The sequence below is a fragment of the Meleagris gallopavo genome, chromosome 4, assembly GCF_905368555.1.
Source record: "Meleagris gallopavo chromosome 4, MGAL_WU_HG_1.1, whole genome shotgun sequence".
Lineage (NCBI taxonomy): Eukaryota > Metazoa > Chordata > Aves > Galliformes > Phasianidae > Meleagris > Meleagris gallopavo.
This window is the reverse complement of record NC_139407.1, coordinates 45545098-45784613: the sequence shown is the minus strand read 5'-3', so window position 1 is coordinate 45784613 and position 239516 is coordinate 45545098. Positions and strand designations below refer to the sequence as shown.

The 239516-nt window shown below is 39.4% G+C and overlaps 3 protein-coding genes and 1 long non-coding RNA gene across 11 annotated transcripts; 2 read left to right on the top strand and 2 right to left on the bottom strand.

Annotated features, from left to right (window-relative positions):
* Positions 1-3213: 3213 nt before the first annotated feature.
* Positions 3214-8425, bottom strand: LOC146544490 (uncharacterized). Its single transcript, XR_014883152.1, has 2 exons — positions 8274-8425; positions 3214-3766 (listed from the first exon to the last, which is right to left on the bottom strand). It is a non-coding gene; the product is annotated as an uncharacterized LOC146544490 (long non-coding RNA).
* Positions 8426-15225: 6800 nt separating this feature from the next.
* Positions 15226-19060, top strand: RASL11B (RAS like family 11 member B). The gene is made up of 4 exons (XM_003205814.5): positions 15226-15412; positions 15493-15549; positions 16496-16572; positions 17444-19060. Exons 1-4 carry the CDS (start codon positions 15289-15291, stop codon positions 17912-17914), a joined length of 729 nt encoding a protein of 242 aa, XP_003205862.1. The 5' UTR covers positions 15226-15288; the 3' UTR covers positions 17915-19060.
* Positions 19061-20596: 1536 nt separating this feature from the next.
* SCFD2 (sec1 family domain containing 2) lies at positions 20597-195811 on the bottom strand. Of its 2 annotated transcripts, none has more exons than XM_085223150.1 (9): positions 194987-195811; positions 193111-193279; positions 167435-167559; positions 153475-153650; positions 122555-122804; positions 35038-35183; positions 30781-30915; positions 25573-25692; positions 20597-22228 (listed from the first exon to the last, which is right to left on the bottom strand). In XM_085223150.1, the coding sequence occupies exons 1-9, from the start codon at positions 195726-195728 to the stop codon at positions 22136-22138; spliced, it is 1956 nt and encodes a 651-aa protein (XP_085079276.1). In that variant the 5' UTR covers positions 195729-195811; the 3' UTR covers positions 20597-22135. The 2 variants fall into 2 exon arrangements, with proteins under 2 accessions (XP_085079276.1, XP_085079275.1); XM_085223149.1 differs by having other exon boundaries at positions 167435-167562; positions 194987-195810.
* A 2972-nt stretch (positions 195812-198783) lies between these two features.
* Positions 198784-239188, top strand: FIP1L1 (factor interacting with PAPOLA and CPSF1). 7 transcript variants are annotated; one of them, XM_085223152.1, is made up of 16 exons: positions 198801-199170; positions 199870-199909; positions 202073-202130; positions 205239-205342; positions 207500-207561; positions 208294-208401; positions 208954-209084; positions 211726-211835; positions 219784-219877; positions 220928-221081; positions 224424-224450; positions 225025-225079; positions 226642-226697; positions 234378-234597; positions 237946-238083; positions 238802-239188. In XM_085223152.1, exons 1-16 carry the CDS (start codon positions 199089-199091, stop codon positions 238947-238949), a joined length of 1587 nt encoding a protein of 528 aa, XP_085079278.1. In that variant the 5' UTR covers positions 198801-199088; the 3' UTR covers positions 238950-239188. The 7 variants fall into 7 exon arrangements, with proteins under 7 accessions (XP_085079283.1, XP_085079281.1, XP_085079280.1 ...); XM_085223151.1 differs by having other exon boundaries at positions 198802-199170; positions 208291-208401; XM_085223153.1 differs by having other exon boundaries at positions 198804-199170; positions 208291-208401; positions 234399-234597.
* Positions 239189-239516: the final 328 nt, after the last annotated feature.

The following is a 239516-nucleotide window of genomic DNA, read 5'->3' as shown; positions in this document are numbered from 1 at the left end:
TTCAGATGTGCACCTTCTCTCTTGGATAAACTAATGCACACAGAGCTTTGGGCTGGCAAACTTCTAGTGTCCAGGTTAGCTTGCTATGGATTTTTTCTTCTGCATTGGGAATACTGCAGGCTCAACATGCCATTGCAGTAGTGAACAGCTGGGATAAGCAAAATAAGGTATGCCCCTTCTCATTTGTGTTCCCTATTTGCACAGTGAGCTAGCAATGCCAGTCAATGTGAATATGATCTTATAAGCAGATCAGAGTATTTTTCCTGGTCAGATAATAGTCAACTAAAAGTGGAAAGAAGTCAGTGTTTTCCTCAATATTTTTTTACTTTTCTTTGGATAGGATGTATGTCAGAATTGGAACCAGGGTGTGTAGGTTGAATTTTGACAGAAACATTTTACTTTTCAGTGCAGAACAAAAAAAACAAAATCATTTTTTTCATCTAGCTCTAATTGGTAGTTTAAGATTTTTTTATGTTTTTTTTTTTTTTATGGCAATTAGCATGCAGATGACTCTGGTGCTGCTGTAGAAAGTGGCAAGGAGTGTAACTATGCCATGTTGCAGTGAGGTATGCTGATGATTATATAAACTTGTGTTAGCTCTTGGATGATTCACCCTGGAGGCATTCAAGGCCAGTCTGGATGGGGCTCTGAACAAAATGGCCTAGAGGGAAATGTCCCTGCCTACAGTATGGGGGTTGGAAATAGATGGTCTTATAGGTCCCTTCCAACACAAACCATTCTATGATTCTGTGATTGGAGATAGGTGTTAGTCTCTTGTCTGGCAAAAAGCACAGATGCAACAAGCTGCCACTTTTGGCTTTACCACTGTGCCATGTTGTGCCTTCCCCTCTTTTCCAGAGCTCACATCGGTGCCCTTTAATCCAAATCAGTGGCATCTGCAGCCTTTCCCTTACATTAGGCTTCTCTACTGCTTTGCCCTATTCATACAGGACATGCCACAATGCAAGTGAGAGAGTTAATGCAACAGTTTAAAAATAAGTTAGGCAGCAGGCGAGGAGTGCCATTAGTTGGGCATTGTTACCATCTGTACCTACATGTGTGTTCTGTCTGTAAGACAGAAAACATGCCTACACAACACAGCGTGGACTGACAGACTGGAGCATAACCCAAATATAAACCAGCCTGGGGCTCTGTGCAGATGTTACAGACAAATGCTGGTGTGGAAAACCCTTTCTACCCTCTCTGTTCTTCCTGCTTTTGTTATCTGTAATAGAAAGATAAAAGCCTGTTGAGGTTCGCCATTCTATTTCATGTCCTTTATTTTGCTGCATAGACATTTCCAAAGGCATTAAAGTCTTTTAGACTTTCAGCAGCTTGTAAAAGAGAGCCGTTTTCTAAGCCTGCCTGTCTAATGCAGGTAATCTACCACATTCTTTCAAAGCAGTAAAGAAAATAGCAATGGGCCTGAAATTGCCTGTAATTTTCCTCCTTATATTTTGAAACTGGAGCACTGCAGTGTTAGTTTACCTCTCTCTTTCAGGTGGGAGCAGTTTCTGAGGATTTGGGATTACATTTCTGTAAAAAGCCCCTCTTTAAATGCTTTAAAATTTCATTATGACATTAAAGTTGGTAGAACAGCTACCAAACACTTTAACAGCAAGTTACAAGCATTTCTCATCTTTACCAGTTTCAGTATCTGCTGTGCTGCATGTTTGTTCCTCTCCCCATTCCAAGTCAGTGGGGTAGTTGGACCGGGCAGCCTGACCTCATTCCCTGTTCTTACTGCTTGTTAATTTTGAAACCTGTTAACTGTCAGACAGGAATTTGTCTCATAAGTTCCTCCAGCTCCCAGTTCTCCATTGCATTCAGGCTGTCTTGCGGTGATTAACTAACATAAACACAGTAGGAATTATTACCAATAATGGGCCTAACCTGAAAGGATGGTGCTCTCAAAGGCTTGTGTGGCTACTTCATACCTCATAAGTTCAACCTCAATAAGCTTCCAGAGTTAACACGTTAATTCCTGTAATATAAAGTTGTTTTGAGACATTGATGGGATTTTTAGCTTACTTCATTGCTTTTAATTAAGCAATGTTTCTGAATATACTTTCAACATGCAACTCAGCAATTGCTCAGTGATAAAATCTTCATTTGTTTTCACTATTCTCCACCTCTTTGCCCCTGTATTCATATGACACTAATCTCTATATCTTAGAAGAGAAAATGTTCATTCTAAGTGATCAGCTACCTTATTGTTGTCTGTCCTTGTAAACTGATGTAGAAAGCTAACTGTTTACTTTTGGTTTTACTGGAGAGTAATATTTCTTTCTACTGAACACAGCTTTTAAAAACATTTTTGTTTCTATTTAAGATCTGGTAGAAATCTTACTCTTTATGTTGAGTATACACCATTGTTTGTAAAGACATGCAAACTCTTTTTTATTCTGCTTAACTGAGTGACCTTTAAGACACAATTTAGGCACAAAGAAAGCCTTAGCGATTGAGTGTCCTTGTTCCTATGGGATTCTAGAAACAACACTAGATACCCAGAAAAATGGATTTGAGAGAAAAATCTGATGGGAAAACTTGATAATGAAGGACAAAGCATCAGTCTACAGCATTACACTGTTCTAGCAGGCAGGCCAGCATCAGCAACTAGCCTGAGGTGAAGGACACACACAGACATGTTGCCCTGTCTCCATATCCTAGCTGCTGGCTCCATGCTTATCAATTAAGAAGTAATTGAACTTGACCTCACTCCCCTCTCAGAGCTCTGGATCACTGTCAGACTCGATCCCCTGCTGTTCTCCAAAGCAGAGTCAGCAGGGGGTGGAAAATGAATGCCTTGAAATGCATGCACTTGGCCATGACCTTAACAAATTCACCCCAAGCTGGTTATTTCTTGTCTGCTGAGCTAGCAGTTTTAGAAGACTGCAGGGCTTGTCTGTGACTGTAAGTCAGAGAATAGGACTGATTTGTGAAACTATCCATTTTTTTTTGTCCACCCCCCCTTTCACTCAGCACAAGAGGGCTCAAGGCCTAACAGGGAGGTCTGAAAACTTGCCACAGTGCATATGACTCATTGTACTGCAAAGGTGGACTCAGGCTTGCCTCTAGTAAGTGCTACAATGAGAAATAGGAGGTTACTTTCATCGACAGGAAAACAGTCTGTACCTTTCTAACCATTACTGAGTCATTGGCTTGTCTCTGCTAAGATGGGATATGGCATTCCAGCAACAATCAGCAGGTCTGTTTCCTTGGGGAATGTTTTATTTTTCAAGAAGATGCCTGTTTGTGTTAATTATTTTCACAGAAGTAATGGTAGCATGTATCACTTAAACTTGTCTTACAGCTGAGTTAGCAAATGCCAATAGTTGTCAAGTATAGTTAGACTGAAGATCTTATTTCATAAAATAGCAAGTGCAGATTGTTACTAATTCTCTTCCTGAATATTTAGTGCAAAGGATTGGATAAAAATACGTAAGTTCTTCTGGAAGGAGACAATCCAAAGACTCCTTCTCTTAGCTCAGTCCCGACATTTGTGAACAATGTACAGAGGTGCCTTTGTGCTTCTTCTGTCTTTTTCTGGCCCTTTGAAGTTTGTTTCTTTTCTGCTCTTTGACTCTACTTTGAGAGAAGAGGTGGAGAATGCTGAGTCTCCATGGAAGAATGCAGTCCAGTAGCTGGAGGAGATTCCTAGAGGGGTCAAGACATAGCTTTGAATCAACAATGAAGGTAGCTCTGCTGCTTTCTGCGTAAGCACTTCAGTATCTAGGCAGTCCTGGGCAGCAATGCTGCCACTGTCCTTCAAAGAGAAAAAAGAATGAGATGAATACCTGCATCCAAAGTATTGACCTAGGTTTCTGAGTGTCACTGTCTCTAAATGTCTAGGTAAAGCTAGATCTAACAGACATAACATCAGTATTAATCCATACATATAATCATATGATACTACATCTTTTTGGACATGGCAGTGTACAAAAGCATCATCCTTCCCACAGATTCTGGCCAGTAGCAAAGTTTCTGTGAAGCTCTGTGGGCCACAGAAAGCCCTGTGGAGGTCCTTCTGATGCAGCTATGGCCATACCCAGGAAAGGGGCAACACAGACGCAATGGTGACATAGAGCCTCCAGGACTTTTACCTCATCCATGGCTCAGCAGAGTTTATGGCTTGCTCTTCCATCCTTCCAAGGTGATAGAATTTCCTGCTAGGGAATTATGAGACTTAATTCCCTGCAGATTGCTTCAAACTTTGTCCTTTGCCAGCAAAATCTACACTTGCCTTCATACCAAACGCACCTGCAAAGATTTTGCAAGCCATAGTTTTATTAGCAATGCAACACACCTTTGTAGTGTTTTTCATCCACCCACATTAGAGCTCTTGATGATGCTGGGAAACATTACTGCCCTCATTGCAGAGATGGGAAAATTATGAAGGAGTCAATGCAGCTTGTACTACATAGTTCAGAACTGGAAGTAATACAGAATTAAAAACCATGTGAATGTATTTTGGAAATACACACTCCGTGGCTACAATTAGTACACACCTCAGTGTCTGTCAGCCAATCTGGGGGATGGGAAAGGAGAGGAAAGGGAAAATTAAAAAGGAAGTTTCTTGAACTGTGCATAAATCAATATATTGCTTTTTCTATATATACTTTTAAAAAATATTTTTTATTGTCAGTACTGTGTTGGTACATATTTCCTACGGGTAGGGTTGACTGAATGCTGAGGCATGTAGAAAGTGTATAGAAAAACGTTAGCAGCAGGCCTAAGCAACCGCCCAGAGCAGTGGAGCTGCCCCAAGAGTTCATTCGGTTCTTGTATTAGATGTCTTGTTCGGATTTTCTTGGCACTTCCCTACCAACTCTATACAGGATCTCTCAGAAAACAGTGTGTATCATGAAGACATAGCCCACTAGTACTTAATGACAGAGCACATACTATTTCCACTCATCTCCCTGAAAGCTTTGTATATCTTTACCTGCAGTTTATCCTCTCTGCTTGTCTGAGGTATGTGTGAGCTCACAGAAACTTGCCTTAGTTGTGACTCTGCCAGCTAGGTCTGCTCTTTGTTTCCAAAGGGCTGCAAGGCAGGACAGGGCATCTGAATTTGGCAGGCAAATAAAAGCTGTTCACAGACTACAAGAAAAACAACTGCTACACAGTTGAGAAGCTCTTGCAGAATCACACAGTGACTCAGAACTTGTCCCTTAAAGCTTGTCATGCTTCATAGCAACTCTGCTCCTGAGAGCACAGTTTTGCACTGCAGTCTTACAGGAGATATATTTTCACATTGTAATAATGGCTTCATTTTCTAGACATGAAGTACATGTCCTCCAATAATATGTGATGAAATGTAGATTGTATGAATTCTGTATCCAGTCTTGTCACCCATGCTGGCAGCCTCTCCTTGGAAGTTTCTAGAGCCACATGCACCTGGTAATGCTTACATTTTCTTTTACATATGCCAGCAAAGCCTGAAGACACAAGTTTCACCTACAAACCACTATCTTGCACATTGATAGATTCAACCTGGGAAAAATATTTTGTGGGAAAATATGTGAAAAGATGTTGAAGGAAAAAATAAAAAAACCTTGCGACAATGAACAGACCAACTTGGCCTGATAGCCCCGGCTTCCTGACCTCAGAAAAGGTCATTCACCTCATGTACCACTGCTGAGACAAAGAGATGGTGAGTAGCCAGACCTGGGCTGGCTCTACTCTCCTTCCAGTGTCCCTGGGCAGTCATCTAGCATCTGCCTGGGTGCTCTGTCAGTACCGGCAGAGTGCAGGCCTTGCACTTCTTGCCTTGGAACCCACTGCTGTCAGTGTGGCACCCAAACAAGCTACCTTTTGCACCTTGTATTGAGCGGGACACTTACCCCCTGAAAGCCCTATCTGAGACCTCTAAGCTCAAGAAAAATTTGGATGAATTGAGAAGAAGTTAAGGGTTTGTTATCTCTTCTGTTCTCCATGTTCCAGATCCAGCTGTGCAAGTGCATCTCTGCTTGTGACAAAAGCAAAGCTGTTTTCTGATGCAGGTGAATTGTGCCAGTCTTTCTGCTGCTTCGAATGCACAGTGAACGTGTCAGCAGAGCTCATCTGTCAGTGCATGGATATTGCTGCACGTCATTGCCACAGACATTGGTGATTGACAAAGCTCAGAGGATAAAGTGACTGAAGAAATTGCCCACAAAGCACAGTGTTATCACTCAGTTTAAGAAACTTATACACTACGAACTGCAAAACATAAGCTGAATGTATTCTTTCCAGACTCCTCACTTTCCAGACAGTTTCATTCAGCCTCCCTGTAGTGCCTTCCTGCCTCCCTATGCTAAGTCCCACTTGGGCACTTAAATCTTTCATTCTCTACTTATTACATTCTTTTCTCATATTTGCAATTTTTCCCTAAAATTATTGGGCATTTTTTTCAAGTGCAAATAGAACTACAAGTCTGAAAGACACATAATTTGCCTTCGGATTTTAAAACAATAAAAAATTATAAAGTATCTTTGCCTTTTGTTTTATTTCTTTGCTAGCTAAAGGACAATCTGTCCTAATTTTAGGAAAAACTGTGAGTTCAGTTGTTATAGACAAACTACTGCACAGCTTCCAGAGGATCTTGAAAAAATAAGACATTACTCTCTGTAAATGCAATTGCTTATTGAGATTCTGAACAAAGGATTCTACTTCAGCAGTCAAATGATTTGCTATTCAAAGAAAGTGAGGCCTTCACTAATAAATGTAAATTTTGTTTTAGAAACTACTGCATGAGTAGAATCAGAAAATTATGATCTATTTTAGACTCAGCCAGTTATTCTTTTTCCCCCCAGAATATTTTTAATGAACACTGATTTTTTTTTCAGGGGTTTTTATCTCACAGTTAATTAGAACATCATCATCTGTCCCAAATCAGTAATAATGTAGTTCTGCTTGCTGAGCAGACAGCAGAATGAATTGCAACTTCAGTTCTTTCATGGCTGATTCATGCACCAGAAGAGAACGAATCTTTTATGTACCACTGCCTTCTGGAATTTTGAAAGAATACACATTTTGAAACAGCTGAAATGGCAGTTACTGCTCAGATACAAATGAAAAACATTCCAGTTACGTGTTGCTGTTTTATTCATGACTGCATGTAATATTAATGCAAAATACTTCTCTTTTAGAAATCTTATCTGTTTGCGATGTTTCAGCTATTTTAGAGGGTAAGGAGTGACAGAATGAGTGATTCTAAGCAGTGAGTCAGCTGTTGTCTACATCTGTAGATAAACAGTATGGCCAGGGTTACACTCATTTAGCTGGATCTTCTAATCATTGCTGTATAAAGGCTGTTCCCCTTGATGTTCAAGGTAATTCAGTTGAGATACTGCCAGTAACTACCAGGGAGAGTTACTGCTGTTTGTAGTCAGACCTTCAGGTACAGCAATTCTGTTCTTAGAATGCAGTAAAAGCCCAATATGTATTAAAACGCAACACTGCCAAGTTTTCCAGAAGTTGATTGTAGTTGGAATTGCTCTTAGACCTGACTTACTTTACTTTTTATAGAAGAGCAGACTCTTCTATATGCTGTTGGTAAGTTTTTTTCCTATGCTAAGAACAATGATGCTGATTCTTAGCAATCTTTTCAGCAATTTGAAATGCTCAGAGTTACAAATCGGTCTTGATTAGTATTCTTTTTCAGATAAGTAAGATCTTTTGGTCTCTTCTACAAATGCTATTGTAAAGAAGCACACATTTTTCCAGACTTTCTAGATACGGAGTTGTGTTTTGTTTTGTTTTTCTTCCCAAGTTCAGACTAAACATGGCAATGCATTTTGTAGTGAACAATCCTATTTGTGTACCATGCACAAAATTCATGTAGACTTTGTTACCAATGCCAACAGAAGAGGGACCAAACCTTTAGCAAAACAAGTACTTCGTAACAGTAGCACCAGCGGTACAGTAGCATTAAGTGGAGCATTAGATACTTCAATGGATAAAACATGTTATTTTGCATTCAAATTCTCTTCTAACTTAAATTTGAAGAGTGGTGTGTTTCAAGCCGATATTTAATGGAAACTGTATCTGTAGTGTACAGTACATATGACTACTCTAACTTTACCAGTTAATGAAAAGAGACAGTGAAGGCATAAGGTGGCATAAAACCCACTAGCAGCAAAGTCACACTGAAGCTCCAAACACAAGAAAGCATCCCTGTTCTTAGGTCTAAACAGGAGCAGTACTGAAATGAAGACGAACCACTGGCTGTCTTGGTTGCTTTGGTTATATGGCAGAGATTTTAATATTTTGTAACAAAAAGGACTCACCACAAAGACACAGTGTATCTGTTCACAGGGTTTTCCAGCATAGCCCATCCCATGTGCTCACATTTACAGCTCCTACCTTACCTCTTCCTCATTCTTGTGCTCTATTGTTTTTTTCAAATATCATATCAGAAGCCAAGGAACAAGTGGTTCTCTGTTAGTTTTTTCCTTTCTCATTTGGTGATTTCTGTAATTTGTTCACATTAAAGGAAACCACTGACCAATGGGTTTATATATTGAGGCTTTAAAACATTTTTTTGGAGAAATTACTAAGACTATGGTAAACATAAGTTGTAGTTTGCCACAGAAACTTGTTTCCAGGATATTTCAGGCAAATGAGAGCTTTTCTCTTCAAAGTCCTTGAGTAGCCGGGGGAGTAAAGAAAAGCTTGGAGACAAAGTGAGCTGATGCAGCATAAGAAACAAATGACATTAGCTTTCCTTCTATCTGTCTGGAATCTATGCCTTTCTTCCCATCAGTCAGATGGTGTTAATCCTTAAAGTGGCATACACTGCAGTGTCCGTGTCCCCTTTGAGTTTGTGGGCAGTGCAATTGCCCAGGAGCCTGCTGCCCAGAGAGGCCCTGACAGGACGAGGAGGAGGAGGAAGGCTGGGGGTACGTGGCCCCATTTCCTTCCTTGCCTCGGGATCCATTCCAGCCATACCAAGACATGCAGGTAGTGCAGGGCAAATAACTCCAGGCTTCGAGCAAGAAAGCAAATATAAAAATGACCATGAAAATTGCACAACCAGTTAAAACTGGTTCCAGCCAGGAACTGAAGTCCTACCTTGAAATACTTACTTAAATCCCATTTGAACGGCATAGATTTACATTCCAGATGAAGCATTAATGGCTTTCACACAATATCCTCAGCAGAGATGCCCCAGCATACCGACCTCTGTGTTTTTGGTAGCTGGAATTTGTAAGTCCTCAAGGAGCTGCATTCTTTTGAGTGTTACTTCTATTTTTGGACTGAGTGCTTTCTTTATTTAGAAAAAAAAACCTGTGCTCTTGTCAAACTGTGGAGACTATATGAGTCATCTATACAATAACACTAAATTACCCCTTTCTGCTACAATGCAGTTCATCATAATCACAAAGGGATTTGTAGAAAAACAACAGAGCTGACAAAGTCTGCTCTTAAGCTTCCTGTGTTTAATCCTGGTGCATGTCACCATCCTAGCAGTGTATTGTTGAGAAATGGGTTGTTATCAGAATGCTGGGTGCTGCAATAGCTCCAAAGTCTCATTTTTTTGCTAATAAAAATGAATGTCTTTTCCTTGACAATTTTTGGCTGCCTATCTGCAGTCACCTGCCTGCACAAGAACTGTGTGAATGCTAATGACAGTTCTGAAGCTTTGATGAATAAAAACTATTTAAGGCTGTTAAGGCTGCCTCATAGGCAGCAGCTCTTGCTCATTCAAATACTTCAAACACAGCCCCCACGAAGCATCACCCGTGGGTTCTGACTTCAGGCAAAACAGAACATAGAGCTTTAGAAAACAGAGTGTTTGGGTGTCACTGGATGAGGTAGCGTACATGATCTACGCAGCCTAATCTACTTACAGCTTGAGTTTTTCTCACATGACTTTGCCATACACCATGACAAGCCTAAGAAGGAGTTTGTAATTGCTGTTCTAAGGGAATACTTCATATGTTGCACTACAGACTGATCAAGCGAGGATTTAAGACATGCTGAACAACATTCAGATCTTCAGGTGTAGTTAGGTGCTCTTTTCCCACGAGCAGATAAAAGACAGGCTGCCAGTATGACAGGAAACACTGTAATGTTGTAACATTATGCAATTAAGGCTGTAACAAAATGCATATGCATGTGGGAGGACGGGTTAAGGTTGCCCAGGCAATCTTATTTCTGGCATTTCCTATATTTTCTGTCTTTGACTTTGTAACCTACACATTCACTCATCTCAGCTCTGTTGAGATTGTAGGCATGACTTGAATATATGTCCTTCTTGCTTAAGTGATTGCATTAGAAAGGTGAATCTTTTGGCACCTTTCCACTGCAGTGGACAACACCAGTCATGGCAGGGGAGTGTTTGTACCAGCCTGGCTGACACCTGCATGGGGCCATTTGCTGGCAACCTGAAGGCCATAGCAGAGGTTTGGAGAAGTGGCAACCAAAACACTGCTTCCCCACCTGTGTCTCCAGGGATGCAACTGCTTCAGAATGAGCCCACTACGCCAAAGAACCTGCAGAGGCTGAACTTGCAGATGGTGTGAGTGAAAAGCTCTGTTTTGCTTAGCAGGATCTGTAATGGCCCTAGTGAGTGTCCTCCTGAGGCTGGCCTGGCACAGCAGGACTTTGCAGTGACCTTTCCTAACACTGCCCAGATGTGCTGCCCCTTGACAGACTGATCCCAGTGTTACACAAGATGGGATGCAGAGAGGCTGGCAAAGGTGCTTACTGCAGCACTGTTTCGGATAGCTTAATACGGAACACAAGGCATTCCTAAAATGGAAAACAAAACTTCTGCTAGGTGTTCTCATATGTATTTTTGAATGAAGACTTAGAACTTTAATTGATTCAAGGGATTCTGCCATCGGGGCTTTTTCTCTGCCTTTTCAGACCAAAATGGCATTCCATGCACAACAGCTGCTTGCACCATGGGGGCACAAAGCAACACACGCAAAAAAAAAAACCAAAAAAAAAAAAAACACCACAGTAGCAGCAGATGGGCAGCTCTGAACGGAAAAGAAAACCCTCAGCTGTTCCATTTTTGATGAGAATTTGGGAGCGTTACATAAGGAGGAAATGAGGAGAAATAAAATTGCAAGCTCAAGAGAAGATAAAATCTGATTAAAACGCTGACTAATATAATTGTAGAGCGTTAGTCAGGCTTTCTTGTGGAAAGGGAAAAATGTCTGCTGTTGTGCTGCTATAGAAACAGTATGGAGTATGCGGGTAGGTAAGGGCATGGAGTGTGTCCCTCCCTTCCCACTTCTCTGTGCTGGAATGAAGATCCTATCTCACTGCAGGCCCTCCTGGCCAGACGTTCGCTTCCAGTGCACAAAGGAATTCTGTTCCTGTTTATGCAGTTTCTCTTAATATTTCTTCTTCCTCCTTCCTTTGTTCTTGTGGAAGGTGATGTGACAGTGCTGTGCCAGGGCAGGAGGTGAGCCCTGTTCTCCCTTCACTTTCCACAGGGATTGGTGACTTTGCTCTGTATTTCGTGAGCCTGGAACATAGGTACTGTGCCCAAAACAAGGAGTTTTCTCGTATTTACTCCTATAAAACCAGAGGACTTGTAGTGCTTTGAAAAGTAAGTACTTCTCTGGAACAAGCAGCCATCATCTGTGTTTCTGAATACTTTGTCCAGGCCACTTGTTTCTTCAAAGATACATGCTAGAATTTAACAACCGCTGCATGAGATAATGACATTTAATTCCTCTGGCTGCTGATAGAAGTGTCCTTCTGAAACATGTAAGCCACATGTAAGCATACTCACTGAGCAATGGCACAAAATAAGAACTAGAAATGCATGCCTACATTGTGGGATGTCATTCACAGCAGCTCTGACCTGTAGCTATCCGGGGTGATATCTCATCTCTGACAGCAGATCTTCCTTCACGTAACTGAGAGGAAGACACAAGAAAATAAATTGCATTAAAGAACAAGAATTAAATTGTATTAATTAATTTAATTTAACAAGAACGGAATTACATTAAAAAGACTGATGGATGAGGAAGTGCGTCCATGTTGTTCTAGAGCTCTTTCTGGTTCCTAGTGCTTAAGACACTGGTTCAAATGTTGAGGAAAGTAATTTGCCGCTGCTGACGAATTTTATGCTAGCATGAAATGCTGTAAAACTGCATTTTCTTATAACCTATAAACGTACTTCTTCATGTGTTGTTAGTTTTATTTCCATCCCAGTGCCTTCCTGTAACAATTGATCCACCGGCTTGAGTACATATTTTATAAGAATACATTTTGTAACTCAGCTTTTCCCCGAGTTTCACCTTTCAGTCTCACTGACTTGTTCGGCTTTTTGTGTTCTGAGATACAGAGAGAGGAGCCCATTCTCTGGTTATTTTAGCACTTTCAGTTTGTCACTAATCATCTCTTTTACAAAATGGAGAATACCTCTGACATCCTGACAGTTCATCCAGGCATCATATTATTTTCATTTCTCTTTCCAGTTTCCCTCCTACCTCTGTGCACTGTGCACTGGAGACACCACAGCTGCACATATTGCTATACTCTAGGCCTGTACACTTATCTCTGTAACAGAGTTAGTTGTATTCTCTGCAGGCCTCTGGAAGGCACTTCACGATCATCCAATCTCATTGCCACCGCAGACAGTCCCATTTTAGAATACTTGATACAAACTCCAGCTCCATTTAAAAGTTAAGTTTGATTTTGCTCTTACCACTCTGTTAGAGAGCCAGTCCAGTGTTTTCCTGCTCTGACCACAAAAACAAGTGTACACCCACTTGTTCTGACGCTGACATTGGCCTCTACTATTGGCTTCCCGGGCATCTCTTTCCCCAAGCCCTCTTTCTTTATCTTGCAAAACTGGATGCACCATGTGTTCTTATCTTTGGCTGAAATAGGCTGCCTGGGCCTTAATCATTGCAGTGATTTTCACTCCTACTTGTTCTGCTTTAGATTTACTCTTTCTTGAGCCCGGGTGAGAGAATCTGACCTCACATTTCAGATATTTTCTGAAATAACGAATCTGAAATAGCTGGATTTACATTTGCCTGTTCACACAGCTCCTACTCACCTTGTGATTAACTAGTCTTTCTTTTCCAAGTGCTGATCTCATAGTTGACGGAAGAAATCTTTGTGATTTATCTCTATAAGCCATTAATATTATCAAACTTTATTATATTTTCAGTAATCTAGTTCTAAGAGGCACCCAATTTCTCCAGCACATTATTCCCATCCTTGTTTGAAGTGGTCTTGTCCCCCGGCTCTGCCAACGGTGGAATTCATTAGCGCATTCACGTTCTTGATGACATCGTTATAATGAAAATACGGAGGAAGAGAGGAGCCCTGATGAGTCCCACGGAATAACTTTCCTCCAGTCTGCCTCATGCACACAGCTCTTTGTCATTGCCTCCTCGTCCTCCGTTCTTCTGTTTGAACAACCAGTTCCTGCTGGACAGTGTCAGGTATTATTAACCCCGAATTTATTAGATCTGCCACTTCTCAGAGAGGTAGACAAATTTGTATCAAGGAAAGAGATCATTCAGAAGTAACATTTCATTTTATCCCATTTATTCCCATACCTTTAATTATTCTTTCCTTCAAAATTTGTCCAAGTTACTGTAAAACATTTCATTTCCTTTTTTTAATGCATATGTTCCATATGATGTGAGAGCTATAGGAAGAGTTCTTGCTTCTCCCACTCTCATCTTCACATGCTTGGTCTGTTGGCGCTCTGAAAACGGACTGATTTCCCCACTGCAATAATTGCCCACGGCTTACTTCACATTACTCATCCTCCTTTTGCTCACAGCTCTCACACAATCTTTTTTATTAAAAATGGAGGCAAAACGCTCATTGGATTTGGAAATGCTGCCAGACTCCCCTTTTTATCTGTATGACCTTCTTCCTGCATAGCAAACCCATTTCTTCTTCCCCGGTCTTCCACACTTTCCCATCTCAAAGACAAGACTTTCTCAGGTGAGGGATCTTCCCCATGATTAGCCCCAGGGTCTCTATTTCCCGTGACCTTAGCTACTAAAATATCAGAGGATCTTCTGTGAAGCCCTTTCCTTTTGCATGAGATACAATGTCTGTACCACTTCTGCTGCTCTGACATAAAGACAACTGGTGTTTCTTTTGTATTCCAGTCTTTGAACCTTCAGCCCTGTTGATTTTTTCAAATTCCATACCCTTTTCGCATTTGGCTTAGAGTGCCTTTTGATAGCATAATTTTACCCACCCACTCATTCTAAACCGCATCTACTTGAAATCTATCAAGTGATTTTTTCTTTTCCTATGACCTCGGTGGCCTTTACAAATAGAACCCATCATCACCTCTTCTTGTTCTGGTGCTGGCAGGGAGAGCGGTCCTTGTGCTGCATCCAGCTCTGCATCCAGCCTTGCTTGCTATTCATAGCACCTGCGCTCACATTTATAGCTGAAAGAGCAGCAGCTACCGAGGGAGCAGCAATCTGCTCCATTATATTCAAGGAATCTTTTTCCACATGAGAACGTAACTTTGCAGCTCTGCACAAGCTCTGTTCAAATGCTTGTTTGCTGCAACTGTGACTGCCTTTGGCCAGGGCCAGCAGCGCACCCCAGTTGTACCCCAACTCCCTTCTCTTTCCCTGCTGAGATTTTGATCCAAACTTCGCTTTGATTTCTTCTTCTTCTGAAAATTAGTGCAGCTATGTGGCGAGGTCCGATTTCCCTGGATGTGGATGGTGGCTCTACCACAGCCCCTTTCCTTCCCCCCTACAGGTGCTGCTCCCCCCATGGGCAGCTCTAACACTGCATCCTGCCACTGAGACCAGGCTTCTGGTGCTCAGAGCCCTCCTGCTTCCACGCCTATCCACCTCTCATCTGCATTTTCCCTTCCTCGCCAATATTTTCTTATCTTTCTTAAGTCACTGTCATATCCATCTTCACGTTTTATTGATTTTTCTGCCCCGTTTCTGTGTCTCTCTGTCAATGAGAAGCGTGTTGGTGGCAGGACGGAGCTCCTCAGCAGCCCTTGATGTTGGATGCTGGGGCTGTCCGACACCCAATTAGGGTCACAAAAACCCGCTTCTGGCCTTCAACATTCAACACGAGGCTGACCTCGGCCCTCATTTTTAAGCGCTTCCAGCAGCGAGCGCACAAACCCTCCCCCCCTGCAGCCACTTCGGCCCCCATCTCGGCCCCCACCTCGGCACGGGGAGGGGATGGGGGCGTGGCCTGGAGATGCCAGCCTCTCTGATTGGTTGTCGGAAGTGGGGCGGGGCTCGAAGCTGGCGGGGGCCGGGAAAAACGCGGCGGGAAGGGCAGCGGTGTTAGTGGGAGTGTTGGGCTGCGCGGGGCTGCGCGATGCGCCTGACGCAGAGCATGTGCACCATCGCCGAGTGCGCGCCCGGCGGTGAGGGCTGCCCCGCGGCTCGGCCTCGCCTGGTTAAGATCGCCGTGGTGGGAGGCAGCGGAGTGGGCAAGACAGGTGAGGCGGATGGGAGGGAGAAAATCGGGGTCGGGACGGCGGCGGCGGAGCTCGGCTAACGCTATCCTGCCTGTCCGCAGCGCTCGTGGTGCGGTTCCTGACGAGGCGCTTCATCGGCGACTACGAGCGGAACGCAGGTGGGCACAGCGGGCGGACGGGGCGGCCCCGGGGGCGGGGGCGGATCAGGCGGATCGGAGCCCGTTGTCGGGGTCCCTCCGCCGGCGATGAGCGCTGGGTGAGCCCCGCAAGCAGCTGTGCTAGTGCTTCGTTCTGCCTTGCCCTGCCAAGTATGCTTTATCTGGTGAAAATGTCCCTCTCTGAAGCAGTGTGTTTTTTTCTTTTTTTTTTTTTTAAATCTAAAGCAATGCAGTGTAACGTAACCCAATGCAAACCCAATGTTTGCTACCCTCCCAAGCTCGGTGCTTGCAGCCAAGCGATCGGGGCGGCCCCGGCTTAGGGGGTAGATGGGGCGATGCTCAGCGCCGAGCGCGGGGCGGCGGGAGGTGTGAGCGGCTGAGCTGCCGGAGTGCGGCGATCTGCTGCGGGAACGGCCCGGGAAACAAGCAGCCACCGAAGCCTCCCAGCCTCTGGGATCGGCCAGCGGAGCGGAGCCCGCAGAAGAATGGCTTCTGAGGGACAGAAATGCTGACCAGGGTACTGCCTTTGTGTACCAAGGACTGGCTGCTGTGCGCAGCGAAGTTACAGCAGTCCTTCAGAAGTGGCAGAGCTGCGAGCTGTGTTGTGCTAAATCCTAGAATCCTATAATCCTAGAACGGCCTGGGTTGAAAAGGACTACAATGATCATCTAGTTTCAACCGCCCTGCTATGTGCAGGGACGCCAACCACCAGACCAGGCTGCCCAGAACAAGTGCCAGGCTTCAGGGCAAGTCAGGACCAGGTTAAATCCCAGGCTTGTTAAATCCCAGTACTGCCATAAGTAGTCATAAATCCCAGGCTTCCAGTAACATTATCACAAATCAAATAAAGAATCTTAACACTCAACCTGAATGACTAATGGGGTAGCAAAAGCAGTGCAGTCTGTCTGAGAAGTATGTGTGTGTGAACCTGTTGCTGTTCTGCCAGGTAACCTCTACAGCCGGCACATCCAGATTGACGGGGAGGTGCTGGCCATCCAAGTGCAGGACACCCCGGGTGTGCAGGTGAGTCAGACGCATCCACGCAGATTATCGAAGCAGCCCGGAGTTGGTGTGCGTGTCTGTCTGCTGCAGCATCTTGTTCCGCTCTTCCTAGTGACATTCTGCTGCCTGTTTCAGTGCAGAGCTCCAGGTGGGGGAGCTGGCAACCTGTGCCTTAGCCACAGCTGCCAAGCCAGATGGGTTGGGTGCCTGAAGTTTGCTGGTAGTAAAAAGAAACGGCTCACTGTTTTGAGTGAATCGTTTGTATGCTGGAGGCCCATTGCTTTGGAATGGCTGAATTACTGAAGTGCCTTGTTCTCATATATTAGGAACATTAGGTGGAAAAAAACCAACTCGCTTTGCGCAAATATGGTACATATGTGGAAGAAAATGTCATGGCTACTGCCCAACAAAACTCATACATTTATATAATAAAAAGTGAAGTCTACTGTATTGGAGCTGTGTTCATTAAGATATTACAGTTTGAAGTTCTGAATGTATAGACCTGAGCGGTGCTGGAATTTTGCCTTTTTGAACTGGGCAACACTCCAGGTCTAAATGTTTCCAGCTCATATCTTTGCTTCCCCAGACTTGCTGTCTAGCCAGTTAATTTCCCATTCTGTGGAACTACAAAGTCTTTCTCTGCATGCAGAACGACTCAGGTCAATTTTCTGTTTGAGTATAGCAAACTCCAGTGTTAAATTCCATTTTTTTTTTTTTTTGCAGCTGAATCAACATATGTATTTATTTGACACGCTCAGATTAAGTTTTGTACTTACAATGTGAAATGCAGATACGTACGTCTGAAGCTGTAAAATGCTATTTAGATTTAAAGGAGCCTTTTAAAAGTCTTTTACGACCTCAACCGTCTAATTTGAGACCATTCATTCTACAGATTCATGAACACAGCCTGGATTGTAATGAGCAGCTGAACAGATGCATTCGCTGGGCAGACGCCCTGGTGATTGTCTTTTCCATCACAGACTATAAGAGCTACGAACTACTCAGTCACCTGTACCACCACGTTCGGCAGATGCATCCAGGAAATGCTGTCCCTGTTGTCATCATAGCAAACAAAGCTGATCTCTTGCATATTAAAGAGGTGGAGCCTCAGCACGGACTTCAGCTGGCCAACATGCTGGGCTGTGCTTTCTATGAAGTGTCTGTCAGTGAAAACTACAACGATGTCTTCAATGCCTTCCATGTCCTCTGCAAAGAAGTCAGTAAACAACAGACCACCAACAGCACCCCCGAGAGACGGAGAACTTCTCTCATTCCACGGCCCAAATCACCCAACATGCAGGATCTGAAGAGGAGGTTTAAGCAAGCTCTGTCTGCCAAAGTGAGGACTGTCACGTCTGTCTGACAGCAGGGCCAAGAAGAGGCGTTGTTCTTCTCAACGTTTCTCCCAAGTTTGAAACCCGGGGTGTCTAACACTGGCACGTCTGCTGCCTGATATTGTGACAGGATGGTTCAGGCAGCGTTCTGCATGGCTGTAGAAACGAGAAGTTGCTTGAACAATGAACAGTGGCAGATGGGAAAAGAATAAAAACAGACAAAAAAAAAACCCCACAGAAATAGTCTTGAAATGGCTCTAGGATGTAACTTGTAGGACAAGTATTTTCATTTGGAAATGGACCTTTCCAATAAATGCCTTTTTCTCTGATGGGACAGATCTGGCTTAATGTTTGTGTAGAGACAACCTTCTAGCTGTGACTCTCAACTTGTACTTGTGCAGGGAAACACCCCAAACTGTAGTTCACTGTTCAGAAGTAACCACTCCAGTTTTACAACACTTTCACTTGGATGAAGGACAGCATGATATATCTGTTCAATTTATTGCCCAGTAGAGCTGTTTATTTCACTTGTATTTCAAAACAAACAAGAACACATACAACTGTTCTGTAAAAGTAAGTGTGAAGTCAGTGGGCATGACTAGGTATCATGGCTGTACACAGTGGTCCTTTACTTTTTTATTGGCTATGTTATTGCTGACAACTTGACCAGATTCTTTGTATGCAAAACTATTGTGCATAGGGTGTAAACATATGTAATTACAAATATCTGGTGGGTCTTTTTTACTGTCTGAAAAAAACACTGTTGAGACTGAATGATCTAACACAGAGCTTTCTAAGAATAAGCCTGGAGTTGGAGTGATAGTCCATTACAGCTACCAGTGTGAGACACTTTTCTCTTCTTTCTTTCTTTCCCTGGTGTATAATAGGCAGAGAAAGAACCAGTGATTGAACTTGATGTGAAGCATGGCTGCCCCAGGGCAATGAAGCTGGCTGTTTGTTCAGAGCTGAGCCGGTCCCTGTTCATCCTTAAACACATGTGGCTGACTTAAGCATTTCTTCTTATTTTATTTTTTTTCTCTACATTGAGCCAATGGAGTTCACAGGCTAAAGGCCTTACACACATGCACTTTAAAAAGCCAGTTGTGCTTTTGTTTGAACTGTAAGTTATTTATTTTATGTACAGTTACTTTCAGCATTAAATTTTGAATTGTGTATTTTCTCGTGTGTTCTTCCTGTGTGTGAGAAACAATTGGTAATAGCCAGCAAAGCCTGGAGACAAAGTAATTGTTTTCTCAGGGTGTTTAACATACACTGCAGAAACTGTAAGAAAGTCTTTGCTGCCTATGCTGTTGATTTATTAGCATAATCTGCAGGGGGAAAGCTCTCATAACGTCTTTCCAACTTTTACGAAACTATTTCAGAAGGCCTACTGAAAATTAAAATTGGATTCTTCATACTCCCTTGTCAGAAAACTCCAGCGAGGAGAGAATGAGGTAAGGTGGGTCAGTGTTTGGCAGAACAATGTTTTAAGGGGCTTTTGGTCTCTTTAAAAAAAATATGCACAACAGCTTTATATGGACTGGTGTGACAATGAAGAATTGAATCAAATTACTACAAGCCTTGAACTTGATTTGTTTGCATTATAGGGATTTTAGGCTGGGCACTCCTGAGGGGGATGTTCATGCTAGACGTAGAGTGGCTGCCATGCGTGTTCTCCCCTGATTAGCACACAGCTCTAATGGTGGAAATACTGGTCATGCTGATGGTAATCTTTGATGTGAGCTACCACTCTCACCTGACCAAGTAACTCAGGACTAGAATTCAAACACAACGGCCCCGCAAGTCTGAGCTTACACTCAAATGCTGTTTCACTGATTTCTGTGCCATCTCCATGTGCCAACGGTGGCCTTTCATTTTCCCTACCCACAGCTGGTGAGCACAGTTCTGTGTCACATGCAGAGGGCTTTGGCACTCCTTGCTGTGGTCCAGCACCCTGCACTCTCCCAAGCAGTCCCGTGTGGCTCCTGCTCATGTACAGCTGGCAGGAGACCACTCATTGCCCAGGTCTTTTCTCCAGCATATGCTACTTGTAGCTATGACAGCTATTTTCTACAAATAGGAGATAATTATTACACCAGGGCCACTGGAAAGACCCCACTCCAGTCTTGGTCTAGGAGAGGAGTGGGCTTTTTGTGACTGTCTGCATTCATCTCTTCAGCCACTGAGTACCAGATGGTGGCTGGATCCCAGCATCAGGGCCACAGCTGTAGCCACACTGGCTGAAAAGATCCCACCAAGGGGAGCCTGGAAAATCAATCACTGGCTCAGCCAGAGGAGCTGCTTCATTCACAGGAGGCGCAGAAGAACCAGTGTCTGCTTAAATCCTGCACCCCTCTCATTACCCTGCAGAACACATCCTCAGATGGCCAGGTCAGAGACCTGACTCATGAAAGAAAGTGGAAGAGAGAAGGTCACAACTGTGGGCCTCCATCACCTCAGGAACACAGCAGCAGCTCAGAGATATGAATGCCTGAGCCTGCTTGGGGCTGCAGAGGTCAGCAGTGGTTGCAGGAGGTAAAAGAGCCTTTCTGCCACCAACAGAGCATGGAAACCCGTTGAGGACATCTCCAAGAGAGAAAGTTTTGGTTCTTAGGGGTAATCAAAAACTGCAAAAAAGAGGGGTGGCAGGAATATGCAGTCCTGGTATGCATAGCCTGTGTCCTAAGAGGGAAAGAGATGAGGACTGAGCATTGCAAAAGCACTGCTTTATTGATTACATAATTCACAAAACATCTATATTCTAAGATTAAATGATATAGAAAGAAGAGGAAATGCAGAGAAAGGCTATTTGCTCTCAAGCTGTTCTGCTCAAAATATTTCTTGAGCTTTTAACATTGCAATCTCATAATATTTCTCATTTTTTACAGCACAAAGTTCCATTCTAAAGTCATTCTTATAAATTGTTCTTTCATAGAGGCAACATTGTCCATGCTTTATAGTTGGTCCTTTGTTTCCTTCTAGCCACTCAAAAGTGAATTTAAACAAAATGCAGCCTTTTCTGGAGACCATTATAAACATTTAAGAGAACTTAAGCAGGCTACTAAACAAAGGTTAAAGAGCTACTTCCTATTTAAGCTATTCCTTTGACATCAGAAAGAATGCTATGTTCAAGCAAACTTCATATACAATTTGACATTCTCATTCTTAGTGGGAGCTGTAGTCTTAGCCTTTCTCAGATGAACCAAGAGGATGCAGCTTCAGAGCTCCACCATTTTATGTTGCAATTTGGAACATTTTGTGCTACGCACAATCACAGTCTCTACTGGCTAATGCTGTTTTATCTAAGATTATATCAATTTGTTATAAAGAAAAATTACAGAACTGAATGTGATAGCAGCTCTTTCATTATCATAAATGAAACATAAAAGCTGCTTTCTTATCATGCTGTTCAGAAATCTAGCTCAAAAAAAACCTGTCACAGTGGCCTCTTGAAAATGGGAACATGCTTTTTTTCCCCCTCTTTTTTAAATGCATGTGAGGGAAGGATTCTTCCAAGGTTACCATCACCCCATCACAGCCCATATGTCCGCCTTGTATTAAACTGCAGAGAAGTGTGCCATCAGAAACAGCCTTTTCTCTTGGGATTGTGGGTGGAGAAACTAGAGCAGGAAATGGAAACCTGCGAGAGGAACAACCACGTAACTCAGCCCTCCATCCTGCTGCTCTATTGTGGCTGGGAGAGCATCACTGCACTGGGAGCTGCTCTGCCAGCTGAACTGGGGCTGTGCTCCACGGTCCCTCTCTGAGTGTAATGAGCAGAGGCTGTTAATACTGTATAAGGCACACATCTTTTGCAAGATGACATGGCAGAGAGATGGATATTGCTACCCTTTACCTCCCTCAGCAGCATTTCCCAGCAGAATCAACTCCAGAAAAACACTGGCATTACTTGCAGGGAAAAGTGCTGCTCAGGGAGTGCACATTCAGCCTGCCTTGTTCTCAGTTGCTTCTATTCTAGGGAGTCATTACAGGCAATCATCCTCGTGGGTGCTGAGTGGAGGGGGTGATTCAGCACCACGCTGTGTGACCCTTAAGGAGAAGGTGGTACAGGACAAATGGACCAGCTTTAGGAGCCCCCTGTGAGCTGCACAGTTCTCTTGCAGTGAAGTACCCAGCTGTACAGTAGGGGACATGCTGCTTTTCAAAGGGCTGTTGGGAACAGTGACAAACCAGGGACTTGATGCTTCCAGCCAAGGCAGCCATCAATCTTCTCCACGGATCCTCCCACGTCAGATATCAGGATCAGGTTGGGGATGATCAGCTGCAAACAACTGCTCAATAGCACCCTGTGGTGTCAGGAGTGCTGAGGAGAGCACAATTACCTGTAAGAAGGGAGGAAAGAAGCAAGAAGTCAAAATTAAGGGGATCAAGACTGACTGCAGCATTAATGAGCTGTGATATGGACTGTTCCCTTATCCAGCACAAGACACGCTGTGTGTTTCTGGTGTTTACTGACAGGGCCGTGCGACCTGCCCAGCAAAACCGTCTGCTCACTAATAACTGCAGTTAAATCATTTAAGGAACATAATGACTAGTAGCATTGTATTCTTAATGAACGTGTGCTTTGATTCACTTCTACCCACGTGTACCCAGTGATTTGTTGTGACTGCCATTGTGTTTGCTGTGAGGCACCAAAGGAGCAGCCAGCAGCTTCCTTTCCTATAGCACAGGGTTTTGCCAGCAGGCAGTTTTGAATGACTGCCATTCACCCTTGTTCAAGGCGGGACAAGAGTTACAGAAGTGCTGCTGGTCTGCTGTGACTACTGGGGGAACTGCAGCCCATGCTCAGGAGTGTCCCTGTGGGCAAGACAAGTGCTCTTCTGCACGTCAAGACCATGCTCAACCTCAGACGCTGTTGGGATGCTGTTGCTTTTGTTTGGTCAGGTTTTTAACCCAAGCTGGGTCTAATGAATGAAACTCACTACAGCAATACACCCACTGGTAGATGCACACCCTATCCATTTCTCTTGAGTAAAAAACATTATGCAGGTGTCTATTGGAAAGGCTTCTCTGCAGGACAAAGCTATCGAGCAAGGAGGGAGCACATCCTCTCCTGCAGCCAACTCACACGAAGTCATAGGGAACGTGCAGTCTATACAGCCTAATATTGCAGGGGATTTGGAAGAAAGAATTAGAAGATAAGAAAAGTACTACATTTAAACTTTTTTTTTTTTTTTCTTTTGTTCTTTCTTTCATATTCTCACTTCAAGTAATGAAAGGAATCTGGAGTTCCATTACTACAGATCCCACCTGTACTGATGATAGCCCCTCCCTCACTTCTCCCCTTCCCTTATCCTCCCACACAACCTGCAGCAAACTGATGCTGACTATCTCTTCTCCTTCCTATGGCTGAAAAATTGTAGTTTGTGGATGGCAATAGTTGATGCTGTCTTACTTATTTTATGAATGAACCAGTGCACTGCACAGTATGTGCACATTTTGTTTAATGCAATTTAATTCTGAAAAACAAAAGTGGACATATTACTTCAGTTTTTTTGTGTCTACAAGCCTAACATCAACAATAGCCATGTTCAGTTAAAAGCAATTTCCTCTTGGGTCCCAACTGCTCAGAGAAGGAATTTCTCTGTCTCCTCTGGGTAGGTCTGAGCAGGACAGTGTGCTTCCTTTGCAGACCTTCCCCTCATCTGGAACAGCATGCCTGTCCTTGACGCTTTACATGAAGAGATATACCTGTCCTGCTGCCAGTTGAAGCACAGGACCCAGGAACTCACAGCCTGACCTTCTGCACTCCAATGTGCCTTTCCCATACACAGGGGAAGGAAAGATGCAGCAAGCATCTGATGGTGCATCTGCAGGGATTGATCTGTCTGTGTGCCTCAGCCACAAGCACACATGCTGTGCACGTGGGGAAGGAGGAGGGCAAGACATCACACTCTCTCCCCTTTTTCACTCTTGATTAAAGGGGAAAGAAATTTATTTCTTCCTTTCAAAGTAGGATACTTCTCACTAGGTTAGGAAGGGTATTTGGCATCATTCACAAACAAACGACGCACAAAAAATGCTATTTTCTTTTGTGCCTCTCCATGAGAAGTAGATTTGTCATTCATATTCCTATGCAGAGCAGTTCTCTGGATGGAAACATCTCCTACTGCGCATTTAGATGTAATTTGCTTCAACTCCAAAGAACTGCTGAAGTAATCAGAGCATTGTGCCAGTTTTTCTGTTACTTCACTCATTTCTTTATTTTTGCACCCACATGTCTCTCCATTTCTCCAAAAGCCAATAATTAGTATAAATGTCAGTGCTTTGTTTGAATGGAACAGACTTGTGAGGCCAGTGCTTCCCCTTGCCGTGACGTCTGAGGCTGATTGCCTGAAACCCACAAAAAAAAAAAAAGTCTGTTAAGTGCTGGCTCGAGTTAGACAAATGCCTGGCTTTTTAAAAAGAGAATAATCCCAAACAGGTGGCACATATTCACAGCTACAGTGCAGAAATCCAGGTAAATCCAATGAACTCATATAATTTTCTATATGAGACTCACACAACTGCTTCTTTACTTCTTTTTTTTTCCTCCTCCTGACTCTCCCTTGCAGTCCTTTCACCCCTAACATAGCACATTTTCACAAAGGGCACAGTGCAGTCAAAGCTTAAAATTCTTCAGGAATCTGCCTAAGAGGGTGACCTGCCACTGGGGTTAAGCCAAAGCAAAGCAACACCAGATCCCATGTCACCACTGTCAAGCCTCAATTCTCTCTAGAAAGCTACTCAAAAGTCTTGCTACATAGTTCTCCACCGGCTCACTTATTAACCCTGTGCTTATCTTTCAGGTTATATTAATACATTTAAGGCGTGGATTAACTTGTCCATCAATGTGTCACAATCCAATCTGTGTTCAAGAGGGGAAAGAATTTTATTCACTCTTTTGAGGAGATTAGCAATTGACTAACTGGGGTGAAATGTGTTATCAGATGAAAAAAACATCTCTAAAATAGAACCCAGTCTTAGAAAATACTGTTGCAAGGACAACTGAAACACAGAAAGCATGCAATGAACCCAGTGGCTGATCAGTCTTCGGTTGGCTCTGTTTTGCTAATGATTTCTCACTAATCAAAAAAACCTTCCACAGGAATTGAATAAAAGACGTTTACAAGCCACCTGGAAACTAGACTAGTGTTTAGTGGTCTAGTATTAAATGTGGAGATTGGGCCCCGCCTGTGATGGGGGGGTTGGAGATTCATGATCCTTGAGGTCCCTTCCAACCCAGGCAATTCTGTGATTCTGTGTTTATGATGCATTTGCTAATACAACATTTCTTGAATCTCTTTGCAGTTAGTCTGTATACTGCTACTTACTACTCAGTACTCAGCAGGCAACGAATTGCTCTTGTACACATTTCTCCAAAATTAAAATTAAAATTATTTTTAAGAATCTGTGAATTTTTCGAGACATGAAAAGAGCTCCTTTAGAACAATGCCAGTCTGTCTGGAATGCCTCCAACCTGACACCAGTGGTGACTCTAATATACAAAAAAACCAGATCCATGGTTTCTGAACACTTGTTGCCTACAGGCTTCACACAAATTCCAGTGCTGTTCCTGTCAGTGTGGCTGTGCCTTGGTCTAAGTCTGGTACTGGTGCTATACCAACACTGTCTGATGAATTTTTTCATTCTTTGTTCAGATGGGAACATTTTGAGTTGACTCTACCTGAGTACTAGGTTTGCGTGTTGCTACCAGATCCTTCACCATTTTGACCTCAGACACTGTTACACCACCAACCATAAAGATGATCAGAAGAGGATGGTCACCAGGATGAGGGCGATTCACCTGTAAAATGAAAGAAACAATTATTTTAGTTGCTCAGTCCACCTCAGCAGTGATTGGTTCTTAGACTGCCAGAGGAAGACTAATGAAGTTCAGAAATAGCCCTAGAATCCTGGTTTTTGGAGCAGCTGAATCAAATAACTGGATAAAAATCATGAACCATTCCCAGGAATATGGAGTCTTCATGGTTTCTCAAGAGGTCTGAGGGCTTCTCCCTCCATTCATTCTTCATTTCTTTCCTTTCTTTCCTAGTGTGGGAGGACAGTACTTGGGTAGGTGCACAGTTTGAATACCTATATGCTTTAAGGAATGGGGAGTAAATTACTATCCGGTAGAAGCAAGGAGTCCAGTTCAAGCATGCAAGAATCCCTGCCTTACATCAGTAAATGAAAGAATCATAAATAATGTATTTTTGCTAATCCAGTGAATAAGCCTTTATAATTCATCCAGTGAAAATAAATCAGGTTCATTATATATAAAATCAGTTGCTTTCACTTCAAAGGTTTCATTACTTTTATGATTGGGTCGTTTAACTCATTTACAGAAACTCTATTCAAACAAAATACTAGTTTCATTTTTTTTTCCTGATTAACTTTAAAATGGTACAAACATCGAATTTCAGCTAATATGTTATAAAATCATGTTTTAATTTTAAACATGAAGGTGGTGCTATACATCAGCTTCCACTTAACCACTTCCAAAAGTTTGATTACTTTGCTGTTTCCGACCATTCTTTCTTGCTTGAAAAAGCACACTGCCCTGATAATGCCTTGCTCCCAACTTCGACGAGCATTTGGAAGTGATGTCAATGGCACCCAGAAATAGTTCTTTTTACAGCATCACACGCCTTTCAGTGTGGAACACTCAAAATGTTTGGCTCTGAAAAGTGACAGTGAGAACAGCTGAATTTGCTCTTTTTTAGATTTTCCGCCCTCTCCCCTTCTGAATGCGTAGGTTTTCAGCAGCCTTCATTTGCCAGAATGGAAGTGGTAATAATCCCATTCTTGAGTGGAATGCTCTTCCCTTACTTTCACCACCATGATAGCGATCTTTGACTCTGTGGCTCCAGCTCCTCAGGGAACAGCTCTTTGTACTGATCTGTATTGTGGCTGCCTCATACGTAGTCTTTGTGCAGCCCTGTCCTGCTTTTTGACTGGAAACTTTCAGAAGAGACTTCCTCCTCTAAAACACACATGAGGGATGGCATGCTCCCTCTCCAGTCTGGCTGACCTTTGATGATGCCATGCTCCCTCTTAAATGTTGCTCCTCTTGAACTCCTCAGAAGTTGGAAACCAGTCTAGAAACACTTATATCAATGTATCAGTGAGCTGACTGTGTACTGAGTGCAGACCTCCTAATTGCACTCACTTTGTCAGCTACCTTCATTCAGTTGATGGCACAGGTAGCATGTATACTACAGTTCAGCAGGTTGACTTGCATTTCTTGTTCTATACTGAGAAACTGTCAATTTACACTAACAGACTAATTAAACCAATATCCCAGATCTTACAAAGACTCTCTGCACATAATGTAATGTCTGCCTTAAACAAGCAAACAAAACAGTCCAAACCTACTGCAGATACCAGGAAGAGGTTAAGTAAGACCAAAGTATCTAGTTATAAAGCAAGTCAGACAGAACTATTGCTTGCTAAGATCTTAAGAGTATTTCATGCCATAGTTGCTGTAAGTGGTGACTGTAATGCTGAAGAAATAACTGCTCCCCAAAATGATGAGGATAGAAGTTGACTAAACAAAATGCTTTGCTATGACACTTTGAAATAATACATGAAATACTGTTATTCCTTTTCATGGCTCTTTACTCTTCTTAATACTGCTGCCAGAGCAAACTGCTTCACTCCACTTCACGAAACTCCTGAGTGACCCAAGACTTACATAGAAAGCTCGAAATTTAGGAGCTTGCTATTGAACAAAGCCTCTCTTACTATCTTCTCTGGTGACAACTTGTTATAAGCAAGCACACATAACACTAGACACACTGAAAGGACACCCAGTATATTAATCAGAAAACACAAGCAGTACTAGAAGAAAATGTCTCGACAAATCATTCAGTCAAAATAAACCCAGATCCAAACACGTGTTGTCTACATGAATCTTACTATTTTTCAGAAGACCGAAGTTCAAGCCACAAATTCCAGAAATGCATATTAAAAATACGAGTAGGTATGCAAACTCAAAATTAAATTAAAATTGCAATGAAAAGGGTTTTGGAATCTGTAATTTTGTTATTATATGCACAAGTGTTTTGAAGGAGGACGATACTTTGGGTACAAAATAGTTGGCTGTGCTAAGAATGTAAATTTCTGCCAAGATTTTTTATTTGATAATACAACCACCCAAGGCTCTCTCTTTTTGAAGGAACTGGCTTCATGTAGCAAAACACAACTCATTTTTGTGTTACAGAAGAGCTGGAATGGACTGAAACAAAAGCAACACATGCATTCTGGAGTCCTTCTAAAGCTATTTTGTTTCAGGACATTTCTGAGGCATCTGAATTTCATTTACTGTAAAATACGAATTTTGCTAAAGTTCCCAAGTGAAATTTACTTTCAGTTCAAAATATCATGCAGTAAAAATAATTGGTACCATTATCTTGGGCAATTAGAAACACTAAATAAGAAAAAAGCAAAACCCCAAAAGCCTCCAGCTGTGACAGAGGTGCATAAAGAGATGATATATTTGAAATTTGGTCAATTGCTGATGTCCTGCTTCCGCAGACTCCATAATTGCCATGGAAAATGGCCTGTAAAACCTTTACAGGCTGCTGGGCACGCAGGTCAGAGGGGAAGGGCTGCTGCTCTAAGGGCTGCCTGCCTGAATTACTGATACACCTGAGAAGAGAGTGCTGCCTGTCAGGAAAACCCCCATTACGCTGAAGCAAAAGGGACCAAAGGAAGAAGGAAGAATGCCTTCCATGTTTATTTGAGTTGGCATTTATATTCAAGCATTAAGAAAGAAATATAAATTAGAGGAAGTTCATCAAATAATTACAGTGCTGATGCTGCAGTAAGTGTAGAGATGATCTTGTGTCAGAAATACAGGCTGGATTCATTCATGCAGTAAACAAGGACTTGCCAACAAGCCAAACTAGCAACTAAATGAAGAAGCACAGACAGACGTTTGTGAGATAAGTGATGGTGTCCATAAAATATTCATCCTACATGAGGTTCACTTGGCCATCTGTTATATACTCCTTACAGCAGTTTTTTTGTTTGTTTGTTTGTCTGTTTGTTTTTCTTACTTGCAGAGACGCAGGCTCTTGAGGTACACTCCATAAAGAGAAGCCAACCTCCTCCTGCAGAAAACTTGTTTTAGGATTACAATCCCCTCAATCCCCTGTTAAATTTTCAGGAATACATGTTGCATTTTTCAGGAGCTCTGTTCTTGCTTGCAAGAAGCTCTCTGCAAACAAACTTTTATCCTCTTCCTCTTTGACATCATGCAGTTAACAGAAATAGAGATGCTGGCTGTCACACAGATCAATCCTTTCCTACTCCTTCCCTGTACTCCCCCATCTGTTTGGATTTTGGTTAATACTATCATTTTGCAAGTTCTGATCTTTTCACCTAAGTTGGTACAGCAACCAATAGTCCAATGGGATCTCTGTGATTCACTTAAGTGTCCCAAACACAAGAATTAATAATATAGAAAGAAGAGACCTAAAGCTAGCTAAACCAGTCACAGTTTCCATATAAACATTTAGACTTTATACTCTATATGCGTCTTGCTTGTCTTTTCTTCTTGTTGCTTTATTATTTTTTTTTTTTTAAAAAAAGACAAGCTATGCTCCTGCCTCAAAAAATAAAAATAACTAAATACAATTGTGAGAGTTAATGATAAATAAATCCAATCATTCAAAAAATCACCGGTGTGCACAAACTTTTTTGCCTTGTTTGATGCAGGAACATCTGTTTCTTCTATTTTTGGAGTGGCAGCAGCATGATTTTTTTCAGTATCAATACATGAATAGAAACAACACTGGGCCACTCTTTCTATAGCTGTCCTCTCATAACTCAGGGCTTTATCATAAGCTCTGAAGAGCTAAGAATTTCCACTTCGTAACCTAGCTAAGTACATTCTGAAAATCCATTTTAGCAGTAGGCACAAGTTCCTGAAAATAGGCATTGTATTTAGACATATCTGATTTTGTCTTCAAGACAGCCTGCTCTGTAATAACAGAAAAATTACTTTGTTATCTTGATAATGGGTTCTAGAATAGAATCAACACACAAATCAAAGTTATTTTTTGTCACCTGTTTTTAGATGCATGAAAGGCCTAGCAAGTATTCACAAAGAATAGGAAAAAAATGTTTTTCTTTTCAATTATCAGAATACAACAGAGGTTGGAAGCAATCTTTGTATCTCATCTAGTCCATTTCCCTGCCCAAAGCAGTGCAGACTTCAAAATTACACCGTGTTGTTCAGGGCTTTGTACAGCCAAGCTTTGAAAATCACGGAGATGGAGAATCTATCCAGTCCCTCTGGACTTTCTGACTGATTAGCCTGCCTTCCTCCCCACTGTATGTTGAACCTTGTCAAATTATAGAAAGAGCATTGAACATGGGCCTCCTCTGCTGATCTTCTTGCCCTGTAAGACCTCTTTGTTCTTAGTCTATCTGAAGGCTGTTCATTATCCACAAAACTCCTTGATGAACTGCCTTGTGGAATGCCTTTTGGAAATCTGGGGAATTTATATGAACTGGCACTTGCTTACTAATTTGCTTGCTAACGTCTCTGAAGAGCTCCAAAAGCTATGTGAGGTTGGACATCCCTTTATTAAAGCTTTATTGAAGCCACTCTGATTCCTCCCAGACATATCATCCTTATTTGTGTGCCCAGTATCACCCTTACTTAGATGTCCAGTCTGCTCCATTCTCCAGGTGGTAATACCCACTTGTTCCACACCTGCAATATGGTACCTCAATCTATTTCCAGCCCCTCTGCAAGGATTTAACTCTCCCGACTGTCCCTTATGCTTCCCTCTACAGAATTAAATATACAAAATCATCTATTGTCATACAATGTTATAAATGTAGGGAAATTTTACAGATCAACTTAGGAAAGCTTGTTTACCTTCATGAACATGCTGAATCCAGTTTTAAGTAGATCAGTGAGGCCTGATGACATATGCTCAATATCAACAGAATCAGGTCGATCAGCACTGCAGATCTCTTCCACCACCTGTTTTAGCAGTGATTTGTAAGAAGCCTGCACAAAAAGAACAACACTCTGTGAGTAAAGCTGTTTAGGCTTGGTGCAACTGCTCTTCTAAATCTTCTATTTCCATTAAAGGAAACAAAAAATATTTATTCTAGAAAGAAAGCAGCACAGAGGCATTTAAATATTTAAAAATGCTTCTGTGGCAGCAGTATTTTTTTGTGACCTTAACAACAGATGGTGTGCACCAGCACAGTATTGAATGGAAAAGTTAGGAAGAAAGCCCCATATTTATTCTACTCTATGTGTACTATATGAGTAAAGTGAGGCTTCTAGTTTCTCAGGAGTGTGCTTTGGGATAGTACAGAGGAAAAGAGCAACAGTCATAATTCTCTGCTGTACATAATGTACCCACAAGGTCTCATTTTCTTTGAAATAACTTTACAACATTTAAACAGGGAGGAGGTGTTGCTTGCTGACCCCTCCTGCCTTCCTACAAGTGTCATGTCATCATTGAAGTCTGAATATCAGCAGGGCTGATACCTATGGAAAGCCTTGAGAAAGATGGGCCCCAAGTCCTGCCAATATCATACATGTCAGTGCTTCAGATATGCTAAGGACCAGGAAGAGCAGGACCTACAAAGGTGCAGATGATCTGCATCCTGGAATACTCTTAGTAAGACCAGCATTTTAGCCCTAAAAAATGGTAAAGCGCTGTATGGGAACTGCTGAGTCACGGCCTGAACCTCTGATTGATCACCTGAGGCGAGCAATGAGTCAGTCCAGGGAGCACAGGTGAAGGCAATTCACCTGTGCTGCTGGACGGGTTGGAGCTTGGCTCCACCTCTCTTAGATCCATTTAAGAGCTGACTACCAGTAGGGAAGGATCTCTTTTGGGGATCCACTCCACTGGAGTTTTCTACATGAGCCTAGGATACAGGTGAGTGTACCTATCATTTCTGTTTCCTGCTTTGGTATAACAATAACAGCTATGTAGCTAAGCTCTCTGCTATACCATAACATTTGTATATTCATTAATTGTACAAGTGCCTTAGACAAAGCACCAACTAAGTAAGAAAAGAAGGTATATTTATAGAGGAAAAAATAGGGTGATTACATCAGAACTGGATGAGGAAAGATGCGTAGGGAGAGAATTTATTAAGTCATTAAAGTAAAGCAAAATGGTATTCACTATGAATGGGAGATGCCACCCCAAATATTGATGTCATCCACAGACATATCCTCAGTGTATTGAAAAACTGGAGGTGAGATAGCCTTGTTATGTGGAGCAGTGTGTTTAAACATAGTTTTTTTTCTGAGTCATCCAGACACTGACCCAGTGAGTTAACAAGATCAGTGCTCTGTTCCCATCTTGAAACACACCAAGCATTTACCATGCTATGTTCTTCAGGGACCACCTTGAAAATATTTCTATGATAAGAATTTTAGGGACTGGGGGAAAGGTCCTTTCTAATGAAAATTCAGCCTTATTTGGTTGCTTTAAGTTTTGTTTTGCTTCTTTTAACCTTGCCAAAACTGCAAGGGAACCACAATACTTTCAGGAAGTGCAACAGTCTTTGAAAATTAGCAACTTTCCAATTGTTGTATGTTTTCCTTTGAGACTAGCGCAGGGATGCCTTATCCCTGGATTTCTTAAGAGAATTAAGTGTAAGGCTATTCCTTTTGTAGAGAGGATGCTTTTGTAAAGAGACATCATGCAAGATAAACATAAAATAGCTGGAAAATAAAAAGCTAGCTGCTTGGTTACGTAACTTGAAACTATAATTTTCTAAAGTAATTGAAAAGATGTTTTTCATGATCTAACAGTCTACAGTGAGAATAAAAGTACACTTTTTGAATACAGTCTTGGCAATGCAGATTTATACAATTTATCTATTTATTTTCACATGTGCATATTTTTTAATTGAGCCAGTAAAGCAAATTGCAGCAGATGTTAACTGCAGTATCTTTCAGTAGAAAATGAGATCTGTGTCAAATCTAGCAATGCAATAAACAACTGTTTGAAAATATATGTGAGCATGATGTCCTCTTATAAAGATTTGTTTAATATCCTCACAAATGAGAAACAGACATTGGGAATGAAATATTTGGAGTAAACATCAAACCATAGTTAAACAGAGACTTATTGTACAAAATTAAAGGATAAATATTATCAGACTTCAGACATAACTATGTACTGGAAAGGCAAGGCATTAAAAATGTTCCATGATTTTACATGTCTGAAGTTTCAGGGACAAAACTCAGACCCCTTCAAAGTGATCTGATTTGGCTATACAGATACCAAAGGCAGATTTCACTATTAAAGCTTTGATAACTTCAAAAACTTTCAAAACCTTTGATTAGTTTACATTTACCTATCAAAAATTTAGCACATTTTAATTTTATTTTTATACAATAGCTTCATAATTTTCTAACTCTTATAATGAAACTATTGGAAATCTTAATTCCTGGTGTCTAGTAGGGCACAAAATGTGTTACAGTATTACTTTAAATCTCTGTGGCTATCAGACACATCTTAGACATGATTATAAGGAGAAGAAAAGAAGAAAGGTGAGGGGAAGGAAAGAAAGAAAAGAGGAAGACAGAAAAGGAGGAAAAGAAGAAGGAAGAAAGTGAGGGAAGAAGGAGGGAAAAAAAAAAGGAAGAATAAGGAAAGAAGGAGTGGAATATATACAAGATCAAGATAAAAGTAGTTACATATCAGTCAAAATACATAGTCTTGTCTTTCATGGTCACAATATTAACTGGTTTGATGGAAACATTAATCCATTGTTTTATGCAAGACTACAAATTTCAAAAGTCTTTTGAAGAGGCTATCCAATTCCACGTATGCACAGAAACAATTTTTTTTTTATTATTATTAAGACACGAAGGCTTCCTTGCTCTTAACATGTGTAGCAGAAAAACACCTATAGGCTACAGCCTACAGATATTGTCAGGTGAGCTAAATTGCTGTGTACAAACTATGTGTTTCCATTTGCTGGACAAAAATATGATCCTTTTGTAAAGAGATGTATGGCAGAAAAATGCACTGCCTGCTTATTTCAGCTACTCTAAATCTCCCAAACTGCCCTCAGCAGAAGGTTGTTTCTATTCAAAATGATTAAACCCACTCTACAGCCAGACCAGGGACTGCAAACTGTTAATACATCCCTTGCTGTGTTCCAGCACTTAGCCCTAAGCAAACAACCTGGGTTACATCCAAAGAACACAGTGATGCTAATTGCACTTTAGGTAACTTTCAGAGGTCATTTTCTTATCATCTGACTGCCCCTACACTGACCTGTTTTAACCACTTAACAATTTTCCCCATTTCAGACACCAGACTGGTCATAAGTACTGGTAGACTTCAGTAACAAATCCACCTTAGTTTTCCAGCAACATGTTGCAACACTCCCCACTCTTGCTGTTGCAAAACATTGCTTAATTTGGACCATGTCCCTTTGCTGATCTACAGTATACTTATGAGTCTGGAGCAATTTTTTTTTTCTGGCTTAAGGCTGGAATCAAGTTTTACAGTCTCTAAATCGCTGTATGTGTTTTCCACTGTAAACTCAATTTTTAACTGGAAAAAATATATATATTAATATATATCCCACATCCATTGAAGTGTTTAATATTAAAGTGATTAATATTAATATTAAACACTTCAATGGATGTGGGAGAAGAGAAAAACACTGCAAAATAGTCCTGATGACCTGCAGTTCATGCATTCACTTTTCATAAACAAAAGCTGCTTTTCTTACCTATTCACAAATGGGATTGCCTCTTAGTTACAGAAATGGGAGATAAAATACACAAATGTAGCTGCTGTCTGGACACAGGCATCCTGCTTGGATAAGACATACGAAGTAGTCCAGTTCCATATTGACCTCCTACCCTTCACAGACACTTAAATTATCTCTCAGAGCTGCAGAGGAAATCCCCAATTTCTTCATCAGATAATTCTTTATTGACATAGACATGGATACACATGAGTTTGAATGAAGGACTTGATGATTAGGTCAACTATAAGATCTCATAAATCTATTCCACATGGACAGAACCCACATATGATTAGCAAAGCAGCAAAATCAGTTCTGCTCATGAAGCTGGAATTTTGACAGCCTGCTACGGATGTAACAGACATGTAGAAAAGGAAGATTCACTTGCCTGATTGGTGTTGCTGCCTGGATTATGTATAGAATTAAACTGCTTCATATTCATTCGAGCTCTCGCAATATCCCTGAGCAACTTAAAGATATTGTCCATTGCATCTGTGGCTTTCTGGGATGTTAGGTCCAGTGCTGAGTTACAGCCTAAAGAAATAAAGAAGCATAAGTGATAAACTTTCATGCACTTTGATAATAAGCAGTAGGAAAAGGGTAACTGGGAGGAAAATGCAAACAAATGACAGAGAAGAGAGCCTCTGTGCACTAAAGATACACAAAAAAGGCAGTACTATCAAAAATTCATAGGGAAGTCCCAGTGGTAAGCTAATCTGGATCACTGTCCTTCATATATTTGCATTTTGTATTGTATCTTTTATACTATACATTTGTACTATATAAACATACACATATGCACTTACAGATAGGTCTAAGACCACTCCTGAAAGATGTTTATCAGACACTGAACTTTCCTTTGTCTGAACTTTATTTCGTGTAAGACTGTGACTTGGGTCACCTGGTGGTGCAGCAGAACAAAGCCAGGTGGCTGTATGTCTGCAGGGCCACCACATCAGGGTGCTGTGGGTCAATGTCACTGTATCCCCTAAAGCAACTGAGTGAACGTGGAAGGAGCCTTGGTGACTCTCATGCTGTAATTCTATGGGCAGACACTTGTGTATTTTTTGATAGGGCTTTTTTTTTTTTTTAATGAGTGAAAATAGCTTACAGAAATATTTCTGTTTGTTGTGTATATGCAAGATCTGCATGCTCTGATACTCTGACTAACATCTAGATTTCATTTGGCAGAGGAGCCTAGGTGTTGTCTGTGAAGTATTGAACACACAACCCCACTCAGCAGCTCATCAATCCAGTCTGTAAGTACTGTCACATCAGTGATGCTCTCATAGTCAGAGAGGTTGCTGCTGTGAGAGATCCTATGCCAGGTTATATGTAGGAGAATGGTGTCCAACAGCTGCAAAATGTGAAGCTGAGCACCCCCCATGCCAACAAGGCTTACAAATAGAGTCTGAGGCCACCAATAGTGCTTTATATTTATCACCAGCTCAGGCCAAAAATATTCATAGATGATCTTGCACTGTCAGTGTGCTTTTAACCTACCCATGGGGAAACACACAAATGAGCAGACAGGGAAGTTACTGTTGGTTGGAGATATTTAATTGCTCATGTTTCCAAAGCAATTTGCAGATGAAAAATAAAATGAAAAGTTGTCTCTCATTATTGTATAAATCGATTTTTCTTCTCTCTGAGACAAGTTTCTCTCTTTTAGCTTCACCAGAGACAGGCAGCTTCTAGCTACCTTCATTTATACTTTCATTGTGCTCTCTGCAGCTGCCATCAGTGCTGGCCAGCCCTGCTCTGGCATGTTTGCTTTGCAAGTGAACACAAGGCCCCATGCCGAACAAGTTCAGGCAGGGTAAAAATTACACCAAGTATGCTTTTCTTTGGACACTCTTCTCATTTCTAATTAATTGTTTATCTTCTTGGGCCATGTACAAGCCTTTTGCTCTGGTTCTATGGTTATTTTTCTCATTAAGAGAATTATTTGTTTCCTTCTCCTATTGGCATCACCTCTCTGTCTCTTTATTTTAAGAAGAGTGTTTCTACTGAGATGTTTCCACCCATCTTGTCACTCCTCGTTCCTGGAACCAAGGGGTGTTTTCCAGGGGACACGGCCTAGCTGCGTGCCTAGAGCTGCTGAGATGTGCCTAACTGCATCTGGACTGTTATGGGCCCAACCTGCTTCTCAGCAACTCCTCAGCAGCCTGCTTACACCTTGCTGAGGGGAACAGCTCTGTTCTTGTTTCCCTGCAGGTGGCTGCAAATCAGCCCCGGTTCCCATTGCTCCAGCGTTCACATAAGGGAAGCAGAGCACAGTCCCTTTCCTCTCCCTGCTCAGTGCTACTGAGAAACTCGCTCCTATTCCAACAGTGAGGAGGTGGAATACATTAGCTGCTGCACTGCTCTGTGCTAGTTACAACAACCCTTCCTGTTACTGTGCTCCGTTTTTGTTTGTTTGTTTTTTTCCTCACAGAAAGTTAGCACTGGGAGAGCATGAATGAATTTCTTTGAATCCCAAGCTCTATTATATATGAGAAAAGCCTTTAAAATGAAATATCTGGACGTGGCTTTCTGGTCAGAGTTAAAGAAGACCGGTTGTGGAAAAAAGAAATCACCATTAACCACTGTGGGATTAAAGCATTTAAAGCATCTCAGTGATATCTCAAGAAGAAAACAAGCTAATGTTGTGCTAAGTGGGGCCATAAATTGAACTAAACCAGTGTCTTTACAGATTTCTGAAGTCAAGAGGAACATCATTTTTAAGAAGAGGAAACTGTAAATCTATGGTCTGTAGTTATACAGTGGCATGTGATTATTCCTTGCTCAAATGGAGAAGAATTTCTGAACTGTGTATCACAAACCTTTCACTGAGCTTTGTCTGTTTTGACACGTGGCCCAGGTGCTATAAACAAACCTTTTTTTTCTCTAAAGCAGTATATTTTGACACATTGTGAAGGTCTTGAATCCTTTGAGACACCACAAGAAGTCTACGCTGCTTTCAAAATGCAAAATTTAGGAAACTTGAAAATTTATTTCTTTACTCTGTTTTATACCATAAGGCTGTCACTGCTATTAACTTAGACTCTCTCTAAAGCCCACTTACAAAAATAAACTGGTATAGACTCGGCAAACCATGGAGCAGAGCTGGCAGAATAGCTAAGTCATTTTAGCAGCACATACTGAAGCATGGGCTAAAACAGAGAATTGACACATTGAAGAAGCTAAAATCCAGCATCAGTTTTACATTATGCAAGCTATTTTCTAGATGTGTACTTAATTTGCTTTCAGCAAAAGGCAAAGAAAGAGCAGAGATACGGGGCATCCTGAGGATCAGCATTCAAAATATAGCAGTATGATACGAAACTAATGAGAATCTTCCATTTTCAGACTTCAGGTGCTAGTATAACAATAGGGATCTTTATTTTTCTAGGAGATAAATCCAAAGCCATACATACATATACCCACAGCCATAAGTTTAATAATATATTTTCAATGTATTCATACACTGTTATGAAAAAGTAGGTAGAAATATATGTGCTTACACAGACTATGGTTGCATTTTGCAAGGTAAAAAAAAAAGTGTTAACAACTCAAAGTAGAACAACATTTGTGTGACTCTTCATTCACTCTACTTCCTCATGGATTCTGCCATGCACCTGGGTGTTTATTTTCAAATCTGATTTGTACAAAATTGTGCTCCGTGCTGGGTCTCAATGGGAAGGTGGTAACCAAGTATCGCACTGTAGGACAAGGAAAGATACTCTAGAATATGATTGCTCTTATTTTCCAACAGCAACAATGGCAGAACATGAGAAATGAGAATTTCACTTTGGGGGATTAAGGAAGAGAGGTGTGTTCAGCTGCCCTCCAGAAGAGAGCAGTCCATCCAGAAGAGGGCACACAGAGCTGACAGCTTTGCTGCTGTGCTTGGCACATCTCTGCCCTTGGGATGAGAAGGGTCCTCCCTCTGTTCCCTCCATCTTCAGTGAGAACAAACACAGTGAATTAAAATTGCAAGAAATTTGTCACTTAGGAAAAAAACAGAGGAATGAGCTCCTGCTCATGCATGGTTAGAGGCTGTGAGCATTATGAGGTACTTTGTCAAATCTTAAGTTCTGAAGTTGCACTTGCAAAAACCTGGCCACTTACCGCTGTGATCAAATACCGATTTAAGATCTACCTTCAGAGAGGTTGTGGTTTTTTTTTTTTTTCTTTTTCTAATTTTGGCCTCAGTATCTGTCACTCAGACATTTCTGTTTTATGCTAATATTTTATTGCCTCCTCTTTGCCAAAATTCAATAGCACAACATGTAATGCCAACTTTAATGAGATACTGGAAACTCAGTACTGGAGGCTCTCATGTTACATGAAATTAAACCTGTCAGTTCTGAGAACATTTACATGGAAAACCTACAGTACTTACTAGAATAAATTACATACATTAACTGCAGGAGAAATTTAAGCTAGGCTCAGATGTGCTTTTTGAAGGAAATTAATGCAACAAATTCATCGGGGAACTATTTAGTTGCTCCCTCAACTGGTCCACATCTTAATTAAAAAACCACACATGTTAATAAAGTTCCAGTAAATGCTCTGTAAGCCTAGTAATGTCTCCCAATAATGTTTGTACAAAAGCTCCAGGTTATACAAAATGACGTAAAACATGAAAATACCACCCTGTAGCCTAACAACCAAATGACTTCAGTCTTTTGCAAAGATACCCTTCTTTTGTCTTCTTAATAATTTTAAAGTTTATTTATTTATGTTGACTACAAGGAATCACACTTCTAAAACAACAACAAAGTGAAATAAATTTTTCAGTAGTTTTGTTTATTTTTCCATCTTTAGCTTGGACAATAGCACTGCATGCCATTGATGGTTTTTTGCATTTCAGATTTGGTTGTGCGTTCCTCATATTGCCAAGGTAGGAATGGTTGGAAAACATTTCCTTCTGAAAACTACTACGCTACTTAGATTTTAAAAAAATGCATGAAATCATTGTAATTTGGAGTCCTAAGAATGATAGTTATGGAAGAATGTCCAAGAGATGCTTCCTCTCCCAATTTAAGTTCTGAGCCAAAGTGTAATTCAATGTGCTTAAACTGGTGAAGGCAGCTTTACAATAACATAACTGCACAGAAATGTAAGATGAGAATTACAATGAGGAACTGTAATCTATTTATCAACTACTGTAGAAAAACAATATTTTTTATCAGGAAGACAAAAGTAATTACACTTTAATGCTACATATAATTATCTGTTCAAAGAGGCTCCTTCACTCAGAATGCTATAGAACAGATGAAATGCCATCTGAAAACTGACAGGGATAATAGGCACTTAGGCTGTATACAACAGTACGTAATAATTGTAATTTTATTTTTCTCCTTTATTCAAACTAACAGAACTATGGTATATTCCTTAAGTAACCTTTCTTTAACCATGTTCAGAATAATATCCTCGTTTCTTCTTAAAAAAAAGCTATTGATTATAGCTTAAAATTAAAATTAAACTTTAAAAAGACTGTTATCTAAAGCACTGAAGAGTTGGGTTTCCAGGAGAAACAGCATGAAAAAACTGAAAGCTAAATAACAACTCTGTGTTAATCTATGCTGTTGTGACTGCTTTGATACTAAGAGCAGGTAAAAATATACTCTAACAAGTTTCAAGGTAGTAGAGAAATGAGGCAGTCAGATAAACAAAAACATAACAGAACTCCAGTTCTCGCAGTATTTGAAACTCAAGCATGAAAATCTTTCAGACGACATGCCATTCTTGATATCTTTTATGTGCATGCAGCTAATGCCACCCTACCTGACTGGAAGAGAAATGAAAGAAAGAGTAAACGCCTTGTTCAATGCAATTTTGACAGAACAAAACATGTCTAACAATAAACTCTAAAGTGATGAAGTTAATTAACGACATTAGAATTTATAGCTTAATTGTAACTTTAGCAGAAAAATTTACTGTTTGATCTGCACTCTGCTCACTACTGAAATCCTGATCTCAGAAAGCATTCAGGTGTTCTTAACCACGTGTCTCCTTCAAACCCAGTCTTCATCCTTACTTCAGCATCCCAGCTCCAACAGAAAGAAAAATCTTCCTACTCACTGTCACTAAAGGCAAGTATATATATTTGAGTATAACCCAAAGAAAACCCTTTAAGCACACAATACTGAAAGCATCACCATCTTTCTGCAGCACAGCCACTCTCACACTATTTCTCACAACTCCTAGGGCCTTTTTCTTCATTTTTTTTTCATCCAGAAGTGTTATAATTTTGTTAAAAAAGACAGATGCCAATCCTGGTAAGGCACACATATTTCAGCACACTGATAGCATATGCTCTGTATTACCAGATCAGCTGTGTTTCATGTTGAGCATTCAGTAGGTGCTCTGGAGACAAAAACCTGTCTCCGGCGAGTCCGTAGAACAAATGGCCTCATGCAATGTTCTTGGTTCTCAGATCTTCCACTGCAGGACACACAGAGAAAAACTGCTACCACTTTTACCATTTGCAAAGCACAATATCTCACACATGGACTTGGAAGGCCTCAATTTGTGAAGCTGTGAATCGTGAGCACATTGCTTCTGGTATAAAAGCAAGTTGAATGGCATGTTCCCTCAGCAGAATTTGATATCAGAAACCTTTGTGTCTAAAAAGGCAGATAGCAGTTCAGCCTACAGCTTGCGTGATTGTGTTGTTTGGAATGAGCAGTATGGCTCTGAGAAGAGTAGGAAAAGCATACTTTGCAGAGGCGTTTGCTCTTAATGAATCTCACAGAAATATCTGTGAAAAATCAGTATTACATTCAGAGTCAGAAATAAAACTGGAGAGTTTTCTGCAAATTTCTCTCCAGCTTTTGTTGAAATGGTTGTTTATATTTTTCACCGCCCATTGTAAAATTATTTCAATTGAAATCACCACTGAAGTACTATCTCAAAAGCTAACTCTCCTTTTTCTTCTGGGAATGTCTCACATCACACCAAGAAAAACATCCTATAAAAAGTACGTTTATGGAAGATATTTTCCCTTATGAAAGCAGATAGCACTGACTCATCTACATGATTTTGAAGTCTTCTTGTGCTCATCTGCTCTATAATGAATGGAAACTGCACACTGTACTTTACAGAGATCAAAAGAAGACAGTCCTGTCTGAATATCTAACAATCTGTGGATAAACAATGAAAGACAAACAAGGAAAAAGCACGAGCAGAAAGAACAATAAAGCAATGAAAAACTCAAGCTATACAGATAGAACTGCATAAATTGTCCCAATTTATGTTAATTTTTAATTGGAAATTATTGTAACATGGGAGGCAAGACACTGATTGCATAAAGGATATGCTGCATGAAAAGCAAAATAAAAGAAGCAAGGTTGTGGAAAGGAGCTGAAAGAGGGCAGAAGAAACCCTATTACAGGAAGATGGACAACTAAGGCACTGTTGGTCTCCAAAATCTGAATAACTGTATCATGTGCCAAAGTTGCCCCTTCCTCTGGATTGCTCACAGTGCAGCCAGCCACTGCTAGCAGAAAAACCAAAAAATTACATAAATGATGCTCATGTCATGCTTTTTCTTCCATTAAATAAAAAGCACACTGTTGTGCAGATTGCAGTTATCAGTTAATGATGAAAATGATTAGCAGTACATGCTGCAAGCACATGTGCAGAGGAAGGAAATATCCCGGAGTATTATACAGAATAAACTCATATTCATTACACAAATAATAATTCATAAAATGTGCAATAGATAAAAAAGATGCTGACAGAAGCCTCAATGTAGCACAAAATGTAAACACACATTGAAGATAAAAGGTGTGATGGGATGAAGTTAGGCGAGTGCCTAAGTGCCTTGTTGAACTAGGGTTCAGCCATCCTGTTTAGATTCAGAAATATTTTACTTAACAAACAAACAGATTGTGGAGTTGATCTGTAAATGTTCCGTTGTCTGTTGCAGCACTTAAGAATCAACATTTTCTGTCCTTAAAACAAAAAGGAAATTTGGCACGCACTGGGAAAAACACAGATTATAACACAGGTTTGAAGAAACAACCAACTGATAGAAAATGTGTGGGATTTGTAGTCATTTGCACTTAGTATAAATTGATCATGTTTAAAACAAAAAGGAATAATGAAAAACACTCATAATATTTTCATCAAATTTCAACACCTACTTATTTACTGTGGCCAAAAGAATAAAATGTACCACGATTTATGCTTCAAATATGCAGCAGAAGCCTAGGGACCTTTTTTCATTAAACTTTGCCTGCCTAAGAATGAGAGAAGACATGCAAATTCAGTATTAACCAGATGATGATGATTATTTTTTAGGAAGCAAAGAGGTTAGTAAATGCAAAAAACCAACTGAGTCTGAAGGACTGACAACACCAATTTAGAAATGGGATTTATCTGTAACAGCACAATTCTGTGGCTGCTGTGGGGCCATGCAAGTGCAGCTCAGAGGCACCTGGGCTCAAGTATAACATGCCATGGGAAATGACTGCCATTTGCAGGTTGTCTGTATGATGGTAAACCTATAATGATGATAGACATACTCATAATAATGGGTTCTCAGAAGGATCAGCAGACATAGAGACACTTTCACTAGTAATTGCACCACTAGAGAGGAGGAACTGAAAGTAGAAAATTTGGAAATAAAGTAAACTTTTCTGAAAGCCGTAGATGACAGTTTTGCCCCACTGCTTCCCTCTTCTTCCACAAGCAGATGTGACCTTTTCTTATGGAGAATCCTCTCTTTGATGGATGCTCTGAACACAAAGTTGAAACATAGGGAGGGCAAGGGATCTTCAGCTTTGACTGTCAGGTGTTTAAATACTATCAGCTGCCTACTAATCTGCCGTATTTAGTAAAGAGAGGCATCTTAAGTACACTTTGCAATAGCAAATCAGATGTTCAGAGCTCAGTACAGCAATTTCTTTTTCTAACACAGCATATTCCTGAGTTCCTTGCTACATCTACCCATCATTTCAGAGAGGAAATAATATTTATTAATTTTGGTCCTGAAGTCCTCACACCAGCTTGTAACTGATAATCTCAGTGAATAATTGCTGCATAAAGAATTGTGTGAGGATGTAATTTTATGAATATAAACACTGTGAAAAGTTCTGTTCAAATTCAGTATTGGACCTTTCTCATTTCTGTTGAGAGCCTTTTTTGGTTACGTTGTTTCATTTACCACTAAGTATAATTAATCAAGATTGCATTCACAATCATAGAATCATACAATCATTGAATCATAGAATTGTTTGAGTTGGAAGGGACCCTTTAAAGGCCATCTGGTCCAACACCTCTGCAACGAACAGGGACATCCACAGCTCAATCAGGTGCTCAGAGCTCTGTCCAGGCTGATTTTGAGTGTCCCCAAGGATGGGGCATCTACCAGCTCTCTGGGCAACCTGTTCCTGTGCCTCACCACCCTTATTGCAGAGAACTTCTTCCTTATGTCCCATCTAAATCTCCCCTCTTTTAGTTTGAAAGCACTGCCCCTTGCCCTATCACAACAGACCCTGCTAAAAAGAGTCTGTCCTTTCTTACAGTCCGCCTTTAGACACTGAAAGGCCACTATCAGGTCTCTGTGGACCCTTATCTTCTCCAGGCTGAACAGCCCCAACTCTCACAGCCTGACCTCACAGGGGAAGTGTTCCATCTCTGATCATTTTTGTGGCTCTCCTCTGAACATACTCCAACAGGTCTATGTCTTTCTTGTATTAAGGACTCCACACCTGGACACAGTACCCCAGGTAGGTCTCACCAGCACAAAGCAGGGGAGCAGGATCACCTCCCTTGACCTGATGGCCCTGGTCTTTTGATGCAGCCCAGGATGTGGTTGGCTTTCTGGATTGTGAGGGCTCACTGCTGGCTCACATCTAGCTTGCCATCTGCCAGTACTTCCAAGTCATTTTTGACAAGGCTGTGCTCAATTCTTACATCCCCCAGCTTGTATTGCTAGCAGGGGTTGCCATGATTCAGGTGCAAGATCTTGCAGTTGACTTTGTTGAACCTCATGAGGCTCTCCTGGGCCCACTGCATAAGTCTATTCCTTGTGTGGGTTTTTCTTGTATAAGAACAGTCAGAGAAGGCAGGAAGCCTCACACATGCATGCAGACCTCAAAACCATGCTGTACTGTACACTGCTTCCTGTACATGAGCACCTTGAGGCTCTGGCATGTCTCAGGAGGAAAAGGCACATACTTGACGCCAACAAATACTTAGAGAGCAGCTATAGGGCCCATGGGAGTAGATTGGCCATAAAAGCAACTAATATCTCAGTTTCAGGCCACAGTTACCTCCCCCACTCCCAGTGAGGCCAGCCAACAAGTTGCAGGGTACCTGGAGGACAAGGGATGGCAGAGGAGATACTGACTGACACAATCAATCTTCTTGTCCCCCCTGGGCAAAGTGGCTCATTTTATAAAATTCAGTTATTAGGAGCAATCTGTCTCTTCTTTTTTTTTCTTACCTGATTTGTATAATGGAAGTGAGGAAGTTACTGGATGCCTGCACCTGCTTTGGTGGAAACAGCAGTGAAACCTCACTTTATCAAGATTCAGCCTGTACCATAAGAAAACCACACATCGGTGACCAGAACTGGTCTTTTTGTTCCTTGGTATTAACAGAAAACTGTCAATTTTTATAAAAACTGTCGCTATCCATGAACTGATTGGAAATACCTTCAAGCACAGCCTGCACTTTGTCAGCTGCTTGGTGAGTATAGGCACTCCTGTACTGGAAATGCTGGGTGCTCCATTGCAAAAATACGTCTCTAAGCAACTGACTTTCCTTTTAAAATCACAGATCTCAGCACTTCCAGGCTGAGGAGTAAAGTGCATGGCAACACGTGTAACTAGAGATAATTAATAGGCCAAGGACAGTTCCCCCAGAAGCTTTTTGGTTGATATAGATCTCCTTCCCTGAATTCCAAGCATTGTTACTCATAACATGAACAAAATGATTCACTACAGGATGACTGCTAGGCCTAGACCTTGCTTTCCCGTGTGGTCTGCAGGGAAACAAGCTGCTAAGCAAGAGCTCGCTGCTCACACAGCCTTTCTACACATCCATGCTGCTTTTTGAGGAGCTGGCAGTATGGAGCCATGGCTTCTGCTAGGCAATCTCACCTACAGTGTACAGGCACCAGGCAGGTAACACAGCAACCTCTACACATCGATAAACTGCACCTCAGGGGTGAACTGCTGGGGAGTAAGGAGATGTTTCTTTCCAAGCAATGAGAAAGATCAAAGATAAAGGATAAAGCTTCTCCATATGCTTTATTACTACTCTCTCAGATAAGTAAAATATTGTTTATAATTGACTCTGTGCAGTGTCACCATTACAGTCTCAGCCAATGTCAAGGTGATTTTGTCTGCTATATTATTCAGAAATTTTTACCAGCCTCAGATGTAAAATTTCAGCTGCTTTAATTATCTGGGATGTAATAAGGTCCTTTTTCCCTCAAACAGGGACCTACTTTTATACTAAAGGATTAGAAACATCATATTAAGTTATTCGATATGGCATCTGGAAAATGTTTACTTGCAAAAATATTCTCTCTGTTCATGGGAGTTGAACAGTCTCAACAACTGAATAAAAACTGAGGGAAATTAGTTAAAGCAACAGTTCCCTTGCACTAAATGGGAAATCACATTTGAGCTCCTACTATGATCCCCTGGTGGTGCATCATTCTGTCACAGTTTATTGTAACACCCTGCACTCCTAGGACCTTAATTAGACCTTTTGCTGCTGTTGCAAAACTACACTTGCTTTATTTCAAAAATAAATGTCCATTTAAAAATCACTCTGAGGTGCAATTCATCTCTAATAGCATTAGCTATATGAAAAGGTGGAACACAGTCCACACTCATCATGTCATCGCAAGGACTCTTCTGGAAAGGTGTACCAGTCTGCCCAGGGAAGTGGTAGAGTCCCCACACCTGATAGTATTTAAGAGATGTGGACTTGGCAATAAGAGATATAGCTGAGGGATGGGACTTGGAAGGTCAAGCTGATGGTTGGACTTGATGGTCTTGAAGGTTTTTTCCAATCTAGATAATTCTATGATTCTGATATAAATCTGAGATAAGAGAAAGGATTAAACTAAAGATTGGAAGAAGTATGACAAGGATAACAAGGCCTGTGCTGTTCTTCTAAAACTCAGCAACGAATAACTGCTACTGTCAGCTCCCAGTACACTCAAAATCAAAAATCCTTACTCTGCAGATATAAATAAGCTGTCTAATTTCTGCTTATGCCAGCACTACAGAAAAGTATAGAGAGATGAACTAGATTATACCTTATCTTGGGAATCATAAATGGAATCCAATTCATATTTGATACATAGAACTTTTCTACATTTATCTTTGTTCCTTTCTTTAATTTACATAGCCTTTTTCATGCCTTGTTCAGAGTGCTGCACTAAAGTAAAAATTCAGGACCTTATCTCCACCAAGAAGTCTTCTAAAGAAAAGGAGCCAAATGAAAGCAGTATGAAGTGATCTCTAATGAAAATCTTAACTGAGAAGAAAACTAAGAGAATCCAAAGCTCTGATGTATTAGCCAAAATGGACACAGGTTGGCTTTCAGATCTTAGAGTGTTTTTGCAGAGCTAGCAGCTATAAAAATGTATTTGCAGTTGTAAGTTGAGCAAATTTAATGAGTCACAGTGGCTATAAACATGTAACCCCCACAGAGTGGTTTTGTGAGTCACTTCTCTGCATATACCTACTAGCATTCAATTGAAGACTGAATAACTGAGTAACTGCAGAACACAGTACATAAACGTAGATGAGCTAAAAATGACACAGATAGCTACAATCTAGTGACTTGCCTTTCAAATAGACATAAAGTTTATACAGATTCTGAAGAAAAGAATAATTGTGTGCTAAAAATGAATGAAAAGGGTAGGCAAAAACATATCATAACCAGGCTTGCTATACATCTCTCTGGCTGAGATAAGGGACTCTTCAGCTGACAGAAAACTCATCAGAGAATGAGTTTGGGGCAAAGAGATGGGACTTAGCAAAGGAACTGCAAGGAACAGTCAAGAACAAGTCCTAGTGATGTTCCCTGAGTCTTAGAATGGCCTTACTGGTTTTGTTTATGACTTTAGCAAGGAAGATGGAGTCTGATGCTGAAATTGCTGAAGACAAAATTAAGAGGGATTTTCAAAGATAGAGGGAACTTGAAATTTTATTTAAGACTTAAATTTGGAAGGAAAAGAAACAAGGCACACCACAACAACACAGCAATACAAAATGAGACAAAATTTACCAAAGTCATAAACCTAGTGGGTAATAAGAAGAAATCTTTCCATCAGTTGAGACTCTACAATGGTAAGAAACAGAAAGAGAAGAATCTGGATGGCATGAGGGCTACCAACATCACATGAGGAATGTAAAACTCATCAGAAAAGACACTTCCTGTAGATATACTGACATGTTATTTTGTCATAAAAAGTGTAAAACTGGTCACTTTTTCTTGTGACATAAATTCAGTCAAGAGCATGTGTAAAGAAGATCTGTGAGCATGACTACAGAAATTAGAAACTTTACATATCTGAAGCAAAATTGCACTTTTCAGCTTGGCAAGAGGAAGAATGAAGATATATAAAGTAGCAAGTAGAATAAACTGTCCAGCCATCAAAGGAACAAAGTTCTGAAAGAGCCTTTGTGTAAGAGTCACTGGAAATAAGAGCTGTTTCAAGATGGATTTTGATAATGACATACATGAAATTATAATAATGTTGTCTAGAAAGGAGAAGGAGGCCAGGTTTGGAGATAAGGGAAGCACTTCCCTATTGCTGGCTTTCCATGTAGACCCTTGACCATTTCAAAATACTTTTACATTTCTGAGATTTAATATTACATCTAGGAAAAAGATTTGCCCAAACTCCCTATAAAAGTTTTCATAAATGCTAATGTTAAGATTTTGACTATTAAAAGTGTAAAAATGTCTGGCAATCTTTTAAAAGCCTGGTTCAGTCTGGCTGCAGGCTGTCAGTGAGCAATTTCACCACACACATTCTTCTTTCCTGACAAATGGCTCAGTGAATAGCTATGGGACAGGCTGTCTGAGACGTTAACAACCTGCTTATGACAAAGAGCTCAAAGCTGGGAATCGGACTCTAATAGAAATGAAAATATTTTTCCCCATAGAAAGTAATTACAATTCTCTTTCCTCCTCTCAAGGCATAAATGTAGGGTAAATCAGTTAACTGTTGGAAAAGACTGGTAGGAGCAGTAAAGCCATCAGAGACCACAGATGTGCAGCTCTTTCACTTTCCTACTAAGCCAAACTGCTTTGGCATTGAAGAAGTGTAGAAAGGTCATCATAGAGGCAAAGTAATGAAAAAGTCAATGCTGAAAGAAAAGCAGAAGCCTTGAAACTAGCCATATGTGTAGCTTATAAAAGACAGGATGTTTCCTGGTATACATTGGCTAGTTGATGGGATTCTGTAGGGGGATTCTGCAACTTGCTTTCACAGGGAAGGACATTTACCACATCCTCCTGGGGAGCATGGAAAAGCAAACACACCACCTTGCTGCCTAGAAAGCTTAGCTGAGTGGAAGGAAAGAGAAGACAGAGGATATGCTCATGAAAAGGCATATTCCAAACATCTCCTGCTGCTTGAACTCCCAAGAACAGTGACATGGGGTATAGCAAGGCCTGGTCCTACAGCCAGGGATAAGTGTCTGCTTCTTCCTCTGACAGCTTGCTCCAGTCTGGAAAAGCTACAAACCTCTAAAATGTCATTACTCACATGTGCTCAGTTAAGCCTTGATGGATTTTCACAATTAAGATGTCTAAGGACGCTCTTGCCAAACACACTCCAGCCTTTCACAGGGAGTAGTGCTAACAGAGCAGTCCATCCATCATTGCTAAAGGGAAGCCACAATCTGTTACTTCCCGCTCCTAACTATGTTCAGACAGCAAAAAAATGTGCTATTTTGACAGAACATCACCAGTCTGTCCCATTTCCTAGGCTATACCCAGTCCAGAACTGCTTATCCACTGAGTTGGTGCCATGGGGTTAGATTCAGAGCTGCAGCAAGGGGTGGGCTACTAATAGCATGCAGGCAGTGATGGGGAGAGTCTGTCAAAATACTAAGTCTATATTGAAAATGAGAAGCAGAAGGCTCTTCTCCTTTTTCTTTTTAGTAAGCTGTTGAACTACAGAGGAATGCAACAAAAACTGTACTTATCAATAAATTTACGACATTGATGCCTATTTGGTTTGTTGAACCAATTCCTTGCCAGGCTAGCTCCACAAAATTCAGCATCCTGTTTTTATAGAAGACTCAGTAAAAAGACATTCATACTTGAAATGCCTAAACGGCTCCAATCAAGCTCTTCACATTTACTAAGAATGCAAACAAAATGACATGACCTCAGTAGAAATAGTTCATTCCATACTTTTCAAAGGACAACAAACATATGGAACGAATTACAGAAAGGGAGTCTATAAAGAAGACTAGCTCATCAGAGAAATGGTTTGAATAAAAATAAAATTGCACATGAAAGGGAGAAAAGATAGGTAAGCAGAGAAAAATGGGGAAACATGAGGAAGAATATCCTTTTCTTAAAAGTTACTTGCTGAAGTTTTAAGAGCAGATATTGCAAGAATGTATCATCAAGATGGCAGGAAGTAGAGTCTGTGGATCTTGTTGTAAGGAGGTTCCATACTTCAGAGAGCCTTAAAATACTGGAATGGGCAAAAAAAATAAAAATAAAAAATAATAAAAAAAAATCACAAGATGTATTTAAAAATCAAACCACTGCAGACCCACAAAAACATAGCAGTTACTCAGAATATAGGGCATAATATAGCTGACATTTACTAGGAGAACTGGAGCCAGTGTACCCGTACCTACACCGGCAGTAAGTGCTGGGTCAAAGATCAGGATAGGACTGGGCATCTGTTGCTCCTTGGAGCAACCTGCCCAACACAAGAAGCTCCCCAGTACTAGTGGCTGCTTTGCAGCCCTCAGCATTGAGAACACAGGATTGATCAGGGCCGAAGATATGTTGTGAGCCAAATGCAGCACAAGCAGGTCAAGACGCCCAACTCTGCATCACTCCATGCATGTGTAAGCTCCTTGGATGTTAGAGGAGATTTAGCGACTTCTAGCTCAATGTCCAGATCAAGGAAGTACACATAGGACAGATGCACTGAACACTATGAAACAAAACTCTGGAAGCAGTTGTGGCACATGGCAAATTCATATTCTCACCAGAGAATATTAATTGGGGTTTGCTGGCAATCTCTCCACTGGCTTTTAAGTTGAAGCATCTTTATGAGAAAAAAAATCCATCCAAATTTACTGGAAAACTAGTATTCAAAAGTGACATCATCTTAGTTATGTTACAAGGAGATTAGCAGCAGATCTGAGCAGAAGTTTTAAGTACCTCCAGAAATATTAAAGTCAAAGCTTAAAAGCAAGTTAATTAGATTCAAAGTATTGCACAAATCTCCAGCAAATGTGGGCTTAAAAATGGTTCAGAAAGACTCATTTGACAAATAGAAAGGTAGGAGACAAGGGGCTTCTGGAGAGTCAGTGTGACTCAGGCTCTTATTGGTCTTAATGTGTGTCTGCTCACAGAGGAGCAACTCAAGTGATGTTGAGATGGTGATCCCTCCTCTTTGCTTTTATGGATACCTGCAAAAAAGACCACCAAACTCAGTTTGATCAGGATCAAAATCAAAGTCTGAACTAGTACACAAAATAGCCCAGATCTCCCAGGGATGCTGGGAAGCTTGCACTTCTGCTGACTAAGGTTGCCCTGCTTCATGCTAAAATCAACAACTGCTATATACAAGGTGTAGCCTTGTTAGAATAGGATTTTCAAAACTGAAACCTCTTAGAATTACTGAAAATATTTTAAGAACATGGTGGATCGCACTCTACATTTATTCAAAATTCATTTTGTTCCTTGCTTTGCCAGGAACAACACTGCAGCAATGCTGAGCAATGCTGAAAAGCCTACCAGAAATGTGTTGATGCTAATCAGAGACACTGGAAGTACATTAAAAACCTAGCACATTCTCAACAACCAATCAAAAATATTATGTTAGATTTTAGTAAGACAGGTGTCGAGATGAATTGAATCTTTCCATCCCTAACTACTTGGGTTTCTTGGCAGATGGCAAGAATGACCTGCTTGCAAAGCTGTCATATGGGTGGAGAGTCTGAATACACAGAGAATCCCAAATTTGATCACTCAGCACTGGTCTGTGAGTAGCTGACTAAGCCTCTTTACACCTACAGCATGGCTTATTTAGACGTGTGGACATTTATTTAAGCAATGGACATACACTTGATGTCAGAACAGAGCAATAGTTATACTGAAAAAAGAAGCGGGTCAAATTCTTCTGGAGTGTACACCACCCTTCTAGATCTTTCAGGAGCAATAATGCAAGTGATAATACATAGAAGCCAATGTTTTAATGAACTTTGGGGGTTTCTTCTAGTTTGAAAGGCAAGATTTTCTTCTTTACTTAAAGACCATGCCATTATAAAATGATAGGCAGATGATTTTTGCTTTGTTTAGTCCATTAACACATAACCAAGAGAGAAGAAAGACAGGCCAATGAATTGCAGAGGTATAAATTTTCTACACCATGTTAAGTAAAATCACTGTACTAATATGATTTCAGTTCTAAGTTATACATATAAGATATTCTAAAGCACTCTGAAACAGACCCTGATGTCTAAAGTACCACCTAACTCCCATGCTCAACAGAGAGGCTCACACTTTCTTCATTGTTTGAATCACTTCCCAAAAGTGATAGCCTTTCTATCTCCAACTCCAGATTGCATCTTAACTATCCAGTAACTGCAACAACTGCCCAGCTATTAAATGACATAGGAAAACACTGCACACATTTTTATCATCTTTTTGAGGAACTTAGCAGCTACAAGTGATAAAGAGGTACTTATGCAGTGCAATCAGGCAGCTCTTTAAAAAGTACAAGCAAAGGCCATTTGGTCACCCTCTTAGGACAGGCAGCCCATGCCTTCCGCAAGTCCCCTTCTCTCTTTTCTTTAAAGAAATTCCTTCAGTAATTCAATACTGCAATATCTTTCCAGTCAAAGGAGTTAAGTCAATTGCTCTGACAGACATCTAGGAGGTTCTCCACCCAAAGGACTAAAGGCATGAATTTTAGCACAAGTCGGTGTGAAAAAGCTACTTCAAAGGAACAGCAATACAACCCACAATTCTATAAACCACTTGAAATGATCCCTCTACACATTCATTGGACTGAAAAGGGGCATGCCATTGTATACAACCATTTCTGGCCTTAAGGCTGCTTTCTGGCCTCTGAAGTTCAATGCATGGCCTTAGGGAAAACAAGAATGTTTCCAGAGGAGAGGTAGGTTTTTTAAATGTAGCTGTCTATCCAGTCATCCTCCTGCAGATAATAAAAGGAGTTCCATAGACTTCTATTTGCTACTTACAAAGAGGTTTGCAAATGGCAGGCTAACTCAAAAAAAAAAAAAAAAAAAAAAAAAAAAAAGTGTGAAAAGTGTGTTTAGTATAGCAGAGAATTTTGTGCTAGAAGAGGTACCTTATAGAAAGCTGATGAGAATGCCTTGCAAAACACAATGAATGCATTATCTGTTAGTTGGTAAAGTGTCAGTATATATTTATTTTTTGCTTTTAAGAATTTACTTAATTTGGAAAATGTGTTGCATCACTGCAAAAGAGCTCTTTTTCCTCACTCAGATTGCAGTCCATCTATCAATAAGTCATTGCAGGCTGAAAAGAAGTCACGATTATACAAGCAGATTTCTTTACACCTATAAATCTGAGAACAACATTTAAATCTGAATGTTGATTCCCAACACTTGAGCCTGAATGGTTTAGAAATCAAATAAACATAGCTTTTGGCATGTACTTACATACAAACATAGAAACACAATATTTCTAATTTCTAATACATCTGAATCTACCATCTCTATCATTTTAGAAATAGAACTTGATGTAAAACCAACTCTATTCTAAAAAAAACATCATGCTATTCAAGCTCCAAGACTAAGAACATCTCTCAGACCTTAAGCTTCACAACTGAGATAGAACATAGGCTTGGTATTATTGCTGCTTCAGTTACCTGTGCACAACTACACTTAAAGCCAATTACTCTGTGCATTTTGATAAAAAATGCCTGTAGAGTTCTAATTCTGATTCACATTCAAAAGCAACTTTATGTTGGAGACGTTTAAGTTCCATCACATGTACCAATGTTAGAGTTTAGTTTGGATTAAAAGTTTTGGAGGGAATCCTTCCCCTGCTCATGCTGTGCCTCGTTTTGCACTACAGAGAAAGCCTGGAGTGCACAAAATGACTTCCTTCCAACAAAATGATACCAAAGCTGTCCCCCAACAACTAACTCAGATGACAAGGCCAGAATAGAACTCCAGAGAACAGAACTTCAGCCTCAGCTATGTATTTGGAGAATAAACAGAAGGGAAACAGAACATTATTTCCCTCAAGTAGAGAATCCGTGATATACACACAAATGTATGTGATTCAAAAAAATTAAAGTGACATTAGTAGGCAGCAAAGACATGCAAAATTGCAATAAAACCTTCTGCTGTTTGAAAAGCTCTAAAAATAACAAATGACTATGCTGCTAAGTACCATAAAAGATAATGGGGTGGAAGTAAATATTTCAGAACTGTTAGGACAAGAAAGGAAAGAGATACTAAGAGGCTCTGAAAGGAAAAAGAAAGAATGAAATTTTATAAAAGACTCTGAATAAGTCTAAACCATGCTTTTTCCTTAAGCATGCTTAAAACAAAGCAGATTTTTACTCAAGTATGTCATTATGTCATTAATGACTGTCAAGGTCAGTCAATAAACATGCTATTTTTTTCTTTTTAACTGAGCTCCTCTTTGATTCTTTTCCTGCTGTTTCTTTCCACGCACACACTGCATGGGGAAGTTTCAGTCAGCAACATGAGAGCAAAAGACCTTAATCAGTTGACCATACTTATAGTTGCAAAACAAACACAGCTGCCAGTGTCTGCATGCTCAGCACAGTCATTCTCTATATCTGTGACTCTGAAGGTTCAAAACTGGAGTACAACTGAATCCCCAAGTACAACTGAATAGAGACATGAAAAGCTAAGCTGAGCCCCCATGCTCACTTTACATCAGTGCTTGCAACACAGATGTTAGAGGAGTTTAAGGAGCAGAAGTTCCACATTTGTACTGGCAACTGCTTGGACAGCATCTACTGACACAGTGCTCCATAAAAGATCTGTGTTACCATAAAAAACGATCTAGTCGTCTTCTACAGGCTCTTGAAACAAGGTCAGTAAGGAACTAATTGAATCTTTCTGGGCTGTACTCGATAATGCAAATGACACAAGGACCTCTAGGAAGACTGCATCACTCAAGTTGATCTCAGAAGACAAACAAAAGGCTGTAGTATGGATGCTTTGGCTCAGTTGGCTAACTTTTCTTACTCTAATCCAGACTGCCTAATTTCCATTCCCACTGGTGAACTGACCTTGTGCTTGTTTAAGCAGTGTTTCTATTGATTTTGTGGAGAAAAAGGAAGGACTTTCTCCTGTTCTGAGAATCACCTTCTTCCTCTGCCAGCAAGCATCCAAATCAACCTGCAAGAACTAGTTTTGTTGGGTGGCAGAGAAAGGCAAATTCAGCAAGGAACTCTTCCAGGAGCAGGTAGAGATAATTAGGATGGCAGAGTGAACAGAAACACAGGGCATCCATTCATCTGCTCACTGATTACCAAGCCATTTCAACACCATTGTTCTAGGAAAGGACTGCATTAAAGGGCTCAGTTGCTGTCCAGTGTCAGAGGGCAAGGCAGGCTCTCCTCATTTCATGTTGTATGCTTTGACTGCCTCCGAATTAAACTATGCCTTGGTGCATTCCCTCTGATCAGCCACACCATAAATTCCAACACAAACAGCTAGAAGCAGGGATGCAAACCTACAGGAGACTGAACATACTGCAGCTCAGGAAAGATACCTAAATACATGGGTTTGACATTCCAGACTGCCCTCAGGCAAAACAAGTTGCTACCTCACTTTTCACAGTACCAACAGTAAATGTCTCTCTCTTTATTACAATAAATAAAACCAAAATGTTAATATCAATAATAGAATTATTGAGCTTTAGCCACTAAACAATTTTGAATTTCATTTGCAGTGTGTCTATGAAACATTTATTTGGAAAAAACAAATGGTGTTCTAAGAGCTTCACCCTGCCATCAATGAAAATGAAATATATTTCCTAAGTGCCTCTATTCCTGCCGAAATGTCAACTCCAATCAAGTGAAAGAAAATAAGGTTATGAGGAGTAGTCAGCATGAACTCACTGAGGGGAAATCATGCTTGACCAATCTGATAGTCTTCTGTGATGTCATGACTGGCTGGGTAGGTGAGGGAAAGCAGTGGAAGTTGTGTACCTTGAGTTCAGCAAGGTTTGTGACACTGTGTCCCATAACACCTTCATAAGTAAGCTTAGGAAGTCTGGGACAGAGGAAGGGACAGTGAGATGGACTGAGAACTGGCTGACTGGCAGAGCTCCGAGAGTTGTGATCAGCGGTGCAGTCTACTTGGAGGCCTGTAGCTACTGATATATCCCTAGGGTTGATGCTGGGTCCAGTCTTGTTTAACATCTTCATTAGTGACTTAGATGAAGGGATAGAGTGCATCCTCAGCAAGTTTGCTGATAATACAAAGCTGGGAGGAGCGGCTGACACACCAGAAGGCTCTGCTTCCATTCAGTGAGACCTGCACAGGCTGGAGAGTTGGGCAGAAAGGAAGCTGGTAAGGCTCAACAAGCACAAGCGTAGTCCTATATGTGAGGAGGAATAACCACATGCAGGTTAGGGGTTGACTGGCTGGAAAGGAGTTCTGCAGAGAAAGACCTAGGTGTCTTGCTGAGTTGACTACGAGTGAGCAGTGTGCTCTTGTGGGCAAGAAGGCCAATGGTATTCTGGGATGCATTAAAAAGAAAGTGGCCTGCAGGTTGAAGGAGGTCATCCTTCTCCTCTATTCTGCCCCAGTGGGGTCACATCTGGAGTACTGTGTTCAGTTCCAGGCTCCCCAGTTCAAGGCAGATGGGGAACTTCTGGAAAAAGACCATTGGAGGGCTACAAAGATGAATAGGAACCTGAAGGACAGGCTGAGAGATTTGGGGCTGTTCAGTCTGGAGGAGACTGAGAGGGGATCTTATCAATGCTTATAAATATCTAAAGTGAAGGAGAAAAGTGGATGGGGCCAGGCTCTTCTTGGTGGTGCCCAGTGACAGGAGAAAAGGCAATGGGCACAAAGGGGAACATGAAAAGTTCCATCTGTACATAAGAAAGAACTTTTTTTTACTATGCAGGTGACAGAGCACAGGAACAAGCTGCTCAGAGAGGTTGTGGATCCCCTTCTCTGGAGACGTTCAAAAACTACCTAGACACTTTTGTATGCAACCTACTGTAGAGAACCTGCCTTAGCAAGGGGTTGAACTGGATGATCTCCAAAGGTCCATTCCAACCTCTATGATTCTGCGATTCTATGAAATGTTCTGCCTCATAGCTGGGAGCTCAGACACTCCACTGCTGCCCTCTCCTGCCCAGTGTTCAGCCTGCTGCTGCTAGGAAGAAAATTAGCAGTTGGACAAGCAAGTAAATGTCAGCCTGATATTTCTTCCTATAAACTTAGAAAACATTAAATTTTAATGTTAGTTGTCAAAATAAACCTAGATTTGATTTTACATTGAGGAGGACAGAACCTTAATATACACACAGTAGCTAATACAGCACTGATAATCCCAAGGACTAAACAGAAAATGCTTGACTGAAAAACCAAGCTTATCACATTCTCTACTTTCTTGCCAGCCTCTTCTGTCTTCCCTGTTGTGCCACTCAAGTGCTAACTGAGGCACTGAATGAGGCCTGCATGGGCACCAACACTCCTTGCACCTCAAGGCAGCCTGCCAAATCTGCTCTGTTAACAGCCGGGCTCCTCTCCTGAGAAATTTGCACAGTAATACATTTTCCTGGGCTTGCCTTGCAATTGGCAACTGTCATTAAAAATCTGCCTGGTATTCTGGTGAGCAGACCTAAACCTGCCCAAAGATGGTTCATCGTTGCACTTTCAGATTAACTGAGGGCCCTTGAATCTCAGATCCCTCTTAGTAGATTCTTCGGGTTAATGGTGATGAGAAGTCAGGAATTTCTTCTCAGATGCAGAATTTATATTTATTGTTAGCAAAAAGGTGTTGTTTTTTTTTAATATAGGAAAGCTAATCTGAAAAAGTAATTTCATTCTGGAGAAAGATGGGCACTGATGCTGTTAATCTAGGATGGAAATGGCCATTGTGCCTCACAATCTCGTTGCTTCTTTCATAATGAGCACAGTGACCTCTGCTGTCTTGGGAAAGACATTCTGCCCAGAAAAACAGAAGAATAAGCTCCCCAGCCTTTCCCTGCCTCGTCCATTCCCCTCCTTACTTCGTGAAAAAAATGCTGCATATATTCTTCCTATTGCATTTTATGTTAAAATAGAGTAATTATGCTGTATGCCCATCTGTCTCTACTGCAGAATATCTCTCAGCAGCTCTGGCTGGGGTGTATACTTCAAGCATGTTCCTGGAAGGTGGCTGCACTGGCCCCAGGACTGCCTTCAAAGATGTTGACCTGAAGGGTCCCTATATAAAGCAATGATTCACTTTTACACTCATATAAGATGGAAAGTTTTGTTGTTTTTTTTTTTTTTTTTTTTTTTTTTTAGTCAGCTGCAGTCATGTCAACAGCTCCTTGCAGCAGAGGAAGAACTGGTATCCATTTGGCTCCATCCTGGGAGCCATAAACAGCTTGTTGACAGGGGTCACCACCCCAAGAGAGTGCACAATTGATGAGTTCTCCCTTGCATGCCTTCTGCAGGCAGTGTAACTTGAATTCAGGGAGAGGATTTAAGACAGAGATGTGTTGCACTAACCAGAAACAATCAGAGAAGATTGTATTGTGTCTGACAAGGCAAGATGCCAAATAAATGGGAAATGAAAATAAGCAGGAATTTTGAACTAAGCTTTGCTGCTTTTGCTACGTTTTGTTATGTCTGCTTTTTGATGCATCAGCTATTATTCACCAGGCTGCACTGTGCCAGATCAGAACTCACAGCTTCAAACTGAATACAAGTACCACTAATAATACAAGAATAGCTCCCATAATTTTACTGCATTTGAACTCCAAAGTGCTGAGAGCAAGGAGGACCTAGGGCTGCCAGGCATGGGGAGGAGACGTGGGTGTGAGAGCCTGCTGGCAGGTGAGGAGCAGCTGGTATAATGAAGTGGAAGAACTCAGCAGATTTCAGACACAAATCTACAGAAAAAAAAACCAGACTCAGTAGCTCTGCTGCTCACTAAATAAAATGTATTTTTTCCACTTGATTGTTTTCTTGCTAAAGCTCTTTCTGAATTTCTTTTGCAGTTATTTCCACTTTATGGAATTCTTTTGCTTCCTGTTGTTTTCCTATCAGTGTACATGTGCAAACTTCTCAATAAAGAAACAAAATGAACCATAATGTAGAAGACATTCCAAAGAGGTTGAAAGTCTAATATGGTCTATAACATAAATGCTCTATATCAGTATTTTACTGATGAGTCAAATATTCTAAATTCACTATTCTTCCTGACTGTTTACAACTAGCTAGTGTTTATTACTATGACAAGACTAAATATATATTACACCTTCAACTGTCACTTTGAATGACTGTCATTTCTTTGTTAAATTCCAGCTCTCTAACCTCCACTCTCTTGTTTATCCTGAAGGAGCAGAAACTTCAGGGTTTATCCTGAGCTTGAACTGATGCAGTAGGTAATTTTTGCCTTGGTGCAGACTATTTAGGTCTCACCACCTGCTGGTCTAAAGCATCTCATTAGGCAGAAACAATTGTCAGCAAGCTGAATAAATAAATGTTTATAAAGTCTAAATCCTTTGGTCTTATGTGTTCAGTACCAGTTAGAACATACTGTGACACAAAATTTCTGCTTGCCTCGTGTATGTGTATATAGAGAGATAGATAGATAGATACCAAACATGTTTAATATTTTAACTCCTGAGCTTGTTTTCTTACTATTCTAATATTTGCTTATACAGAGAAACCTAACTATGACTGAACAGAGGCTTCACCTAATGTTATAAAAACATAAGGTATTTCTGAATATTAATAAATGTATATATTAATGGCTTGAGATTTTAATGGTTGCACCATTGATAATAGCAAAGAAAGAACACTGGAATTATATGAACTTACCCCATGTTTAGTTTAATAACAACCAACACTGAACCAGAATTTGTTTTAATGCTTCCCCAATTACAGACTGCTTACTAAAAACACCACAATAAGAACCCAACCCACAAGGCAGAAAGAAGTAGGAAAGACATACCTTAATCCTAATGACACTCTGTGTACCGGAGCCACTCGAGCCCTGCTTCCTATGTCAGGTCCTCGTGCAAGTCAGAATTATGTGCTTTTAATGATGCTAGAGTGCAGATGTTAAAAAGTTTTACCATGTGACGAACCTTCACTTGCTTTCTTTACGTCACTGACAGCTCTAGCTAAAGATTGCTGTTTACACAGAATTGTGCCAAAGTCCTTCAGTTTCCCATTATTCTATTGAAAGAATATTCACTACTCAATTTCTCCACAAAAAGTGAATGCTCCTGGAATGGCAGAGCTGCTTCTGGGAACAAAGACAACAGAGATTCCTTGCTGTTTCAAATACTCTTCAGCATCTCTTGCTTATCTGTGCTTTAACACCTAGAAGCAAGTAGGATACACAAATGTGGGTATGAGGTTAGGTATGCAAAAATCTTACTGCATCTGGTCACAAGCCACTTTGATACTGATGAGTTGTTAATTGCTTTTAAAACAATTTGTGGCTCGTAAATAAAGGCATCATGAGCATCCAGAAGCAGTTTTGAGCTCCCCCAGCTCCCCGAAGCTTGAATCACCACATTTAGCTCTCACCTGAGGTTATTACTACTTTTTGTAGAGTTGGGGTAAACCAGCAGGTTGTAATTAAGATATCACAATAAACTAATGGCAGCCACCTGTGAACACCCCAGCACTGTGCTCAAAGTCTCTTCAGCCCTCCCATAGGGCTCAGCTGTTCCTTGGGTTGAATGCATACCAAAGTGTGTTTCAAATAGAGATAACAGCCAGACTTTCCCTGAACAAGAAGGATTCATCCCATAGCAGACTTCTGCCATGTATGCTGCTGGAAAGAAAGAAGCACTGGCAGACAAGTGATCTCTGATAAAACAAAGAGCCATGAAGATCCAGCCGTGAATTTGAATGGCTCACTGTCTGCATATCTAGCAAAGAACCAAAGAAAGCATTTTAAATACATGCAAGTGCATCGCAATTTCTGCTTGTATCAACCAGCAGTCCAGTGGAAAGGCTTATCCTACCAAGCTGTATTGCATCCACACAGAAAGCAGGAGAAGCACTGCACTGCTACCACCTGCTTGTTGCAGTGGCATTGCTAGGTACTGTGTCACAATGCACTTTGGCCACACTCTGCTCTGTCCCTTCCAAAAGGCAACCGGGGAAGAAAGAAGACTGACTAATTGAGCCCAGCTCAGCACATATTCTCATGAATTATTACACTTCTGACCCCAACAGCAATGCAAACTCTCAGATGTTCCAAGAACAAATTAGGCTGTCTGCAGTTGGGACTTCTCCCCAGAAAAAAAAAAAGTCTTTCTTTAGACATTAGAAACAAGCAGCTTCGCCAGGGCTGGAGAACACAGAGATAAAGATTACCCCTCCAGAAAGTCTCATTTGGAAAATTCAAGGCCTTATCAGAATGAAGATAATACTTTTTTTTTTTTTTTTTTTTTTTTTTTAAAGTAACTACATAACAGAAATAACAATCTGAACTTCCTCAAAGTTCATGGTTTTCCATTTCCATTGCCGTGTCAAACACATGCTCCTGGGGGCTCCACAGTGCTTTAAAACATGAGGAGCTTCCATTTCCATTGCAGTTAGGTGTTGGAGGGCTTGGGCTGAAGAAAGCAATTATTATGTTGCTCTCATGTATGCTGCTAATTCTCCAGTATCACTTCATCTGCCAGATACAACTTGCCTTTCTCTTTCAATGGCGAAATGAGACACATATAAACAGAGAATGTGGAATGAGATTTTTATTTCCAAAAGCAGCACTGAGCTTGGCTCTTCAGAAGAAAGAATCTGAGGTGAAGTATTAAGACCCAGAAGCTGTTTCTCCCAGAGCTGCTTGGACACGCTTCAGAAGAGGGGTGAAATAGGCTTTTCAAAAACATTTTTCAGTAAAGTGCTAAGAATAATTTTCTTTTAAGAAATAATATATCTGTGGGCACACATAATGGTGGGTAAAGTTTTCAGAGTTGGTTAAAAAAGTCAGACTCTTAATCCTATGTAAAGAGAATGGCAGTGATGTGACCTGAAGTGCAGAAGTATGGCAGCAACCAAGAATCAAAGCATTTTATTTCCATATAGAGCTAACTTGAGCTAAAACTAAAATGTCACCCCTACCTAGACTCTCATACATAAAGAGAAATATTGTCAGAAGTGGTGCTGCTCTAGAATTGTGTGATTTACCTCAAGTTTTAATGGAGAGGCAAAATATTTTGTTTTTCCAGCTAAATCTCCACACTGCTCTGCAATCACACTGCTGATCACCTACCCCATTCCTGCAGCTCCAACGTAGTTTTGCAGAACAGCCATTTCTGAGCAAGCTGTACCGTGCCGTTCACTTGGACACAGATAACTCAAGTTAATTCAGCTGTCAAAATACAGCCAAAGAAATCCGAGATCACTGGTGCAATTTCCTAATATTATCTTCCCCACTCATGTTTCCTTCACCTCTGGGACAGTAATCGAGTACATACTCCATAAGCCTTTCCTTCATGGACCAGGTGGGAGAGAAGTGGCAAAGGTAATCAGTAATATCACACTTCAGCATGTCTGGAGAAATTGAGGCACACTCACATGATATGTCTGTGACTATTCCTGGTACCCTGCTTGTGGCTTTTGCTTTGTTTTTCATTTCAATTTTTAACCAGTTAGTAATCTGTAAGGGAATTTTCCATACTGACCCATTTCTGTTCATGTAAAAGCCTTACAGCAGAGCAGTAGAATATCACCTACAGAATTGATTGCTAGCTCCTTCCTTACTCTCATTGCAGAGAACAGATAGGACATGGTTAATGCTACAAAAGCCGTGTTCACATTTCTCTACAGTGTTGATTGATGTAGTTCCTTTAGCTCTCTTTTCTGTCACAAATCCCTACACCTCAGAAGCAGAGCAATGTTGACAAAAAGTGCTCAGGTCTAAAACCAAAAATGACTGGATTATTTAGTACAAAGAGAAATCAGCTTGGAGAAAGGACTTCTAGCTGAGACACAAAGGATACTGAGTTTTTTAAGCTTTCCATTTTATGTTAGAAAAATGCAGCTGATGATTGCTAAATGGTATCCTTCACTCAACTACTTGTTCCTCTAAAATCTCTGCCATCAAGTAAATAACACTGGAGTTATATTTTGCTTAATGCTGGTGAGAAGAATTGCCTGCAAACTGTTACAATCCTAAGCAATCAGAAATCATGAAAAGGCCTTCAAAAACCCATGAGAAATTTTGTATTTTGAATTCTTTTTATTGTCTGTTTAGCCTTGGGACATTTAGGATTAATGTTTTCAAACTCTCCTGTGGCTACAAGGGATAGAGATTTATTCTGCGAAAGGAATGGCAGGTAGCAGCCCAAAACAAGCAGTTGATGTTTAAAGAGAAAATTCAAAACTTGCCATGGGACATAGGCCAAGGAGAGCAGGGATGATTGAGGCAAGATCTACACAGGCACCTGAGCCTGCCCACATAAGGATCAAGTACACACCAAGCTGACATCTCCTAGCAATGAGGACATGAAGGAGGCAGATGGCAAAAAGCCTTACCTTCATATCAAGGATCTCCTGTAGACAAATGAATCCTCAGATGCATTCCTTCCACACACACCTACTCCTTCCTGTTTCTGAGCTTATGTTGTGTCAGGCATGGATGTGATGTCAGAATACCAGAGCTGCTTCTGCTCAGAGAAGAACACCTCAACAGCTGAATGTTATTTATGTCCACACATGCCCCTCATTCACACTTGCACTGAAGCAAAACCGCCTTGCAGTTCCTGCTGAGCACTGTGCAAGGTTTCACAGGTCAAGGCCAACACATCCTTCCCATGCGTTCAAGGAAAGAAGCCCCAAGACTTTTACAGTAAGTAAGATGATCTCTTTCCTCTGCGAATGGCAAGTCTGTAGCTATTCAATTCCACCCAATAAATGTAAACCATATGACCATAAAGTGAGGGAAAATGCAGCTATAGTTTACACTGCAACTTTTCCACCAAACACCTCTCCAATCTTTGCATGGGGAAAGCTTCTTTTGTGAATGTCAGATCTGTTTGCTACTTGGGAGCAGATGTGCCCTGTTGCAGGTCACTAAATAGTTGTCAAATCTCTTTTATTTTGTTCTTTTTCCCTTGATTTCTGAATCTTGCATATTTATTTTCCTTCACAGGCTTTCTTGGAAGTGTACCTTTCTACCCGTGGATTCTACTCATCCCCCCTGTGCTGGCTCCTAATCAAGATGAAGGTACCTGTACAGAACCTTTGCTCTTCTCTTTTCAGGAGCACCAAGCACTGCTGTTGCTGCTCACTGGGAGAAGTGCTCCTCTGAGTGGGGCCCAACCCAAATCAAAACCTGAAGCCCAGCAGTGGCTATGTAGTCCAGAACTGCAGTGTCCTGGAAACTAGCTGGATATCTGAGAGAAGCGCTTTCAGTGCTCATGGCATAGCAGAAAAGAGCTGGAGAGCACCTTTTTCAGGGGCTGGTCTGAAAGAGATGCTCTATAGTATATCTGCTAGCCTGTAGTCCTATTAATACCAACATAACAGGAGGTCTTGTGTCTCTGAGTCTACATGGCTGCCTCTAAATCACCCAGCGAGGTTAGCTTCCTGTTCCCCAGAGATCAAAATTTGTAAAAAGCTGAAGATCAGACTAATGCTGCCAGTCTCCTAATGGTCTTTAAACAGAACATTTCAGTGTTCTGAAATGCAGATAACGCCCAAATAGCTACTAAATTGCTGACTCAGGGAAGCTGGGGTGATTGTACCAAGGGTTGTGCTGTGCTTTTTAGTCCCTGTTCTGCTGCTCTTCTTTCACCTCCTACAGCAAACAGATACTGAACTGGCTAGGTCTTCCCTTCTATCCAGTGCAACTGTGCTTACGTTGTTAGTTAGCTCCCTTACAGCACCGCCTGGCAAGATGCAAAGCCCTACCTTTGGAATTGCGGTTACGTACACAGTGGGATTCTGGCTCCACCAAGCTGTGCTAGCTGGCTAGGCTGGACCCAGGAATGGAGCACGGCCCTCCTGTCAATCTGTCTTGCCCAGGCAAAGACATCCTCTACATAAGGAATCTGTAGCCTGTTGTCTTTCCCAGTTTGCATGGTTGTCATCATTTGCATTGTGTTTTTGCAGGCTTGTCCTTGCCACACAAAAGGTCTGCTCTTGCTTCTCCTGGAGTCAGCGGGAACTCTGCCATCAGCTGCAGCGGTAGCTGGACCAGGGCCAAATGTTAGCCACTCTGCTTCCCCTTAAGTCATTCCCAAACAATACTTCTTTGATTACATATCAAGCCTGAGGGGTCTTAGTTATCTTCTAACCCTCTCCTTTATATTTCCAGTATCTATGGATTCCATAGTGTAGGCAGGAACCATTTGAACACAAGGGCCTTAAATCATCAAAAGCACTTTTCTTTCCCAGCCACGTTTTTTCTCAAAGAGGGTTTGTTACTAATGCCTTTGGGAGCAAGATGGGAAAAAATGAGAAGGAAATGACAGAGGTTTAAAGAGAAGCTAAAACAAAACACACTAAAGAGAGTTTCTAAAATTTGAGAACCAATGCACCTATAAACAAATTAGAGGAGAAAAAAACAACCCTGCTCACATTGAAAATGGGCAAAATGTTAACTTTTAAAATACACACCGGATGCAAGCCAGAAGTGTACACTTGGCTAGGTTTTCAAGGGGTTTTGCAAAAGAAAGCAGTAAGTAAGATGGTGGAATCCTATGTATTTAGGTAACTGCACAGTCACCATAGAGTCATAGAATGGCTTAGGTTGGAACTGACCTCAAAGATCACCTAGTTCCAACTCCCCTGACGTGAACAGGATTGCCAATCACTAGATCAGACTGCCCAGGAGACAACAAGCCTGGCCTTGAACACCAGGGAAAGGACATCCACAGCTTATCTGGGCAGCCTGTGCCAGTGCCTCACCACCTTCTGAGTGAAGAATTTCTTCCTAACATCTAACCTAAGCCTCCCGTCTTGCACTTTAAATCCATTCCCCCTTGTCATATCTCAAGGAGCACATATAGCAGTTCTAGCAAGTCTAAAATAGTTTCAGCTGAATCAAAGACTCTTCTTAGACTTCTGAACACTAATCGCGTTCCCCTTTAATTAGAGACTCTGATGATTTTGCTCTCCTATGAAGAGAAGCTGTACTTAGACATTAAACTTTCAGCCACAGAGAGAAACTGTACTGTGTACAGTTCAACCTTACAGGTACCACTTGGCAAAGGATAAAGCAACTCCAGAAGACAAGCTTCTGACTCAGAAGACCGAATCAGGACTCTGCCCGAACTGCATACTGCAAATAAAGCCCTTATGACTTAAGAACTTCAACACGGAAGGTAATAGTACTTTTAAAAACACAGAGAAAACTAACTCTACTGAAGAACTGAAGAACTTTATTACAAATAGGACAAACTAGGGATTTTTATGTACTTAAGATAAAGTACACTTCCACCATCCACATAAGACAGATGAGAATTTCTTTTCAGTTTTGCCAAATGTGCTTGCAGTGAGGACAATTTGGCTGCTATGGCAAGTGACGTACAAACTTCCTAGCAGGCTGGGCTTACAAAAGGGGAGAAAGAGCTAAGAGAGTGTCACCACAAACCAAGCAGTTAGCAAATAAACAAATAAATTCAGTACAAAATATGAACAAGGAAGTCTGTTTGAATTAAGAAGTGGCACTATGTTAGGAACCAAAACACACTGCATTTTGCCAGCTTTATCTCATTAGGTATTTTTAGGGTGATTTACAAGGCTTTGAAATAATCAATACGGGCCAGCAATATTTTCTAGAAAAATTCTGAACATGACCTAGTACTGGGGGCTACTATATGAAACCATGGAGAAATATTTTAATTATTTCATAATGAAAACTTTTGCAGGCTTTATTAAATATATGCTGCCCTGCTTGATTCATTGCCTTTGATAACATTTCACAACACACTCCAATGAAACAGGAGGTAAAGCACCCACCACTCTCATCGGCAAAGCACAACAGGAAGTTCAAAATGAAGAAGGAATTGTGAGATGTATTTCTATGCAGCAAAATTTGGGCTTTGCAGGAACGTTTTAGGAATGCCACTGGCATGGCCAGACTGGCTCTTTCGTAAGATTTCACTGTGATGCAGGACTGGAAGGGAAGGAGGTAAAGGAAAAGAAAGCAAGAATCACAGAAAATTACAGAATTGAAGGGACTGGAAGGGACCTCTAGAGATCATCGAGTTCAACCCCCCTGCAAAGCAGGCTCCTTGCAGCAGGCTGCACAGGTAGGTAACCAGGCAGGTCTTGAATATCTCCAGAGAAGAAGAATCCACAACCACTCTGGACAGCCTGTTCCAGTTCTCCATCACCCTCACTGTGAAGAATTTCCTTCGTGTACTGGTGCAGAACTTCCTATGCTCAACTTTACGGCCATTTCCCCTTTTCTTGTCCCCACAGACCACTGAAAAGAGGTTGGTCATGCCCCTTTGACTCCCATATTTATAAACATTACTAAGATCACCTCTGAGTCTTCTTTTCTCAAGGCCGAAAAGATCCAGGTCACTCAGCCTTTCCTCACAGGGGAGATGCTCCAGGCCCTTTATCATCTTTGTGGCCCTCTGCTGGACTGTCTCCAGGAGATCCCCATCTTTTTTTTTTACTGGGAGCATGACCAAGAGGGATTATAAATGTCTCCACACTGGCTGAGGCTACAACAACATCCAGGAGTTGTATTTGAGATACTTTTTCCCTTGATATTCACTTTGACACTCCACAAAACAAACCATTTAGTAACTAATTTACAATGCATTTCTCAGCAAGGTAAGTTCTCTTTTTTTCTGGTTGAAATTCATGGAAATAGAGCCATCAGTCTCACCAGCAGCTACTGGTGACACTAAACCACATCTCAGACAGGGTTTCTGTGCTGGACTAGCACATCTATCACTGTGGGTAAGGTGCCGAGATGGGCTCTGTGCAGATCATCCCACACTTATTCTCAACTTAGTTCTGTGCCAGCCCTGCTTATAGAACAGAGACCACATACAGACAGGAGAGGTGGGTTTGCTCCTCCTGCCCTCCTCCAGCCCTCAAGGCACAGCCACAGTGACCAGGGTCTGCAAGCTTTGACACAAGGAGAGCTGCGTGGAGCTGTGGGTCAGTCATGGGATTGCTAGAAGCCAGCTCCTGTGCTCCAGGCCCCTGTGCTGCTAACACATGGGTGGCCTTGGGTGAATCCACCAACATGTCTCTGAATTTCCCCATCCAGGGGAAAAAAGCCTGCTTCACAGAGGCACTATGTGCACTAAGAATCTGATGCTTTTACAGCACATTTTAAAACATCATGCATATGGTTTACCTTCTGCCAGTTCTCCAGTTTCAATAAAGAAGGCCATACAGTCTGTATTCAGTCAAGTCCATTTTAAACCAGCCAGTGTGCAGAGGGACTTGCAATGCAACAACAAAAAAAAAGAGAGTTACATTCAAGGTGTGATCCCTAGGGTACATTTACCAAACACACAGACATCTTTTACTGCTTCTCATAGGGGCTGAGGAATAATGAGGTAGGTTTGTTACTAAAAAGCATTTCTTTCTGCAGTGGTTTTAATACAAATTTGTACTTCAACAAGGAGTATGTGAATTTGGCTTATTTAGTAACTGAAATCTGAGCTGCCCTACCAGCAATCACAACTACAGCCAGGCAGATTGCAGGCTGCAGCCACACAAATTCCCAAACAGCTATGGCAAGAAGCTTCAGAAACCCCACCCTGCGCAGAAACCCTGTGCTTGCACTTGTGCTGAGTAACAACTGCCCTGCTGAAAAGGTTGCAACAGTGCAGCAAAGCTCATTTGTCTGTTTGCTTATTCAGTGTTTACCCAGTTCTCTTCAAAGGTAAAGAGAAAACACTGTAACAATTGACAAAACCCTTCTCCAAACAATCTGTACTTACTTTAGCCAGTCTTAAAGAAGTAGTGCAACTTGGCTTTAAAGGTGAAGTGGTGCAAAGAATACAGGGGAAGGCACAGCTATGAAGAGACGCACACATTCATGTGGAGCTCTCTTAAATATGTGAGATACACCGCTGCAACAGCATCTTTTGCAGTAAATGCAAAGAAAGATTTCAGATATCTAAATATGATCAGGACATCTCTTAGTCCAACATGAATTATTTTCTCCACACCCATATCTCATTCTGATTCATACTCTCTTTTTCCTGCTGTAAGCCACATGTCAATAAGCACGCTATCTTTCAAATTCCTCTGTATTCCTCCCCTTTCAAACTGGTATAGCAGAGTCCCAGATTTACTGTTAGAAAAATCCTGGCATGACTACATTATTACTTTAATTAATCAAGCCCTCACATATGATTAGGGCATCTGGGAATATACTAATATATTCCAGCCAATCCTGGAAGAAGCCCATGCATACAACATAGAGGATTTACATATGCCAGAAACACACTTCCTCTGCAACCCTTCAGCTTAGTTATGGGGAAGCACTTAGAAGATCTTTGAATATTCTAATGAATACGTACTGCCTAGCTCTAGACTTCTCTGTCATAAGCAGTACATAAATTAACTCAAGTATTTACTTTGCACTTATGGAGAATTTAACATTTTGGTCCTCAGGCTCCATTTACACTGGCTGCAGTTCAGAAGTCAGAGCCCCCAAAACACTCTCAACACCTTCATGAAAACAAAATTATGGTAAAATTTTCCAGGATGTTTCTGGAAGGAAAACCCATGCCTTCGTTCAACAAGAAGGCATGTTACTGAAGCCCTAAATGCTTGATTGATATTTTGTATTTACAAATAATTCACAAATGTTTGAATATATTTTTTCCTAAGGTGGACAAGGCACGAGGTGAGAACAGGGCTATAATTTTACGTATTTGCTATTTTGACAATTAGAACAATTCAGTTTCTGTTACCGGAGTACCATTGTTCAGTGCTGTGCCCGCTATAAAACCTTCATACTAAATCTCTGCACACCTTATGAATTTCACTATGTCTTTATATTAAAAAAATCTCAGATTCCTTTAATAACAACAGCAAACAGTTCCAGCTTTCCACAGCTGCAGAAGTTTGCTGTCCCTAGAGATCCGCCATGGTACAGCTCTTGCTTCCAATCAAAACAGTGACAGAGTGGCTGTGATTTACAGCCTATGGGGGCTTGATTAGGGAACAGAACACTACTGAGCAAATATTAAACAACCAGACTGAATTTTTAATGTGCAGTGCTCTCTAAAACTCACACCACCTCACACCACCTCCTCCTGCTCCTCCCTCCTGCCCCCCCAAAAACCCAATACAATTTCCTACCCCAAAGTGAAGGGAAATGGTTGCCGGTATTTAAGATTTCTCTTCCTTTGTTGCTGAGATTTCAGTAACAACGTTTGACCCACAACAGAGACTGGTTCATTAAACAACTTTATGCTTAACATTCTAACTAAAAATATCTTACAGTAACGGTAGTGCAAAACTTGCACTGCACCAAGGAACATCAGCTATAAGGTTTGGCATCAGGCTAAAATGGCTTTCAGGTAAAACTGGCCTGTTTTTCTTACCGAATTCCTGAGACATAAATACTGAAGAAAAATGAAGAAGAAGATCATTTATTTTAAAAACAGCTATTTGATATATGAAAGGAACATTTGTATTTTTGTTCTCAAGCAAAAAGTTTTGGCAGACTACATCTTTTTATTTGCATCATGAATAATGACTGCCTGTGATGCCTTGTTGTTGTTCACATCAAATTTTGCCTAGGCAGAATGAAATTGGAAACTACGTAGAAGAATTTTCAAGAATTTTGATTTCGTGGGAAACTAAGGGCTTAAGACAGTCTACAGTATAATATAAAGTTACTCACAATAGGCTGGCAACATTTCGAAATTTAACTAGCTGCCAAGCTGTATTTTCTGGCATTGAAGTTTTGCTAAAGTCTAGCAACCTCATTCTGAGAAAGTTCCATTTACTGTGTAGGATTTGAGCAGCAAATGACCTGTTTTCTTCCATAAAAACGAAAGGTAGAGGAGTGCAAAGAGCACAAGCTCTAATTTTGCTGCTTTTTATCCTTTTACTACACATATTTGACTGGAGACTGGAAAAAGACAACGGCAGCTCAATGGTCCGGTCTTCTGAAAACATGGTTTGTTTGTTTGTTTGTTTTTTGGTATGGATGGTTATTTTTGTTTCTCTGTTTAAAATGCTGGTAGCTACCAAAAAAAAAAAAAAAAAAAAAAAAAAAGAGAGAGAAAACCGCAATGATGCTGTAGTGATTCACCACTTGACAGAGATCTCAAGCCACAAATACAAACTGTACATGAACATTTTATGAGTTACAGGGTCTATCAGTGAAAGATTTGCAAATGTTGCATTCCTTGTTCTGTAGCTGCAAACACATATCTGGTACAGGAAAAAAAATAGTTATGTTCCAACTCCTAGCTGTAACTCTAGTTCTAAATATGTGGCTTAAAATTATAATCATCACACACGTTACATATTAACTAAAAAGCCCGAGGCTATTTGTCTACATTTAATCTGATAAGTCTATTTTTTATCCTAAGAAATGACTATTTGAACAGCCACATTTTCCACCTACTTTTTCTCTCTGGAAACAGGACCCAGTTTCATTTTATGCAATTTGCGGTCCCTGCAATCTTTGGAGAAGCTGTTTGCTTCCAACATGGTCACGCACTAAAAACACATCCGCATTTATGGAGTTAATAGCCTTCTTATTAATTTTACTCAGCCCCTTTTTTTTTTTTTTAATAGAAACCTAATGAAAACCATGTTTATGTGCTCAAAGGCACAGAGGAAATTCATTACTCTGAGGAATAACACACTCCACAAGTGAAATGAAAGTAATCTTATTTATGACAGGAAGGGGCCTTCACGAGACTGCACTCCACCACACTTGGCCTGATACCGGCCGCATGAAGGAAGCTGCAGTCAGGGACCAACTGCATATGCAAGGCTCCTCCCAGTGCAATAAACACACTTGTGATTTAGCCTTGCAAACATTCAGGATCAGCTGAAGGGGAAGTGTCCAGCTATTGCATTTACTACAAACATGTTGCAATTGCATGGGAAGCAGGAACAGCAGGGGCACTTAAGATTCACTATTTGCATGAAGCTTCAGCGTTCCTCTCCACCTCTGGTGGCACATCCTGACACCCCGGCCAGGCTGCTCCCTTATCTGACCTGGTGCTTGGCACTGGTTTCAAGAGCATTGGTGCAGGGAACTGAGATAGCCATGTTTGGTGGCTGCTTTCTCCCTGGGGATACTCAAGGTTAGGCTGGATGGGGTTCTGAGCAACCTGATCTAACTGTAGGTGTCCCTTCCCCATTCATTGCAGGGGAGTTGGACTAGATGCCTTTTACAGTCCCTTCCAACTAAAAAAATTCTATGATTCTATGATCTATGTGCACTGGGCTGAAGGGAGAAAAAAAAATCCTCTCCCTGGAAAATCCTCAGGGCTGGAGAGTGGAAAGGCAGAGTTGGGCTGTACTCAGAGACACTCTATGCTCCACACAGGCAGGTGGCCTCTGATGTAGAGAGGGGAAATTATGAGCTACAGGGGACTCTCTGCTGTCCCACCCATCAAGCCATGCATGCATCTGTGTGCAAGGATGCGTGTCTTCATTTGAAAGAAAGAGAAAAAAACTTTCTTGCAAAGAGGATGGGGAGCAGTGAGAAGGTACTGTCACATTTATTCATGAGTGAGGCAGCATCTTCCTCATGAACAGAATTAAATAAAAAAGAGAAATGTTTCTTAGTGCTGTGAAAGTCAATCCTGACATTCCTCTCATTTCTGAAAACTTTGAAAGAGCTCTTTCATTAATTTGAAACAAAATAGATTGCCTCCACGTGCGTTTGTGAGTTCTGTATATATACTCACTGAGTTTCTTCTCCCAATTGCCTGAAACACAAAAGGAAGGAGAACCACAATTGACACCGAGGCTTCGAGCTAGCAGTGAGACCTTCTGCCCACAAGAAGGCACTGTTTGTTAACAAATAGAAGCTTGATGATCCTTTCGGAGGTAATTGCCAGCCTTTTTTCCTCCTGCTGGCTTTTGGTCAGGGCCCAGCACAAGATCTGTGGGGTTTATCGAACGTCATGAAGGACAGCTGCTTGTGTCTGACTGCAGATGTTTGGCCAGTTGAAGCTGAGATGCTTGACCAGCGTGTGAGATAAGCTCTTTAGCCTTGCACAAGGAACTTCCTGATAGTCTTGTTTATCTTTTCACAGAAAATGACTTTCAGCATGAGAATAAGCTGGACAAATTAGAAAGTTTAGTTAACAAAAAATTAAAATTAGCTATTCCTTTGCTATACTCCTTTTGCAATTACCATAGGTTTGCATTTCTATAGGCACATCACTTTTTCTAAATATGATCTGAATTCCTCTTCTGCTTCCACAACAAAACAATTAATCTGTTGTTTATTATGTTACAGTCAGTTGTCATGGAAATTAATATGCTGTTCAAAATTTACTGGTATAGGCATTTCTGCATCACATACAAACAGGACAGGGCAGTACAGGGAGAGTATGTCTGTTAAAGATAGCTTGGTACATGCTGAGTGCATCAGAAAAAGATATTTTAAAAGAACATAAAACTTTTAAAGCAGACAAAAAAAAAAAGAAGCCTCATCTCAGCCAGAAATGTTTGAACACTTCTCTCAACAGGCAGCCTTTAAATCAGACTTTCACTTGCAAAGAAGATTGCTCAATCTGTTGTCTAGATGTGAAGCTGTCAGGCAGGGGAGCAGAGCCCAAGCTCTTCTCTTCGCTCAGTGAATGATCTATTTGCTGATGGAGATGAGCAAGGGAGTGGGCAATCTCAGCTGTGCTTTTCTACAGCCATATTTTATTCCCCCTTAACACCAACACAGAAAACCAGGAGCAGCTGCTCTGAAGAAATGTAATGCTATTCTCTACGATGACTGCATGTCTCAAAATTTTGGGAAGAGCCAACATTCACCAGGATGGCACAGCCAAAGGCCAGCATGGATGGTACAAATGGAGTCACTGCATCCTCACAAGATCTACTTTCAGGTAGTATATATCCTGAGACTGCTACATGATTATGGATAAAACACTGTCTCAGCCTCATGAATAAAATGATGGATAATGCCAGACGCCCATTTGAGTTGGGGGAACTGCCAGACTAGTTCCATACGGCCTGAAGATGTTGTACAGAGAGATCTGTTGACATTATCAGAATTGAATTAAGTTGAACTGGCAATAACAGCAAAGATAGTATATGGAACCACTTGCTGCTGCCTCCTCTCCCAGACTGAATTAACTGCTTCCCTGCTCCAAAAGAAAGCTGCCTGCCCACAGCTCATGCATCCTGCCTGCTTCTGGCTGTCAGACACAGGGGCCACCCCATCCGCACCTTCCCCCAAGCTCATTCCTCCAAAGCAGTGTTCTCTGCTCAAAAAGATAACATGGAGATGCATTTTGCAATGAACACATTCCAACCCTCCCAAGAGATTTTCAGAATTATATTTGGCAATGGTTGCAATGCCTAAGTGTGTGTCCTTATGCGTGCAACACACTGATGTTAACCATCTCAAAACATTAAAAATGAAGAACACATTATTGACAATGTCATCTTTAGGACCCACATCCTGCAGATAGATAGGATCCAAAGTAGCAGCCCTATAACCTACCAAAGGTGCAGAGGGAACCATGGGGCAAATGTCTCCTGCAACACAAAAAGCCAGCCATCAGTGGCAGACCCCCTCCAACCATCTTCTCTCAAGGAAGAGAAGTCTAAATTTACACAAAAATATTCCTCATATATTCTAGAATGCATCTAATAAATACGCACTTTTTTATTACTATTTCAAATTGTATGAGAATGTTTGTAGGGAACATGTATACTGAAGGGCAGTATATTCAATAAGCATTTGAAAATTAAGAACTTGAGGCCAACCACTTTCAAGGAGAACTGCTTCAGCAAAAAAGTTTTGTGTTACCACTTGGGCACCAGCCTTGCATCTGAGCTCAACACTGGAGCAGGGCCATGGCTTGTAAAATCTGTGCAGCCTTAATTCTCCAAGCTACTGCTCCTCAGCAGTAAGAGTACCATTTATCTTCACTATCATCGGTTTCTGTGTTAACTCATCAAAGTCAACCACCAGGACACCTGGATTCTGCCAGATTTTAAGCAGAGAATGAGATAACTAGACTGAATGAACTGTGCGAACACTAAACTGGATTTAAATATGCCAAGTTATAATAATGTAGAAATACAGTAAATCAGATGTGATAAAGAAAGTCTGAAGCTACACAAAGACAAGTGTAAGACTGGATTCTTTCATCTAGCAAGGTTATCCTTTCATCTAGTAAGGTTACCCTGCAGCCAGTGTGCTGAGGAAAATACCCTAAATCAGGAGGAAAAACTTAACTCAGGAACTTCATTTCTCTCTGCATTAGTTGTCTGTCTCCCTTGGCATAAAGGAGATGACCCAGCCAGGGCTTTGAAAAAGTGGGTCCTGTGAGAGAGCCTCTTCTCAAGCTGTTGTCAGTTGCACTGAAATACAAAGAGACCAGGTCCTTTGAAGTACTCCCTCACAGCACTACAACATCTGATTACAACTTCCAAATGCAGTAGGGTTTGCAGGTTTTCTTCTCTGTGCCTTTCCCAAACACACACAGCCTTGAGGGTGATGCCAACCACAAGCTACTGGCACCATTTCAAACTCCCATCAACCCCTCCATTAACTGAAAAACAGAGAGCCTTCCAGCTAACAATTTCAATCCTACTATTTTCCTTACAGTTAAAATAGGCATTTCCTGAAAGCAGATCTCTATGTTATCTGTACTGAAAATCATATGTAAACTCTTGAAGAATATTCAGGAAATATAAATATAACAAAACTCATGCCAGTCTGACCTTGCTCGTTAATAAGTATGTAGAGCATATGTTCATGCATAACTCTGAGATTGTACTCATACAATCAAATTAACCTTTGGACTGCTGGTGTTCAGCCATAATTTACTGCATCTCGTTTTCAATTGCATATATAGTGCTGCTAATACTACAGAAATATTATCCCATAAAAGTTGTAAGGACTGATAACAAAGCTGATAACAGAGCAGAATGTTTCACTTCCACTTCAGAATACAATTAAGTATCGTTGTATACCCATAATCAGTTGTGCCTGCACCAGAAAAAACATTCTTATTTGCAGCCTCGCTAAAACACACTCCAGAAATATCTGAGTGGGGGTGGAAGGGATGAAGCAGAAGAGAGGGAGGAAGAGACAAGTCAGTAACTATCCCCAGACAGTGATTTAATTTAAAAGGGCAGTAGCTGGGGCCACTGCATTGTTCCTGCGTTCCCTGAGTTAGTTCCACACTGCTGCTAATTACTGCTTGAATGCAACGTGCTGCACAGAGGCTAAAAAGGTCACGTCCCCGAAGACCCCTGGTACAATCCTGCTGAGCACATGGAAGGCAGCTCCCTAATTCCACTCCATGCAATGAGGAGTTCAGGTGTGGCTGGGGGGGCCATGCAGGAGGTCACTCCATCACCTGTCCCACTGTCACGGTGATGAGGCCTGGCAAGATCTCTGCTTACTGCACATCAGCACCCAGAGCACATCAAGCATGACAAGACAAGGGAGCTGCTTCAGACAGGACTGTTTGCTCTAGGCTCCACTGCCACTGACTGGGCCTACACATTAAACCAAAAAGTGGGCTCTACCAACAAGTCTTCCCAAGAGTAACAAAGATGGTAAAGACTTAAAGCAGGTCTCTTTCAGGGAAAGGCTTTTCCTTACAGATTTTGACATACTATTTTTTCTTTATTAATCTTAATCTCATCCCACTTCATCTTGAAGCTTGCTGTTGCGTACCTTCATATTGTTTTTATACACCTTGTGAATTTGGAGCTATTTATCTGTTTCTCCTGTCCACTCTTGCTGGTGAAAATAAAAATAACAACAAACAACTGACACTTTTTATACCAATGTGATTTCAAATTACTTCTGGGGATAAAAGTTTCTGAGAAACACTGTTCTTGGTTATAGCTGATCTGTAGGAGTACCTATAGGTCATATTGTGTCCTAAAAATGAGTGCCACAGTCTCTGCATGCTGGTACTCATATTGCATGAATAACCGTCTCATTCCACGTGAAGTTCCAGTCTCCTCTGTGACCACTGCATCTCAATTTCAATCTCAAAAAGAAAAGCAAAATGCTTCTTTATTTATGAATCACTGAATCATTAAGATTGGAAGGACCACCAACATCATCTAGTATAACCATCAATCCATGCCTGAGACTGTTATAAACCAGGTCTCTCAGTGAGATGTGCTCTTTTCTTGTACACCTCGAGGGACAGTAGCTCCAACACCTACCTGGGCAGCCCGTTCCAGTGCATCACTGCTCTTTCTGAGAAGAAATTTTCCCTAATATCCAACCTGAACCTCTCCTGGTGCAACTTAAAGACATTACCTCTTGTCCTATTGAAGAATTACAATAGCAGAAGAAATGATAGAGGTAATGGAACAACAATCATCATGGTGTTTCTTCTCACCCCTCAGTGGTCTTCCCTTGGCACATGCTGTGTTGGCTAACAGAAAAGGAAATCTTCTATCTCATTAAATAAACCCAATTTTACTACAGTTAGTTCTAAATTGATGAACTCCACCAGAAGATTTGAAATGCTGTAATCTACTTAGAAATTACCTTGATATAAACTCTGTGATACTGTTAAAACAATCTTCTGTAACCAAATTCAGCATTTAACTTTAAAACATTAGTTCAAGGAGAAAGAAAATTCAAAAGAAACTCAATAAATGATTTCCCTTTCATATTATCTTATTTTTACCTTTTTGACATGCGTTAGGGAATAGCATAGGAATTTCTGTCCAAAGTAATGCATTACTGCATGAATTTTGCAATAAAGATGTTGTTTTAATTGCTTGCTATTACTTCAGGTAATGGTAAACTAAGGTATGTGCTTAAATATGATGCTCTCTGCACAAAACCGTGAGGATCTACAGTGACATGTTGCAAGCAGGACATTTGTGTTCTGAAACTTTTGGGAATGCAAAATGGGCTTCCAGTTAAATTGGTGCTCAACACATTTGAAAAAAAAAGTTGTATAATGTTTTTCTCATTTCTTACTGTAAAATAAAATAATGTCCATTGCAAAGTATTTTGCTTCATCTGTATTAGAAACTTCAATGGAGTTGGGTTCCTTCAAAAATTGCTGTTTTTCTCTGTTTATGTAAATCATCAGAATCTTGTTTTGTTAAAATGAAGACCTCAGAGCCAAGAGACACAACACATAGCCTGCTGTCCTGTGGTGCATCTTGGCATGAGGCATTTCAAGATAGAAACCAAACAACGCTTCTTGAAGAGTGGTGCCAGGACAGCAGCTGGAACCCATTACAGAGTGGAACAAATCTTGTCTAAACAACTGAATGCCAAGATCTCAGGGTGCAAGATAAAGAAGACTTACAGGACAGTGCCATATAAAAACATGAATCTTCATGTGCTGCTGAGCCTGGGTTTTGGTGTTTAAAAGAAGTTTTTCTGGTTACTGGAAGCACTGCTAACATTTCACATGCTGATATTAATATGAAAGGAACCTAGATTTGGATTGTGGATTGGTCTTCTGGAAAAAAAATAATAAAATACAGACCAAAAGTACATCACAAAAAAAAAAAAAAAGAAAAAAAGATCATTTTAAAGCAGTAATAATCCAGAGAGATGCTCATTTCATGCCTTCACAGATTTCAGCAGTAAGTGAAAGTGGTTTTTGCGCTGAAGAATCTGACGGCTTTCTCTCATTTACTTCTCTAATTGATGGGCAGACCTACGTTTCAGATAACCAGCTCCCCTCTCTTTTTGTCTATAAGTGCAACAGGATTAAAACTGACTAATTCTGTAAGTTGCCTATAGGTTGTAATGGAACTCCTTAGTTTCTTTTTCTCAATAGGGACAAGCCTGGTTGAGAAGTACTCAACTCTGCCACAGGTTACCTAGGATGGGGAAGGAAAAAAAAACACAGCAAGAGAGATGTATTTTCATCCCACAGCTAGTAAAAATCTCCTAATGCTGCTCAGGAAATGCAAATTTTAATCCAAGGTGAAACTGCTCTGTATCTCTGTTGCTGCATGACAGGTTTGCAAGCATTTTCAATAACTATAACTGAGCAAGACTAGAGATAAGCAATTCTGCTCTGAGGAAATTTCTTAAGATTCCTGAAAGGCTTCACTCCAAGGATTTAAGCAAGCTGAATTGCAAGAAATGTGTAGATGACTGGCTAATGCTGGAAAGTAATTCAAAACTTATTTAATAATGGCGTGGAAGAGAAAGATTTCCATTAGGGAGTGCGAGTTAAATGGGGTCTCCAAAAAAAGCAAAGAGCACCAATTCGCTCAAGAAAAGCAATCTGCATCTTCATTTCCACATGTCCAGGCTGGAGTTTTCCACATGCAAAGCCCTTCCTTGTGAGGGTTCCAAGGAGCTGCTACATAAGGGCCACGTCTGGACCAACTAAGGCATGTGATGACTGCTTGCATTCTCCTGTGGGACAGACATTGCTCTCACAGAAATATGGTGAAAACTACCCCCCCCATGGGATGGGATGGGAACAGGTCCTGACTATTGCATTCCATCAGCAATTTATGCTCTTGTCAGGGATGCACGACACTGTTCACTATTCACATGCTGTTCTCTCCTTTTTAAGGTGTGTAAAATTTCATGTATGCTCTTATGTCTGATCAATTTGAAGAATTTACTTCAGAAATCTAATCTCCCAGATGGTTGAATTTTATATTCTAAGATACACACTATACACACCTCAAGTTTAGTAAGACTGAGACTGAAACTAAATAATCAGCTACTGGCCTTGTCTACTATAGATGGAAGGAGATAAGGACAAAGGCTGTTTAAGACACAGCGTGGTCTGTGCCGTAGGAGGTTCTGCAGCCATGCTGTTTCATTTTGCATGTCTGTAACAAGCTGGGAGTTATATTCCCTAGCGGAGGTGGTGCTCCAGCCATAGACCTAAATTAAATTAAAGTGAGAAGCACTGTTTGTTTGTGTCTGGGTCAAGAACTGTTGCAATCAGACCTCACATTTCATGAACATGATCAGAACCAGATCAGTTTGTGTAGGAGATGTCAAATATGCCCAGTAAAATAGTTTGGGGTTTTGTTTCTTTAACTTCTTATTTTTTTTCTCCAAACAAACAAACAAACAAACAAAATATTTGATTGTACTGAACAGTTTTTGCAGTTTTCACAGAAAGGATTTTCTAGAAATTCAATCTTTTTGTAAAATAAACCCACAGACTAAATCTGAAAATAGTCTCCTCCTTTATGAAAATATACACGAGCTACATAGACTGAATTCTACTCTGTTTTTGCAGATTTCCTATGCACATTCATGAAATTTAGAAATAACAAAGTGAGAAAAAAACAGCATAATGAAATAGTGGGAAAACAGTACAGTACGACCAGCACAGTTTTTGTCCATTTGATTGTGATATTAGGTTCCTTTATGGGTTGTCTTGGGATGCAAAGAACTGCAGAAGCTTCTGAATGCTGAATACTTTCTGCAAACTTGTGCACACAGCTATACGATGTCCCTTAGAAATTATAAAAATAATCTGGAATAACTTTCCCTGCATTCTTAATTTTGTGTTAAAGGTCTACTTGCTCATGACCTAGACATTTGCCTATTTGTTAAAAGACATACTACAAAAAATGCCAAAAGATAACAGGAGAATAAAATCAGAGTTAAGGTTATATTTAAAAGAAATCCCAACATGTTACGTAATAGTTGTAAAGTTAAGCATTCAAACAGACATAACTCAGTTCTACACTTATTTCATGCTCCACTTTTAATTTCACTTAAAGCACTGGCAAACCCATGTGACTTTAAACTTATTTTAAATATTTTTTTTCTTCAATCTCATTTCATGTAATTACCAAAAGGAGTCAAGACTGCTTCTGTTTACATGCTTACTTTCAAAAGTGAGTATAACTGAATGTAAGGTTTATTAACATTTATGATTCTTGGCTTGAAAATAATGACATCATCTCTGCAATTACTTTATTCTTAAGTATTTCATTTTTTTAATATCCTGTAAAAATTTCTAACTTTATACATTATTTAAAATGTCATATACTATATTTCCATGGTTTGAAGGTATGTAGTAATAGCCTTGTAGACATATATGTGTACATTATTTTTTACGTGCATATTCATTGCTACATCACAGCAAGTAGCATGTTTCCCAGCTAAGAAAAGCTTATAGTTAGTAGACCAATAGGGAACCTCTGAAGCAGTGCAAAACATTTAAGATGAATGAGCAAATCTGGCCCCTAGTACATCAACAGGAAGTTGACTGCAATAGCTGTGCAAGATTGGCATTTACTCAGAGGGAAGACAGAGTGAGTCGCCTTGTCACATGTCTTGGGGCTTTGGGAGCTTGTGGCTGCCTGAGCTCCCCTAGAAATGCTGCCTTAATGAGCAGTGAAGCAAAAGCAAATGATGCTGTGGGGAGCCCTGCAAGCACTGATGGCTGCGCTGGTATGCACATATCGGCAATTAAGGACAATCCTAGATGTGAATTATTCCAACCGTGACTGCTCCAAAAGCAATCTTGCTGCAAGATTCTTGTTTAATTCCAAGAGACTTAAATTAATATTTTAATTGATAAGCTAATCAGAGAATTTGATTGGTATTACCAGAGTAATTGTTTGAATGAGTGTAATCACGAAGGCGGCACAAACTTTACTGCACTTGCAAAACAAGGAGGCTCACCTTAAATGCAATATTTTCCTTCATCATTATTTAGTGCTAATATTTTTTGTCTTTTAAGGACATTGGGAAACTTACCAGCTTGTTTAGCTGAAGGGTACAGAAGTTCAAATAGTGTAATAGTATGACTTGGAGCAGATCATGGAGTGTTTAATACAGCACTACCTACCCAAATAGTTCTGCTTCTAAAGAAACATATTTTTCTGGAAAAGACTTCTGTCTGTCTCTGAGCTCTTATTCTGAGATACCAAAACTCACTTGTTAGCCTGAGAGGTTGCTAATGAACAGCTTCAAGAGTAGTTTAAATCTCATCCCAAACATTCTGAAATGCACAAGGATATTTTCTTATTCATACAGTAGAAGCTGCATTGACCAATTGCACTATATGATAGAATCAGATGAAACTTAGTTGAAGGAAATTTTGGTAAAAGTAATGGCTAAAACAGGAAGAAAATATCCAGGTAGTTCTCTGTGCACTGGTGAGTCTTTGCTAGTAACTGTTTTAATCTTCAGTTCATCAATTTATATAATTTCTTTCAGGCTTTCAATCTTCAGTCTTTGTGACATACAGCAAGACTGCTTCTGAAGCACAGTGGCCACCGAAGTTTTCATTATGCGTGCTTTTCCAACTTGCTGCAATCAGTCTATGCTGCTAATTGGCATTCAAATACAGGTCAGGAATAAAGAAAGTTTCGTTCCGCTGAGCTCCAAGGTTTTTGCCATCAGCTTCAGTGGATTCAGAATTTCAACTACTGCTTACAGGCCCTCTAGAAAAACAAAACAGGCTCCACAACACACAATCTCATTGTTCCAAACTTTGAAAAGATACAAATTGTATTCTACTGAAGTATTTTTTTGAGGGTATTTAATTGCTTTTCATTAAAGAAAAAAATAAATAAATACAACCCAGCCTATTATGAGAAATTAGGTACAAAAATAATTTAATTTTTTTTTAAGAAATAAAGACACTAAAACTTGGGAAGCAGCTACACAACATGTATGGTGCATTTTCTAATGTTTCATAAGAAGTTTAACATGTGGTTTTAAAAAAACACATGTGCACCAGATGCACAGAAACAAAAATAAACTTGAGAGCTCAAAGGACCCGTTTGAAAGTATCTTCTAGGTCAATCATCTGCAAACTAACAGTCTGACTCTGTACTACTTAGTCAACTGCAATCTCCGTGTTTTCAGCTGTTGGCATCAAGGTAAGCAACACATTCCGAAGTCTCCAAGCAAAGGATCTCATGTAACCAAGCTGATGGCAGCCGACATTACGCAGCTGCAGAGCCTGCAGGAGCACCTGAAATATCTGGCTTTGAAGAAGAATGAGGTAAAGGTGCCTACACACATTGGCTTTTAAGCAAATTTTCTAGTGTTTTAGCACCTAGAACATAAATTTCTAACCTACTGCTGTATGAGTAATATGCAGTAGGTCAATGCAGTTCAGAATTTCCATTTCAGGTAAATGGATTAACATTTCAGCATCTGTCTAGCACAGTCCTGGAAGGAACATCACAGGCAACTCCAGCCAGCCACACTGCTGCCAAATCAGTGCTGAGTATGAAATCAGTTCAAGCTGGGGCTGCAGAACAAACCAGAGGTTTGCCAGCTGCGAGAAATATAGGAAATGCATTTTGTGCTGTTAAAGAGAAAGGATGAGCCAGCAAGAGCTGTTCTGAGGGTCGGGCTGGGTCCTGAGACACTGCTGGGCACTCAGGGCAGAGGACGGGCGTCACTGCAGCACCCATGAGGATGCAGGTGGTGACAAGGAGGGATGAGGAGCAGGAATGCTGCTCCTCCATTGTGGCTGCTGCAGGGCAGAACCAGGACACCTGAGGTCTGCCTCAGAGGCTCGTGATGGAAGGCACTCGCAGTCTGCAGCGCAGCGTTGCACCAACACCCATCCTTTGCAAAGCTATGAACTGAGAAAGTTTTCAAAAGTGTTTTGGCTTCAAAATTCCCCTCTCAGACCTCCCTTGATCCAGGCTTAGTATAAACAAACATGGCTTCCATCAGTGAGCAGAACAATCTCAGGGCTAATTTTTTCATGCTGTGAAAATCAAAAACACTGAATACTCAATCCTCTCTTAGAATGTAAGATAGCCGTGAGCAGGACTACACTATTCTCAAACAGATCTTGCTTACAATCTTCAGTCTGTCAGACTCATAGATCCTGTACTTTTTACTGTAACTTTAGCAAAATTCTTCTCACCCTATCAACTGAAAAAGTCTGCTTTGTTTCCTTCCATGAGAGCATGAAATGGTATTAGTTCTATCACCCTTCCAGGACAAAAAAAGAGACAAGTGGATTTTTAGAAGTGCCTTTTCCGTTCTCAGAAAACCTTGCTTTCAGTCTTCAACAGCAAAAAGCCAAAAACCTAACAAACAAAAACAATATTTAGACATTTGTTCCCATATTCTAGAAAGGCGTTTGTGCAGCATATACCTTTCACATATTGCTACAAAATTTTTGTTTTATAATACTCACAGACACTCAGCAGTTGGAAGGATGTAAGATTTACTGTTCAATGAAAATAGAAAAAATTTTCTGGAAACAGCAAACAATCAAACAAATGGTAATTAAAGGATTTAATTATTCCTTTGCTGCACTGCTCTTCAGAAAGCCTTTGTGATTACATATTATCAGTAGTAACAGACATGAATTGCTGCTTAAGTAATTATAGAAACACAAAGACGCAGAAAGTTATTTCCTCCAGCAAATGATTATTATAAATCATACTTTTCATTACATATTCCTCCTGAGCACACAATGAGATCTTATCCATTTTATGTGCCTGTACTGTGCCTGTACTGTGTTAAGATAAACAAGGCCAATATCTAAGCTTTTGCCCATTCAGGCATATGGGTGCACCTGTTAATCAAGAATAAATGTCTCGCTGACCAAAGGCTAATGTATAAACAACCAGAATACAAACAACCTAGGCAGAGATAAGGAACTGAAAGCAGTTGTAGCTAACATGGGATGTGGAGCAAGGCGTGTCATACCAGGAGCTGAGCAGGTACCAGAGGAGAACCTGGAAATAGTGAAGAGAGATGCTGGGAGATGTCATCAGCCACACCATGCCTACATCATCAAAGACCCTATGTAAGCTGCCAGCAGCTCAGTGTAGGCCACATATAAATGTATTATGTTCATGCATGTCTTCAAGGGCTGTTTAATGTTTTTGTTCCCTGCATTCCTGCATGTTCTACAAATAAATAATCGTCTGGCCTCCCCACTTCCCTAACTCCAAAACATTTCTATTGCCAGTGTTACCATATGATCAAGTTGAAGCACCATCTGCCTCTTCCAAATGTGATCTTATTCATCTACCACTTCCATCTTGCAGTCTGTGTATGCTGCTTGTCACATATTTGCTCCTTTCACCCAAATTTTACTTCAAAGCACAGAAAAAGAAAAAAAAAAAAAAGGCCACCGTAATGACATACCAGGTGTTAACCATGACACAGGGTTTTTCAGGTTAGGAGACGGTGATTAAACTGTACATGTATCATGCATGTCATTGTAGTTTTAGGGATATATGAAAAAAAACTCTTCCCTTCCATTGTGAGTCGTGTGTATTGTAATTCAATTCAGAATTTTCAGAAAAGTAACAAGCACTTTCACTAAACCCAGAGCAGTGTTTGAGCATTGTTGTGCCACATTCACTCTCAGCTGCAGATTCTTCTGGTGCTCAGATGTTTGAGGTTTAACAGACACAACGACAGAAGTGCCACTCTTTCTAAAATTGGGCAGGTCCCAGAACGCACCCTTTTTGTGGTCAGAAAATTGCTGCTGCATCTGGGCAAAGCAAAGAAGAAAGAAACCTACAGCTTATGATGCTAGAGCAATTTTGAAAGTTATCCCTGTTGATTTTTGACTTTGTGGTAATGGGGAGAAGAGGTTGTCCCAAGCACTGGGTACCCCAGTGCACATGTGGTAAAGACACAGTAGGGAGTGGTTATTTTATTTTCTCTTAGTTCAGAGAAACTGACTACGCAGACACAAACTTCAAACAAAGATTATGAATTTCTAGTTCATAGATGGAGAGAGAGCACAATCACTACAATCTGTACAATAGAGCTCACATATCCAAGACCAAACACTTCCACAGAGGTAGCAATTTTGGCAGTATGGAGTGGCCCTCCATGCAGGCACAGGCAGCCTTTCTCACTAGCAGCTGGGACACTAAGCTATCTTGTAGTCAGGAATGGGTTTGAGGTTGCACTGAACACAGCATACAGAGTTGCCTTTAGTGATTTTGTAGTCATGTTTTTCACAGATTGTACAACATATTAAAACAACTTCTCAGGTTTAAGTTCCCGTTTTTTTCTGAAATGTATAGCTGACATTTTGGTTGCTTCTTTGTTGATACAGGTGACAGAAAAGTCATTAGAGTCAGGGCTTTGGAGCAGAATTTTTATGAACATCAGGAACTAACTGAGATTTTAGAAGGTTAGCACATTAAAAATCTTGAACTACATTCATCCATTTCAGAAAGGAGAGAACAAGAATGTAGAAAGAAAGTATACTTAAAAGAAACAGGTTCAAAATGCTACAAAACTTTTTATACAAGACTATACAAAGTACAAAGACCTGAGGAAAGTTACTGTTTCCTTAACAATACAAAACAAGACATGAGCATAAATTGCCCTATAAAGCAGAAAGCCTGGATGAACAGAAAGAGCCACTTGGCTAAATCATAAGGTCTCCACTGACTTCAAAGACAAAAACTCATGGGAAACACAAATCTGCTCTGACTACTGGAGATGAAATACAAGCACACGGGGCAAAATCAAAATGCACAAAGGTGGTTGTGATGTCTCCAGAGAGGTGCAGGAAAAGAACATTTGAAAGGAGGAAAAAGTGAAAAAAGGAAAGGAAGGAAGGAATTGCAAAGAGATGATAATCAAAATTAGAAATATAGTTAAATGAAAGGGTAATCTATCCGCAGGTATTACTGAGAATGTTAATGAATCTGATGGCTCTTTGCTGGGAAAGATAATATGATTGGATAGTTAGAACTATCACAGACAGACCAGAAGAAAAACAGACTAGGTAGGTAAGATGTTCTTGTGTCAGCTGGGCCAGATGAATTGCACCTGGGAGAATACAGAGAAGCCAATGAACTAATCACAGATCCTTTAGAGACCTTCCTTGAGGAGGCATGGCCAATGACTGAAGTTTTAGAAGACCAAGAAAAGGCAAGAACAGTATCTGGAACAGTATCTGTCTTTGGCAATGGGAACACAGAAGTAGGTCAGACTCACTAATGGTCCCAGGTTCCTACAGGAAAAGCAGGCTTTGCCCTGAGAACTGCAGGCAGGAGCATCATGCAGATGGAAGAAGAAGTTATCCTGCCTTCTCCTTTGCAGTGGAATGGGTTCCATACCAGTGCTGCTCCTGGACTCAACTGCTGCACTGAAGAATCACATGGAAAACCTACGGAGTGTCCAGAGTAAAGCATCCCATTTTCAAGGACTAGACAGACAGCTATCTGGTAGAGAATAGCTTAGGTAGCACTGATCCTGCCCTGAGCCAGGGCAATGTACTGAGGGATATCTCAGGTCCTGTCAGGCTCCTTTTCCTGGGTGCACAGGACCTGGGACTTAGGGGTATGGTTCTCCTTCCCTGACTCTCTCTGTACACAAACATGCACATAAACACACACCCTCCTTAACAATATCTGTGAGCTGTCTAATACAGAGATCAGTATACAAATGGTGTTCTGTTTTACACATCCTTAATTCAGTTTATGGACCTTAACTAAGCACATCATACAGAGGAGGAATTTGGGCCATTCCTTTATGCTGCTTGTGAGAAGGGACATCAGATTGCAGCTAGGATTTCTCCCCAAGATGACCAACCTGCTCTAAATGGGAAAGGAACACGATATGCCAGATGCAGCAACGTCTAATAGTTCCAGATGTGCTCCTAGTGAACTTGGCAGTAAAAAGCTGGTAAAAATTTGTCAATGTTGTAATCTAGCTAGGGGATTTGTCATAATGAGGAATAACTTTTACAGAATGTTCCTGGTTCAACCTGATGTGTTGATAAGCACGGGTACAGCAAGAACACTTGTCCTGCCTGTTTGAAGTTTCTGCCCACAGCGAGGACACATGTGAGCTTGGAAAATCACTTAAAGGACTTTTGCCTAGCTTACTGAGAAGATGAAATAGGAGATATCGTTCTGTAAGACAGTTCTGAAATATTACTACTCAAGAACTAGATGGACTAGATGATCTCAGTAGTCTTTTCCAATCTTAATGATTCTATGATTCGATACCAGAAGTCAGGAAAAACCTTTTCTAGTCCTGGTATCACAGCCATTCCCTTCGTTATCTTAGCTATGTCATAGTCTCTGCTTTTGCAGCCATGTATTTAATGGGTATGAAAGCAACTGTCAATCTTTGAGCAGAATTCTGGGGTGCAAGGATGGAAAGAACCGAGTCCAAGCCTTGCATCTAGAAAATGGATTTATCCAAAGGTACTATTGATTAGCTGGATATTTCAGTATCTTAAAAACATGAAGCAGAGGATGAGATCTTTCTTGCTACACTGGCATTATGTCAATGACTAATGCAGCCTAAGGAATCTTATAACTCCTTACCTTTTCAAGGAAGACTTGCTGCTACAAAACTGTTGCTGATTACCATAAGACTGCCATTGAAGGAACTCCTCACAACTGCTGGTATATAGAAAACGGTGGCAGAATAGAGGCTGATACAGAAATGTTTAACAATTTTATTCCTCCTTCAGCAAGTGCTGCACGAAATTAGGTATGGCTAAGCTTATTTTGCTTATGCCAGAGGCCAGTCTCATCCACAGAACATTTCAGAAAATAGAAAGGCAAAACCAAATGCAAAAGTCACTTGATTCAATGGAGTTGTTCTTCATCATGTCTTGTCTTCTGTCTCTGGCTCTTAAGAGCAAATGCTACAGATTGCATTCAGTTTATTTCCATTCTCTGTTTTAGGAGTTTTGTGATAAAGCACAACTTTCTTTCTTGTTTTGGTCAGGAAAAGTTGAAAAACAGAAAACGGACACTAATATTCCTCTCTCTCTATATATAAGGTAGAAATATAGAATTACAGACATGAAAGATGCAAAATTCCTAACAAAGCAGTCTTTCCCCCCCCCCCCCCCAATAAATATAACAACAGGGAGAAGGATGAACAAAAGGAAGCATGTCTAATACAGATGGGATATCTGAAACTCCTCTTAAGTCAGATGTAGCCAGGGCATTCTGCTAGAGGAACTCTCATGGCAGTTGGGGGGAATGGTTTTGGTTTTCTCATTAGTAAGGGGAGATGATTCTCAGGAGAATCCTTCATCTCACTAACTCTTTAATAAATAACAAAAATGGAGCCCTTAAACTGAGAGAAGAAAGAGCTGAGTATGTTTTTCAGCTCATGGTAGATGGCAGCATTCTCTAAGGATAGTGACCATATGCAAACCCATGGAAGTAACCAAAATTATGGGATAAATTCGCAGCTGGATTAAAACAACACAGGTGCTCTACAGATATACGGAGCTATGCCACCTTATTCCCGTCAAGAATTTGCCAGTTGTTACACACTGATCTATCTGTCCATCTGAGAGGTTAATAGTCTTAAAACATTCAGACAATGTGATGACAGCTCTAAAGAAAAATGGAAATTGTGCTATTTACTTGAAAGCTCATCATCATTACTTACTTAAGCAGCATCAATAGTGCGCACTTTGGGACTTAACCAAAATTGCCTAGAAGTGAAGCCTCAGTGTCAGTAACTATCTATTGCCGTTGCCATTCCAGTAGGTGAACAAAGTTGCAGCCTCTGTCTTTCCAGTTTCATTAAATCTATTAACACCACGTGTAAACCACACTGAGAATAGCATAACAACATTTTTAATGGTAGGCTTTGTCCCCAGCTTTCTATGTAATTAAGTAAAAGCAATATCCAAATGTTTTTGGAACCATGACTTGCTATCCTGAAGGGAACACAAATATTTCCAGTACCTATAAATCTTAAAATGGGACCAGGCTGAAAGTTTGAGAAAGGAAATTAAGAGACAAAAAGATCTACACGGACTAACAAAGCTAGCTATTTGGAGCACAGCTGCCAGCCTTATTGTAAGCAAGATTTTTCAGGAGATGTAACTGTCAGAAGACACAGCTTCTGAAAAAAAAAGTCTAAAACAGAAAGGGAAGATAGAGTAGAAAAGACTGAGGCCAATATGATGTTCAAACTGTAAAGTGCACAAGTCCTTTGAATTGTTATGACCTGCCAGAAACAACTTAGAAAGGCAGAGGATTTGAAATTGCACAAGAGGGAAATGGAGACAGAGGCATTCCCAGCTCAACCTGGACTATTTACAGAAACATTTCTTCTCCCTCCCACCTTTTTCTTTACGATTTTCAGATTTCATTCCTAAATGCCTTTTTCATACTCTTGCCAAAAACATAATGAATAACATGCATGCCAAAGCCAATAATTAGCACATACAAGCAAAATCACAGAAGACTTATGCATCCTTCTTATGGGTGGGCCCTACAGAACAGGTACTGTTCCCCGTGTAGTTAATTAGATCCAGAAAGTGGTCGGTAATCACTGGATCGGTAGCTGGTAGAGTTCCAGCGCTCAAAACCACACAGTTTATTGGGTATACTTAGTCTTCATGTTTCAAATGATAGCCAAATAATGGCTGCGCTGCCTTTTTCATCAATTCAGTCTGAAATATCTGCATATTTTAATACACTCACTTTTTGGGTTTCTTAGCTTAACATAATTTTTGATGCATGACACCATTTTCAGTCTTAAGTTTTTTAACAATACCTATTTTAAAGTTGGGAGGAATATGTACTAAATGACCATCTTGAATTCTGAATGTTTTTTGGGCCCAGCACGTATTGTTTTAATAGAATCTGGAGATTCACTAGTTAGGCCAAAGAGAGATCTTTGGAGTTATTTGCTTTTCACACAGTTCACAGACTTTATAAGATCAAACCACAAATGCTGTAGAATTGTATCCCTTCTCTACAAACTACTGATAGAAAAAAAAAATAGGCCAAATGAGAATAAAAAGATGCTTCCAACTTGATAAAATATGGAGAAAGGCATTCATAATACTTTCTGAAAAATAACTTCTCTTCATTATCAGAACACCATATTTTTTGTTTCTGTATTACGGTGATCTACTCTTTAAGCCTCAATACTCACTCATTTCCTGAAAAAAGTCTGTGTTTCCATCTATTTCAAATATTTTAACCCTGACAAATATAAATAAAAAATTATCCATCTCCATTACACTGCTATTCTCATCACAAGAACCATCTCCGGTTCAGTATCCTTTTGTCTCTGATTGCTGGAAAACAGGATGATGCATCAGGGAAGGATCGCTTCAAAAAGAGCTGGAGCTGCTCCTTCTGTTCCTTCTACTGGCTGCTACCAAAACCAGAAACAAGGTGAAGCAGTGCTGTGGCCTGGTAGCTCTGCCTGTTTCTTTAGGATTCTTAATGATTTCAATCAAAAAGAAAACAAAACCAAACAAAATATCTTTTATTCCCATACAACTTTGGGATTTCCAAAGTACAGTCTCAACACTTCTTACAGTAGTAATGGGTGTACATTTTACAATAACAATTTTAAGCTATAGAAAATTCTACAAATATGTAAAACTGCTGAGTTCAGATGTTCACAAAACCTGAGTCACTAGATTCCTAAGTAAGAACAACAGATGTTTTCCATTTGCTTCTTTGCTACTGTATTTATTTAGCTACCCTGGTAAGAGCAAAATTCAAAAGAAAAAGGGAATATATGGTAAAACCCAGAAGGAAATCATGAGAACTGGATCTTTATCAGAAAAAGGCTCCTTTGCTTCAGGAGCTTTAATGCCACCATCTGTTTATGAAGGAAAACCCCAAACATATCAAAATACTGAAAGTAAGAGACCTTTTTGAAGTTCAGTAAGCACATACATTGAAATAATGGAGTTAAATAACCCTTTCATAAAGCAAAAACAAAACTATGAGTTGAGTTTGACACGTTATCAGTATGTTTTTAGCTTACAGCAAGGTCAGTGAAATGAAATGATGAATACTGGGTGGGGGACAGGAATCCTGTGAAAGAATCTGGCCCAGCTATCTGTGGTTAAAGCAATTTAATTACTTAAGGGTGTTGTGTAGTCAGTCAGTCTCTAGTCTACAGACTAGCAATCAATTATTTCCCTTCACGGCGTTTTTATCATGCGTTTTTGTATTTTGGTATTAAAAGAAAACATAGTTATTGCACTAACATTTTTCAAGTGATATATTAAGTATTTTTGACATGCTCAGAAAAGCATGAACATAAATAAATTTGCAGTTACCATAAATTTAAAGAAAATGCAAGTGAATTTTGATCGCTTGACGGAATTTTACTTATACAAATAAGTTTGTTTAAGTGGTGTATTTTGATTAATTTAAAATATGCCCACTTAAAGCACAAAATATTCATAAAGCTTCTTACATACACCCACTTCCCAGAGTCTGGAAATAAAACCTTTCTTGCTTCCCAGCATCTCCCACCCCACCCCTTTCATCCATCTAGCTCTGCCATTGCCATGTTCTGGAGCCAGGGAAGCTGGATGCCCTGTGTGGGGTGGCTGGGAGGTCACTCAGCACCTGATAGCTTCCATTCTGCACTTAGACTCTTTGGTTTAGACAGTGGAGTGCTCATCCTGGACATCCTGTACTACTGCAGTCCAGAGAGAGGCAGCCAGCACTCACATCAGCATCACCAGGCTGTCCCAGAGTAACAGCTGAACCTTTAACAAACTGTAGTCAGTGCATGCAATCACAGAGCATATCTGTTAACAGTCATTTTGCAGCAACTAGAACTAATGAATGATTTGAAGGTGCATTAGAGCATGGTGTGCGTTACCTGCTAGCACAGCAGCTGAATGGTACTGCATCTCAGTGCTGCCTTTTCCCAAGTCAATTCTGCTCTTTCTTTGATTCACTTTTTATCAGGTGAAAGCAACACCTGTTGCAAGCATTGCCAACAAAACCTGAGTGGCATAGATAACAAAGTTGCACATCTGCTTTGGATGTACTTAAACAAGAAGTGTTAGGCTGCTGAGTGCATTTAAGAGTTTCCATGCCACTTCCATTTTATAACACAGTTACCTCAAATATCTCATAGATACCATTGGATTCCTGGTACTTGACATTGAATAAGCGAGGAATGCCATATAATGTAAGCTCTCATTCTACCATAGGAAATATGTAAAATTAACTTCACTTGGATTTACAGGTTTATAAAGAGTTGAACTACACGTAATTACCCAAAGCCTTGCCCTAGGATGTCATGCTTATTTTACTTTTAGAATAGGGTGTCTACAGTGTCTAAAATGAGGCTATACAAAGGAAAAGTACTCATTCATTTATCCCTAACAGACACGTCAAATAGAATGAGAAGACAGCAGATGGTAATATTTTACTCCTAAACAATATTTAACTCCTAAAATAGCCAACAAAGATGAAAAATTGACCCGAAACCTCACTATTTATATATTAGTATATAAAGCATCACCCTGAAATCTGCCATTGGAAAGAGGTCTGCCTCATCAAAGTTGATGGGAGATTAACAATCAAAACCTTTGAGTTAAATTTTCTATCACTTCCATCTTTCTCTCATGGAACGGGAACATTTAAGAGCTAAACACTGACTTTCTATTTTCATCTTTATGTAAGATACTATCACTGGCAATGCTGGAGCAGAAGAAAACTCCTCTTATACCTCAATTTAACTTCAGACGGATGTGCATGGTACAAAGCCAGTCGAGTGATAAATAGTTTCTGGCAGCTCACTCTTCCTACCTTGAGTTGTATTACAGTTTATCATCAGGGCTGGCCATTCAGCACAGGAAACAGGGGAAGCAGTGTAGCGTCGTCTCAGGCTATATTCACAGATACTTCATAGAATTCCTTGGCAAACAGTCAGCAAGTACTAAAAAGTATAAAAAGTGGCTTTATTTTGAGAACAGACATATCTCAAAAGGATCCGCTAGGAAACCCAAGAGAGGGGAAGCCTAGGCTGGGGTTAAAATAGCTAGTTTATTCACTTCTTCACAGAGCACAATAGCTTTACTGATTCATTTCACAAGTCATTTGCTAATTTTGCACCTTGGAAATGTGTATGGACACACATACAAATTAACATTTGCAGCAAAGGCACATGAAATGGCTATTTCTCAAAGCAAATCCCAAGGAAAACATCTTAGTGATCTTACTACTATTTGCAATGGCTTCTTTGACAATATTGTAGCTTAAGAGCCCAATTCTGCAACCATTTCTCTCCATACCTCACAGCAGCAAGCTACTTCAGTAGACTGTCTTCAGTTTGTAAGAACTACAGATGCAGAAGAGGATACTCAGTAATCTGCAAAGCCATCACTCTACTAAGAAAGCAACAAATAAAGATAGATTCATAAAATCACCATTATTTTCTCCGATACTAGACCTTAACAAAATAACAACATTCAGAAAATTCCCTGACCTGGCAAGGAGAGGGAAAAAGCTGACAGTACTTTTCCTTGATCTCCAGCTGTTCCTATTAATGAGAGATTTTCAGATGGCAACACTAATTTGAGAAGTTCATACAAAAATCATTCGAAATTAATGTCATATGCTGAATCATCCCTGTTGTAGTGCTACTAAAATCAGTTTAATTTTCCAGGAATTAATTAGTGTCCATGTGTTTAACATTTGTTATTTGAACAAAGAATAAAAAGGTGTCAAATTTCTTACCACTATTTCTAATTAAAGCAATCATAGTGTGAGCCTTTACATCTGCAGGACTCCTCATGGAAAGAACAGATCAGGCACAGCATAATGAGTATCAAATGCAGTAAAAAGTCATGGTAACCTTTGTAGTGCAGTGCTTTAGAATTGGCTGCTCATTTGTAAAATATCTGACCCTTCTCCCCTTCCCAATGCCAAGAAAATAAGTAAGCATGCACATTTGTCTTCTGCACTGAAAAATTACACTTGAATAAATAAATGTTACAGACAAAAATAAATTCTTATTAGAGACAGAAAAATGCAACTCAATCTCATGAATGTAAACACCGTGCTGCTGCTCCACGTTAGTGCTGTTTGCACGGGGCTCACCATGGTGTTGGACCCAATGCCAGGAGCCCTTCGACTCGCTGTTTTTATGCAGACAGTAAGGTACATTTTGATAGGAAAAGTGCAGGGAAATCAGCGTGGGTCTGTGCTTATGCCTTGACTTCATGGTATATTCTGCACTCTGTCCTTGTTAGGGCCCTGTATGCCTTCTTCAGACAGAGTGACAAAGCCCCACAAAGGCTCAGTGCTGTGGCAATGGCTACGACTGCCAACAGGAAAACTTTGGGAGGTCCCAAGGCCTTCCTCAGGTTCCACTAAGTAGGCTAGGTCAAGTTGAAGACCACTTGCATTATTTCAGTGGTTTCCTCTTCATTTACAATCCCTACCTAACCCTCAGATCCCAAGGCATGAAAGATGGCTTTGTTTCTTTCCAACCAGTATGTCTGCTGAAGCCTTTGAGAATGCTTACTGCCTGCAGTGGATGTCATTCCTACATCAGCAAGAAAGTCAGTCTGTTGTCCCTACTTGCACTCACTTCATCAATGCCCCGTTTCATGAACGTGAATGTGGCTCATTTTAGACCTGCGGAAGTTCTACCATTGCAAGGATGGAAAGAAAACAATTTGTTAGCAGGGTTATTTTTCCTTTCTATGCATGCAAGCTGTGCAAAACTGCTCAAGGACAGTAACATTAGACACTCTTGGAGAACAGACTAATTGTCAGCATGAAGGTGAGACTGTTAAAGACATGTAAGTGACTGCATCGCACGACTGTGACTTATCATAAGACTATCAGCTCACTACAATACCCACTTGTACAGGACTATAATGTATGTATTATTTCATACAGAACTGCAGATATACATGACCTACGTTTACACCAGAAAATATGTGACAAATAAAAGAGGAAAGCACTGTATTCCTGTTTGTTTTTTCCTTCATTCAGTAACACAGTAAATAAGAAGTTTTATACAGAATCAATAAACCACTTTAAGACATCTTTTGGCATCATAACAGAGAATATTTTTAAAGTTGAAGGGTTTGACTTTAATGAAATTCACAGTCTGGTAAAGAAAAGATTATGCTGGCAATCTGTTTCTCTTTATAGGTTGAAAATTTCATTGTCAGCATGATCTCAAAGTATGTGTGTCTCTATACACACAGACACATTCATACAGACACATTTTAGTGCTTAGAATAATGCAACTGATCAGTTTCCAGACAGGAACACGTGACTCCTTTTCTCGCTGTGTGTCACACAGCCAAGCAGTGACTCTAGACAGGCTTCCTAATATGAGGTTTGGGTTTATTTATTTTTTAACAAGTGACTATGTTTAGAAAACATTTTTACAATAGAAAAATGCCTGCAAATAACTGGAGGATCGTGACACTTTTTGAAGATGACAGCAGATTGCTCACTGCTGTTGAAGCCAGACAGTAGAGAAATCTAGCAGGAAGGAACATGGACTCTAGTTGTTGACTGTAAATAGCATGGATACCATATCGATAGGGAAAGAAGTCTTCCTTCTGTTAATTTTCTAACATGCTATAATTTACATATTTGAGAATGATGGCAAGACTTCAGACACTCCCTGAGAACAGAATAAAAAAAAGCACCCAGCTACTTATTCAGTCAATTTTTTCCTAACTTCCAGCTCTCAACAGTAACAAACATATAAAAGAACAGAGTCATCCCAATCATTTTTTATTAGTCTAAAAGAAGTTGTTTGTCCTTGCTGATATAATTTTTGAAGGGAATAGGAATGTTTTCATTGGCCTGGGGACTGGAACTTGTACTAAATGGGTAGCCATGGAAACTATTTCACAAACACATGAGCCATCCCAGCTTCTGTAAAATGAAATAAATTCCCAGCTTCTGTAACATGAAATAAATTAATGGGGAAGCACGCTGAAATACTGCACACAGTGGGTGACACCCTTGCTCCATATCAGCCAGTGAGAGTTCTGCCATTGATTTCAGTGCTGGGATTTTGCACTGCTCCTCAATGCTTTTATTTCAAAAATAAGGTGTTCTGATGCTCTCCAGTCTTTATTAGTGAGGTTCGTTCATTAGTCTTTTGGCATACAGCTCCTTTTTCTCTTAATATTTTAGCAATTTGTTTCAGCAACACCTCTGTATCTGACATTTATTAGAGCACAAATCTATGTTAGATACTTGCTAGCTCATCAGGTCCAGCAGCAGACTACTTGAGTCAGCCTGACAAACGGCCAGAGTTCAGAATCCTTCCATAAATAATGACTCAGTCTTGTCAGTTGTTTTGGCCTCCGCCATACAATAATGCGCTTCCAGAGCAGATGGAGCCGCTCTCAGCTGCCATTCTCCGTCTTTTCAACTTCCTGTTCTGTGCATGGTTCTCATCAGTGTGGATTCTGCAGAGAACACCTACCTCAAAAAGCTAAAGTATGTCTTTCTTTTTTCAAACCAGAAAGAAAATAGATGAATACTTTGAAAGAATGCCTTTGAATGAAAGTTTTAACCACTCTGAAAGCTATACACTGTTTAAGTTAAAAAAAAAAACAAAAAACAACAACACTAAAACCCCTACAACGAATCCAACCTTTGAATAGGCTTAAACTTTATTACAGATTATACATAAACTTCCTTGTAAAAATGCTTTCACAATCTTTCATTCTTGCTTACATAAATGTTATTGCAGCCATTCATGATTAAATTCTACATTAGCAGAAGTATTTTAGCTTTTCCCAACTTATAATTTTGAGAGCTGATTTGCACAACAGTGTCTAATGTAATCTTAAAAGCTGAAAAATGCCTCAGTTTTCTGCAAAGCTATCTCCCCTGCCTCCCAGCAGCACATCATGGGCACTGTGCTACTTGCACACACAGCTGCTCGTAATTCTACTTGCTACAGTGTAGATGCTGCTTTGCAAAGCCTCTGTACTTCCCTGCCCTTAGAAGTTAGATATGTGGAGAATCAATTTAAAAATACCATAGATTTGAGGAATTATCCACTAAATGAAAGTCATAAAGACATTTATATTCATAACAGCTATGCTTCCTTACAGAGCCTAGCTGTGACCCCTGACAAAATTAGTTTCAGCAAAAAAACTGCAAAGACTTGTACTACCTGAAGCTTTCAAACCTGGTGGCTCTTCCCTGCCTCCGCTTTGATGTGCAGAAAGGGTTCACTCCCATTTTGTATTCAAACATGTAACAAACCTGCTGTGTGTGGCACAGAATCACTGCAATGGATGGCATGTGCAATGGAGCAGAGCCAGTCAGATGGTGTTGCAGTCACGGAACGTAATGCAGACACAGACACATGGCTCCCACATTTCAGTAACAGAAATCTCATCTACACGCCACTTCACACAGCAACACGTGCCACGCAGCTCATCCATGGAGAATCTAACGTGCTGGGGATGGGTCAGGCCTGCTCTGCATGCACAATGTAAACGTGCTGGAGAGCTATTCCTACCCAACTGCTGCAATGAGAAAGAGAAGAGGATGGCAGCAGGGAGCGCTGGATCTCCTTTCTCTTGCCCCATGGTTTGCTCCACATTGTACTCATAAAGCTTTCAGTTTGTTAAGTCATTAAGATAAGAGCACCCAATCACACAGACTGGCAATAACACAGACACTGAGCATCTGTTCCTAAGGGGAGGCTGAGCCCCACCATTCTTGTAGGAGACAGAGCTGTGAGGATGGAAGTAGATAGAGCACGTCTGGAAGACTTCCCAATACTTTTGCTGATTGAGTAACTGGGTTCACCTCACTTTAAAGCTGCTTTGAGCAACATCTTTTGGAGTGCACAGTAACAAACATCTCTAGATCTTGATGAGGTACCATCACTGATGGGATGAATCTACACATTCACTACATGCAACAGTGTTGTTAACTATGCTAAAAAGAATTAATTTTCCTGTTTGCTTCAGAGCAAGACATAACAGCAAAATCTATTCACACTGATAAGGAATGTGTCCATAATAAAATCTAACATGCCCTGTCTGACTTAATAATATAAACCTTTTTTTTTTCTGTATTTGTAAGAAAGATCTGAAAAATATACAAATTTTGCTGGTGATACAAACTAGGAGCCTTTCTCACCTTGATTCAAAACATTTTTTCAAAGAGAATCTTCTAGGAAGATGTAATAAAGAGTTATAGCAAGCTCATCAGAGCTCAGAAAACAATGTGAAAGATGAGTTGCTGAAAGATTTCTTTTTCATTTTTAGTTCACTGTTAGATATGCATTAGGTCAAGAGAACATCTTAAAAAATAAAAAAATGTGTGGCTTTTGTTGTGAGTGGATCTTTGCTACTGTACTGCAACAACACAGTGCAAGGTAGGATGCTCTTCCTGCAGTGCAGCAAGGTGCTCGGGGGAGCATGCTGTCTGGCCCGGTAACAAATGTTTGTTACAAATGAGAAGACCAACATGGCTTTGGTCAATCCTATAGACTTCCTGAGCGTGTTGGATTGCAGGATGTGAAAGCGTTGTCCTGTCTGCTGAACAGCTAATCCAGGTCCTCAGAGGAAGTAGCACAACCTGGGGTTGAACAAACTTATAAAGCATTGATATTTGTCAGTGACTGAATTGCTTCTGGTCAATTGCTGTGAACAGCCTGCAAAAACCACTTAATCTGACATCTGGTAATATAAAGAAGATATATCTGACAGATAAACTTTTCTACGTCAAATACATGATTTGTTTCTGCCTTTTCAGATAACAAAACAAGATTTTAAAAGGTCACATGAGAAACTCATGCAAGGGAACCAAATATCCCAATAGACCTAATACTTGTGTACAATGACTGAACCCGCACAGCATCTGATGCTGCAGCTGCTTGTAGGACCAGTCTAAGACAGGGCTGCTCCCTACCTTGATAGCTGTGTCCTGGTCTGTGATTCCTTTTTGGATGGTTGCAGGGAGTCTGGAGACAAGCTCCTATGCTTCCTTGCTTCCTTCCCCAGCCCTGGGGTGGCCCAGCAGCCACAGGGGTAATTCTCAGCCCATGTCCTCTGAGCAGGCATTTTCACCCATGCAGAACATTCACTAGCATGCATGACAATAATACAGATAATTACCTTTTGCCTGCAGAAAAGAGAAAGGGCATTCGAGAAGAGCTGGGAGCACTGCTACACAATTTTTTAACGTGTCTCCCAAGCCACTTAAGGAAGGAACTCTAACTGGACTGATTGACAAAGAAAGGAATTCCTCTACCAAGATCTTCTGGAGGAGCTGAATGAATAGGCTGCAATGATACAAAAATTGAAGTTGTTCCCTACAGTCGCCCCTACCTTCAGCACACCTAATGGGTGTCTTTTTATATTTCATTTTTTTGTGATGGTTATGTTAGAAGCAATACACTGTTTAGAAGCATTTTGTTAAAGAAAGACATTTGAAAGAATCACTTATGAGAAAAGATCTACTGAAATAGGAATTTTAGTCATGCTGTATTCCCCTGAACCTAGACTGACACTAGCAGGGCTGGGCTGGGAAGCCGAAATTTCTCAGATGGAGGCTGAAGCCACACGTGGTGAGAAGGCTCCAGGAGCCCTTCTTCTCTGTGCCTGTGGCTGCAAACAGAGCTGTCTCTGGATGGCCAGGGAACAGGAAAGGGATGTGGGAAAGTCACTGCTAACTGTTGGAAACTGGCTTAGATTCTTCCGGCAAACACATCATTAAATACTATTAAAAACTCAGAATAAATTAAATTACAGGTAATGTGGGCAGCAATCTTTCAATGTAAGCAGCTCTCATGGATATATGAGAGCTGTATCCACATTAACAAACACACATAGAAGATTGACCCTCTGAAACCAAGTAAAGAATTGGCTGTAAGTGAAGAAAAATTCTTCCAGGATTATCTATCCAGGTCCACCCATTTAAACGGAATTTTCTGATGAAAAAAAATGGGAGATGACCAGTCAATCTACCTTTGTATCTGCATTTTAAGGAAAACTTTGAACCTTGTACCTAAAAGCTTAGAATGAACAGAGCACTTTTATTCATTATAATGGCATACTAAGTTGACAATGTCTGGACTTAATTTTTTTCCAATATCTTCTGACAAAGACATTTGCCATCAACCAGATCTCCCTGGAACCTGATCATTTCCCCTCAGCACATCGCACTGTCATCTCCATGACTGTCAGTACTTTGTTAAAAAAATAAGGCTTTAAAAACAAGATCTGAAATGTGTACAAGTACACAGCTCTCCAAAGCAAAGAGCTGTTCCCACTGACTTCCTAAACTGTACCTGTTTTCTGAGACTCCTTCTTTCTCAGGCGCTGGGAACTGGCGCTTCGTTTCTTTGACTTTTTTGTTGTGTAACAGAAACTGCACATAAATAAGTCAATCCTAAACAGACATTGCTTTGAAGAGACTCTTCTCAAGACTGATCTAGCTGGCAGATACTGAAAGAATTAGTACTTTGGCATTATAAATACTAAATGCATTCTAAAAAAACTAAATAGAATAATATGCTTCTGGAAAGTGGTATAAACTACCAGATTGTTATCATGGATGAAGAAAGTTATCTGGAAGTGTCACTTATACTGACTTGAGAATAGTTATCAGTAATAAACAACATGAGATCTGTTGCAGAACAAGCGTATTCTGTTCATAGAAACTATATAAGGAAGATTCTGTGTCCCAGCCACAGAGGCTATATTATCAGCTCTTTATAGTACACTTGAAATAGAGCCCTGTGTAATTCTGGTTTGAAAGCCTCGGAAAAACTATTGAAATGAAGTATAAGGGAGAACTTAAGAGGCATCTTAATTGAACAGATTTCAAAAAATATCCTTCTTCTTTCAAATCATCGATGGACAGAGCAACGATGCATTCCTACTTCAGCAAGACTAGAATAGTGTGAGTTTTGTTTCAGCTGTGATCCTAGGAACTCAGTCTTTTCACCTTGGTGCTGTAGAAATATTTTGAATATGCTCCCTTTCTTGTAAAAAAAAACGAGAAAAGCTGGAAGAAATCTCTTCAATGCCAGCAGTATGCCAACAGGGAGGCTCCATAAAGCAGCCTTCCTACTGTGTTTGCAAGAAACTACTCAAGGACTTGCAGCATTCAATTTAAATGGTCATTGTCTTGACGTAGTAAGACAGAGGAAAAATAAACTCACTCTTTGGACAGAATAAAAGATGGGACACATCTAACTGAAGCAAGTAGCAATTGTCTGAGCTGCACAAATTTTCCAAACCCTCATGATGTGGAGGGAAGAAAAAAGTCCAACTATTACCCACGATACTGTTGATTTGAGACCACAAGCCATTGCTGCTTATGTATCTTATGGCAGGTGCCAAGCTCTCAGCGATACTGGTGCCAAAAGTCAGACTTTACATCCAAGTTCAGATTATACTCAAAATCATAGCAGCAATTCCTAATATTGTATTTTATTCTTAAAGGTGTCAAAGCAATTTGGAGGAGAATATTTGTATTTACATCTAGATGCAAAGGGAATCTGGAACCGACACTAATTTCCCACTGATGTATAGTATAGATCAGTGGCTCAGCCTAGCTTTTTGATTCCTGCTTCACTCCTGGCCTTCTTGAGCACAACCAAAGCCATACACAGCCTAAACCCATCGCTCGGCTATCAGGAGAGAACTTCTCCCCTCTCCAAGGAAGTTCCAAATCAATCTGGAGGAGACATATTCATAAACACAAGTCTACATAAAAATTAACCATGATGTAACATTCTCAGAGAAATATCAGTGCACTTGAACTTTTGATGTCAAAAAGTTGCAACACCTTAAATCCTGCAGCAGTGCTCCAGTCAGAAGGTTTGTAAATACTGCCTAGGTGACCTGTGACATGAAACAGATCAGAGGATTACTGGAAGAGAAGCATCCTTTGAAGTGTCCAATCGTGAAATATGGCACTTTATTTCTACCACACTGTGATTACTAATGGAGTATGTTTCATCTATATCTCTAGTAAGTACCTCTTCTTTTGTTTATTTAGTTATTCTTATTTTGCTCTGGTTTTTTGGTTTTTTTTGCTGTTGAAAGGGCACTACTTAATAATGTGACAGCCCACCAGCTAAATTACCAGCACACATTCCCTGCAGTGTGATTGTTTTAGATACAATCCTCCACAGTCTGCTCAAGCAAGAGCTTAAGAAAGGAATTTAGCTACAGATCTTGCCTTTGCAGAATCATCTTCCAACCACAGGCAAGGTGGCTTGTTCATGTTCCTCCATGGAAATGCATGAAAGCGTGTGTATGTACATATGCAATTGTGTGTGTTTATCTCCCAGGTTTACATCAGAAAATGAGCACAAATGTGGTAATTGAAATGATCTCTCAAGTGACAGTATTTATACTGCCTACCATTTTAATCTGTCTCTCTATGTTACAGAGAAATAAGAACTTCAAGCAAAATCATTCACACAAAAACATATGTTTCAGACATTACTATTTTCTCCCCATATCTTCTTCACTTTTCCACCTAAGTCTACTCTTCTTTCAGCTGTTAATTACCATTGCGCCATTTTGCTATCTTCTCTATCAAGTTATTACAGGCCCTGAACATAATGAAGAGAAGGACTTCATCTGTAAATTTAAATCTCAATTTATTGATTACTCTCAAAATAACCCTCAAAATTACACTAAAATTAAATTAATTTCTATGCCAACTGCTGCCCAGACTTAAAACATACAGATAACCTCTTAACTACAAAAAGAAGTGGACAGCTGCTACATTCTCTAGGTACAGGACAAAGGGGTGGGCATTCTATGATTCTGTGATTCTGTAATTCTTCACATTTTTCCAAGTTAGGTCTCTGTGTCTGTTTCTTTGCTGCAATAATTCTTTTCTGTAAGTTACATATTACCCTAACTCAACTGCTCTCTTCTGACATTCTTCCAGAAGCCCTGGATGAGCACTCTACATCCCAACCGACTTACTGAAAAGATGCCTTCCACCCAGGCTTATCTTTCTTTCTTTCAAATTAATGCCTCTCTCTGTAGGCACCAGATTTCCATTACCTGCATACAGAGAATCCTACAGAAAGCCTGTGCTGGTTTCAGAGACAGAGATGTGAATAGAAAGTAGGTATTAAAAACTGCCTCCATCAACAAACTGCTTCATTCAAGTTGGATTTTGTGCTTATTAAGATTTCAAGACGAGATTATGTTCGTCTTTTGCGAAAGGGTTATGTTTATATAATAACCCACATCACTGTGCGTTTGCTGCTGAACTTGTAAAGAACATCAAAGCAATGAACTGGCAGAAATCACTGGCTAAATCCTAGGAATCCAATTTTTTTGAAGTATTCATCTCTTGGCAGCTGCGGCTTCTCCTGCAGGTGCAGAAAGAACATTTTCTTTAAGTCAATCTATTCATCTAGCCCAATTCAAAGACTGTTTCACTCAAAGCTGAGAAAGTCTTTGGTTGTTAGATACAGAAAACGCATTTCCAATTTACAGATAAAAACTAGATAGCAATGGATGATCTAGTCCAGTGAGTCTTTAAGGACATTAGAATCTGTCAGCTCTATTACTAACTGGAAAAATCTGCATTTATCAGAATGTCTTTGAATTCAGTTTTTAAAATGTCCTCAGCATTTTTTAGGAAGATCAGTATACTGATTATACTTGTATTGTTTGCAATTCTAAAATTTAATTTAATTCCTTCCAGACAGAGTGGTACAATCAGTAAAAAAAATAATCTATCAGAAAAAAAAAAAAAAAAACAAAAAAAACAACAACAACAGAGACTAAGATTAAGTAAATGTGGCTGAATATTACAGAAATTCCTGGCTAATAAGACAAGTCTAAATGCTATATACAAGCCATAGTCCTTTGTGAAGAAGCATAACTAGCAGTTACCTATTAAAAAGAATAAAGTATGAAAATGTACAAGGACTTAAGCTAGCACATCAGCAGTACTGCAGCATAACTTTACAGCAAACTCATTCCCTAAGAGCTGTTGCTGAGGTGGGAATACAAAACTTACCCAACCATGCCATATTGATGCAATACAAAGTACAAAGTAAGACAACCTACCTGCCTGAAGGTACCGTTGCTAACTAGTTCTCCTATTGCTGCATTTATTGTAATGGTTCATGTAATTTGCTTCTCAACAATGTGCATTGCACTAAAGATGAAGCAAGGTCTTCTGCAGCATAAGCCATCCCCATGAATCAAGTATCAGGGCCAGGGGAACTCCAGTGCCCTGAGCAGGAAGAGGGATGTGGTGTAGGGGAGGCAGGTCAGGTTGAAATGAACACAGGAGAGAGCAAGAAGATCTAACCAGTGCCCCTGCAGAGGAGGGAAAGCTCTGTAGGGACAGGGAGGGAAGCGAGATTTAGCCTAATCATATCCCATAGCTGAGCATTCATTAGGCTGCAGGACCATGAGGGTGTGAGCTGTGTGATGAAGAGCACCAAGGAGGACCGTTGAGATTTCTGTTATCTCAGGGAGGGCTGCAGGCTATTTTATTTCATAAGCAGTTTGACAACCAGAAGAAAGATGGAGCAGGAAGGCAGCAGGATGCCTTGGTGAAAGCTAAGGAGTATGTAAACTTGGACGATAAGGTGCTGATCGCATGGCGCTGGAGGTCATGAAGTAAAGTTCAGACTAGACAGCAGCCACGATGCCTTCAGGAGCTCTCCTCCCTTTGGCTCTGCAAATTGGCTTCCCAGGGACACTGATGCAAGCTTTGCGCAATCTACACTGCAAAAAGAAAAACCCAAACCATCAAGGCATTGACTCTGGTTAAAGCCAACAGCCACCTGCTAACATAGTGCTGTGAAGCACCGCCAGTCTGCAGTTCTGCAGAGCTATTGCTAAAGGGAACTGAAAGTAAAGGCTGAGTTTTCACTCCTTGTCCTTAGAATAATGGACAGAAAGAACATTATTTCTGCCAAGTTATCCTACATATGGAAGTATCTTATTTTTGGAAACTATTCAAGAAAATTAGACAAGCATTTTGCATGAAGTTGTTAATACTCACAATAATGAATAAATCATAGGTCATTTCACAGTGATATTTCTAAAGGAATATGCATTTGTCTGGGTAAACTGAGCATTGCCATCTGAACAAATCATTGTTCATTTGCACACATGAAAACTCATATGACAAAGCTGTGCGTACAATTTTACCCATTGGCTGAATAATCCTCTACCATGTAGAGGTTTCATTCAGCACCTTTTTTAAAAAAAAAAATTGTTTCTTATGAAGTGAGGAAGATTGCAAAGTCATGAAAGAAAACATGCTTTTTACCCTTGTTTTCACTTGGTAGAAAAAAAACAGAACTGAGATGTTGCTTGTAAAAGAATGCAAATTGATTGTGTGAAGGAAATTATGAAATGAGCTGCTGGATAAGACTGTGTTTAGAGTAGCATTTTCTTCTCTTCCTTCCATCTCTTCCCATGACAAACTTCAGATAACGACTTCCAGGACAGCAGCCCTCCCTTCTCGCTGCTATACTAATAAGAACCTTCCTTTTGATAAGCAGGAACGAGGACAACACCAGCATATCAGAGCTGCCATCCCAACTCCGATCCCCTGCAGCCAACCCAGCCAATTAAGAAATCACACAGCCAGGTTTTCAAGAGTGAGCATCACCAGCCCAGCTGTGCTCCATCTCTGGGTCAACACCTACCACCTTTAAAAAATCCTACCATCTAAAATGAACCTCTGGCACAGAACTAACCATCAACATCAAGGCACCTCTGTTCCTGCTAATATAAGCAAAAGGCTTCGGTCAAATAATTCCTTAGGAGCAGCTTTCTTAATTACAGCCAAAACTTCATACTATTATACCCTCTGTACTATATCATATTTGATGCACACTGGAAAAAATCTACACAGCAGAGGTAGGAATACTGACTTCAGTCATAGGCCAGCATGAATGCTTCAATCCTTCAACAGTAGCTCTGTTTTCTCTAACACAGACACAAACACAGAGGTAGATTATTCACAAAATGTCTCAAGCACAAATACTTTTTATCCTGTTAGTCAAGGGAATAATCTAGCTTGGAACAGAACTGGAAAGCAGACAATAATTTAGCATATCTACATCTTTCATTCCATATTTAAATACAAAGCTAAACAGTTAAAAATTAAAATTATGAACAAACACATGTCAGCAATGTATGTTTTTTCTTGTTGCAAAACAAAAATTAATCATCATGCAAACAAAAAGGTTTACTATCACTATTTTCCCACAAAGTTAATACTTCTTCCAAATCCAAGTAAGTAAACGGTTTTGCACCAATTAGTGAAGATCTTCTCTTTCTATCATTTGCATCATCTCTCCATTCAGATTGAATTTTCCTACCGAACATTTTTCACACACAGCAACACTCCTCTTGTGATGTTCAATCAGGGCCTAAACAGTCCCATCAAATACTGGCCTCTTATAATGCAGAACATTCTGCTTTTCTAAGCCTCTCCAGAGGGAAGAATGGGGAACCTCCCCTTAAAATCTAGCTTCAAAATTGGTTACTTTTTTATTTTTTATAGTGTACCTTTTTTATCCTGAATTTGTTGAATTTCTGGAATATTTTCAATATTAGGATATTTCTCTTCCCTACCTATAGAAATATTTTAAAAATGCTCCCGGATTACTCAATTACTATGTAATCACACAAAGCCTTTTTCTTTGCTTTTTTTTCCCCATCAAATTGTCCTCTGAATACTAGTAGAGCATCAATGCATAACGTCATGAATCTCCTCATTATGAATTTTTCAGGCAGTACAAAATCTGATGGCTTGCTATTCCAAATGTGCTTTCCATGTTCCTGATGTAGGGCTCTTTAACCATTACCATTATCTTTACCACCTTTGTATCAGAAAACAAATGCTTGCAAGAACTTGTGCAGTATAAGTATTGCTTAATCACAACAATTAAAAGACCTTCATAACAAATATTAAAACCTTTTTTAACTTCAAAGATAGGCCAGTGCTGCTTGGTGATCAGCATGAATACATTTTCACATGGCATTTTATTGCTTAACGCCTTGCCCACAGTGACCTCTCATTACTAACATTGATGTGGGGACAAATTGGTCATTTTTACCACAGGAGGTTAGTTGAAAGATTAACTTTAGATGACATTTACTCCTATGCCGGAAACTTTCAAACTTTTCTTGTGAGATGTTTTTATATCTTCCACTGGCTTGACTGGAAGCAGGATTTGTTCTTTTGGCTATTGTTAAATCCGTTTTGGTTTGTAGAGCACCAGTTTTTATTCTATGACCTCTTGTAGTTTGGATAGCAAACACAACAGTTTAGGGCATGACCCAAAGCATGCTGATGTAAGTGGAAGAATTCACATTGACTTCAATGATCTTTGGTTTTATGCCTAAATAAACTAAAAGACATAACCACTACTTAGTTAAAAATAGTAATGCTCTTGAGACCTCATAAAGTTTTTAGGAGTGAGAAGCATTCAAATCAAAAGATAAATTTCCACTCATTGCTAAGGATCCTATGAACAGCTGCCATTGATAACCACAATGACCCTTCAGTAAACTTGCAATCTGCATGACCTGCATACTCAGACATCTGACTGTGTGACTTACATGCAAACCAGTGAGAAATTACATTCACCATAGTATTTGAAGAGCAGTAATAAGAACTTGCATGATTCTGCTTAGCTGTTTACAAAGCACTCTTCAAGATTATCTGCCATGAAAAATGTGCTTTATGGGCACCTGATCTCTATATACTTGAAAGTTCTTGCACACAAGAGAAAAGATATAATTTGATAAAACTAAGAGGAACAAAGATTTCTTTTATCTGTGATAAATTAAAAGGTGATAAAAAATCTTTTTAAGGGATGTGTTGGAAAGCTCTGTTCTTAAAAAAATCCCAGAACTTCTCCATGTTCTCTTTCCTCTTATTTAAATGCTTTCCTACATACAGAAACAATGCATCTGTTATGTTAATGATGACTGCAGGTTCTGTGGAATAAAAGAATAAATTCCCCATCCCTGTAACCCTTTTTTAAAAATTATTTTTAAATGAAATGTCAGCATATTAAAGAAAAATCTTTCAAAAAATCAAGAGGAAGCTATAACTCCTGTAAGCCATTAAGTTATCTCAGACACGTTTTATTGTGAATCAACAATAATAATTTACTTATTGCTGTTTTCCCACTGTGTGCTCAATTCAATTGAACTAATATTATTTATTCAGTTACATGTTCCTTTTGTTATTTTCAGTAACTCCAAATCCATCCTTAAATCCTCTCTCAAATGGAAAGGCAAATTTTTGATTTTTTTCGATTTTTTAAAGTATTTCAATTAAACCCTTATGAAACCCTCACAGCATCACTGGTGGTTACGTGCTGGCTGATAGGATTTGTGATAGTGAATTGCTGTTATAATTCAATATGTGATGAGGTAGCTTGGCAGGTGTGGGTAACTTTCTCTCCAGAGGTCTGCCCTGGGAAGACAGGCCAGCTAATAATGTAGAAATTAGAACATTTCAAACAAGATCAGGCTTAGTGCTATAGAAGCAGTTATTCTGAATTCACCACTGCCAAAACTTTCAAAGACTGAGCAAAAACCAAAATCACTACCTCAGAATAAATTCTGCAGTGGCTGGAAAAAAAAAAAAACAACACAAAAAACAAGGAAATGTATTTTAGGTCAGTAATTAACTTCTGTAAAGAAAACCTTACATTAAGCAAAGAGAAAAAAATAAGTGCATGGAAATAATTGTTTGGTTACTACGAACTGAAGAAAATACATTTATCTGAGATTAACTCCAAGTCAAGTTTGGAGTCCAGAAAGACCGCCAAGTGGCTGGGCATACATATTTTACCACTGAAGTATGCTTTTGTTTCAGAACGGCTGAGCCCCCCGAAATGATGTAATCCCCAGTGGAAGACTGACAGGCCTTGAGATATTCCAAAAACACAGATGACACACAAAATAATGAGTAATCAGTGTAACTATATTGTGTGTTATCCTGCAAGAATCCAGCCACATAAAGCTAATGCACAGATAACAGCATTGCTTTGAGCAAAGCAGGAGTGGAACGTCACAAAGATTTTTACAATGAAGAAATCATTCTAGAAGGACAATCAGCTACATGGGTGGAGGGAAGAAAGATGGAGGGTAACATATGCCTTTCATAATTAGGGGCTCCGATTATACTGTAGCCGAAAGGGGTTTTTTACATTTTAAATCTAATTACATTTCACAATGAAGCAAACTAATTGGCATTTCTGCAGCCTGTTTGAAGAGAATCTCATCTGCTTAGGGAGGGGGAAAAACAACAAAAACCAGTGACCTTCATACCATCTATGCCTAACATCAAGTACTATTGCCTGAAGTATTCATGGTCTCTCTTCTCTTGTTGGAGCTATCTCTGGGAATAAGTGCTTTATGACTCATCTCAGTTTATCTCCTCAAAACTGGGAAAGACATACTAGCGGATAATCCAGAATCCAACAGATATTAAATCCAACTAAAAGCACATCTGCTACAAAGAAAAACAAACCAAGCAATTCTATCTACTGTTACGAGAAATAAACTGCACAAAGCTATTTGTGAGACAACACATAAGGTGGCACCTCAAACCCAGCATCAGTGAGGCAGTTGGGTAGGGAAGGGATGTGTGCATGAAAAGGTGCAGAAATACCCAATTACTGCAAAATAAATGGCATGATGCACTTCCAGTTCCTATCTGACTGCCAGAAACACAGCAATGCTGGAGAAGCAGATGGAAAGTGGGAGCAAAAACAACAGTTCTCACCTCTTGCCTCATAAAAACAGCTGTAAATGAGTATTACCTCTTTTAGATGTTGCCTTTTGAAATATATGCCATATAATTGTGTATTTTTGGCACAGAGAAATGGTTTCTAAGATAGAAAAACTAGGAAGGAAATATCATGAATGTAACTCAGATGCCATTAACTAGAAGTAAATATCCAGATCTTAAGACAATTAAAGTGTCAGTGAAAGGGGTTGGCTTTTAATATCGAACTATTTGTGAAAAAAGAAGGGCTTTTCAGAATGTGAAGCAAAGAAAAAGGCACAAATAAACAACCATGAACTGGAGTAAAGCAGCACCCAACCTTTGCAATCTGATCTTCATAGACGAAGCTCCAGGAGGCACAGAGGTACAAGGAAGCTGACAGGGAGCCAAGGAACAGTTTAGGAGGAGGTGGTTGAAAAAAGGAACCACGGGAGGAATGGATCCACGTGAGTGATGGAGAGGATGAGAGAAGAACTGGGGCAGAAGATGAGGAAAGCAGGAGAAGCAATAACAGATAGGCAGGGAGGAATACGAGGAGGATGGTGGGGAAAAAAAGAGCCATAAGCATGAAAGAACAAAGAAACCAAAGGAAAATAGGCAGAAAATCACAAACTGAATCTACTGTTCATAAACCTCAGTACTCTCTTACTGTCAAATACCTACAAAGCCACCAGTATGTTTACTGGCTGCAGAGGCAGGACCATGTAGAATCCAACCTACAAATGCACTGATCACTGCTGCAAGCAGCAGACAGCTCTGGTGTGCAGCCAAATTATTTGAACTTGCCAGTAAAAGAAGTATCGTTCTCTACAGTGAAAATGTTGTTTCAGCTTTAAATGTTTTGCTTGCTTACTTTGAATACTATGGTGAAAGCATCAAAGGAACAACAGCGAGTACGTGAAGCCAGGCACTCAAAAGTCAATGCCTGCCAGAATTCTGGTTCCCCAGCATGGACAACATCAAGATATGGATGCAGTTGATTTGTGAGATTTTTTCAGCCAGAGGATTCCTGCCTCATTTAGCACACAAGATTTGCAGGAATATGAGAGAACATAGAGAACATGTCAAAAAGAGGCAGAAGATAAAATGATGAAGAACTGGACTGTCTCTGACTTTTTATTCTTATTTATTAGGCATGGACACTGGTAGCAAGGCTCTTTCCAAAATGTTATTTGATTACATTTACCCAATCTGGAGCCTCTCTCCTAATAAATCTCCTTCAAGCTAACACAAGGATACCTGTGCCACGTCTATATTCTCTAATTGCTCAACATTCTAAGAGAACATAAGGATGAAAGGCAGAAATCCCAACAGGATCATGGCATATCTCCAGGGAACTTTTTGGGCACAGACACACTAATATTCATTAACCTGGGTAACTCTGTCTGGTGCACCAGCAGCAGCACTTCACCCATAGCTAAAGCATTCCCCAAAGATGGTTTTGTTATTCTAAATCCATCCTTCTCTTCCTCGGCTTTACTTGAAAGTCATGCAGCTGCATCAGTACAAATAGTGCACACATATCTTTATAATAGATATGCACACACAGCACCAACAAGCAAAGCAAAGCATTTGAATAAACCAGAAAGTCCAGGATCTATATCCACGTATTCCTCATGCTAACACAAATCCATGGAAGCCAATTACATACTTGTATTGCTTTTGAGTAAACGAATGTGTCTAATTGGCTATGACTGGCTGTTACCACCTCTCATCAGGCACGTATTTCTACAATAATGTTTATTTTTATGAATGAAGAGGGAAATTAAAAGAGAATTAGACATCTGGTTGTAAACTATACTAAGTGGTGCATACTGCTTTCTAAAATTATGTAGGACACAAACATTCTTCTGTTATTCACCCAAAACTCTTGGTTAATAGAAATCATTCAATCCAGTTTTACAAACGTTACTTTCCTTGCCCAACTATAGGATATCCAGGAAAGAATGGAAAAAAAAAGTCCTTAGGCTCTAATCTGTAAACTTTCCTGCCTCACCAGACCACAGTCTCAGCATCTGCAAAACAGAGCAGGAGGGTCACAGCAAAATGTAACTTGACCTAAACTTTAACCATCAGAGGTGGCTCTTATTCAACTATAAAATTTATAATTAAACAAGAACAAATAGGGAGAAAGGGAATATGAGAGCACATTTTGCGTGTTGATTTAAAATACAAGACCACGACAGATCTGTCTCTAAGGTTTATAGCAAGGGCTGACTACCTAAGAAGAGATTTGTGAAAAAGCTTTCATTTAAACAAGATCACACTTTTAAACTTCTGCTGCACATGGCAATATTTAGATGCTGTTGAAACCAAAACAGCAGACCACTAACAACTCCTCTAAGGATGGTTTTAAATGGCAAAGCTCTATTAGTAAGGTTGACAGATCAATGAAAGAGTTTAATCCTGTCTATCCACTTACATCTGCCTTGATCTACAGATCACAACAGCTTGATCTGTTCCTTAAGCTTCTCCTCAGCACTGCTCTAAGCAGGAGGAGCACTGGCTGCTTTCACACCGATTTATGTAGATGAAGAACCTGACCTTTTAATTATAGTACATGTGAAAGCAAATTATCTTGATTATACTGAGAAAATGAATATATAAACTCCAGAGCCAAAAGCTCGAGATGAAGAGGGAAAAAGCAGAGCATGCAAAATAGTGAGGTGCATGGGCAAGTGATGCATATTTAAGCCATACATTGTTGAGAATTTATTAAATTCTATAACTTCTTTTAAATGTGATTTTTATTTGCCTTATTTGATTCTGATGTTGAAATAATAAGAAAACCAACATAGCAAATATTTTGGGAAAAAAAAAAACAAAAACCAATTATTCAAGAGTTTTCCTTGGGTTCTCACTGTGATAATATATAGCTTTATGATTCCATCTTAAAGGTGTGCTTAACTGCTTCTTGAAATACTATATTTCACCATATTGAATCATCCTTAAAATACACATAGATTGCTACCCTGAAGGTTGATTACTCAAAATTCAAAGGACAGAATTCAACCCAATAAAACATGGAAAGCATGAGAGAATAACAGCCACCAATGAGCTAGCAAAAACAACTACAAATATCTAAAGCTGAAAGTTATTACCCCTTGTCCCAGCAGAGGCAACGCTGCCTGTCCTTGTGTGTTGCCAAAGGGGCAGCTTCAAGGAATCACCAACCAATGAATTGCTCAGAATGGGTGTGTCAGATTGAGCACATAACAGGGCATTTAAAATAAATGCCAAATTGACAAAAACTATAACGGGATACTTAGAGAGCACCACAAGAAAGCACCAAGAGGTAACAAAGTAAAATTTTACAATCTACAGTAAGCAATTTAACATTTGTGTCTCCAGCAAAACATTTGTGTCTGTTCACTTTGTGTCATATGGGTGGTGACCACAAACAAGCCTTTTCTTTATTTCTTTCTTTTTAAAATGTAATCTGATGGTTATTTAATACTTCACCATTTCTTGTTTGCCAGGCTGGGTGTGCTCTGCAAAACAGCAGGAATTTACACATAATTTTACAATATGCCAAAACTTGAATGCTTTGCAAGGAAGTGACTTGCATGGAAAGATGAAATAAAGCATTTCACTTTGCCATGTACAAAGAAGAGCACCTTTTAGAAAGTTTCCTAATTCTAAAGCAGTTTCTGTTTTCATTTTATGCTTAAAGCAAAGAGACATTCAATGTTAGGAGCATCCTTCAAATACTATTGGATTTACATGTTGAAAAATACCACAAATCATTAATGAAAACTGCACCATATCAGTTTCCTGTTTCAGTTGGCTGTCTTGCTAAGTTGGCAGGAAGTCAGAGGCCTGCAGAGCTGCAGGCAAATGTCTCATGTTAAAAAAGAAAAAAAAGACTTCGTGTTATAAACACTTCAATGAAAATTACTATCCAGTTTGGAGCCAACTGAGCCAGGTGCTGAAGACAAAATAAACAGGCAACATATGAAAGCTTAAAAAAAAAAAAAAAAGAAAAGAAACAAAGAAAAAAAAAAAAGAAAAAAGAAAACAAGGAAGAAGAAGAAGAAGAAAAAAGAAGAAAAAAGTAAAAGAAAATTTAAAAAAAGAGAAAAAATGGGAAAAAGAGGAAAAAAGAAAAAGGAAAAAAGGAAAAAAAGGAAAAAAGCTCAGCCATTGAGCTTTCCTTGGGATGGTCTTCTGGTACACTGTGAAATGCAACCAAAATATCCCTGCATTTGTACAAAGCAGTCTGATATCTTAACAATTACGTAGTGCAGATTTTTAATACTGATTTTTAAGATATGCCTGATTTTTTAAGACATGCAAAATACATACATATATATATATATACATATATAAATTATGATTCTGTCTGGAAAACAGTTTTTCTCCCGAACAGCTTACCAGAAACCCTATGTGTCACTTGCTTACACAGTGAGGAATGCTCCAGCACCAAGGCTGTGTCATCTCCTCTCACAATTCCAGAGACAGCGCAGACCCCTGAGCATTGCATCAGATTTAGGGACCTACAAGCTCTCTGCTGAGAAATGAGCCAGGAATCCACCCAGGCAAAGCCTAAAGTCCGTAATAGCTGGTATAGCTGGCTTGTCACCCTTGGGTTTTATGCAGAAACGGAAAAAAGCCTTTAAAAAGGTCACAGCAAAAAGTTACAGAGGTCTTGGAGATTTCAAGGGTCTTCAGCAGAAAATCATTTTGATGTTTGTGTAAATGAGGTACCACATAATGTATATATCTTTTTTCCCCTTTGCTCTGTTATCACGAAGCAAAGAACCAAGATGTCCAAGCAGTGGAAACATCTCCAGGTTAGACTGCACGAGTTCTCATGCAGCTCTGATCACGCAGGCAGGCAGCAGCATTCCTCGTGTTTTTCTTGTGCTCCTGGAAGGACAAACGTTAGTCGTCCCCCAGGGCTTGTGCTTCGCAAATACTTTCCACTGGATCATGGCCAAAAAGCACCAAGAAAATAACACAGATAGTAGGAGGCTGTCTTCATGCTTAGTGTTACACAGACCCCCTTCCAGCTAGAGGGAGGGCTGTTTGTGCTGTCTAAAGAATCAGCCAGGGCAACAGGAAAAAAACATCCTGAGCAACATACTCTCATTTTCAAACTGGGGAGCAAATGGTTTGGGATTCATTTGACTATAGTTGCAATCTCAGCACAGGCAGGATAAAACTATACAGCTACAGCAGGAGAGCATATGTGAGGTCATTCAGTAACGCCAGAAGGAAACGCTCCTCCAGGAGTGCCTGGTCTGGGACATAGCCATCCTTCCCTGGTGGGATAGAGGCAGACCCTGAAGAACACAGCTTGCACTCCATACAGCAGCAGCCTAACCTGTAGAAAGGTTTCTTTGCCATTTAAGTGGAGTGCAAAGCTGCTGTGCAGGAAAACGGCCCTTTAGTGTCAGGGATGAGAAGAAGCAATTAAGTATTTCAAAGAGTAGCTTGTCGATCCATTCAAAATGTTCAGCAATTCAATGTTGTCGAAGTATCCACCCCATCCTCTGTAACCCCCTCTATGAACTTCTAACATAAACAGTTTAGTTTATAGCCCCTAGCTGTGGTGGGGAACTGATCCCTATCTGCTGACCCTGCTGCAGGCAGCCTCCCCCCACACAGGGAAGCAGGAGCCATCCTGGCACCATCTCAGTGCCCCACACAGGCTGCAGGGCTGCCCTGCAGGACTCAGCACCAGCACCCTACTCCTATATTCTGCACAGTCAGCACAAATACAGAGATCCTGAAGTACGAACAGGCAAAATGAGAGCTCAAGAAGGCCTGGAAGACAGCACAGCTTAAGACTCCCATAAATTTTCAACATAAAGAGTTGAGTAACTTTGAATTTCTTGCATTACACTCTTGAAAATTCAGAAAGGACTGTTTTTCATTTAGATCTTTATTTTTTTTTCCCTTAAGTCACAACAAAAATTTGTTTGCAGCTTTATTTTGCTTTGGATAAATAGGGTCCAGTTATATTTCTCAATAAATACCTATCATACATAGAAATACTAGATTAATTCTCCTCTAATTTGTCTGCACATTGCTGTTAAGAATGTGTTTAGATTTTAAGAATGTGAAAAAAAAAGGGCTCCCAGTAACATGGATTAAATTCTCAACTAAGGGCAAAAAAAGATGGATTTTTTTTTTTTTTTTCCATAACCACTACCTCTTTTACTGATTCTGCTGTGAAACCCATGGATTATTCAGAAATAAGCTATAATACAAGGGTGCGATAGGACTAGGTTGAACTAGTGGACATTTTTATCCGTGTCACAGAAATACTCTTGATAAAAGCCATTATTTTGAAATCAGGTAGAAATCCAAATCATAGAGATACTCCTCTGACTGTAGTGTAGTGTAGTTTCAGGATATTTTCCTGAACTGCAAGGGATCAGTAGAAATAATTGAGCCACATCTCTGATGTGAAAAAGAGAAAAGCTTGCCGTGTCCCTCGAGAGGGGGATTCAATCACAACTGGAAGAGCTACATTATAAGTTCAACAAAGGAAATGCTTTTGTAGCTACCTGCCCACCAGAGAACCAGGTATGGGAAATTGTTGTTTCAAAACAGCAGCAAAGCCAAGGATGTGGCTGAGCAAAAGCAAGCATTTATGTTTTCTCCTTATCTAGTAATGGACATGCTTGTTGCAAAACCAGTATTGATTTTTGGATTTGCTCGGAGTATGAGGCAATGGTACCTTCAGGTAGCCTACATACAGAAGCAGAATACTCCAGCTGGACTGGACCAGCTGAAAAAAAGCATTTTTGATTGTGTCACGGCTCTGTTAGTGTGACTTCTGTATGTGTTTCGAGGGTATGAAGCTCTACATGGATATTTACAAGACCACATAAATGGATTAGATGATAAAATAAATAGGATATTTTAATATTTTACAATTTACTTTTTTTTTTTTTTTAAATGACTGCCAATAAAACCCCCCCAAAAACGCCCCTAGAACCAACATTCTGTTGAAAAGCATCATTATCCATTATGTTTTGGTCTATTCTGTTTCCCCTCCAATTTGTAACATTCTGCTGGAAACAGGGATGAAGAACATATGTCTGCGGTAAATTGCACCCATGAGAAATCTTGGAACTGTTACGTTCAGTGTTATTACCCAAGGCAGTAAGATAGTCTGCCACAAGACGTATTATTTAACAGCTCTGTCAAACACAACAACACCGACATATTTTTATGTTATTATGCATGCAAAAATTACCATCTTCTTATGTCTCGTTGGGTCACTAATGTGTTGCATTTTGATTTTAATTAACAGTTACAAGATACTCTCAGCGCTTCAGAGAATTAAGGTGTTATATAACTGCAAAACGCAGTTGCAGTGCATATATTTTAGAAAACATATGTTCAGCAAGGGTAAGGCTGATAAGCCTAACACTCGAAAGCCAGGAAATGGCAAGTGCTTATGCATCTTTCACAATATAAGCTTACGCAAGTGCAGCATCTTAGCGTGTTCTCAGGAGTGCTGCAATAACCTGGGCTGCCTTAGGGAAATCTGGTGCATCCAGCTATTCATACAGACAGACATCTCTCAGAATCCCTTTCTTTCCCACTGCTGCAGATATTAACCCAGTTACATTAACACAAACAGTACAAACAGTCCTGTGTGCACTGCCAAGCCACATCTTTTGGGGCAGTGGCTCCAGCTTTGCAATGCAGTCACATGGCTGAACATTTCCTAAGGGCATAAGCTCAGGCAAGCTGAGTATGTTTGTACTTAGCAAGTATAGCAGAAATAGAAGATACCTCAAGTATACCCGACTACTATTTTGACTGATGGCTTGACCTCAAAACCTTAATAAATTAAAAAAACCAAACAACATTTTATTATTTTTCTAGTGAATCTGAAAGATCAACAAAAAAAAATTTAAATGCGCATATGTCAAAATTGCACACCTTCTATGCTTTGCAAAAAGAAGGAAAGCAAAAGGCTAAGGCAGCAGTGCAGAGCCACTACTGAGATGTGGCTTTTAATTTCAGCTTAAATTGACCAAGTATCAGAAAGCAGTTTTAGTACAGCGTTAGGTCCAAAACAAAGCTGATACATCAGGCAAAAGGTATACAGGGAAGTGAAGGACAAAGTCCTCTCTGTTCAAAGAAATGTAATCACTAGTACCTGAAAACACATATAATATTTTTGTTCTTTATGTTCCAAAATGAACCAGAAAAAGCTGAGGGTGCCAACTTCATGGACTGCAAAATGAGACTCAGTGGAAGACACTTGCTGAATACCTCATGGAAAGTGTCACTTACTCATTAATATTTACACTGTATGTGGAAGAATAACTGAAGCTGTATTTTTCTGGTTCTCCATGGTATTCAGTCCATTCAGGCTCATAGAAAATACGCTGTGTAATCATGAAACTGAGAACAACACACAGGAATCAAATTATGGTTGCATGGGAAATGAAGTTACTGGCATTTCTCAACTCCAAAGTGCTTGACTTTGCAGCCTAAATAGTACTACTTTTGTATACCTTTCTAAAGGCAAAAATGATTTTTGCTATCTGTCACTACAACAAAAACTGTCCAATCATACATCATTAGTGGTGCTTGAAACTTAAACCTGCAGCTTTGCTTTCCTTTGAGCTACTCAGTGAGAGCAGCTGTGCTGCAGAGAACAGAGCCAGTGTTGAGGAACTGCAGGCTCACTTGGGAACCTGAAGCTGACAAGTAATCCAACTGCACACATCTTGTATCTACTCAGTACCCTGGCTTAGTTTTCTGGTCTGACAAGTCCAATTTAATACTCTTCCCTTATTTATCTTGATGGAACTGTCAAAATAAAAGACAGTGAACATTTTGCTGTGTTCTACTCATGGATGAGAGATTGCAAGCATTACTGAAACTGATTTTGGTCCAATTCACCCACTCACTTTAGTGACCATTTGAAGAGCAATAACGGTTTATTTTTGTTTCTGACTTGAAGTAAAATGCTGGGAGAACACTGTATGTCCAGAACACAAACAATCCAGATCTGCTACTGCAGCTGACTTGCAGAGCTGGACTGAATTTATGAAAATGGCCCAACTTGTGGCTGCTAACAGGAACATTCGGGTGTGTAGTTCATAGCATGTCTAAGACTGCTCATGTTCCCTCAGTCAGTCTTCTCAATTACTCTGTTCAGCAAATACAGCAATTTACAAATTCAGCAAATTCCACTACTACTAAGAAAACAAGCTATTGGATGAAAAAAGGCTTGAAAACTACTGAGGGCATATTCCTGGAAATTCCATTTCATAGCTCCCTATCAGGACAATCCTTATTTTTGTTCATAACTACAGGTTTTAATTATTTTCTTTTTCTTTTATGCATAAGTCAAAAGAACTGTCACTCTAAATCAGATGTAAAAACAAAGAATGCTGTTAAAACAAGGAAGTATGCAAGCAAGGAGTAATACCATCACCCACTTGTACAAAAAGCACAGACATGGTTTTCCTAAACACAGAAATAGAAATGGAAGACTGCAAGGATCTGGTTCTGTGGTAGAAAGTTAAGTTTGTAACATACCGATGACATGCTTGGTCTAAAACCATCCACAAATCGAGATTCCATAGTGGACCTGACTGAAATGGAGTTAAATTTCTTCTCAGCAGCCCCTATGGTGCCATGTTTTGGATTTGTGGCTGAAATAGTATCGATAACACATGAATGTTTTGGCTGTTGTTGAACAGTGTTTGCATAGTGTCAAGGCTTTCTCTTTTTTCCCCACTCTTCCTCCCCAGCAAGTAGGCTGGAGTGGGCAAAAGGCTGAGAAGGAATGCAGCTGTCTCCGGTGGCCTGAGCTGGCCAAAAGGATATTTTGTACCGCATAATATCATGTTAAGCAATAAAAACCGGGGAAAGAAGACAATGACAGGGTTTTGGCCATAGTTTGGAAACCGAGTGGGCATCAGTCTGCCTGTGGGAAATAGTGAGTGATCACCTTTGCTTCACTTGTTGCTTTTCCTTTCTTTCCTTCACATATTGAACTGTCCTTACCTTGACCAGCAAGTTTTCTTGGTTTTGTTCTTTCTGTTTTCTCATGCCATATAGCATGAGGGGAAGAGGAGAAAGAGTGAGAGGTTGGGTGGGTGCATGATTGCTGGCTGGGGTCAGCTCACCATGAATACTATAAAAAATATATACATATATATAAAATACATAAATATATTTTAATCTATTTTCAAATGTTTAAACTTTCCAAAGCAGTCCATACAAATCATAGGTGTGATAACTCAGAAGTTCATAATCAGATGCCCCAAGTAACAAAAAAATACTTAGCATAAGGATAACTGCTTTGCTTCACACAATGTGTTTCTAACAATTAGTTATGTAAAAACAGATAATTAATTTTATTCCATAAAACAAAGAATTTTTGCACTGAAACATTCATTCATGTGTTTCTTTTCTTGGAAGCTGTGCAAGAGCTAGATATTTAAATTTTTACTCAGGAAATACACTGGAAACCTAGCACAAAAGTATATTCATAAAAAAACTAGAATTATTATAGATTATGCAACATAACACAAGCACAATGTGTATTTTTATCCTCATCTGTGCTTGCAACTACATAAACTGATAAACTGAGACTACCAGGGAAAGCAAAAAGGGAAGCCAGAGACAGAGATGTGGCTTTACTTTGGTACTTGACAGAAGTTTTTGAATTTCAAATCTTCGTCCACTTTTCTTGGGTACAACAAACAGAAACTTACAAACAGTGATTAAAAACACAGAGGATTACAGGGAAAATGGTAAAATATGAAGAGAAACTTTTCAGAATGAGGGGTAGGACTGCACCATATCCTGTAAAAAACACCACCGAAGTTGCAACTGAAACAGCATGCAGTGGATAAGGTGTGCAGTCCATACTGAAAACCAGGAGAATGAAAGTCAACAGAAAGCATGAAATACTGTCAGGCACACACAGCTATAGACTGCAGGCATTGTGGCGAGGAGTATTAAAACATTAAAACAATGCAAATATGGCTGAAATGCCCGTTCTTCAGTAAGAATCTTCTAATAATTACAGTATTTTACACATAAAGCAACAGCAGATCAGTCAGAACACATCTGCACTCTGAAGCAGAATTGTCTTCTGGGAATATCAGCAGAATAACCAACAGCAAAATAATCCCAACACCCTTGAGATTCCTCACTTGAACAAATTCTTGGCAAAAGCTTTCAATTATAAGCTTCATACAACATTTTGATTTACATTTCATGCTCCTATCTCAAAGGTGACCTGGTCAATGACCAGCTCACTATTAGTAAACACTGAGAAAAATGACAGCAAGAAGTAGAGATCTCTTCCGCTACTCAGATATGCCACGCTCAAACCATAGGTCATTTGTTTAAATGTTTTTTTTAAATATTATTTTTTTTATTTTTTTTTTTAACATGTGACATTGGCAGCAAGAGGTCAAAGCTTTTCTATTCTATGAGTGCTCACCTAAAAAAAGGCTTACTGTGCTATTTTTAAAGGCTAATGTTCATGTTGTTTCAGCAAAAAGCTTAATGTTGGTTTTAGACACATTTCTTCTTTTGTGCCAGACAGACCAGCTCCTAGTATTCACAAAACAACTGTGGTTCACTGAATATGTGTCCAGAATTAATTTTGACTTCCCAGGGTCAACTTTACACTGATCAATGAAAGAAACTGTGGAAAAGATTACCTTAGAAAAACATACAAACTTAGCCAGTCTCTAACAAAAAGAATAACTTGTAGAGCTTTCATTGGACTCAGCACTATTCAAGCACTGCCTGTCAGTATTTGGCATATATGAACATCAGAGATGGAAAAAATCTACAGGAAATCTTCATGCTGACTCACATATTCTCTGCACCACAGGCAAGTCAAACTGCTTTTACACGCTCCTCCTTGTTCCCACGTTCAACACTATCCAAATCCTCACCACACAAGCAGAATCTTACCTGTTATTTTCTGCAACAAAGGAGACAGCTCTGGTTCATCACAAATTGCCTTGACTAGAGACTTCTTCACTTCTTCCTCAGCTTTGTCCAGCTCTTCTCCATTTTTGATTTCTCCAACCACAGAATACATGTACACCAACAAGACAAAGAAGTCCTCACAGGTATAATCGTCTTGCATTCTCTCACTGTAAGACTTGATCATTGGCAGTAACTGGTTCAACACGCTGGGCATTTCTGACTCTCCAATAGTCTGCAAAACAGAAGGAAGACTATGTCAGATTGACCTCACATGTCAGTTAGCACTTGACATACCAGTATCTGCATTTGCAGGAGTTGTTATTTCTGCAGTGATTTAGGGTAGAAGGGGAGAATCTAAAAACATTAGGACTCCTCAGTCTGGCAAGAAGAGTGAACGGGGGATACTACTGAAGCTTACAAAATGACAGAGGTGGTGAATAAGCTCACTGTAGAACTATTGCTCAACATGTGCTGCACTACAGAACCAACAGAGGATGTTGAGGAGACCAAGTCAACAGGTTCAAAAAGGAACTGGACAAGTTCCCAAATGATAGACCTAAAGATGTACATTGAAAGGACTGGTGAGGGATGCATCCTCCAACATCCCTAATATAAGAGATGTGGATTCTGGGAAAATATGAGAAGAATAGTCAGCAGAAAGAGCCCAGATTTCTTCTATGTATTCCCTAAATAGCACTGATTATAGCTGCCATTAGACTGTTTGCCTAGAAGGACCAGTATCATTCAGAGGAAGAGACACAGAGATGAGGGATCCAGCTCGCTCATGGTACTGCTGCTATTGTTGTGGTGCCTTGCAGGCAGAGGATGGCAGAACTGGGCCTCAGTGCTCAGTCTGCAACATGAACTCAAACTATCTGCTATTTCAAGAAGGATTGCTTTAGCAGATGATTTTTACTGTCTACACAAAAATAATGTTATTTAAATGACAAGAGGGAATGCTCCTTAGACATAGAGCTAATATCAACAGCTATTCAGGATTAGGCCCACCTGTGCAGCAATAATCTGTGTCCTTAATATATTTTCAGGACGTCCCTAGACATATTCCACAGCTTTTTTCCCCAGTGGACTCCTGTCTCATGCAGTACACAGAGTAGACAGTGTTTATTTAATGAAATATTGTTCAATATTTGCACTCTCACTTGTCACCATATGGTCCCCTGACTTATCACTGCTCAGGCAGAAAATTGATTAGTTTCCTACAAGTTTTTTCCTTCTCCCTCACAATCGCAGCATCTTAGCACTTTAGAAGCTTTAAAGATTAGATCTCCTCCATGTACCGATAAGAGAACTGGAACGCCAGCCTTTTCAGAATTGATTAAATTGGCAAAAGCCCAAAGTTGAACACTTCTTCCAAATCCTGGGCCTTCTCCTTGGCCCTGATTTTGTACTGGAACAGGGAGTTCAAAGCCCAGCTCTCATCGACTTCAATGGCTAGCAGGAACTCTCAGCACATCTGCAAATTTGACCCTGTGCTTTTGGGCCAAAAACCCAGAAAATCAGAAACAGACAAAACCACCTGTGAAGCCTGTGGTTTGAGTGACCGGCGTGGCTTCTTATGACAGCAGTGAGGACAGTCTTCCTGCAGGACAGTGATCACCTCCCTTGTGTGTGCTCGTTCCTCCTTCACAGCACCCTTGACAGTTTCTGCTGCTGTTGCAGGGGTCCTTCCCACTGAAAAAACACTCTTTGCAGTGTAGGTCAGATTAATTCCCACAGTACTTCCATGCTGTGAAGCCAAAAAGGTAAAACATGGAAAGGGAGAGCAAGAGGCTAAGAAGCTGTCATAAAGTGATTGTGGGGAGACAAAGGCTGGCACAGAGAAAAGGATGAGAAATTTGAGTATGTTGGCATTTCCTCAGGAATTGAAATTTTCTCTTGCCTCTTCTCAGCTCTGTAGGAGGAGGAAGATTTGTAGAGCTTTTCCGTGGCTGTAAAATGGAGGCTTCGGATACAAAGCCCATGAAGTACAACTCTGACATCTACAATACTTAAGACAGGGCTGGGGTTTACACACACTGTGCAGATCTCTGCCATTCACAGCCATGCAGTGTTTACTACCAGCGACCTTCCATCCTTGCTGCGCACGAACAACCACATATAAAATGTCCAAGCACTCACTTTCTGCTGTGAGCTGGCTTGAAGCTTGTCAGTGGGATCAGATAAGAAGAGGGGTCAGTGCACGGTGAGCAGGAGGAGCACACTGCTGTTGCTTGGGAAGGGAGATGTGGGAGGAGAGCAGCATGGTCCCCACACGGCAGCAGTGAGCGGTCATATCCATCCCAGAGGTCTGTACCCTCCACACTCTGCCCTTCACCCTACAGTCAGCAAACAGCTCCACTGAAAATATGTGGGTCAATTCAAGCTTAAAGGGAAACACAGAATATCCTATAGCCCACATAATCAAGTCTGCAAACTTTTTTTTTGGTTGTTACTACAGTAACTTCAGACAGTTTGGTTGTGACAATAGGCACCACAGCTAAAAATATTTAAATAAATTCACAAAAAGCAAAACCAAAAATAACCAAATAATAAACAACAGAAAGAGATACAGCTTTATACAATAACAAAGTCATGCAATCACAGTTAACTGCATTACTTTACTTCTGAGCTGGTCAGGGATTTCATACCTGGCATTAAGCACACAAATGGGAAGTTTTGTCCCCATTGTGTTCTATGACATTCTTCAGGGGTTCCTGGTTTTGGTTGTATTTTATTTTAGAACAAAGAATCTTTGAATCGCAGAAGACCAACAGGCATCTCATAAGCTAATTTTTGTACGCTGATCCATTACACATTCAATCACAAGAAAGCAAGAATTAGGTTCTGAAAAAAGTTTTTTGCAGCTGGTGTTATAGGAAGCACCACTTTTGAAGGGCTTTGAGACCCACCCAGTTCCTGACACAGATGCAAGTTTTGGCACGGATCCACCTTTCAAGGGACTTCAGTGTCCCCTGTTAATCTTGTATTTAAATAAACATCTTAAATAAAATATTTCTAACAACTCACATGCTAAACCTAACAAATAAGTGCAGCTTTGGACTTGAAGCACTAAATTGCAAAGCTCCTGTAATCATAAGCATTTGGGAATGAAAATGGAACATTTAAGAAATCTAGGAAGGTTTGATCCCACACGTGTGTCTGGGCAGTTACATCACACGCACAGCAAATGCTAGCTGTGCTCTGCCTCAATGGCCATGTTATAGCTCTACTTTGCTTGGATGACCATTTTGTTGTTGCTGGTGCTGAGCTGTCACACGCTGGCAGCAGGGCCACCCTAAAGTCAAGGCAAGAAACATCCCAACATTTCAGATATTTTAATTCAGTATTACTTGCGCTCTTTTTGAAAAGTGATATGTTTGAATACATGAATTCTCAGCTGTATGCTTACATGATGAATTTCAGATCATATAGATGCTAAAAGAGAAGACAAAACTTCAAGGAATTCAGAGTTATGCAACTGCTGGGAAGAAGCCACTTAGAACAAAAAACAAGCCTAACCACTCCTAAAAATTCAAGAATTGAAGATTAACCTACATCTGGAGTTACTCTTGAATAGATGACAAACTTCAATTACAATAATCTTTATTCACCTTTAAGTAGCAGCGAGCCCTGTGAGACGAAGCACTGAACACCACCAATTGGCACATCACCTGCTCCCTCTCTCTCTCTTCAACACATAAACCTTCTACTTTACCCCATTTCTAAATATTTACTAGCATACCACAATACCAAAGGTAAGTTCTTGTAAAGGATATGCTGTCTTCAACGTACAAATTATCCAAATGCTTGGAGCACTGAGAAGGTATGTGGCCACACAAGCCTGACATCAACAGCTCCTGCTTCAGGACCTGGTAGCTCCTGCAAGTGCACATGTTCAGCATCTCAGGGAAACTTTCAAACATACATCATAAAAAAAGATTTCTGTCTAAACTTTCAGGATGCTTTACTGAAGTAAAGGCTAAAATTCAACAACTTAAAGCAACAATTGCCACCTTTTATCTTCAAAGTAAAAATGAAAGAAAAAGAAATTAAAAAGCTATAATAAGCCATTAACTTCAGAATATACATAGGGTCTTTCTGGGGTATGAACTTCTTTGGAATGTTTTTCCCTTATCTCTTGGGAAATGGTGCTGCAGAGAACTTCAAATACAACTGCCAAGTTTAGAGGCTGTTTTGTATGAACAGGCCAGTTGGATTGGAGCACATATGAAAAAAGGGACATACAACTTCGCCACAGAGCACAGCTCCACAGGGAGCTGAGAAATGTGCCTCAAACAAAACCCACTAGCAGACTGTCATTATCTGGCCACCTCTGATGATTTAGGAGCTCTCTGCACCATGGAACCATCAATCAATTACCCTGATTGAACAACCCTAAAACACAACTTTTAAAAATGTAACTACCCATGACCCAAATTTCCTGCTGGTTATGTTGGCCTCAGGTTAGCCCCATTTGTCTATCATCAAGGGAGCCAATAAAAATAATAAAACCAGGTCAAGTCTGAGCTTTCTAAGAGCTGTATAAAAACATTAATGCTGCTTAATTCAGAGCCAACTAAGGCCCAAGCTCTAATGCCTTCTGGTCAGTTGCATTGTTTGGACATTTTAATGCTATAATCATACACTCTTCAAAATCCAGGGAGAGTCAGTGATAGATTTCTGTTGTTTTCCATGTCTGTCCTCCACCCTTCTTACTTATTTACTTTTTAACTTAAGTCATGTAATAATTTACTATCCCTAAGGGTAAATGAACTGACGTCAATCTGCTGATTTTTGCAAAAGGCTCAAGTTTTGGCAGACAGGAGAATAGTGAAGTAAAAAAATCTTTTTTCAGTTTTAAATAGTGAACATGATATTGTGCTTCAAAATTGACATTTGAAATGTGATTTAAAGGATCAACAGGAATTAGGAGGAAGTGTAATAAACTCAGTTTTGCATTTCTATGAAAGGTACTAAGTAAATCCTAAGAATCTAAACCAGTACATATCATTAGACATCTTTAACACAACAGAAAACAGAGGAGGAGGAAAAGAAGAATAGGGTCAGAGTTTATATGAATTAACACGTGTCCCTGACAAAATCTAGAAGAGAACCAAGGCACCCTAATCCCCTCCCATCCAGCCCACTTTCCCCAACACATCATTAAAAATATAAAGCAAAAATCAACTTCAAGCAAGTGGAATTTATTTTCTTTTAGAATCCAAGAGGAAGGAGGAGATAAATCTTCAGAGACTACTTCATTATGTAAATATTCTAGTGGCTATCAGTTGAGGAAGCAAAACATTTTTAATTCCTTTAGAGGTTGCATGAGTTAACAGAATTTTTTGGAATGTGAACCACAGGGCTTCACAACAGCAAGGGATTTATTGGAGAAGAAAAAAAACAACAAAGCCCAGCTGTAGTTAAATCCTGAACAAGAATCAGTGGAAATTCTTCAGCTCTTGGCTGACTGACTGCCCTATGCTCCTGAATGTCAGCCTTCAGACACCATATTCCAGCTTTGCCACGTGTACAACTGACACTCAACAACAGTTTTCTGAGGGAAGGCTTAGGCCATTCAACATCACATCCCTACAAGTCCACTCAGATCTCATGCATATGTCTGACCTATTCAATAAAAGCTGCTTGTATTGAAAACTTAGGAAAAGAGGGCTCATAATCTGTGGGGTAAGCAACTTTCTAATGTTGCTGTACCTGACTTGTAATGTTTAATCTGAGTTTGACTTCCTGTATTTCAGGATTCTGGCATGCAGCCCATGCCACCCTACCATCCAGATGAAGGCAAACTGGAGTGTTTATTCTGGCTGCAAAAAGTGCCAATACTACCAAGGGACCACGTGGGTATGCAAAAACAGCTCAGATCCTTCAATGAGAAGAGCTCTCTGGAGCAGTAATCATTTTAGCAAAAAGCAGAGAGGCTGCCAAGCTAAGGAAGAGTCATTGCCTTCAGTACTCTGCTGTACTCAGTACTGGCCTTAAGTCAGAAGCTGATGTTCTGCTGCTCGCCACTGTGTGCTGTCTGAGTACATCATGTTCTGGTTTGATTGCACACAATTCCTTATATTGATGAGATGATATCTGTATTCTCTAATCCCATATAAAGAATCATTTCATTTATTTCTCTTCCATAAAATGACCGATAGGTGATTGGTGATTTGACACTATACATCAGTAAATATGATCTTAGCATGCAAATATTGCTTTGACTCTGAAGGTCTCTGAAGCACAGTAAAAAAGCATCAATAACTTGTCTCCTCTATCACTTCTCTTAGAGACTTCTCTAATAGTTAAGGAAATGTTTCTACAGAGCCAATTCCATTTCCTGTCCCCTTCCCTGCCCGTACCATCCACCCTATGGATTGCTTCAGGACCTGTATTCTCAAAACTGCACAGACAATTTCCAGGCAGTTCTTGCAGATAGAGCCTTAAATTGTAATGTAAACAAATAAAAAGCAAATAAAATAATACCAGTAAGCTTTTGAAAACCTATTTTTAACCTGGCACATGCTGCAAAATACACAGATTCAGATTCATCCAATTTGCATGCTCTTCCAATTCTCTTTCATTCTTGTCTTCTACCCACAGCATTCTGTTCCGTTTTTGTCAGCTGAAGTGTTTTTGCAACTGTGTTAAAAAAGATCTGGTTTATTGCTTGGCCACAGAAACAGCTACACCATCCATGAAACCTAAGGACTGGATTGCTTCCTCATGCAACAGTGCTGGCTCAAAGCCTTCATGAACTAGTTTCAGTCTGCCAACTGATAGAAAACAAAATTATATAATCACCTGCTCTTTGGATGACTTCTCCAATACACTGTCATACTGCCAGACTCTTACTTGGTATTTATCAGTTACTACTATAGATATCAACAGTTCTTGGCCAATTTATACCTGTTGAGTATCTATCTATGATGGGAGTATTTACTACAAAACAGTGATGAGTCAAAGACAAGAAAAAATAACTTACAGCATAAAGCTTTTAGAAAGCACTACGTTTACAAGGTCTTCTCGTCAGAGATTTTTTTAACACGTGTCCTGGATAATTACAAAAGCACACCACTGACACTTAGCAGCTACCATGTGATAACACCACAAATATTTAAAAGAAGCTTTTCAAACCATATGATTTAAAAACAAAACAAACAGGATGAAAAAAGGCTATGGACAATTCTTTCAGCTAACAACTCATTAGCTCATGATCACGACCTAAGCAATTGGATTCTGCCTATAACCAAAAAAGTGCAATCCACTATTTTTCTTTAACCTAATTTCATTACGGCATAGAAAGAAATTGTATTTTGAACACCATCATTTCCTCTTATCACTTTTCCACCTTCTTCGTGTCTTTACTGAATACCACAGCTGTTTGATAAAAATTTCCCATTTTCAACAGCCTTACATAATCAGTTATTTTTGTTTCTTGCATTACAACAGGCAGATTCAGTAGCTGATTTTCTCAGTCAGAATTGCTGGACATACACGAACATTTTAAGAAAAATCAAACGCCACCACAAAAGCTTCAAGTAAATGTGCTGATATCTAATCTTCCACAGTAGAGAAATCACCTCATCCCAAGGAGTTATCTTGTCTGGAGACGTATCACTACATCACAAAGTCCAGTTTTCCTGCCTCTTTTTGGAAACCATTAGTCTACAGCTGTGTTAAGATATTTTAATGGGTTCATGGGGGCTCAGCAGCAACAGGATGCTGAAAAAAATGATATTTAATAAGTCTGAATTTTATTAGACAAAGCTCTGCAAGTATAAGGACAATTTTACTCAAATCACTGCGTGTCTGACATAAGAGACTCATCAAAAGTTTAAAATGGAAAGCTTCCAACCTACTCAGTCAAAAGCTTTTAGTTATGATGGCTTCTACAGACAGGCTCAGTATAAACATAGAATCATGAATCAGCACAGCGAACACTGTGTCAGAAGAATGAAAAAGCAATATGTGCCCACTCAAGACAAAATATTCATCAGAGAAAGATTTTGGTGCTATGCATGTCAGGTGCATGTGTGTATTTTTGATGTTGCCTGTTTTTAATAGCCTTGGAATACTGTGAAAAAGTCAGAAGATAGTAGGAGTTCAGTGCTGAGAAAAGGACGGGAGGATAACATAACATTCTAAGAGGTTGAAGCTCACATCACCTTGGAGGAGAACAATGAGAAAATATTCAGTCAGTACAAAATAAAGGATAAGAATACACAAGGCCTGACAACAAATAAATGGGGAATCAAGCAAATATAGTGTAACCAAATTGGTTGTTCAGCAGTGCAGAGCGTATCTGCAAAAGAAGAGGCTTCATTTCTAGAAAATGGTTATTGAAAAGGATTTGAGGGATACTTTGGACAGAGAAAAGAACATGAACCCCTAACTCAGATCACCACTTAGAACTCTTGTACCTACCGGGAAAAAAAAAAAAAGTGATCCAGCAGATCTGAAAAATCATGAGTGGACTTGAGAAGGCAGGTGGGGACTGACTGCTCAATGTCCCAGCAGAGTAAATAAGGGTCAGTAAACAAAGCTGATAAGAACCAGTCCTAAATAAATAAATAAATAAATAGGTAGGTAGATGAATAAATAAATAAATATTCATGCAATGTACTAAAATACAGATCTCCCTGCCCAAGGTTGTCGTGCTGCTAAACTCTTATGGCGGCTCAGATGGGATACGGGAAAATTTGTAGAGGGAAGAAAAAAGCACATCTGTCAAGTATTAGTAAATATACAGAAACTCACATCTGTTCCAAACTCAAAATGGTTGAGTCTTGGAGGTTGTCATATAAACCTGCTCTCTTTTCTCTATGTCATGTAGGAAGTATGGTTAGAAAAAGCAAAGTAGCTCAGCTACATCTTCAATTCAAAATTGACATCTGAGCACAAAGCCATAGCAAAAGGACAAATTAAACTACGTATATAGCCAGGGGAAGCATAAAAAAGTAAGGGAGCACATTTATTTCAGCATGTAGCATTGTTGGGATTGATTTTGATATGTTATGCCCAGTTCCAGCGTACACATTTCTAAGAAGCCGTGGAAAAGTAGAGATAATCCTGAGGAGAGTTACAGTACAACTGAGGAGTTGTTTCTCCAGAAAGAGAGCTAGCTTATGAAAAGGAGAAATAACACTTTTCAGTTTGTGTATGATTCTTCAGACAGAAGAAAATTTCTGAGAACGAGGGAGCTTTTTAGTCAAGAAAGGCACAACAGAATTGACAGAAATTGAAACTATGACTTTTCAATTCTTAAATTTGTGGAGATCCTCTAACGGCATGGATATTTCAGAAAGACTTTGGAGGGTCAAATAACAGAAGACAAGTAGAAAGCACAAACTCCTTGGTCTCACACAATAAAACACATGCATTAAATGCATTTGATGAATAAACCATAAACTCCTTGCACAGTACTTAATAGCAGTGAAAAGAATTGTTGGCTGTGAGAGAAAAATCAGTTTGAAAAAGCAGAAAGGATCAGGTAATACATAGTAAAATACTGGACATGCTGTGAAGACTGTCAAAGCTGTAAATTATAAAAGGAGACCACTTGACAGTCAAAATAACCCCATCTTATGCCACATCCTTGCCTTTTGAGGCACTTATTCTCTCTCAGCCCTTTGTTCTTTATATCGTCTTTCACTCCTACTCGGTCTAACTGCAGACATTCCAGGAACACTTCAGGGAAGCCTCAGACTTCTGGTGATGGCCTGTCTGCAGTAGGCACCAGTAGCAGAAGGGAGAAAATAAGACTGCCTGGGACAAAGGTAATATGGGAGAACAGATCTATTCCAAATGGATGGAAAAGGATTTTGGACTCCACGTTACTGCTTAGGTTCATTTGAAGATCTGTTTTCAGATTTCTGTTGGTTGTTTTTTTTTTTGAGTGAGCACATTAACTCACCATCAACCTTTTTTTTTTTTCTTCCCCTGTACAAATCCAACCAGCTTCCATCCCTAAATGTTTGATATTAACAGACAAGAAGGATATCTATCATATACTGCTGCATCAGTGCCTAGTCAATTAGTGCTAAAGCATCACATTAATCACAATTCCATCTACATTAAGATCAAACATATACTTGAAGGCTTTCAGATTAGAGATTATACTATTACATTAAATATGTCAAATAAAGGTACTATTTTGGCCAAAACATGCACCATTTCACAGTATCTCTGGAATCCAACTTTTTGTTGTCAGTTTCAAGGGAAATGGATGTAGATCTCAGCAAAGTAGCATTCTTCCTCTCCATCCCTTTTATTTGGTCCATTTTCTTAATAAATACACCAAGAAACATAGTGAAAATCTATCACCAAAATAAACATACCTGCCAGAGACTGTTGGAAATTACCAAATTTCCAAAATGTTAGGAACTGAAACTTATCAGGAGTCATGAAACTTGACAGCGACATAAAACATTAACCTGTGTTCGATGATCATATGAGTTCATAAGCTGGATCACATTTTGTAGATAGGAATTAAAGCATCAGCTAAATTCACAATTTTTTATCGTCTTTACAATATTTTACACCTCAGTATGCAGATAGACAAAGAACATATGGTATAAATCACAAACCAAAATATATAAACATGGAAGATTTTGCATGAGACAACTCCAGTGCTCTGCCCACACACCCCAATCAGTGCACAGGAAGGAGACAGAACAGCAACACGCAGATACAAAGGCAGATTGGCAGTCCACTGCAGAGCACCGAGGCTGTTAATCAGTACAGTAAATGTTATCACAATAGAGTACTGACATTTCCAGCCCTTGTACAAGGCCTGCCATGCTTTAAACAGAACTCAGACTTTCACAGTGATTAAAGGCAGATGTCACATGCATGACTAGGTTTTTAACTTATGTGTCCCCCAATCCATTTTTGTGTGTGGAAGGAATCTTTCACTGACAAGACATCTTCACTGGAGGATGCTCATTATGCTATGGTTTGTACAAAGAAGAACATTTTCTTTCCCTTTTTCAGATTGGGAAAAATGAAACAAACTTAGAGTACACACAGCTATATCTCTTTTCATCCTACAGAATGTATCAAGTGAAAGATCTAATTCTGTCCAGTTTTCCACTACTACTAATAAGCAGACAGGTTATAATCATTTGGAGAGCAATGGATGTCAGAAACAACAGTGACACATCTGAGTACAAGTGTACGTTTTTTTCCCTTGTACATGTGCAAGGACAGCAGTCATAAAAACTAATGATTATATGTACAGTATGAAGCATCAAGGGAAACACAGGCATAGACAAAATGGCAATTAGTTTTCTAGTATCATAGAGTTACAATGAAAAAAAATCTAAAATTCCATTATTTTCTTAATCTTCTAATCTCTTCCCAGAAACTTTTTCCTCCCCTAGAGGCTAACAGTTCTATCTTTCCAAGCAAAGTTTAACTGAACTACACATAAGCTGTACTATCAGTTCCTTAACCAAGCAGGAGTCCTCAAGGCTGATATTCACACAGATTGCAAGCCTGCAGTTAGGTATGCCTGTGCATGGGTATATGACCTTCTAGCATGCTGGTTATTAAAAAGCATGCCCAGCATTTGCTGTTCAGTCAGGATGCTCCACCCATTTGGCCCATGTGCTCTCTCCCCAGCTCATTGTTCTGTGAGAAGGCATTGAGATGCTCTCCACTGCCAGCTACAAGAGCTGCATAAACAGTGTTTTGGCTGCAGGGCTGGCTCCTGCCACAACTTCTCCCAGTCCATCCCTCCAGCGCCAGCTGTGAGCAGAAAAGTGAACCCTGCTCTGTCCTCAGTGGGATTTCCCTCCCACTCAGCCGAGTGCCTGAGTCAGTGCAACTCCCTCCTGATAGCACATTTGTGCAAAGGGAGCCGACTGGAGCGCAAGACATCTGGTCCCAATATTCAAAAACACTTAAATCATGCATGTCATTCCAAACATTTAAGGACTTCAGAAGTTTTCAGTTACTTTTGTATGTATTTTCTAGTTGTTTCATGTAGGAATTCTTTCTTAAATTTCACTCAGAAGATCTGGAGAAATGCACATTCCACGTCATTTCAACAAGAAAGAAAACAACCATAAGGATAAAGTCTGCATGTATCCTAAAACTATCATTATATCAACTATTTTTTAAAATTATTTCAGATGAGTATCAAGATCTGCTGAGTTGAAACGCATCTCAGATTTCAGTAAGTAGTATACATGTGCAATGTTAAAAACCAAAATATCTTCAGGAGAGCAACGCTCACCTCTTTGTACAACTGCTAGCCTCTTGCTTGTTCTCCACCTATAAGCAGTACTGTCTGCTTCCTCACACCTCATGTGCTTGGACAGGCTGATGCCCAGGGACAAGCAATAACATTAAATGATCCCATGAAGTTACTGTACACCATTTAGCCTGAGTATCTTCAGCACTCTGGATGTTTTTCAACAACCAATGCAGGTAAGTCTATCTACCTCACCGTCACTATTGCACAAATGTCTTGCAAGAGAGAAAACAAAGCACTGTGATGTGATTTCTATTTATCCTACCTGGAGGCACACACCTCAGTTTGGAGCACTTCCAAGCTTCACTGCACACAGCTCTTCCTCATGCACAGCAGAAAAATAAAAATTTCTTTTTCCGCAACTGCTAGAAAATTTTTCCCCCTCACAGTACAGAACGCTCCTGGTTCTCTAACAGGCCCTCTTTCAGTCTACTTGTGAGACAAGAGAATCAGACATTCAGGACGTAAGTGATATCCCATATGGAGGCACACAGCAGCAAAAATGAAGAGGCATGAGAAACTATCATCTAAATGAGAGAATCCAGAGGGTCTTGGTTATATATTGAAACTCACAAAATACTTTAAGTCATTTGTCTGAGACTTGGATCCTATTTTGGAAGGCAGAATGGTATCACAAAGCTCTTTTAGACACTGTTTATTAACAATAAAATGAAATATGAAAGGCACTTTGTTAAATCCAGATTTGGACAACTCTTATGACATATACCCTAAATAAACAAAGTAAAATGGTATTACAAGAGCTAGTAATAAAACTGTGCTATTATTAAAAATAAAAATAGATATTTATTGCACTAATGTATATATATTTAATCCTTCTAAAAATAAATTTTCAAAAATGATGCCATCACATGAAGCTGTTCCCAGATATTATAACATGAGTAGCTGCTCCAACCATCAGCTGGAACCAAAGCTGTTTTCTCAGTGTTCTTGGAGCAAAACCTCAGCCCTATGGTTCGGCAGGTCCTCACAATGGCTACAAAACCCACGGAATTTCCGTGCTACTGTTGAAAACTGCAGCATCTACTGGGAAAGGGGAGGAGAAAAAGAAAATAAATCAGGATACAGCAGTTCCTCTATTTTGGGGGGAGTGATCACAACAGAAAAACTAAACCAGCCTTGAGACAATCTTTTCTCCTGTTTCCAAATAATTTCCCTCTGCTACCTCAGCCGTCGTCACTTTTTCTAGCTCCAAACAAATCACTGGGTGGTGGTCTTGCTGTTCCACCCCAAGCTGTATTTTAATTAGTTGGAGTGCTGAGGAAAGATGATTGTACAAATACTGGCGAATCTTCAAACAAGAGTACACGCTGTCCATCCTATTCACGATGAAAAAGCTCTTAAACAGATTTTGATAAAGATTTGCCTCCTGCTTGCAGCCCACATTTGTAATGTTTATATAAGTGCGGGATATAAATCTTCTTCAAATGAACCCCACCATTTTAAACCAGCCTTGTTATAAACTGCCTGTTTCCGCTTTGCCTGCCTAAGCAAGCAGTGCTGGGCCTTCTTGGGATTGACTGGAACTAATTTAATGTGCTCCAGGTTTAATCCCCATCCAACCAGCTTTTACTGGGAGATTTTACACAGAGGACCGCTGCTGACTTTAACAATGATTCATGTGATAAGTGGGTTTTGATTTGTTTTCTTCCACATCAGAAAACAAGCAATGAAATCGCCACAAAATCACTTCAACAGAACGAGATGGAGTAGACCAAAAAAAAAAAAAAAAAAAGTTAAAACTTGAACACAGAAGTTGTGGTAATTCTGAATTTATTCAAGTGAATTACCAGCTTTCTTTGTTCAAAAGAAAATAACACGTGTCTGCATACCTCCACATTTGGTTTGGAAGGAGGCCAGCAGGCACTCCCTTACACCGATAGATTGACTCACGGGATTTGTATTTATTATTAAAAATGCAAAAGCAGCACAGGAGTAACATCGCTACGGCTCCGCCTGCAAAGGCAGCACACCGCTCTCCTCAGCAATGCCGCATGCATTGAAACGAGCCCGCCTGCAGGGCTCCTGCAGGTGGCAGCGTTGTCCCGCCGGGGAGAACCGCCGCAGCGGGGCCTGCCTGGCCGTCAGCATCCCAAGGGAATCACCCAACCGCTGAATGAGCAGAGAGCACGCTTCTTTCTGCCCTTCTCCTTCTTTTTTAACTCGCGAGAGGAAAACACGCTCGTTAAAACCGAAAACTGAAAAAGCGGCAGCATTTGTCGATGTATAAATGGTCCTTTTTACAAAATGTAGCTGAGTTACCCACGCAGAGAGAGGCCAAAAATACTATTTTGCAACACTCTTCCAGTGCACCAAATGCCTCACTCATTTACATAGACCAGATGTTTCTCTGACAAACCAAATTCCTTGAAGAAGAAAAACAAAGTTGCTATGTATTTCATGTCTGAAATGAAAGATGATACGAAGATGCTGCGTGAATGTGAATGTTCCATTAGCCACTGAAGGCAAACACACTAAGTGCAACAGCTTTCATCTATTTAGCAGAATCTCGTTGAAGCTTAGGTGATCCTTGGCAGAAGCACTAGAAAAGGAAAATGAAGCTCTTTAGATTCTATTCAGTGCCTTCAGTGGCTTCCCTCTCTTTGGGTAAGCCAACTCAATTTCTTGAGTTGACACATCAGGCTGAGAGGACAAATGCTCTCAAGAAGAGTGATTTGTATCCTTCCTTCCCACAGCAGAATTTGCTCCTGACGCTTTTTTCCCAGTACTTGATTTCCTGAGGATCACGAGAGGAACAAGGAGAAGAGCAGTTCATAATTTAACTACTCTAGTGACCATTAAGACCCACAGACTTTTGGTACACAAACTGAAGAACATGGAGAATATATATATTTGCTGCTAGCAAAAGAAGAAATGAAAACCAGAAGGGTTTTCTCAAATCTCTCAGTCACCCCTAATTCTTACTGCTTTTATGAAATAAAAACCCCAAACCAAAAAAAAAACCAGTTTGTAAAATCTCTAGATTTCTCATAAAACAACAGTATATTACATTTCAATCTAAAAAACTAACTCATGGAAGATGCCTGAAAATTATACTCATTATTCCCCTCATTTTCCAGAATAAACCATGGTCTGCCACATCTTTCCAAATAGATGGATCAATTAACTCTTGGCAAGGAGCTATCAAAATCCTGATAAGAAAGGCAAATCCTCACTTTAAATTGCACAGAGCAATGAGAAATACGCAGTAAAAGCAAAATGTTCAGCCTGAGAATAATTAGCAGATAACTGAACAATAACTAAACAACCAATAATAACGAAAACTTTGAAAAAAAAAAGTGAGAGTGAGCTGTAAAATTTGGACTAAATCGGTTTTGAAGCAGTAACTGTGAATATGGAAACCAGGAAATAAAAACAACTTTGATGATGACGATGCCAGAACAAAAAAGAAAAGTCAGATCTTCATTTGAAACCTTTGGGACTACTAAAATGTCCAAAGTCACCCTGTATCCAAAGACCCTGGTATGGATAGAATCTGCAAGCAGTGAACAGTTCTCTTCTGAAACAGTACAGCCTTTTAATTTTATTAGCCCTTCTTTTCAGTGCAAACTACCAAATGCTGAGGCTAATGAAAAACCAAGAACAGATTCTAAAGAAACATTGAACTAGCTCTCCTACTTAACACATTTGGCTACCAATCTCATTCAAAAATATCAAGCAATCAGAATATAAGGTTTTTAACTCTCGAAGTCTTGAGAAAGGCACTTGAGAAATTTACATGGTAATTATAGGCAAATTGGATTGAAACAACATAGCATAGAATGACATATTACATCTCGTCTTTTTAATCTGTCCTTTAGAGGAAAACTGTGGCCTCAGAAGAGCTGTACAGTCCTAATACACGGCAGCAATATTTCTCTATTCTGAAAATAGAAAGCACTGCCACAAAGCCTGTAGCTGTCACATCCAAACACCACTGCCATGGGTCTCACAAACTACCATCACTACCCAGCAAGAATGATTATAAAAGGATCATCTATCCACGTGCTGAGCCTCCTGACAATATGGGAAAGAAAAACCAATATGTACAACTGAAAAAATTTAAATACCATTTGGTTGCATCCCCCCTATACTGGAGCAATCAGCAGCAAGCCTTATAAAAACATTCCTCCCAAAACAAGTTCTCAGCTTACAAACTGTTTTCTACATAAAATAACATGGCATTGTCATAGCTTTCTGTGATAGCTTTCCCCTAAAGCATTATAATGCAAATAAATAGAACAGCATGACCAGCCATTTCAATGCTAAATAACTACACTGTTCTTAAGTGAGCATTTATACCTTTTTTTAATAAGGAAAAACATCCTGTGATAGTACCTAAGATATTGTGCATACTTTGCTCTCAACACTCAGCAGTAATACATGCTAATTTTTATCAAAGCCTCACTTTATGTATCTGATATCACAGAGAATGGTTGAACCCAGGCCCACAGCTTGAGAATGAAATTCAGTGTTTTTATCTTACAGAAAGGACCATATTGACAGCATGGTGAAGCAAAATCCATTATCTACACAACTGATAAAGTAAGTATGCAAAACCTCAGGAGGTTAAAGGATAGCCCAAGCTCCCTTCCTATTCAATCTCCGCCAATTTGGCATCAATTAGACTCTTAAGAACCAGACTGGTATTCTCAGCTTATTTCATATGTGTCACTAAACAGCTAGGATGTAACAACACCTTTTACTCAAGGGACATTACATGGAAACTTTGTGAAAAATCATAACGCAAAATATAAACAGCTGTAAAAATTAAAATATCAATTTTCCTGACAGCACTTAACTGTTCAGTAAAGCATGCATTTTGTTCATAAGTTGTAGATGTACAAAGAACTGAAAAATAATCTTCACTTATATTTCTCAGGAAGTCTTTCCCCCACAGATTTTTTTTTTTTAAACTGGTTCTCTTGGTCTGTGTAATATCCTTTGCTTCTCAGCCTTTCATGCCTGCTACATTATTCAGCTGGTAGACTAGTGAATTATGAGATTATGAATAATGTGATGTTTGGTATTTATAACATGAAGACTGCACTTAAAATTTTTTTTGGAAGAGATGCAAAAGCAGTTTGCTTCTCAAAAAAACCTAAAAGCACATGCTGGATCAGACGTGGAAGAATAGAGGATGACATCTACCAACAGTGAAGAGCACTTGGAAGTTCTGCAACGGGTGGAAAAAAGTTGGGAAGGGCAGCAATTAGAAATGTTTTGGAAGAAGAAAACATCTTTTTTGGATGAAAGTTAGTTTCTACTGTGCCAATCACAATTTAAGTTAAATTTAAATTTATTTTTCTTCATTTGGTTTCTGATCTCATCTAGTCATCAAGGATGATTGATGGTGTTTCAGGATTTGGGCCTTTGCCAATTGCAAGTAAAAGGGAGTTAGTTATTTTTCTTTAGTGCCGTAGTGCAGCTATTAACTGTACCCTGCCCTTTTGTTTACAGCCTGCCATTGAAGCCACGGCTTTACAATGCTGTGCTATAAGCCCTTGCCTGGAGCTGACAGTGTAAGTGGTCTAGCAGAAGTCTCGCACAACGAACATCACTCTGCACAGAAACCATGCAAACGTTACTTCTGTAATTATCCCTGCCACTGCTCCACATAGGGCTGTCCCTCTATTCAAATGTGCCATATTTGAGCCATGTGCACTATTGCTTTCCGTGTGGTACAGCTACATTTATTTAATCCTTTTAAAAACAAACAAACAAGAAAATGACTTTGACCTTTGCCTTGGCACAAGGGTTCTGATTTGAAATGTGTATTGCATTGCTAACGCTCCCCCCCAGTCCAGCTGAACTGGGTCAGATTTATGTGCAATTAGGAAAAAAGGAAACGAAAGCAATTTAGTTTTTGTGTTTGCTACTATCAAAACATCTTACATTGGCATTAAGCTTTAAACTGAAACACACAGTGTAATAAGAGAAAGAAGGTAACCAGAAAAGGAGTAGCCTGCTAAAAATTGCATTAGGCAAATAATATAGACTTTCTCACTTGCTTTTTTTTCTGGTTTAAACTATCCAAAAATGTGTGTTTGAATGTCCCCAGTTTGGCTGTACATATGCCATGGGGAGGTTTTTTCGTATGAACTCTTCAACCTGAGAGTTTTAGCAGAAAAGCTTCTTTACAAGGCTTAATTAAAAGCAGGTTTAAGACAGGGCTCTCACTCATTCTGGTTTTTATTTTGGCCTTCTCTCTGTGTCAAAAGCCAAGTCCCAAAAGAGAAATGAAGTTCATTATTGAGTCAGGAGAATATTTTCTTCTTCATTCTAAGCCCAACTAAACATGTTTCAGGTTTGAGTTTTGCTTTAGGTGCCCCCAAATGAGATTTTATTTTATATGCACCTAAGGGTGAAATGTAAGGAGATGCTAATCACAGTTTTTATTTATTATGTAGGCTAGAGCTAACGTGTGAAAAACAGACTGCAATCTCTTTTGCATGCAACTGATTCGATATGGAGAACCAAATATTCTAAACAGATGGTGCGAATTGGTGTATTTTCCTATTTGCATTCATGCTAAATGCAACATCATTGTGATGAAATGTGGTAACCAGTCACATTATAAAATGCATTGAGCAGTGTATCACATCAGAATATGACTGATAGAGTTGTAGGGAAACATTCAACTTCTTCCAAGGAGTTCTAAGTAGAATGAGATTTTTGATAATGAATACTATGTGAGCAGTTTTTAAAGCATACTCAAAAGCAAGAGTATATTTTAGCCTAAGTAAATAGAAGAAAGAGGGTTCTATTCATTCATAAGCATAAAGGTCTTTTCTCCCCACATCACCTAGTCTAATGAGAGTAGCCATAAAAACATGTACGTGCAGCACAATGTGCTGTGATTTCAATAGAGCAAAGACGCACAGTCATTGTGGTGCAAGAAGCCAGGACAAATAATCAAGACATCAGTCACTCTGGTCAACAGGAAATGTATTATGTTATCTTTGGTGGTTTTGTAACTGGACAGTAGGCACAGACTAGTGCATCCTGTTTGCAACCAAGAGCAGAAGTAAGAGCGTGATATTTGTCATAAGCATTTTCAAGAACAAAAATGTGAGGATGTTTTTCAAAAGGCCCTTGAATGTTCACCAGATGTGAAGCACATGTGGCCCTTGAACGGGAGAGAATAATGTGACAATAAAGTTTAATCAATACAACATGTGCCACTAATCACACCAAGATGACATGCAAATGCTTGAAAAACAAAGATATGCAAATTATTTTTAGTTTTTCATGACAGAAAAACAGGTCAGCTGGGAATCCATGGGTTGCTGTTTTCACTGTTGTTCAGGAGCCCTTCTGCAAGAAATGTTACACCCTCTGTGGGACAGCAATCCAGCTTTTTGTATTTTTATATATGAAATTCAGTTCCTATGCCACTACTTACTAAAAGTATTAAAGAGCTAACAGATTTTAATGGTATCTTCTGCCTGTACATAGCTTATAAATATAAAATTCTCATGAACTGCACATGCAGGAAAAGGACAAGGTAACTAGTGCCCAGCAAGAGTGTGTTACCATATCTTGAAGCACATCCCCTCTTTGACCAGAATGGAAACAGCACGAAATAGGGCACACTGCTCCATGTTCATCTTTACTTCTCCAAGTACACCTATTGGATACTAGATAAAATTTCCAGCAGCGATCACTTCTAACAGACCTTGCTCAAGCTATGTATAAAATACATACACAGTGATATGCTAGAAAACAATTTCACAGAGGTAACCATCCATTTGCAGTTCCAAATATATTTGGAAATAGAAATGCATTTGAAAATAGAACTGATAACACAAGCTGAACTCCTACAGGGAGGTTTCATCAGCGTAACTACAAAAATTGGATGAAAACAGAATGTGAAGCAAAATATTGAGGTACATGAGGACAATTTTGTTCATACACGCTGCTACGTCCTCCAAGCCACACAGCAGCTTCCTAATGTGCACATTTCTTGCTACAGATGCATTCACAGCCCTACCAATTAAATATTGGCACATGTGCCTACAGTATCTCCAACCTCTTCCCTGCAGCATACAAGCAGATAGAACTACAACCATATGTGCATAGTGCAATGCACGCAATGCCTGCCTTGAAGCAGCCGCAGTTTATTTCTTGCATCTGCCATTCCTGTTAGAAGCAGTAAAAAGATGTAATCTTTTTTCTAGTGGACAGTGAAGAAGCATTGTCAATTTTCCAATAACACTGGCAAAATCCAACCTCTCACCAAGACAAGTTTGGAGCAACAGTAGGTAAGAAGATACAGAGAAGGTACTACCTGAGTTGTTCCAGAGCTCTTTAGAACTACTGTGGAATTAAGGGTGTCTGAGTGTAGTGGGAGTAATTAAAAAAAAAAAAAAAAAGAAATAACCTGAGTAGAAAATCTGAGTAGAGAATTAATAATTTTTAAAAAAGCAAAGAGAAACAATACAAATCAAGACAGTGAGAGTATGGCCGCCGTAATACCACAGCCATTTCTAAAGTGCCTGTGAGTAAACCAACAGGTTTAAAACCCACACCAGCCTCCTGTGGGGAACATTTATTTTAATCATGCTCTGTTCCTATTGAAAAGTAAAAAAATATTCTGAGCAGAGACATTTAATAGCTACATCATTTGATAACCTCACCTAATACACCGTCCCAAATTTAACTGCATTATCTTTGTTCCTCTGTGGTAGAAGAATATTGCTTTAAGAAGAGAATACCAGAGACATTAAAAAAATAAATTTCTTCTTTCATCAGAAAACAGTGCTTCTGCTGCATTAAAAAAGGCAGCACTACTGAGTGAGGGCAGGTCAGATAGAACCTTGGAGTCAGCTAGGACAGCTATTGCACTTGTTGTAGACTTGTGCATAGATAGGTAAGAAATACCAGAAGAAAAACTGATGGACAGAATTAAGTCATATTTGGTATCTCATCTCTGTCACACTACCTTCTCCTCTCATATCCTTGAATTTCAAAATTCAAGATTTTGAATTCCTTCCCTCCACAGGCAGAGACCCAGACTGCTATTTTCTACCTATCCATTACCTATATTTTTATTCTTCAGAAGTATAAAACCTACACAGCTCTGCTGTCTGGACTAAGCTATTTCTTTATTGCAATTTCAACCATGTTTTAAACTCTTCAGAAATTATGAAATACTTCCCATTAACAGTCTAAGTTAAATTTCTATACCAAATCATCTTTGTGAATTACAGTATTTCTGTATTCCAAACAGAGCGTGAGGATGTAAATACAGTTAACGTTATTTGTGCCTTATTAGACACAGCTGCACAAATGGGCTGTTGGACTTCATTAGAATGTGCAACACAAGTTCTGCAACACGAGTACTTCACATTATCAGAATACTTGCAAAATGATTCATTTTAAAAGTGCACAAAAGCAAATGCTATGGGATAGAGGAAACACACCCAATGAGATACATCTATTTTCTCCTGTGCCTACTGCATTTTTTTATGAACCAAGCACTATCATGTGAAAGAGTAACTACAAAGTAAGCAATGCCAAAGAAGCTTCAGATCAGGTAAGTGCAGGTCAGTTCTAGAAAGAGAGCAAATATTTCCTTCTGCTTTTTGGGGGCAATGGTGGCAAAGGAGAAGGATGCAGTCTTGTTACATCAGCATGTATAGTATAATACTGCTCTGTACCAAACTAGGAATGCCATGACTAGGTGGCAGCTTTCAACATAAATCCACTTTTGCCAAGCCTTTCGAATACTGACTTTAATGCCTTTGTACCTGAAGACAGAGCCATAGGATGTCTGAGCACAATTGTGCCTTCATCCTTGTGAGCAAGTACAGACGATACACATGGGGTAAGAGCTGTGATTTGAAGGCAACAGTCATAACAACATGCTTGCTCAGGCATGCCAAGCCTCACCAAATTTTATTTTTTTTTCTGCATGAGAAATCGCTTAGCATATTCTATGGGACACAAGACAAACAAAGAGGTAAAGATTACACCTGGGGATCAGCACTGTGCTAAAAGCACTACTTGCTTTCCAGACTGGAGCTGACTTGCACTCAGACAGACCAGACTGTGGGAAAAGCAGCCTAGTAATGCACGTGTACAACGTGTCCAGAGATGTCTGTGATCCAAGGAAGTGTGTATGCCAGTGGAAAGGGAAATATGCAACTCATTAATGTGGAAACAGTGGGAATGTGACATGGCAGCCATGCTGTTAATCTTGGATATCGCCCACTGTAAAGTTTTCACTCATTTTTAGTTGTGTTGTTCCTCCACTTTCTCCTGACAGTTCATAGGAAATGATCAAGTATATGCTCCAAAAAATAAGGAAAACTAAGCTAATGGACTAACATAATCACACTCAAACCCAGAGAGATGTAGTGCTGGCATTATCAAACTAGTTTGCAGGTAAGAGATTTGACAGATTGTGTTATTGCCTTTGAGATAATGACCATACTGATAAGCAGAGCTTATGAGTAAAGGTAACCACAGGATGCTATGCATTGAGGATTTTAGCTGGACTGTAAAAGTAAGGCAATGCTTATTTCCTTGAGGACAAAAATATAATCAGGGAGAGCAGACAAAATTCAAAAGGTAAATGCAGTTCTGCTCTGAACTGGTAGTACAGGCCAAATCCAGTTAAGATTCTTAGCTAAGAAGACAAAAAACCCACTTTCCTGATCTATAACAAGCTGAGAGAAAAAATGCATAAAACAGGTCTTTTTATCCAAAAACATGGGCATCATAGTGAACAAAATGGCAGAGCAAGACTTACAGCAAGTACATTACAAAAACTTTGCCTTCTGGAGCACAACCGAGTAACAGTAAAGAGTGATTCTTTCAACATGTTGCTAATATCTGCCTCTCTGCAGCTCCTCCAGGTATACTGACAGGGACTGAGGGCATCCAATTTTTGGCCTGATTAATGTCATTATTTACTGCAAACAAACAGTTAATAGTACATTTTCAGAAGAAAAAATCACAGGAGAGAAAGAATAGCAAGTAACAGGAAGAGATGTGGCTGTCTCCAGTGTCAAATGTTCGCACCAAGCTGAGCATCATCTGCATTTCTAGAGCAAAGCCTACAGGAACCAATTGTATATTTCCAACATTCGTCTCAGAAGAAAACTAGCAAGAAAAAAAAACCTGAACTGTTTAAATTCCTAACAAAATTGTGTGTATGTGTGCATGTGCATGGAAGGGGTAGTAGTTTCTATTTATTTCTGTTGTTGTTTCCCCATGAGGCAGCTCCCGTTACATTATTTTATAGCAAGTATTTTGTACTTTGTACACAGAACATTAATTTAACAGTTACCTTTTATGTTTAGCCTCACCTCCCAAATACACTTTTTAAATTTTACTGATGTGCACATTTGTTCACTTAAGAAAGCCATTTTTTAATTAAAAGCTCATTTCAGAGACTTTGCGTGCCTCTTATCTGGATACAAAATAGTTGCTCTTTCAGAAGATGAGGAAAGGAGGTTTTGTTTTTTTAAATGAGAGCCACATTTGCAAGACTTTGCAATTTTTCAGACCAAACACAAACACATTTATTTGACAAGAATAAAGAAGGATATTCTTAGCTTTCATGTGATATGGTAACCCCACTTAAGATATTTTAACCCCCTGTCAGCCAAGGTTTGAAAAACTTAAAACAGTTTTCATTCAGTAGATTAAAAATGATGTCAGTAGAAATGACTTTTGTTCACTCTAGAAGAATTTATTTAATGCTAAAATAATGTTAACGCAACTCCAGCCTGTAGTTTACTTTGTTTGCATGTAGTCTGACAAGATCATTCTACTTACAGAATACTAGGAGTATTATATAAATTATGTTGTGCTATATGTAATTATATATAACTATGTATATATAAATACAACTATTAGAATACATAAAGATATCTTTCTGAGCAAAACTAGATGGAATGTCTTAATTCTGGTATGCCAAACCTGGGAAATGGTCCATAATTGACCTTCCTGTGAACTTGGAACCAATAAGCTTCTCCCCTGTTGGATGCCAAGTACAATGCACAAACCCAGATACACTCCAAACTGCTCATCATTTCCACAAATTCAGACCACTGATTTATCCATGTTGCTATAGCACTGAGGTGCCTCCAACAGCTTAGGACTCAGCCTTACAGAAATGTACAGAAAGCCCAAGCCCATTATTTTAAAAAACTTCTTATGGTATCATGAACACTAAAGGCATTGAACAAGCAAAAGAAATGAACCAAGACATGAGGCAGGAGCACTATTTCAGGGCCTGTATACAATAGTCATTAAGCAAGATCAGAAAGCTTGAAGTAAATTCCAGGTAGAACAATTGCTTTGATAGTTAAAGATATGTTTAGATTCTGCCCATATAGAAGTTCACATATTCTGAAAATGACTCCCAGTTTAAATGGAGTAAGCTTAACAAACCATAAGAACTTACTGCAAATAATTTGGACCTTAAGCAGGTATTCGCTTCAGACTATTTTTTCTTCAGAAGTCATCAACAAATTATACTTGATCCTCTAGTTGTATAAGACAGGACTGGTATCAGTGTCCAAAATGCAAACTCAACATAAAAAGTACCAAATTCCAGAGGATGACCTTTGCTATCAACATGGTGCTATGCAAGACTCCCACCAAGGCAATTCATTCCATATGTAACTTTATGTTAAGAAGTGACTGATCTAACTTAAAGGTGTTTTTTTTCCCCCCCTCTAAATAATATCTCTAATTACAGACCATTAATGTCATAGATCTTCTTGTCAAATGCTGCTAAATATTTCTTCTAAAAGGATTTATTGACCAACATTATAGGCCACCAGAAAGACAATTCATTGAACTGAGTTGAGCTACGTAATTATAAATTACTTGTCAACGAAAGCAATATAAATAATAATAACAAGGAATGCCACTGATCTTAATCTATTCAATGCAAAAATGAAGCTCCCACTACAGCTGAGCAATGAATTATTTTTGCAGAGCAAGAGCAATATATCCAAAAGCTTTTCTATTTCCTCTCTGCTCTGTATCAAGCTGCTTGCTTCAACAGCCCTGAAGCCTATACTTCAGCATTTAGTGTAAACTGGTTCAGAGTTAATAAACCATCCTCTAGAAAAGTGAGAGGTCTTAAACTTACAGTGAGTTCTGGATAGGGAAAATCTGCAAGATGGTGCCTTATAGCTTCCAAACCTCTTGGCAGTGTCCTGTGCAGGCTTGCATATATGAATAATACTTATCATACTGTGAAATATCCAAAAGTAAATAGTAAAGTCATCCTTGATTAAATAATGCATCATGCCTACCCTGTATTTGTAAAGGATAGTAAAAAAATCATGGCACAAGATAGAATGGTTATCAACACCCACGCTATTACATCTTGCTACTGAAAAACTAATGGCAATTTGACATACTCAGCTGTATTGCATTTTTTTTTCCACTTCTCTTCTCTGAGTTTGCACACTAATATTCATAGGAGAAGAAATGATGTCATTTTATTAACCTCATAACCACTTTCAGCCAACAGAAAAATAAAAACATTGGAATGACCATCTGGCATGAAGTTTCTGTTTCTCTTAAAAACAAATCTGTATTTTCTGTTTCTCATCTCACTATAGACACATAAAAGTCTTCTGACAAATTTTACAATACCAGAAAGAGCAAACAGAACAATAATAAATCTAATTGTATTTGAAAATTAAAACATGAAAATAGTATGTCCACGTATCTCCAGGAGCTATCCACGTAAACATGTATACACAGCTTCCACTATCATAGTACTTGACCTACTTACATTATTACTAGATGCCAATAAAAACTCCAGATAACTTTTGCTAAAATTTTAGTGTCCTTTTCCTTCTAATATCATGGCTTTGAAAAAAAAGAAAGAAAAAAAAAACAACCAGAAAAGAAAAGAAGCTGTAATTTTTTAAAAAGTTAGCAGTTCTTCTACTAAAAACAATCAAGTTAACTGTAGAATAGATATTCTACATATTCTGTATTGAATTCATAAATAAGAATGAATTTGATATAGAGATACATGGCAGCTCATCCTGTAATCATTTGCAAATTGACATCACAGCACTGCATCTGTTTTTCTAAACAGTCAGTGTTCTATACTTCCAGTTTGTGTTGAGCCAGGTAGGCTCAACACAAACTCAAATCGAAGAGAAATAGGACATTATGAGAGGGATGGTTGCAGACATCTTCAGGCCAAATGAGTAACTGTTGTCAAAAACACATCATTTCCAAACTCCCTGCTGACATTTCTGGTGCCACAGCTGGAGGTGCATGACCTGAAAGGACTGAAAAGTCTACAGAGGACTCGGCCCTAATTCAAGAGGCTTTAAGTCTGAGAAGTTAAACAACCACAAAAGGTGAAAGTCAAGAGGATTTTAGCTGGATACAAATCATAAAGTTAGCTAGAGCCAACCAGAGCAAAGTAGTCCCCAGTTTACACTCTAGTTTTTCATCTATGGAATGAAACTGAACTGTTTTGCAGGATTTTGCTTTTTCAGCTAATTCCCCAGTAAACTCTGAAATGCCAGTCAGCAGGTATAAAATCTGCCACACAAAGCCTCAAGAAGCAACGATGCTCTCCCTATCAAAATCAGGAAAGACAAAAAGATTCCTTACTTTGAACGGTGAATTTATTTTAATACAGTCGTTCTGGTACATTCGCATTATACGTTACAGAAAGAAATCATTAAATAGGCATTTACACTAGAACTCTCTACTATGGGATCCAAATAACACTCACAAGAACTGGCAGTTTAGATCTACTCAGTTTATTAGAAAGGTTTATATTTAAAATGCACAGCAGGCAGTTACTTGAGTAGACATAAAAGATCCTTAGCTGCTATGCAGTATCAGGTGACAAAACTATAAGCAGAATTGGTTGCCACAGAGAAATGATGGTACTAAGAGGAAATTTTTCATTGTGACAGAACATCTTGGCTCATGGCAACCTATAAAAATTTGTAATCAAATTAAATTCTCCCCGTCTCACTGCAGAGTACAGTAGTAGAATTTCAAACTGCTTAGAGAATTGTATTTTCCCCCCAAGGTACTCCACATGTCATTTTAGAAACAATCTGATAAACCTGCCAGCACTGAATAATTCCCAACCTTGGGAACTGAATGGATGGGGCTATTCATGAAGTAGAATCCTAGTCAGTACAAGAAGAATTATGTTCTTAAAACTTGACAGCAAGTTTATTCTAGAAGGATGCAGCCAGTTGTAAGAGGCAGTATTCCACCTGGGGAACTTCAGAGCAAGACCCTTTACAGAACTGCACTTCCCACAGGGCACATCATTTACACTGTTTGATGCTGCTGGGTACTTTTATACTCAATGTGGAGTTGTAATTCCTGTTTAGTGCATCTATGAGCAGTACATATTAAAAATAACAAACAACAAGAACATTTTTACTCTTACAATCCCGCATTTTGTTTAAATTCCAAAAAGAAATCTTCTTGCGCTTTTGTATTTCATGGGTTTCTACTGCTTAATAAACCTCCACAAATGTCCCAGTTTTGAGGAAAATAGGGGGAGATATTGCTGAAGATAGTTGAAAAGTGTGAAATGATTCTTTCTTACTTTCTCCCTATTACCTCCCTGAATTTTAAATCCTCGCTTGAACGAAAACAAGGCGGTGACATGGGAAGAACTGGGAGGAAGCACGGCACAGCTTTTATATTCTATTTCCCACCAATCAGTCTCACAGATGACTGGAATTAGAAAAGGGGAAAAAAAAAAGGGAAAGAAAACCTCAAGAGAAGGAAAATACTGTGAGGTAGGATACCTTCTTGGTAAAAGGAGCATACAGTTTTAATTCACAGAACATTTAAAACTTCTTGTAGCAAAAGCTCCATCATGTGCAGAGGTAGAGCAGCAGAACAGTGAAAACTAATGATTGACAAGATGGAGCATCCTGATGCATTTCTGCTAACCCAGCACAAAAATCACTTTCCCTTCAGATCAAGGCTATAATCCCATTTAAATCCAATTTCACTCTCAGACCACTCATCCATTTAATTTAAGGAGAAAACAAATCTGTATCAAGTAAGCAGCTGCACTGACTTTCAGTGGACTTCTAGTCAAAACCAAACTTCCTTACTGGAGACATATAATATACCTCATAGGTCTAAAATTGTAGTTTCAGACCTTAAATTATGATAAAGTACTGGAAGCAGGCTGCTTTCTGCCTCTACCAGCCCATTTTTAGAACTGAGTACCTGCAACATTCACAGAAAGCAAGATCTTCAGATGAGAAGGAAAATGGAAGAGGTTCCTTCTCCTTAATTCAATGCATTAATGATTAAAGCATTAATGTCAGCAATGTGCTTTTCCTGAAAAGCACAATGTAGATTAAGCAGAGGATCAGGAGGCCAATCAGAGCAGTTCAGTAATGAGAGAAATTCCAAAAACATGTAGATCTATTTTTCTAGGGAATCTGAGGATACTAACACTGGCTGTTTATTATGGGTTATCTTCTCTGGCATCAGCTGAAGTCTGGCATGCATCCATAAGGGAAAAATCTAGAATCTCTACATTGCCCAGAGTCTAATAATATTTTTCCCAGTAGATCTTTCATGTCTTCCACACAGTTCCAATAGAGGATAGCAACAGTACTTCTTTCATGTTGAAACAATTCCTTCATACTGAGGATTCTTTTAAGGTTTATTTGTTTACATCTGAGATATAACAATTCCACTAAAGAATTTTTCAGCAGTCCTGTTGGAATACACTACCATGGCACCAAATTTAGTGCAGAGCACTACGTGCTAACCATTCACAACCTAGTGTTACAGTTTGTTTTTTTAAATAAAAATTTCTCTGTGATCTTCTGGGTCTCTTTGTATTCTGCTTTTCCTACAAAAGCCACTCAACAGATCAGAGATAGGCCACATGCTCAAAAACAGATCATGCATCTCAGACTTCATCTTCAAAACAGACCCAGTAAAAGAATACATGCTGTACAGATTCTGTGATTCAAAGTAATTGCTGTTTGAACTACTGAAAATGAGTATGTCTTAAGCAACAATTATGTTTGCTCAGACAGTTTGTTTTGGCTAACATATTTTACCTTAATATGATGTGTGGAAGGCAGAGGCTATAATCCAAAGCTGTGTATGATTTTGAGAGTGCTTGTTACACATTTCTTCTTTTCTGAAATATATAGCTTGGTTGTTTCTTACCTCTGTTCTTCCACTCCCTGATGATTTAAGACATGTTTTTAGTTTTCTTTTATTTTTTATTTTATTTTACAGGCAGTTGTCTGTTGTGAAAACAACGCTGAGCTTGCAGCTTTATTTTGATTCTAACACTGGATTGGTTTTAAGACGGAACATATCCAGCTTCTGAGAAGAGCTACATGACATGATTCATGGCAAGAGAGGGAAAGGGACTATGGGCTGTAAAATGCCATACTCTACCATCCAGAAAAAAAACAAAGAAAGGCTGCAATGATTTCTTAACTATACAACGTTGCATATGTTACTCAAAATATTTCAGTCTTAGCAAAGGAGAACAGCTGTGGTTTGTTGTTTTTTGCTTGTTTGTTTTACAAAATATTTTTATTATTAAGGTAGGGAGGAGCTATTAAAAGTTTTGCATCTTTTGCCCTTCTCCCCACTAAATGCCACAAACGTTCATCAACCAGAAGGCTATAAAGCACAGGCTGGGACTTCCAAATGAACCAGAGATTACATCCTTCTGACACACATCATGCAGAAGGTTGAGTTGTTGGTTTGTTTTAAATATCAAGAAAAAAGGATAGTAAATTTATACCGAACAAATATTTTGTTGGAGTCCAAACTATACATTTCACTTAAGGCTGATTCCAACTTCATTAGAATTCACCTCATGAGGAATTATCTTTCAGGAAATGGTTCCTCTAAAACCAACATAAGTGCAGAAGAAACAGCACAGTGAGAAAAGTGTTGAGCTTCTGATTTCAGCAAAAATTAACGCTTAAGTTTTTGGAAAAAATCCTCCTTTTTCCCCAAACGTTTCCAAAGGTTAGTAGCAGTTTGAAATACCACTAACTCTTAACTTGCTGAGAGAAATCCATACAGAGGGTATGTCAACAGTACTGTAGCCACCAACAGGATGCCTTAAAAAGGTGAGTGTGGGAAAAGCAGAGGGCAGATGTTTTTGAATGAAAGAATCTTCACTTTCTTGTGCATGGAATTTTCTACTACATTTTCATCTCCTTGGTAAATTATACAAGTCTTCCACTCACATAGCAACACAGAGTAATAAAGTCTTCTCTGCATTTGATGCAACCCATTGCCTCAAGTGTGACTTCAGTATGACAGTAATAGTAATCCTATCTAGTGCTAGAAGCTTTATCATCATGATATTTCATATACATATAAAACAATCATCCAATTTGGATCATTCATATATTTCACCTTTAGGGTTTACCTTTTCATTTCTAAAATTACTCCTAGACAAAACTATAAAAGATTAACTATGTATGTTCCCATTCCTCCTCTATTTTAACAATAATCCTTAATGATGCATTCTACAAACTCCATTAAAAAAAATACAAGCTACAAAATTCAAGAGGAATTTAAAATATATATATATAAAACATTTTGACTTAAGTAGAAAAAAAAAAGAAATTAACATAGTATGTACCTGCAGAAGTAATCTCTCAAAGGCTAGGAAGTTGTCCCACTTGGAAATCTGAGGGTGTTTCAAAGTCTGGACTACAGCCAGCACAAGCTGTAGAAGACCACAGTGATTCTCCAAAGCTTTGAAATTATTTTTGAAAAGTTGTACATAGGAGCTGAGCTGTTCTGGGGTGACTCTACCTGTGGAAAGCAAAACAAGATATAGTACTTAGTAGTGACAAATACTGATAGCACCACATGTGTACCTAGATTTTTTTAAATTAAAATTTATCAATTACAGAGAACTAAAATCTTTCTACATTACAGACAAGATCCTAGCTTTGTTGCAGTCACTAGGAGCTTTAGGAAGCAGAAATGTGTCAGGATGCCTCATACATAAATTATGGCTTAAGATGCATGATATGGCAGGTATTTAACAATACACAACAGATGTAATACCATTCTCTGTTTTCAAACATATAGGGAGACTCATTTAAGCAAGGACAATGAGCTGACCACTACTTGTAAATGATGGGTAATATTTCTACAATATATCTATTTTTATCAGAAGTCCGAAGAGAATTTGTCAATATGTCATTCTTCAAAAATAAATAAATAAAAATAAAAATAAAAATAAAAATAAAAATAAAAATAAAAATAAAAATAAAAATAAAAATAAAAATAAATTAAAGCTTAATTTCACCCTCAAAAAGAAACACCACCTGCATCATTGCATTGGCCTGTGGAACTCTCCTTAACTGAAGGACATAAGGGGAGTCATTCTGGCCACACAAACAATACACAATTAGCAGTTTTTCCATCTAACATTAAAATACCATACAAATTGCCCAATTTGTATTTTGTATTAGAAGTGACATCATACCTGCTCCAAGGAAAAAGGGACATTGATGCTAGTCTGCTAACTTAGGTTATGTGAGGAAAGTCTGTGGTGTCTCATCAGGAAAGTTATCACAGCCAATCACATGTGCCTTCAATACACAAGGAAAAATGGTGTTAAAGCACCATTCTAATTGCAAGTCTGGACTGCAGGCCAGTCCTGGACTGCTTCCTGGTTTCTTGTAGCCACTGCCAGTAAAGAGTTATCACTGTCAAACAAAGCAGACCTAAAGACCAGAGGCAAGCGAGATGGAGCAAGGAGAATCCGTTAACTTAGCAGAACAAGCTTTAGTGCCACGAAGGCCCTAGGCTGAAGTGTTTCATGTCTTACACTAGTCTCATCATTTTATTTGTTATTTTTCCATAAAGGAAAGATCCTGCATGACCAACACTGTGTTTCTTCTCTGCATTTGGTTATATCATCAGCTTATAAAACTTTTCATTTGCCTCCATCTTTTCTGTATCATACACACAGTGAAAGAAAATGATCCACGAGTGCATCAATGTTGAAAATGCTTTCTCTTAGCTCCACAGATATCACTGGCAGCCTTTCTAGGAACATTTAGAGTAGGCAAAGCTGCTAAATAAAACAAAAACACACAGAGTATTTATGTGAATTTTAACGGAGAGCATCAAACCAAAAAGTCAGCAAATTAAGACACAAATCAAGCTGACACCACTCAGTAGGCCTGAAAGCTGACAAAAGGGTGCTACAGTTAGTCCGCATAGGCTAAAACGGCAACCACAGCCATGTGTGTTTTTAGACTAAACATCGGAGCTTTCAGACGTGTTTTATTTCTTGTAAGGCTGTGTCAGGCAGATTTACATGGTGATTTGAAAATGTCAGCCCATGGTGCCTTGCAGCACCTTCGATAATGACTACATTATTACCTTTAGCAGTCGTGATATATAGTAGCAGATTCAAAAAATGATAGCTTGCTTCAATTGGGAAAACATGAAGTTTTCTCATATAAAACAGTAAAATGTGGCCTTTTGAGTTTGATTTCATCTTTTTTTTTTTTTTAATAATTTTGTTCTGTACTGTCCCCTTCTGAAAGTGAATCCAGATGCAACACTGGATCAGCACCGTTTTAGAAAAATAATGAAAAGCTTTCCCACCCTCTGAGTATCACCAAAAGAAAGTCCAATACCCTGACCTTAGTAAGTCATTAGCAAAACTTAATGGCATTGAAGAGTCCAACATCTCATCTGTAACATTTAAAATATTCATCGAAGTACTCAAATCCATGGCTCAAGAGCTCCAGCCAATTTCTGCACAAAATTTTCCCTGGACAGTTATATGCCTGTTGCATATAACTATTCCAGTAAGGAATAGCAGAAAAGGAAATCAGAGAAGTTACTGGTGGTACTCAACAAATAATGGGGCCTAAATCCTCATCACCTTCCCTGCTGCTTGCTCACAGGGAGAGATTTCAGCACATGGCCAACAACAAAGTTTAATTTAATCCCAACCCAATCAATCTTTTATTTATTTTTAAAGCCCCTCTGCTATTTCAAGTCCTTTTGTCTTGCAGCATAGCAGAAAACTCCTATAAATTCAAAAGGAGATAGATGACAACTACATATTTATATATCAACGGTTCTTTTGTTTTTCTAAAGAGAATCCAGAGATTCACAGCCAGAAGATGGCAACTGCTGTCAGAAAGAATGACAACAGCATTATCTTGCCTTGCTCTGTCATGGTCATGCTCTGCTCCACAGTACTACACCTATGCAGAGTTCAAGCCTCTGTGGGCACAGAGGTTTCACTCTTGAGGATTACTTTACACTGGCAAGGCGGTTGTTCATTTTTTACCCACTCCTTTTGGGAAGAAAGAGAAATATGACCTCAACCTCCCCCGGGGATACTGATAATCTTCCTTGCACAAACACCAATAATTCCATACTGTCTAAGAAGTAACCTTTACTATTAGAATAGCATAGGAAATGAAACTGGATGCTACAAGAAGTCGTCTAGATGTCTGGAAGTCACAAAAACACAATGGGCGAGGTACCAGGCTCACTACAGAAGAGCCAATTCTGTCCAAGAAACACTGAAAATGAGCATGTTGAAGCAGCTTTGTACTTAAGCAATTTGATAAACTGTGGATAAAACGGAAGTAGCAGCAAGGATAGAATAGAATTTAATTATGACAGTGGGGAAGGAAAGATAAAAGCAACTTAGCACAGCAGTGTAAGAGTGTATTACAGAATCAAAGCAGCACAGCAATACGCATGGAACATTCTAGAATATTGTTACATTCCTGAAGCAACTGGTGTCCCAATAAAGAAAATGAAATTCCAAAATACAAAGAAAAAACACAGGCAAATAAAAGTGGTCACTCAAACACTTGCTAGATGCAAAATATACATATTTTTTTTTTTAATATATATATTCACTGAGATTATTTTAGATTTACTTATGAAGACCAGAGAGGCTAGTAATATGAAGATACCACTCAGATAAGCCAAAATATAGACAACTATTATATGATTTTAACCGAGTTTTAATTTGAGCTCATTTGGTTTAAACTGAATAAGAGGGAAATCCCAGAAAAGTAGGGTTAGGCACTGGGAAACACAGGGAAAAAAACTGAGCTTGTTTTGAATGTGTAAAGGAAATCAGATAAACCAAAAATTTTACATATACAGTCTTTCTTATTTGGATAACAAAGAAAATAAGGATTTGGATTCCTCTGGCAATACACAATGATCAAGACATGAACCAATAAGTAAATTAATTATTCTGCCCTGGTTTTCATGCCACAGTGCAATACACAGTTGGAAAATGACCAGTGATTATCAGGTATTTTCAACAAAGTTGCCATATTAGAACTGAAAAAATAAGCAGGTGAACTGAAGCAAGTTTTGAAACAAGTTGCACATAGAACAAATGGCTATTGATAAGACTGGTTCTAAGTCTACCATTTCAGTTGACCTGAAGACAAAAAAAGTCATATTTAAGGAACAGTGAAAAATAGCTTCTTTACAGGTTTGAAGACATGAACATATGTAATGGGAGAAAGACTAGGATCTGACTAAAGTAGTAAGGGTTTTTGAGTAGTAAGAGTAGCTTGAGTGGAATGGAAAGACTTTAACCTCAAAAGTTAAACAAAAAGTTAACTAGACAAGCCACATACATAGACATGAAGACAATTCCACAGTATGACTTTTTTCCATCTTAAATTAACACTGTAGCCTATGTACTGTAAAACAGGCATCACATCAAGAAAATAATTATTTTTTGAAGATAGATTTACCAGTAGAAGTAAATTTTTAAAATTCAGAGTCTCAAAGTGTTGGGTTTTTTTAAACATAAAGACTTATGGATGAACAAGGTGTCTAAAGAGCAAAGGTCAAAAATATCAATGCACTCTTCCAAACATACAGTCCTTATTTTTTCAACTAACACTTAGTTAATTATCTCCATAGGGACAAGAAAACAAGTAAAGAGGAAAGTACATTTTGTGACCAATTGAATAAATAAGTGGATGCTTTTCCAAGACTACAGGAATCGCCAAATACACATAGCTTTAAACTTAGTTCAATCTAATGAGAGAGCACAGTCTGACATTCATTGGCTGGAGCACTTTGCTAAGGTCCATTTCTCACTTGACAGAACCATGATGAATAAGAAAATACCTTGGACTAGCTGAAAAATTCCAGATAAATTGTTTTCCTCTATAAACTTAGGAATACAGATCTCTCTCTCCCAGTAGCTTGCCTCTAATCATATGCAATGCCAGATACTTCTGAGGAATGTAATAAGATCGCAAAATCCATGAAGCAACAGTACTGCCAAGGGAGTTGGATATTTTGCAAACTAAGTGAGAGCAATTTAGTAGGACAGATGACGCCCCTTAAGTCTCTGTGTTGGTGTAATTTCCAGATGTTATTTTTATTAACTCAACATGTTTTTGTACTTCTTAGGAAGTTTCAGTAACACTCTTTAAGAGTAAGTACCATAAGAACAATTCAATCTTAGTTTTTGGTTAGTTATTTTCAAAAGTAATTCAGTCCTTAAATTGTTAATAAGGAAGAGAAGAATGCCAACTACTCCCTAGCTTTTTGGAGAGATGAAAAGGGGGATACTGCTTGGCTGATTTCTCCAGAGTAAAGCTCTGTACCCAAAGAGCACTAAACCTTGCAGTAGACTGAAAGCAGATTTGACAAGCTTATTTCTAGCAGCACGTGCTCACCTCCCAAGAACACAAACCAATTTGCTCTGAGTTTGATGGTCACCTGTAAGCTTCCTTCCCTCCTCAACTGCAGGAGCAGTATCATCCAATACAACGGTTACAGGTATGAGCATAAACACTACAGTGATCTCAAGATAAGTTTGTCAGTCCAGATCAAACAGCAGCAATACTCTGCTTCCTGCTTCCAGCAGGACTGTGGCACTTAATAGCAGCTATGGCTTACCTTCCTTCCTCACTGGTCACTATTGATTTCCCTTCTTCCTCCCATCTTAGAAATAGCTGCAGTGCACAAGCATTTGAGTTCAACCATTCTTCCCTCTCCATTGCAGGCTTTCCAGTGCCTCTCAAGTTACTACAGATGGACAGATTTTCAGAGAAGCAGAGCCTCTCATCTGTCACACCTCTGAAGGCATGTACAGCAGAGACTGTTAAAAGCATAGAAAGGTGAATTCTTGAATGAGCGAGAAAAGTTCAGCACTGCCAGCCAGGCAAGGAAAGTGATTGTCCTGCTCCAGTACAGCCTCACCTCGAGTACTGTGTGTATTTTTTTGGGCGCCACAATACAGAAAAGATGTAAAGCTGTCAGCTATCCAAAGGAGAGCTACAAAGACAGTGAAGGGTCTAGAGGGCACGGCATATGCAGAGCAGCAGAAGACCCTTGGTTTGCTAAGCCCAGGAAAGATCAGAATGAAAGGAGGCCTCATAGCCACCTACAGCTCCTCATAGAGAGGAGCAGAAGGGCAGCTCTGAGCTCTGCTTTCTGGTGACAGCAACAGGGCCCAAAGAAATGGCACAGAGCTATGTCATGGGAGGATCAGGCTAGATGTTAGGAAAAGGTTCTTCACCAGAGCATGATGGGCATGGAACAGGCTCTCCAGGCCAGTGGTCATGGTCCCAATTGCTAGGGTTCAGGGTGCGTTTGGACAACACTTTCAGATGTACGATCTGGATTTTGGGTGGTCCTGTGTAGAGCTGGAAGTTGGACTCCATGATCCTTGAAGGCATCTTCCAACTCAGTATATACTATGATTCTATGATCCTAAGCTGCAACATGGATAGACGAGGCCAGAGTGCGTGGGAACATGAGGTGAGAGTGTCTGGTTCAAAAATGGAGGATCTCACATTTATTGTATCACTAAGCTGAAGGACAGACAGAACTAGAAACCCCCTTCCTTCCACATATACATACACAGTACTGTGGCACCTGCTGCCAATACTGTTACTATTGACAAAAAAAAACAAAAACAAAAAAAACCCACAACAATAAAACAGAAACCATGCCCAAATATTAGATCTGTTACTACTCTCAAAATTATTTTATGTGCCATAAAGAAATCTGTTAGGTGGGACAAATGTAATAACAGCACTCTAATATAAAAATAATATTTTTCAGTTCTAAGCATTTAAATGCAGATACCTAAGTATGGCCCACAGTTAGAATTTAATATTTATAGATTACCTATAATTTTATGTACCCCAGTATATTCAGAAGGCTTTGACAAACACGACCGATAACTTAGGTGTTTTAACATGGATTAGAAATTCTGCTTTTCAGTCATTCAGAGCTTTGTTTTTAAACTCATAGCAGCTTAAATTCATTATTCCCCTCTGCCCCCCCCCCCTTTTTTTTTAAATGCACTCTACCACTCATTTTCCTCTTTGACTGTTAGATCAGCATCAACAAAAGTAACAACCACTGTTGACAGTGGACAGAGAGATATTTCCCACTTGCTCTCTCACAAGTCAAAACAAATTTCAGAGCTGTTTGAGTAAGTAGGTGATGCCTGTCAGAATTAAGCATCTTATAGAAGCTATCTATATTAACTGAGTCGATAGTTGGATGTACTGCCATTCCAGAGTTACTCAAATCCACTTCATCTTGACTAAATATGTATCATGATCACAAATGTTGCCTTATTCTTCACCTCTTTTACCATATCAATAAACACAGAACACTAGGCCACATCCCAACCAGAGACTCACCAGCTCTGAGAAACAGTAACCCTTGAAAACAGTAGTTTACTGCTACCATAAAGAAACTTTAAATCTGCAAATTTGGTTGCATCATCTCCCGGATGCTCTAAACCTCCCACAAAAAAAAAAGAACTGACTTATTTGTCTTAAAATAATATGCCCAAAGGATTCCAGGTGGCTTGTACATGTCCTCATTTAGCACTAAGGCATATGTTTTCAGACACTGAATACTTCATTGTGTTCTTGGCTTGTAGTCCCAGACAAAGGGAGGTTGTTGTTAATTGGTAGGTTATTCAAAAGGACTGATTATTTCTCTGATCATCTCTGGAAGACTTCCATAGCTGAGAATACCCTATACATCACTTTGGGTGGGAGGCAAATAAAAATAGATGGAAAACATGATGATGTATGAGTACATGCATGTGTAAGTCAACACGTCTTTGTGTAACTAATTCTCCTTTGCAAGACTGAATCATCAAGCTTACACAATTATGATGGAAAAACAGCACCGGGCAAGCCACCCAGTTTTACTGTATTGCCATGTTCCACTTAAAGTGCAGCACTCAACAGTATTTGCAAACACATTAGCATACAATACATATTCTATTTAAATCCTTTGTCAGGCTGTTCTCTGTGATAGTTTGCTCCTTTAGTCCTACACAGCTTCCAGCTACTTCAAATTTGTTCTCTTTTTCTTTCTTTTTGACTAGTCAGCTCTTTTCTTAACATTAATTCTGAAGTCCTTTCTGTCGTCTTGTAGGATGCACAAAACATAGTACTTAGTACAGAATCCACAACTGCCACAGAGATTTAGCAAAACCTTGGTCCACATGGCTTTGTTGCATGCCAAGGACATTGCAATTGGTGTTTCCCCACCCCATATCCAGGAATTCTCTTGCTTGGCTAGGACAGTCATTATGGTTGATCTGAAAAAAAAAACACTAAATAAATCTTAGCAGAGAACAGAAGACAACAATTTAACTACTCCTTTCAGGGAGCTGCATCACTATTTAGTAACTTACAAATGTTTATCTTTATGTATGTGTGTATATATGTATATACATAAATATAATCAGCTTGTTTCTACATAGCAGGATCTAATTGTACACCTACTACTAACAGGCAGTCAAAAACTTAAAGAAGCATTTTAGCTTTTCCTGAGCAATTTGGTTTATTCAATGCAAAAGTTGATGTTTAGACAAATGTTAGAAACACTGACTCAATACAGATTCCAGACAATTAAGTACTATAACTTACAATATCTCCCAAAACAATACCAGTTACCAATTTCTGTAAACAAAAACAAACAAAAAAAAACCTCTGCAAATTAAAACATCAGTAAGCCATTTTATTTATTCAAAAGCTGACTAATTCTTGTGACTAGCCTCAACACCTATTTCTAATTCAGAGACCTATAATTCACAGCTTATGCAAATGAAATTAAACTATTATTTTCCCAACACTTTTCCAATTATATTTTTAAACAACTAAATATTAATTAGATAAATGGACAATCTACATTATTCTCAATGGCAATTATTTGACTCTAATATTTCAAAATGTATATTAAAAATAATCTTAAGAGATTACGTGATGAGTCATGGCCTGAATGCTCTTAAAAACAGTCATTTAAAAATCTTTGACAAGGCTTTTAGGGCATGGCTATATCATGAGCAACATTTCATTTCTGTGACAATCCACTAAGCATGCCCTCTAATGAATTGGACACATTTGCAAATAAATGATATTTAAATTTATAAGCTCTTTAATACAACAAAGTAATTTCCTTTTCACTTAAAGATATATATATTGTAAATGAACATTGTTATTGATTTTTTATGTTAGAGTCTTGTTTCAAAACTTCAAAAGAGTTTACCTGTACATTAATGTTTCCTTCTGCTGCGTATCATATCAATGCAGCAACTGAATATATCATATCATATCAGCAACTGAAGTAGCTTTTCACAACACTTGTATTAAGACAGAAAAGTTTCACAAAGTCGATACATGCTTTGCAGTATTACATTAGCAAAGAACATAAACAATGAAATGATATATTTGCAAGAGCAACACATTGGTGTTTTCTTCTAAATTTTTAAGAATTATCTTCAACTTTAATCACAATCAGAGATAGAAGGAGACCCGGCCACAAGTTAAACTTAAGTGTTTGAGTTTACTGTCTACAGCAAAAAAGAAAACGAAACAAAACAAACCAAAAAAAAACTTTATTCAAAAATTCCAGACACATAGAAAGAATATTGTGACAACAATCCCTACATATATATTAAAAAAAAAAAAAAAAACAATGCCAAGGTCAGCCAAACAGTTCTGCATCCATGTGCCAAGTGTAATTTAATCAAAGATAACATACTACCAGAATATTTCCGTTCCACAACACTGCACAGGGTTTTGTGCTTCACTTCCATCTACTAACTGCAGATGGCACACTTCACAATTTCATTGGGGCTTGAATCATTTACCCATCTTACACCACAGGAACTTACATAGCATACGTATATTTCTAGATAAGGTATTCTCTTGCATTTTCCCACCCATTTTAAAATATCTTTTTACTTCAAAATGCTATTTCTTATCTCCATTGAAATTTAAGGATCTCCCTATTTCTACTCAAAAAAGTTTTACTATCCAGTTTACCCCACACACATCTGGACATTGAAAGCTACAGTACCCTTCTTTATCTCACAGATGCTGAGGTTTTGCTAATTGTATAGTGAGCCTGATTGTTAAAACTGCATTTGTACAGTTTAAATGGAAAGAAGTAAAAAGGCCTTTATTCTAATAACAAGCTCTCATGTAACAGCAAACAGCACCTTGTTTCTGTTGCTATACCAGTGTTTCAACTTTCAGTCTCCATGCCAGTAAAACCAAATAAAAGAATTCAGGCTTGACCAAAGTTTACCGTGTTTTTTCCAAACAGAAGAGCAAGGGTGTTTCTAAAACCACAGAACATCTGCAGCAAACTTTTTATTATTGCCAAAGACTACACTCACAGTAAAGCTTTCAAGAGGAGATTCATGGATGATCACGTTCAGAAGACAATTAAGATATGCATTAAACTTATGAACATGGGAACTGGAAGTAGAGGAGTGGAAAAAACAGCAATCTTTCTGCTGTACTGCTAATCAGGCTGCTGCTCAGAGTAGAACTCCTTGCAGACCCTTAATTTAAGAGCCAAGTATAAGCAATGCCTTTATTGTCTCACTTGAATCACTATAAATCTCAGCAGAATGCCATTACAACGATCTCCTGAAATTTCTTTCAAAGAGCTTTACAAAAACAAATTTAATTCTTTCAATAAAATAAAATGTCAGTGTTTTCATTATGCCAAAGTATTTTAATACGTCTTTATTTAAGCAGACTTCTAGCAAAGGACAGCTCCACCTACTGTTTACATGTAAACACACTGTCAAAACAGGCAACTATGGATAGCTAAAAGGGTTAAGGCTGTTTCCAAGACGTAGATTTATCAAAAAAATGCCCACAGTAAGCAGCACCAAGCAAACACTGCACAAAAGTAAAAAATGACAGCATTAGTAAACTCCAAAGGAAAGTGCATCTTTAAATATCACTTATGTATGACATAAGTATGGTATGTACTTCATAAGAATTGATCTGCATGTAGCGTGATAGTTTTTATGCTGGTTGAAATTCTGAATAGTGCTTTGCCTGTCTTCTCCAGGTTTGACCTCAGAAAACAAAATACACCACGTAGATAGAGAGCTCAGGTTTTGTTCCCTATGAAAACGGCAGAGTAGCTTCATGGTTGTGTTCTAGTTTGTCATGTGGCTGATCACTTTGTTCTTTATCTTTCTCTGTGATTCTGTTTTCCAAGACTTCTTTGAAGGAAAAAAGAAGGTTTTTACTGCCAGCAAACAGTTCTGAATAGCTTGCTCATCGATGTCATTCATTAAATTTTGTAAAGGCAATGCAGTTCTTTCACTCACAAACCGAAATGACACAAAACTCTTGCTTTTCTTATATATAAATAAAAGAAGGGAAAATAAAACACATGCAACTCTGTCTTGAATGTCATACAAGAACACTTAATTGCCCACCTGAAAACCTGAGTGTAAAACTGTTTCAGCATAAGAAAAATTGCAGTTTGTTTATAAATGCCACAGAGATAGTCTTACATTTGGAGCTGCTCCAAGAGTCCATCCACAGGCTTTTCCACAAAATGTTGCCAACTCTGCATTTCCTATCTTCAGCCAACATTTTTTTACACTAAACTATTTTGAAATAGTTGACAGGACTTCCAGACTTTGCCCACCACTCCTTTGGTAGATACAACTAATATAAGGAATATGTAAATCAAGAGCACCTGAAACCAGCAGTCCAATCTGCTCGGATTAAAAAAATACAGTCAGAATTGTTGATTTCCTTCCTCAGAACTTATCTGTCCATCTCTGCTGCCTTTAAAAGAAGACAGGGGAGTTCTCCATAGCCTAGAAGAGATATCTGTGGGAAATGGGAGAAGATGATGTGTCCTCTTCAACAGCGGGTCTCTTCAAGAAAGATTATGCTTAAGCTCTGGATCCTCCTTCAAACGGTAAATCTCCTGCCATGTACGGCAAAGTATAGAAAGAGCAAATCAGAACCTTACATCCATTATTTGCAGGGAAAGCATGGCAAGCACAGGCCATCAAAGCCCAGAAAGCAAACAGAATTTAATTTGCTCCAAAAATACTGAAACAGTATAGGATTGGGTTTCTCATTGCTGCACAGGACTCCTGCTCTGCCAGCATCACACACGATGCAGCTTTCAGCCAGGTGGCCACTGCAGGAGGGCTCACTACACCAAATGAAACTTAAAGCTTTGTTTTCAAACATAATTCACTCCTTATTTCCAGGGAAAAGCCAGCAAAACAAACAAACAAACAAAAACCAGCAAGGAAAACACTCTGACACAACACAACTGGTCTTAGTAAAGAGAGTATGAAGGAATTTTTATGCTAGAAAATGTATTTGTGACACTTAATGTTAGGGCCATACAAGACTCAGAAAATGGAACTCCAAGTATTGGGAAAACCAGTGTGCAATCAAGGTTATGCAAAACCTGAGATAAACTCAAAATAACTCAAGTAAAAGCACAGAGTAGGAACACTGAAAGCACTTCCCCTCTTTTCAGCCAGCGCTGCCTCATAACACAGTCACAGCGGAAGCAAGCAGCCTTTCAATTAAACACAACAACCAGAACCAGAGCAGTCCACAGAACAGCCTTTCTTCTCAGCAAAAGAAATCACTGATAATCAACTTCATTTCCAGCTTTTCTGACAGATTTAAGATGTTCTGTAGCATGACAGATGAGTAATGAACATTAATGATGTAGATCTGTTCTAATACATCATTCTTAAACGTGTCACTGGACAAAGTGACATCTTGATGTGAATTTCAGTTAAAAAAATTAACTGTGTTAGAATGAGTTATGATTCTAACATAAAATAAGCAATTCACAAAGCCAAATTTCGACAGTGATTACTAAGTTACTAATTACTAATAATAACTACTAATATCTGCTAATACCTTAACCTATATTGCATCCTCCAAACAAAAGTAAGTCTCAAAAATGATAGCATCAGAAGTTTGTTTCATCACCACCCGTTAGATGGTTCTACATAGCACTACATAGAGTCAGTTTACATCAGACATTTAGGCTGCCATTAGATGAGTACAAGTTAACATGATTAAGGACCAAGGTTATTACAGCCATGAATGGATAACATACGAAGAGGCCACATGGAAAGGGTGGCTGATTTAGTCATTCACACAGAGAACTGTAGGTGGTTGACAGATCATTGTCTCAAGAGATCGGAAGCAATTACTTTTAAAAAAAAGTTGAATTCCAACAACAGTAATTTTTTTTTTCAGAGGCATATGAAATGTAAAGACATTTAATGTTACTACAGTGAATAATCAGACATTATCAGAGAAAATTTAAGGACAATTTTATCATTGACTGTGCTCCTCTCTTTTAGGTTAATTTGCAATAACTCTCTCATAGCTGCTCCTTCTCCATTTTTTCCATTTCTTTAGAACAGTTTATAGAATTACTGATTACACATCTAGTATTTCTGATTAATAATCTAATAAATGTATGCTCTACGTATTTGCAATATATGAAATCTTATAGCTGTTAAGAGTTCACAAGTTGGCTGTACATCTAATTTCTCCACAGTATCTTGGCAGTAAACACTGGAGTCTGAGACAAACGCCTATTACTCTTATTCCATAAGAAAAAAAAATAAGGTATAGAGCCATATCATTGTTTTAATAAGCCTAACTTTACAGTAGTTCTTGCATTTCACTAAGTATAGCACATAGTTAGAATAATACTAAAAAACACTAAAAAATACTGAAAGTAATTGTTGATATTCTATATTTCTAATATTTTGAAGAATTTAGGTTTATCAGGTTTAAAAAGTGCCCAGACATCATTTTCAGCTTAAACTCTCTTGATCCAGGCAGCCTTATATTACACAAGCCTCACTACCTAGATAACATAATTAAACACAAGATCTGTACAGATTTCATTAGGCCAGTAGCCACATAAAACTTCTGCTTGCCAAGGATGCGTATCCTGCTGACTTCTTAAGAATACCGAAATTCTCATTCTTTACAGAACAAAGACAAGCAACAATGCTAAACAATAGCATGGCTTTAAAATCCTTCACAGAACTCCAATCTTATTATTGCTACTGCATTTAAAACATGAACCTGAGCTCTAGCAAACATTTTCTTCCCCTTTCTATACCAGGAAGATTCTGTAGTATAACAGTACACCACCTCAAATCTGAGGGTGGACATAGGCTTTCCCCAAGAGGGTTAAATGGAAGAAGAGCAGCTGTCACCTTCTATGTTACTACTGTGCAGGGAAGGGTATGCCATGCTACTCACCCATGCTCATTTTAATGGGCAAATTTTCTCTGCTTGCAGCTTCCACCAGGTGTCTCCTGGCCTCCATCACAGCTTCCTTCTGTTTGAGGTTCATGAAGGACTCCCAAAGAGCCTTGGCAGCTGGACTGCTATTAGAAAATGACAGGGTTACATTAAACACTGCTGGAATAATGGAATAAGCTTAAGACAACATTTATATTTTAAGATGAGTGCTTCTATTTAGCAACTCTTCTGAGGTGGGCAGGGCACAAACAAAAGTAATGCAATATAAAAGCTTGTTTTTTCTTAGCAAAACAGTCACTACACTTTTACAATAAAACATCTAGAATTTCTTGCTACCAATTTTAAGGCTAAGAGTCCACATATAATAAAACAAAATAAGCATGTTAGCTCCCGTGTAAGCACTACTGTTCAACCACAGGAATATAAAAAATAGTCCAAAGTTCTTCAGTTATCAAAAAGCGATGCAAAGTACGGTCTACAGATGGGCTGTGACTTTCCTGCAAGAGTTTAAAGGCCCAAAGCAATACTTCCAGTGCTGGAGGTTGTTGGTATGATTTGAAGAACTACCACCACTCTGGGTTCTATGGATTCTCCTTACATATAATGAATAATCCACAGCAGAATGCAACTGCTATTACAGTTTCTGTATTTACAGATTTCCTTTTTATTGCTGCTGTTGCTAATCTTCAGACAGACGCACATCAATTTGTGTGGCTCATCTGCAGTCATTACTCCGTCAGTGTCCTGCTTCATCCAGGACACTGCATTTCTTGTTTTTGTGAATGAATTCAGTGTTTCCTCTGGAAGGGGGAGGAGAAGGGAGCAAAACCCCTCGCCTGAAGCTAAAGTTAATTGGGATTAACTGCGTTGAATTTTTTTTCCCCTTAGGAAAACCTCCCTTATTTTCACCCCAGGAGACATTTAACTCCTGAATATGTTTTTTGTGTAATTCATAACATGCTTATAAACATGCCAAAAGCAGGATCTGTTTCACAGAATCCCCGCCCCCAACTCACTTGCTACCTGTTACAGAGAAGCTGTATGCATGTTGCATTGCAATGGCATGGCTGTAATGCATAGCTATGTTTAGCAGTGTGTGCAATACCAATCACACAAAACTTTAAAAAGTGAATTTAGTAAAGCAGGAAAGCACCCTGTGCAGCAGAATCCTGAAAAAGCAGACCAGGGGATCAAATGACCTAACCGAGTGTTACATTTCTTTAATAGAGTCTCTTTAAAGTAATGGATCCTTGGGTATGTTGTTTTTACAGACTCTATATACACACTTATCCTGACTCAGTCCTACTCACCCAGCATCACTGCTACCTCAGCCTGCTGACCCTGTTCACACTGCACCTACAGGGCATGCCTCATTGTCATTTACAAGCATGCCTGAAGTTTAGATTGCAAGAGGCCACCTCTTTGCCTGTTAACTAATCCCTTCCTGATCAAGCAGTTCTAAATCCAGAGATTACACAGATCAAGAATCAGGTCTAAAACAGCAGGAATCTCATTTTTTAAATACATTTTTTCCATTTGAAAGAAATATAATTTTCTGTTCTCCAACCTTTTAGCCCATTCTCCTTTACTAATTCTCTTCATCACCATAAATACAAGTAGAGTCTCACGTAAGCATAGACACCATGGGTTGATTTTAAAACAAACAACAGAAACTGAAACAAAAGTCTCCCAGATTTTGCACAAGTTTTTAGTGTCTCATTTTTTCTCACTCATGTACTTCATAAAAATATTTAGCAAATGTTGAAGTATGGTTAGCTCAGCATAGGAGCATCTATATTCCTCAGTAAGTCAGAAACACAACATTGTGAGGAAGCACCACTTCTCTGCCTGTCCTTGTCTGCTGCTCTCCCTTCCTTGCCAGGGGCTGGCTAGCCCCATCTATTTCGACTACAAGGGCTCTGAAAGAAGTGTGCACATCCATGTATAATCCCTACTACAAGACCCTCTTTTGGCTGGTCCATGCGCTACTACTATAAACAAGAATAAAAATCAAAATAATAGAGTAAATATTTTAAGTTATAAGAAGTAAGAACAAGTCACACACAAAATTCTGGGGGAAGCAGGATGGCTTTTTGTTTAGTAAACTTTTATAGATTCTAGATTTTCTAGTCCAACTCCCATACAATGAGCAGGGACACCTACAGCTGGATGAGGCTGCTCAGAGCCTGTCCAGCTTGACCTTGAGTGACTCCAGGGAACAGAGCATCCACAACCTTTCTGGAAAACCTGTGCCAGTGCCTGACCACCCTAGTGGTAAAAATCTTCTATCTAATCTAAATCTCCTCTCTGCCAATTTGAAACCATTTCCCCTTGTCTTGTCACAACAGACCCTGCTGAAAAGTCTGTCCCCTTCTTTCTTACAACCCGCCTTTAGACACTGAAAGGCTGCTAAGAGGTCTCCCAGAGAGTTCTGTCCTCTAGGCTGAACAGCCCCAGCTCTGTCAGCCGGTGCTCATATGGAAAGCGTTCCATCACAGAATCATAGAATAGAATCATAGAATCACTTGGGTTGGAACAGACCCCAAGGATCATCAAGTTCCTAACCCCCTGTCACAGGCAGGGCCACCAATCTACAGATTTGGTACTAGACCAGGTTGCCTAGAGCCCCATCCAACTTGGTCTTGAACACCCCCAATGGAGGTGTTCATCCCTTGGATCATTTTGGTGGCCCTCCTCTAGATGTGCTCCAACAGGTCCATGTCTCTTCTGTACTGAGGACTCCACATCTGGTTGTGGTACTCCAGGTGAGATCTCACCAGTGCAAAGTACAGGGGCAGGATCATCTCCCCTGCCCTGCTTGCCACACTTTTTTTGATGCAGTCCAGGATATGGTTGGCTTTCTGGGCTGCAAAGGCACACTGCTGGCTCATGTTTAGTTTGTCATCTACCAGTACCCCCCGCCTTTTTGGCAGGGGGGTAATCTATCCTTACATCCCACAGCTTGCACTGATAGTGGGGGGTGCCACAACCCAGGTGCAAAGCCTTGCACTTGGATTTGTTGAACCTCATGAGGTTCTCCTGGCTCTACTGCTCAAGCCTGTCTAGGTCTCTCCGGATGGCCCATCCCTCAGGTATGTCAACCACACCACACAGTTTGGTGTCATCTGCAAGCGCTGAGGACACACATAATTCCACAATTCCTCTTCCTCTAACCCCAGAATGTTTCCTTTAGAGCCAAAGACCTAAGTTTACATGATCCCTGAGGGTTGCTTTTCCACATGAAAAACAGCCAAACTCTTGTAGAGTCTAAAAGCAGACGAGGCTCAACCATGCTCATGTATGCTTGGATCTCTGTGTAATTCATCCAGTTTCTGATGACATTTTTCTTCCTACTGCTTTTGAGAATACTTTGCAGTTTAGGTACTATCTAGTATAATACATAATTAGCATAAGATATTTATATAGAATGTACATTATATGCTATACATAACGTATAATATGTAATGTTTTACATCAATTTGAAATCTAAATGAAAAGCTAAGTAAAAATCTGAAGAGAAAGTAGATCAAGCACATTTGAAGTCTGGCACCTCCAAATAAATAAATAAAAATATTATATATATATATTTTATTTTTTTTTTACATAAACAGTGAATATATATAATATAATATAAATATCATATATATATATATATTCACTTTTTACATCTAAAAAGGAAACTACAAATCTTTCAGAATAGCAAATTACATTGATAAAAATTTCACACTTAGAAAAATACAGAATACAGTAAGAACAAGTATGGTAGATATCTTGTGAAACTGGTGAAACTGAAAATTTATTAAACAAAAACATGATGTTTTTATCCAGAGATAAGGCTGTATTCTCTCAAAATCCCTGTAAGACCTAACTGAAGTATTTGATAAGCAGAGAGCAAAGTTTTTGACAGACATCTGATAATTTCTACCTTCCCCTCATACATAAACATTACATTGTTTTAATGAGCCATTTATTGTACTAAAGTTAATTAAAATTCAACTGCAAATAATATCTCTCTCGTTCAGCCACCACCAAAAAAGTGTTACAAGAGGAGAGAGAAAAAACTAGACACCTAGAAGATGCAACTTTCCTACTTCTGGTATGCCAATTTTCAAAGTGGAATCCCTGCACTTACTTGGTCAAGCCATTTACAGGTTGGCAATCAAATGCATATCTGATAAGATAACTGTGATTTACTCTTTTGAACTAGTGAATGGGTAGTACTGTCAGGATTATTTGAAAGACATAATATCTGTTATTGTATGCAAGCTTATTCTCAAAGCTATTCAGCTACTCATCTTGAACACATTTGGAGAAAGCAGAGGGAGGCTAGTAACACTGGGATGTACTATCAATAAGATGGAAGCAGTAGTCTGGAAATTGGTAAAACCAAGCGCTGGTCAGTGCAGAACAAATTCTCACATGGAAGACACAAATCTAAAAGCAAGGACAGAATGTACAGGACTTAGAACCCTAGGGTGCCCCATGCACACCACAATTGTAAATTGGCTGAAATGGTATTTTGCTTGCTTCACACCACTCGTTCAGAAAGATAAAGTACACTAGTGCAGAAAGATTAGTAAATTAATACAACATAGTCCTCACAGTCACTAAAGTAAGAGCAGGTCAAGAAGCATTAAGACATAGGAGAAAATAGGCCCATTCATTAACAGAGCATTCTACATTTACAGTTTTGTTTTCAGATCTACCACTAGGACAGTCAGTATTTATAAAATTCACTTGGTAACATGTTTCTTCAATCAGCACATATATTTAACCAAATGAAAAGTAGTCAAACATTCTTGTCCAACCAAATGTGCTTATTTCTGCACTTGGAGACAGGATTTTGAAGAGCAACTTGCTGATGCAAGAGTATATGACAAAAAATAACACTGAGTGAGTATCAAAAATTAATTGGTAAGCATTTCGGCATAGCAAAGTAGTTATGTTTTCATTTTTACAGTTAAAAAAAAAAAAATCAAGGATAATTGCGATAGTATCACCAAGGGATAGACTCTGTGGTTACTGTATCAGCAAAACCTTCATTCTATACCTACACAGCTTTACAACTCAGCTATCTTCGTGTATTTTCACACGAAGAAACAAGGAGGGAAAAGGTCAATAAAGATTAAATTAGAGCTTCATTAATACCACAAAGCTGCCCAAAACCAAACTGCTGCTAAAAGAAGTAAGTGCTCTGCCAATATATCCCTTACAATAACTCACATTATCACAGAATTGTAGGGGTTGGAAGGGACTTCTAGAGATCATCGAGACCAACCCCCCTGCCAAAGCAGGTTCCCTACACCAGGTCGCACAGGTAGGCGTCCAGGCGAGACTTGAATATCTCCAGAGAAGGAGACTCCACAACCTCCCTGGGCAGCCCGTTCCAGTGCTCCGTCACCCTCACCATGAAGAAGTTCTTACGCACATTCGTGCGAAACTTCCTATGCTGCAGCTTATGTCCGTTTCCCCTCGTCCTGTCTCCACGTACCACTGAAAAGAGACTGGCCTCACCGCTATGGCTGCCACACCTCAGATATTTATAAACCTGGATCAGGTCCCCTCTCAGTCGTCTTTTCTCAAGGCTAAACAGACCCAGTTCACTGAGCCTTTCTTCATAGGGGAGATGCTCCAGGCCCTTCACCATCTTTGTGGCCCTCCGCTGGACTCTTTCCAAGAGATCCCTGTCTTTTTTGTACTGGGGAGCCCAGAACTGGACACAGTACTCCAGATGAGGCCTTACCAGGGCAGAGTAGAGGGGGAGGATCACCTCCTTCGACCTGCTGGACACGCTCTTCTTAATGCACCCCAGAATGCCATTGGCCTTTTTGGCCACGAGGGCACACTGCTGGCTCATGGCCAACCTGTCGTCCACCAGGACACCCAGGTCCCTCTCTGCAGAGCTCCTCTCCAGCAGCTCATCCCCCAGCCTGTATTGGTGCATGCAATTATTCCTCCCTAGGTGTAAGACCCTACACTTGCTTTTGTTGAATCTCATCCGGTTTCTTACCGCCCAGCTCTCCAGCCTGTCCAGGTCTCACTGAATGGTAGCACAGCCTTCAGGCGTGTCAGCCAATCCTCCCAACTTCGTATCATCAGCAAACTTGCTGAGGGTGGCCACTATCCCCTCATCAAGGTCATTGATGAAGATGTTGAACAAGACCGGACCCAGCACAGACCCCTGGGGGACACCACTGGTTACAGGTCTCCAGCCAGACTCTGCACCACCAACGACGACCCTCTGCGCTCTGCCAGTCAGCCAGTTCTCAACCCACCTCACTGTCCACTTGTCTATCCCACACTTCCTCAGCTTTGTTATAAGGATGTCGTGGGAGACAGTATCAAATGCCTTTCTAAAATCAGGGTAGACTATATCTACCGCTCTTCCCCCATCCACCCAGCATGTGGCAGCGTCATAGAAGGCCACCAGGTTGGTCAAGCACGACCTCCCCTTGGTGAACCCATGCTGACTACTCCTAATAACCTCCTTTTCTCCCAGCACAAGCTGTTCCATCATCTTTCCAGGGACAGAGGTGAGGCTGACAGGCCTATAATTATCTGGATCTTCCTTCTTGCCCTTTTTGAAGACCGGAGTGACATTGGCTATCCTCCAGTCTTCAGGGACCTCCCCTGTTGTCCTCTCAAAAATGATGGAGAGTGGTTCGGCAATGACCTCCGCCAGCTCCCTCAGCACACGTGGATGCACCCCATCAGGTCCCATGGACTTGTGGACCTTAGTACTGCCTAGGCGCTCACGCACATCCTCTTTGCTGACTAAAGGGAAGTCTCCCATTCCCCAGATCCTCTCACTAACCTCCAGGGTGTGGGAAACCTGAGGGAGAGCCTTTTCACTGAAGACGGAAGTAAAGAAGGCATTCAGTATCTCTGCCTTCTCAGCATCCCCCGTCCATCCCTGTTGGTGAGAATAAGGTCCAGCAACACCCCTCCCCGCGTCGGTTCCTCCACCACCTGCATCAGAAAGTTGTCTTCAACGCACTGCAAGAACCGTCTGGACCATGCGTGCCTGGCCATGTTGGTCGTCCAGCAAATATCTGGATAATTGAAGTCCCCCATAAGCACCAGTGCCTGGGAACGTGACGCTACATCCAGTTGCTTATGGAAGGCCTCATCAGCCTCCTCATCCTGATCAGGGGGCCTGTAGTACACACCCACAACAGTGTCACCCTTACCAGCCTGCCCCTTGATTCTCACCCATAAGCTCTCCACCACTACATCACTCTCCCCCAAGTGAAGTTCAATACATTTTATCTGCTCTCTCACATAAAGAGCAACTCCACCACCCCGCCTAGCCAGCCGATCTTTCCTAAAAAGCACATAGCCCTCCATGACAACATTCCAGTCATGCGAGCTGTCCCACCATGTTAAATATTTAAAGAGATATTTAAAGAGATATAATGCCTACACTCAGTGTGCAGTGCATAAAAAGCCAACACCACAGTTGTATGGAAGGCAAAGAGCAACCCAGCTGCTGGCAATATGTCCTTCAAATTCTGATAAAGTGAAGAATGAGAATATGATAAGACACAGTTTGGCCATGAGTCTGGAGCAAGGGACCATTCATCAGGAGACACCATCTCTCCTCAATTCCTCTCCTGCTTCCAACAGCCATGCCAAGACCCCGCTGAACATGCTGCACATTCCTAAGTGTGCAAGCCAGCAGGATAGCACAAGGAGGCATAGCCAAGTCTCAGTTGTGTCACGCCGTAGGTCCCACTCACAGCTCCAGCCCTGAACAGTCCCTGTGCTGTGGGTAGGTGCCATGGGGCTGTGGGTGCTGAGCTGACTCAGGCATGTTAAGGGCAAGAAGGAGCTCTTCCTCTCTGTTTTGGAAGCGACCAAATAGATCTAATATAACTTACCTACAGTATTCTATATAGAAACAGCTGTAAGTATGCTCAGGACTCAAGTCTGTAGCATTACTCTGTATTTATGCATGCCCAGAGAAGATACACTTGATTTTCTAAACAATATGTGTTCAATGTAACATGCAGCAATGCCTTCTTTAAGAAAAACATAAAAAACAGAAAACGTTTTTTTCCAGATCAAGGTTAATTACACATGCTGAGTTTGTCACACCAGAATGGATCAATACTTCATATTTCTAAGAGTACTCTTAGATGAAAAGTTTTTGAAGTTTCAAAATGGCTCTTAACATCAGATTATAGTTCTGCAATTGAACATTCATATTTGGCAAAACTGCTCAGCACCTCAAGACAGCGTAAACTTGAGCTATTTTCCAATGCACCAAAAAAATAAGAAAAAGGGGAAAATAACGTGATCTTGGTATTGTGCTTGCAGAAAACTGCAGGAGGATCACTGGAAATTACCACCCTCACGACAGATGAGTAATTTTATTGCTACATGGCAAAATACAGGAAACTGCTTTTAAAGCCAAGCTCTTCAGAGCCATTCAGCTTAGAATATTATGCTCAAATCTTCACTTAGAAGTTTGTTAAAATACCTTCTGTACACTGATTTTTATGCTTAGAACTTGAAAATGATACTAAGAAAATGTCTGCTGGCCAATATTTAAAAGCTTAAATGTGTACCTGAATAATTTAAAGATTATTTCCCAGTTTCACTTTGAGCCTTCAAACCATTTGGTGGGTGTAATCTGCTGTAGACTCAACTGTGGATGTGTACTTTGGCATCAACTCAAAACTAAGAAGTTATTGTTTGATTTATATGCCAAGAGCCTCTTAGATAAAGGGCTAATGGTAGGCTGATAACTTCAGCCTTTGCATGTGGTGTTTATACAGACCCTTCATTCCTCACTCTCTTTTCTGCATATACTCAAGGAAGGCTGTGTCACATCAAGATTAAGTTAATTAGTTAACTTATATGAGCATAATTTGATTGATAAAACAATTGATTCACTAAAGGCCAGGGGGGTGCTGCTAACGCACCGACTTTTCTGCCTCAACAATGAATAAGGTTTTATTTTAAATTAGCATTTTTTCTACATTGCGAACAGCAATTTTAAATCACGCTACCAAAACAAACAACAACAAAAAACAGACAAGAGTCTGTCAGAGAGGCAAAGGAATAAAAGTAACAAGCCTTGGCTGACAAATATTTTAAAACAGAATCACACACACAAAAAAATAACCACAAGTGTTTTAAGCCAACCATGTCTTCAGAATTATCTTACTAGAGCAGGTCACTTTGCTTAATTGAGGAGGTGACACCAAGACTTTACAGAGGAAATTTTACCTAAAAAACTTTTATATGTAGGTATAAAAATGGAGACTTGAGTAAAGGAGCAAGTCCACCAAGCTCATTCCATCAGCATTTCCTTATACCTCATTTCTAGCATTAGCATCCACGAGACAGACAACCAGGACTATCTGCATCAGCTCATTATTTGCTGACTGAACTGAGAGGAGCTATGCAGCATTTCAGAGATGTCCAAAGCAAGTCAATAATTTGTTTGTTCGAACTAATTCTAGCCACAGATTTCCAATAATTAAAAGCAAATCTCAGATATACTCAGTAGGCAAAACTACGTTTTTGACTTTCATAATAAGAGAAAAAATTTCTCTTTAGTACTTTTAAAAGACAGGATATGTATGTAATGATAGATTTTAATTTTTGTACTGCTAACTCTATGCACTAGTATATTCCAATCTGTTGGAGACCAACAGAATCTGAAGACAATACCAATCACAAAAATTAGATCGAAACTATTATCTAAATTATATTACATGCTGATTATATATAGTGGGAAGTAGCAAAGTAACAAACTAGAAGAGCTTCTTAAAGCAGGTCATTAGGAAGATGCTAACAGGAAATCTGTTGAAAAATATATTTTATGTATTAAAAATTGTGGCTTTAATTAAATTTCTACTCATCTGACCTATGATTTTTTTTAATTAAACGTGCCTAGATTATTTATACCGTGCAAGAGAAATGCCATAGATTTCACTTGCAGGAAAAACTAAGAATCAGAATAAACTGACTTGCTGTTTGATCAGGCAATCACAGGTAATGACACAGAACTCGTGCAGATTTTAGCACTTCTTCTTTCAGCTTTTCCTCAGTACAGCAGCTGTGGCAAAGAGAATGAGGAATGACCTCTGTGTCTAAATATAAATATTTAGGATATGAAGGGAATAACTGATACAGTTTTAAAACAAACAAGCAAATGAACAAAAAAACACAAGAAGGGGAGGGAGAGAATAAATCAGTAATTACCGCTGGTCATCATGAGAGCATAACACTGATTCATCCTACAATGAAGCTTATGAAGTAAGGGACAGAACTTTCTACAGATGTAGAAGCAAAAGTTATTTTTGTTTTTGTGTTGTTTTTTCTTAAAAAATAAATGAATAAAAAAAAATCACAAGCTTATTTGAGACAGGTAAGGATTGTGAAAGAATCATCCCAAAACAGCTTTTAAAACAACATTGTAATTTAAGTTGCAAAACCGCTATGTTTCCTGTAAGCCATTTTGTTCCAATAAAACCTTGACAACTACACCCCAAACCAGAGAGAAATATGCTTTCTGTTATCAGCAGAGCATGGGAGAACTTAAAAAACAAACAAGTCAGAAGGTTCTTAGAAACACAGCGAGCCCAGCAATCCCAAACTGCCCCAGAAGCTGCTCTGTTTACCTAGAGCTTTTTGTTAAAGGCTGAATTCCTTCCCTCCTCGCTTCTTAGATAACAGACACTAAATCAGACTGTTAAAATTTGACATGTTTTGGTCCCACAGGTGAGTTGTATTACAATAAAATTTGAGAATTAATTATTTAAAATGTTGGCAAGGATTCAGTTCACATTGGGAACTGCTTAAAAAGAGGGGGGAAATAATTCTCTCAAAATGAATGGTAATGCAGTACTCCATGTTTTGCCTTTTTAAAGGAAAAAAGCGGGGGAAACAGAGACAGAAGCCTAAGATTACTGGCTCATTCACATACCTACTTACAGATGGATATACTTACAAAATAGAATATACACAAGTCTGACGGCTGTGGTCAACCACTATCTGAAGCAAGTTCAGAACGTGCCAAACCCAGCAATAAAGACAGTGTCTTAAGTTTTATCAAACATTTCCTCAACCCAAGCATCATGTAAACTAGTAGGGACAAGCATCTAAACCACGGTCCTGTTTCATGTTGATCTCAACGCACACAGAAGAAGGTTTTTTGCTTCAGAAAGCCAAAGAGTTCAACATACTTGAGCAGCCATGACACAGAACAAGTTTACTTGCTAATAACCACGTACATGAGACAATGCAGCTGCCCATGGAATTATGGTATAGAGAAGTAAAGCAATGCTGCTCTTTGCCTCTTCCAATATCAAAGAGTAGCAGTATAACTCATAACAGATTCTTGAAAAATTTCCTAGAAAACATTTACAACTCCATTTTGCAATAGGATTTACTGTATGTATTTGAACTGATATAGTTGCATTCAATAAACTTTTAGACAGATGGCATTTCTACAATGTTTCACCTAATCAGAGACAGACAATACAGCACTTTCCTGTCTTAAAAACAAAATGACAGAATCCAGCAAGTAGTTTGGGAAGCTATGGGTTCTCATTACCTTTGTGTTCTGTTTATTTTAGCTATTCTCAAGATCATTAATATCCACTTGAACCTGTAAACTTCAAGGTCAACCAAAGGTGAAGCATAAGGAAGTAATATAGTACAGAGCATTCAACTGGACTATACGCTGTGAAACAAGAAGTTTGTTTCCTTAAACTACACTTTCTTTTCTTCTTTCTTAGCTCCATATGACTACTGAGCCAGAATTCTTAATTAGAGGATTTACAGAATTCACTGTATAGAGTAATTTTAAAATTTACTAACTTTCTAGAAAATACTATATATAATCAACAAAATAAGTAGAAAAAACTAGTCAGTCAAATATTCTTTAGGTGGAATAAAAATATACCCCAAAATTCTAATATTGTGTAAATATGCTGCTGCAAGCAACACAAACCTAGTCACATAAACCAAACCCACAGCAGCAATGTGTTATACACATAAACCTACAACAAGGAGAAATGAGAACAAAGGAAAGCCTTATAAATATAACAGATCTAAGGATGATGAGGGGTCTGTTTGTGGACCAAGCATCATACAACAACTCCGCAAATCCTGGACTAATTTACTTCTCAAATAGTAATCCTTCTACAGTCCTCCCATGCCAACATTATCAAAGCTACAAAAGCAAACCAGTTCTATAAGTAACATCAAGGAAAAAAAGTCCCCTACGTATACTGTGCCATTCAAGTGCTGTACATCAAAATATGCATAATAAATTCAGCAAACAGAGAGGCTGATACGGGAGATGTTACTTATATACAGATCTTTCTTACCTTCTTCAAATCACATTCTGAAAATGAGAATTGATGTGTAATTCCGTAATACTCTGTTGTCTGCGTGTTACAGAATTAGGAGAAGCCTGAACTGAGTTAAGCCCTGTACTGACTAGAACAAAGCTTCCTTTCTCTTTGGCAGTCTTTTATTTAAATATAACACTATATTGCACACGTACTAGGAGCCATGCAAGCAGACTTAGCTCTTAGCTTTGCTGTTTCAGATGGTTGCTGATACTGCTACAAGAACATTTCTTCCTCAGCTCTTAAATGTTTTCTGGGGTAGAGTTCCTCCAAACAAGTACAGCTGCTCCTGCTGAGCTACTGGAAGAAGGAGCAGCACTGATGTGAAAAGGCTGGAACAAAACCAGCCCCTCCTAAATCCATTTTGGAAGTCAGCTCTATTCACACTCTACCAAATTGACTGATAATGATGCCTTGCACAAGGCCGGCTGTTTAACACCAGAATGTAACTACTGTGCAAACTGTAGCATGCCACTGCTGAAAGACACTGCACTGAAGCAGGTTCCTTGGTAACAAAGGCAGGTCCAGGAAGGTAAGGGGTAAGCTCACACAGCTTTGCTGCTGCTAACCAGGCTGAAGCATGAGACAGAGAGAAGAATCCGTTGCATGAGCAGTCCTGAAGTTGAAGTTGTACATAGCTATTGCACCAATGAGAAACAGAACACCATCTTTGCCTGAAGTCTTGTTATGACAGTTATTCATCTGTTTCAAGAACATTTGAAGTCACTAATTTTGCATGATTATTATCTTGAAACTAAATGCTTCAGGTTTTCTTAAAACATGAATTTAAATGGATATTTTTCAAAATTTGGATTATCTCAAGAACTATATCAAAAGTCAGGTGTACCGATAAAACTGGGATTGTAATAATCTTTTTAAGGATTTTTCTTTTTTTATCTACTCCAAGTGTACTTACCAAACATTAGGTTTGATCATTTTAACTCTTCCTGCTGCCGCTCTAAGCAAAGGAAGCTGGCAGATTTACTCAGTAAGCATGATGCTTCTCCAGACAGTAGGACTGGTTTTGACAGAGGCTGAATGATGTTTAGGCCTTACTAATCCTAGTAGTATTAAATTCCACTAAGCTCCATCTTGCACACAGACATGATTTTGAACATGCTCTGTGCAAAGACAAAAGCAGATTAACTATCAACTAAGCAAAGAGTCCTAGCTCAAAGATGTGGTCAGTACAGTTCAAAAGGTTTTAACTCTATCCTTCCTCTAATCCCACCTGTTCTCTGTTTTAATTGTGTTATTTAGCAACACAAAACACATAGTTATCATTTTAATGCATTAACCAGCCAGTAGGTTTCTCTCCCTTCCACAGCAGCTTCTGACCAGCCACTTCTACAGAAGGGTGGTAATGACAGAACATAAAGCACTTTGCCATCGTAAAGCTTTCCTTTCAAACAGTAGTTCTAAAAGAGCTCTTCAGCAATTAATGGGGAACTCAGTGGATAGCTGTGCATTCCACTTGGATTTGCAAAACAAGGTTTCAGCTCCAGAGAGTTGGCAGTATTCTCATTTCTTGCCAAGTATTCTGGACTAAGCTCCTCTGCTTTGACTCAGCACTGGACTAGGTCTGGGAATGATCCTTTCTTTTTTCTTCCCAACTCAGTGGCATATTCTTTGGAAGGCTTTGAAGATTTCTCAAAGAACCTCATGCAGAAGGGTAAGCTGGAATGACTGTGATAGATGGTGATATCACCATTAAGAAATGGATTATTCTACCCGTCCACCATCAATCATAAGCAGAAGCAGCAGCTGATCTTTAGATCCCAGAGCAACAGTCACAGACAGGTGGTTCCAAACAAACAAGCACACCAGAGCAACAGGAGCACTGCCCAACACAAAGCAACTGAACGTTAAGATGAACACTGAAGCTTGTTTGCTTCCCTCAAGATAAAAAGAATAATCACTGACAACTGCTGAAAAGTAAAATTCTTTCTGTTGGAAGGGGAACTACTTATTGTGATCTAACCAACTCTATTTTCCAGTTAGTCAGATAGAACACTTCACAAGGTAAAGTGAAGCTACAGTTGCTCTAATGTATTTAGATCAAGGAAGGAAGCTGCCATTTCATGCAATGTGTTCAGAAACAGCCAAAGAATAAGTCACAGATGCTGAAGAAGACAGAGAGGATTGTGATAGCACCTCACTGAGCCTTGAAATTTAAGCCATGAAGCTACCAAAGCAAAGCAGTGAGAACTGGCTTCCAGTCTCACCGTGCATAACCACAGGCAGCAGACCTTCTGCAGTGAAGAAAGAGCTACCAGGGTGTGACTGTTCATCTGCTGCAGCAACAGGGAAGTCTGGAGTGGCCAGTGAAAGAACAAAATCTACAGAAAAAGTGACAGGAGCTAAAGGAATCATACAGTGATTTTTAAAGGCCAATAGCAATAGACAAAATAGTGTCACCACTGTCTACCTGGAGTGAAAATAACCCTAAGGAAGCTTAAGGGGGAATAATTTGCTAGCTAATGAGAAAGGTGGTGGGGACACCTCCACAACATCACAGTTGGAGACAGTATAAGACAAAATAAGTTGGACACTGAAAGGCTTCCCAGATACATTTTAGTCCTCTTGGTCACTGTAATAAAGCAGACTTTAGTCATTCCAGTATCACTAAAAATTCATTCTTTTTCCTCTAACTTGCTCACCAGTCACTGCAGGGGCAAAGGAAAAACGTGCAGGCAATTTCTTAAAACTTCCTAATGTTCATATCCATCAGTCCTGTCTGAGCTTCAGCTGGCTGCCTTTTATTCCAGAGAACTGGTTCTGTAAAATGTTTCATTCCTACAAGCTGCAGGACAGCTTATGCAGAATGCCAAACTAGGTTAGTGCATGAATCAAGTTAATTGAAAGCTTCTGAGAGGGATTTTGCACAATACAAGGTATTTCAAAACTCTTGCCAAGCAACTCTTTAAAATGTGTATATTAAAGAGTTACTTGTCATGGATTTTAATTTAGTTTTTGGACAAAGCAAATGAGTTATGCTAAAAATAAAGTCTGATCCTTACAACATATGTTTTACTTGGGAATAGTACATGTAACATAATAGGTTACTTTAGAGCATTCTGTTCCATGTTTTAAAGCTATTGCATAAGGTTATTTTAATAAAAATGATTCCAATGAAAGAACAGTTAGTAACGAGGTGCTGACAATTGAATCTACATCCAGGGATTGCATGAGAGTGCCAAGCCTACTTTTACAGATGCACTGGTTAGGTATTCAATAGATGTCCTCGAGGCATGTAAAGCCAAAATATTTTGGGTCACTTTTTGCAGCAGAGATGGATGATACAAGTGAAAACACAAAGAACATATATGAAGTGTGTTTTTCTTATTAGGGAAATGTAAGAAAATAAACCCAGATATCGTGGAATGCTAGGAATTCCCCCTCCTCAATGTTTCTAATTTACAAGGCCACTTTTTGGTAGTCTCCTTTGACCTCCATCCCTCATTTGCTGGCCTAAAGCCCACATTTACACAAGCAATTTCTTGAATAGGAATTCACTGGGCTGTGAGCTTCAACACCATTTTGAAGGCTGAATGTATAGAAACATGTCTTCATCAGAGAAGACAATCCTTTCTGAAGTGACTCGGTTACCACATGAACAATTTACTGTGAAATCACATGACAGAGTTGTTAAAACATTCAAAGATATGCTCTGTATGAGTTGAGAACAAGTATTCAAGCAGAGACTTTGAGATTCAAAATCTCAAAAAAATAATCTGAAACATACCTTAAATCTTAAATATGTGGCGTTTGAACATGCAGCACCTGATTCTCTGCTAACTATGTTGGTGAAGCAAATTTAAATCAGCTGAGGGCCTGATCCTCCCTGCCTTCCTTACCCTCCTCTCTTTCTTAAGAGTAGCATATTTGTCATAGTTTCAATGAAAACCTATGGCCCTAGCTTCTTCAGATCTCATGCAAACCTAATATGGCCAATTCTAGTTCTTAAAAACAAAACTGACAGCTATTCAGAAAGAATAAAGCTCCAGACTTCGTCTTTCATTTTTATAATCATTTCCACACTCTGGCTGATCTGTCACAGAGAACGAGATAAGGACTTCTGTCTACGTTGCATACATCCACCCCATGCTCTGGATATCTTCTCACATCCCCTCCCTGACACACTTCTGCCTACCATAGAATGAGTAAGGAGAGTAGAATTTTGTCCTAATCCAAAATCTCTGGATTTTAAGTGGTTTTTTGTAGTCATTTATTATCCATGCTGCATCCTCCTCCTAAAAAGGGCTTGTATAAGTATGTTGGGTGCTGACTAATTCCCTTCCTCCCCGTGTTGCCCACCTCAATCAAACCCAACCATATCATTCACAGCGTTTCCCAACCTGCGCAAAGAATGTTTGAAGCCGTGGCATACTGCCATGTCATTAATAAAACCCTAAGCTTTTTCTGTCAGACTGTTTCCTTTTCCTAAGGGGTAACTGGAGCTCAAGCATCCACATAAAGCATACATATTCAGTGTGTGTTCTGTGGCTGTTTTCAGTTACTGAAAATGGTTCAAAATTGATTTCTTTTTCTGGTTACTTACTTAAATAAGTATAGTCATGGAGAGATTTAGGTAAGATTGTAAAATTTTTGTCTCCCACAGAGAATAGAGGCCTTTCCTAGTTGAAGATCATTTTAGAAAATATACATTCACAGTCTGTGGAAATTAGATGGTGTTCCATTTAGCACGGTCCTCCAGAGTCTGCAAAAGCTCACTTCTGGGCCACTGTTAATCAGGGCATTAAAACTGGCTATGTTTGGTCAATTGTCACTATTGCTTTTGAAACTATGAGCAGTTAAACTCACATCAAGTGCTACACTTTTACAGGATGCATAGAGAAAAGTGTGTACGTGATCTCCAGATTATGAATTGCAATCCAAAGATCTGACATCAGTGGAAAACTAATCTACTCAAGCACCAGCATCTGGGACACTTGTGAAACAGCAGGTAGCTACAATGACTCCTTCTACTTCATAGTTGCCAGAGTGACAATGAAATAGAAAACTAGTAGTCAAAAGACAGTGGTAAATCTTAAACAAAAAATCCTCTCCTTTGCAATGAGGTGACAAGGCAGCTCATTTCCAGAAGTCAGAAGGAGAGCACCAATTTGGCAAGCAGAAAAAGCAATTTCCCAAAAAGATGATTTCATAGTTCTTCAGAGAACACCTGGAAAATGTCGTCCAAAATGATTTTTTTTTTAAAGGTGGAGTTAAGACAGGTATCTATCAAAATGTATGCAAAGGATAAAGATTGGCTGGAAAACTCAGACAGAAACTAATTTGACTGCATTACGGCTGTAAGTTGCTAAGCATTTCAGTTTGCATAAGTTACTTTTTTTCATAAGTGCATGTACCTTTGGGACAGAATGAACTCAGAGAAGAAACAAAGGAAGAGGAAAACGGGTAAAGGGAATGGAGACAAAGAAATAAGCTCAAATGTTCTGCTAGAATCCAGGAACTGAGGAAGCTACAAATGTGAAGAATCTCAAATAATTGCACTATGCAACAGTACAGGAGACTGGATTTTTGAATCAATTATTAGAAAAAAAAAAAAAATCAATAGTTATGTAAGTATTTGTTTATATAAAAACAAATAATTGTTTCTCTGTACTCAGTTCTATCTTCTTTTCAAAGTAAAATCACCTCTAAGCTCTGCCAAGTAAACAGTTCACTTCAAATGCATTTTAGCCTGCATAAGATTTGATTCCTGTTTCATGTTAAGTTTGGAATTCTGAAAGAATCTCAACTACACATTTAGAACTTGCAACCAAACCTGCTGCCAACAGAAAATAATGTTACCTGCCCCAGCATTGGGTCCCTGTCAGAATGAGCAGCTTTTATTTGTTCTTCTCATCAGTCTATTTTGTCACATTCTTCCCCTTTGTAAGATACAGCAAGTTTACTTTATAGTAAGACAATGATAAGCTAAAACACCCCTCTGGGTCACTCAGTAATCCTCTGTACTGGTGCTATGATTTGACCAGCAATTCCACTGAAAACAAAAAGGTCAGTGCGTATCACCGCACTCTGAAACCTCATTGTTGAAGTCATTTAAGAGGCAAAGGCAGGTGGCCAAGGCAAATGAGAGCTAGTCTTAGAAAAATCTCACAATGTCAGCCAAAGAAACAGTTGCCAGGAGAATCATTCTATAAAACATGAAAGATCGGAGCCCACTTTGGAGATTCATAAAGTCTACTTAAACAGACATGGTCTTCCTGCTGCTTTGAATTGTGAATGTGTCTGCAGGAAAATGCATTGCAGCCACACCAGGAGAAAAGCAGTTTGCAGACTTACGCAGAGGAACAAGAAGCTAGCAAAATATATAAACAAGAATCATCAACATTAAGGTAACAAGGAAGGGATGACAATTTTAAAAGCATTGTCGCAGACTGCCAAAAAAACACTACGTAAGAAAAATCCACTGCCTCTGTTCTGACTGCAAATACCAATGGTTATTCTTCACCTCTTTATCCAGGAAGAGTTTTGTTCTCCTTTGCATCTTGCAAGGTAACTACACAATAGGGAGCAATGCTAATGAGGAAACAGCCAGAAAATAGCCTAGTTCAGAGGCTGTACTCACAGAATTTCCTTACTGACATTTATTATATTGCTGTGCTAACCGGCTGAAGATACAAATACTCAGATACTTGTTGATGCTTGGGCAACATCTGAGTAATTCAAATTTGTTGTATTCTCCCATGGACAAAGGAAAAATCAAAGTTAGGTCTTAATAACAATACTAAAATAAACAAGATTATATTGAGATGACTTATGGAGAATCCTTCTCCAGTAGAACTAAGAACATATCTTTGAAAAGTTAGGCACAAAATTATTTATTTTGTCATATTCAAAGAGCGGATTGTACGATTACCCACATCACAAAACACTGATCATTGCCCTTTCTCTGAGTGCAGCTATGAGTGTTAGAGGGCCCAGGGGAAAAACAATAACAAGAAAAAAAACAGCAAAGCCAATTCTGGCTGAAAATCTACTAAGCCTGGATAGCTCAGACAAGCAATGAAGTTAAAGGTTCTTAGAGCAAATGGGATGAAATCTCGAGCAGCCCAGCTTGCCAGACACCCCTGGAACTCCTTTTTGTGGGCTCAGAGGAACAGCTAAGGAAGAACTGCCTAGCTAATGCTGAGACCTTGTCAGCCCAGATCATTCTTTATCTCAATGCAAATAAGCTTCAAGCTTCCTCTTATCTAGAAGATAACTTCTAAGGCTCCAGAGGCCTGTCATAGAAGGCAATCAAAAAATGTGGCACCTATTAGGCAGTATCTTGCTTGGATCCAAAATATCCTCACATCATTCTTCCGCTGACTACTTCAACCATCTAGCTACTGTAGCAACTGGGATTTTGCAGAATGGCAGTCTGGCCTTCAAGCAATGCTGCATGTTACACAACACAGACAAAACAGATATCTCAACCTCTTCCTAAAATTTTCCACCCTCCACACTCCCCCCCTCTTATCCCTGCTTTTTTTTTTTTTTTCCTTTTTTTTTTCTTTTTTTTCCATTTCAAGGAGGTCCTGTGTTGAAAGGATCTGGGCAAATATACACATTTATTGGAAGATATAATAAATCTTATCAGCCTGTTCATCTTATCCTGTGGTAACAGTCAATTATGTTCATTTGACTCAGACTGGTTTGAAACTGAGCAGAAAGCACCTCATGGAATGCTTGTCTTGACTGACAAAGCCCAGAAGCTGATGCAGCAAGGCTTTTATTCCCGGTGAGAAGATGCCTTGAGAAATTTCAAACAAAAAAGAATCTCTGAGTAGTCCTTGTTTCACGTTGTGCTCTGAGCCTGTATGAGTAAAGTAAAATATTAACAGGAAGGCTGGCAGTTCAGTAACATGGTCGTGGGGTGGGTGCTATATTTGGGCCATTTGCAATCCACCATTTAGAGAAGCAACTCATAGCTGGATTACTGAAAAGGCAAGAGGTATAACCAGAAAAACTCTGTAAAGCCAGTTTTTCTCCCTGGAAATGAGTCAGTGGTGCAGCAGGAGTTCCAGAAGCACACGGCTGGGCTGTAATTTCTCTTGTCCTATCCAAAAAAGGAAAGTTTTAAAGTTTCTTATGCTTGAGGCAATTCTCTACTTTTCATAACTCCTGCAGTCAAGACCTCCTTTTTTCTGTAACAGCTCTGCTCATCTTAGTCAGAAATAGATAGCAAAAGTCTGTACATGCGTGGATTCCTGTGAGGTTTTTTGATTGCCTGGTTTGGGGCTTTATTTGGTAAGCTGGGTTCCAAATCAAATCCATCCACCAAAGCCAAGTACAGCTCCACAGGAGCAGGAGCAGAGGCAGGCAGCCTCCCAGCAGGGAGAAACAGCCAGCAGCAGAGAAGCAAAAAGCCCCCCTGGGAGCAGGACTGGGCAGCATCCAACACCTGCCCTATGGGCACTGCGTCACAGAGCCCTGCAAGCCCACCAGGCAGGGCAGGAGGCAGCTTACCAGAACTCTGCCATCCACTAGTTCACTGTTTTGGTTTATTCTTCCTCATCTGCAAGCTTCTCAATGAATGCAAAGAAATACTCACATCATCTGGATCTTCTTATTGTAGAGTTAACTCTGCCTCTTTAATGTTAAGAAAGGAAAACTACTCTAATTTATGCCATAACCTCTAAGCTCATTTGAGAATAACACAGTCCTAAATTATCTTATTATAAGCCTTTTAAAGCTTCTGCATGCAAAACATTTTTGTTTTTCAAATTAGAATCTGCACTGCCATGAAATAAAGTTAATCAATGTACTGTTTGGTCCAAAACACCTCAGAATACCTCAAAACTGAGGAGGATCACAAGTACGCTTTTTCACCTTCCGTTCATGTGAGACACTGAAGTTTTAACACATTCTAATCTTTAACTAACTTCCTTCCCCACTCAGCACACCTTCACTTGCACCTCTTATTCCTAGAGAAAGGTTTTGCATGTGCCATGTTTCAAACATTTGGCCTGCATACCAGTGTGTCCTGAATCACACTCATCCACAAGGATCACTTCATTCTGAATATGTTATTTTCCCTCAGTGCAAACCCAGATGATTTAGTGGCTCCTACTGCTCTGTAGGATCCTGCTGCCTATGCACCTGAACAATACTGCCCATTGAATTGCTTCAGGTGCAGCAGCCCCAATAGAAACACATTATGCTACAGCCTTATATTGTACAGAAAAATGCTTGCTTTAAGAGCCCAATGGTTTTTTGGATATTGCACTACATGTGACTTTTAAATGAAAAAAAAAAAGAAAAAAAAAAAGGTCTTTTTCTGAGATTTTAATACCACAGTGAATTCTGAGAAGATTACAAACTACAAAGAGTTGAGAAAAAGAAACAAAAGTAGAAAAACAAACAAGAAATCTCTACTTAGCAAGTCTTTGTAATATGTATAATCACATTCAGTACTCAGTTTATTCAGCAGAATATGAGAGGACACAAAAAGTGTTCCTGGGTAAGAAAAGAGGCGATTAAAAAACCAGCATGCATACTTATTCCTTCAACTGTGCACACATCAGTACATGCAGCTCCTCACTTCTTGTTCTCTCATGCCACAGACCTGTGGCCAGGATGCAGAAGTCTCAACCTTTGTTTGCTGCTTCAGGGAGCCACAGAGTCTCCAAGCGCCTGGCTCCAGGCTTGGAAGATGTGAAAAAGGGCACCATGCAGGCTTCCACCACAGTGCAGTACTGACAGTACTAACTGACAGTAGGATGCTTCCCCATGGAAAAATATAAATCTTAAAAATGCAAGATAGCTGGAATGAGGAACAAGTGGCCAGGCCTGCTAGAAAATGGCAACACAGTGTGTAAACATGAAGAGGTTTACATCCATCCAAGCAGACAGTTCCTAGAAGCTGCTGCATATATGCTAAAGTTGTTGGGGAAAAAAAAAAAAATCCTCCAAACCCACTATGGGTTTTCAAAATACAAAGACCAACAAACAAGCTGCTCTCTCTCTCTCTCTCCACTTTTTTTTTTTTTTTTTTTTTTTTTTTTATAGCTACCTCTACTGTTAAAATTTCACTGCCATTCCTACTTCCGTTGCATATCATATGATTGAAAGGATAGGGCCACTACCACTTTTTAATCAGAACCCAACAGTTCTGATCCAGATTGAGTGTCTTTAGCCTATAAGTTATTCAATTCTTTATATACACACATCTGCATATAGAAATATAATATGTAAGTATATAGAATAAAATATGTATTTTGAGAATTCCCAAACTGTGTAACTTCCAATGGACTTTCACGATGGAGCTGCAGTGTATCAGCGATTACAGTAATGCAAACAATTACTCCACAAGATTTTGGAGATTACTAATAAAATTAAGAAATCTAGAACGGGTCTTTAAAAAAAGAAAAAAGAAAAAAATTCCCTTCCTCACAAAGGGAATATCTCCAAAGTACAGTAACTTCAGCACTATATGGAATTTACATTTTCATCTAAATCTTTAAAGCCCATTATTTCCTCAGATTTGAGAAAAAAATCCTTTCACCACACCAGCCATAAATTATTCATTAATTCTGTTTGTAACTTTGTAACCGGGCCCAGATGTTTCTGCTGGAGCAGCATTCCAATAGGAAAAGTTAAATATAGAAAGCTGTGGGGAGGGAGCAGACCACTCTCTCCCTACCACAACATGCTCAAACATTAACTTGAAAGAAAATAATGAAAACATTTGAAAAATATTCTGCATATGTAAGTCTGTGAAATGCCACAACATGAGGTCAGTCTGATCGCAACATCTCACGTAAAAGAGCCTGGGTGCATTCCACTTGGGTGCAGCTTACGTTATCATTTTCTTTTCTAGGAAAGGTGCCCTCACTTTCACTCACCAGAGTAAACAGAAAATTTACAACCAGAGTTACACTCCTTGCCATGCGCCATCTACAGACATAAATCAAGACTTAAGTTCTCAATGACAAGAAACACTTGCCAACCTGCTACCAACGGCAATAATCACACTGATAAAGAACTGAGAACATTCTATGGAATTTCTTATAGAACTGACAGAGGAACTTATTGGTGGAAATTTTCAGTCTCATGCTCCAGAAGAACTTCATCAGTTTAACACTAGTAAAGATGATTAATTTAAAATCCATCAATAGAGCACAGCCTTGTTAAACAGAATGGAAGGTACATCCTTCAGCCATCCATTTAGACATTGTTTCTAGCACTCTTCAGCAACAAACTTAAACTGACTTGGAAATGCCTGTTTGGAATTGCAAACTACTCCTGATCACTAAATTGTTTGAAAATCTGAAAGATAGCATTGAAGAGCACAGAGCCATGTTCTGTTTTAGAGACTACTTTGAGAAATTCAACACTTCAGTTACGAACAATAATCACAGTAGAGATTTTGAGAGATCATCTACTCCTTTTACTCTGTTCCAAGGAAATATAAATGTTACTTGAATCCCTACTTGTCTAGCTTGCTCTTAAATATTTTCACTGTAACAGATTGGGTATGACTGTGCAGAGAATGATACTGCTACAGACTAGTGTAGCAATGACACTGCTGCCTTGGTACCAGGTATCAGTTGGTGCCATACTACTTGCAAAGTAGCGGCTGAGCGACTTATACGCAAATTCTTTCATTCTTCAACCACCTGCATCTAGGGCAGATTTTGCAAAATAAGTCTAACTGTACTGTTAACAGAGGCGTCATCCACCAGCCTGCAAATTGGCAAATAAATCTCAGCAAGCAGACTATTAGCTAACTTAGAACACAATAAAAATCTGCAGACTGATCCAACAACTTGACTGACGACATAACTTCAGCAGGAGAAGGCATTCCAGCACTAGCTGAATGTAGATAAAGTTAGAAATAATGGAGTGATAGCACAGGTCAAAAACCCTAAGGCAATAAATATCTGTTTTTTTTTCCCCTCATTGTTATTGCCAGAAATCATCTTTATTTCTGGTAGCTAATCAAAGTTAGCACAAATAACAACTATCACAGCATGTCTGCCATGGACAATGACCTCTTTATTTTGCTGTGTAGACAGACCTTAAGGACATCTCACTTCTACTCCAGACATCAGCTGGAAAGCAGCCAATGAAAAGAAAACCAGAACAAATTTTATTGAAATTAATCACCCCAGCAGAAACTTACAACTAAATCCACCTCTATGAAGAAGTGATTACTCTCCACCTCCTGAGGAAAAAGACAGTTAAGCAATTGAAACTTAGAAACTGGACCCAGTTACAATGTGTCTGGGAGATAGGAGGTGACAAAAGATCCAGAGGCCATTAGAAAATAAATACTAAATGTCAGAAAGTGGAAAGTCTTCTCCAAAATGTTTTAGAGGCAAGGAGAGGAGGGGATACAGCACAGGTGTGAAGAACTAGAAGGAAACAAAGTAAAAGAACTGAAACTACATTTTGATTGTCCATTTTGGAGGAAAAAAAACACATCACTGTTCTATTGTAAGCTGGGAACAGTATAGCAAGAGAGCTTTTAATCTCCTTTGCACTATATGAATTTTTAGAGCACTGCTAAACAATATATTTCTTGTTCAATGAAACCAACACCTGCTGTATTTTCTGGTTTATGCATAGTAACAGAAGCTGCAAGAAAGTTTCAATTTGGACAAATAAAGTTAGAAAGTGAAACATCATACCCAATGTATTTTACAAACAAAGTCTCAGCTACAAATGATGTAAAGTCTAGTTGTTCAAAGCTACTACAAGGTTGTCCTTGTTAAAGCAGAGAACCCTTATGAAACTGTCTGTATACCTCAATTTGGTTTTAATTACCTTTTTTCCACAGGTACTGCGTTTGAAAATGGGAATAAAACCTTAAGCTAAGAGGTGCTCTAACAAGAGTTCAACAGGCAGCTCGCATACATATAATTATACGTATAATTTGTATATAAAGATGCTTATGGGCTAAGTCAGCCACACTTCAGACCTACCCATTTGTATGGCCCGTTACTTAAACAGAAAAATAAAAGTCGCAGGGAAGAATTTCTAGTTTAATCTACTATAGTAATCATAGCAATTTAAACTACTAAAGTCTAAAAATGTCCAGAGAATCTCACATGTTCATGAGTCTTATCTTGCCCGCTCACTTAATGCATACACAGAAACAGGTAATATTCCTGCAGAATTAGGACCAGACAGGTTGGGGTTTTTTGTTGTTGTTGTTTTTTAAACAAATGAAAGACTTGTTCCATTTTCTTTCCTAAATAAATAAATAAATAAATAAATAAATAAATAACATACTCAACATCTTAAAACAAAAGAAAGAAAGAAAGAAAAGAAAAGAATGTTTACTTTGGTTGTGCTAAGCAGCCAGGTGCTATAATACTGCAAGCTTCATCTGGAGTCTGCAGCGCAGTAAGTTCCACCATATTAACCATCACATCTGTCTTGTGGCCAGGAAGCTTGGGAAGCGTAGAAAGTATCTTCTCTGCAAGATTGTCACCATGATGACCAACTGCTCCTGTGAGGAAAAAAAGCCCCCAAAACTGTCAAGTATACTAGAAACAAACAAACAAAAAACCCCCAAAACAACAATACAAGGAACTGAGAGCAAAAATAATAACCACGTGTTTTGGGGAGAAGGACACTACTTTGCATAATAAAGTTTTTAAACAAGATTTGCAAAGATTATTAAAATAGCAAGTAATTTTTAAAAAAGCATTTAAATACACATGTATACACACAAACTATACTTTTCTGCCCTAACTAAAATGACCGTGTTTAAAAGGGCTGTGTGCAAGCCGTATAGAAAGCTATCCAGACAGGCTGACATAATATTAAAAAGTTACGACCACGTGGTCCACTCTCATATATGGACTGAAGGCAGCACGGGTAAAGCCAATATGAAGCAATGAAAACAGACCAAGTTACATAGTGTAAAATGTCAATCTGATATGTTACGTGCTCTCAGTTCCAGTTGTCACCTTTTTTCTCCTGAATAAATACGTTCTTCTTTCTGTTCACCAGTTCTAAACTCTTGCCAAGCCCAAGCAGAAAAACATAATGCATACTACAAATTAAGAGGTTGGAGAAGGGAACCAGGAACTTCACTGTCTTTAAGTAAGGAGCAAGTGCAATAACTTGTACTCTGCAAGTTTAGCTAGATATGACCCACCTACTTCCACTGGGCTGGACATCAGTGTTGAGGACAGTACTTTTATTCTGGCTTTATTCAGGGAAGTAGGAAGAAGGACTTCCAAACCCACCCTTGAGAGGCAGTAAAAAGATCATTTAGGCAATAGGCCCTGTCCATAAGTCTGCCAATGAGGCAGCATATCCATTTTCACATTGTCATTTCTGTCATGACAGAGTACATTTATTTCAACAGGTCAACATAGCTTCACATGCTCCGTAAACCCAAATGAAGCACTTGCATGAAGGACATTGCTGAGATCAGACTGCTACCTGCCCTGAACAAGCAGAAGTTTGTCTTCAGCAAGCCCACAGGAACCAGGTATCCATGCTGCAAAGCATGTTCATGGCAGCTGGCAGCTTGACTGTCATGAGCCTGCACATGGAGTGGGTGTTGGAGTGGCGCTGACCTTGTGCTTCCCCCTTCTGCCTTTCTGATATCTCATCTCACCAGTGTGAAGGATTAATTCACTCACCAGGCTCAGTCTGGTTTCAGGACTAGGCATTCTCCTTCCAGCAGTTCCTCAGCAGCTTTTTATATCACTCTACACTTCTGAACTTTTGCATTAGTTCTGCACTGTGTGGAATTATTAAATTCATTGTATGTTTCATCCCTATGCTCATTTGCTCCTCAGAAAGTATTGTACAAACACTTCTGTATTAACTGAAATATTTTTCAACTCAAAGATGCCAGCCACGTGCCATTACATTACACTTCCTCATTGAGTGATGCAAAGCACTTTTGTATCATTGCATCACTGACTGATGCAAAGCACTTTGTACATATATGTAAACACTTTGAGGCATACGAGGTATAGCTAAGCATATGTACAGTGTATATTGCTTGTGTGAGGCAGAGGGGAAAGGCCAGAAATAAAGCCACGTGGATGCCAGCAGGGCTTTCTGCTTCGCTCTCGTTTTCCACAGCCTGCTATAGCAGCCAAGGCCGTGATGCCACAGGCACCACGAGGCCCTCTGCAACTCCTTAAAGCCTTTTCACGGGGTGAGCCGTGAGACGGCAGCACTGCCTTCTTACCGGCGAGGTCCAGCGTCCTGTCCACGAAGACGACGGAGGCCCTGTTGGCGGCCGCCCTCCTCCTGTTCCTGGCCGGTGCGAAGCCGGCCAGCTCGGCGGCCAGCAGCCTGCTGAGGGCCCCCACCGCGAAGCACTCCTCGCGCAGGCCCATGGCGCCGAACAGGGCGTCGAGCTCGGCCACCAGGCCCCGCACGGCGTCCCGCAGCGCGGCGGGCAGCGCGCCCAGCCCCGGCTCCGCGGGGCCGCCTGGCCGGGGGCGGGCGGGTGGCGGGACGAGGCCGGCCAGGGCGGGCAGGAGGCCGAGCTCGGCGGAGAGGGGGACGAGGAGCGGCGGCCCCCGCGGCAGCACCTCGGCGCGGCCGCCCTCGCTCATCCAGCGCCGCAACGCTTCCTCCACCTCGCCGGGCCCGCCGCCCTCCGCCTCGCTGCACAGCAGCGCGCAGCACCGCACTCCGCCCGCGCCCAGCACGGCGCGCACGGCGGCGGCCGCCCCGCCCCGCAGCGGCCCGCTCAGCACGAACACGGCGCGCTCGGCCCCCGCCGGCCCCTCGTCAGCGGGCAGCGGCCTGACGGCCAGCGCCCCCGCCGCCAGCAGCACGCCCGCGCCGCCGCCGGCCCAGTGCAGCGCCTCGGCGGCCGCCGCATCCAGGAAAACGACGGCGCGGTGCGCCCGGGCGAGCACGGGCTCCCAGGCCTGGCGGCACAGCCGCGGCAACGCCGGTACCGCACCGGCAGCCGCCATGACGGCGGCGGCGCTGACAGCCACAACACCGCCACGTGCCCCGCGCGCCGCCGGCGCCGTGAGGTGACGTGTAGGACGGCCACGGGCTACCCGCCGCAGGGCGAGGCGGGGCTGCCGTGGTGGGACGGAGCCGGGGCCGGGCCTGAGGCTGAGATGGAAAAAGGCGGGCCGGTTACGTCTCTTAGCGCTTTCCTAAAGCGTTACCGTGCGCGGGTGCTCCTCTGGGACTCGCTTCCAGGCTTTGCCAGCGGCACGGTGAGGCTCTGGTGGGTGACTGGGTGCGGGTTTGTTTGTGTTCTCACAGCACAAGATGTGGTGTGACTGCTTTCTGGCGTCTGCAGTTTGTGGTGAACTACTCTGCAGTCTGCAGCCAGACAGAACCTCCAGACACCCCACGTTTTGCCTGACGCGCTTCCCTGCCAAGGCCGGGAGCTGCCTCAGTCTTGCTGCTGGTAAATATTAAAGCAATTCAGTGCGCTGTGCAAACATAGGGTGTTGGGTGTGTGAAACTTCCATCATCCTTCCTTTCCCTAGACTGCTGCATTTCTTATGTTAACATGAACACACCTAGCATTCTATGAGCAAGCAACAAGAAATACTCTTTTACTGTATCCAACTTTTATTACATACAATTGGGAAAATTTGACAGATTTTATTTTTCCTTTAAAAAGCACTTATTCTCAATTACAAAGGTAACAACAAAAAAAAATGCTTCAGTTCTTTCTTCCTGGAGAGTGGACAGTTCCCTCAAAAGTCTGCATTCCATGTAGTATTTCATCTAGGCAACCTCCTTACTACAGAATTGGGATACTTTTTCTGACATCATGGGATTATCAGCAATTACAGAAAGATAAGTGATATATCATAGAATCATAGAATGGCCTGGGTTGGGAAGGATCATAATGATCATCGAGTTTCAACTCCCCTGCTATGTGCAGGGTCAACTGTGTCACCACCTTCTGTGTGGAAAAACTTCCTCCTAATATCTAACCTAAACCTCCCCTGTCTCAGTTTAAAAACCATTTTCCCTTGTCCTATCACTATGCACTCTCTTAAGAAACAGCCATTCCCCCTCCTGTTTATATGCACTGTTCAAGTATGATGCATCTCTGAGCATTCACTTCATGCCTGAGTGCTACAGATGAAAGCTCAATATTTATGGCCTGTCCAGTTCTTTAGAGTTATCATATTATTTCTTAAGTTTATTTTTTTTTCAATTATATTGTCAAAACAGCAGATGCTCTTTAAAGAAAACAAATAGCTTTTCTACTTTAAAAGTTCTGCATGTGTTAAGAGAAAGATTACTGCCCAGAAGACAAAGTAAAATTAATAAACATAAGGCACAGTGGTTAAGTTACAAAACAAATGTATGTAAGTAGTTTAATGGCTTATTTTATCACATGTTCAAATTGACACCTGTAAGAGAAAAAATAAATCTGTTTTAATGTCTTCTTGGAAACTTGAAGTCTTGTTATGAGTTTTTGGTATGTAACCAGTGAGTCAAGATGTTTGTGCAGCTCACAGAGGTTTTATTCTGTCCTCAAACTGTCCTCAAACTATGCAGGTCCTTGGGAGAAGCCTTGTTCTGGGCCCCAACTGCTGCTATTCTGTGCAGCAGTAAGGAGAAACAGCAAGGTTCCTTCCAAAGGCTGGGACTGATGATGTTTTACCACATGGGGCAGAAGTTAGAAGGACATCCAGCCCAGCACTTTGTCCTTAGAAGCAAGGCAGGAAATGGGCAGAGATTCCCTTTGTTCAACCATAGCCAAAGGCAACCAAAGAAATTCCTGGGAGTGGAGGAGGGCTAGCAGCAGTTGTCAGGACTTGGTCTTGTATTGCAGCTTCCACTGGTCAAGCTGCTTGGGATAATTTTTTCAGACAGGTTTTTGCTTGAGAAATAGCTCCATGTGACGTCCATTTAAATGCCTCCTATGAGTAATACTGTATTGAGGAGCTGTCTTTTTTTTTTTTTTTTAAGAGATTTTGCGTTCCTCAACTATTCCCGATTTCTCTTTGGCGTTTTCTACAAAAGTGTTTTCCTTTTCTTTTCCAATCTGCATAATCAAAGGAATGAAAATACAGAGTCCTACCTGCTTTCTTTATCACAGGAACAACAACAGAAGTGTGTTAAATGGCCAGGTAAACAAAATAGGAATGAAAACAGAATAATACTGATGTCCAGGAAGAGGTACTGTAATACAAATTCATTTTATGATAAACAAATGTCTAGATTTTTATTTTATTTTTTTCCAAAAACACCTTTGTGGACTCCACTGCTACCTGTATTTGGAACAAATAATTTGTGATAAAAATCTATCCAATTACATCATATACCGCATGACCTGTACACAACTTCCAAACGTTTCTCTGTTGTCTCAGTGCAGTCAATTTGAAGACGAGGCTGCCCCACCCTGAGCTGTGGAATGCTTATGACACAGTTGAGCCCTCTCTTCTACTTTTCACAGGCTGTCCCGCTGTGAAAAGGACTTTTTTTTTTTTTTCCCAGTCTTCACAGCCATCTCAAGGTGCTGAATGCTCCGTGTGTACACACAAGTGGTCAAAACTTGTTTTCACAGATGTCGGTACTTAAATTTTATAAGGAAACTTGCCGTCGTTATGCAGCGTTCACAGCCGGGAAGCGAGAACATCAATAAAAAAGATTCGCTATTTCCCGCTGCTAAGCCTAAAGCACTGCCTCCAACTGAGAGCCCCCGAGCCGAGAGCCGGGGCAGGGCACAGCACAGGCAGCGCTGCGTCTATCCTGCGGTTACGCTCCCCCTGGCAGCTGCCATCAGCCGCCAGTAGAAGCGGGATACGGGGCTGCACGGATGCTCGGCCGAATCCTGCCGACATCCTTGAAGAAGATGGCACGCCGCGTGCCGGTGGGACAGCCGGGCATCCGGCGATGCGGAGGCGCACGGACACCGAGAAGCGAGGGGCAGCCCGGGGCACAGAGGGCGGCCGCCGGGCCGGCAGAGCCCAGGTGAGTTGGGGGCCGGAAGGGAGGGCCGGCCGAGCACAGCTCGGACCGCGGTCCCCGGGCTGAGTGCCGAGCCTGCCCCGTCCCGTCCCCGCGCGGCCGGGCGCCGCCGGGCCGCCCCCCGCGTGCCCGTGCCCAGGGCGCCGCGGGGCCGGGCCGGGCCCGCTTCCTGTGCGTGTCACTCACTCGGCGGGGGAGGGGAAGCGCCGAGCGGGCGGCGGCGGTTCCTCCGAGAGCGGGTCGGCGGGGCACGGCCCAGCGGTGCTCGCGCTGCCCTTTGCCGCCCGGGGTACCCGTAGAGGTCCGGAGAGGTGGGGCCGCCGAGCCGGGAAGAGGCCGCGGAGACCGGCCCGGGAGCCGGCGTCCCGCGGGAGGCGGCCATGTCTACCGGCGAGGTGGAGCGGCTGTCGGCGGACCTCGGCGGGGCCGCCGGGGACGAGGAGGAGGAGTGGCTCTACGGCGGTACGCGCACCCCAGATCCCCGGCCCCCTTCCCGCAGCCTGGCGCCGGCCCAGCTCTGCCCCGCCGTCCCGAGGGGTCCGGGCACGGGTAGGCCGCGGCGTGCTCCGCCTCACCTCGCCGGGCTGCTGGGTGCGGCCCGCTTCCACCCGCCGCCTGTTTAAAGGGTCCCCGCGGCCCGCCACCCCCGCGGCCCTTCAGTCCCCTCCTCTGGGCCGGCCCTCCGCCGCCACGAGTCGCGCGGCCCCCTCCTCGTCGACGTTGTGGCGGCTCCGGGGCCGCCTCTCCCGGCGGATCCCGGCCCCGAGGCCTTCCGACCCCGCGTCCCGCAGGCCGGGCCGTGCTGGGCCTCGCCGCGTGCTTCCCGGCCCCTCGCACCTGGGCCCTGGTCTCCCCTCGCACGGCCCGGTGCCCCGGCGGGGCCCGGCGTCACGTGCTGAGCAGGCCCGAACTCTGCTCTGTAACTTTGTTTGCAACTTCAAGGACTTTGTGTTCGAAGGCTTATAAAGCCCAGAAACTAAGCCCTGACGCCATGGTGGAGCTGTCAGTATGGAGCAGTGCAGTGCGTGGGGTTCTGTTCAGCTGCTTGCGTAATGTTATGAAAAGGTTTTGGGTTGTGGGATGGCAAACTGCAGAGTTCTCTGGCAGCAGGTGTAATTCAGGAGGTTTATTCATGTCTGCTGTGCATCTCTTTTCCTGCAGATGAAAATGAAGCAGAGAGACCAGAAGAAGAAAAAACTAGGTGAGTCTTTTGGCTGTTGTGAGTCCTGCAGTGTGGCTATATGTGAATTGTATCCACAGAATTTGTATTCCCAGCTGCTGATCCGTAATACCTGAACGCTCACACCAGTGTCTTTGAAAATTCCCTGAGCATAGACAGTGTTTGCCTGCTAGAATGACATGGCATAGAATGCTTTACCTGGGAAACTGGGATGTTTAAATATGAAAGTTTCGCTTGTGTGGATTTCCATACTTCTTTGCAAAATGCCAGCAAATCTTTTGGTTTTGTTATCGTTGCACATTTCTGAATGATTCAGAATAATATAAAGCCAGTCTGCTCCAAAAAGATTTCAGTGTAGTGACAAACAGGAATACAAGGAAGCAGTGAGATTACCATCCAGTTAGATGTGCTGGTTCTGTAACACATTTTTTGATTGGTAGGCGAATCTTTGGAAGAAAGCTAGAAAAAAAATTGGAAGTCTACATGATTTATGAGGAACCGTGTGAGTGAAAGCACAAACTTGTTCCCTTGAAAACTTGTCTAGGTTGGCAGCAGTTGGTAGCTCACTGAAGTGGAGTTAGTATTTCACACTGAATTTATCAATTTTGCAGTTGATAAACAATGGAAACTATTGATTGTGAAGTTAAAATTAGGTAAATAAAGGGGAAGCCGGTACAAGATCATGTGCATTGTTATTTTCCATAAATGCCTCCTGCAGGCTGCAGAGATTTTTCAGAATAGAAAACTGTTGGGTTTAGTAATCTGTGGACACAAAGTCCACCAAAGGCTTGCTCAGTTGCTTGTTTTTGAACTGATGGAAAATTTTGACAGGCACTTACCTTATAGCAGTAATGCCTTCCACTAACAGACTGTACGCAATACTGTTTTCAAGCTGTTAGTAGATACGGTTGTTTGATCCCCATTGATTACTGTTGTATAAGAAATAAGAGTTATCTGTTTGTTTACCTCCGTTATATTTGCCCTAGACCATGTCTATCCCAGAGTTGTTTATTTGCTTCTATTTGGAACCTATTCCATATCAATTGATTCTTTGCGTTTGGTTATCTTTTCTTGATCTGACACATTGTGTCAGTAGGACTGTTGATTAAGAAAATTAATTGTATGGCAAACAAAATGATCTTCAGTGGTGTTCTATTCCAGATTCTGGTCAGTTGGGTCTTGTCTTGGCTGTTAAAGTTTTCGTCCCTCACCTTTCAGTTTTGGCATTCTTACAGTGAGTTTTTATTCAGATTCTGTAGATGTTATATCATTTTACTGAGTCATGAAGTTAAACGGTAAAGATTGAATCTCAGAGCCAGACCTGCACGCTGTTGGGTTTTGTGCAGGACTCACTAGTGGGTGTTTTGTGAACAAATGGTGAGATTGAAATTGCTCATTGCCTTCTAGTTTCTATTCTGTAAAGTCAGACAGTTGTTTGCACCGTTGCAGAATCCAAAAAATATTTTTTCAGTGAAATAGTATTGTTTCTAAATTGCTACCTGCTAACGCTTCTGTCTGTGATGCAACGTTTGAACAGGTAGCAGAACTGTTGAAATTAAAATACTGCTGTGTTAGAGTAGTAGGTAAGAGTATAGTGAGACAACTCATTTGCGTGAGTTTGAAAGTGCTGGTCATTGAGATGAATCTAAAGAGAAAACTGTAAACTTTTTACAGTTTTCAGTCTACAGCTATAATATAATTAATTCTTGCATTCTAGTCATCTGGTCATCTGGTTGGTTTCACAGTGCAGATGTGGGAATTTTCATTCAGCAGTACCTTACCTGTGGCTGTTTAAATGCCACAGTACCTGTGAAAAGTGTCAGTCTGCAGGAAGGGGAAAAAAATGCGAAACTCTTATTCTCCCTTCACATGTTATGAAATTTTTCACTTTGATTTCAGAAGAGGACCCAGGTATAGTGAATGCCTTATTACTTCCAAGTGTCCTACAAATATCCATTCAGTATGATTTCTGATATCTAGATACTATTCTGCTAAAATAAAGTTGTTTTCTTTGAGATTTATTTTTTCAATTTTTTTTTTTTTTCAAATTCATGTACAAGATAAGTCAAACTTTTTCTGCTCTCTGCAATGATGTATCAGTGCTTTTCTCAGCATTAACTGGTGTATGGGATAATAAGTGCCTAAATAACTAGTTTCATTTTTCCCTATTTGTTTTTGCTTAAGTGCTCCACCCCCACCTGGAAATGAAGAGGAGGCTGCAGAAAATGGCGTTGTGAAAACGGTACTTTTAAATGTGCTTTTGAAATACTGCTTTAATTTGTTTTGGTTTATTGACTAATTGTAACTTAACATAGAATGGCCTGGGTTGGGAAGCACCATAATGATCATCTAGTTTCAACCTCCCTGCCGCAGGCAGGGTCACCCACCAGCAGCCCAGGCTGCCCAGAGCCACATCCAGCCTGGCCTTGAATGCCTCCAGGGATGGGGCATCCACAACCTCCTTGGGCAACCTGTTCTAGTGTGTCACCACCCTCTGTGTGGAAAAACTTCCTTCTAATATCTAACCTAAACCTCCCCTGTCTCAGTTTAAAACCATTCTTATCACTATTCACCCTTGTAAACAGCCATTCCCCCTCCAGTTTATATGCTCCCTTCAAGTACTGGAAGGCCACAGTGAAGTCTCCCCAGAGCCTTCTCTTCTCCAAGCTAAACAAGCCCAGTTCCCTCAACCTTTCTTCACAGCAGGATGCTCCAGCCCTCTGATCATCTTAGTGGCCCTCCTCTGGACCCACTCCAAGAGCTCCACGTCCTTCCTGGGAGCCTCAGGCCTGGACACAGTACTCCAGATGGAGCCCCACAAGAGCCGAGTAGAGGGGGACAATCACCTCCCTCTCCCTGCTGGCCACCCCTTTCTTAATGCAGCCCAGAACACAGTTGGCCTTCTGGGCTGCAAGCACACACTGCTGGCTCATGTCCAGCTTCTCGTCCACCAGGACCCCAAGTCGTTTTCCACAGGGCTGTTCTCAAGGAGATCTTCCCCCAGTTTGTATAAATACCTGGCATTAAAATCAAATAAGCTAATCCATAATTGTACTCCTTTGACTTTTGTGGACAGTGTTTGATGCTATCTGAAGAAACTATAGAGACTAGAAAATTTCCATCTGCATTCCACTTCTTAAAACAAACTTACAGAAAATAAATAAATAGTACTTAGTTTTTCCAGAGGAAAACTGTTGCTTCAAGACAGCTACTTTTTCCTAAATACATCCTTTTGAAAATGAAACTCTCCATATCTTCCCCACTTTTTAAGAAAATAAAACAATCTGGTCATTTTTCTTTATTGAACATGATAAAAAGTAGGCATGTGTAGAGCTATGTGAAAATGTGAATCAAAAGATGAAAGATGTGTATGTTTAGAGGCAATAGAACAGACTTATTTGGTAGCACTCTTCAACTTTCTGTGTATTGGTCTGTCTTAGAGTTTTGTCATTACTGTGATGAAGGAAAGGACCAAGAAATGAAGTTTACAGTTGCAGTGTTGATAAAAGGCCTCAGTTTTCTGTGAATGGGAATGGCTTATGGCTTTTCTGTGAAGAAATTGGTGAACTTATTTCTCTTGACAATGGGTCACTGAAAGACTGTCTTCTGTCATCAGCTGTCATTTACGGAAGATCTATTTTGATTAAAACAGTGGAGGGTTTTTCTGCCTTGATTTGACTCTTAGTTGTTAAGTACATTATATTAATGCTGTAGAACAAGAGTGAACTGCACTCCAACTTATCTTCCATGCAGCTGCTTATTTTCGTCTAATTTATGTGCCAGGCAGGTTAGATAAGGACTGGAGCCTGACTACACTTGAATAACTGCAGGCTAACCAACCTGTTTTCAGTATGTTTAGCATCTTGCTGAAGCATTCAGCAAGTGTACAGAGAGGGATAGTCTGGTTGATCACAAAAGTTTGGAGGAAGTTCTTCATTAAAGGATATTTAGAAAGCAAAGGAACAGCATGGATAATTGATATGTAGAAGAGAGAAACAGTGCAGAAGTAAAGGTTCCATTTTCGTGGTGATGATGGAAGATCACCTCCACTGGTGAATCACGAGTGTTGTACATAGCCTGTGCTGCTGAATGTGGTTTATAAATTACCTGGAAAAGTGGTTAAGTTGTGCAAGTTACAGAGTTATTCAACATATGACCATTTGCAGGGGACCGTGTGGTTGATAAATGGTTGTTGAAATTCTGTGTAGAAAAAGAAGTGGTGTTCATGGGTGAAAAACAGCTTACAAATAAATGTTGGTTACTGAACTGATCATTACCACTTATGAGGAAGCTGCTCAGCTATGTTGAATCTATGAAGATGTAATTTAAATACTTATCTGGAGTTAAGAAAGCAGTCAAATTTGGGAATGTAGCAGGTAGTAATTAGTGGACTGAACAGAAGGATATTTTGCCACCATGTTAGTTTGTGTTTGTGTTAGATCCCAAATTCTGTGTGCAGTTCTATTCCTCTTGCACTTCAAAGGCTTTACTTCCACTGAAGAAAGTTGAGAGAAGCACAGCAAGAGCAATTCAAGTAACTTCCACTAATAAATGACTGAGTAGGCAAGGGTTTCTCAGCCTGGCAGGGAGGCGTCCGTAGGGGAGGATGGAAGTTAGCAAAGTCATGTATGGTGACTGTAAGTAGGAACTGAGTTCTCGCAATCCCTTCTAGTCTGAAGAAAAAAAAAAAAAACATCCAAAATACTGGGCTGGATGAACTATTGGTGTGAACTGGTACGACTGTTTTTATCTACCAGCAAGCTTGAAAGCCATGGGACAGGACAGCATGCAGTGTGCTCTTGCAGCTGTGTTTTTTTTGTTTTGTTTTGTTTTTTTCAGCCTGTTCAATTAAAAGTGTCAAGTATTTGATTTATTTCAAGTTGACTGGTGTTGTGAATTGAATAACTTTACCTAAAGAGCAGTGTTCCTCTACAACTGAAAAAGTGCTTTGGGTTGCTCTGGGTGTATAACTGAGAGAGGCAAGAAGCTAGTGTCACATATCTTTAGGTTCTTTCCTGAGTGACTGCAGTAGAACTGATGTATATGAGGTATATGAGGTAGGGAGGGGGAAGAAAATACTAGATAGTGGAAACTGTTTAATGCTTAATTAGGAGATGTCATGTTTCAGGGACAGAAGCTTGATACTAAAAATACTTCTCTATTTTGATCCAGGTATTTCCAATATTATTCCAAAACTGATAACATTGAAACTGAAGAACATAACTTTTCAGTTCTCATTTCACAATTCTGACATCTGGGAAACAGAATTTTCTTTTGTTAAAGATTTCCAGGATGGGTACTTTTGTCTGGATTATTTTTTCACTGTAGGTTGTGACCTTTTCTTTTGTAGAAGGTTACTGAGGCTGAGGATGACAGTGATAGTGATAGCGATGACGATGAAGATGATGTTCAAGTCACCATAGGAGATATTAAAACAGGAGCTCCACAGTTTAGGTAAGTTATTTGAAAATACTAACTGGGAGAAAGTTTCAAGATTATACTTAGTTATTAATTCAAGCTTTAATATCTGTCAATCAGATTGTACGCATTGGTAGCCTCAATCTATTTTTACTTCTTTAATAAAATGTTTGTAGTGATACAATGACTTGAGGGAAAAAAAAAGAAATCAATGAAATATCACAAAGGAAAAGCAATTTTATGAGTTTTTTTTTATCTCTTCAGATTTCAAGAAATAATTGCACTGAATGTTTGTAAACTAAAGAGTTGTTCTGTGTTGTGAAAGAGCTATATTATAGTGTTTTTAGGCACTTATTTGTGATGTTTTTATTTTTGCTGTGAATGATAGAGTGGTAAGCACAGAGGACATTAGAAACGTTTGTCCTGGGCCTTATTTCTTATGGAAACACTTCAAATAAGAACTCTGTAGTTTCAATTCCAACTGTTCCTTTCAAAAAATTTTAATGTACTTTAGGATGCAGCAGCCAATCTCTGGAGATGATTTCTCATGATCGTGGGTTAGAGATTTGTACCATGCAATAACTTTTTTTTGCAACTGCAGTTGCCTCATGTTCCTTTTTTTCTGCTCATAAAAGCTCTGGTTTTCATTGAATGCTTTTGGAAAGTTTTAATTTTACCCAAAATAATGAAACGGTATTTGTTGTTACATAGAGGTCTTCTGAGGGAAGTTGCATACTTTGTTTGTCTTGACAATTCTAACATTCTCAAACTCATTACATGTTATTAGTTTGTCTTTTTTTTTAATTTAAGTTAGGATTCCAATAGGTATGCAAGTAGGTCTGACTCGTGTATTCTGTTATATCCTTAACTTTAGAATTCGTTCATTTTTTACGCGTAATATTTTTAAACTTTCAGCAGTTTATATCCTAAAGTATCTATGCAAATCAAATGTCAAAAATAGCAATTCTTTCAGTAATTCATCTGTTTTGCAGTATGCTTGTGGTATAGACAGTGACCTCAAATTTTGTGAGACTAAAGCAAAGCTAGATTTATCTTCTTAGTGAATTTACTGATGCTCTTTCAATGAATGCAAAAACAATAAGGAAATGCTCCTAAATCTAATTAGAGTAGAAAGTTTTATGTTTAAATAAATGTTCTGTGTAAAATCACTTCTGGGCAAATTGGGTGAGAAGTTCGTGGAAGGGCAATCTTCTAAACCAAGCGTAGCATTATTGTTCATTTTAACTTTATTGTAGGAATTTCCTTCATACATTTAACCTGTTTTTCTTATAGTTGTCTATCACTGTTTTGAAGAGTAAAAAAAGAAAAATTTGAGAAAGGCATGCACAAATACAGCATGGGAGATAAGGATAAATGCTCTTTGTCAGTTTTCTACTCTGCTGCGTGAACTTGTATGAAGAAATGTCATAGAACCACTACTTTAAACTATACATTGTGTTCTACTTAATGTGTTTATTGGTTGATACCACCTTTGAGAATAAGCTACTTTGCACACAAGTGGTAGTGAAAGCAAACTCTTAATATTCCAAATGAACAATATTGTAATTCATAAGGCTATTAGATCAATTCATTGTCTAAATGTCAGACTGCATTCTTATGATCAGAGCTCTCAGGTATTTTAGAAAATGAAATTGCATGTTTTTTTCTGTTGGTCACAAGGATAGGTAATTGCTAAAAGCACACTGAAACAGCCTGTCAGTCATTTCAAAGAAATGCTTGTATTTCCCATTTCTATACAGATTAAATGGAATAATAATAAAGGCAGCAAAAGGATATAAGTCCTTTCTTTCTTTTATTTTGCTTTTGCCCTATTCCCCAGAGTGTCTTCTATATCCCTAAATGAATTTCGCTTTTCCTTTTTTCTCTCCTTCTGGTCCTGTTCATTTTTCTTTCTATCAAGGTCTTTAACCTTTCAACTCAGGAAGAGTGGCTGGAACTTGCTTCACAACTGTTTATTAGTTGGAGGAGTTGCTACTGAGCATAGAAAGGTACTCTCTCTTGCTCCTAGGCTGATCTCTCTATTTTTACAGTTGCCAGCTTGGAAAGCTAGAGATTCAGGATGGCGATTGAGCCTGGGTCCAGTTTGTTTCTGGATCTAGCTAACTGTTGTTTTGTGTTTTCTTCCGTTTTAGAGTTTTCTCTGTCTAACTCACTTTTGTTAATTTCTTTAAGTTATGGAGCAGCACCTGTGAACCTCAATATTAAGACAGGAGGACGAGTTTATGGATCTTCTGGTAAGAAAGTTTAGTCAATAGTTTTTTTAAAATTGCAGAAACTTCCGTAACAGTGCATAACATGTGTTTGTGTGTGCTTCTTTAGTCTGTATTCAGTTAGAGAGTTCTTGCAAAAGCTTCCAGTCTTTTTCCATTAGAAAAATGTGAAATTACTAGTGTCTTAAATTGTGCATGTTGTTAAGTTATCAAAATTGACATACGGAAGAATGTCATGATGCTTTTTATATTGTCCATTTCTAAATTGCCTAGTTTCAATAAGCTACTTGGAAAACAAATAACAAAGGGAGTTGCAGATATTCCTGGTACTATGAAACAAGGATTCGTGAATTCATAAAATTAAGTTGTGGAATACATTTATAGGAGCATGCAAAAGTTGATTTCAAGGTGAGGAGTATGTGGTCACGTCTAATTGTGGGACTACATAAGTCTTTCTGTGCTTAAAATTCATTTTGAATGGATTATTAATGAATGGGTTGTTTGAATAGTCATCTGTTTCATTCATGTTTTCTTGTTCAAATATTTTTGTCCATGCTGCTTTACATGGAAAGTGATTTTGATGCACAAGGGACATTGGAGGTTCTAAAGGCATATCATTGTTTTGGATGAATTTTCCAAAAGTTGTTGATTGGAAAAGATCTGTTTTGTTTTGTTTTTTATCTTAAGTGTGTTACAACTATTAAAACTCTTCTTAGCAGAGACAAAAAGCTCAATTTTTCTAATTTTTCTTAGCAGGTGTAAAAGTTAAAGGGGTGGATTTAGATGCACCAGGAAATATTAATGGTGTGCCACTTCTGGAAGTAGATCTAGATTCTTTTGAAGATAAACCTTGGAGAAAACCAGGTAATGTTCTGTTTTACGTTAACTAATACATAGGTATTTAGGGGGTTATTTTAACAGTAATTCCTATTTACTGCATGTAGACATTTTTCTACTTTAAAAAGTGGATAAATTACCTGTTACCTTTCTGTTGTCCCACGAAGTGTGTGGGTGTGCCTTGTTTCTTAGTCTGCATTGCACACATGTATCAGCAAAAAGGCACTGATATTTAAAAAGTAATAATTATAAAATAACAATAATTATGACAAATCTTAACATTTATCCTATTAAAAAAATACAGGGATTATAATGTGATACTCTGCAGATATCTATTCTTGATCCTTAAGGCAGGATGGTGGGCAAGATACTCTTTCTGTATCAGTGTTAACATTCTTATAATCTTAGCCATGCATCCTCTCTATCTTTTCAGATGTAGGACTTTATACATTTCAGTAGTGTGGCTTTGGGTCAGTTCCTAATCCATTCTGATGCTGTAAATAGAGATAAATGTTCAGTGAGGAGGAAGAAAATGTAAATTTTGCAGTGTCCTAAAAACTTATGCTTTTCTATTTATAGGGGCTGATCTATCTGATTATTTCAACTATGGGTTCAATGAAGATACATGGAAAGCATACTGTGAAAAACAGAAGAGAATACGAATGGGTCTTGAAATTTTACCAGTTACCTCAGCCACAAATAAAATTACGGTAATTAGTACGACTTTTGTGGTGTTCCATATGCTTTTCCCCCTGTAAAGCTGCTTGTGTGTCATAAGCTTGTTTTGCCCAGTCAGTGGATTTGTTGATAAGTCTTCACCTGAGTCCTTAACCTGAAATGTTTTTGTGTTGCTTTTCTGGCAATTTGTGTGGATAGTGTCACAGCCTAGTTAGAGCTAGATTGCATCTGTACCGTCACTCAGAATGTGGCCCATGAGTTAAAAGTTGCATGGTATCTTAATGGGCAATGTGTTATTTAACTTAGGCTGAAGACAGTGCTATGGAAGTAACATCAAGTGCAGAGATTCTCGATGGCAGATACCATCTTTTTAAGGTGAATTTTAGTAAACTTTTGTTGGTTGCCCTCATTTATGTTGAGTATTGCTACCCATGCCAACACAGACTGATGGAAGAACAACTGGAAAAGACTCAGCAATTATTTCAAACTCTCGTCTTACATTGGTGACTTTCTGCGTATGTCACAAAATGCTAATTAAAAAGCGTTGCTTTGTTCATCATCCTTGCAAGTATGTGAGTTAGTGGCCCGGTGTACTAACAAATCTCCATTTTTTCTTATGCAATGATGTATTTTCAGTTGTAGTGCATTTGTTTATGCAGATTAAAGAATTTGTACAGCTCTGCTGAGGAGCTTTTGTAAATTATGGCTTTTGTTTTTTTTTCCTTGTGGCCTCATAGCTTTTTGTTTTTATTTTGTAACACTTATCTGTAGCAAGGTATTTTTGGTATCATTTGTTTTCCCTCGTAGGTAGGCTACATCAGGTTTCCAGTCATTTTAACATTATCTTAGCAAGAACAGATCAGAAGCTCCTGGAGCTGCTTGCCTTCCTCATTTGTCAGAATTATAGTGCTATGGAGTAGTGGAAATGCTGGACAGTGGGAGTTACGCTTTGCTGTTGTAGCTGATGGCTGATAATACTGTCAAACGCTTTTGAACTGTTGCCCTGAAAGAAGAGAGAAGTATTCCAAACCAAAACTCACCCTTTTCTGTCTCTTTGGAGTTTCTGGAGGATCAGTGATCAAACAGTAGGGATAATAACTAAGTTGTAAGAGTTGAAGAAGGAGTTTCTTGTGAATTTCACAAGGGATATCCATAACAAAACTGTTTAATAATTATAATTGTTTCAGCCCATCTGAAATACAAAATCTCACTTAGTTGCCATGGTATGTTTGAATGAATCTTCTGTAACCGACAAGACAGTCTCCTACATTTTCAAATTGCTCATTAATTAGTAGAAGTCTTATAGATTTTTCAGATAAGTACTTAAACACAACATACTCTGTTTCAAACTTCATGTTTGTAAATACTACAGTTAATTCTATTTTTAAGGAATCTTAAATAGTTACGTGTGTTTTTCTGGATTTGGAACACAGATGTCTATGATTAGAAGTGAGGTTCTGCCAAAGCCTGGTATTTCACTTGCATACAAAAGCTGTGAGAACAGAGCCTGTATGTCATTATACCATGAGTGAACTAGCTAGATCTCCATGTAGTAATTGGCATATATTGTTGTTGGGGTTTTTTGTTTGTTTGTTTGGTTTTTTGTTAATGAAACTGTTACTTACCTAAATCCCTGATATCTAAACATACAAGTTAAATAAAGGGAAATTGCTTATACGGTCTTAAGATTTTGATTTTTTTCTGTGTTGTTAAGACTGTTCCTTTTATTTTTAAAACATTGGAGTTTGAGCTGTATTAAAGATGAATGCACTTTTGGCTAGTTGTTTCAAAACAGTTTGATTTTTATTTTTCTGTATTCCTACTTGGAATGGCACTTTACATTTAAAAAAAAAAAAAAAAGGAACAACAACTCAGAGGAGTCTTGCAGTTATATGACTGGTACAGTGGGAATATTGTTAAAAGTTTAGACTATGCTAGTTTGTCTTTAATACTGACCAATGTAGGTTTTTTTCTCATATTTAATGTGCTACTGAAGTCATAGAGTACTTGAAGTGCTTGCATCAGAGTTCTTGCAGATCTTTGATAGAGTCTCTGGAATTTTACTCTGAAATTTTGTAAAAACAGCAGTATTCTTTTGAAGTATTTAAATCAAACTAGTATTAAATCTTGTGAAGTTTGTATAGTCTGTATTATCAGGTGACTCTTACTGGTATAATTTGAAAGTTAAGTAGTTACTAGATCTTGTGTTCAGTAAAAAAGGCACACAGCAGGTTCAGTTTCTTGTCATGTAGTTTATTGTTGGGTGCCAAATGTGTAAGATATTTCTGTTATTATGATTTTTGTTTAAATCATTTTGCTTCTCTAAAAATTCAGATATTATTTTGTTTGTACGGGAAACTCTTCAAGAAAATCAATTCTGTTGTTCATGTCCAAAGCAAATACTTTGAAAAGAAATATTACAACTATTTTTTTCTAATAAATGGTTCTCTGGCACTTTCCTTCTTATATATTTTAAATAATGTATCCTTATTGAATATAGAATTTCATTAGCTGTTCTGTCCTGGTCATTCTTTTTAAATTGGTTTAAAGTTGGACTTTATTTTTGTGTTGGTTATGTGCTGTGTTGTGACTGTTGAGGTTACTGTACTTCTGTGGCTAACGTAATGATAAAACAATGATAAAACAAACTAATGATAAAATGTTATTTTGAAGGTACAACAGGGCAGAACTGGAAATCTGGAGAAGGAGTTGGCAGTGCAGTCGACCAAAGCTGATTTCACCTCTCCTCCTGCCTTATTCAAATCAGGAATTCCAACAAACAGGTCAGTTAGACAGTTGTAACTCAAGAGCAAATAACTTTTTTGTACTGTTATTTCTCTGTGTTTCAAGTTCACTGTTTTTGTAGCAAAAAGCGGAGTATTTTTCTGTAATAGGTTAAAGTGATAGGAAGAATGATCCTAATCACTTTTTGCTTTCAGTCGCCTTTATGTAAGAATGCTGTATTACCTTTTTGTAATAGTAGAAGGTATGGGAAAAAATCAGCAGGACCAAGCAACAGGGGAGATATAAAAATCCAGATGTTGATGTACTGACGGTACATTTTGTGTAGAATTAGATTAGCCAACAGCATGTCTGTAGCTAATGTTTTTAGGTGAGTTTTATCTAACATACCTTTTCGGATAACCAAAAGTGAATTGGGCAACAATGACTTCAAGACCTGGAAGGATTCCTGTAACCCAGTCTCCTTCCTGTGAGGTAGCGTTAGGCTCTTCATATTTGAATATTTTACTACCTTTCCTTTGAAATGGGAGAATAATTTCCTTACTAGAGTTTCTTCTCCAGCCCAGGCTTTAAGAAGTTTTGTCGTTAATTGAAAGCTATGGCTGTTTGATACCTGGCACTTGACTGAGAACAAATCCGTGCTTGTGCTCTAGTTGTGGACTGATCTCATCTGGGAGATTAGTTTTTGTGCAAATTAAGTCATTGGCAAGGGAAGCAGAACAGTTTGTATGCAACAGTTAAAGATTAGTATCTATTTACTTACTTCTAGTAAGTAGCTCAAGAGGAAACAAAACAAATTTTTTCAATTGTATCACTTGTGCATTCCAGTTGTTAGACAATTTTGTATGTGCTTAGGCTGAGTACTGTCACTATAAGTTATTAAGTGGCAATGCTGAGTTCTTTACAATTTTTTTCTTTTTTTTTTTAATACCTGCTCATTTGAATACATTAGCTTAAAATATATTCTTGGATACAGAAAGTATCTTCTGTACCATCTGGTTGGAAGAGATTTTGAAAGAACACGAGCTGCTCAGAAGTCTGAAACTAGCTTGGTCTTGAGTATGTCTTGACTATATGGATTATATACTTCTACTTTAGTTAATTCTCCAGAATACAGTTACTATTCTCTGTAAAATTTGTATTACTGGTTTATTTACAACCAGCTGGAGTTTTATGGGATTGGATTTTTTTTTCTTCAATGAAGAGTTTATTTTTAGTAGGTAGAATATTTTCAATAGTTCAGCTCTGTGATAATTTAAAATAATTGCTTTTATGCCATAAAGCATTTGCAATAGCAAATGGTTATGAAATTGTTTGAAGCATTTCTCATGTAGCAGTAAAATGTCTTTTGGCTTCGCATTAGTTGATGTATTTGGTGAAAGAGGAAAAACTGGTGCAACTGGATACAGTCACATTGGTGTAGGAATTGGTAAGGAGCTAGATACTAGAGGAGGAATACAAAGAGCTGATTAGAGACACAGAAAGAGACAATTTATCTCGCCAGAAAGTGCCTCTCCTCAGCCAGAGACAAGCACTGCCTCCAGAAATGCCAGATCAGGCATCAGAAAGTGTCAGGAATAAAACAGGAGGGTCAAGTCACCCAAATTCAGGTAAGAAAAAAATGGATCAAAGCATGATCCTTATTTAGCATTTTAATTCCGTTTACTACTCAGGGCTGCAGCATCATTGCTTTATAGATATTGCAGCACATATTTCCCTTCAGTGGGAAATCAGAGGACAAATAGAGGGCTATGCTTTTTTTGTTTGTTTGTAAACAAACATTGATATAATATATATAATGTGTTCACTTTTTTGTTGTTGTTTTTGAGTGTGGTAGATGTGGTAGTGGTTTAAATTGAGCTCCCACCCCTCAAAAAAATTCTCCAAGGTCAACCAGGAATATTACTTACGACCAGTACAGAAGCTGCAATTTGCAAATTTGAATCAACTGCCCATCAGTTAATAAAAAGTAGTACTTCACTGAAATTGCATTCTAAATATTTCAAAGAAAAATTAAGTGCTTTTGCCTATGTGAACATTGGAGAGGGTTTCCTTGAATTTATAAGTACTCACTTGCCATCTTAATCTGAGCTATTAGCTTTTTAGAATTAAACCTGAATCTCTTGTCATGATTCATTGATATTTGGAGCTGTTGAGTACATTAAAGTATCATGTAACCCCGAAGAAGGACTTAGAACATAATGGAAGTGATTTAGTAAATGCACATCATATGCATATAAAAGTGTGGTATAGAATAGAATGTTCACTTTAAGTAGTTAATTAAGATTCATTTTATATGTAGTCACAATCAAGATTAAAAACTGAAGGAATCTGTTCTGTCTGTGAAGATTTCTAGGTCATGGAGAGAATTTGACACATTTCAGAACTGTCCTAACCATCTGTACCATTTTGTAGCAGTCCTTTTCCGTACATCATTTTTCGAGGCTGGCAAGATAGTATTTCTTTAGTAGCAGAAGAAAATGTAGAAGTTTAATTAAAGAAATTTTATTTGGATGTGAAAACCAGTGTTTTATCAACCCAGTAATACTTAGAATAGCTCTCTATCACCTAACTGTTCTATCAGAAACTCTCTTTTACTTCCTTTTATGCTTTTTGTTATTACTAAAGAGTACTTTACATGCAGTTGGATTTTACTTCAAGAAAAATTAGCGTGTTGATATGATGGGCTATTCCTCAGCGTTCTGTGTGCTTGGGCCTTTCTCCACACAGACTTTTTATATAAAATGGATTTGTGATATGTCATTACTTTGAAAAAATATGAGTTTCTTTTGTTTTGTGAGCTGTCTTTACATGACTAAATGATGACAATTTTTGACGAAAATATATAAAATCAAAATCTTACCTTTTCTATTAAATCTGTTGCATCTTAATTATATCCATCAGCAGTGAGCTCAGAAAAATTGAGAATATACTCAGGAGGAGGAGGATGATAAAAAGCATGAATAGGATAAGAAGGAACACAAGAGCATGCTAAATACAGATTTGTAAATTATAGTGTAAATCTTAATTCTTCAGTCCAGTGAATAAAAGTGGCATGCAGTAGTTTGACCACTTCTGAATTCTGAAAAGTAATAATTCAAAAACCAGTTCACTATGTATGTTATGTGTGATGGAGATGAGAAGTGATTTCTGAAATTATGTATCTTTAAAGTTTTGTCCTTTCCCTATTTCTTTTTGCTGGTAAAACCTCTGCTTGCCATCTGAGGTTGAGATGGCTTTATGAATTAAGTCTCTATGGAGGGTATTATTCGTACATGAATAGCTCGTAAATAACTGTTTGCAAATTAGAGTGAAATCACTCACTGAGTGGCTGGAATGTTCCTTTTAAGCTGTACTTTGTGTGAACTCTGCTGTATGCTTCCCACACGTGTGGATTGCCTTTTTATGTTTGGGTGTATTCACTGGAATTGCATCTGTATCCCAGGTGCCCTGATTGTATAAGGGGGAAAAAGGGAGAACCAAGTCCATTCTTTCTTTGCATGCAACACTGAGCAAGACACTGCTTAACTTCTTATCATTAAACCAGATAATGATTAGTTGAGGGGGTCTTTGAAATTTTCTGCATGTACCAGCTTGCTATTACTTAGTCTAAATCCGAGGCTTCGAATTTGCCCCTCTTAAAAAGCCCCTCAACTGTTACATGCTGGACATGTCAGATGGCTCTCTTACTTTAGCGAAGAAGAAATTTTTGATATAGGTGTCATCTGCTGCTCCATTTGCAAATGAATACGTACCTTCTTTCAAAGCATCTCAAGTTCTACTAATGAAATAGCATTGCAGTATTGGAAATAAATAATTTGTCAACTTCAAATTAAGACTACAACTCATCCCTCTTTAAAGAAGTAAAATCTTTTGGTTGTTGGAAAGATCCGTGGGTATCATAATGCATACACATATAATAAAAATTGTTAAACACCAATGAGATCAAGTAGAGTGTAGGCATACACATTTCCAGACTCTAAAAAAAATTAAGCAAAAGCCTTGCTCTTTTCATTAAACTAATGTCCAGAACCAACTGACGATAGTCTAGACTTGCTTCCTTTGATATTGTGGTGGTATACTTGGACTGCTTCTCAAGCAAAAATTAATATTGTAGTATTGGTGTTGATGCACGTGTTACATAATGCCCAATACTCTTGAATGAGTGTCCTATGTGTGTGTTTTCAGCCTTGATTCCAAGGGTTGCTGACCGTGTGCAAATAATGCAAGACAGGAAGAGCCTTGATTTTAAGTATATCGCTTCCAGATGGAAGCTCTGTAGAATACAGTAAAGTGGGCCAAGCAGTGGGTCGGTCTCCAGAGGTGAGACTTCTTGCTTTAGAAGAGAGTCATCTAGTATTCAAAAGGGACTAAAACTACAAAAAACTGAAGTTTTTATGGGTAAGATTTTGGATAATTCAAGAAGGTATCAGTCATGGAGGAGTCATAGAACTCTGAGAGCAAATGGGCTACTATTGTGAAGACTGAAACCAAGTCATCTTGTTCTACAAAATTTCACTTGTAATGAAATTACAATTCTTTTGTCTTGTAATAAAAAATGATTGATTTAGCAATTGTTTTATAGCATCCATGTTTGCAATTTAGTTATTAATAGCAAAATATAAACCACACGTAGTGCAGCCTTGCTGGAATACCATGCAAGACCGATGAGGAGGATTGGGAAGGCAGGTGTTGATTACTTCAAAATTTAGTTTTTTTTTTTTTTTTTTTTTGGAGTGGGATGTTTTAATCAGAAAACTTCTCATTTATGTTGTCCTTTGAGGGGCTGCTGTATAGTGTATTTCACTTTAATTTGCAAATGTATGGTCAGACTTTTGGTTGTTCCTCCAAACTACTGTGCCTAATGAGCTTGCAGTGAAATCCAGGAGGAAGCAGTAAAGCTTAAATAGTGCAAAGAATTCGGGGATGGGTATTTGGTTCATCTTCAGTGTGGAGTTTGCCTTGGGTCATCTTTGGATTATCTCTGGAAGTCTAGTTGATCTGTGTTCCAGTATCTCCTTTGTCTTTTTCAGATGCCTTGGAATGTAGGTATTTGGGCAATTGGTGTCAAAGCTGTCAGTACGGCACAAGTGGGAAAATGCAATCCCAACTTTCAGTTGTTCTTCCAGCTATTTGCATTAGTGTTTAGTATTCCACTAGGTAATAATAATTAAAAATAAATAGATCCCAAACTTCTTTTCCAAAAGATGCTAGAATTATTTTTCTTTTACATTTCTCTTCTCAAATTCTCTAGAAGGTTTTCCCAGTCTTTCTTACATCTTACTTGCTGTTGGTAAACACCTTTTTATCATGATGTTCTTTATAGATGTGGCACAAATGTACTTTTGTTTCTCTCAGCTTGTAGCAGTGTAGTTTTATATCTCATTTCCTAATGGAGTTGGCTTATGTGAATCCTTCTTTTTAACCTCTTTTAGAAACTAACTGTGGGCTGCAAAGCAGATGGGTTTTGTTCTGTCTGTGTAAGAATAAGAGGTAGTTATAAAGCTGCACTTCTGGATTTTGATTGATTGAGGCTGCAAACATGCTGGATTCTTCCTGTCTTCAAAATAATATTTCTACATTGTCACAGATAGCAGGTTTTAGTTATAAGAGATGATATTTAGATCTTTGTCAGTTTTCTGATCCGGCACTTACAATGCTGCTTTATTTCAGCATGTTTCAACATGGCTGATTTACTGAAGATTTTGAGAGACTTGATTGTGCTTTAAATGTTAATGCTTGTACCCCATTGAATGCCATCATGTCTTTACCATCAGTTTAGTGTGTTTATTCTACTTTGAAAGGTTAATAAATAGAAAAGTAAAAAATAAAATAATCCACTACAACAGGTGTGTTGTGAAGATCTTAGATGCTCTTTGGGGCTTAAAAATACCTCTCTTAATTGACTGTGATTGCATACATGGGCATTAACAGTGCTGCAGTAGAAGCAGCTTCAGTCTTAATAAATACACTCTTAAAAGATTAACTGGTTTGGAAAGTGAAGCAAGATACATCTGCATTTAAAATTTACATATTATAATGCCAGTGTGCACTGAAATAACTCACCATGGATTGTGAATTCTTGTCATTAAAATCTTAAATTCCAGGTATTTTTTATCTTTCTTCAAAAAAGATGTGCTTCTTCAGATAAAAACTAACTGAAGGATTCTATGTGGCCTTTCGTATATAACCATCCAGACAAGAGGGACTGGTTTAGAATCTGCAATTTTACATCTGCAGATTTCCTGACGTACTGATGCAGTTAATCCTTTTTTCTTCTTTGTCTCTCAAGCTTGTTCTTCCCTGCCAGTTTGAGCCCAAAGACCAGTTCTCAATCATATTTGCAATTCCCACGTGCTGCCTCCTTTAACTAGTTTTCTCAGAGGTTATAAGTAAAGAATATTATATGTCATTCAAGTGAAAAATAATCTGAAGAAATTACACACCAAAAATAGATCTCTTCCAGGGTAAAGAATATTTTATTCAAGTCTACAGAGTCATTTACAGAATGAATAATAGATTTCATCATTCATGTTGTCCCTTCATCTATGACCTAACGGGATCAAGTAAATGGAAAGAGAAATTGTATCATCTTACTGCTCTTATATTTGCTTACACTATTACCTGTGGAGCAATAATGCTAAAGTCAATTTGATAAGGGACTAAGCAGTCTACTTTGACACAAAACTGTTATGGAACAAAAGGAGAGAAGACTCATTCTAACCTAATAAAGAATTCATATGGTTATAGAACTGCAGTGTTATATGCATCTATTTATGTATTATATTTTAATAAGAATATTTTTTTTTTTACAGAGGACAACAGGTATGTTTTAAGGAAATTTCTGTAGTCCTTTTCAGCAGAATCAGCTGCTATCTTTCGTTGTTGTTGTTTGTTTTTTTTTTTCCCTCATCAACATGGGTCGTTCCAAGTCAATTTAGTTTTTATTAGAGAAAATTGTTAATCTGTAAGGAATCATAAATATGAAGAAAAGGAGTAGGAGGGGGAAAAAGGTTGGAAAAATCAACCCTAGTAATCTGTGCAGATATTAATGGGCTCTAATTATCTATTAACAATTGGGAAAGAGTTCATGGAATTAATTGTTGCTAGTTCACAAAATGTCAGTTGAATTTCCAGTGTCAGCCGAAATAAGCAAATACGATAGTAATCTTCATCAGTAGGTGTCAGAATGAGAAAAGTAATGCTAACAGTTCATAGAGCCATGGTGCTCTGGGAGCTGTATATTATAAGTGATTCTGTTTGTCATATCAGAAGGGTTACAGTAGAAGTGTGCAAAAAGGAGAACCAAATAATGGAAGTTACTCACTTTTGGATGAGGAGAAGGGTGGATTAGTTCAGCCTGGGGAAGAGATATAACAGAAGTACCAAGAATACTATGATGCCAGAGAACAGAATTTGTTTTCATTATTTTTTTGACACAAGGACTGTAGGGCATCAAACACAATTGTCAGGCTGAAAAAGGTATGATCTCCAGAGGTTAAAATTACAAGTGTGTTCAGAAGAGATTGTGCAAATGCGTATTTGTCAGGGCATATGAAACACAGTGGTCAAATTGTATGGATAGTCTGAATTTTTGATTGGCAGAAAACCAGGAAGGAAAGAATGTATATTGATGCCACTTCTCCTTTCTTTTTCCAAAAATCCATTGCTAACCACTTTTAAAGTAGATGTTCTTAGTCTATTATTTCCCATTTGAGTAAGGGAGACTAAGATAAGTCTTCTGCTGCCTGCTTCTTTAAGACGAACGCAATGTTTAGCAGTGCAGCTGTTTTTGAACTGCTTGAGAGAGACATTTTGCATTTGGAAAACTGAAAAGTATGAATGTCTGGTCTGACGTTCAAGATTTATTTTAAGAATAAATTTCAAAATACTTCCTTTTTGTATAGAGACTATATATTCTGGAATGAGAGGGATGACGAGTGATTTTGTTCAGTATGTGGTGTAATTCAGATTTGTCCTGTGTTGCAGGCGATTATCTGGCGCAATAGATGTGATTGGACAGACCATCACTATCAGCAGGGTAGAAGGACGACGACGTGCTAATGAAAACAGCAACATACAGGTTTTATACTGCAGATTTACACTGTCTTCAACTAAAAAACATTTTTGCTTTCTCCTTGGCTTCTGATGAAAATACTCCAATTTGTATGAATGAGAAATAGAAGAGTACTTTTATTTTCAAGAAGAAAGTTGTGGCAATTGAAATACACTGATATGGAATATTTGATACATGTAAAAAGATAAAAATTTTAGTGTTTTGGAAGTTCTGCTTCCTAAAAGGAAATGAGCAATATTGCAGTCCGACAATTCAGGAGACTAGATGGTCTATAGTAGGTCTTTTTACTATGTGACAAGGACAAATACTTCAACTATGTATTCCTCTCCAATTCCAGCCAGACTTATGCTGCAAGTGAAATCTTCTTCACATATAGTTTAAGAAATAGTGTTCTAAAATAGTTGATTGTACATTTAAAAAAAAAAAAAAAAAAAAGGCAGTACTATTTTACCATAAGTTATATTAGTTGTCTTTATGATTTTAGGCTTTATGGGCTTGGGTTATCTTGAAGCAATGAGTGAATGCATTAAGGTTGAACACACATTATCCTCTCCTGACTAAGCTGTGGAGAAGAATCAAGTTTGCTTTGCTAGCTACATTCCATGCCCAGCTTGTTTAATTTTGAATAATGAAAATTGATTGTGGTACTTATGTTGAAAACACTTGATTGTGTTTTTCAACTGATCTTCTCACAGTGTTTAAGTAATTTAAAGTCTTGGGTTTGTTTTTGTTTTTTTTCATCCTTTTAATGTTGATACTTTTTTAAAGAAGTATTTCCCTTTAAATATAAAAGAAAGATGATGTTAGGGCCATATTCAGATGGCCTATATTCTCTCTAAAATCCAATGTTTATTGTTCCCTGTTGGCCTTTCTTATCTTCTCGAAGGTTCTCGGCAAGTATGGGACACTGAACATAGGGATTGGAGTAGAACTTAAACTATCTGAATATGGCTCTTTAAGTGCATAATACTTCCCTGATATGTAACTGGAAAAAGAAGAAAACTATCTTCTACGCTTTTTACGTAGCAATTGTAACTACAGTTTGATATTTTACAGGTTCTTTCAGAACGATCTAATCCTGAAGTAGACAATTTTACCAAGCCACCTCCATTTTTCCCTCCAGGAGCTCCACCTACTCACCTTCCACCACCTCCTTTCCTCCCACCCCCTCCAACTGTTAGTACTGCTCCGCCACTGATTCCTCCTCCAGGTAAATATTCAGTCCCACATAGACTTTGGAAAATAAGAGGCCAATGCTGATGATAATGAATTAAAGACAGCAGATTCCATGCTGATTTGAATGTATGTGCAGAATTTCAGAATTTTGTGTTCTACTCTTTCCTTAGATACGTCTGCAAGGTATAAGGTGGTATATTCTTTCAGTTAGAGTTCTAGTTTGCACTTGATATTTTTTATCCAACTTTTTGCATAGGTGCGTTGTGCTGTTCTTATGAAACCCCTCACCTGCCAAGGTTTTTAAAGGTGAAAGAAATGCATGTGTGCTACAAATCTAGCAACCAGGTTTGGCTTTTGTCTTCTGGTTTACGGACAGGTTTATGACATACACTTGTTCAGAAAGTCTCTTTCAACAGTCTTCCATGGTTCAAGTGGATTCGAAAATAATGATTAAGAGCTGTGGATTTGGTTTCTTCAGGCCTCTGTTTTAATTGTGCTGTTGCCAGCTCTTTATCTTCAAAGTTGTTCCTAAAATAAAATCTGCCATCCCTCCTAGGTTCAGTGAAGGAAGAGGGGGAAAAAAAAACAACAACCACGCTCTTACCCATTATTAAACTGAGACTACTTGCCAGAAATTTAAGTATTCCAAATATAAAACATCCTCTAAAAGCCCCTTTGAAAAAGGATCCTGCTTTGAAGTTTGGTCTCTTGTTCTGAATTCATTCACTGTTGCGATTCACATCTTTTTTGAGAAAGGAGTTCTGGAATTCAAATTGCCAAACACAGAAGATTCTCAAATTCTCTTAAGAGACCACTGTCTGTAGCAAAAATGTGGGTTTTTTGTTGTTTTCTTGGTTTATTGCTGTGTTGGATTAGTTTAAATCTAAAGAAGAAAATGGACGCTTCTGTTGAACAGAATTTAATGGGTCAAAATGTTGTTTTACGTGCTGTAGTTTAAGAATGTAGTTAAAGTACAGTCTGTATTTGTGGGATTAGAAAAAAAACTACTCAAGTATGAAATTTATGCTGCATAACTTTGGGAAGTTTGTCTACTTAGATTCATACCAGGGCTTACCAAGTAACCATACATTTTTTTTCATACGAATAAGAAAATCTGTCTTAGTTTAGTGTAGTGAAAGAAGTTGTTACTCCAGGTCAGGCTGTATTGCAGTTTTCTGGGCTACTATATAGTTTAGCTAACTTGGAGTATGATGTCAAGCATTGTCATACTTGATACCTTGCTTTGCATCATAGTGCATGTGGCATTGCTTTCCTTCAGCGAAACCTGCTTGGTGTTATGCAAACGTTTACTAGCCTTGAGTTAGTAGGTTGGTGTAGATTATCCTGAAAGCAATTCTGAGTACATTAGGTAAAATTCTATATTGATGCCATTTGGATTGCTTTTGACACAAACAGGAATATTTAGTTTTCAGCCAGGTATCTTTGTGATGTTGCCATGCAGTTTATCTTAGGGACTGAGTCTGCTTCTTGGGCTGATACTCAGGTTTAGTCCCTGCAATGGCTCAGTATTGCAGTCTTTTTTTCCCCTCATTTCTCAAAATAAATAATTGTCTGATGCTTCAGGTAAGTTTTCATACCTCAAGCATGTTTTCACTGCTTTAATAGAAGGAGTGAAGTGTTAGATTGCTAATTTTCCCATACTTGAAGTTGATGATTTTTGTTGTTGTTGTTGTTCATTGGTTTTTGTTTCTGTAATTGCCTGATTCGTTTGTTGAAATGCGTGTAAATGGAACATACTTCATACTTTAAACTATCTGTAAAATATTCAAATATCTTATAAATTCACATTTAAAAAGCAGTTCTGGAAGATGGTATGGAGTGTTGTGAAAGAATTCATATGACTAAATTGAAATTATTATTTTAATATTTAAACAAAAATTGTAAAGCTTTTCATGGCTGATTTTAAAACTTAAAGAGGATTGTCTGTAATATTCCCTCCTGTATCAATGATCTCCTCAGCAAAAAGCTGTACCTGTTGTTTAGGTTGTTGCTGGTGTTGCTTTAAGTCAAAACAGAAGTTTGGTTAAACAAAATCTTCCACATTACTGCGTATGGTAGCAGATACATTTTTTTGTGGATTCTCAAATGATTGTATTTAAGATGACTGCCTAATAGTTAAACACTTATATCTGCATTTTTGTGCCAGGAAAAAGTATCTTGGCTTTAAGATATGATTGTTTTCTTTAAGTCATCTTGGTTTCCTCAGAGAAGTTGGAATTGTGCTCTCATTGAAAGGCTGATTTTTGGGCATCTGAGCATGAACATCTTGGTTTTAATACTAATTGATTTTATACCCTGCAAAATGTCTTTGTTGTTCAGGAGTGGCAGTGCCTTCATAACTTAAGTTTTTGAGGGAAAATAAATTGCAAGGTTAATAAGCATAGTGGTCAGGCTCTATGAAGGCTTTCAGGCTCTTCTGTTCAGATGCCTAAAAGGTGTAAAATGTATGAGAAGTTAAGCAAATGAAGTGGCTTTGTGTATTATGATCACAAATGTGGTCCGGCGCCCCTTGGAAATGTTCTTGTTGGTTCCTGTACATTTCAGTTCAGAACCCACTTACACAGAAGTCTGATATAGTAATTTTATCTCTGGGATGTTTTATGGAGTTTGAGGGGGTATTGCCGTAGTGAACTGCCCTAATTAAACTACTGCTGCCTTTAAAGTGAAGTTTCTTTTTGGCATCTACCTACAAAACAAGCAAGCAAGAAAACTAGCAGAGTTGCAACATTTTTTGGATGTGTTTGTATCAAAGGATTCTCACTTCCCAGATATTTTTAAGAAAATAGATTACTAAGCATTTTTTTTCCCTTCAAGTAGCATCTGAATGATTAATTGCAGAGTGGCATAGCATTGACTGAAAAGTCGGTAATTCTTATTGCCAGAATATTTTGTCCATGTTGACATAGTATTTCCCATGCTAAGCTTTTAAGGGTCAGGGGCCAATTGCATTTCCTTTCATCTAGTTATGGAATATAAATCAAAGCAAATAGGTTCTGTAGGATGTTACTTTCCTTCTGGATACTTAACATTTTAGAGTTATGAATTGACTTCTAATCTTGAGACAGATTCATTCTACGTTATTTTTGCTTCTAATTAAATAAGATTCTGAAGAGTAGGAGTTTAAGTAAGAAGCCAGATTAAATTGTGCATGGCTTGCATAAAAGCTTAATGGTAGGTATTAATATCAGATCTTAATCTGAAAACATAGGAAATAACTTATTTCTCTTGATAATGCATGTTGTGATAACTCAGTCTGATTTTAGATGTATAGATAATCACCCATTCAGTCTGATTTTAGGTCTGTAAGTGATAAGCACTGTTACTGGAACTGATACATTATTTGTTATCGTTTTAGGTATACCAATAACAGTACCACCACCAGGTAAGTTTGCTTAAATTTTCCTTCCGTGTTTGATTAAAAAGTAAAAACTTAATTATTTAAGTACTTTAAGTAATTTAAGTAATTTATTGAGTTCTTTTTAGTTAGATACAGAGAAGTTTAGAAATACTAAGCTATGTGCATAGATGTAGATTTAGTCTCCAAAGGCAGAGAAGTATGAAAAAGCTCTTGACAAGTGGACTTGCCTACCAGTTTCTTAGAAGTTGTGTACTTCCTCCTTCACTTTCCATTCTGTTTTTCTATTATGCAAAAAACATATGTGATTGTTGTTTATAAAGCATTGGTAGTTACTCAAGAATTTTCCTATGCTTCTAAATTCTGTTTTTTTTTTTTTTTTTTTTTTTTTAAGATTAGTACACTATTTGATTTAAAGTACTGATATTTAGCACCTTGCCTTTGTTAATTTGGACACAGTTCTCAATTTTGCCAGATAAATTTATTTACAGTTACTGAAAAACAGTTTGTTGCACTGTGCTCTCTGAAATGCCTAACTCAGTTCTCTTGTGTTCTTCTCCCTTCCGTCTCCTCCTGCCCCTCCCCCAATAAATTACTACAGGCTTTCCACCACCACCTGGCGGTCCTCCACCTTCCCTCATACCCACCATAGAAAGGTGATTATCTGCTGGAAATCCTATAAAGCAATGTATCACTGTTTCGTAACTAATAAATCAGATGTTAGTGAAGACTCTTAGACTACTCAGTGGGTTTTATCTAACACTGGAGAGACAGTTTCAATTTTTACAGTATTTTTCCAGAAATGTTACTAATCTCATGTCTTTCACACTTAATATTCTTTTGAGTAGATTACATGACCACTTAGCTAGTTTTGTTATCATACTGTATCAACGTCAAGAGGAAGGTTGAGGTAACAGTTGTTAAAGCATTCTGTGGCAGTCTGAAGGCCAAATTGGGTTAACCTCATCATTCACCTCATACACACTATATCCCCTAAACACAATTAAATAATTTGGCCACAGATCCAAGCCAGGGGGGAAAAAAAGCAGTCAGCACAGCTCTTGAAAAGTGTTTGTATTATGCTGTAGGGCCCAAACCAGGTCATACACAAAGTTCGCTTAATATGGTGCAAGCCTCTTTTCAGTCTATTGGATTTCACTGGAAGAAGGTGCATGTGTCTGTTCCTTTGAAATTGGAAATTCTGTTAATGTCTGTGCTGCAGGATGATGAGGGCAGATATCAGAGAAAATCCACTTCTGATTTAATTCAGAAAAAAAATAACTAGATACATTCACTGTGCATGAAAGTAAATTTATTTTTCATACTGGCAGTTACTGTGACTGTATCTTCTGTTAAGCAGTAGTCACTTAATTACTTTGAGTAAATATTTATGTAGGTTCTGCATTTCAACGCTTTGGTGTTTTTTTTTGTTTGTTTTTTTTTGTTTTTTGTTTTGTTGTTGTTGTTTTGTTTTAAACTAAACTAACCCCAAACTTGTGGTTTTCTTTGTTTTAATACTACACTGCCTTCAGGAACAGAAGTAGCATTCAATTTAAATATGGCATAGATAATTTATTTAAGCTATGTAGGAAGTGGTAAAAAATCATGAAAGAATTTTGAGTTTGAATTATGTCTTATGCACATATCATCCATTTTAACCTTCCTATTTCACCTACTTGAGTTGGCTATCTCTGAAAGGAATCAGAATAGAAAATGTGTAGTTCATTTAATAGTATATTTATAGAACTACACATTTGAAGTCCACCTGTTCTTAGATATGCTCACATACCTACTTGTTAACAGAAAGAATGGGAATGGTTTCATTCACAAAAGAAGCACTTCCAAGCAATTGTACATTAAGTTCAGTATCTTTGCAATAGTATGATATAATCAATATTTGAAATGGAAAATTCTTGGAACATACAAAAGAACAGTTCAAGTGTAATATTTGTTTTTAATATATGATGATTATTTTTTTTTTTAATTTTAAGAAGAGGTTAGAGAATGCTGTTGTCATCTTCTTTATTAAACTGTGAAGTAATGCTTGATTGCTTTCTTAATTAGTAACACTCAGAATGGAATACTTAACTTATAACAGATATTTTCTTTTAGTCTGTAAGATGGTAACAATTCTGTGAAATAGTACCAAGAGTGTATCTTTTGGTGGAATTAGCTTTAATGGTAATATTGAATTTTACATGTATTTTCTTCTTAACAGTGGACATTCCTCTGGCTACGACAGTCGTTCTGTTCGTGCATTTTCATATGGTAGTGGTGAGTAAGTTTGCTGGCTTTGAAAAACTTTTATTAATGCGCTGTCAAATTTTTTTAAATGCTTACCAGGATTTTAGCTGAGAATCTAAACAGATCCTTTCAGAAATTCATTATGAAATCTTATTGCCTGCAATTGTGACCAGTAGATACTGTTGCAAACGTACCAGCTGTTCCTAAGCTCTGTTCTTTTGCTTACTTAATTGGTATGCTGGATATCTGTCTTGAAATGTATGTCAGAATTTTAACCAGGAAGATCAATAATTGAGAAATCCTAAGTGATGCAAATATTCTTTAAAAAATTGTTTGTCTGAGATATTGTGATCTTTTTGTTGCATGTTGCAGAAATTGATTTTTATTTTTTTTTTTCTGTTTTGGTGAATATGATGGAAAAAAATCAGATGCTGAAAAACATAATCTTCTGGTCTTATAATGAGGGTGAACTGGATTAGAAGTTCCATTATGTGGAATCAAATGGAAGTCCAATGAGCTTAGCAGTGAGTTGAGAACTGTTATCTAGCACACAGCTCTGCTCCTTGAGAAAAAGAAAGTAATTGAAATACTGGAATGTTGTCATCTTCCTGATTTGGCCCACATGGGAGAATATAAGGTGAACATGTAGCCAGTCACTAATTCTGCCTTCAGTGCATATGCCTGGTCTTTTTCTCCTGCTGATTTTTTCTGTCTCCTAGCTATTTGTTCCTTAGATCTTGGCTGCTGGAAGGCAAAATGTTAGGGAAAGGTTTTCCTGTTCAGGGAGGAATACAGAAATGTTCAGCACAGGTCAAACATTCATATAGTGTACCTCCCAGATATTTACAAGCCCTTAGAAGGTATTAAAAATAATACTCGTTAATGGTAATTTCTTGAAGCTAGATAAGTTTAGTGAGTAACAAATGGTACTTTGTTGGCATTGAAGGGACCCTGATCAATTTCTAAGTGTTTGCATTCATGCGTGGAAGCTTGTTATGTATTAAAGAACTCTTGAAGTAAATGAACAGCTGCTTTATGCTAATTGCTTTTTTAGCAAAAAAAAACCATGTTTGCTGAAGTTGGCAAAAAGTAAAGCTGAGTGAGACAACTAACACGGTCTCGTTGACTAATTTCCCAAAGTTTTAACAGGTAAAGCCATGCAGAGTATCACAAGGAGAGCAGTCTTATGGTCCAAAGTATGTATGTTGCATCTGATAGGCAGTCTCCAGTTTTCACTTTGGAATCTCTTTTGATAGAATTTGCTATTCTGCAAATACTTACAGAGACATGAAAATGTGTCTATCTTTTATTTTGGCCATTGTGGGGGAGGGGTGGCATGTTTATGTTACTGCAATACTGATATACTACAGATGACTGTCATTGTGGTCGTGCCAGCAAACAAAATATTGGCATACATGCCTTAAACTTCTCTTCTGTGCTAACAAAAACTTTGGGTATTTCTTTTTCCTCTTTCTTCTGAAGGAAGAAGTGACGTATTTACAGCTTGTCCAGTGGGACAAGTTAGGCATGTTTCCCGGTTGAGGGATGTGAATACTTAGTGTTATGTAGAAAAGGTAATTAAAGAGTAGTTTGTAATGTGGTCTTTCTTTTTCAGATTCTTTCTCAAGTTATTGCAGTTATCTGAAGTTTTTTTTTTTCCCTGGAGAGTAGATCTGTTAGTAAAAAAAACTTTAAGTCAAGTTTTTTGTCAGTTCCTCTTCCTCCCTTAGCCCCCAGCCAGTAGCATTAAAGTATTTTCTGAAGGAGGAAAAAAAAGCTCAATGACAAGGAAGGTATTTGATTTCTTCACCCATTTGGAGGAAAAAAAAAAAAAAGAAAAAAAAAAAAAAGTTGCTGGTTTTTTTTAAATTTTTGTTCATTTATAACAGTGGGCAGTTCTTAACACCCTGAGTTTGATTTACAATTTTGAAGATTCATAATCCTTATCACTCTGCCACATGATTTCTTTTTTTTCCCTTAGTTGATTATAGAAGCATGGCATCCCTAGTTTTCTAATGTTCATATAGTGTCTGTTAATGAATTTCTGAGCTGGTCTTTGTTGTTAAAAAAAAAAAAAAAAAAAAAAAAAAGATAAGTAGATACAGCATGTTTTAATTCATGCATTCTAGTTGATAAAGATGAGGATGCTCCTGCTGCTACTAATTCTGTATTTCTTGAGTGTGCTTTAAGCAGTTTCCCACAGAATATTTGTGCATCTCATCTGAATTTATTTTTGTGTATGTTTCCAGATATACTACAGTCATTTGGTCTTAAAATTTCTATTTACTCAGCACTTGTAGTGTTCTGAGCTTCTGGAGCATGTCTGAGCAAACAGGGGATCCTGGTTTACTTGAATTAATTTCCAGCCACAGAATATTGTCTAGTATTCTTTAGATTTGCTGAAACATGTGGATGTTTGTGTCTTAGGCTTTTACCTACTCTCCTTAGCAGATGAGTTTCATTCCTTTTCACATCCGTCCTTTCTTCATCTCTCTTCTCATAAAGTCATGAAAATTGACAGAAGAAGCAGAAGTTTTTAAAAGTTGAGTCATCTAATGTGTTAAGTAACATCTCCAAGCTCAAATGTGAACCTGAAATCCCCCATGCAGATGTAAGTCATACTGGGTGATAGGTTAATCAGAGTGAAAAGTGACTTTACAGTGCCCCTTGTTTTCTAGAGTAATTGGTTTCTTAGAACTCTTAAGTTTAAACAAGAAGAGGAATTATATTGCTGAGAAGAGAGGAGTAAAGTCTTAAAGAATTTTGTTGCATTTTTCTCGCGGGAAGATCCTTACCACAACAAGCAATATGTTCTGTCAAGCTTATGAGTTCAAATTAAAAGATACTTCTGCCATCATTTTGTGCCTTTGGCATGAGAGAGAAAAAAAAAATAGCTTCATTAAATCAGCACTTAATTCATGATTGAGCCTAATTACTTTCTTTGCCACATCTTAGTCTGGAATTCATCTTCGTGAAAATAATCTTCAGTTTTTGTTAGGACCATTCCTCAAAAAAACTCAAAATATTTTCTGATGGAGATGAGTGGATAAGTGCTTCTGTGGAACCATACAGGTGATATCACCACATATCTGTAATACATTTATACAGTAGAGGCTCTTGCAGAAAATTGTGCATTATACTTCTTATGCTAGTAAAATAGCAGTATCGTAGTAACAGTAGGGTAAGCTAATTCTGGCTATGAGCATGGAGCAGTTGTTCTGGTATAATACTCTGGGGTTCCTACTTCAGAATATTTAATAAAATACTGTATTTAGACCAGCTTTAATCCTTCTTTTCAGCTGATAATTTTGCCCAAGTGGAGAGAAAATGAGCACCTCCTCTTTTCCAATGTATCTGGCATCTCTATTGTAGCAAAAGCTTTTGTATGTGCTGAACAAAGCAATTGTCTGTCTCTTAATTGGGACTTCATATGGGTTTTGGGATCTGTAGAGGCTCAGTGGCAGGTGGTGGCTGTTGCGGGTATCCTTCCAGTGAAAGATGAATTTCTTATCCTCACCATTCTCATCTCACAACGTGATCCTTACCCTGTTTGAATTTTGCCTTATATGTTACCAGTGTTCTCAGTGTGTTGGGACTTAGGTAAATTGAGAACTTATTGGTGCAGTATAGTACAGATGATTGTTTTACAAAGAATTAATGCGGACACTTATTTACTAGTTGATTCCACTGAATCTCCAACCTGTTACCTTCTTTAGCAGTCAGCATGTTTGATGGCAGGGAAAGATGGGTATGTGAAGCACAGCAAAAACACAGGCCCTGATTAAGGCACTAGCCTTTCTTCTGCTTATTAAAACTACTAATCTTATGCCTTGGTGTCTTTACCCTAGACTCGGCCATTTTTCCCCCCGCAATCTCAATAGGAATGTGGCATAGTAGCCAAGCTATAGCTGCAAGAATATCCTACCTTTGTGCTCTTCTGCTGCATCAAATGCAGTTTCTTCAATTTGTTTTTAAATCCTTTCATGAGTCAGTGCTACCTTTGTCATCTCTCAGTATATACACTGCATTTGGTTTGCTGGTAAAGCAACTTGATTGTTGCTGTTTCCTGAAGCATTTTTTTATCAGTGCTCTGAATTTTTCTTTAAAAAATGTGTACATGCAATGAATTTAGCACTAGAGAAACAGTTCCAGAGACAGTATTTTTTGAGGCACAGAGAAAATGTATTAATGCTTTGCCTTATATTGTGACACTACACATCTGCAAAACTACTGGCTGGCTGTTTCAAGTTCCTTCTCTTCCTGGTTTAAAATTCAGAATTGAACTTTAAAATCAAAATGGAGTAAAATAGTTCACCTGGAAGAGACCTACAGTGGTAGTCTCTTGCAACTGTCTGACCACTTCAGGGCTAACCAGAAGTTAAAGCATATTAATGAGGGCATTATTGTATAGAATCACAGAATGTCTTAGGTTGGAAGGGACTTTAAAGACCACTGAGTTCCAACTCCCTTCCATGGGCAGGGCTGCCATTCATCAGATCAGACTGCCCAAGGCCCCATCCAGCTTGACCTTAAATGCCTCCAAGGATGGAATATCCACAGCTTTTCTGGGCAGTCTGTTCCAGTACCACGCCACCCTCTTGAGTAAAGAATTTCCCTTAGCATCTAATCTAAATTTCCCCTCTTTTAGTTATAAACCATTCCCCCTTGTCCTGTCACTATCTGCCCTTGAAAAAGTTGATCCTTTCCTGTTTGTAAGCTCCCTTCAAGCAATGGAAAGCTGCAATGAGATCTCCCCAGATACTTCTCCAAGCTGAACAAGCCTAACTCCCTCAGCCTTTCTTCATTGGAGAGGTGCTCCAGCCCTCTGATCATCTTCTCTTTCTAATGCCAGGGGTCCATGGCCTGGATGCAGTGCTCCAAGTTGGGCCTTACAAGAGTGGATTAGAGGGGAACAGTCAAACAGTCGCCTCCTACTCTCTACTGACCACCTCGCCTTTTGATGCATCTCAGGCTATGGTTGGCATCTGGCACACATCTGGGAATTGCCCTGACCCAACTGCAGCATCTTATTCTGGGTCTTGTTGAATCTCATTAGGTTCTTGTGGGCCCACTTTTCAAGTTCTTGTTGAATCACAGCACAGCTCATGTTAGAAGGGACCTTAAAGAGATTGAAACATCTGTCAGTATTCAAGAGGGTTGGTACATAAGCCACCATTCTAGGAAGCCTGTTCCAGTGTTAAACCATCTGTACAGTAAAGGAATGTTTCCCAATGCCCAGTTTGAATCTCTCTTGGAACAGTTTTGTACCACCCTTTCATTTTCTATCATTGGTTCTCTGGAGTGGAGCTCAGCACCTTCCTCTGTTTCCCCTCCTCAGGGAGCTGCAGAAAGCAATAAGGTCATCTCTCAGCCAGCCTCTTCTTGTCCAGACCACACAGCCCAAGTCCTTAACCTCTCTTTACAGGACATGTCTTACAACTTTTGTTGCCTCCCTCTAGGCACATTTATTGTGGACCCCAGAACTTCATGCAGTATTTGAGGTGAGGATGTACCAATGCTATATCTACCAGGAGAGTCACCTCTTTTCACCAGCTAGCTGAGCTGGGTGTGATGCAGCCCAAAATATGGCTTGTCCTCTTGGCTGCCAGGGTGCAGTGCTGGCTCATGCTGAACTGCTGTCACTGGTGCCCCAAGGTCCCTTTCTGCTGAGCTGCTCCCAGCCACTCATCTCCCAGCCTCTGCTTGTGTCTGACATTACTCCATCCCAGCTGCAGCAGCTCAAGTTTTCCTCTGTTGAATGAATGTCCTGCTGTTGCTGATTGTCCAGTACTCCAGTATATCCAAATCCCTCTGCGAGGCCTCTCGTCCCTCCAAGGAGTCTGCAACACCTCCCACTTTAATGTCATTAGTGAACTTACTAAGGGTACATTCCACTCCAGCATCCGTTTCAAACGATAAAAATGTGAAAAATCTTTTTTTCCTTTTTGTTGAAAATATTAGAAGAATGGAAGCATATGGAAAGCCACAATGGAACACCAGTTTATTTTAGAAAACGCGCTCCCTTAAAATCTTTGTGCTTTGTAAACTACTGGTGAAAATCTAGATAGGACATACGCTGTGTTTTCAGAATAACAGATAACTGGTTTATCTCAGTGTTGTTGGAGCAACAATGACATACTTCTTTCTGATGAGAATTACTGCAGGTGTGAGGGAGTAACCAGAATTCATCATAGCAGTTTATAATACCATAAATAAAAAAAGGTAATTGTTTGGTGGTGTGCAGTTAGAGTCAAACTGAAGTTTACACTTCAGATCAGAATATTGTGTCAGCCAGTGTGTGCAAGCCTTGTAGACCATACGTATATTGTTGGCATAGTGGCAAGTCAAGGAAATTAGCAGTCTTTAAAGTCCAGCTGTTTTTTTGCTATTTCTGGCTCCTTTCCTTAGAAGAATGTCAGTTTTGGCAGTATAATGAACAACATAACTGTTGTGTTAGGGTATTTTTTTTTCTGTTAACTCCTCATTTTCTCTGTAGCCCTGAAGTGAAGCAGCATCAAGCATTTTGTTAGAAGCAAACCTTCATAGAAATGCTTTTTTAAAAAATCACAATGCTTTTCATTGCAAATGTATTTTTTTTACAATGAAGTGTTTTTTTTCCTGCTGTGTTGCCTGCTCAAAAGATCTTTTGTATTACTCCTTTGGACATTTGGCAAACTGCTGATGGGAGCTTCTGCCTGCCAAGGGTTTCTGGCATGCTCCAGATGTGATAGGCAGGGTAATTTGAACATAGCTGAGAGAGAGCTGGGGAGTACTAAATACAGCATTAGTAATGTACTTGATGTTACTGAGTATGTGTTTCTATTAATTATATGATTAATGTCACTTCACAGCGCTGTGGAATGGAGTGAATATTGTTCTTGTATTATAGATAATGAAGGGGAACTCGAGCTATTTGTTGGACAGTACATTATCACTTGGTAGGAAATCAGATAAGCGGGAAGTTGAAATTTGTGACCTCTCTATGCCCACTAGAGAGTGCTGTTTCCAGTTAAATACTTCAGCCCTTCTTTTTCAGTAATAGGATGCATCCCTGGGACTTCTGGAGGGGGAAAGCAGGACAAAACAACTGGGGCATTAAGATTAGAGCTATTTATTACATCTGAGTTGGCAAGAAGCAAGGGAGGAGCACACCCATTCTGCCATTGCTGGTTACCTGGAGAGGTTGTGAGACCGTGTTGTGCTGTGACTTCCTTCTTAACTTCTTAAGCTCGTAGTCTTTGAACAATATGCTTCATTTTCTGAAACTGCTATTGTTTAGCAGAAATAATGGTTGTGATGAGTCTTTTTTAGAAATAGCATCTTGCAGCATGTAATCAAGAGCCTTATTTCTTCTCTCCAGAGTGAGTCTGTGGACAAATCTCTAAAGTTATCATTATGTTCTGTGGTGAAAAAAGTGTGGTGAAGAGAACACTGAGAGTAACTAATATCCAAATAGAAAGTTGGATGTATCCTTTCCCTAGTTTTTTTTTTGTGGACTGTATTACCCGGTTCTGTATCTCTTCATAAGGAGTTTTTAAAGAAGTGCTGAGGCCTTTATTAGCATTATGGAAAAAATGCAAAACCTGAAAGGGAAAGATTAGAAAATGTCTTTGAAGGAGGCTAACAAACGTCTGCTTTCACACATAAGTGCTACAGTTTTCTTCTGGTATCTGATTTTGTTCTTTCTAATACCGGCGTCTTTTTCTTTAGTCACCTTTCCGCACCTTGCAGGTTCTGCTCCTTCATGGTCTAGTCTTATGGACAGCAGCAAACAGTGGGATTACTATGCACGGCGAGAGAAGGATAGGGAGCGGGACAGAGATCGATCTCGGGATCGAGATCGGGACCGGGACCGAGACAGAGATCGAGAACGTACCAGAGACAGGGAAAGGGACCGAGATCACAGCCCATCTTCAAGCGCATTCAACAGGTTAGTGCAACATCTCAAACGTGCTGCAGCTCTGTTTTGAGCCCTGAGTCCTTGCTACGTCATGTGCTTCAGCGTTAAAGTCCGATGTTCATCTGTATATTCCAAGAGATGGAGGGTGTGGCCTCTTCCCCTGCTCCTTTTACAGTTGGAAAATTCAATTTCTAAATTGAAAACAGAAATGGAAAAGCTACAGTATATGTCCAAGTTGTTTGTAGTGTTTTGATACAGAGTAAAGGTGGGATTTAAGAGGTGGTTGAGTCACCGTCCCTGGAAGTGTTCAGGAGGCGTCTGGACAAGGAGCTGTGAGATATGCTTTAGTAGCTTGTGGTAGCAGTGGTAGTGAGAAGACAGTTGGACTGGATGATCTTATAGGTCTTTTCCAACCTTGTGATTCTATGATTCCATGATTAAGCACTGTGTATGAGATATTCTGCTCTCTTTCACCTCAGTTGTTGTACAAAAACCTGCAGAAGTATTTAATGAATCTTAGTTGCCATCTCAGTGCCACGAGCAATACAGAACAACATTTGTCCTTAATTAATGGTGCTGTGAGCTGCAGAGATGGGTACTTCAGTCATTCGCACTGGCTGGATACCAATCTGTCCAACCAACCTTTTTAAAACTTACTTAAAGGCCAACAACAATTTTTTTTCTTTTTCTTTTGTTTTAATTTCTTTTCAGATGGGTAATTATTATTCTTCAGGCTTTCAAACCTAATTGCTTTAAAAAAAAAAAAAAAAGGTGCAGTTATTCTGCGCTTGATGCGCACAGGCAGAAAGCATTTAGTGCTGAACCTTCTGTGACTCCATAGAGTCACGTCGGCTTGCCAGATTTATCCTTATTTTTTTGTTCAATATTTGCTAAATATTTTGGGGTGGACGTCTACACTGCTTTTCTCAGTTTTTATTGTTAAATATCGATTTGCAGAAAAATATACATGAGCTATTAAGCTGATTGTTTTTGCTAATGATTTTATGCTGGGGGAAATGAGAACACCCAGAGTCCACACAAACGACTTCAACTGAGAGACAGGATTTTTTTTTTTGCATGATGTTTGTTAGCTAAAGGCCGAAACTAGATGCAGGAAAGCAGCTTTTCCATGTGTACAGATGCCAAGATTATTGCAGTGATGTCCTCTCCTGTGCGCATGTGCTGCATTGCAGGGTCAGTTTCTAAGAACTCAGCCCAATCTAAACATCTGTTTCTCAGACAGCTTGATTGAAGGCCAGAAAGGAGCCTGGTCATTCAAGGGTGCTTGAAATGAACCTTAATAGCTTCCAGGCCCAGAGAAATCTCTGTGCTGCTGCCAGAGTTATCTGCAAAGGAGGGGGAAGAGCAGGCCTCAACTTTTTTTTTATGTGACTAAATTATCCACCATCTGCAGCAAAGCTGTTGCCACATGGCTGTGTTAAGAAAATGGGAGGCCTTTAGCTCATATGAGTTGGTTTGGGAATCACAGAGAAGGTGGAAGTGATTTAATAAAGACTGAACATGCAGGCATAATATTTCTGTATGTGGTGTTTATACATAAATACATATTTTAAGAAGGTTTATTTCAATTTTGTGCATTCAAAACATTGACCTCTGAGAAAGAGAATGTGAACTATTCTGGAGACAACACAGATGCATTGCTTTTATTTGAATTCTCTTTGTTTAAACTTAAGCAATAGTATGGCGAGATTTGGGATAAGGATTATCTTTACCTTTTTACTGCTCAGAAATTACTCTTTTTTATGTTTTTGGCAGTTCTTTTCTCAATTTAAAACATATATATATATATTTCTTAGAATTGTAAGAAAATTGGATATATATTTTTTTTACTTTATTAGTATAATCAAAATGTGCTTTATGAATAAACCCTCGCTTGTGTTTTAGTCCTTCTTTGCCCTGCTGTCCTCAGGTGAAATTGTGCATTTTTACAGCCTATCCCTTGAAAAAATGCAGTGGTTTTTTGGACAGCTAGGGTTTTAATTCTGTTCTGATAGTTTGCAACAATTAGGTGCTTCTGAAATGTACAGATCTGTATCTGATTGGTACCTTACCTGTCTCGTGGCTGTTCCTTAATAATTTAAAGAAAAGCACCTATATTTCTGAGGTCATGGGAGCCAATAATCCAGCATAGCAGAGCGTGTTTGGCCGGAACCAGCTTTACAGGAAAGGACTTGGTGTCCAGGTGGATTGAGCAGGACTGAACAGTCTGTGTGATAAAGGTCAAAACGCAGTGAGCTGAATTCCTTAATGAGATCTTTTAAAAAAAAAAAAAAAAAAAAAAAAAAAAAAAAAAAAAAAGGAAGATATTGCCACCTGTGTCGCTGTCACAGAAGTAATTATTGGACAATGCCAAGAGTGTGCCAACTGTGTGACTGTGCAGGTGACCAAGCACAGACATAGGCTACCCAGAGTCTGCAGAGTCTCCTCTTGGAGGACGTGGGCATCCACCTGCTCCAGATGTCTCTGCTTGAGCAGGGGTGGGCCCAGATGGACCCAGAGGTTCCTGTCCACCTCAGCCATCCTATGATCTGCAGCAGATTTGATCTGCTTACTCTGAGATGTGTGGTTGTGAGAGCATTATGTTAATGTAGTCGTTAATCAGTGCAGCTGTATTACTTAGTCATAACTCATAACTTTGAGCCCCTTGCAAATAGCTGTAGTTTTCTTAATTTCAGTGTATGAATATTTGTAATGTTTCTTAGAATAACAGGAGTTTCTGAGTTTTGTTTGATGCTTCTCTCTACGCTACCCTAAATTGCTGATTTTTTTTTTTTTTTTTTTTTAATTTGCTTCATGATACAGTCATATAAAATTTCATTGAAAGCTGTTGCTTCAGGCATCCGCCCCTTCTCTGAGGTTTTTATGCATGGCTGTAATGATCACTGATGTAATTCTCATTTGGGAAATGGTGTCTAGATCCAAGTTATGGCAGATAAAATTGTTTTGACTTGAATTCTCACTGCTGTAGTGCATGACAAAGCTCTCTCGAGGTGAGCCGTTCTCCTTGCATGAATTGTCTGATCTGCTGCTGTCAAGGCCGCTGGAAAAGACTTGCTTTTTTATGGTAAATGTTAGCAAGGAAACATGAAGGAAAGAATGTAACACTTGGCTATTGTCAGCTTAATAGTATCAAAATAAGCCTGGTTATGTTGTATCTTCCTGTAGGACTTGGTAAGTCCAGAGTATAAGGCAAAGAGCTTTAATAGCCTTTTAACATAGCGTGTGGGTTTGGTTTAGAAACACAGAAGCAACAAGAAGACACTTTGGGTCATTTTTCTCAAAAGTGTATTAAGATTTCTTATGTATATATACATACTGCTTAGTGCTACTGTCCTGAAAAGATCTTCTTTTCATCAGTGATGAAGAACGATACAGATACAGAGACTATGCAGAAAGAGGCTACGACCGCCATAGGACAAGCAGAGAGAAAGATGACCGACACAGAGAGAGGAGGCACAGAGAGAAAGAGGATACGAGACACAAATCATCTCGAAGGTTTGATTTTTTTTTTTCTTTTTTTTTTTTTAACAGGATACTAAAGACTTAACCAGCTTAAAAAAATATTTTTTTAAAAGAGCCCCAAACAAACTGGAGTTCTGTGGAAAGACTGTAAACATTTGGATGTACTACTTGGAGCAAGTCTGCTGTATCAAATATGGACAGACAAAAAACAGTGTTGGTGCAGGGTAACTTCATATTGATGCATGTGACTGTCTTAGATAGCGAATAGAAATTATAAATTTGGGGAAAAGAAATCTAAAATGATGGGTCAGAAAGAGGTAGAGTGAAGCTGACATTCATCAGCATTAACACATGAACGTAGTGAAATAACTCTTATTTTCACTCCATAGGAATTGTTCATCTTGATTCCTTTTGAATTAGAAATTCAGGCAAAGGGGATGAATAAGAAGTTAAACTTTAGGGTTACTAGTAGGGATGTGACATAGCTAGAATTACTACTATTAGAAAACGGGTTGCAAATCTAAAATTATTCAAACATTGCAGTAAAAAAAAATACAGGCTGTGTGAATGCACATGGCACTACTTGAACAATTCAGCTTGATTCTGATATCCAACTACTATGTGGGTCAGGACAGGAGAAGGCTCCAGTTTTCAAGTATGAATGCAAAGGCTGTAGTTTTCAGTACTCTAACGAAGGGGGGCCGAAGTGTCATGCAATTGCTTGAGGTGTATTTTCCCTCTTTTTATTCAGTAACAGCAGGCGCCGTCACGACAGTGAAGAAGGGGACAGCCACAGAAGGCACAAACACAAAAAATCCAAACGAAGCAAAGAAGGAAAAGAAGCCAGCAGTGAACCTGCTCCCGAGCAGGAAAACACTGAAGCTGCCCCCGTGGAATAGGCTTGTGTGATTTTTGCCTATTCGCATATATATTAGTGCCAGAAATAGATTACTATAAATCTTGTTATTTTTCTGGTTATTAAAATAATTTGTTCTTAATCTTGTTCTGTTAGTACAAAATCGAAAGTTACTTGGTTTTTGTTTTGGTTTTGGATGTTTTTTTTTCTCTTGGTTGTTTTGTTGGTTTTTTTTTCGTTTTTGTTTTTTTGGAAAATAAAAGAATAAATTTTTCAGATTAAGATTCCTGGGCTGACTTTCACTTTCAAGAAGCAGCGAGAAAACATCTTGCAACTAGAGAATGATGCTCTTTCAACATACGTAGGGATTTTAAACTCTTTGTATTTGATCGTCTCCTTTTTTCGTAAGCCGGTGGGGAAGGTCATTCTTCTGCTGGCTTTAGAAGCAGTGTGCACTCACTTTATTATACACCAACATCTGGAACAGTGTGAGTTCAGTATAACTTTTGGAGGTCACATTTGAAAAGATCATCCTTTACTGCAGGGACAAGAAGAAAATTGCAGACTCTTCAATAGCTTTATAGTGAGGCGTAATGAGGACAAGTGGGGA

Coding starts and splice junctions, on each gene's coding strand:
- RASL11B (XM_003205814.5), top strand. CDS start 15,289: ATGCGCCTGACGCAGAGCATGTGCACCATCGCCGAGTGCGCGCCCGGC. Junction 15,550..16,495: donor CGACTACGAGCGGAACGCAG/GTGGGCACAGCG, acceptor CTGTTCTGCCAG/GTAACCTCTACAGCCGGCAC. Junction 16,573..17,443: donor AGGACACCCCGGGTGTGCAG/GTGAGTCAGACG, acceptor TTCATTCTACAG/ATTCATGAACACAGCCTGGA.
- SCFD2 (XM_085223149.1), bottom strand. CDS start 195,728: ATGGCGGCTGCCGGTGCGGTACCGGCGTTGCCGCGGCTGTGCCGCCAG. Junction 122,805..153,474: donor TTGAGAGATTACTTCTGCAG/GTACATACTATG, acceptor TCTGTTTTGCAG/ACTATTGGAGAGTCAGAAAT. Junction 22,229..25,572: donor CACGCAAACCTAGTACTCAG/GTAGAGTCAACT, acceptor CCCTTCTTACAG/GTAATTGTGCTCTCCTCAGC.
- FIP1L1 (XM_085223151.1), top strand. CDS start 199,089: ATGTCTACCGGCGAGGTGGAGCGGCTGTCGGCGGACCTCGGCGGGGCC. Junction 202,131..205,238: donor AAAATGGCGTTGTGAAAACG/GTACTTTTAAAT, acceptor TTTCTTTTGTAG/AAGGTTACTGAGGCTGAGGA. Junction 219,878..220,927: donor ATGAAAACAGCAACATACAG/GTTTTATACTGC, acceptor GATATTTTACAG/GTTCTTTCAGAACGATCTAA.